The sequence below is a fragment of the Thunnus albacares genome, chromosome 21 (assembly GCF_914725855.1).
Source record: "Thunnus albacares chromosome 21, fThuAlb1.1, whole genome shotgun sequence".
In the NCBI taxonomy this organism is placed as follows: domain Eukaryota; kingdom Metazoa; phylum Chordata; class Actinopteri; order Scombriformes; family Scombridae; genus Thunnus; species Thunnus albacares.
The window spans coordinates 22,793,444-23,081,801 of NC_058126.1; the positions used below are offsets into that span (position 1 = coordinate 22,793,444).

At 41.6% G+C, this 288,358-nt stretch overlaps 5 protein-coding genes across 18 annotated transcripts; 1 reads left to right on the forward strand and 4 right to left on the reverse strand.

Moving 5' to 3' along the window:
* Positions 1 to 11,242: 11,242 nt before the first annotated feature.
* zeb1b (zinc finger E-box binding homeobox 1b) lies at positions 11,243 to 60,576 on the forward strand. Its single transcript, XM_044339726.1, has 8 exons — positions 11,243 to 11,336; positions 45,425 to 45,580; positions 51,125 to 51,283; positions 52,422 to 52,624; positions 53,221 to 53,326; positions 53,776 to 55,517; positions 57,100 to 57,280; positions 58,010 to 60,576. Exons 1-8 carry the CDS (start codon positions 11,279 to 11,281, stop codon positions 58,735 to 58,737), a joined length of 3,333 nt encoding a protein of 1,110 aa, XP_044195661.1. The 5' UTR covers positions 11,243 to 11,278; the 3' UTR covers positions 58,738 to 60,576.
* A 15,982-nt stretch (positions 60,577 to 76,558) lies between these two features.
* arhgap12b (Rho GTPase activating protein 12b) lies at positions 76,559 to 139,515 on the reverse strand. 8 transcript variants are annotated; one of them, XM_044339827.1, is made up of 20 exons: positions 139,181 to 139,515; positions 134,632 to 135,401; positions 93,384 to 93,659; positions 90,520 to 90,660; positions 90,302 to 90,382; positions 89,645 to 89,767; positions 86,421 to 86,495; positions 85,902 to 85,976; positions 85,462 to 85,523; positions 85,290 to 85,371; positions 84,901 to 85,023; positions 82,852 to 82,956; positions 82,668 to 82,766; positions 82,319 to 82,421; positions 82,109 to 82,228; positions 81,874 to 81,972; positions 80,377 to 80,454; positions 80,147 to 80,281; positions 79,852 to 79,957; positions 76,559 to 78,246 (listed from the first exon to the last, which is right to left on the reverse strand). In XM_044339827.1, exons 2-20 carry the CDS (start codon positions 135,307 to 135,309, stop codon positions 78,072 to 78,074), a joined length of 2,736 nt encoding a protein of 911 aa, XP_044195762.1. In that variant the 5' UTR covers positions 135,310 to 135,401; positions 139,181 to 139,515; the 3' UTR covers positions 76,559 to 78,071. The 8 variants fall into 8 exon arrangements, with proteins under 8 accessions (XP_044195762.1, XP_044195763.1, XP_044195765.1 ...); XM_044339828.1 differs by lacking the exon at positions 86,421 to 86,495 and having other exon boundaries at positions 139,181 to 139,504; XM_044339830.1 differs by lacking the exon at positions 84,901 to 85,023 and having other exon boundaries at positions 82,852 to 82,953; positions 139,181 to 139,504.
* A 1,472-nt stretch (positions 139,516 to 140,987) lies between these two features.
* Positions 140,988 to 163,908, reverse strand: LOC122972562 (kinesin-1 heavy chain-like). Its single transcript, XM_044339752.1, has 26 exons — positions 163,357 to 163,908; positions 156,581 to 156,668; positions 156,396 to 156,469; positions 156,200 to 156,304; positions 156,055 to 156,103; positions 155,916 to 155,971; positions 155,453 to 155,540; positions 153,801 to 153,925; positions 152,963 to 153,067; positions 152,661 to 152,806; positions 152,016 to 152,164; positions 151,120 to 151,316; positions 148,758 to 148,826; positions 148,180 to 148,386; positions 147,952 to 148,095; positions 146,563 to 146,751; positions 146,222 to 146,339; positions 145,325 to 145,380; positions 145,128 to 145,237; positions 144,942 to 145,043; positions 144,797 to 144,857; positions 144,052 to 144,123; positions 143,301 to 143,405; positions 142,948 to 143,155; positions 142,508 to 142,619; positions 140,988 to 142,280 (listed from the first exon to the last, which is right to left on the reverse strand). The coding sequence occupies exons 1-25, from the start codon at positions 163,480 to 163,482 to the stop codon at positions 142,540 to 142,542; spliced, it is 2,829 nt and encodes a 942-aa protein (XP_044195687.1). The 5' UTR covers positions 163,483 to 163,908; the 3' UTR covers positions 140,988 to 142,280; positions 142,508 to 142,539.
* Positions 163,909 to 172,858: 8,950 nt separating this feature from the next.
* On the reverse strand, positions 172,859 to 203,866 carry gfod1 (glucose-fructose oxidoreductase domain containing 1). The gene is made up of 3 exons (XM_044339586.1): positions 203,047 to 203,866; positions 175,514 to 175,707; positions 172,859 to 175,408 (listed from the first exon to the last, which is right to left on the reverse strand). Exons 1-3 carry the CDS (start codon positions 203,297 to 203,299, stop codon positions 174,668 to 174,670), a joined length of 1,188 nt encoding a protein of 395 aa, XP_044195521.1. The 5' UTR covers positions 203,300 to 203,866; the 3' UTR covers positions 172,859 to 174,667.
* A 5,926-nt stretch (positions 203,867 to 209,792) lies between these two features.
* slc12a7b (solute carrier family 12 member 7b) lies at positions 209,793 to 272,585 on the reverse strand. Of its 7 annotated transcripts, XM_044339041.1 has the most exons (27): positions 272,243 to 272,585; positions 267,747 to 267,788; positions 234,901 to 234,995; positions 233,862 to 233,993; positions 232,032 to 232,178; positions 227,874 to 227,928; positions 227,317 to 227,447; positions 226,935 to 227,176; positions 226,571 to 226,782; positions 224,961 to 225,128; positions 224,695 to 224,793; positions 224,298 to 224,355; positions 223,803 to 223,977; positions 223,595 to 223,713; positions 223,319 to 223,417; positions 222,749 to 222,868; positions 222,136 to 222,240; positions 221,025 to 221,193; positions 220,199 to 220,394; positions 219,761 to 219,930; positions 219,265 to 219,396; positions 218,924 to 219,031; positions 218,443 to 218,559; positions 215,415 to 215,590; positions 214,581 to 214,595; positions 213,074 to 213,207; positions 209,793 to 212,930 (listed from the first exon to the last, which is right to left on the reverse strand). In XM_044339041.1, exons 1-27 carry the CDS (start codon positions 272,457 to 272,459, stop codon positions 212,839 to 212,841), a joined length of 3,525 nt encoding a protein of 1,174 aa, XP_044194976.1. In that variant the 5' UTR covers positions 272,460 to 272,585; the 3' UTR covers positions 209,793 to 212,838. The 7 variants fall into 7 exon arrangements, with proteins under 7 accessions (XP_044194976.1, XP_044194978.1, XP_044194980.1 ...); XM_044339043.1 differs by lacking the exon at positions 267,747 to 267,788; XM_044339045.1 differs by lacking the exon at positions 218,443 to 218,559.
* Positions 272,586 to 288,358: the final 15,773 nt, after the last annotated feature.

Here is a 288,358-nt window from a genome sequence, read left to right on the forward strand (position 1 = left end):
AAAGTAGAAATAGCGCGTTGTATAAATACTCCATTAAAATCAACAGCCCTGAATTCAAAATGTAACTTATATAAAAATATCAAAAGTAAAAAATAATCATTATGCAGACAGAATGGCAGGACAGAATGTTATTCTATAGCTATTATATTACTAGATAATTATTGGAAGCAGCTTTTTCCATGTTTTAGCTAGCCAAAGTGAGGCTAATTTTGAGTATTTTATATATATTTTGGGTATGTCAATTTAATATGTCACATTTGGGAGAGTACAAGTGTAAATATAATGAATGATATCTATTTAGATATCTGAGGTTTCAGGGTCCTGGTATTGTGCATGCAGGCTCACTGTAACACTGCATTAGCTTAGTGGTACACCATAATGTCATTAGTAACATCTGTGATTATTGCAGTTTTTTCAGGAATTTGCACCATAAAGTACAATATCGATAATAATACAGGATTTACATTATTATGCAATGATGTGGCGTGTCTTGTAGAGGCACCCTGTGTCAAAATCTTGTTTTAAGAGCTTTGGTATTTTAGTTTATACTGTTCTCACATATTGTATATTCCTAAATAAGCATGTGTTTAATCAAATTACCATAAACTAATACACTTAGCAGAATAGGAGTATTGGTTGCACCGGACTTAGATGCATACTTCAGCGATTTTACACGAGGATCAGTTTTCTCATCATGGGGAGTCCTAATGTGAAACCAGTTGTAAAATGTCTTCTGTGGCTCTGGAGAAGATTTCCCAATCGCAGTTATCTGCCATGGAGTTGTATTGTGGGAAGCGTAGGATCCAGTGTTTTTGGAGCTTGACCCATGCGAGGGACTAAAAGACAGGATACTGTGATTTCTGCAGCTTGAATTTTGAGCACTCTCTTGAAAATATGTCTCTCACAAATCACCTCCACTTTGTGGTCGTGCAACAATAAATTTCTGGGGTGAACTTGGAGACAACAGCGTACAATACACAGAGGGCAACAGTGGGAGTCAGAAGGGGCTCCAAACCAAATTTTTAGGGTTAATCCAGCAGACTAGCAGACTACAACACACAGTATTTATATACTCATTAGAGGTTTTAAAAATCTTAACCTGCAAGTGACTAGTAACTATAGCTATAAAGTAAAAGTAGAGGAATAATATTTACCTATGAAATACAATGAAATAGAAGTCTTGAGAGGCATAAAATTGAAATACTCAACTCCAACCACTGCTTCTGTCACTGATATATCTGCTATTGTGGCCACAGCCAACTGCTCCCACAAATATCTTATTGCAATAATTAAAGAAAGAATAAAATAAACCACATCGAGAGTTAATGATGATAATTTTATGCACTAGTTTTTTTTATTTGTCTGTTAGCGTTTTTGTTTATGCTTTAGGCAGCTTTAGTAAATCCTAATGAAGTCCATATTAACTACTGCAATACATTATGGGACGAATCCGTTGTGACACAAATGCATAACCATAAACACACATTTAGACATGCATGTGAATCGACATACACATGCACACACGCCCTTTGTGCTGGTGTTTCACACCGTGCTCTTGGTGCAATGAAGCATGGTGTTGTTAGTTTTGCAGTTTGAGTCACCTGGGGCTACACGTGTCCTGTTCTGTTAACCACTGTCACAGGCCACAGTGTATAGTTTGTGGCAGGTGGCGATGCTCTCTGAATGTGTGTGTGTGTGTTTGTTTGCGCATGTGGATGACAGATAGACAGATGAAGACAGAAAAAGATGTGTTCACTTACATGCTGCTTTGCTGTGTGTCTTTTTCTGTCTCTTTCACACATTCGCTCGCAGACACACTGAGCAGCAGTGACAGAGACAGAAGGCTTGAGAACAAAGACGTGTAATCAGGAACTTCAGTACAGGTGTTGTCACTGCTGCTTCTCTGAAAGCTTCTGTTTCACGCTGATAATGCTCGGCGAGTAATATCAATATTTTTCATCTCCCAAAACAGGATATGAAAGAGAGCTGCCTTTCTCTGTAACCATTGATGAAACACTGAGGTACCACTCAGCAGCATGTGTGTCTCATGACTGTAACACTTGATTAAATCCTCAGGTATCACACTGAAACATATGTTTAAATGATATTCTAAGCCTTCAGTGGCATGTGTGTGGCCGTATAGTGAGCTGAGCCTCTTGACTGTAAGAGCCTTTTTTTGAACAACACATAGAGAGGTCTTAACTATAGAAAAAAAGTAGCGGCATCTCTACTACTTTGTGATCAATACAGGGATCTTTAGCTCAGGGCCAAATAGAATTAAGAATTGCTTTAGGATAATGACAGTATCGACCAGCGCTCAGTAAAGCGTTTCAAGCTGTGGCAGGTTAATTCCCATCTATGAAGGTGTACAGGGAGGCGGTCTGAGTCAGGTTTGACGGTCAAAGTAATTCTCTCCAGCTTGGTGCTGCTGTAACACTATGCGCAGCACCTACTTTCCCTCTCTGCCACACAGTCATTTTAAGCTACTGCTATACAATTTATGACATATTCTTTGGAAACTAAGACATTGGAGAGCCTCTATGCCATCACAGAAATGGAGAAAATTTGGCAAAAGCGACACTCACATAGACCACACTATTAAAATCATCTCCTGCAAGGTTATGGAATAATTTATCATCTCCACTGGCATGTGCCTACATATCTGCAAACCCCAAAAGTCCTCAGGAGACTCATGGATGACATGTCATGAATTACAGGTCAGTATGAGTTACATCCAGATCAGGCTACAAAGCATTAAGGCTGACACTATAATATAACATAATAACACAATTACAGTTTATTAAAAAAAAAGGTTAGGCAAACAATCATAGGAAAGAATTAGCTCTTTTTGCATGTTAAAAACACCAGTTCCTCTGAGGACACAAGGAATTATGTCAGAATTTGCACTGGCTTCAAAGTAAGTCTTTATTCTGTATTCTGTGGTATATGAGGTTGCCTCTTGTCCCTTTTTTTTCTATGCTGATATATATTTTTAAGCAATGTACCTTGAGCAAGCCTTCCTTTTTTGCGTATTCCCTCTGTGAATAAAAGTAATTTACCTTGCTCATTATGTGAGACGTTGAGGTGTTTTGATGTTTGGAGATGAAAATGCTTTGAGATGAAATATTCATTTTTTTAGTTGGCTTAATTATGTATGTGTCCACTGTCAAGTTGAAAACTGCTGCTCCTGTGAGGGATGTTTCAAGCGTACCTTTTTGCCATTGGCACAGAATACATTACCTCGTTATTACAGGGATTCCTGGCGCACACTCATATGCAACCTTATGGAAATATTAAATGAAGAGGCTGCACACCTCAGTGGACACACTGAATAAGCATGAGCGTCTCTTGTTCGTGACTCATAATGTGAAGGTTAGGCTGATTCTCGTTTTCGACTTATTTACTGCGTCACCCATTGTTTTTGCTGAGACTTTGTTCTTGTCATATAGACAGAGAGTATACCTGCGCGTTTGTCCTCTTATTCAAATCAACCTTATTCCAATAGTGATATAATGAGTTAGTGCTCTGGAATATAAGTAGATGGTAGAGGCGCCTTAGGTGTAATTTGCTTGACATTATGAAAGTCACATCTCTGTGTGTGTGGCCTTGTGGTCATGTTAAGGGGCCGGTATACTCCGTCAGAACTGCCTGTCAGTTTTGACTCACACACACATACGCAGAACTTTCCACATCAGATTAAGGGGGCTGTCTGGTAAGTATGTTAAGATGAAGGTGTTTCAATGGAGCAATGGAAATACTCAAAATGAGAACGAGATGAGAAGATAGACACCACTGTTATGTCTTTACAGTGACTATGAAGCTACAGCTAGAAGTTGGTTAGCTCAACACAACCGGCTGTTTTTACAATACAGTTTTTGAAAAGACTGAACAAAAAACATATAATGTGTTAGTTTGTGAGGTGGTAAGCAGATTTTTTTTTTTTTTACCTCTGGACAGAACCAGGGCAGCTGTTTCCCCCTGTTTCCAGTCTGTATATTAAGCTATGCTAACTACCTGCTAGCTCCAGCTTGATACTGAATGGACAAATATGAAGCGGCTTTTTTAGCCTAGCTTAGCACCAAAAACTGACTTTCACTTTGGCTCTGTCCAAAGTAACCCCCCCCCCCCCCCCCCCCCCCCAAAAAAAAAACTGTACCACCCTGCTAAAGCTCACTAATTACAGCATTGTATCTTCTTTAAACACAAAATACACAAAGAGAAATGCAAGAATGGCAAGTAGTTTTGGGTGGAGCTATTTCTTGGAACACAACAGCCAATTGCAGCGGCTGTGCGCAGCTTTGCTACAATGAGGTAATGCTACAGTATATAGCCAAAGATGCTGCACAGACAGGCTAGGCAGACGGATAAACTGTTGTTGTCGAGAACTAGCTCCAACATATAACTATCTCTAAAATCACAAATTCTCACTTATACATGTCTGATTGTCTATGGGTTAAACAAACCACACAAGTTCATCAGTGAGCTTTGGAGGTGTTAGCAAGCGTATTGAACTAGTTAACTAGCAGGCTATTCTCCCTGTCTTCAGTCTTCATGCTAAGCTAGGCTAATCACGTCCTTTGTCCAGCTCCATACTTAAAACACAAATATAAGATTTATATCATTATTCTCATCTCACTCCCCAAAAGAAATCCAATAACCATTTCTCAAAAAGGTTTAACTACTTGATCTATGAAGGCAGAGAAAGATGGAAAGAGAGCAGCTTGAAATATCTGCAAGCTGAAGCAAGGTACGAAAAAGACTTAGTTGAGGTTTCCAACAACCTAACCTGGCTTTGGACCTCTTCTCCCTTCCAAGCCATGAAGTTGTGCTCTCCAAAGTTGTAAAACATGAAAATGAAACACTAGTCTATCTCACTTTCAGTTTTGTCCAGATGTCACATTGAGTTTGATGTGTGATGTTCTCCACATGTTTCTAATAGGGACTTTTGGTGCATGCTTGGCTTACACCTTAAGGGTGAATACTCAAGGGGTGATCGGGGTTGAATAGTTAGGTTGCAATACACGTGTACACGTGTACATGTATACACCTGAGACAAGAAAGTGCTCATATGCATGCACACGAGCACATGTTATACCTGATGGGTATAATTCAGTGAGATAAAGTTCTGTCCTTCTTAGACATCTTTCTAATCATCTGTATATTATATTCATCAACAAAGATGCACACAAATTGAGTTTTTAGGCCCACAAGTATGAGATTTGTGCCATATTCTATACATAATACTATCCTTTTAAATACTGCCAAGAAAAGCTTTAGAGGACCAAATCTTCCAAAGCATCACCGATAATTTCCATAATATAAATACAAGAATCCCACTTCATTTTTTAAAACCTTTCCACATCAGATTACTGAATGTACCCACTGCTGAGTGAGCTTCCCCTTCCTGAACACTTCATTATAAAGACTAAATGAGGACTATCTCTGTACATGTTTATTTCCAAAGCCTAACTGGCTGTTATGTTATTATTGCAGTCATTTCCTGTGCTGGAATTTCATTTTGGGGCTCCCTTTTCGCTCTTAAAACTTACTAGCGGCCTGTCACCCTTTCAGCACCTCTCGCTGGCTCTTGTAAAGGTGTGGGTGGCCATGGTTGGACCCTGAAGTGGCCGCACGGACGTTGAGCTATGAAATTACATTAAGCCGCCAGCATAAGGCCCATGGCAATCCTCCCTTATTGAAAACTGTTTCACAGCGCAGGCTGCTCGGAGCACCGGAGACAATCTGTTTGACAACTAGAGCTTAATATGGAGAGGTTGAGTAAAGGGACACTATAGTAATTGGCTGGCATTTTGGATGTTCATTTATAGTGCATGTGTAGAGAAAAATGTTCTGATGTGCTGTAAGTGTGTGTGGGAAAAGAGTAGGTGTGTGGTATTCATATTCATCCAGTGAAAACAGCAGTGGCCTATCAAAGATTGAAACATAAGCACATACACCAACATATACCACCCACACACTATTCACTCATAGAGCCTCACCATTGTACCTATATAACTACACAGTCTCAGATGTGTTTCCTTGTGATGGAAATGTTGATGTATAGATTCATATCCTCACACAGGGGAAAGGCACATATTAATTGCATACTAAAAGGTCACATGATATTCATAAATAAAAAAGTGAGCTCCATCATATATTGTGAGCTGCCATGTCTAATTTTTGTGAAGTGGAGAGGAGGAAAAATAAAACTGTCTTCTCTGTAAGAGTAAAAATCTTATTTACAGCATTTTAAAGGGTCAGTTCAACCAAATTACAAAAACACATTTCATCACCTGCCCTATTGTGGTTGCATAGTTTTGGTTTAATTTGCCCAGATTTGGAGATATACATTCTGTTCTGCCTCCATAATAAATGAGTGTGAATGGAATTTCATTTCTAATGTTCACAGCATTGAAAAAATACATTTAAAGCTGCACTAATCAAAATTTGCATATTAACAATTGATCAAATTTGTGGCACCAAACTCATAGGGAATTATCACCTGACCTTGCTGTTCCCCTCAGCCCTATAGAGCATTTTAGCTTCTTTCAGCTCATTGTTGGTAATCTAGCCTGCAAACTTCATTCACGCTGCTCTCATCAACCTCATTTCCAGCAGCAGCAGACAGCTGTTTGATGCATAAAAGCTATGATATACCCACTGTGCTTACTCTTTGCAGAGACAGTATTTCCACTTTGAAAATCCAGAGAACGTGCTGTGAACTGTTTTGATTTCTTTTCTAGAAAGTAGTTCCAGTAATTTGTTCACAAAGATGTCAATTTATCATGTGTTCAACACCAAACATGAAATTCCATTCATCTCTACTGCGGAGACACATATCTCAAACACTGGCCACATAAAAGAGAAACCATCGTCACAGAAAGATAAAACTACTGGTAAATGACAAAATATGTATTCTTAAATTTAGGGTAAATTCCACGTCTAATTTAAAGTCCATGTGAAGAGGAATCGGATGAATGTTCTCATCATAGTAGCTTAAGATAAAGATTAAGAGGAAGAAGTCTGAAAAACCTATCTTTGCTTCATCAACTGATTAATAACATCATCCTGTCACTGCAGTACACCTCAGTTCACACGTATTATTTCACCACACACTGGTTTCGACTGTGAGAATCGATGCCTCCAAAAATAACGCCTTGATAGACTGAGCTTGACGTCTCCGCCGAGCTCACAAACGCTGTTCCAGCCACAAGGACAAATGAACAGTAAAATGCAACAGGCGCTCCAATAAATACAGTATAAATTTAAACTGGGCTTTCCAGAGGATGGCTGTCTCCTTTTGACAGTCACAAGAAGAGGGGGAAGACTGGGGCAAGCCTGTCTGGAGCACTGAGGTTGAGTGTGTATTCATGTGTGTGCGCATGCATGTGCGAGGATAAGTTCACACACACGTCTTCCTAGCCAAAACAAGTATATATCTTGGCCTGCCGTTTAGACAGGCAGCGTTACGTTCACCCGCAGGTCAGGAGCTCTCAGCCCCGTGGCCACCCACCCCTGTGGAATCATGGGAGTTGGGGGGCGGGGGGGGGTTTGTGTTTGTTTCTGTAACTCTGAGCATCAGAAGGGGCCTTGCGTACTCCAGTCTTCCCTGAGTGCTACTTTTTGTGTCATCAAGTGAAGAGAGAGAAAGGCAGATTTTTATTGTCCTTGCTGCATTAATATGACAAATGATTTTGGTTCACCTTTTCCTCTAACTAAGATGTTTAGGGTGTGGCTCACTCCAACCAGCATGTCCGCTACTTCCTGTCTTGAGAAGAAATCCATAGAGGAAAGGGGAAGTTGGTTACTCTGACTTGGCGGAAAAAAAAACGAGAGATTGACATCTAGTCTTCAAAACATTGTATTGTTGGGTTTCAGATTCTGACAGCATGCATTCAACTGCTGCTGGATACTCGAGCTGATATTTGTTTTAGGAGTTTCCCCAAGGGCCGGCACGACCCCAAGAGAGAGACATGAGAAAATTCTCAGGCTTGTAACGAGATGTGTTTATTTGCTGCGAGAGAGATTGTTGAAAGCAGCAGAATTTATAAATCAAAAAACTGGTTTTCACTTCGAACCCTGTTCATTCTCACAGATCATTTTGCACAGTGTGGCACTTCACTTGAAGGCTAAAATTGATCTTTTCTCTTCTCTACAGTATCAATTGCAAAGTAGGCTCCACCTGAGCACTTTAAAAGTGTGTGTGTAGGTAAGTGTGTATGTGTGTCTTTCTTTTAGCTGGATAACAGCCTTGACTGCAGCCATGAGTGCCATGGCGGTGATAGTGTTGTGTGGGGGTTGGTGGTCTGTGGAAAGGGGAGGAGGAGGAGGACCTCACATTTAGCTGCCGTCTCTTGGGAGAGATTAAGCAGTTTAGTCTTTGCTGTGTCTCTCTCTATCACTGCCACTGCCTCCTGCTTCTCCTCTCTATTCGGTGCAGGGCAGGGTGTACCTTTTCCGTAGTCCTCCTTTTGCACTTTCTGTTCCTCTCTTCTACTCTCGTTTCCTCTGTCCCTTCCCTCCCTTGCTTTCTTTCCATCCATCCTGCTTGTTTCTGACACTCTGAGCTATTTCGCTTTCCCCCAGACTGTTTCTATTTTGCACCCGCTTGCCTTCTCCCTTTTTTTCTTACCTCCACCAGCCCACCCTTCCGACCCCTAGACATCCAGCTGATGCTCTTAGCTGACAGCCCAGATGGCACTCCTTTCAGTGGGGCTGTGGCTGGATGTAGCGGGACAGAACCGCCTCCCCTCCCCACCCCTTTGAGCGCAACTGCACACCGGCCCCTCTGTCCCTTCTCACCGATAGGCTGGTTTGGCTCGGCTGTCCCACTGTGCTGATCCCCTGGTCCTGCGTGGAGCACCATGGAGCTCAACCACTACTCGCATTAATCTCCTAAACGATCCTGGACCTAAGAGGATCAATACTCATTTTCAGGGAGCAGCATGATCCCTTAATGTAGTGGAGGATGGCTGCTTATCCCTCACTCCCCCTCCCTCTCTGCCTCCTCTCCTCAGTTTCAACTCCCCATAGGAAGAGTGAGAGTCAGCCTTTCATTTCATTTCATGGCACACTTTAGTTAAGACAATATCTGGGTTTTATTGCTGATGTCATTATTCAGGTGGATAGTACCTGTATGTCCTCATCAGGGGGAATTTGCAGGGCCTTCATGATCAAAACCACCTCTGCCTTTATCATCAGCTGTATTAGTTTTCATATGAGGTGTGTGGTTTTATGATATTAGATCAATTGACTTCTCTGACCCTGCATTCATCCAAATCATGGAGGGGTCACCAGGAATCCTCCATGTACCTAACAACATAACCTTCTCTGTGTATTTCCCATTTGCCGGTGTATGAATTTGCTCCAGTGTAAGACTTGCCAGACAAAATAAATCACCCTTTTTTACTCCATTTCCTCTGAAACACATCAGAGATGTCTTCAGACTATTTCGTATTAGTAGTAGTCATATAATTGTTATTCTTTGTTTTCCACAGACGCTGAAAAATGACTTCATGCTAATAGCAGTGTGATCCAAGGAAAATGGGAAAAGATCTGACTTTCCATTGGATAACAAGCATCCTATTTTTCCAGGCTCGGTGTGCAGGGAACACCGCTACGACCGCACGGTTAGTTGAGCGTCTCATCATTGATCTTTGCTGATGCAGACTGTTTCTGGGGCCTTTTTTCATCAGGAAAGGCAGAGAGTCTGGGCACCCTCCCCTCCCCTCACCAGGCAGCCAGGCTGTCTATTGGTGGAAGAGGCCACCTGGAGCAAGTTTGGAGGTGTTGTTTATGCTAAAGCTATTACTCTCTGTCTGGGCAGCCTGCCCTCAGAGCTGGACTGCTCTGCTGCTACTGAATTATTCAGCCCAGAGATCTGCCATCCTATGTATACAAACTGTCACATGTAGCTGAATGATAAGCTGACTGTCTAGTAATGAGGAGACTGTTACCTTGTGTCTGTAAATACTTGATATGTAGATTTATATCAAGATTATAAGCTTGTGACACAAAATCCAGTATATGGTTATATAATGAAATCTTGGAAGTGCAATCCAAATATACTTGTAGAGAGACAGAAGTCAAAGTGGTAACTTCTGCTTGCTTCTTAAATCATTTTCAGTGATTACAAAATGTCATGGCCCTATTAAACAGTATGTCTTCACAATACAGGACACCCAACTTGAAGCTAAAATGGGTTACACAGTCTAGCTGCCACAATAGACTGAATGATGACACAATCTCACATACCAGAGGTCCAGGCTCCAGAAACCTTATAGTCATCTGCTTCAAGAATAGCCACAGCCTTGCAGCAACTGCTGCTCCTCTGACCTATAATTGCATGTCATGGGACCTCAAGCATCATTTCATTCTGTGCTGAGTTTATAAACTTCATCTTTCCTGTCACTACAAGGTTCCAAACGAATTCACCTCAAACATGTGATCCTTGATTTTTTTGTTTTTTCAATTTACAGAGAGCCTAGTGTGATAAGCGCTGTGTGTGTTTGTGTGCTGAGTTTTAGGTCTGATTGGACGCAGTCTGAACCTGCTGATTGTGCTGGCATGTCTGCGTCCTCTTCATCACCACAGCAGTGAGCTCCGCTCAGGAGAACAGCAGGGTCTTTCTTTAGGTGGAGGATTGAATCAGTGATGACAGTCTCATGACCTCTTCCTCTCTCTAACACACACACGCTCTGTCTGCTGCGTTTCTACCCCACTGTGCCTCACACACACAGGCACATGCACACACACACATAAACACGTACACAACAGGTCGGTAGGTCAAAGATGGGAAGCAATAATATACGGTATATGCATATTTCAAGGTGCTTATCATAACATAATATGCTCTGATGATGTCAAAAATATTGGACGAAAGAAATAAAAACAAAAAATAAATAAATAAGTGTGTGAGGTAAGTAGTTTGTGATGTTATGAATAATGCAAAAACCAGGCAAAATCCCCTACCACTATCACCTATACCTTTTAATATACAAGGACAGGAAGATATAGCTGTTTCATATGTTTTCAGCACATGACACATTTCTAACAGACTGGGCAGGTACAGTACACATACAGTCATCTCTCACTCCCAGTATGAATGGTGCTGGCAGCGTGGGTCTGGGAGGTGCGGGAAGGTGATGTCGTAAAGCTGAGTGTCGTAAACCAGGTGCGGGTAAGGGGAGGTGAAGGGGAGGGAGGAGGAGGAGGAGGGGGGGAGAGGGGTGAGAGAGGAGGTGACTCTCCGGCAGCATTTAGACACAACGAAAGGATCATGGCGGATGGCCCCAGGTGTAAGCGCAGAAAGCAGGCGAACCCGAGGAGGAACAACGGTGAGTAAAACTACTTCCGACGCGGGGATTTTCTTTCGGGGAAAGGGTGGAAAGGCTGTTCTGTCTCCCGGTAATTTCGCCGAAAACTTTGGCAGCCCAGAAGTCCGGTTTTCAGTAACAGAAAGTGTTGGGAAGTAGCAAGTGAGCGCTGTATTACAGCCCTATGTGTGTACCGTTATACCTGGGTCGCGTCTCTCCCTCCGCCTAGCGGTCCGCTGCACCGGAGACCGTTATTCGCACCTCACCCTGTTATGAGTGGACCAGCTTTTGTCTCCACTTTAGACCTCTTTATTAATTTTAATACACTTTAACCCTCCTTATAGACTCGCCATTCATTGATTTTTAAACATTATGTCGAGTTTTGAAAGCCCACCACCAAACTCGGACCTGTTTCTGTGGGAAAACAGGCTACCTGGTTGTTATTGCAGCCTCGACAGACTGGTCTTTGACAATTTCCTATGAAAAAACATTATATATAACTGTGATTTTGTCGAAAACGTCGATAACATCGTCTTTGCTTCTCAAACGGGGAAAACACAACTGTTTTGTTTGTTCTTTCTTTCTTTTGCGTACTCATAGCAGGTAGCGACAGGACACTGTTGCTGCACTACGAGGTGGACAAAACGCATTTTTACCCGATTTAATCTTATCTACTATGTTCTTTAAATTAGCTAGGTTTATATTATCGACGAATCCTTAATGCTGTTTTGAAGAAGAAAATAGAAGAAATTCGTGTTGTTGAGCTGTAGGTTACATTTCCAGCAGTTCTTTTTTCCTCCCTCATCCTCCAACTTATTACAGTGTTTTACTTCAATGCTGCGTTCATCGCTCATTTTACTGTTTTAACAGCGGGGTTTTCATGGTGAAGTAAGAAAGCTTAGCAGAAACATGGATGGGGTAACTTAGGTTCCGGAGAACGAGGGATATCTCACGCGCTGTTTGTGTGAGCAGCCCATATAAGGACAGCGGATCCTCTCCAGTCGCGCGCTGGGAATCCTGATTCTTGTAGGACCGCGGACGCGACGCGAGCGAGCCTTTAAACAGACAGTTTTTCTTTATTATTCCGTTATTACTTATTTTGAAACAGTTGGCGTATTCATAAAACGGAAGAAGTGCTACATAATCTGCGTTTTATAGTTTCGGTATGTTGAGCTCAACGGGTTTTCAGCCACCTTACTGTGGTCTGGAAATAATGTTTAAATGGTTACAAAGTAGCGTGTACGGTGCTTGTCTGGATACTTTGTTTCTATTTTTCTCATCTGTTTGTATAACAAGCGTAAATGTAAATTTAATTTTACTTGTTCGGGACGTTACCTGTTTTCCTGCTACATTTCTTTGTTTTTACGTCGTGAGCTGTATTGAAAACCGCAGAGGGTTTCAATACGTTTCATTTATTTTAATTCTTTGAAATGAGTAAGAAAGCATTTTTCTTTTTCAGTCGCGGTTCTGACAACGTGTTGTGTATCAACACGTATGTGTTGTGTCACTCAGTGTAGGGTGATGCAGGAAATCTAGGTATATTTTATTTAGTCAAAACGAACCTGCATCGTCAGATATGGGATAGTGGAAGAAACGATAGTTGAGGTTGTGCTAAAAATGCAACCAAACGGTGTTTTCTGGTGCGACTTTGCTCTCATATGAATTTTCTGCGGATACCCGATGAGTGATGTGTTCCACTGGCAGCTCGTTTGTTATGGGGCGTGTTCAGTTATGTATTTCGTCCCTGGAACTTGTGTGTAAATATGTGGACACACCTCAGATAACGGTCCTGCTGTCAAGGTGTGGATATTTGTTTGGTTTGTGTGAGAAAGGGACCCTTATTTGCTGTGGAAAGACTCCAGGATGTGTACTTGTCATGTGGTCCCTTTTTCCTGTAACTTAACAGGGTTTTATTTAACATTTCTCAATAATGACACAAGCCTATTGTTATTTAAAGTCACATCCCGTAACCAAACAGATGTGTTGCTTGTGACTTTGCCTCATTTGCATTTGCTTCAAAAAGCCACCAAGGTCTGCTTTTAAGTCCTCACTTCCTCCCACTTTGTGACAAGGCTGGTGATCTGTTATGTAAATTAACATTGCTGTTTTTTTAAGGGAATTCATACATGAAGTTAGGCTGGTGTTGCATGTTGTCATAGCCTTGGATTTGTTACATTTTCATGTAACACTTTGGCATTTTATACAGGCTTCTGTCTTTGTTGAAATCTGTCTCTGTGCATAGCCATCCCCACATGATGAAAAAACTTTCAACAGCCATTGCTTGGGCTCTTATAATTAAGCAAGCCATCAAGTGTTGCCCAGCTTGTTTTGGTCAGTGGCTTTGCCAGGTCCCTGGCTAGCAGGGGGAGCTGAGATCAAGGTGAGCTCCATTCCCTGCTGTAAACAGAGAGGTGTTAACAGCCTGCAGGACGACAGGTGTTTGCAATCGGTGGGATACTACAGCTTCCTTTGTCGCTTCTCCCCATGTCAGCTCCCCTCAGGAATAGCAGCCATTCCCTGCAATGGTAATTTAACACAGCAATTTGGGAATAGAGGAATGCGCCCGGTATTAACATTCTTTGCAAAAATAAACAGGGCTGTGCTAGGACAGCTTTGTACCCATGCTCGAGAGCAGGGCTGATGATTTCAGAACAGTGTTACAAAGAAACTTTGAAATGAGTGTGCATACAGGTAGCTAGGATTTCAATTTATTTGACTATATCACGAGGATCATTTGTCTTTTTCCCTACTCTGTGTCTCTCTCTTCCTCTTTCCTCCTCGCTCTTTCTGACACACACTCACACACTTACTTGCACCTTGATGAATCATCTATCAAATAAGGAAAATGAGGTTGTGGGCTTGGCACTTGGCAACAACTCATGTGATGTTGAAGACCATGTTTATTGGCCTGGTAAAACTATACTTAAACTATACTTAGTGTCCTGGACTCACTCACCCCCTCTAGAAACTATTGAATACAACTACATGCTATAAGTGTGTTGGAGAACAATAAAAAAAACAGTGCTTTAGTTATTTGTTTATTGAAACAAGCAATGTTTCAGGCTATAGTAAAGGCTTCAGAGGAGGTGGGGATTGGCTCTGTAGCTCCCCATGCCACTTCAGTGTTTTAAAAGACATCTGTTTACATTTAAAAGGTCCACCCCTGTTGTGTGAAGAGTTTAGCAGAGGAGGAAATTTTTCATTTATCTCACTGCAACTTCCTCAGCAGCTTCATTAGAAAGTGCCAAGTAAGAAGAAAATCCCCCGCCTCTGCTCTCTCTCTCTGTCTCTTCCCTCTCACTCCTCCCTCCAGAGCTCGTCCTTTATTTGGGGGGTTAAGACACAGTAGCCAGGGGTGCTGTTGATTGCCCCCTGACCTAGGCACCCATGCGTGCCTAGAGTATGACTTCACTTTCCCCCCCTGTGCCATTGTGAGGCTTCCAGCATGTCCAATTGTGTTTGTGTTTAAGTCTGTTCAATGAAAGGGGAAGAGAAGGGTGGGAGGGAGGGAGTGTTGGAGCCCTCAGCTTTTTCTACACTCCCTCCTTCTTTCTGTCCATTCCTCGCTGACCCCTTAAACTGTGGACTATATGTTCCCTGTGGAGTTGAGAAGGGGGGATGGAGAGAGTTGGTGAGAAGTGGCTGAGGTGACCAAAGATTTTTACAACAGGTGACAGCTGAAGGACTGGTGCTGGCAGATAAACAGCATGACACACATGGCAGCTATCTTGCGGACGAATATAGACTTAAGGGCCAAAACCAGGCGTATGTTTTGCTTGGGACATACATCAGCAAAAATAACTCAAAAAGAATTTTTGATCCCGTACAGGTAAAGTTTAAAACTAGTCTTTTTTATAAACCTTTTGGGAAAAAAAAGTTTTGCTTCCTGCTTAGCTTCATCTAATATGTCCATCAGGATGGGAAGAGGCCTGTCCTCATCTGACCATTCCGGGGAATTAAAATTATGTGATGTACGACCACACTCCCACCTCTGTTAAGGAAGCTTAATGATTAGCTGCTCCCATGGAGGCTGAGCGCATTAGCCTATAAAAAGGTGCTCTCTCTCAGTAAGGAAGGAGTTTTAAACCCAGAGTCAGTTTCAGTAACCCCCTTAACTGCGCTTGGATGTGCTTTATTGGGGTTTGTGTGGCTGAATGCTTAAATGAACCATTGTGTGTTCAGGCTTTAGTGAGAAAGCCTGAAGAGAAAGAGCCTAGTTACCTTTGCAGTTTGCCTGCTCTACCTCATACACTTTCAGTGGCAGAAGAAAAGGCCCATTCAGCGGGCCCGGCATGGGGAGGGAGAGCCCTTTTCACACTCGGCTTGTGGGAAACTTCTCCTCCATACTGTGCATGCCATTTGCATATGACCCATTCTTTTCCCAAAGGTCCCCGCGAGGGAGGAATCCGTGGAACGTTCACAGAATTCATCAAATCCCTCTCTCACACGGCCCTCGGGCCCTCAAGGGCCTGCGTTGCAGCACTCTGTTTGACATTTTTGTCTTGGAAATGTAGCTTACGTCTGCGTCACGCTCGCTTGCCTTAACATTAACGCCACCGCATCCCTGTGGCATTTCTGTCTTGTGTGTTTTAAAGTGCAGATGTGTGCTACCCAGTGTGCTGTTTTTAATGTCAGGGTGAGGGCTTAATTTGGCACAGCAGGCAGGAGTTTCCCTAAATCCCCAGCATTGGCCATGAGGGGTCCATCTGCATGACAGGACAATATGATGGGGGCCGCACGCCTCGGAGGCTCCCTAACTGACGATGACGCAGCCATCCGCAGATCGGCAACACTGTCCCTGAAAGGACAGAAACATCCTGGAGTTGCTGAGTAGGGGAGGGGAGTAATGGGCGTAGTAGGGGGTAATACAAGGATGAGGCGGTGGGAGTTGTAGCGACGCGTCAGCTCAGTGAACTGAACAAAAACACAACCGTTGCTCTGAAGCAAAATGTGGCCCCCCAGAATAAGAGCCCGGGCTGCTTCTCTTCAGCATGAAGGCTCATTTAGGTACTGTAGTGACCACAGCTGCTACCTTGACGTGACACAAAATGTGGAACAACATCCATACTGGCATGCTTGTTGTTACTAAGTTGTGTTGGTCTACAACAGCCTAGACAGTCTTGACCCTAAACACTGATACTGACACAGAATGTGGTGTAGGCAGGTATTTGTTGCAGTGCAGCGTAGGGAGGAGAGCTCAGTTAAGTGTATCATGTAAGCTAACTGAGCAGAAAAGCCTCCTCTGCCCTCCTCTCCTTTCCAGACTCCAAAGCAGTGAGTCATGGGCAGACAGGTGTGTTTGCAAGATGATTTCAACCTCATACACTCTCCAACTATGTTTTTCTTTTCTTTTCTTTCTCTTTTCTTTCACCTTAACTGTCCCTTGTTCCTTCTCGGTCTCTTCCTCCTTCTCAGCCCCTCCTCACAGGTGTGGGGGTGAGAGATAATATTCTCTAGTAGTGTGTATACTTGAGGGAGTGATTACCTCTAAATTGCCATCCTTGCAGAGGTAAATATTGTGTACGGTGTGCCCAGCGCTGCCTGTTGATGTGTGTTTTTAATCATGTATTTGGTGGCTGCTCTTCAGGCCCACAGTGAGTCCCTTTGGGGCTGCCTGCAGACCCCTCCTTGTCCCCCCCATCATCATCACCACCTCCTTCTTTCTCTTCCCGCCCGTCCATCCATCCCCTCCCCTCCTTGTGGTCTTCAGTGGACCGGTTAATGAAAAAGATTGGACTGACACAAAAGGCAGAAGGCGGGCCCGGTAAGGGGCTCTTACACCAGCTTGTGTTTGTGGCAAAAACTCATCAGGACAAACCTCTGCTGTAGCTTCACTTCAGACCACCTGACTGTCAGTTTGTTGACTTTTTTTTATTGTCTTTTTTGACATAGATGTTGGATGGCTAGTCCCTTCCAAATGTGCTTGACCTTATTATAGTCCCACAGTGTCTCTGTCTACAAGGATGAAATTAGATGACATCAGACGAGGAGTAATCTGCTGCCATGTATTATGCTTTGAACACAGCCTAGTGGCTGGCTTTTTGCCAGCCTGTTATGATGACCATATTGATTTTCCTCTCCGTAGCACACAGAACTGATAATGGCCCTCCTGAGGGGGTATGCATTCATATTCACACACTGATTGTAGTCGCACAGCCTGGCTGTGATGTCCCAAGGGCCACGATGACTAACAAATCGAGTGCCCCTCTGTCTCCCAAGCTTGTGCATTGAGCTAGCCGGGCTAAGCTAACACTGTGACAGCTCAGGCAAAAAAAAACCTTAGTCACCCTGTTTGTTAGTCAGAGAGAGGGCCGGCTGCTATGCTGAATGTCAACATGGATAAACATCCACACAGGATTAATGAGAGGAGAATGGCCAGCCTGAAAACAGAGGGAGGGCAGAATAGAGGGAGGCATGGAGCATCCGCATCGCCCCATTTAACCCATGAGCATTTTGTTGAGCTCCCCATGACCCCACTAGTGTGACCTAACCTAAGGAGGCAGCCAAGCCTAGACACACTCACTGACTGCTGTAAAAAGGATCTACAGTATGTCTTTGTGAATGAGAAATACAAAGCAGGGCAGAAAAACAGGGGAGAGCAACATAGGAATAACGTTTTAATACTCAGGTCAGTACTCAGATTAATCATTGGGACTTACTGTATTTCCTTAAGATGCCAGTGTTTTGTCTTTGTACAGTTGTGTCTTTCCTGAAGTTTGCGTTCGTCATTTGGTTTCATCAAGTTCCTCCCCAAGAAGCTGGACCCTGTTTGAGAAATATCTGTCATTGAATGCATTTACCTCCATGATTTATCTGTGTATTTCCTTGTTACATAAACCCATATTTTTCTCACTTCTGCTACCTTGGTATCATTGTTCTTTCTGCTATTCTCAGAGTATTGCTCAAACACATACTGTAGTTAATGTTACATTTAACCAACTTGTAGGCATCGTACCACACAAACACCAGTGATACACAATCAAAGACCTTCAAAAGCAAAGTACATAGTTCATACTTTTTTGCACTGTGTCTCTATGACTCTGTCAATTCTGGGAACTGGAATTCAGCCAGCGACCCTTGACCTTTCTCAGCCCACCTGTCCTGGCTCAGCTCACCGCTACCAATGTTCAGGTGTTTACAGTCAAAACATACTGGGGCCTTCCTGAGCACGTTCCATAAATACATAGGTGGGTGTAATGTGTGTGTAGAGGGTAGTGAAGGGAGGGGAGTAGATACCCTCGGATCTCCGTAGCTAGGCGATTGTACATCTGTCTTCTTACTCCTGCTGACAGGGCCCTCCCCTCTCTTGTTACACTGGCGCCGGCACTTTTGCGTGCAAGTCAATGAAACATGGCCTTTAATTGATCATGTATGGAGTTGTACAACACTATTAATTACCACTCACTCATCACTTGTTTGTTTGTTTTCTCCTAGTGTTCCCATCATAACACCCTTCATTAGTTGTACGATCTGTTAGCTGCATGCCAGGGCACTTACAACATCACCACACGCTGTTGCACCACCGTTGGGCACTCGCCTCTGCTTTCCTTCCGTAACCTTCTAATTCTTTTTCTCATAAATTGTCACACTCTTTAGCTTGTTCTTGTGTCCTACAGTATGTATTCTTTCCTTTTTGCTCTGTCTCTCTTTCTATCATTCCTCTGTCCGGCAGCTGCCTTGGCTCTGATTCTCCAAAACCAGCAGGTGCTGTAGGCATGCAGCAACTCAGCTATACAGCACTCATAAATAACACCTGACAAAAGTATGAGAGAGCCAGAGCTACAGACAGAGTGAGGGAGGGAGGCAGAGATTGAAAGTTTCCTCTGGCAGGAGAACAGGGTGTGGCTCACGGTCAAATACTGGCCTTCTCAAGAAGGACATGTTCAGAATAAAGAGAGAAAATGTAAGAGCAGCAGAGAAAAGAGGAGGAATGTGAGCGTTTTGACTGTGAGTGTGTTGCCTGTTCTTCTGAAGTTTGTGCTGCTCCTCAATGCCAACTTTTCAATAAACCCCTTTCATGCAAATTTCTAGTAAATGGATCTTTTTTAACACAGGGCTGGCACTAAGTGACTGGTTAAGGAGGAACTTGAATTTGAAGGAAGGCAGCGTTATCTTTTCTGTAATTAGGATGTAAGAGCTTTGAACAATGATAATTGTGCTCTAAAAGCAAATGAAGAGGTCAGGAAAGAAATTATATGCACACTTTTATAATCATCATCAGTAATGAACCAGCACTCGGAATAAATGAACCCATAAATCAGCCCCGATCAAGGGCCGTTAATGAACACGGCTCAAAATCAAATCCGGGCTGTCTCTTTGTCATTTTATGCTCTTCAAATCCACGAACGCCAGATACACATCCTGTCTCATCAGAAGCTATCGATCAGCCTCTCAGGGCCAAGGTTAGTTTGTCATTTTCTCTTGCCTCACCGTGAACAAAACCAGGAAGTGTGTGAGAGATTACGGCCCAGGATGCAACCTGAAAGCCCTTTATCTCTGTGAAAACAAGAGGCTTCCTGCGGCCCTGCTCCCATCCAGGACGGCTCCCCCTCCTCCTTCACTCACCCGGCCCCCAGCACCTGTGGCAGCCTATTTAAGGCTCCTCATCAGGGGCTGCCGAGACCACAAACGGGGCAGAAAACATGAAAGCCTGGAAAAAGAATTAGCGCTATTGCTAAGATGAAGACCCGCTTGTTACACACCTCACAGAAGGCAGAGAAAAACAGCATTTCTTTTCAGAGACATATAAAAGATTTGGCTGTGTAAATTGAAGGGTCAGCCCAGGAACGAAAGTACCTTTTTTTCTGCAGAGCACCTAGCTATCCAGCTTAGACTTGGAAAAAGGAATGAAGAGTGCTTCCAGTCACTTCTGACCTGCCCATACAGGGCAAAGAGTGCCTGGACACTGTATGACACAGAGGCCTAAAGAGAAAATAGCCTGGTGCTGTTTTGCCTGTCATGTCAGTGTCATTCTCAGAGGGAAATTCATGACTTAAATTAGACACATTTATGTGCCTGCCTCGCTCAGCTTTGGTTAAGCAGCTGAGATTCCTCCGTCCTTTTAAACAACAACGGATTCCACGTCTCATCTGGGATTTTTGATGAGTAAGCATTGCCCGATCAAAGCCTCTCCGTCACCTAATGTTGTGTTGTTAACCCAAAACCTCAGCCTTAGAAAACACTCCCTTGCTCCTTTTGAGTTGCTGCCACAGCTGGCAAGGGTGGTTTGTCTTGACAGTAGCCTGCGTTGAATTTCAATGACCCCCGTCCTCCCCCCAGTCTTATTATGCCATCGCTGCTAACTGGCTCCTATTCACTGCAGTGTCCTGACTTCCCAGAGGGACCTAGATAAACAAGGGCTATTCAGCCACTGAAAGCCCACCCCCTGCCAGCCTTGGTCTCTCCTTGTTTCAGTGCCAGGCTGCAGCGCGTCTCGCTCGCCACCGACGCCAGCAGCAGTGGGCACCCTGCCATCGATTCTTCTGCCCCACACAGCACACTTTTAGAGGGATTAAACTTAGACTTAACTGTGATGACTGATAAATGGCTGCCGTTAATATAACGTATGAATGATTAGGAAGGCTGGAGTGGTGCAAGACATGGCTGCACATGTGCGTTTCTGTGCGGGTGTGAATGTTTCTGTGTTAATATGTGCTGTGTGTGAGAGAGTGAACAGTTATCTGTAGGTGTGGTGTGGTGTTAGTTGCAGGCCAAGCTGACTTCCTGTTGTTATAGTCCATCAGGGAGATCAGGGGTGGGGGATGCTCCCATGAGATTACCCCGTGAGAGTCACATGGTCTGGCTGCAATGCATTTAAAGGCCATGCTTTTTGTGTCTTTCTGTGTGTGTGTGTGTGTGGTTCAGTGTGTTAAGCGTGGTTTTTGAGTGCATTCCTGACCTCCACCTGAATTCTGACCTGAGCGTGAACTGTTTCTGAGGCTCCCTTCCTATTCTTTTTTGTTTCATATTCTGCCCTTCCCTCCATCCTTCCTCCTAATCTACAGATCTCAGAGGAAAACCACACATCTCCCTAGGGTGCCTAGCTCGTTCCCTCTCTATCTCTCCTAGCCAGATGTTTAAAAGCTGTTTGTTTGTTTACCCAATGGAAGTCACTTTGATTGATGCCTACCATAAAACTGTGCCTGCACACTGATGCCACATACCTCTGTATTAGAGTCAAATATTTTAAAGAGATTATCATGTATAAATTCACCAATGTAATTGTATCAGCAGTTGTCCACAGGCCTTGTAGTTGAAATGACTACAGACATCATCGTAATCACTGGCGACTGACGACCATCGGTAAGCAGGAAGGACAATGTCCCTTACGCTGTAATGGCCCTCCTGTCCAGTCCACCTCAATCACTCTCTGACTTGCCAGCTAATTTAAAGCAGTGCCCTTCTAATCGAATGGCTGTCTGATAAATCTATTGAATCAGGATAGATGTCCGGCGGGGTGTGGCAGTGACACAGCGTCTAGACGGGTTGAGAGGTGAGCAGACGACTCCAACGTGATTCAGATCTAAAGGAATCTCACCTCTGCGCTCTCCTTTAGTGCGCTGGTTGTGTCCACTGACGTGGAACGGCATTTTAACCAGATCTGTTCCACCTGAGTATCTGAGGGTCAAGTCCTCAGGAGGACAGGGAGAGCTTCTCAGGGCAATGTGGATTGTTATGGACACACACAATGATTCTAAAGTACGTCCTCAGAAATAACATTAGAGTTGATTGAAGCGTGCATTATGGTAACAAGGTAGCAGGCTTATATTTGGGTCAGGCTTTATCTAGCCCTCTTCTTAGGAAAGGGCAGAGGCCCAGGGCTGGATTCCACCTAATAATTGTATTGCCTTGTGACAGATAACATTGATGTAAAGCTGGTTATTGTTGATGATGAGTCTATTGAATCCAGGCATTCTCTTTCCCTTGTCCTTGGGGAGCTTATCCCTCAGGCGGGGCTGGCTGTATTTTTATTAAAACCCAGGTTTAAATGGACCAGGTCCTCTGATCGACAAGCAGATTAACCAACTAATAAAACATACATCACGATATATAGAGAGGCCCCCCCTGAGACTCTGGCTATTAATATACAAATATGGAGGATTACTGTCTGCTTGTCTGCATGGCCGTGGAGAGGGGATTAGGGTCCTGGTCCAGACAGATTGGATTTAATGTGTGTGTAAGACTAAACGATTGCTGTACTACAAAGCCCTTATGTATGTACAGACTGATCTCTGCTCTCTGGCTGAGACGTCATAACATCCTGTCGTGTTTCTGGATCACTTTCATTCATTACATTTGTAGGTCAGTTTTGATGTGGTGCAGTGTGACACAAACATAATCTCAGTTATTACATCCCTTATTTTTACTGCACCACCCAGGTACTCAGCTAACACTCTCATTTTTGTTTGTCACAACCTGTACAAATCGGATTTTTTTGCATTATATAACATTTATTGGCTTGACCAGACATGCAGATTTACAAAGAACACATTTTCTGGAATATCTGATATTTTGTTTGTCTTGATGACTTGACAAAATGGACAACTAGATCTTTTACATACAAAATGTATGTAATAGTACAATATATCATTTTTATTACAAGGTAACCTTTTAGATAGTCAAATCATTATTATAAATAGTATTAAAATAAATATTTGCCATCAAATTGCAACTAACCAACAATGCATGTTCACATGTCATAGTTTATCATGAAACACATTTGATGGGTGGTGATCAGGTTATAATATGTGTGATAAATGTGCATAAATGTGCAAGTATGTTTGCGTTTGCAAAGCCTTACCACAAGGCACAAACCTGAACTGTGTCTCCTCTTGCACTGGGTCAAATTTGACCCATTACCTATGTACCAAAAGGGTGCACAGCCTATGAAAGCATCAAACTGGTTTGCCTGCGTCTGTACACCTTTACTGGTCAGGATACCATCAAGCCTCAACCTCAACCTGAAAATCTTTTATGTGACAGTGAAGTTTGAAACAGATCACTTTGGACACAAACAGAACAGGAGGACGTAGGCAGAATAGAGGCAGAGGCAAGCAAATAAAAAAAATCCTATTAGTCTCTTAACTTACAATCAACAATTTCATAGTCTGCGGCATGCTTGACTCTGAGAAATTAGGCCCAGTCTGGCATATATATCGTTCACCCCAGCGACTGACGTGACTCCATTTCATCCTGACGCACTATTGAATTGACCAATTACAAGATAACACACAAAAATAAGGCTCCTTCAAAAGACTTTGATTAAAACACTAATCACTTCTATCTTTTTTTTTTGCATGCTGCTATCAGAATATGTGTCTTGCAGAAGTAAACATTTCCCTCAAGACGTTCCTCTCTTTGTTCCCAGTTATGAGAGAGACTGCGCTGGGAAGCTGAGGAGTCACCATCCTCACAGTCTGCAAAAGTAGAGGAAAAACTCCAGAGATTAGTTTTAAGTCCCAACTTCCTCTCTCTGAGTCCCCGGTCCATCTCCCTTAGCCTTAAACTGTAGCCTCGAGGGAATTCTGAGAAAGACAGACTTAGATCTTTAAGGGGAGAAGGGTTAATGCACAGGCACGAGAAAAGGCGCGATCTGTTTGAGCGACTAAGTTGACTGCGGCTGTAATCACTAAAAAGTGAAAACATGTGTAGCATCCTATCCCAGAGATGTCCTAGTGATAGCACTGGGTGTGTGTCCTTTACCTGTTTTAAGATGCGGCCCGCACGCACACTAGAACACACACACACACCCACCCTAGGCTGTTTATCCCCAAGGGCGCCCAGCTAAAGGAGAGAGAGCCCCTTAATCATGTCCCTGTCCCACGTCCTCGTTATCAGCCACGATTAATGAGCTCTCCATTAATGAAAAAAAAACACGAGGTGCCAACCCCTCCTGGAGGAGAGAGAGGCAGAAGGGGGGGAGGGTGTGTGTGTGTGTGTGTGTGTGTGAGAGACGGGTTGATAGTAAACGCTCCCCAGGTGCTATGACATCACCCTCCAAGGTAGATATGATAGCTGTCACAGCTTGCTTTTGTTAGGGATGACAGGGTGTGTGTGTTTGTGTGCACACTTGTGTGTGTATGTGTATACATGTGGCCTCACACTCAATTCTGTGTTTTGATTGTTCAAACCCAACCTCTTGGGTCTAATCCGTTTTGCCTTTGTATATCTGTCTCCCTCTTTTGTCTATGGTGGCATAAGGGAGGGAGGGAGGGAGGCAAGGGATAAGGAGCGCTTGATGAGACAGTGGAAGAGGAGGAGGAGGAGAGGGCGGCAGGTGCAACGGACACCCGGCGCAATCACCGGCGCTCTGCAAAAACGGTGACAGGAAATCAAGGTTGTCTTGGCAACCTGGCACTATCGATTAAGCGCGGCCATCTCCGAGCTCACAACAGAGTCCCGGTGGAAATGGTGCTGCGTTAGGTTCCAGGAGAAAAGGGGGTGGGGGTGGGGGGTAGCGGGTAGGTGGAGGAGGAGGAGGACTTGATGTTGAGGTGTACAGAGGGCAGGAGCAAAAGGGAGGAGCAGGTGAGGAGAGGAGAGAAGGACAACGATGAGTATAGGTGATTGCATCTCACTCAGAGGTGTCTCACCGACACTTTGGCTCCACTCTACCACTCTGTCCACCTCAACTGGAGTACCAATTCAGCTCCATGTTGGTCTGAATCTCTTCTAGATTTACAAACGCAGAATATTTCTCATCAACAAGTCATTTCCATGGCTCAGAACCCTGCAAACATTTAACACGCCTGTGTCTCCTCCTGCCTTCTTTGTACTCTCTCACCGCGTCTGTCTCTATATATGGGTGTACGCGAGCACAGTTCTCTCAGTGTTTCCAGGCCATTAGTTCACATTGTGCAGTTTGATTTAAGGACCCTGTGGCACACATGAAGAGTTTACTTTTCTGTCTCTACTGGGCAAGCAGGTTGCTGTGCAAACCCCTGCCTGCACACAGTGATTTCACCATAATTGTACACTGAGGTGGTGATGTTGCATAAGCCCTGCGCAGAAGTAATCAATACACAGTATTGACTTGTTAGGAGGAGTATTTTTGGCTGATACTGCACTCGGTGTATTTTAGACGGGCCATGTCTCTTTCACACTCGCTCCCCCTCTCTTTTTCTGTCTTTCTTTCTCTCTCCTGACAGAAGGTGAAATCGCCCGGTCCCAAATCCCAAGCAGATGTGTCCTTTCTCTCTCTTTCTGTGGGTCATACACGCACATTCACACACAGGTGGACATTCAAAGACAATAAAATAGTGCCTCTCCTCTTCAATGATATATTACCATCTCTATTTTACTGTCATTTTTCTGTCAAGACTGTCTTGTCTCGTCCATTCCCCCAAACTATCTATGAACTTGTTAAGTAGGGAAGCTGCATAGATGGAGGAGATTTATCTTCCTACTGGAAAGACAACAGTACAAAACTCTCCCTGTCTCTGTCCCTCCCTCCCTCTCACTGACTCCCTCCCACCCCCCCATGGTCAGTTGAACACAGAGCAGCCCTCTGTCCCTCCATCAGCCTGGTTAACCCATAGCTATCTGCTGAGCCAGGGTCTATATTGTTCCAAACAGTGTTTCATTCTGTGAGCTTAGTATCTCATTTTTGCTCAGGTACATAAATAGTTAACATACATTTTGGGGAATAAGTGTATATGCTTACTCGCAAGTAGTTACATGAGAAGATTGATACCATGCTCTCTCGTGTGTATGCTAAATATGAAGCTACAGCCAGCAGCCAGTTTGCTTAGCTTAGCATGAAGACCAGAATTTAACACATTATATCTCATGTGTTTGATCTGTATAGAAAAAACAATGTGTAAAAATGACATTTTGTGGTTTTAAGAGATACGTGCAGGTCTACTTTTTTCCGCTGGTTGCAGTGACTTTCTGGAGTCTCAGCTGGTTGCCTGGGAACCTCACGGTGACGAGTCCAAGACAAGGACACCTGGCCAACAATGTGTTAATTAGTGAGCTTTAGAGGTGATGGTAGGCAGATTCTGTGCAGCCAACTCAGAGACACATCAACTCGGTAAACAACTCTCCAGTCAACACTTTTCAACTCTGAATAATTGTCAGTGAAAAATCAACACTTATTCATGCTGGAAAATGAACGCTGTCCTTGTCACAGTTCACTAACATCAATCCATGATGAGCCTCTTTTGATCACTATCAGCTACAGTGCATCATCACAGCCCCGAAATAAATAGAAAACAAAAATCAGCTTAAGCAGTTCTAAATTCATGTGTTCTCAGTATTAACCGGTAGTATCAAGACTCACTAATAAGTCATAAAATTGTGCAGCATAGATCCAAACAGTTAAACTGAACAACAGGTTGCAAAACAACAGAAATGAACTGAACAACATATTGCGTGTGGCCTGGAGTAACATCTTATAAGACTGTATGGGCGCCTAACATCCCAGCTCCCCTCTCATCTCTCTTTATTTGGGGCTATTCTGGGCTGGGCTAATGTGGCGACGGTGCTGCGTGCTGAGTGAGTCAGCGGTCATTAGGGTGTGCAGACAGCACTCTGCCGGAGGCCACAGGAGCCAGTCAGTCTAATGATGAGGCCAGTGAAGTGCCAGGGTCCTGAGCGATCAGGACTTCCTATAGCTCCATCCAATTAGCCTCCCCCAGCCCCGCCCATTGTCACTGTTACTCAGTCCATGCAGGGTAGCTGAGAGATGGACACCTCATTTAGCTTTTTTAATAACTGAGAAAGAATCGACCGAGTGCTTCTCTATAAACGACAGGTTTCTAGTTGATGTTTTGCCGCTGACTTCATATTTTGTGTGTGTGTGTAATTTCCTGAAAGCCTGTTTGTCTTTGTATATACATATCCCTTTCTTAGCCACAAAAAAAATAGCCATAGTCTTGAGTATATGCTTGTGTGTATCAGCCAGTGCTATCTGTCGTAACCATGGTGTAACTGACTTGAGCCATGAGAGAGAGAGAGGCTCAGCCACAGTGCTCAGATCCAGTCATCCTCCCCTGGGAGAGGCTGACTGAACAGGAATGTAAACATGACAGCTAAATAAACTGCTGCGTGGGGCACACAGAAAGAGAGACAGAGAAGAAGACAGAGAGGGAGGAGAGAGAGAGAGAGAGAGAGAGAGAGTGCTTTTGAGAAAGTGGATGTCAGGATCAGTCAAAGAAAAGGACTCAGTATTACAGGGTACATTTTTGCACTTTGAAGTGGAATATATCTCAGCGTAAATGGCTCTGGATCGGGACAAAATGCAATAAAGAGGATTTTCTATGGCCATTAGTTGGCAGTGGCTGCAATCAAAGAATTTAACCTGGGAGGGGAGGTGACATCCACCGTGTATCAAGGCTTACAAGGACAGCTCGGCATTCCTCTCCCTCCCCTCCTTTTAACACCTTATCTCAACCTCTCACTCTAAAATAAGATGCACTCACACCATGTCACATGGCACCAGCAATCACCCACAGCTCCTCAAATACTCCCTGGACTTTGAAAGCTTCAAAGTGCAGGAGGCAGTGTTCTGTTCTGTTTTTTATGGAAAAAGTACTGCCCAGTTGGGGCCGTTGTACTTAAGATATTTTATGATAAGAGCAGTAATTCTACAGCTACCTTTGTCTAGTTTCAGAATAATATTGAAACCTCTCAGGTGCCTATGACCTGTTAAACCTTTCTTCTTCTTTGGAATAATTAGCTCTAGAAAAGCTATACCTATACTTATAGTACAATTTATGGCTGTCTGACGGTTTACCTCTCACATTTACAGGTTTGGTCTTTACAGCACCTACAAATTTCTTTCCACTCGTTCCAGTTCAGGAAGAAAAGCGTCTAGAAAAGCACCTCTCTGTCTGTGGCTTTTTCAGGCGCCTTTCGACTCCACCCCCAGCACATACTAATCCTTCAGGCTCGTTTTGATGTGGTGATCTGACTGTTGAGCACAGGTGCTGCCGGCTGCTGCTACGAGGTCTTTCTAGTTGCCGTAACCCGGGGGCAGGTGGCAGCCATTACAGCTCTGTCTGAGGTAGCAGACTGGCAGGTTTAGCCATCACCATCCCAGAGCCCGTTCTTGGCCTGATCTCCCAGCCCACAATGGCTACCGATGGATGACTATTGACATAGCTGACTAAGCTTAGCTACCCTGGCACAGTCCCACTACCACCTGTCTCCCCAGCCTTCTCCCCAACATCACCAGCACTTTCTCAAAGGCACTGCTTTAGATCTGTCTTCCCAGGTCCCTGTTCTTTTTTTTTTTCCTCTCTTCCAGTGCCTTTCATTTTCTCCCAAGGTGGATCAAAGAGAAGAGGTCTGTGGAGGCGTATGGAACCAGCATCAGTGTCAACAAGTAGCTTTCTCTAGCTCTGCAGGCCATTCGCTTTTCCTGTTTTTTTACGTAGTTATTGTGAAAAAAAATGCCTTTACAACTTCTAAAGAATATATACAGTAGTCACTGAGACCTGGTGTATCTCTTCACCATGATGTCCTCCTCTTAATGTATTTCATACCTAAGCCAACAATATATCTAATCTATCATTCACCAGCTCATCAATCCATCTTGATATTACACCTGCTTTTGCTGATGCCTTCTTCTCATCCCTCTCTTTGTCTTCCTGCTACCATCCCTCTCCTTCCATCCCTGCCTCCGACACCTGGCGTTGAGCCAGAGGTGCTAAGCGGCGTCTTAACCTGGTGTCTGAGCCTCGACTCATCCTTTATTCATTCCCATTAAAGGAGCATGAGAGTTGTTCTCTGCCTGTAGTCGCTGCTGTTTCCCCCTCCATTAGAAAGACAAACGGCCACAGTGTGAGTGTACGTAGCTAGTCTTCCACACATAACTAATGGGTGGGCGTGAATGAAATATACATGCTGGGTATCTCCTGATACCTGCAAGTTCAGTTTGTGACAAGACAGACCATATGACACTGTGTGACAGACACAAAGGCAGTGCAGGGGTATAGATTATATTGCACTGAAATAGTTTGAAGTGTCTTCATCTGATGTCGTAACATTTCCTCAGCTCTGTAGGTCTTCAGAATGTTTCTCAGCAGGCCAGTAAGAATTCAGTTCTTCGATAATTGTTTTCTTGTTTATTAAATTTGGTCTCATGTTACTTCCAAATTGGCATAAAAAGATAGTAAATACCTTGAAATCCTCATTTCGAGGGAGCTTGCATACATCTTGAAATATTTATACTGCAAAACAGAGGCACAAAAAACAGGAGTATGTGTAAAGTATACACAAATGCCTCCAGCAAATGCCATCTACTGTATCCGGCAGCGTGCCAAAATCTTCCTTTAGATATAATCCCCTAGGCTCTCTTATATAGTACTTCATGTAGAGTACAGACACACAAACACACACACACACACACACACGGGCCAAACAATATCAGCATCTCCCACCTTTACAACCTTGTTTCGCTGTGAGGAGCCTGTTTGAAAAAAAAAAAGAGGAGAGATAAAGAGAGGAGGACAGCAGACGATGGGAGGAGAGGAGTGAGATAAAGGTTAAGAATGGCGATGAAAATGGAGAAAAGTGCTACGCCAGCGACTCTGGCTGGGAGATGGACAGGAGTGAGCATTTCTGCCCTGCTGGTGGAATTTTGAGAGCGGGGAGGTGTGTGTCTGTTTGTGTGTGTGTGTGTGTGTATGTGTTCAGAGGAGGGGAGGGCAGGTAAATTGAATATCAGCATATCATATGGACTGTCATCCTCAGGCTGTCTCCCACTCTTTCTCCCTCTTAACCCTCACTGGACTGCACAGGCAGCGTTTCAATCTAGTAACTTAAATGGTTAAATGGGTTGGAGACCTCTGGGAACAAAGATCATTGATGCCTCAAAGAACTAGTGTAGGGGTGTGTGTTTCATTGTGTGCATGGGTGTGTATGTGTGTGTGTGTGTACGCAAAATGTGATGTTCTGTTATGTTCAGCAGAGGTGAGCACCCGAGCAGTAATCCAGCCGGTTAGTTTTGGAGGAGCCATTTAAAATGAGCAGAGGCATTAAAGAGAGGAGGATGAGGAGGTCAGGATTTTCCTTTAATCCTCACACTGCTGCTGGCAGAGCAGAGTGACGGGGGCAGAGAGGCAGAAAACTACACTACTGTGACTGTATGTTTTAGGAGGGGTGAGGTTGGCACTGTGCCACTGTCACACTATGTAGAAAACTAGAAAGAGAGATCTCCCTTTCTCTTGTTGGACACTAATTACTATCAGTAAGCATGGCACAGGGGTTATATGGTATACATATCTGAACACAGTAAGCACAGACCAGATGGATATTTAGCCATGAACTCTCTGATGTGTTTGAAAAACCGGCATCTGCAGAAAGATGTTGGCACACATTCACACACAGACATGCAAACAGCAGAGGGCTTAAAAAAAAAAACAGTCCATCTTGTGTAGATATCACCCGCCATCCCATTGTTTCACGGAGACCTCTCTCATTTATGAAAAGCTATTGTGTGTAGAGGTCCAGATCACCCCTCCAACACAAACACACACATTTCCTGCCTTAATCACCATCCCCATGAATAATCAATAAATCAAGTTTATTTGTCACATGTAATCATATAAGGTAGGATCACAGTGAAATGTAATCCTGCCAGTTCCTTCAATTTGTGCATTAAAAGAGTTTAAATAGAATATGAACAGTAATAAATATATGTGTATGATTGGAAGGGGTAAAGGAGTAGAAATGCCTCAGTATTTGAGGGGATACCTTGAATTTCCTCAAGTATCTCAGGTGAAACAGTCTCTGCTTTGCCTTTCTCCCCACTGAGTCAGTATGTAGTGCCCAGGTCAGACCTTCAGTGATGTAGACATCAAGGTACTTGAAACTGTCCACCCTCTCCACTGAGGATCCATTGATATTAAGGCAGGCGTAGTTCCTTCCCTACTTCTTCCCAAAGTCCACTATCAGCTCCCAGCAGATCAGGTCCTCTACTTCCTTCAGGTAGGCCTTTTCATTGTTATTTGTGATCAGGCCCACCACAGCTGTGTCATCAGCAAACTTGATGCTGGTGTTGAAGTTGAAAGTGGCTACACAGTCCTGTGTGTGCAGGGAGTACAGAAGGGGGCTCAAAACGCAGCCCTGAGGTGCTCCGATGTTACGGTTGAGGGTAAAAGAGGTGTGTCCGCCTACCCTCACCACCTGGGGGCTGCCCATCACATAGTCAAGGATCCACACGCACAGTGTGGTGTTTAATCTCAGGTCCTTGAGGTTTGTGACCAGCCTGGAGGGAACTATGGTGTTAAACGCTGAACTGTAGTCAATGAATAATAATCTCACATAGCTTTCTTTCTGGTCCAGGTGAGATAGGGTGGTGTGGAGGATGTTTGCTAAGGTGTCTTCTGTTGATGGGTTGGGATGGTAGGAAAACTGTAGTGGGTCTAGTGAGCTGGGCAGTGTGGAGCAGTGTTTATTCTCTCCACGTTTACCTCGATGTTTACTCTGATATTTACATTTGAAAACCTCGACCGGCCAGGTAGCAGAGTAGGCAGGAGGAGATTTTACAAAGTGATGAGCTGACCATATGTCATATGTTATCATTGTCCGGTATTATTCACAAAAAGTACAACTAATATTGTAAAAATAAATGTACAGAGCATAAATTTGCATACATTTACTGGAACTAACAGAGAGGCGACTGGATAGGTCTGTGCATTCTAGAATGAGATAAGGGGCATTACAGCAAAGTAGCAGGTGCCTGTCCATCGCTGCAGTGCAAGGGCTGATTTGATGGTAATCTATAATCTGTAAGGCTTTGATGCCACTGCATCAAAGGCTCAGAGTGCTGGTTTTAACAGGATAACAACGTTGCGCTGTTAACCTTTGGTGGTTTTCCTGCACTACTCTTTTTTGTATTTATGCTTGACTTGGGTTTCTATGACAGCGGGAAGGTCCCGCTTGCTTCATTATTGAATATGAGGCAATCCTCTGCAGTCGCCATGTGTACGTTGTGTCATTCGGAGATTGCAGCGAGCAGAGGGCTTGCAGTTAAAAAGTGAAAAAGAGAATATAAGTCTTCTTTCAAAATGCTTCATGTTGTCTTCACTCTCAACAACCTCTAGCAATCAGAAACTTATAGGACAGAACACACTCAGCCAATCACAGCTCTTGTAGTCCGTAGTTCTGACTTGTAATCCCATTATTGAGCAGGTACACATGTTTGGAGCATATATGTGTAGCTGCACATGGTATGGCGTAACCCCTTCAGTATAAATTCAGCTTTACTGTGTGCAGACTGGAAATGAAGCAGACAGTGGTGCTGTTGGTGGTGACATGTATGGCTCACATGGCGCCAACCACTTTTATAGGACAATAATGGGAGGCTGCCATGGATGACTTAGAGGGACGCACCCGCAATCTACCAAATGGAGGGATTTTATTTGAACACAGGATGCCTGAGTGTGGATGGTTTTGCTGTAACGCACGGGAACTGCTGCATGATGTATTCTCTGGCCTGTAAGGCTTCACACAGCAACACCTATAACTGTGTGTGGGTGCGGCTGTTGGGTATATGATTGATTGCGTTTGTGCCTCATGGTGGAAGATTTTTGAAACATGCCTCGAAGGTGAAGCACTGTGGAACATTAGTGCTAATACATTTGTTGATTACTTTTTAAGAGTTCATGTGCATACTTACGTGTGTTTGTGAGTGTGTTTATGTGCGTGCGCTTGTGAGTCACACCCTGTAAGCCTCGATTATGGTAAAAGTACTTGTCACAAGCTATGTAGCCATCAGCAGCTGCTTAATGATGCCTTAAAAGTCCCAGTTCTTGTGTAACTTTAATGTCACACAGTCGCTTGCGTAACTGGGTGGACAAGCTGCTCTGGTATTAGTTCCACCCTATCAGGACAAGACTTCAGGTTATTTCTGAGTTCTGAATGTTCAACACAGAAGAAGTCAGGCCTCATTAGTTCATTAGGTGGTTTTGGGATGAAGTGATCCAGCTAATGAGTTAACAGTATTAAGTTATCAGCTTAACCAAGACACGCACCTACACAGTATTAGCGCTCTGTGGAATTAAGCACAGATTTTAACTGTATATATAAGGTATTAGAATACACCAACCAATGTTCATTCAGTTATTCAATCATTTCCTGCCACATAAAATAATAAATAACAAACAGAATTTGTACAGTGAGTTTCCACATAGACCAAACTCAGCTGCTTAGCTGGTGTCACCTGTTGGTCATCAGTTGTCTTTGTGCGAGTCACAAGCTGTCTGGCAGAATTAGGAGCCAGACTAGCTTCCTCTGAAAGTAGTCACCATCCTGTCTCCTCTGGCAGGTACTGGAAGTGTGGTGTCAGCTCTGTGATAGCCCTCTCAACTTCCTCCTACTGCTAAGATAAAACTTCCCTCTGCCTGCAGGGGCCCAGCAGGAGAAGAGCTGTGGAAACACACTGTGTCTGTGGTGGATGGCTTAGTTATGTAGTGATAAATGGAAACTCAGACTGATTATGAGCAAGACAAACACAAGTAGCTTTACTACATGAGTATTTCTCATTCCTCCGGAGAAGCAGCGTCTCTCTCTCTCTCTGTTCTTACTTCTCCGCTCCGCATTCTCCCTCCCTCTCTGTGTTGATGTCCAGTTGGAGCACCTGGGAGGAAGCAGCTGTAGGTGGTGATTACAGTTCAGAGACTCCAAAATAACCTCCCCTCCTCCCTGCCTGCTCTCTCTTTCCATTCTCTCCCTCTCAGATGCCCTCTCCCAGCCTCCTTTTCTCTGATTCATTCCATCATCCAGATAACAAAAAAAAAATGTAAGAAGTGCTGAATGTAAGAAGTAAAAAAAAAAAGAAGAAAGACCAAAAACAAAAAAGAGCTGAAGTGTTCCAATTTGCCTTCATTCTCTGCTCTCAGTCTCACAGGGGCTGTATTAATGTGTGTTCCTGTATGTGCGCGCATGTGTGTGTGTGTGTGTGTGTGCGTGTGTGTGGGTAGCCATGTAAATAAAGTGACTAATACACACCGCCTGGCTCATCAATATGGGGAATGGTGGGCTCAGCTCAAACAGATGAACACAGGATGAATAATGTTAGCGGAGCATTGCTGCATATGACCACCCCTCTCTCCACCCACCTCCAGTGTGTGTGTATCTGTGTGTGTGTGTGCATGTGTTTACTGTGCTAAAGCTCCCATCAATCACACGCCCAGAACCTTTCAGCAAGCTGCACACACACACTAAGACACTAACACATACACACTCCTGCTGAGTTTATTAAAAGCCAGAGTGTTATCACTGATCTGTCTGACAACAGCTGCACACACACACACATATATATATATATATATGTGTGTGTGTGTGTGTGTATATATGTATGGATGTGTGTGTGTGTGTGTATGTGTATATATATATATATATATGTATATGGATATATACCACAGCCATCAGCCATCATCACAGGTCACACTCATGTTGGTGGTGTGACAAGAAGAGTTAGTCCTTGGACAGGACTGTCTTTCTTTCCTCTTCCTCTCGGCTACAGAGCACATCACCACAGTCGTACAGGAAGGCCAGTGTTCAGGGTCACGCACTGCCCAGTGGAATTCCCCCTGAACCGCAGGGAACTCACACAGGCAAAACACAGCTTCGTTTGACCCAATTCAGCCACCGTACTGTCAGAGAAACAAAAGGCAATCTTGTCTTCAATCCACTCTGCTTTGCCCTCCCCAAAACTGTCTTAGCTCTTTCAGAATACTACCCTGATGAGTTGATATGGGAACGCGAGTCCGGAAATTTGTCAACAGCGTTAACAGTGAAGCGATGAGTTGGTATCAGCACTAACGTTTGCTGTCCTAAAGCAGGGATTAGGGGTACATGGTGTCCACATGTGAAACTCAGGGAATAGTGTTATGTAATATAAGACGTAAAAATTGGGAACACAAGCGCAAGTCACTTGTTAACCAGAAAATATTATTTGGACAGAACAAGAGAGGTTGTTCTGATCAAATGCTTCACTCTCCTCACAGTAACTGACAGTAAAGATAAATAGCCATAATCTTTAGAGATGTAGCTTTTGCCCCAGGATAAAACTGTTATCAGACAGGGGTCTTAAGTGTGTTTTCATGTGATACTTGATATGAAAAAGAGAGGAGCCTGTATCCTAGAAAACATCTGGCTATTCCCTGCTGAATGACATCACATAATGGGTGACATCACATGGGATAGTCCCGAGAGTCTATTCCAATGATTGCAGCGTGCTTGGGTAATCTGCGATCCACCCTGTTGGCTGTCCCAAACGAGAAGCCCTGGTCTGGCCTCCATCATTCAGCCTCAGAGTCAGAGAGCAGAAATCTGGCCAGCACAGGAAACAACAGGACTAAGCTTAAAGAATAAGGACAAGACAGAAATATGCTACCTGCATACAGGCAGACAAACAGTATTTGTTTGGCAGTAGTATTTGTCCAACTATTCAAACATAATCAGTCAATTCCATGTTGGAGTCTGGCTGTTTCACTTATGTTCCCCTTCAAAGCTCACAAGCAACAGTTCATTTTTCTCCTGTTTACAATGCAGGAATACACTTAGTGAGGTGCTATAACAGAGTCCCTCAGCAGCAGTGTTTGACTCACTGTAGGCCCATTACCATAGATGGCAGAGGGGAGTGAGAGATCTGTGCCTATCGACTGCCCCAGCTGGACTGTCGATACTCCCCTTCGAATTCTGACACAGCGAACTAATGGTCTCCCGAGCCGGTGGCAACCAGACACACGCCCACGCACACTCCCAGCACCTCTGGGTGTAATGGACAAAAGAGGGTCCATCAATACATCAATAACGTGACGACCTGCATTTACCTGCTGCCTCAGCCATTTCACCAATCAGCACCGCGTCGAGAGGGCGCATTAACAATGGCACCGCTCACTCAGCCTGCGATTTGTCATGTGCCCGTTCCTGTTTGTACGAATCATAGCTCATGTGTTAGTCAGAGCAAGAGCAGCCATGACGCAGGAAGAAGGAGGTGATCTCGGACGCTTTGTGGTGAGGTCTCGCAACATGTTTACACACATGCACGCTCTCTTTTTCGCCTAGTTTAGCAAGACTGATTCCTGTGACTGTCAGTCCGACAGGCCGACTGTAGTCCACCCTCATGGTCATTTAACAGAAGGGTAATGGTGTGAGTGGTACTGGTTGACTGCTCTTCAGCTCTAGTCACCCTCGAGGCTGGTGTTGCGGGGAGAGAGGGTAACCCTTCCCGATCACACGAGGAAAGGCCACTCAGCCTGGGGAGAAAGGAAAGGACATTACAAGGGGGGGGGCTGTTGGTGGAGGACTGAGGTGACAAAAGAGCTTTTGTGGATGTACGTTTACGGCGTTAACCCCTTTCTCTCCCCGCCTCACATGAATAACAAGAAACCACTGTGACAACTGAGCAATAGCCCGAGGCAGTGTGTTTGATTATGTGTTATGTGTGTGTGTGTGTGTGTGTGTGTGTGTGTGTCAGGGGTTGTCCAGGATGTTTGGCCCCAGGAGTCTTGTGACAGAGCTGACATTCTGGAGAAATGAGAGAGTGGTCAGCTGTTGTCAAAATGCCACAAAGGAGAGGATTTTCTACAAAAAGGAAGAGCTCTCGCTGCACTTTTGCGTGTTAGTGTCAGAATTAGTGAAGCCACAGTAGGTTGTCAACATGGATCTTTGCCACAGCTTCACTGAGGTGTGCTGACCTGCTGATTGCTATAAATGGGGAACTTGCAACGGTTGTAAAATTAGATGTAACCAATAAACAAAACGGCACTTCTGGGTTATTTCTGCACTTCCACCTGTCCGCTAATGTGTAGATGAGTGTGTATAAATGTGTGTGTGTGTGTGGTGCCTGTCACCCTATGGCCTGTCCCTTCAATGAGACATCTGTCAGGCAGAGCCACAGCGTCAACACCTGACCTTTACATGGGAGCAGGCAACCAGAAAATGCACGCACTCCAACGTTAATGCCGTCTATCGCCTTTATACTTTACTTCATATCTTTCTTTCCCTCCTCCGCTGTCTTCCTAATCTGTCACTTCCTTATTGTCTCTTACCATCATTTTTATTAATATTCATTTGATCTTCCTCTTTCAACAGCCACCCTTGTTTCAACCTTTCATGTCTCCTCTCCCAGCCTCCGTCTCTCCTCTATGTTCTCTCCGTCTTTCTTTCTCTCAGTCTCTCTCTGACATTTTGTGACACTCCCTCCCTGGGGCAGCCATCAGTTCAGATGAGCATCGTATGTGACAGGCCAGCTTTGTCTTTTTAAGCCATTAGCAGTTCCTCTCCTCCCACCTTGCCATCATTCCCCTCCGTTTACCTTTTATGCCCTCTTTTGTGTTTGTGTGCGCACATCTTTCACTGCTGACTGGGAATCTTTGTATTAATCTACATAACAAACACAGTCTCGACTAGAGTGAAGAATTGACGAGTGTAAATATGTGACAGTGCCGATGACGGTGGTATTCAGTCTCCTTAATGAACTGAGGTGTTGGTTTGAATTTACTGATGCCAGTGATAAATCTGTGCAGTAAGGTATACTTACAGGTAAACAAGATTTAATGAGATTTTCCAGTTGGAGAATTGTTTGGCAGTGTACCTCCCTCCCCCTTCATAGGCTAGTGTAATTCTCCTTGCTCTGTACTCCCCCACAGTAAACTGTCAGGCCTAATACAGGCAGGAATGTCCAGTCACCTGCTCCTAAAATGCAACAGCCCTGTGCTACACTAACCTAATATAGACCTGCACTACACAAGCAGGTTGGATAACACCGTTATTGCTCATTGCATATATTTAAACACACACCTCAACACGCCCCAGCTCAGCTGTTATACCACAACCCTACAATGTGGAAACTAATCTTTAAATGTGCAATTCTGAATGATTAAGAATATTTCAAAATTAAAAACGATGGATTATTGTACGTGTGTGTACGTAAAGATTCAAAAGTGCAGAGGGAGAGAACATATTTATGATCCCTTGAATAAAACACATTTATTCTAAACAGTAAAACTCATGCAGTACTAACAGCCACAAAGACAGACTGGTAGCATTTCTAGTATGTTAGCCATAGTTTAGAAGCGCTCAGCCGTCTGACCCATGAGTATCTATGACAGCTTGGATCAAGCTGTGAAATTGGATTCTGTTGTCTGACAACACATAGAAGAGGCTCAACAGTTTGGCCTGCCACTTGTTGATGACAAATGATTATCACACCTCTGGATACATGTGACCACTGTCCAGCCTCAATGCATGAGCAAATGATTTTCACACATGGGCTCATACAGTATCTGCTGACCCAGTGATGTTACTGTCATTAGTGCTTGATGGAAAAAAAAGCAAGCTATGTAATGAAGTTTGATGCGACTGATGTAACTGACTACATTTAAACGGGCTGAATACCTTTAAGAAGTGACTCTAATAATATCTTCACAGAGCCTCCACTCAAAATGTCAACCCTACATACAAACTGGCAAAATCAAAGGGGAAGAAGACTATTATACTACTGCGCAGCTTTCAAAACCTATCAGTCTGTAACTGTAGCCTGAATAGGACCTGACAGCAGAGGTGACAGGGAACTTTCATTTTGCCTGTGACACTCCAATGAGGTTTGACGGAGGCTTACTCAACATTAGCCGGGTTTGTGTTTGGTTGCCTGCCTGGCATTACAGAGGTGTTGTACTTAACTTGAAACAGCCGCTAACAGAAGGGAAACAACTGTTTACCCAGGTGTGTGCTGATGCTTTCCCGTGCTTGCTAAATATTTGCATTGCTGTTTTGGTGTTGTTTCTGTTTTCAAGGTTATCTCCGGTGCGGTCATCAGAGAATAATATCTTGAAAAATATAGGAACTCAGGTAACACAATTTGCTGTTACTCAGTGTACTGGCCTGTGGCTGAGACAAAGGGAAAATACAGTGACACATCAACCGTAAAAAGCATAGAGAAAGAGCAGGGAGAGGTAGATGAGAGAGCAGAAGGAAGGTGGTTGCCGGAAGCGTGACTGCAGGTTTTCTCGGCTTACTAGAATCTACAACAGATGTTTCCTCTCCTTACCTCTCTTTTTTTGCTTCCCCCATGCTCACCCACCTTCTACATCACTGCTCTCTCAGTCACCTGCCTATACTGTATATAGCCGGGCTGGTAGGCTGGTTAGACATTCTCTCACCACAGATCTGCTGAGTGTTGGAGAACAGGAGCAGGCCTCTTCACTGATGGACAGTAGGAGGGAGGGATGGTCCAGAGATACTGTAAGTGGGTAGCATAGAGTTTAGGTGTACGTGTCGGTGCAATTTTTGTGGGATGTCATCAGCTTTTGAGGACTTTTTGTGTATAAATTGTAAATTTGTTAATCAACTAGTTCATTACGGCCTTCTGTGATGGATACGAAGCCAAGGTCATGTGACCACCCATAATGACTTAAAGCCTTCTACATGCCAAGCATGCCTTTTAACGGCTTAACATACAGAACACACACACACACTCTTCACTCTCACTTAGGTGTACCACTGTTATTACCGTGGATGGGGCTGTCTCACCTCCAACATAAACATGGCTTTGGAGCCTAGTGTAAACTTGGTGGCCAGGGCATTGCTGTGGATTGTGTGCGAGTGTGTGTGTGGTGTGTGATCACACCCTCTGGTCCCTACCAGCCCACCTGGCCTTATTTAGAAGAGCTGAGAGGAGCCAGAAGCAGCAACTCTCCGAGGACGCCCAGTGTAACAGAATGTGTGTGGCTCATCACCATGCTCATTAGCCTGGGAGACAAATACCATCGCTTGCCACTGTGATTCGTACCCAGAACAGCCTGTGACTTCCCCTCAGTAGAAATACAGTCTATTGCCTGAGTGTCATTTAGACACAGCAGCACTATTAGGACTAACCCCGAGTAATAAAAGCATGTGGCCCAATAAGCAGAGTACATAATAGGCAAGGCTAAGTAATTTTCTTTTTTGAAAAGCATTCCACAATCTCTGAGGTGCAGTTAAGTCTTTTTTGCTTTTCCTAACACTCATTAACACCCACTGACTTCCCTTACACTTCCAAGTGTCATCATGCAGATTAAGAGAACAATAGCCTCCATTAGCATTAGTGTTATCATGGAAAGTGCTCATCAGATGGGAGATGAGTGACCCATGGAGGCCCATTATCTCACGTGCTAAAACCTTGATCAGCATCATTAGGATGACAAGAGCCCATTGTCTTCTGACTCACCTCTGAAATGATTCCTATGAAGAGCTCTGCTCCACAGGTTGTTGCAGTGCTTCGACTTTGATGGAATAATCTTAACCAATTGTCTGCGTTAGTCTTATATTGTTATTGGGTGATTTGAATAAGATGCCTGAATCCATCATTGGAACACTAAACATTTCTAGCAATTGTGGCACAAATAAATACACCACTGTATTTTCTTTAAAGCTGACTAATTCTCAGAACTTCTCGGTACTATTTTTTTTACCTAAAGTTCATGCTAGTGCTTCTGCTTTTTTGTCCTCACAGATAAACTTAGAACAATGAGTAACAGTCATTTCATATCGTTTGGGGAATTTTGGGGGCTGAATGTCATGCTGTGTATCTGTGGAGAAAGACTGTCTAGGATATGACTGGTCCTAGGTGTGACTTGCCTGCTCTGGAATGGTTGGCAGACACTTGTGGTGGAGACTATTTGCATTAGCTGCTAGGCAAGGCTAAACCCATGAGGAAACAGTCTCTTGGGACCCCTAGTGCCCTCTACAGCTAACTAGCTTTGTTAAGGGACACTACTATGTATTCACAGTCGCATCTCTCAACTACTGGAACCAAACAGCAACTGGCTGAGCTAAATGGCCTAGCAAGTAGGAGGAAGACTGTGAACAAGCTAACCATGAAAAATCCCCAATTCTTTTGTTTTGTTATCGGCACTTGAGTTGACCTTCCTGACTCTGTTGGAGGAAGGCTGTTGTTTTAACAAAACCAGCAGCGTTTACCTCAGTGCTGAATGAGGCGCCTCACCTTGAGACGGCATACTTGAGGTTTTGAATGGCACGGCTTTGTTTTACTTTGGTTCGAGCTGGGGTTTTTTGTAGTGGTTGGCTTCCCTGAGAAAATGGCACTGCAGAGCTGCAAGGGCAGACTCTGTGACGGCAGAGTCTGTACTCTTTGAGGATGCCTGTGGTAGTTGCGCCGCTGCCTGCCTGGCCCTGAGCTCCGAGTGAGATAAGTGGCGTACCTCAATGAGGGAGCCTGTATCAAGGCTAAATATAGAGACAGAAGAGAGGTAGAAGGGCAGACAAAAGGTTGCTGCTGCTCATGATGAGTCAATCTGTCTAATCACAAGCAGAACAACAGAAGACCTCAAAATATGTGTCAGTCAGTAGACTCAAAATTAGTAGCAGGGAGAGAACACACCCTTTGATCTGTCTCTTTAAGAGCAAAACTCAGGGAAAAGTGTTTTGGTTGGACATTCCAGACATACCTCCTACACGTTCTGGTATGGGGCTGTTGGCCTGCACATAAGACGTATAGGTTTTGGGTTCCTTACAGATGTCCTTATAGGTAATCAATCAAGATAAAAGCTTACTTCAGACGGTAATGTGTTTGTTCACAGGCTATATATGTTTCTGTGTGTCCCCATCTAAAGCTCAGTTATTAAGCCAGTCAGTCACACCTTGAGGGCCTCAAAGCACAGAGATAGCTCACTCCCACAGAGGTTGAGATACTGCCATTGCTATCTGGCAAGCCTTAGTGTATGAAAGCACAAAGCAAGCAATCTGAGGTCGTACTAATACTCCTCTACAGTGATTTTAAGTTCCTGAAATGTCTCTTATTCATACATCAGGCCAGGATCAAATAACATGAGTCTAAAAGAAGTGCCAGCAAGTTAACACAATTGCAGGAAAGTAAGTACCCATCTGTTACTGTATACTTTGAGATAACTCAAAAAACTGAATACCCAGACAGAATCTACAAATGAACCTCTGTCGAGGCACATATGGTGCTTTATATTCTGTGCCGACAGATCAGCGACAACACGTCTGACAAGGTGATCCCCTCCAATGGGGTAATGTTGGGACTGTTTTGGGAGTAACCCACCCAGTCACCCATTCCTTTGCTAGGAATTGATATAGCCTGGCAGGTGTCATAACAACACAGCCCTCTCTCCAGCAGGCGTATTTAAGTGTGGCTGACATGGACAGCCTGGCACTGTCTTTCAATAGACTCTGGGAACTTCGTAAGAGGGAAAGAGGGTGACGAGTGATGGTGAGGGTGGAGAAATACAACCTGCTTCGGCTTCAGTCATTTACCAACTACTTTGGAACTCCCAACCATTGCCAGCTACACCATGAATCTACAAGATGTGAAAACATATGTCAGCGAAGAGTAAATAACATAATGAGAACCTTTCATTTTCACACCAGCTTGTCTGGTAGCATCAATAACTATGTCAGGAATAGAAACAGATTCAGTTAAGATCAGGATGCTTTATGTCTGCCCAGGTAAAGATGGCAGTAACAGAGACAAGGCGTGCATTAATTGTGTTCTATTACCCAGATCCATATAATGTTTCTGTGTGGGAAGGTATTGTAAGGGTGTGATCTGTGGCCTGGGGTTACGGACTAACTTAAAGCCAAAACCATGGTTACAGGCTATTATTTTCTCAGGTGTTCAACACACTACAACCTATGTAGGAAAGCAAACTTTGAGAAGTAAGTTCTTCACCTCCTCCACCTACTAATGCTTTCTCTCTCAGATGCGTAGGAGTTGTCCTCCTGTTGTGTGCTAGCATGCTAGCGCTAATGAGGCCAGCTGTCCAAACGCTCAGCCGGTCAGCCAGAAGGGACTGCAGCCTTTGTTGATGCTAGGTGTTACATCTCCTGTTGGAACACACACTTTTGTTTCAACACCGCCAACCATTTGGCACAGGAAGATCATCTCTGTTCACCCCCCCACCCCCTACACACACACACACAAACACCCAACACCGCCCTCCATCCTTTACTCTTACCTCTCTCACCCCCTTTGCTTTACTTTGCAGCTCCCACTTTTATTGTCCGGCTGCTGTTGCCACCTCCTGTCTGCACACACCAGCACATTGATTTTCTCTCTACAGCTTTATAGTTGATCATTTTCTCTTGACACTGCCGGTGGAGAGTGTTGCCTTTGTAATCGCTGACCTCAGCTCCACACCTGAGTGGCTGTGGCCCTAAACAGCCTCTTAGACCGGTCCTAAAGTACCTTCTGTTTCAGCATGAAGTGTTGCGCCCTGTTTGGGCTGCTGAACGGACAATACATCACCTGGCAGAGTCACTCTGACAGAGAAGAGAGGGAGGGAAAGGGTGTGAGAGGTGGTGTAAGGCATACAAGTGGAGATGGGAACAGTCCTTAAGTACAGACTAGTTAATACAGTCCCATGATGCTATATAAATCTCATTAATTATCAGTTTATTTGAATGGAAGCTCAGCTCCATGGGTCTTTAATTGTTCTATTGGCTTACTTGTCAAGGACCTTTAACAGACGATGGTATGAAGCCTGGATAGCAATCCAGGTACAAAGGCTGTGCATCACCCCTGGCTGAGCTGAATGTATCTCTTGAAAACTACAATGTGCTTGCAATCACATCATGGTAAAGAAAAAAAAAACACATTGTATTGTGGAGGGAAAGAGAGGAAAGAGGTTGAAAATGAAATAGCTCTCCTGATGAACCCCGATAGGATTTCGCAGCTGCGGCACAGCGGTGTTGACCCCGTGAACGACTCGCCAAATAACAGTGCTTCTCCCTCCTCCTCCGCCACCTTTTATCCCTCCGCCCCCACACCTCCGTCCTCCCGCCTCCCCCTCAGCCTGAACCTTGTACGTCTACCGAGTCTGTGTGAATAGCAACCAGTTGTAATGACCTGCACAATGCAAAGAGAAAGGAAGAGACCTCGCCAAAACAATTCTCATTGATTGAAACTGTGGATCATGATTCTCCCAGATATGCCTCCTCCCGACAAAAAAGAAAAAAAACATTAGCAGCCACTTCAGAAAGAGGTGGGCGAGTGGGGTTGGGGAGAGTGAAGATATAGAGAAAATGTTGAGGTGCTTTGTACTGGCAGTGCATATTCAGTGAGTGAATGCAGGTGGTGTGTGTGTATGTGCATGCAAGCGCCGTGTTCAGTGTGTGTGATGTGAGATAAAGTAGCCGGAGAGGTAGTTTCAGTGCTGCAGCCCGGGCCCTCTGCTGACTGGGCTGCTCTCACTGGAGAATTGATTTGGCCTCCGAGAGGATCTGTAGCTCTCTCAGTGGAAGAGAGGGATGGAGGAGGAGGAGGGGAGGGGAGGAGGAGGGGGGGGGGGGGGTGCAGAAATGGAAGGAGAGTGGGTGGAAGTAACACAGGTGGAATTGAGAGATGGAGGAACAGGGTGGAAATGAAAAGAAGACACAGGAACACACACTAACACATCTGAAGCAGACAGTCGGTCAGGAAAATTTACTCCCCTTAATAACCCTCTCTGTAGGCTGGCTGTCTCTGTGTCTCCTGGCTCCTTCAGCCCATAACACAACCGACCAGGTCACACCGACTCCCACACAGCGCACACACCACTTCAGCTTGCAATCTAATGATCTCACACACCGGTATTGTATGTGTGTCTGCAAGTGTGAATTTGCTCTATTTCCTAACATAGAGCTTGTTGTTCCGGAGTTTTGGTTTTAACTGATGATTCAAATCTTTTTCAGATTTTCATTCTTATACTTTTACTACATTAAGGCTTTAAAATCGTTAGTTGTATTGTTTTTAATAGCCCCCATCCACTTTGTTCTAAGTGCCCTGGTGGTTTTATTCTCTCCTGCTTTAACAACCCACTTTCCTCACGGGGATCATTTAAAGTTTCATCTAATCTATTGAAGTTAGGCCATGGTCTGTTAATTGGTGTTTCCATCTCCATATCACCTCCTCCATCAACTATGTCCTTTAATAGTTTTGACATTTAAATGACAGTACATATATTTAACCTCTCCAACTCACAGCCTTTCACATTTAGTACTCATAATCAAGAAATGCATACAGAACAGCTCCCGTTATCTTTATAAAGGATAAAAATACTAAATGTGAGTCGCCTGTTCACTTTTCTTCAAAGACTAATTAAAGAAATAGACTCAATCTAATCAGTCATTCTTATCTCTGTCTCCTTACACAGTGACCAACTACAATAATGTGGTGGAGGCCGGCTCAGAGTCAGATGACGAGGACAAGCTCCACATCGTGGAGGAGGAAGGCAGCCTGGCGGACGGGGCCGACTGCGAAAGCACCCTGCCAGACGATGAGCACCCCAGGGAGCGCTGCTGGGACCGAGGTGAGACCAGACGTGTACTCATAGGGCGCATTATTATTATTACACATCCTCATTGAATCATGCAAATGCATACCTCATCGTCCTACCCGATGTTCACACAGCAGTGTTCTGTGACATGTTCCACTTTCTGCATTGCAGAAAAAGTTCAGCACAGGATGTAGTTTAATCTTATTTTCTGCTTTAAAATCTTATTTTCCTAAAATGTGAAAAATTATGCCAGTGGGGATAACAGCTCTTTATTCACTGCGTGCCAGAATTGTCTTTAGACAAGTGCCAGCATCTTGAAACAAGGCAAAGTGAAGTCTTTCATGCCATCATCAAAATTACATTGGAAAATTTTTACTTACATAAAAACAGCAAGTTTTGATGCCTAAGTATCTGACCTTTTAAGACATATACTTTTACAGCATTTGTCTCTTTCACTTTCAGTTCTGCTGGCCAGGCTGATTCAAATGGCAAAGTGTCTTTGAACATGAAACTCATTCTTACCTCCTCAGGATAAGAGCATTTGTTACCAATGTGTCATACACTGACTTGGTTTTTTGTTACGACATCAATTGTTGACTGCTGCTGTCTCTTTTTGACCTCAGCTGACATAATGCAGGCTAAGTTAAGAAATGTCTTGCTGACATCTGTACACAGTTAAGTACCAGGCTTTGTCTCATTGTGAAACAGAGGGTAAGGAAACAGGTACTACACACGGTGGGTTTCCAACTAAGGCAGGAAGCACGATATTAAACAAAGACAATGCCAACACAGGGAGAGACCTTCAAGTACAGAAAATAGCCTCGCCACCAAAGAGCCAGTAGAGAGGTTTATGGCACTGGTGGGCATTGGAGGGGCCACCGTGAACTTCTCTTTACCTCAAACCATGTGGAAGTGACATCAGAGACAGCCCATCCCCACAGGAAGGGCTGACGTCACACCTCCTCCTCCCTCCAAAACAACAATTGCAGGTGCTGAAGGATGTCAGTGTTTCAACCTGAGCCTACGACCTCTCTGCGCTGCGCTCCTGACCTCATGCTACATGTGCATATAAATCTGCGTGTATGTACTTGTGATGTTGTTGGGCCTGGGTCTGGGCCAAGTACAGTACGTGCAACACTGTGACAAGCCCGTATGTAACATAATTAGACACTTTAACTTGATATTGAGCCATAAGAGTATTTATTTTAGGGTGTTGCTCGGAGCAGATTTTGGCTGGAATTTTCAGCAGTGAGAGATGTGTGAGACTGAGGGGGGGGCTTTTATTTAGCAACAGGTCAAGTCAGCACATGTGATAACGTCCAGTAACCTATCACTTTCGGTTTAGGGAGGGATTTTTAAAAAAAATCCTCTCCAGTGACTTGACCTTAGTTTCAGTTCAGTCAGTTTCAGTTGCAAGGTTTCGGTTGCACATGCACGCATACATGTATACACTCAAACCGCAGACCTTTGCACAGTGTAGCCACCTATTCCCCAGACCATGCTGTCATTTTCATCACCACACTCCAGCTGTACCTCCTTGCATAAAGGGAAAGTTGGAGGAAGAATAATGTCATCGGTTTTGGCCAGGACCTGTGAACATTAAATACTTCAAAAGCATGAGTTAGACTGAAACAGCTCAGCGAGCTGGCTGCGCTCCACAGTTATGCCTGATCAGGCATATTTTATTTGGCTTTCACTCATGTGCACACACACCTCTGTTTCTTACTCTCTCACTCTTTGTAGCCTCATCTCATACATCGAGCAACATCTTTTGCTGTCACTCTGGATCGGACTGATGAAACACGGGGAAAGCCGCAGTGCCTTAAACAAACACACTTCTCTCCTCTCTCCCGCCTCCGCTCCTCCCTCTGTTGGTTTCACTCCTGAGAACAGAGAAGTCTCTGGTGCAGCCTTGAAAAGTGACCACCACCTACTAATCTTCTCCTCAACGTAGCCCAGTTTGCTTCAAATTAAAGCCTTGACACCCCTTCTCCTGGGACTGCCGCGCTCCAAAACCAAGAGGTGGTTTTTCAGCGCATTGCCATCTCTCTTTTCCTTTCCACCTTTTCTTTTTTTACACTCCCATGCTCTCTCACTGTTTCTCTTGTTCTGAATCATTCCTCTTGATTATATGGTATCATGGGCCCCCTGCTCGCTGTCATTACTCATTCACTCCTAAATGATTATGTAGTGGTGGAGCAGCCCAGTGTTGGTGCAGCAAACTGCAGCCTGCTCTCCTCTAAGAACAGGCTGTCTAACTTCAGGGGAGGAAAAGGTAGAGAGAGCGTTGACCTGGGAGGGCTCTCTCCTTTATATTTGATGAGTTGTAGAGCATGATTACATGGGCAGGGTGGAGCTGGAGAGCTTTGATATCATGAGGCTGCGAAGGCACTTAATGACAGCAAAAGGCTGGGTTTAACTGCATGGAAATATAGGCTAAGACCTTCAGAAGATGATCTGGTTGTACGTTGAGTGTGTTTGATCAGCACTAATACTGTACTGCATTATTCCAGCAAGCAGTCAAGTTGCAAGGCTCTCTTGCACAGTGACGCTTATTGTATATACACTATTTCTTCACTGTTGGCCTGAGATGCAGTGATGATATTTGATGTTCCTTAAAATTGGTCTCAAATCCATTTGGATCATTTGTGCAGCAGGGATTCTGTAGACACACAGGAACACCTACATTCCTGCGTGCATTATGTCATGATGTGATGTTAAAACTGAGCCACCCTTCTGCACAGGAAAGGAAGAATCTCCAGAGAACTGGGAAGACAGTCCAGTGGAGACACACAAAGCAACAATTTAATAGCATGAAGCCAAGGATAAACAAATCATCCTAGATTTGGAAATACATGCTATAGTTACTCTCTGATTTACTTCCTGTTGATGAACGATAAAAGTGTAACATCTTTATGAATGATTGTGGAACGTTTGAGCTGTTTGTGCAAATCCTTATCACTGAGGAGACGATATAAATCTAAAAAGGGTTCTGGATGCACGACCACAGGAAGCAGTGGAGGCAAAGGTCAGCCAGGAAGTGCATCATGGGATACCGTAGTATCATGTTGCAGAGAGGTGGGCAGAGAGGGATGAGAGGAGCGAGGGGAAGAGAAGAGAGTGGGTGGTCTGGTGATTTTGCTCTAAGACGTAGTTATGTTACACTGTGAAATAAATACTGAACAAACTACTTTTTTTAAATTGCAACTGCAACAGAACGTCCTGTGACAGCCTCACAGGGTGTGCGTTTTGGGGCTTTTTTAAGTGATTTTCCACTTGTGCAATGGTGCGTTCACATCCCTGCGTCAGCACATAAATGGCTTGTGTGATGTTTCATGTCAGGGGAGCAGCCTGATAACACGGAGCCGCCTCAGCGTGGCTGTGAACCCTTCTGGCCTTGCTCTGTAAAGAGAAGAGACACACACACACACACACACACACACACACAGACAAGGAGTGAAAACAACAGCTTGTCATACCTTTGCACCACAGACCCCCAGCTGGGACTGTACTTCACGCACATGCTCAAAATTTAGTAGCCTAGAGGTGTGTTTGAGTGTTTGGATGCTGCCTTTGAGCAGAGGATGGGAGCCAAACAATGTCAGATCAACACTTGCAGCCCCACATGCAGCACATGGTTTTCAATGTCTTGTCAACAGCCAACAGAACTTAAATATAAGACAACTAATTTAGGGCTGCAACAAACTAAAAAAATTATTTTCAATCTGCTGCGATCAATCTTCTGATTATTTTCTAAATAATAAATTAATTTGTCAGTCTGTTAAATGTTAAAAACTGCCATTTACAATTTCTCAGAGCTCAGAGTGATGTCTACACTTTGCTTGTTTTGTGCAACCAACAGTCCAAATGTTTTAATTTACTGTCACAGTTGACAAAGACAAGCAGCAAATCCTCACATTTAAGAAGCTGAATAGAAGATATTTGGCCTTTTTGCTTGAAAAATGATCTAAACAATTAAATGAGTGTCAAAATTAATGCAGATTAATTTTCTGTCGATTGACTATTTAATTAATAGACTAATTGTTTCAGGTCTAAATCAGTTTAAAGGAATGCTTTGACATTCTCATTCAACTCTTGAAAACAAAATGAATAAGGGTATTTCCCAAATTGTGAAACTATTTTTTTTTTTTTTTTAAGATTGTAAAAAACATGTCTGGGGTGTTTTTTGATGCTGTTGAGGTCATGGGAGAAGAGCTGTGTTATATGATGTCTTCCTGACCTTCCACTGTGGGATGAGAATTCCTCAACTCGACTTTCTCAGCACCTGCTGTTGGCTCCTGCTTTACATACCCACACATATGTTCACCAACAGACAACCTCTTTCTCTGGATTATGTCTCGCGGGTTTGTTATGGGGCGGGAGGGTTTCTTCCAATGATCTTTAATAACCATAGCAACAAATGTCTGCACTCATATTGTTTCATGGCTTTGTTAAGGTGCGCCAGAGGAAGTACTGCTGTATGTAAGAGTACTGGTATTCACTGTGCGTCGGTGAGTCATGAAGTGCTACACCTGTTCCCATCTCTGTGGAGAACACAGCTGGCCCTGTCTTTCAACACACACACAATTCACAAAACACAATACTCAAATCTCCACCAAGCAAGGGAGTGCTTAAATCTATCCTCAAAACATCTGCCCAGTGAACATCACCGCAGTGTCTACAGTACGCTAACTTTGCTTTTAGCTAATAGCTCAGCCTTCTAATTACTCTGCAATGATACACATAAGCACACTGACATATCCATAGAGGAATAACGCTGGGTTTAATCGTGGACACTTTATACTTGGTTCCGGTATCCACTTCAGGAAGCTCTGAGAGAGCAGAGATGGAAAAAGGGAAGGAAGGTTTCGTGCATCTTAAACTCCATCCTCAGGTTACACTTCCTATAAGCCACAGCTCGGTAATTAGTGCTCGTTAGGCTAGCTAGCCAGGCTCATGTGATGTGGAGGAGGAACGCGCTTGGCTCCCACGTGCAGATTCTCATTTGCTGGGATATTAAGCACAGTCCGAAGGCCAAGCCTCTCTAGAGAGCAGACCATGATGTGTGTGTGTGTGTGTGTGTGTGTTTGTGTATGTGCATCCGTTCCAGCATGATATCTATCCACTGTGATACATCAGGACAAGATTCATCACCTAATTATCAGTCCCAGTCTCATCAAGTACCTTACCTAACACTGTGAATAGAGGCTCGCCATTCAATTCTTACAAAGAGCTCAATGCTCATACGGTAGCCTGTGGCCTTTGATGCTAATTAGTTTTCTCATCCTATTGCGAACAAAAGCATTCAGGATGTTTGTTTTTTCCCCTGGCGCCGCACACCTCGTTCCATGCTGGTGAACATGTCATGATCAAGGGCTTGGGCTGTACGATCCGGTTCAACTATAATGACACTCACTGTGACATTATTGGATTATCACATTTCATATACAAAGGTTATGGTTTCACATGCACAGCATACATCAATAGAAAAAAACATGCAAGTCTTGAAACACAGGATAATCAATAGTACCTTTTTGCAGGCATGACTCTAATTAGCATGTGTTTGTCCCCTCACAGTGAAGGAGGATTGTGCGTCGGACGGTGAGGATGACAGCACAGATGCCTTGGTGGAGGAGATGCTCCAGCAAGGAGACACCGCCGTCATCTACCCAGAGGCCCCGGAGGACGAGCCACAACGCCACGGCACCCCCGACGCCAGCATCCATGACGAGAACGGTACAGGACTTCACCAAGAAGAAGCTCTCTCACACTATAAAAATATTCTTATTAGTTATTTTCATGTGGATGTCCATTTCCAGATATACTGTAAGATACTTGAACTAATTGCTGGAAATTTTATTCATATCATATCAAGAAAGGTGGAGAGTCACAATAGCATACACACACACACACACACTAAAACACCCAGCAGTATTTCCACCCGAGAGCTCTCAGTCACACTATTACTGCATCTACCCAGTAATTACTTGCCCCCTGGGGATGGCTTTACCTGCTCCCTGTCTCACCTCAGGTGTTAACTCCACCCCATTAACGCCACTCTCCGACATCATTACACACAGCGCTATTTGTTAAGTGCAGCACACTGGGGCCTTTATGGCTCCTGGGCTTTTGGCTTTTACCTGCTACCACAGAGAGGAAAAAAGAGAGGGAGGCAGGAGGGAGAGAGGGATGAGGGGAGGGGGGGGGAGTTAGGGGAGGAAGAGAAACAGCAACACCTGAGTAAATTTGTCACGTCTGTGCGAGCTCTGACTCACACCTACCTGTGCGATAATGTGTGTGCATTCCCATCCCGAGGCCCTCACCTGTCTCGCAGGGGAACTTAATACATCACCTGTTAACGAAGTAATGCTTTACCTGTGTGGGAGTTGGGCAACTGAGACCCTCTGCTGCTAACCAGCCAGGATCCTGGCAGGCGGCTGTTGTTTATCAAGCTCACTTTTCCTTACATGTGTGGGTGTTTTTGAAATGCTTCTAATGCATAATAGGCAATTAAAATGGTGAAAGGCTTGTGAAAGCTGTAATCGCCGAGCTTTGTTTCAGCAAGAAGGACAAAAGCAAAAATAAAATCCAGTCCTCTAAAGGATTTTTTTTTATGAAGACAAGAAGGTGTTACTATGGTTCAGTAATCAGCTTTTATCCATTTGGTTACCTGGGTGCTGTTTACCTGTGGGGGAGGATCTCTCAGTGATTGGTGAAATAGCAGAGGAGTGTTACTGTGGCAGGCCATGTGTAACATCAAAGAGCTCTCTCTATTGACCATGTGTTTTTAACCCCTTCTTTTCCTTCCCCCCTCCGCTCTCACATATGTCATTACAACACTCTCTTCTCTCTCTTTTGTTTTTTTGTCACCCAGGAACTCCAGATTCATTCTCTCAGCTGCTCACCTGTCCCTACTGCGCACGCGGCTACAAGCGTTACAGCTCCCTGAAGGAGCACATCAAGTATCGGCACGAGAAAACCGAGGAATGCTTCAGCTGCCCCGAGTGCAGCTACACCTTTGCACACCGCTCTCAACTGGAGAGACATATGACAGCCCACAAGCCCGGACGGGATCAGGTAAGAACTGATTGACAACATAGTCAGAACCGGAGAACTGGTATCTTCTAATGTTCTAATGATTTAAACATTTTTTCAGTAAGTGAAAGTTTTTAGCAAATGCCCCTTTATTGGATATAATACTTAATGCAGCTGGATGCTTTGTGAATCCTTAAATCCTATTTTAAGAACATCATGAAGTATATTCATTGTGCAAGAATGAATGAAAGCAGGTATCAGCTAATCAGCATTTATATATTTCTTTATCTTATTAAACATGTTCTCTGCCTCAGTTTAATGTTCTAATATGTATGTGCATCAGTCTACACTAAACATTTTCATTTTCAAATACTCAGTGCAGCTGGATTACTTGTGATTTGTTTCAGTAGCATTCTACTTGTAATTACTGTACATGCTGACAATGTGATTCTAAATTATGCAGCCCTACACGGAAGCTCGGTTGCGTTTCTTCAGCGGCTCACTTCCAAACATGATAAATAAACATGAACTTTTGCCCTCGATTGATTAATGACATTGTGACATGAATTAGTAGCAGTTCAAAGGTTGTGTTTTCATTGTGTATCTCACTGAATGACCCCTCTCCCCTCATCTGACAGAGACACATCACACAGTCGGGAGGCAATCGTAAATTCAAGTGCACTGAATGTGGCAAAGCATTTAAATACAAGCACCATCTGAAGGAGCACCTACGCATCCACAGCGGTGAGTGGTCAACTCCAATCACCATGGCAGCGCGTGTGTGTGTGTGTACATGTGAGCAGGTCTAGTGTATATGTCTGTGCCATGATTCTCTTTTGGTCACAGATGTTTAGGTCTCCATTGAAAACATATTTGTGTTTTATTTATGTTTTAGCCAATTCCCTGTATTTAGATATCCTTGATCGTATTTCAATCCATTGTGTGCTCTTCCTTAATGTGCCATAATTGTGTTTCTTTTGGCATTATGGGACAAGAATTAGAGAGGGGCATTTCCCAATGGTACCATTACATCAGCATTTAAGCATCATTGAAATGCATTAGAGCTTTTTTCTGCCTTACCGCTCATAGCGTAGCTTGCTCATTTAGCTTCATTCACTAATGGAAATCTGTTTCTCTCTCTCCCACCACCTTTTTCTTTCTCTCTCTGTTATACACCTTGTGTTTCTATACAGGAGAAAAACCCTATGAGTGCTCCAACTGCAAGAAGCGGTTCTCCCACTCGGGCTCATATAGCTCCCACATCAGCAGTAAGAAGTGCATCAGCCTCATCTCAGTTAACGGCAAACCACGCTTGGGCAACAGCAAAACCCAGACCCAGGGTCCAACACCAATCCTTCCCACATCACCCTCTGTCCTCCGCACCCAGATCAGGGAGAAGCTGGAGCACAGCAAACCCCTACAGGAGCAGCTGCCCCTCAACCAGATCAAGAACGAGCCTGTGGACTACGAGTACAAGCCGACGGTAATGACGTCTCCAGCTGTGGCTGGCATGAATGGTGGGGTTTTCAACGGAGGTGCTGCAGCTCCCCTGCATGGCACAGTGCAGGCGGTGGTCCTGCCCACTGTGGGGCTGGTGTCGCCCATCAGCATCAACCTAGCAGACCTGCAGAATGCCCTCAAAGTGGCGGTGGATGGTAACGTCATTCGCCAGGTGCTGGAAAGCAATGCCAAAGGCCAGGGGCAGGTGAACTCTGGGTTAACCACTGGAACGCTCCACCCCACGCAGCAGCAACTCATCTCAGCCATCAGTCTGCCTATTGTGGGTCAGGATGGAAATGCAAAAATCATTATAAACTACAGTTTGGACCCCAACCAGGGCCAGCTCACAGCCCAAAACCTGAAGAAAGAGCCTGAGCCAATCTCACCAACTCAGCTCACTGAGACCTACAAGTCCCAGAAACTCCCAGAAGATCTTACCATCAGGGGCACCAGGCCCACTGAGACTAAAGAAGAGGAAAAGACCACTAAGACTTGTCTCCTGTGTGATAACTGTCCCGGTGGGCTGGAAGCACTCCATGCCCTCAAGCACTGCAAGAAGGATGTTCTCAAGCTGAACGGAGCAGGCCTGGATAAGTCTGAGTCTGCTGTTGCTGCCCTGCTGTCAGAGGGAGGACTTTGCAACCAGCCCAAGAACCTCTTGTCTTTGCTCAAGGCCTACTTTGCCTTGAACGCAGAGCCCACCAAGGATGAGCTGGCCAAGATCTCTGATTCAGTTAGCCTGCCAATCCATGTGGTCAAGAAGTGGTTTGACAAAATGCAGGAAGGTCAGATATCACTAGGTGCCCCAACACCTCCTTCAGAGGAAGAAGATACCTGTGATGCTAACAGTGTGGTGTCTCTGGTCCCAGGAAAGGACATGGCCACTATGAGCCCTTCGGTGACCCAGGACAGCCCTACAGAAGCAACCCCAGCTGAGGTCAATGGCTCTCACAGCTCCCCGGCCTCCCCCTCACCACTAAACCTGACAGCTGACGGTCCTGTCCCAGCCCAGCCCCCCCAGAGCACTGAGGGACCCCTAGACCTGTCGCTGCCAAAGCCCGACAGAGAGGAAGTAGAGAGAGCGGTGACTAAAGCCTGTGTTTACCCCTCCCCTTCCTCTGGCTCTACCAATCAGGATGAACCTCTGAATTTAACTTGCACAAAGAAACAGGCATCGCCACTCTCAGCCATAGGCAGCCGCCCTATTGCAATGTACACCAGCCAGCCAAGTGCCAATCCCCTCAACATAGTGACCACTCAGCTCCCCACTCTGGTGACTATTGCTGACCAGGGCCGCATGCAATGTCTAAGGGCGCTAACCACCAACAACAAACAGACTATCTTGATCCCGCAGCTGGCTTACACTTATACCACTACAGCTAACAGCCCTGCTGGGACAGAGACACAGGAAACCATCCACCTCAACGGCATAAAGGTGTGCACCATTTAGGCCCCCAAACAGTTGGGCTTTCCTGTCTTTGTTAAAATAATTTTGTGAAATACTCCTATCCGCATTCTTGTTGAGATCGAAGATCGATACTACTCAACAGGAGCCACTTGGCTTAGCTTAGCACAAAGACTTGAAACAGTGGGAAACAGCTAGCCTGGCTCTGGTCTGAAAGTATTATATAATATCTTTGTCTGTTTAAACCATGCACAAATCTAAGTATAAAAATGACATCTCATGGTACCATTTCTTGGTAGTTTGCAGTGACTTCCAGGAGTCTTGTTGTCACTGTGAGTTTATCAGGCAACAAGCTGAGACTCCATATGAGATCATAATTGATGAGCTTCAGAGGTGTTGTTAGATGTATTTCATTACCTTTGGACAGAGCCAGGCTAGCTGTTTCCTACTGTTTAAAGTCTTTGTGCAAAGCTAAGCTAAGTAGCTGCTGGCAGTTGCTTTATATTTACTGTACAAATATGAGAGTGGTATCAATCTTCTGATCTAACTCTGGGCTCGAAAGACAGTAAGCATAATGCCTAAAATGTCAGTCCATTACTTTAATTCACCCTGTCTGTTCTCATCAGTTACTTTGTGGCCTTCTGTATAAACTATTCATTTTTCACAGCTCTGTTAGTTTCTTCAACTTTTTAGAGTCAGTTTTTTATCCCTGTAGTTTCTCTGGAGGTCAGCCTCAGTAAACAGGTTAAACTTATTCTTATTTGTAAACCAACTGATTTACAGATAGCAAAGAATTCAGTGTCTAACCCAGTAGCCATGTTGAGAAGAATCAAGTTGGCTTATCTCTTTTTGAAGTGATCAGTCAAAAAGCCCCAGTCTAGATCATTACTCCTTATTGTTCAAAACCACTAGAACATGATAGATAGTGTGAAACCATCCAAAATCTAATCAATAAGTCATATATAGAAATGTCAGAATTCAGCTCTTTGTAAAAATGATAGCCCTTAATAGTTCTTCATTGTGCAGACACCTAATGGGCCTGTAATGATGGATGTAGATCTCTGTGGGTATGTGAATGATCTTCCTGGGCTGTCACCCAGAGGACATGAGGCTGCACTTTACTGCAGAGACCCATATTGATCTGCTGGAATCTGTTTAAACGCCGCACCTCTGCCTGCCTCATTGATTTATTGTTGTTGTATTATACTTTCGTGTTAAGTGGATTGGCATAGACCTGCCTTGTAAAAAAGAGCCCTGTGTATATATCTGCTCCTTAATAATGTCTCACATGCTCTTTCACTGCATCAGTGGATGAATTTTAGCGGCTCAGGGACACCACAGAGCTAGAGTAGGTGTGCTCGTAAGTGAAGAGTGTGGTTATCTGTCACGCCAAGGAAAGGACTAGTAAAGTCAAAAAGTGAGTGTGATTTTAATTTCACAGCCGCCTCCAGAGACAGCTATGAGTAGGATATGACACAGTTTGGCCTATTGTATCATTTCCTGCAATTTACACACACACTCATTCATTGTCTTTTTGCAGAAAAACAAACAGAAAAAACTCACTTTGAATTCCCAACATATTAATACATCCATGATTTCTCATATTCTCCAGGAGGAGAAGCCGGACACGGGTTCAGAGGGCGTATCCACCGTGGAGGAGCACAACGACTCCGACTCGGGCCCTCCGAGGAAGAAGATGAAGAAGACGGACAGCGGCATGTACGCCTGCGACCTGTGCGACAAGATCTTCCAGAAGAGTAGCTCGCTGCTCAGACACAAATACGAACACACAGGTAAATTGAAACTCTCATGTGTTTCCCAGACCTACATGCAAAACCAGCCAACAATCACAGATGGACTAACATGAAAAAAACAGAACCGGAACATGTCTCACCATCACTCACTGTTGGGTCCTGGGAAAGATGAGTCAGAGTACAAGTGAAGGGGGATTTTCAGCTACAGCGTAAAGAAGGGTGGACACCTCCATTCCAGCAGGTATTACTCAACATGCACAGAAGAGGTCTGAGAATTTCTTTCCGCCAACTCCCCACCTCTGCATTGCCAGCTTCTCATGTGTAGTACCAAATGTTGCAACAGGCGAGCTCTGGTAGTGATTTGGATTGCTCGGAGATGATGATGCCGTGGCCAAGCGCAGGTCAATGCTCTCAGAGGCGTTTTAGTTTTTTCTTTATTACTCTGATACCTGGCTAGCAACCATCACTTTCAGCTCCAAATGACTTCATCCTAGGTGAAACTAGCTGCTCCCTGCCTGGATAAAGTTTCCTTGAAGGTTTTCGAGCTCAATTGTTGAGATTTTGTTGTATTGTTTTGAAATCTTCACCTTGGATACATTGATGATAGATATTGTTAGGCCTTCTCAAGCTTTGGCACAATATGGGGGATTCAGTGCAATTGCACTTGCGTGTTTATTGTTTTCCTCCCATGTCTGTGCTTTTTTACCCAACATCATTTTCGTGTTTCTGAAATATGTTGACGCGTATTTATTTTCTTTATCTCTGCAGGGAAGCGACCTCATGAGTGCGGCATCTGCACCAAGGCCTTCAAACACAAACACCACTTGATCGAACACATGCGACTCCACTCCGGGGAGAAGCCGTACCAGTGCGACAAGTGCGGCAAGCGCTTCTCCCATTCGGGCTCCTACTCCCAGCACATGAACCACCGCTACTCCTACTGCAAGAAGGAGACGCAGAGCCAAGGAGAGGGCAGGGAGAGCCCTGAGGTGGACGGCGAAGCCCAGGCCGAGCTGGAGGCACTGAGCCAGGCGCTGCCTCTGCGCCTGGCTCCCTCCCAGCTGGACTCGGACGAGCGAGGGAGCAGCACCAGAGAGGACGAGGAGAGCGAGGAGTATGAGGAGGAGGAGGAAGAAGGTGCAGTTGACATGGATGACATCCAGGTGGTGCAGATAGGAGACGAAGGAGGGGATGAGGAGGAGGAGGAAGAGATGGAGACTGTAGTGGTGGAGGGAGGAGAGGTGGAGAAGACAGAGATAGAGTTGAACGAGGAGGAAGAGGAGGCTGACACAAGGCAGGAGGAGGTGCTCGGGAGCGATAAGGAGGAGGAGGAAGTCAAGGTGGAAGGAGGAGAGGCGATGGATACAGAAGAAGGGTTGACGGAAGAGGGAAAAGCAGAGGAGGAGGTCACGGAGGAGAGCGGAGGCGAAACAAACAGGAACACAGTTTCTGAAGACGAGAACCAGACGCTGCAGGAGAAAGGAGATACTGACTAACAGAGGAATCCGACTCCTCCATGAGACGCAATCAGATTCCTCCTCTCCCCGCACAGAGGAAGAACGCTGGAGATGATGTCTGGTTCCTCTTGACAGTTTGTTTCAGTTCACTACTGTGTAGAAATCCAGGTGTGCCTGAAAAAATACTAGTGACTTTTCCACAGGAGATCAATTTCTCACTGTTAGAAAAATCCATTTGTAAAGAAAAAGATGAAGACGAACATGAATTTTAACAAACGAAGGAAATGCATTATACAGACTTTGGAAGCTAGAGCCGACACGTTTTAGATAATGTTTTATTACTAAAACACCTTGGGTCATTTCTTTTTATCAGTGTTACTAATTTTATCACTCATATTTTAACCTTTAAAAGCTGTACAGTTGGGAGATATTTCTATACCTTTTTATTGCCAATGAACAAAAAAAGTCAGTATTTTATTAAGTTGGAAGGAAAATAAGAAAAATCCTGTGCACTACAAGTGGCTTGGTTTACCTATGGATTGAGCAGTTGAGTTGTGTTGTCTACCCTTCAGTATTACCGCACTAGAGATACCACGCCATCACGCTAGCAGATGTTAGCATTACATTTCTTTTTGCTGTTATTTTGATTGGATTGTGAGCCTTAAGAAGAAAAACAACGGAGAGCGGACGGGTCTTTTCAGCCATTTAGTTTCTTTCAGACTCATTTTTGTCAATGTTTCTTTTAGAAATCAGTGTTTTAAAGAAATAGTTTGACATTTTGAGAAATAAGCTGCTTTCTTGATGAGAGTCAGATGAGGAGATTGATACCACTCTTTGTACAGAGTATCAATCTTCTTTTCAACTCGAAGCAAGAGAGTGACTAAGCAAAGCCAAAATGTCAAACTATTGTTCAATCAATGTTCAGAGCAAGCAGAAAGGGGATGTAGAAAACGTTTTGACCCTCACTATACCCCTCCCACCCCCCCCACCCACTCCGAGCCTTATGCAAAAAATCAAACAAAAAGAGAGACATGCATATCAAAAGTGCCATTGAATACTGCTGTTGAAGCTTAGCAGCTATGATCAGGTATTGCCGGGTCCCAGATCAACCAATAAGCCGGAAATACTGTTGACTTTGGCTCGCCACCACACCTGAGAGAGTAGAATCTAGCCTACCACATATTCATGTACCATAGTTTTTAGATAAGTTGCTTTTATTTCTAATCTGAGCGACTAAAATTACAATGCACATGTTTTCAAACGGATGATGATGATGAAGTATGATTTCTAATTGTTAACTGTGTCCTGCCTTTTTCGAAGCTTATTCAGTGCACTTGTTTAACACACCATGAAACGCTCAGATGTCTCTTCAGGTAACAAAATGTAGGTAAATATGAATCCCATGAGTTTAATTCAACAATGTTTTTACCTGTCAGTATTATTTTTTTTTGTCTTTTGTTGTTTTATGTTCTGTTTCAGTGTGTGTACTGTATGTTTTCAGCAATTGCAGTATTATCCCCTCCCCCAACGAGATGGGTATGTCTGTTTAGTCATAGAGAACTTTTATATTTATGTGTCTTATTTTTTATATTTCTTTATGGTTATTTATTACACTATGTAGTGTACAATACTGTAGTTTGTATTAATACGATAATATATTTTAGTATGGAAAAAAAAAGATTCAAAGGCAAATAACTACAAGCCTGGAAAAATGAGACTCCGGCATACTGAAGTATGTTTTTCGAACAAATAAATGATGTTTTTCCTCGGGAAAAAAGAAACTCGCACCCTGCAAGCCTGAAAATTGGAACCTGTGACCTCTCTGCATCCATTCTCATGTTAGTTTAGTTTTCTTTCCCCTCTCTAATATGAAGCTACTGAACTTTTGAAAAATAATTGTATGTCTAATAGCATGAGTGTGCTGTTGTATTGAAGGATGATCCTTAACCACACAAACTGTCCTTTTGCCAAGCCAAAATAATATTGATGTATGTTCTTATGTTTTTATTTGTGCCAATTTGTTACTTTATATGTCAGTGTCAAGACCACGCCCACTTTTATATGCTCCTCCCCCCCTTTAACACCCTCATCTTTTTTTATAGTGATTGTTTTTGTTTGTTTTCTTTTTTGTTCGTTTTTTATGACTCCCCATCTCACAATAAAATACATGAATTACAAGCTGCTGGATTTGTGATGATATTGTTATTGAGACATTAAATTAATGCTTGCACTCAAAAACGAGAAAGCAATATGTCAGGAAACAGGAAACAGGAAATACACTTATTCACTTTCTTGCTGTGAGTCAGATAAGATCAATTTCTCTCTACAGAGAGTGTGGTATCAATCTTCTCATCTAACCCTTGTCAAGAAAGTAAATAAGCTTATTTCCCAAAATGTCAAACTGGTCTTTTAAACTACACTACATCATATGACTATGTGAATAAAAGTCTTGCCCTCACCCCTCAGTGATCAGTCAGAAACCCCCTTTCAATCCAGTCTGCCTGTTAGCAGCCCTGCCCAAGGTCAACCCTATTGATCCAGATTAGGTTTCCAGAAGGGCCGACCCTCCTCCTGCCACCCACACCCCACATCCAGCCCCTCCACCACCAGCATGAATTAGTAATGGAATGGACTAAAAATCCATAGTCTGTTGAGGAGCTGAAAATGATACAATAGCTGCTGAACATATTTGATAGTTCTCTCTCTCTCTCTGCTCTTTTTGTCTTCCCAGAAGCACAGATTCACTCTGTTTCCAGAGGAGAGCTTTGGGCATTTTCAGTTAAGTCCTAAAGTCTTTTAGAAGCATAAAGGTGCTGCTGATTTGGTGTCTTTGTTTTAAGGGAAAGCAGTTGTGGGTGGAAGGGGATTCAACCTGCCACAGCCTCTCTTTGTGTGAGGATGGAGTGGGAGCAGAGTAAGGAAACAGTTTCCATGGTTGTGTGTGGGCTTCTGCGCACCGTGCAATTGTACAACTGTTAGTACCTGAGCTTGCAAGAGTGTGTGTTAAGGGGGGACATTGTGACAGAATAATCTGACAGAGGTTTGATTCAGCCATCATGCTAAATGGGTCCCCGGAGACACGTGGAGGAGGGGGTTGGTGATGGAATAAAGCTTTATAGGACAGCTCACACCATAACATTACTGTGTCAAACCGTCCAACAGCATCTTGTAATTGTGCCTATTATAAATGTCTTTAACAGTGGTCACAGCAGCACCGAAGCACCGCTCTGAAAGTCCTAAAAGGTCAAAGAGTGTGTAGCCTGCGGCTGCATGTTCAGGATGCAAGGCCGTTTTACAGGCTTTCACCCCGATCCAGGACTTAAAGCCGAGATATTGCCATATGTTCTGCTGGGCTCAGCATTTCAAAGGAAAATTGAAAAGCTATAACTGCTAAGAGGATATGGAGTGCTCTTGCCAATAATGGTGCAAAAGCCTGATGAAGTATTATGGCTGCCGGGACTCTGACACTGAGCCAAACCCAGGGGGCTGAAGCTCCCCGGGGAAATTTAGAGAAAAGCCAGGAGGAGGAGGAGGAAAGAAAAGCCTGCACTCAGGAAATAGCAGTCACTTAAATATCATGTTCATTTACTCAACCACTAAATAGCAGGACGCACACAGAGACATTATGTGTGTGTGTGTGTGTGTGTGTATGTGTAACTGTGTGTGCATATGTGTAAAGGGGCAGGTTAATATGCCACTTCACCTGACAAATTGTTATTCTAGTGCTCCATTTTTAACAGGCTGGTCAGCATAAGCTCACACATAGCTGAAAATCTATTTATCTACTCATATGACCTTTGAGACATAAAGAAAAACATTCAATATGTCACAGCTGTCAAACAAACAATTATACTTTCGAGTAGCAATCAAAATAGAACTTGTTTTTTAAACTTAATTCTCTATGACAAAAATTCCATGTCTGGCTTACACTTGTATAATAATAACTATACCTATGAGTATATCATAAAAAAAAAAGAACAAGTCTGTCAGTCTCACCGCTCAGTGAACATACTGACAAAGCATAGCATAACTTCACTATGTGTAACATAAAACAACAATATGACATAAGCAACACATCATAATATAACAGCAAAATATAAAATAATAAAGTATAAAAACAAAATATAACAAAGCAAAATGTAAAATAACAAAACATAACAAACCACAACATAACATAAAACAGTAAAGCAAAACAACATAAAGAAAAATATAGTATAAAAGCAAGCAAAGAAGTAATGAGTCAGTCCAATACTGAAATCACTTTGCTCATTATCAAAAGTATAAAGACATATTGACCCATCTGGCTTGCCATAGAGCATTTATAATTTCCACATTTACATATTTCACCCAATTATACCTTCACAGATTTTTGAAAGGTGACTCCCTGCTTTCTGTCATTCTTTTAGATTCTAAGAAACAATCATCAGCACGTGCACACGTACACAAAACACAAGCATGCGTCCAATTGCAGCGGTCAAAGGACTCCAGGGTCACCACTGCTGGAGGTCAGAGACACATCACTGTGTGTGTGTGTGTGTGTGTGTGTGTGTGTGTGTGTGTGTGTGTGTGTGTGTGTGTGTGTGTGTGTGTGTGTGTGTGTGTGTGTAGCCAAGGGTTGATTGGATTGTCATTGTGCTGTATTTAGCTCGTACCTTAAACATCTCCCTGGAGAATTACCCTTCAGCTACAGTAATATGAAACCAATCGTTAACCATGTTGAGATCCACCGAGGTTTTAGGTGTCCTTGTTTAGCAGGACGTCATTACGCTGAATCCTGGTCACCTTTAACCAATCACCTCAACTGCTAATAAAGCTTCACTTCTACCTAGCACACACACACATAAAAACACACACACACACACACACCCCTCTCCACACATCTTTATGTTCTTGCCTTCCAGCTGAATCCTATTACAGTGTTTCTCAGAGATAAGCCCTGGTGAAATCTATCTATAAATGAAATTTATGCATCATCGTTTAAGCTTGTAATTGCTTAGAGACTATCCATTTTATTAGCCTGCATCTTCTCTATTGCTGAGCTGAATGTGTGTGAGTAACTGTGTTATTTTCTCCTCTTTTGTGCAGTTTTGGGTTGCTTTGTAATATGGACAATAAGTTGATAGCTTTACATGCACCCATTCTCAAATCACATTCTCTCACTTTCATTCTCTCTCTCTCACACACACACACACACACACACACACACACACACGCACACGCACGCACAGACAGACACATTTAGTATTAATGTTCTGGCAGTTTTGTGCTTTCTTTTCAGGGTGAGGTTCAGGGCTGACTTTCACCACTTCCCCTCCTCGTTACCACATCGGGACTCGAGTTGCGCTAGAAAAATACCAGTGCGACCACAATCACCTCCTCTACACACACACATACACACGTATATATATATATACACACTCACTCACACACACACACACACACACACACACACACACACACACACACACATACACACACACAGAGCGCAAACCAGCCAGTGTTTGCAGGTACGGCCGGCCCTCCCACACTGCTGGGACAACATGGAGCGGCTCTCAGTCATGACTAGAATAACAAGGAGCTGCACAGAATTCAATTAAATGGTCTGCTCTTTGAAAAGCTACCACCCACCTGCCTACACACACATATACACACAGTGCACTATGCTGTAAGTAACACACCTCCAACCAAACTACACACTCTTGTATGCTTTGGTCCTCCCACACATACAGGAAAGCATGCATGAGCGCACACACACATACACACAAATATCCATTTCTCCTCTCTCCCATGTCTCTGCTGTGTGTGTGTGTGTGTATGTGTGGTGTGTAATCCCATTGTCCCGTCCTCCTCAGAGAAGCCTGGACCTTCAAGTATCCAAAGCTGCCGTCTCATTGGCTGCTGGAGGTCAGTGGATAAACCCATAAAAAGGCGCGACATCTCTTTACACTCCCTTAAATGTTCACCTTTTTGTCCTTACAGGGCCGCTGTACCACAAGGACTATATCTCGCTGCCTTTGTGACATTCAGATACTGATGTCTGTTGAAGCAAATTAGAAAAATGTCCTCTCTGCTGTAATTAAACAAAATATCCTCCTCCTCCTCCTCCTCCTCCTTCTCCTGGCTGGTCCTTTTCTTGGAAGACACGCTGCTCCTTCGGGTTCCAGCCAGAGGACTTGACGAGCCCTCATCTGTGGTTTCCTCATGATATTCTGAGGAAAAACAGGTTGACTTCTTATCTTCATTGTCACCATTATAGCCCTCCTCTGCTCTTGGCTCAGAGGAGAACTGGCTGTCCTCAAAATACACATGAGAGCTGCAAACTGTTGTTGTCAGATGACTAAAGAGTAGATTTAATCTAGTTCAAGAACGCTTTCACATTTGCTGTTCAAAAACAGCTGGGGTCATGTAAGTCTTTCTCAAGAAAATTCCTCCAACACACAGGACATGACGCGTTTCGTGTTTCCTTCTGCAGCAGTTTGTTTGGAAGACAAGAACAGGGTTGCAGGAGCGATATCTGCGATGTTTGAACAGAGAACACACCTGTCCAGCATCAATGACACCAAAATAAGTTTTACTTATCCCTTCCAAGTCAAAACCTTAAGCCTTGACATCAAAACACGCTTGCGTGTGTGAGATAAGCAAATGTAAGCAGGTGTCATTCGGAGACATTTGCATTGCTGTTTTCTTTTACACTTGTACAAATTTAGATATAGATAAGATATACAAGTGAATAGACATTTTATAGAACTTTTAGGTTACTTTGAAATGATTTAGGTGTGGGGTGGTGCTTGAACTTATGACCTCAGTTTCCAAAATGTGGTCCTGTCTCTGGGGATGGGAGTGCTCTGTGGACCAACAGGAAAGGAGAGAAGTCATGCAGCAAACATCCAGATGTGGTATGGGACTTTGAGTCACTCAGCACCCGACAGCTGGACTTAGACAAACCAGCTCTCAGTCCTCTCACATTCAGGTCGTCTCGCCACTGAAAGGTTTTCTCTCTGTCTGTCTTGTCTCCACTTTTTTTTTGCAGCACCCTCTCTTCATCCATTGCCCTTATTAGGAATGTGTCCAGTATCTCCGTCCCGCTGTGCCTTGACCTTTGGCTCCTCCCCAGGTATACATGCCTCGTAGAGGTGACCTTTAACCTTGGCCTTTGTCTGACTCCGCTGGGAGTTGTCGGTGTGTGTGTGCATGTTTCGTGGGAGTGTGAGCAGAGGTTCAAAGAGGGGATGTTTTGTGCTTTAGCCATTTTAGTCATCACTACCCCTCAATTCCACCTAAACCACTTACTTCTCTGTACATACTCAACTCACTCCCTCACAGTCTCCTTCCATTCACTCCTCTCCTCTTCCTCCTCCTCAATCTCTCCACGCACACATTTCACCCTCAGATATGTGGTTTCCCTGTTTCTCCTTCCAGCTAATCGGGCCGAGAGGCTTGGAAAGCACCTGTTGTTTTGAATCCAGTGATTATCAACAGTTTTGGTCTTCCTCCCCTCTGCTAACAGCTCACACACAACTCTGGCTGAGCTGCTGTTGTGTCTAAGACACAGGCTCCAGAGGCTCCAGAGCTTTTTACATAACCGTGTAAAAAGTGGAAAATAATGAAAGGAGTCTCTGTTTGCCAATTAGAGACAGATAAGAAGAAGGGGAGTCTTATTTGTGATAATTTCATATAACCACTTGTGTATAAAACTTTATATTGCAAAACTATCAGAAACTAAGAGCCACAGTTGGTTTTGAATTTACTTATTTTTAAAGAGGCTTTTAAAGGGTTCTCAGTTTAGCTAAAAATACTTTAGAATGAAAAGTGGTAATTTTAGCCAGTGGGGAAATTGAGCACGAGTATGTAAACTACAGACATAAGTGGTTGTGTGTCCTTCACTTTACTTATTCAGTGATGGAGGGGAGCACATGGTAATGAGGTCATTTGTTATTCCATGTGAATATTTCATATTGAAGAAGTCATGATTCTTGTCTAGTCTAAGCAAGATACCCATTCACATAATGAGGGTGAACTCTGAGCGTGAATTTAGCTCTGAATTGCTGAATGATGCATGTTATATAAAATGGTATGAGGCCCGTAGGAACTTGTTGCTATGATAATAATGATGATTGTATTATTATTGTTATTAGCCTGTATTTGATTGCAACATTATAGAGAGATGACAGGAAACAAAGGGAGTGAGAGATGGAAAATAATATGGTCACCACTCGGCCACCAAGACACCTTGATAATGATGATTGTCATTAACACATTTATTAATAGTCTTGATTAATGTTGTGGTTTTCATTACTGTTGATTGAATTGACTAATTTACCATAATTCAACACAGTGAATTTTGTATTGCAAAGGAAGACAGATGCTACCTCGCATAAACACATGTAGTACTAACACTGCCATGCAGACAAAACAATCTAAGATCCAAAGCTACAATATCTACTTTAAACCTGCAATAACTTTGGTTTTTCCTTGTTTTTTGCCACATGAAGACAGGGGAAACAAACTGAACAAAGTACTGACATGGCACCCTTAAATGGCAAAGATGTTAGGAAACTGTTGCCTTTAAACACATCTAGCAGACATGGAACGACGATAGCTGTGTTTGTGGCCACCTAATGAATGTAAGTCGAACCACTCCTCTTTTAGCTCTGTATTGATTTTTACCAACTCCTAAGAAAAACTTCTGGCTAGTTGATAACATTGTTTGTCTGGTGTCTGTTGCTGGACAGGTAGTGTACAGTCAGATTAGCTTTTTCAATAAAAACAGCTGCCTGCTGTGGCTGAAAAGGATGCTGATGAGAGTGGTGAGAGTGAACTGACTGGTAAACCAAAACAATGAGCTGAAAGATGTTAAAACGTGCTATAGAGCGGAGAGGAACTGCTGAGTTGGCTTCATCACAATGAGCGACACTTTTCACTTTACACAGAGTGTGTAATACACTGCCCACATAAAAAGTATTGATTAGTGCACCTTTAAAGAACCACCAATTTCAGATTAGAGAGAACCTGCTCATTCGGCAGGTTGTGTGTGAGATTAAAGTTAAATTAAATTAAATACTCACTACTAATAACTATAACTATGTATTTCCAATACACTTCAAGTTGAGGTGTCAGTTCAGTGTTTTGCTTGTGCTCGAAGCGATTTCTGCCTCGGCTACACTTCCCTGTCGCCTTGGGCAACTTGAGTCAGTCATATTTTTGAAAGAGTTTATTTTAGACATAATCTGAAGATTTCCAGTGATGCACAACATCCTGAGATATGGGTATAAATCTTATTTGGAGACATCATCACCTTGCCTCAGGGATGTCAAAGTGGCTCATCTCACCCCTGTTCCTCAAACTGAACCGAAGAGTGCCAACATTTGAATTATGAGGTTTTCATATGTCAGTAGCGATATGCACATATTGGAGATACACTGGGATGTTCTCCGTGTCAAAGAGAGCAAGTTACACTGACTCTGGCTGACATTTTTGTGACTAATTCCTCTAAAATGACAGAAACTAAAGTTATCAGTTCTCAGTGTGTAAATCAAACAGACACAATTTCATTTGCTTGTCTTATCATAACCTTTAAAACGACCCTAAAAATGAGGCTCCCAGTCAGAGGAAGGGTGATAGAGGTAAATGAAGAGGAGAAGGGGGGAATAAAGCGAGTTGATGAGGAAGGATCCTAATCAGTGTCCGTCTGTCCCCATTTCCTCCAGCTCTTTTCATTAAGACACCAGAGGGCTCATTTCTGCGCCGGCGGTCCATCAGCACCCTTGACCTTTTGATGTTTTGATACCCACCAGGGCCCCCATGTGAGGGTTAAGAGATGTGTGTGTTTCCTTTTTGTCCAGCAGTCCACCCCTCCAGGCCGTGTTGTACCTTCTGTCACTGAGTGTGTGCTGGGGGGCATCGGGGGCCACGGAGGATGGTCCAGAAATACAGGAGAAGAAGGCGAGGAAGGCACACTTCATCCTTAACGGAGGTGAAAAACGAGAAGAGAGATATCATAAAATCCCAAGCACTGTGTGTGTCATGTGTGTAATCCAACCCGTGTCTCCTGATGCCCCCCCCCCCCTCTCCCCTCCCCCTCCCACCTCAGGAAGGAGAACAGGTTGGAGCCCCATCTTTCTGTGCCAGATGGCTCCACATTGACAAATCAATTAGGCTCCACCTCATCACCAGGGGGACCGGGGCTACAAACCTGCCTGCCTCCACCCCCACCACCCTGGGGTCTACTCGGTCGACCACTCCTCCATCTCTCCTCGCCTTAATCACCCCCCCATCCCACCCCCCCTGATCCCAGAGAGCTTTGCCCGGGTGAAAGAGGGTTAGGAGGCAAGAGGGAGAAAAAAAAAAAGATAAAACAAAGAGGCTGGCAGCACATGAATCATCAAGCATCAATATGGATGACTTCCATGCTAATGCAGAGGGGACTGGAGAGGAACAGTGGCAAAAACCTTGATTTTGTGAGTGTGTGTGTGTGTGTTTACAAGCACAGTCAGAGCAGATTTGCTGTGCGCTGAAGAGCCAAGTGTCTCTAGTTGTTTTTCCTTCCCCGTGTGGAGGTGGTAGAGGAGGAGGAAGATGATGAGGAGGAGGAGGGTGGACGTTTGGGGAAGTTAATCCGAGGAGAATACACAGCGCAGCCTGGAGCAGGTATGCATCTGGGTCGCGGAGAAGAGGGTGAATCCATGTTCTTCACTACACCCTAGTGGGAGAGGAGAGACACTGCAGGGAGACAGACGGACACAGTTGTGTGCAGAGCAGACGAGTCTTGTATTTGTCATTTTGTGACACTTAATACCTCTACTTCACTACATATAAGAGAACTCTAACAGACCCCTTTTTCTCCTGCATAGTGGTTACATTTATACTAAAAGTAAAATTTTGCTGATGACACTTTCATACTTTTCATACATAATTTATATTCTGGATGTGCAACTTTAACTTGTAATATATATTTTACAGTCATTGCTACTTTTAGTAAAGTAAAGGATCTGAATACATCTTCCACTACTGCGGCGGTCCCACAATGCAGTGCAGAAAGGAAATAGAGGAACTACTTATCAGCCGGAACAATTTTAAAATAATTGTGGGAAGTGGTGACACAGCTCCAGACACATCATAAAAAAAAAAAATTACTCATTTTCTGTTGTTGCAAAACTGTTGAGTACACTAGTTTCTTTTTCACTAACTGCCACACAATATACTATAAAGATTGAAGTCTATACTGTAGAGTGGGGGTCTGTAGTGTGGATTTGGGACACATATTCACTTTTACAGCAGTTAAACCTGAATTATTGATTTATTTTGTCCACTTGGGTGCAGTGCAACAAGTTGTAAACACTTTTTCATAACTTTTACATCCTATCACCTTATAAAATTGACATGGTGAACATGGTAGCAAACTGTTGCTTATTTGCACGTTCTGTAGACTCTCCATCTGGTGAATATAAGTCTAATATTCACTCTATTTTGAGCTTTGCTTTGGTCTCCACCAACTCCTGAGAGAAATATCTGGCTACAAGAAACTAAAACCAAAACATGAGCTGAAAGATGCTAAAACAGACAGTCATGATCATTTTCTGTGGGTTCTTCACTGCAAGCGGAACCTTTCACATTACATATAGTATTTTGATTCATTATTATTATAAAAATAATAATTAGTGAAAGTGGTGGATGGTGAATTTGTGGCGTGAGAGGTTCTATAAGCAACAACAGAGAGTAATGTGAATTCTGATGGTGTTGGCAAATTTCTCCTAAATGCGTCATACAAATCACCAACTCTCTAAGTTGAGGCCTTCAGCTTGCTGATGAAGGAGTGAGGGTAAGGTGGGAGGCAGGTTTATGTGTTGGGAGGGGCGGCGGGGTGATGGAGAGATGTGTGGGTGCCCTCCTGGCTCGGCTCAATCTCTGCGTCCCTTTACTCATCCGATCTGGGGGCAGCGACGAGCGAGAAAGAGAGAGCTGATGCTGAGACCCCTGGGGAGAGATTAGCGCTGACAGCACAACAAAGAAGAATTATGCCACAGGCCCTCAGCTCTTCGACAAATTCAAATGTAATGTATGGCTTTAACTGCGCCAAGGAGGATCAACATAATATATGATCGACCCACTTTGCGGTGCGCTCCGTTGGCAGTGATGTAAAAGCGATTTATACCCGTAAAAATGTGCAGGCTAATTAAGTAAGACGTTGGCACAGGAGCAAATCCAATGAGCTTATGAGAGAGCTGGCAAAGTAGTCAAGCCCTCCCTCTGAAAGGTCTACCTGCGGTGAGAGAAAGAAAACTTCTACTTGATTACAAACCAGAAGCAGAAAGGTTCATGATCGAGAATTCTCTGATCAAATGTAGACGTCCACGTGTGAGGCTGTTGATCCTTTAATTAAATTCTTGTTTGTGATTTGTTTAGGGTCCCCCCCCTCCGCCCCGGCAGCATTGGGGGCCCGGGGCCTCTGTAATTACGCAGGGCCTTTCCTCCAATCAGACAGCTGTGTTGAAAAGGCTGCGGATGAAATGTCCTAATTACAGCCTCAGTGGAGAAAGGCTGCACCAGGGGAATACATGCGCTGTTAGCTAACAGATTCTGGAGCCAACAGTGTTAATGAGACAGGGAGAAGAAAGGAAAAAAAAAAACAGAGAGCCACCCCCCTCACATTAATCAGAGCACCTAGTTCTTCCTCACTGTCAGTTCTTATCATGGCCAACCTCAACCTCACATCTCCATCAGGTTGGACAACCTGCATGCAGGCAACCTCTTCTTTACTGTCAGCTGCACCTTGTTTCTCCATCAGTCTTAATTAAAAGAAATACACAGAGCACTTTCTGAGTGTAATCATCACTTAACGGTCCCAAAAACCCATACACGCCACTAACACATAATCGCAAGGTCTCCAGGGGGGGAGTGTGTTCGTGCAGAGCGAGGTGGGGCAGTCAGCCAGCTCAGCCCATTTCTCTAATGAGCTGCTGAATAGTCTGTGTCAGAGACCTACAGAGGCTAACTACCACCCAAGGCTCATGGTACTCCACTTCATGGAAAAGGCAGATAATATATTTAATACGCGAGCCTGGAGGAAGATGTTATAACCACCAGTTGACAAAGTCAAAGAGAAAAAGTATTTTTCTTTTCATAGCAACAGTAGGAGTGTTGAGTTAATTGAAATCCCCCTCCACCTCTGCATTTATACAGTACAGCGCTATTGTCTTTGTGTTCTCACTCTCTATCTACACTTAATTTCCCCAGACCCCCATAGCAGCTGCTGCAGGTAGACCTCAGAGAGGTGTAACATGGGGCCTCATCTCAATTCTCCAACATACCCTCCTTCTCTAACAGCAACATCTCAGTGACAGCAGGAGAAAATACAAAATAGGATTGAAGTTGTATCAAATGTTTCGCAGGTGAAGAGGAATAGAAGGTGTGTAACTGTTCAAGGGTAAATAGATATTCTGGAGAGGAGCCATTATCTGTCATGGAGCGCTGATACAGTCTTGCCTTGTATTTATTGCCTACTTAATGGACTTGATTGTATTACTGAAAGTAAGAAGGGAAAAAAAATCCATTGCCAGCTAGAAGGTACTTTCAGCATCCTGCAATTACCTTATGTAAATCCTGGCCTGGAATGTTGATCCACTGCTATTTAAAATGCATTGAATTTCCATGGAAAATGATCCACTCCTGCCGCCTGAAGCTCATTAATAACAACGACGAGCCGGCCTGACATTTGGAATACTTACACGCTTACTTAGCATTGCCATGCATGCGAGAACACAGCCTGGTTTGCCATGCGCCCAAGCTATGACAGCACATTTGGAAAAAGGATGGCTTTGAATTAAAGCACGCCGGCAAATGAGTTATTTCTGCAACAGGAACCGTTTCTTCTCGCACATGATGTTATGCTTGTAAGTGCTCAGGCAGAAAAGGGAGTGCAAGAAGTGTGCAGGCTTCCACGTGTTTGCTGAAATAGCTTCATTCCCCTGAATTTCACCATCACATTAACTGCATCAGATTTGATATTGTTACAGTTAGTTTTAAAGGAGCAAATTACATATTTTCTCATGTATCTCTAGTGGTGCCTATAAATACAGATAGTTTTGGTTTTATAGGTCCAGGTTTTGAGATATACCGTAAACGTCCACCACAGTAGAATGGAGGGTGAATGGAAATTTGTTTGTGGCGCTCATAGTTTTGAAAATTTACATTTAAAGATGCATTCCACCAATTGATGAGTTTGGCTGTTATGTTGGGTACCACTCAATTGTGAAAAAGTTTCATAATATTATCTTCTGTGGCTTGAATTAGGCATCAGATTTCAAAGTTTAATCAGAAAGAAGATTGAAAGATGTGGGCATTTACCAGGCAAGGAGGGTCCAACAAAAGATGCTGTTGCATTGCTATAGCTGCATTGTGGGAATTGTAGGTGTTTATGGAGCTTGACACCTGCCAGGGACTAAGGGTGTTTTCAAAGTTCGTTTGCTCTGGTCCAAATCAGCACCAGAGTACGATTGCTATGTTCAGATCTACTCAAATGAAACACACCAAGAGGCAACACCCCCCCTCAAAAAAAAAAAAAAAAAAAAAAAAGAATCTGATTCAACTAGACTGAACAAGGTCGGTTTGAAAATGCCCCCCAAAATCAGGATATCTCAGCATATCTTTTTTTTTTGTAATTTGTCTCCCAACTTAATGGAAGTACAATACTAAATTGCTGGAGTGACCCTTTAAAATTAATTCAATTAAAACAGCAACATATCTTGTGTCTCAGTGAGTCTGGATGATCAACAAGCTGTGTGTTAACTGGGACTATTTCTTCAGTAGAAAGTAATTCCAGTATTTCCCAAAGAGGAATACTGCAAAACCTGGACAATTTCAACTGAAGTGATGTGAATGTCTAGATGACACTAGAGGTAAGTGGGAACATGTTTTTTTGTAATTTGGATGAACTGACCCTTTTCAAGCCTTTCTGAGGTTGCTATCTAACATACACTCAATCATTTGAGGGGGTTCACCTTTATAGTCCACATAACATACAACTTGAAACATATATAAATAATGAATATGTATAATTATTAAATATTTCATACTGAAGGAGCACTATAACACCAGCAGTGATTAGCCAGCAATTGCAAAATGTATGGATGTATGGATCTCTAAGGTTGCTGAAATGCAAACAATCTCCAAGAATCATAAGACTCACATACACAATGACCCACAGTGACTCACAGCAGCTCAGCTGAGCCATGTGTGCTCTCTGTAAATACGGCCCCTGCATCTGTTGCCAAAATGTTGATAGCACATTAGTCCTGAGGGCCAGCAGTGTGAGGCCCAGTCGCCATCAGAGACTAACAACAGAAGGCCAGTGTTGCGCTACCGCCATGACATCACTACCGGCCAGCAGAGGACGTAACACTGGTGAGATGGATGCACAGTGGAGCATTTGGCAGCTACAGAGCCAGATATTTAAATCAAGAGTTGGTGGAGGTCAAATCAGCCAAAAAGAGAGTGAATATTGGACTTACATTTGTCAGATGGACAGAAACACAACTCTAAATGAATGCTTATGTCACTCTGTGACTGCTGAATGTGTTCATATGCAATCATTTGCTAACATGACTCTTGTATTGCCTCCAAATGTCTAAGTTTAGAAATATTTTTTTAAGTTAAAGGTTTAACAATGTGCTTTCCCAAAATGGGATTCAATGTCTAAATTCTGATATCTACAGGGCTTTCAAAGAGTCTTCTAAAAAGCTGCTCCTGCACTATAACTCTGTTTTATAATCATAAATAGCACCATTCCCTGGCTAAGCAGCAGCCATTTGCTCACTGGGCTATGAGTAAAAAGCAGCGGATATAGTACAGAACTCTTTACCACAGAGTGGCAAAACCTCCAAACCATTTTGTTCCTCATCCAGCCACTTTGCAACAGCCCACCTGCAAATGAAGCAGGGGGGAATCACTGAGGATCCATAAATCTTTTATGCTCCATAATGGCTTGTTCACATTACCTGCCCACACCTCAGCCTCCACGGAGCAGGCCGGGCCAGCACTGAGCAGATCAGGTCTGAAAACCACCGTGAGCATATGGAGCACTTCAAACACTCAGAGCCTCCCTGGACCTGAGCTGTGGTCGCACCCATGAATTATAGAAATGATCTAATTGTTTTCTCATTTGGAAATTCTGGGGGCCCTCCTCTTTGCGTCTCAGTTTTAACGGCCTGTGGTTTCCAACGGGGGCACATGATTCAGTGCTGCCTACCCCCGACACGTTTGTTGAATCCAAGGTGGTCCGTCCTGTCAAAACAGAGCCGGAGCTGAGGTATAAGTCAAACCTGTTGCAGTAAATTAACACGTAGGCAAGAGAGGGGAGGGGGTAGAACTGGACTTCAAAGAGGAATGGTTGTGATCAGAAGAGGGAGGAGGGCACATGTGGTAAAGACACATAAACCTGGGGATTTGACAAAAAGTTCCATTATGGCTCCAAGAAGAATCTATGGAGGCCCAATCCTGCCAGGAAAAAAAATGGAAAAGGAGATGAAGAGTTAGGAATGACAAACATGAAATACTCACAGAAATGGATAATTATGAGATATTAAGTCTTAATTTGGAGTAAGTAAATTCAAATTATGAAACAAAGTCAAAGTTATGAGATAAGATAGAAAGCCAAGAATTATGAAAAAGTAATTCAAAAGAATGTGATTTAAAGTCAAAATTCTGGGTCCTTGTAGTGCTGATGCTAAGTTTGACCTCCAGTATGTTATAATTTAAAAATGCTATCTTAAAATTGACTTATTTAGAAAGTCAAAGTGTTAACTTGGCATCTCCTCATTTTGATTTAAAAAGTAATAATTTTGACCTTCCATAAGTACTTTTCATTTCTTTTCATTTATATCTTTTGGATCTATTTTTTCCACTTTATTCCTGGCAGTAATAGTCTTCCATACTGCAGCCAGTCTGTCAGATCCAAGGGTAGCTAAAGCAGAATACACCCTCACATATCTCACCACATACACAACTTGCAAGAAAATAAAGAGAAAGCTAAAAAGGAGCCTTTCTCTCTGAGTGGCCCGCAGCAAGAATCTTTGCTCAGCACTCGCTCCGCCTCATGCTTCTTAATCAAAACTGGCACCATGGCAATTACCTAATTAGACATCAATTAATCCACAGCCTTCAGGTCCGCAGCCACGGTTGACCTGAGGAGTAATGACAGAAATGCCTTCGAAGAACAGGGGAATCAGATTAATGGAAGCAGAGCGGCAGAGGTTGTGCCACATTTGAGAAATCTAAAGAAATATACTGCAGTTCATTTCATAATTAACAGGTAGGGATATAATTGATTGAGACGTGAAAGCTTAATCACTCAATTCAATAACCAGGATATCAGTGTTCAGTAGATTAATTCAATTATGTAATTAAAGTGGAGGGAAAAGGTGAAGCTTTAGAGTTGATTGAAGGTTAAAGGTATACTATGCAGGATTTGTTGGTTGGTGTATGTAAACACACGGCATTCAAAGTTGGCCCCTCCTCCCAATGAGCGAGTGAGAGAGAGTGAGACAGAGAAAGAAAGAAAGAAAGAAAGAGAGAGTGCAGCAGTGGTTGAGTGAGCCAGAGAGTGAATGAAGACAGTGAGCGACGCTGGCGAGAACAAAGCCGTGAATCAGATAAATAAAACATTATTTTCTGATTGTTTCATGGTGGTTATGACCTAAAGCACAAATAAACATGTGAGTCTATACATTGTTTTGTTCTTTTTAGGAAAATCTTGCATAGAATATAAACAGCAGACTCACCTTTCTTTCTTTATCGTCTCTGTCCATGACGACCGTTTAGCTTCACATTCATTCTGACAGAGAATACACTCTCAGGACTCTGAGCATTTAGTTTGTCTTTTTTTATTAGACAGAGCAATTTCACAAACAGCAGTTAGCCTGAAAATTACATTCAAAATGTGCAGCTGACCATGCGCAAACACTCCAGATACACCTTCAAACAAAAGTAACAGTCAATCGTGTGTTTTTTTCTTTTTCATAATCTGTGTATTGTCATGTTTTAATTCAAATTTACAAAATCAAAAGTTCACCATCAAAGCATACACACCTCAGTCACTATAACACTTTTTAACAACTAGTTTCTGTCACTGTACATATGCTCTGAACAGTTTTTAAAGGCTCTTCTTAGCATTCTAACACTCATACACTCCCATACATCAACCTTTGAAATATTCTCAGTACCATCTCCCTTCATTAATACTCTTTAATATTAGCTTAGTAGAGACTGAGGAGGAGGGTCATCAGTCCAACACTCAGAAACAATTCATGTGAAATGGTTAACATTGCAGCTCCCAGAAATCCACTGTTGTTTTCCAGTAACACCAGGACCTCAGTGATGTTTCCTGCCACTCAAGAAACCAACACTGAAGCGTACTTGAGTTCATAAAGGAGCACAGACGACGACCCCGCAGCTTAACGGAAACTTTACCAAAGCACGTTTAGACTACACGACACACAGTTTGTACAAAGTGGCAAGACGAAGGATGCTTCTGCTCAGGCTTTATTCCATTTAGGTTAATTCACTCACACAAACAAACACAGGTTTGTCCTCCACCACTCGAGTCACGGGACGCTCATGTCGCAGGGTTAATGGTTAACACTGTTAAAGGGGAGAATTGGGTGGGGGGGGGTGAGGGAGGGGTGGTGGTGCCGCTAAGGTAAGTGGGATTGTGTGTGTGGGGGGGGGGGGGGGGGGACACAATCTGTAACTCTGCTCCAGTTCATCCAAGTGCCAAAACACAGTCCGTTAATGTAACACTGATTATTTTTCCCACCTGATCCAGAACCACACGGGGCTTACACATCACAGACAAAGCTTCACGACACAGAAAAGGTATCCAGTTCTGATTCAGCTCATTCCTTCAGTGGGGGGGTCATGAGGTCGCTGTCAGATGCGGCGGTCAGTTCGGCCTTTGATGCCACGGGAGCGGCACCGGACGCGCCTCTCCGCGAGGAGGCGCGGGGTCGAAGCTCAAATTACTGGCCACAGGGATCCAGTGTATGTGAAAAACACCTGAATACTCAAATCCACCAAATCACACGGACGTCACCACGGCATCACTCTGAACTACACTGTCCGTCATCTGGCCTGCTACTCGCAGCAGGGATGGCAACTGAAAAGTGATATCTGTACACCTTTTTTTTTTAAATTCATCTGCAAAACTCTTAAGTGCAACGTCTTGTCACGCTTTTGTAAACTGTCATGTAAATGAGTGATATTTTTTTTTCTCCCAACTGCTTGGTCCACAGCAATGTTCAGCTCAGTCAAAGAAAAGGGGGAAAAAAGGAAAAGAAGTTCGTGTTTGAAAAGCCCGGCGCCCTTCTTCTCAGCGGACACCTCTACCTGCCGAAGATGCTTTCGTACTCTAGCAGTATGAGCTCCACTATCTGGTTCTGGTACACCATGTGGACCGCGATGTTGCCCGTCTCGGTCTCTGGTCGGAGCAGTGTGGGTCCGAACACGATGGCCACGCTCTGGGTGGTCATGCGGTTGGCCTCTCCGTGGTCAATCACCCTGAGGGGGGGGAAAGAGAAGTAGAACAACCAGGAATTTAAAGATGGAATGTGTTAGAAATGGCTTTAGCTAAGACTGTACTTGTTTGTCAATACTATGGTTTCAGCGCAGCTTCAGGGTCTCATCTAGAAAAACATCATTACAAGGACTCCTACAGTCTTTACACACATCTCGAGGGCTCGAGATCGAGCGCTGAGGCAAGCCTCACAACACACACTCGCTAACACTACTGAACGCTGCAGGCTAGAGCATAATAGCCTTTTTAAATAGAATCTACATCCTTGCATGCAGATGCAGAAAACAATAACATATTCATGGAAGGGAGAAAAAAAAGAAGATTAAATCCGCCTGCTGATATACGCGGACCTCCATACACTGAATGTCATGCTATAAATTTCCTCAAGAAACACCACTTCATAGGTACTGAATTACAGCAAACACAGTGCCATATAAATGCAAATTGGAAACCTAGGCAAATGTCATTGTGAACGTATGATATTGCCGCTGGCTGCAGTGGGCTAAGAATACACGTTAAACCTGGCTGTAGTTTGTGTTTGCCCACAGGCTGATCAGTCAGAGGAAAGGTAAACACACACATCTCTCAAACAGCAGTTGGTACAAGTGAGATACTGTCAGTGCCATTTATGATGCCAGTGTTGGAAACTCATTTAAGTCAGTGAGCGAGGGGTTAAAGAGTTAATGGAAACAGTCTGACATGTTGTTGAGGTAGAGCTGACAGAGGTAGTATCATCTCAAGCACCACATGTAGTGGAAGTAGAGCTGTAGAGAAACCTTAATGCAAGGTGATTAAACTGGAAGAATATTAATGTTAGAAATCCTTAAAATGACATCTTCTCCTCCTCCCTCATTAAAAAAATCCAGAATCTATTAATATGCAAATATTTTTCATTTCAAAAGTTGAACTGCTGGACACAAGATGTCTCTTACTGCACTTTAATGTTTGTGCACTGGAGGCTTTAAGTTTCTACATCACACTTGTGTAAGTTGAATATTGGACCATGATTGACTTCAAACTAGTTGAGATGTCACAAATCCTGCTCGTAGTTACATGTAAACTGAGATTTAAGGTGAACACAGATAAACTTTCCTCTTTCAGCAGATACGTGTGAAAAAGCCTATTTTAGGTTGTTTTAAAATGTTAGACATCAGTGTCAATAATCAATACCAAAAAAATATTGTTTGGAACCATACTTTGAGGAAATAAAAACATATGTTAAATTTTTGATGTTCAATGCATTATTGTTAGATAAACAACTTTGCCTACAAATATCGTCTGAAGTTTCCTGATTTAAAAATCAGAAAACTGAGAAGAAAACAAGTCTAAGAACGTTGCTGCTACAGACACATTCTGGCACATAATAATATGTATTGGGGTTCAGTACTCAGCCCTGAATGGAACCAAGTATGACTGCATAGTTTTAAATTTCCAAAAATACAGGATTGACTTCATTACTGGCAAAGAAATGGTGTGACCATGGTAGAATGATTTCACTGGAAAGCAACTAAAAAGTGTACAAAATTTCGTAAATGACGCAGATTAATAATGGTGTAAATGAGCTGTTTCTGCTGTTGTGCTTTTCTTACCTCCGCAGGTGTTTGAAGAGGACTTGCATTGTGTCATGGTTGGGTTTTGGCAACTTCTTGATTAAGTCTTTGATTGAATTCACTCGCTGCTTGTAGTCGGAGCATTCTGCAGCAGAGAAACAGGCAGCCGGTCAGTGAAAGCACATGTGAAGAGCACCATCTTGTGGCCTCATTAGGTAAAAAATCATGCATGAAGAGAAAAAGGATTTTAACTTCCACAGATGATCGTGTTATTGGTTCTTATGTATTCTAAATACCTTGTCATATAGTGAATAGAATGAATCCAGTTACTCACTAATGGCGTTAACAAAGTCGTTGAAGGATCCGTATGAGAAGAGCGGCTCAGGAAGCTCCCTGAAGAACATCTTGAGAGCTCCGGTGGTGACGTGGATGTCCTCCCACTTACTGTCGTTCAGATCCACCTTCTCATCTGATGGAAGGAAAGACCGGTGTTTACTACAACCAAACTTATCGGAGACATTTGAACCATCCCATCACATAGCAGAGAGGTAACAGAAGCCTCACCATGATTCACAGCAAAGCGGAGCTTCTGTATCACTGCCAGGTTCCCGCTCACTCTGTACAAGCCGTCAATACTGAGACCTGCAGGATGAGGATGAGAAGGTGGGCAGATGGAGACATGAAAAGTGACCTCAAACAAACAGTCCCAACAAAGGCAGAATGATCAAACGCTTTGCACTGCCTCAAGTCTACCTCAAGTCTTTTGTTAGACTTGAACACTACAGCTGCCACAAACTACTGAAAATATGTTTAAATTGTTTCATTTCTTTTACTTGTTTTTTCATTTTATACTCCAACCACATACTGAAAATAAATCTGATAGAAAGTTGCAACAAACACTGTAAAAATGGAAAAGACTGTAGGCAAAATATAAGTAGAAACTGCACTGAATGGGTGAAATCACTAATTCACCAAACTGAGGAGTCTCACACAGACTGTTCTGTCAGTTGAACATGTTGAATTCATAAGGGCTGACTAGAGCTGACAGTGATGGAGACACTGCTAAAACTATAAGTGAAGACACGCCATGGATGCTGAACAATGACTAAACCATGTTTGTTGGCAGACTGTCAGCTTGGTGTGTCTGAACTGTTTTTGGTGTCATTATACCTCATTAGGGAGTTGAACTCCATCTGCTGAGGAAGTCTGACACTGGAAAACGCTGCTGAGCTAAGATTAGTTTTGTCAAACCTCTTGACAGGAGCATTTGGGGATTTACACAACAATGTTGGTTTTGTACTTTTTATGACTGTAAATTTAGCCGTAAATGATCTGATAGAGATGTACAATAAAATGTTCAGCACAATGACTGAATCAGTAGCTGGCCTTACAGGTGAGGCTCAACTTTGTTTAACAGCTGTTTACTTCCTGGTTGAAAATTTACTAAAAGACCCCGAAATCCACAGAAAAATAAGCAAGATGCTATCACTGTATGACTGAAGATAGTTGGTGGCTGCAGTTTTAACCTTACAAACAGTGCTTCTGGTTTAGACTTCTACTGAAATGAACAACCATCTACAGACTTAACATACTGTACTACTGAAGAGAAAACAGTCAGAAGAACCATAAAGTCCTATTCACGGCAGCCACATCCATGCAGCAGTGACGTGAATTTTGTCATCTGCTCATGTCTACGAACTCTAGAACTCTTCTCTACCAATAGTAATTAAGTTTAGACAAATGAAATCTGTATTGTATACTGAATTAACCATTGTAAACAATAGTTTCTGTCAAATTCAACTCCCTTCTTTCTGAAACAGACTATTGATGCAGATGTACAAAATGTTTCAAGAACTAACAGCACAGGGGTTTTTTCAACCAAACAGAAATCAATTTGATGCCACATTTTAGAGCAATTTAGACCGGCTGATCGCTCTCATTCATTGTGAATGACTGTGTCAACGTGTTTTTCCGCCTGTGTTCACATCCCTGTTCAGTGCTTTATGATTGAGTGACAGTTTAATAAGAAATAAAATGAGAGCTGGGGTACACCGCTCATACCTGTGTTCTCCACATGGTCGATACACATTTTGACGAAGTTGGGCACTGATGTGTTCTCCCGCTGGCACAGACTGGTCAGGCTGCAGCCAAACACCTGATCTGAAAATTGGCAAACACACGTTAATTTCTAACTTTCATCTGTCCAGTGGAAGGTGACCGAGGACACGCTGTCACTCTCATAATAGCAGCGTCTCTCATGCAGAGCTATGACTGTGGCCTGGCAGAGTCCAAGTACCTTTGATGTAACCCTTGTCTCTGACGGCCTGATAGGTGGGTCGACGTGTCAAGAACTTCTTCAGCTTCAACCTGGTTTTCTTCTGGTCTGATGAGTCCATGCTCACAGAGGTCTTCATTGCTGAGGAAAACAGGCAGGATATAAGTGTATTACTTTAAGACATTAAACAGATTTTATATAGTAGGGATGTCAGCAGTCAGCTAGTCTCACCTCTGTTCTTCTTGGAGTCTCGGTGGTCTTTTTCTTTGTCCTGTTTCTCAGCTCCTGGAGATTCAGGCATGTCCTCCTCGATGGCCTCATCTGACTCCCAGGCCTGCACAGGACGAAACACATACATGTACTTTAAATACAAGTCAGATTTAAGTCAGCTCTGACTAACTTTAGACTTGAGGCCTACACACTCCATCCATATTCAGCTACTTCTGCAACAAAGTTAAGTTTTCACATCACCGTCTAGAAGAAAGAAGCACCGACTCAAAATCAAACCCTCTGTAATCTCCCAAGTTTTTGCTGATGAAAGTCAGACAGAAAGAGATTAAATACAACTGCATCCACTCACATGTGTGTTGATGGTCTCTGTGAGGGCCCGGTACCAGTCGTTTATGACGCTGTCAATCTCTGACTGGATCAGCAGCTCTGTCCCCTGACGGGTCTTCAGCTGGGAAAGGAAGATGTAAAAAGTCAGAATTGCATAACCTGTGTTTTGGACAAAATTATCCCTTTAAACTTGACGTGTCTGATACCTCGATCACGTGCTTCTTGCTCGACTTGTCCTTGGAGGCCCACTCCACTGAACCCCCACGCAGATCAACGGTGAACTCCGGCTTCGATTGGTTGCTGCCAAACTTCTGAAATAAAGTCAGGACACAGTGTGAGAGACGATGTTTGACACACAGATGATACGATAGGAGTGTGTTGTTTTATGAACATTTTTCAATGAATCAGAGGACGTGTTTGTGTTAAAAACAAGGAACCACATGAACAGTTTAAATCCAAAATGTTGTGTAACTATTCAAGATACACAAGGTTCCTTAGTGTTTAAAAAGACAGATACTAAAACTGCAATGACTGATGGAGCAAATGTTATGATTCTTAGTATTATGTTAGAAGGGCAAAAAAAAAACTGTTAGTTCTGTTATTAATGTCAAGTGCATATTAATCAGGGCTGCGAGTAAGATGATTTTCATTATCGACTAATCTGTCGCTTATTTTTTCAATGAATCGATTAATTATTTGGTCTATGAAATGTCAGAAACCAGTGAAAAATGCCGTTACAACTTCCCAAAACCCAAGCTGACATACAGGATTCAAATGTCACTGTTGTGTCCGACCAACAGTCCAGAAACCTAAAATATTCAGATCATCTTTTTTGCTTTTGTTCTTTTTAGATTGTTGGACATCAAAATCCAGTCATTCAATGACTTTTAATGTCTTGTTATATATTTAATAATCATTACATATTGCACCTGAATCTTATATGGTGTAATGTGACATTTTAGTGGCACCCAGGTCTCATGCAAGAGTGTTTTTTTTGTATTCTAGTCTTAAACTTCTCTTATTTTTTCTGTGAGGTTTGCTTGTACGAGTGTTCCAAGTCAAACTCCTCATAAATTTCTTGTTTCGACCTGGTGATTTCCACTTGTTCATGAGGAGGTGACGTTTGTGAGATTTGACCATTAGCATTATGGATGCCTCCATGTTGCTCTATAAGGCCGCCTGTTCAGCTCTGTTTCATTCACAACAATTTTAGCAGTGGCATTGGTCAATATTAGGGAACCTGAAAAAATAAACATATTACTACAGCTCTCAATGACTGGCTATGTCCATGACTATAACGTAGGCTCAAGAGGACGCGGCAGTCAGATATCAGCGAGAGGAAACAGCTACATTAGAGGTGATGTTAGACTGTCAGGTGCAACAGAAGATGTTCACCTAGACAGAGACGTACATACAGACCTTGAGGCAGCTGTCAGACTGAGAGAATTTTCCTAACTACTGAACTGTGTAAGCTGTCATGTCAATCACAAAATAGACGCAACAAACAAAAACCTCTGTGTCAAACTTCTCAGCAGATTGTTGAACAGAATATTAATTACACGTTTACTTTTATTGTATACTTTTTTTTTTTTACCTGATTTCTGTTACATATTTTAACTCAGCTCTTTATACTCAAGTAAGACATTTTAAATAACAAACAAGACATCCTGACTGACTGTTCATGACTGGAACAACAGGTCAGGTCTGGATTGAATTTTGTTCGTGCCAAAGAGAAAATTCTAAATATAAGAAAACTGTCGAATGCAACGAGTTCTCCTGAATGATTCATCTATGCTACTTTAGAACAAATCTGACTGTACTGGTGGTTTTTGCGTGAGGCTTGATCTTGTTACCGCTGTGCTTGTTTTCAACCAACTCTGATCTCCAAGCGCCAAGCAGCGCTCACTTGTTTATTGTCTACAATCAGAAATACAACGGTCATGAATTCTGACAAGCATGTTGCTCTTCTGCCAAGTTATCACACAGAGCTTTAAAAATATTTTGGAGAAAGAGGCTGGTAAGAATAAAACACAGACTTTTTATGTTATAAATTTTCTTGCCAAATCAAGAAAGAATTTGATTTCACAAACTCTCAAAGGTTTTTCGAGGCACAATTTTACATTGCCATCCAACTTCAAATCCAAGATCCACACACGCACACACACACGCACACGTACTAGTCTGCCAGTTAGCCAAAGCAGGAGTGAATGAAAGACAGTCAGGAGGAGCAACACATGCAGAGAGAGGGGACATACAGCGGCGGCCTGCACAGGCCGACAGTTCACATAGGAGACAGCAGGACGGGGCTTGACTGAGCGCTTCCAGTTGCTAAGAAGAGTGAGGAGCAGCTCTGGGATGGAGCCACTGCGGTAGTAAGACTTCAGGGAGGAAAGGAGGAGGAGAGGAGAGGAGAGGACAGGAGACCAGAGGAGAGGAGAGGAGACCATAGGAGAGGAGAGGAGGAAGGAGGAGAGAAGAGGAGAGAGCAATAAACAGAGGATGACAAATTCACAGCACAGGCGGTGATGAATACAGAAGACTATGCAGAAATAAGGAAGAAAGAAATAACAGAGATGAATGGAATGCTAAAAAAAAAAAAAGCTCAGAAACTTGGCAGAAACATGAGGGCTGATGGGATACGTACCCAGCTAGTGCTGCCTCCCTGACCCTTTGCAAAGAGCAAGGAGGAACCCTGCAGCACCGTCCACGAAGACGTCCAGTTCTTCCTGCACGTCACAATAAAACAAAGGCGTTATGGCTCTCAGATGTCTGAAAACAGAAACACTAAGCTTCATGTAGACTAATTAAATTCCTACCTGACTTTCTTTCCATTCTCTGTGATTTTGGTGACATTGAGGACTCCACACTTCTCTGAGGGCTGTGAAGAAAGACACAGTGGCAGATAAGAACCGGCTAGAACACATGCATTATACACACACACATCCATACACACGCACACACACACACGCTGAAGCTTGAGAAGCAAATGGGATAGTGTTGGTGGCTGTGCTGCCTGATGTTATGTCCAAATATCACCAGCAGAGGGCGCCCTAAAACTGCTGCAAAGTGACAAAATTGCTGCATTTCTGCTGGTAGAAATAGATTTTTCTTTTTTTAGCATGCATGTGATGCAGTTAGATATAGGATGTGGCATGCAGCAGATGAGAGAAAGTGAATGTAAAAGAGTTTAGAAGATAAGAAGAAAGATGTATTTGTGTGAGATGGATGCAGGTGCAGTGCAGGCTGGGATACTAACGGTTGAGGGGTGCTTAGGAGATGAGGGGCAGGAGTCAGAGTCTGGAGAGCTCTGCTTGGGCGCCGGAGCACACTCCTACCAACAAGAGGCACGACATGATGAGTCTCTAGTAACTACCGGCTAACTACAAGTCACATGAAGACAGTCGGTGTGAGGTTAGTGAGGAGCAGAAAATGGATCAGGAACCTGCAGTGGAATCAGAAGGTTGAGTTGCGTGTTAAGGATTAAGGGGGAGAGGCAAGTTAGGATTTGGGTTTGTATTGCAGAGGTGATGCTTTTACATCTCTGAGTAGAGTGTGTTTATTCAGTGATATTCATTCCGGGATGTTGCTTTCTTCCTGTCTATGCAGTCATATTTGATTGAGTGAACGCCAGGCTTTGATTGTCATGATTGGTGATTGAATCTTACACAACGCTACATAACACAGCTTTCTACAGGACACACTGACAGTGAATCAGAACAGATCATCTTTGGATTAGAGCAGGGGCCAGAGAGGAGAGGCTCTGTGTGGTACCAACTTTGTCACGGTAAAGAGAGAGACGAAATCTCCTCTTGGGCGGGTCGGAAGCGAACCGCCAGAGTTTGAAAGAGAACTGCAATGAAACCACCAGAGCATTAGGCTCCAATATGTTCTCCTCCATCTTAAAAACTACAACATTACACTGGAGAGTTATCAACCTTTTAACAGTTCATGTCTAGTTTAGATTTTCCCCACTAAAGTTGAACACATTAAATAATAAAAACAAAGTCTAAAACAGTACCTTCAAAGGAGCACTCAGCTGATTTTACATTTATCAAAGTCAATTTGCTTGTCATGGGGAGTACTACTCAACCTGTGGAAACAGTTGAATAATGTCCTTTGTGGCTCTGGAGGAGCTTTCCAAAGTCAGACAAAGACAAGACTTTTTTTTAAATAGATCGAAGCCTTGATTACAAGCTGGAAGACAGTATGTCTTCCACCCAGCAGGTGTGATGGAGAAAGAAAGTGGTCTTGAATTACTTTGTGTGGACAAATTAACAGAACATAGCATTAAACTGACAGTTGACATTTTTACATATAGTTGGGTCCAAAAGTCTGAGACCACATTGAAAATCTCAAATATTTTCATGTAAACCTGGAAATAATCAGAAAGTTTGAGGATTCAGAAACATTTAAAACACAATAAGATATGACATGTAAAATTAAGAAGAAATATTTAAGTTCAGCACTATTTCTAGGTCAGCAATCAAATTCAAGCTAATTTGTGGCAGTGACCAACTTAAATCCTTTGTACAAAAGTACAGATTTCCTTGAGTTGTACCCTTCCATTAAAGAATGCTTTCAGGTGACACTCAGGTGGATTTGATCTACTCTTCAGAGGCTCGTTCAAGTAACTCAACCTACGGCCAGTGTTCACCTCTTATAAATAGGGCTGTGCCTCAAGTTTCCAGCAGATCATTGCTTACTAAGTAGCATTGTGATTGTGGGAAACATGGCATCAGAACTAAGTGAAAGTGTCAGAAGTCAAATTGTTATTCTAAGCAAGGGTTTTCTCAGTTTTCTCAAATCAAAGGTTTCTAAGGGGGCAGTGTATGGAACTCTAAAACACTTTGCAGAAACTGGATCAGTTGTATCCAAAGCACGATCAGGCAGACCAAAAGTGACCACACCATCAGAAGATCAATACATCAAGCTTAGTTCCCTGACAGATAGAAAAGCAAATTCATCACGGAGACAGAATTTGCTAAATAAAGAACACAAGACTCCAATCAGCAAAAGTACTGTCAAAGAAGGCTGTGTTGTAGTGGTCTCAGAGGACGAGTAGCAGTTTCTAAACCACTTCTCAGGAGGGGAATCAAAGCCAAACGCATGGGGTGGGCTAAGAAATACCAGCATTTCACAGTGGATGACTGGAAAAAAAGTTCTATTTACTGGTGAATCCAAGTTTGAGATTTATGGCAGTAACAGAAGGGTGTATGTAAGGAGACCAACAGGAGAGAGAATGATATCGCCCTGTATCAAACTGACACTGAAACATGGTGGGAATATTCAAGTCTTCGGGTGTTTTGCTTACTCTGGAGTTGGACACCTGCACCGAAATGACTACATCCTGACCAAGGAGATTCTTCCACGCCATTCTTCAGACATGCTGTACCCTCTAGTTTGCATCTTTGTGGAGAAGGATTCATACTACAGCAGGATAATGACCCCAAACACACCTTGAAGCTTTAACTACTTGAAGACCAAAGAAGACCAAGGTGTCCTGACTGTCATGGACTTTCCTCCACAGTCATCTGACCTCAACCCCATTGAATATTTATGGGAGCACTTGAAGACTAAGAAAGACAAGCATTCTGTGACATCACAAGAAGCTCTGTCAAACATTGTCAAGTCATGCTGGGATAACATGGCTCATCAGTTTTTGCACAAACTTGTGGAGTCCATGCCAGCTGGAGCGCATGCTGTCATTAAAGCAAAAGTGGGACATACCAAATACTAAGATATTCTGAAATTCATCTGCATTTTACAAAGATTCAATTTTTCACTCAAATTGTTAAGTTGATATTATCATTTGTAATGAAAAAAATAGCATTACATTTGAATCAAATGATAAATAGAAGTATCTTGACTTGACTCAGACTTTTGGACTCCACTCTATGTCGAAAGGATGTATAGGATTAAACAAGGTGGTAAACAGGCAAAATTCCAAATATATTTACCCTCAAACTGCATTAAATCTACACATCTTATTCCAATTGTCTATGGGAAACAATGTAATCAAAGTGCTGCTTAATAGCAAGAACATTTAATGTCAAGATACTGTAGACTGGTAGCTGTGTTTTGGCAATGATTTGCCAACAAATTCACAATTCTTTCCATTGTATTAATGTAGTTGGGTTATCACATGTATTACACTAATTCTGAGAATAAGTTAGCTGCTACCACTGTCTAGCTGTTGATACTATAATATTTGTAGAACAAGGCCAAGATAGTAAAGTGTGTACATAATCAGTTCATTTGTGAGCACAAATTGTTAATTTGAGAGTGCAAATCAGATGTTTTTCCTCCATGACACCTGTCTTGGCTGATACTAATGGGAATGACATTATGGGAAATGTAGGATCCAGTGTTTTTGGATTTGGAGTTTGACTCAGATTAGGGATTAAAGTCAGGATATCATGGCCTCTGCTGCATCCAATTTGACCATTCTTTTTTAAAATTTGTCTCTTGTATGTCCCTCAAACTTTATGCAAGTGCAATACTAAATTATTACTCTTGTGAGACTTCATGTCTGCTGTAACAGATTATCTACATCTGTGAAAACTGTCAACACACTGACCCTCTTCTGAAGTAGGGGAACAACCCTACACCTTGAATGTATAGAGAAATTAGCTGAAATTACTGTGCAACAGAAAGTCAGAGGACTGCAACACACCAAAACCACATCATATTCTTTAATGTGGATTTTTTACTGTCTGATAACACTCACAACAGCCTGTTCATACAAAACAAAGGTAGTTAACACACTTTTCTCAAGATTCCCAAATAAGACTAGACAAGATTAAGCCTTGTGAAAGTGTCATTAGTGCTGAGGGATTAAACTTGCTGCCAATAAGACAGGTAGTGGAAAGACTACAGGAAAACCTGTCAGAGAACCTGAACAACGAGAGTACCTATCACACCCAACAGTCTGTGTAATCACATTAGTTCTCAGATTTATATTTTTGATAACGCCCTGTGGAGCTCCTCATGGTGTCCTACCTTATCGTTGAGATCTAAGACGTAGGTGCTGTGTCTCCACTTAGTGAGGACGATGGGATCCTGCTGCTTCCTCTCCAGACTGCGACTCTTGGGAACCTCGCCGGACTGAGGGGAGATGTTGTACTGCAGAGAAAGAGACGAGAGCTAAAGTTCAGAAATCCGAGTTATTCTAGCAGATCCTTCACTGTCTTCTCCTCTTCTCTCCCCTACCTCTCCTTTTACTGTCCACAGCACCATTGGAGAGAGGGACCTCTCTTACAGCCCCAGCATTGTCTTCTAAAGTCACCAGTGAGGTGCACAGACTGTGTCCATGTCTGCACTACTGTCCATTCACTCAGAGAATGAAGGAGTCTATTCTGATCTGCTCTAAAGCCTCCAGATTAGAGGTAAAGAGACACTAATAGTCTGTCACCTAGAGTTCAACACAAACTTGGCTGCTGTGTGAGCTCCTCAGACACTCATCCACTTACATTAACAAGACCAGACTTAAGACTACACGCCAAGAGGAGAAGGGGTCATATAAAAAGTGTGTTACTGGTAGTGTTTGGTTATGTAACATTAGAAGATTTGTCTTTTTCAAGTGCAGGAGATTACTGTAAAGGGGATGTAAGAAGACAAAAAGCACATGGACGGATAATGTTCATAAGCTTATCTTACCTTCGGCAATTCCCATTCTGACCTGGATCCATCAGCACTGTAATAGTAGGGCCGGCCCTGTTCATCCACATGCTTTATCCACTGCAAACACAAACACTAGTCAGTTTCCAGGAAAAGGCAAAAACAAGCTTAGGTGGATGAAATAGGGAGTGACTTGGAGAAGTACAGACTGTTATATCCCCTGAAGTCTCCAAATAACAACTTAAAGCAGACTGCACCTTTTCCTGTGTGTATTCAGAGACGTAGAGAGTGTGTCCGTGCTCATCCAGCTCCTCGGACCAGCCTCTAGGGGGCGATCCATACTGGCTGTCTGACTGACTGGAGTGGGTGCTGTGGCAGTTCTCCTCTGAGGACAGCGGCTGAGGAGGACAAAAGGTGAGAACAAGAGACAGGGCTTAATGAACACAGTTCTTTTTTTTTTTTTTTTTAAATCACCAGGAAGACATCACAATGCTGTTGAAAAATCACATGAAAATATTATTTTCTCAGATACGTCATAGGGATTTTTGTGATGTCACTGTTCTTCTGTGCTGCCAGTCAGGATAACAGTGCAACATATTTCTACCACTTGAGTCCATCTTATTTTATTCTACTTTATACTGTATTTGTCCATCTCTACATTTCAGAGCCAAATATTGTCATTTTTACTCCACTATATTTATTGATTTATTGCTTAAGGTTTTACATACAAAACTACAATAAATACTATGCATTCTTATACAATAGATTAAAGTAACAGTTAGAGATTTTTGTAAATATGCTAAGTTGTTTTCTTGCCAAGAATACTGTATCTGCATGTTAAATATGAAGCTACAGTCAGCAGCCTGTTAGTTTACTTAAGCATAAAAACTGGAAAAGAGGGGAAACTGCAAGCTTGGCTCTGTCCAAAGGTAAAGAAATCCACCTACCAGCACCTGCAAGTTTCACTAGTCAACATGTTATATCTTGTTTGTTTAATCTGTGACCTCAGTGTGAAGAGGACAAGTTGTGGTTTTACAGGGCGTTATGTTTATATGCTGGACAAACAAGAAACCACTACAAATTTACCACAGCTCAAAGTGGCCTTTTAAAATGTCTTGTTTTATCAGATCAACAGTCCAAAACTCAAAGATATATGATTTACGCTGGTATATTGCAGAGAAAAGCAGCAGAGCTGGAGCCAGAGAATGTTTGGCATTTTTGCTTTAGAAATTATATAAATGATTAAGCAAGCAAAACTTTCTTTATCCAGCACATTTCATTCCAGGTGGAAGCACAATGTGCTTCACAGAGTGTGAGCTACCACGGAAGCTGCTGCTACAAAAACTATGTGGATAGTGTACAAGAAAAAAACATTAGACTTAAGTAAACACAATTAAAACAAACGCATAAATAATACATGCAAGTTCAAAACCATCTTAAAAAAGTAGGAACAAAATAAAATAATAATTAAGACCAGCAAACCAGACTACTGAAAGTGCAACTAAAAAGGAATGTTTTCAGTTTAGCTTTGAAAGATGATTGCGTTGGAGCACACCTCACATGATTGTGTAGGATGTTCCAGCAGCTTGGAGCATAAAAGCTGAAAGCAGTTTCACCAATTTCCGTTGACACCTGGGGAATAACCAGACGGCCTGTTCCAGATGACCTGAGGGGTCTAGCTGGTTCATAGCTCACAAGCATGTCAGAGAGATATTAGGGTGCCAGACCATGTGGGGAATATTACTGGTGCTAACTATCCTCCCAATACATCATAGGGACTGCAAATGGAGGAGAATGTTTTTGGTAAGCAGTCAATGCCTCTGTGGCTTGGATGACGGTTATCGCTCTTGTACAGGGCCTTTCAAGCCCAGAAATAGTCAAAATTATTAACAAATCCAATTCCAGTGGCAATACAAAAGTTCAACAGCCATTGGTGAACACTGAAAAGAAGACTGAAATTCTCAAAACTTTTCCTCTGAGAGGGAATTGGGCCTGATAGAATACAGAGCTTTCCAAGACTCTGAACAGTGTCAGTTAGGGTCTCCTGTTGGAGCTTCATTCACTGCTAAGTCTAATATCATTTGTGCCCACATGAACAATAATAATATGGGCAGTTGGGTGGATGTCAGTAAGATCAGGGATGAGTTTAATCATCTCCAGAATTTTGGCATCAGGCCAGCAGCATGTAATTCCTTTTGGAATTTCCACAAACCTGATGGAGTCCTCAACTAAGAGAAACTCTGGTTCCCCATCTGCGCAGTCTCTACTGTAGACAGCAAGGTTCAGAGTCCTATCAAGATTAACCAACTATCAAAATTGTTGATTCATTTTCCGAGGACCGAGTAACTGTTTTATCACTAATAATATAACATCACTTCACATGACATTATATAATGAGCCATCCTTATTCCCCTGACATAATACTGCAATAAACCAAAACACCACATGAGGGCAGTGTTGGATAATTAGGCAGGAAGTGACAACCTGACAGGAAACCATGACTTCCTCATATCAAAGGCATTCTTGTTTCCCTACCTTCAGTAACCACACCAACATTTTAAAAGTCCTTTGAGGTCCACCACACCACACCTTCACCACAGCCTGTTCATATAAAAGAGTCAATTTCCAGGCTGTTCATGTCTTCAGCTGTGGCTTCAACTCACACTTCTCACATCCAAACCAAATACTTGTTTTAGCATGTGGTCACACCTACTGTTTGTTTCCTGTGGGCTAAACAGGGGTGGAAACGGAGATGATGTTTTGGTTTTGTGTATACTTTGTTCATGTTGATGCAGCCTAATGAGAAGCCAACTAAGGCTGGAATCACACCAAATCCAGCAATGCGGTACATTCCTGCAACTTTGTGCGGAGGTGTGGGTGTGTTTATTTGTGCTTTAGAATGCAATCGCCATGAAACAATCAGAAAATAACATTTTAGTTATTTATCTGATTCACTGCTTTGTCCTCGCTACGATGGCTCCCTCTCTCCATTCACTCTCTAGCTCGCTCGACCACTGATTCTCTCTCTCTCTGGTAGTCACAGAAGTCACATGGTCTCATACATGTACGCAATGCAAGACCACATAGAGAAATGGCTTGAACTGGCTTGAGCCTCCCTCACCTCACTCTCCGCTGTGCCCTGGCTGTCTCCCCGGATGCTGCTGCTGGTGCTGCTGCTTGTGTCCCGGGTTCGCGGCGGTTTCCAAGTGCGCTCTCCGGTGGCCCGGTTGTAGTAGAAATGCCTGCCGCTCAGGTCTTTGTGGGTCTCCCAGTCGCCCAGGATGTGGAGAGGGGAGCCGGAGGGGACGGGCGGCAGGCTGGACTGAGAGATCTTCAGCTCCTGGAGGTTAGTGTAGACCGGCGAGTCGGACCGGCCCTGAACTGTAGGCGATGTTGTCTGGAGGAGCAAAGGAGGCAAGAGAGAGGAGGTCAGATCAGGACTGACTAACAAATCTATGCTTTTGCTCAACATTTTATTTATGACCTGAAAATGTTACAGCTGATATTTCCTGTCCTCTCTAGAGACTCTGTGTCCTTATTTTACCCATCTGACATTCACCTCTTAAAATTCAATATGCAAATGCAAAGAAACAGACCTGCTGCAAATAAACTCAACTTCTCTTTCTAGAAATATGAAGGTGAGGCATGAGGAAAGAGGAAGACAGAAACTGACAATCTGCACTGCAGGATACAGCTGCTGATCAAATCAAATGCCACATGTGGTTTGCAGACACTTAAAACCATATCAATCTGATTCAAATCCAGATAGACTCAGCAGCACAGTTACATAATCATTTGTCAAATACTGTGCACATAGAAGCTACTGGTGTTAGCATGCAAGCTTGACTTATATAGCACTTTTCAACACATGTGACCTGGGCTTTACAGGAAGAAGAAAAAGGGGAAAGAGGTTAGAAAAGACAGAGAAGACAGATATCAACTTTTCAACAGCCAGCAGTCAATGCTCTGAAGATGTAAAGCTCCTGCTCGAGGTAAAAAACAACTCCTTTAAGTACAGAAGGGCTCCACCATGTAATGTCTTGAATGTCAAGTAAAATTTAAAGCCAATCCCCTAAGTGATGGGAAGCCAGTGGAGAGGATAACACTGGAATCACGTGTGATATATGTTTAGTGATTGTTCAGAGCCTCACTGCAGAGTCCTGGACCAGTTTGAGTCCAGGTTTGTTAAAGCAGGTGAAGCAGGTGTTACAGAAGTAACGCCGTTTGCTTTTTCTAAATCTTTAGGCTGAATGACGGGTCTGATTTTTGCAATGCTCCTTTAGAAAAAGCAGCACTGAACCAGAGATTTAACAAAGCTCAAAATTTAGGCTTTAAGATTTTTCTTTACACTGGATTGAACACTGATTTACACCACATCCTTACAGTATGACCAGTAAAATTCTTTCTAAACTAATTGATTGTACATCACTGACATGCCAATACAGAAGTCTACACAGAGGGAGCAGATAGAATCAGTATATGCTCCAGGACATTTTGACACTTCTCTGTCACAGAACAAGCAATCCTCTTAGCAACCGTGTTGCCATAAATAATGTTGGGTAAATGTTTAGTAAAAAAAAAAAGAAGTTAGTTGAGATAAAGAAGATAAGAATGGGGAAATGAGCAAAGTAAGAATTCTGCACAGAAAAGATGAGCTAAGAGGAAGCAGAAGGGGAGGTAAGATACAGCGTACCATCTGTACCATTCAAGTCCAGTGTTGATAAGGTTAAGAGAATAGAACTACTAACTACTACACAACATGCTTTGTGTTGAGACTCAAGTTATTGCACATTATAACTTCAAGGTGGCGATTTCTGAGTATAGTTGACTGACTTGCGGCGGTTTTCTACTAAACAACAGTCGACACAATAAACTTAATCACAAACGTGGCCCCACAGTGTCAATGCGGACACACTTCAAAGATGTGTTCTTTGAGACTCAAAAACTTGGCAGCATCCGAAGGTCACTCAACAAAAGCCAGAAAGCTAAGTTTCCATGGCTACGGCTCAGAGCATTCAACGTTGTTCTGAATGCTTCTGAAAAATATTTGGGGGTTTTGGAGCGGCGCTGAGTCTCTGAGACCGATGCCAGCAAACATTCTGCAAACGCAGAGCGGATAAATGCCCAAACAGTAAAAGAATTAGATATCAGAGCGTGTGCCAGCACCGCACCTCCCCCCCCTCTGTTTGTTACAGGTGAGGAATGTGAAGGGGAATGCGCTTCAGTCAGAGGGTTTGAACTGTTTTCAGGACACAGATGGGACTTCCTGCCGTTCTTGGAATAACAGCAATATTTTTCACATAAATTATTATTTAATATCCTGCACACATGCTGGAGCAGAGGAAAGGGTTCAGCGGCGTCCTGCTGTTTTCAGTTAGATTTGCCCCGCTGTTTCTCAGTTTCAATCCAACAGACAGCAAGTGCTCGAGCATGGAGGCGAACCGCTGAGAGATGACACGACCAGAATGGAGCCAGCGTGCTGCAGCCTTAATTGGGTTTTTAGGGAATAATGTGGTAATGATCAAGTAAATGCAGATGATTGAGTGTGGCCCGGGAGCGAGGCTGGGGTCAAATCCATTTAAATTCCACTCAGGCCAGACAAACCAAACTGCATGAGGGGGAGAGAAGTAATTAACTAGCTGTAACGTCCATTTTGACAAAAGTTTAACCAAAACATTTTCCTGTGGTCTCAATTTTCATTCAGACAGTCATTTAACAATCATTTTTGGACAGTGCGGAGCGTGCACGCAGTCTATTACTGTGCGGAGACACAACACAGGCCCACTGCTGACATGCATACCGCACATTATTTAACCTCATATTATTCATGGTATTTCCACAGGGAGTACATCTAGAACTGTAATTACAGAGGTACTTCAGCTGTTTTGTGTTGCATTTACATTAAGTTCACAGGAGACACGTTAAAAACAGAACGGTCAAATTCATTGCCTGATGACATTCAGGCCTCTACAGAGCCACACAAGACATTAAACAACTGCTTTAAAGACAAAGGCATGCTTGAAACAACAATTTGTACTAAGTGCAGTCTGACCGCATCGAAAGGCAAAAGTGTTATGCCTGTTCTGAGCGGCAAGACTGGAACCGAGAGCAGAGAGGATCGAGATGCAATGAATCTTACAAATGAGGACAATGACACACACTCTCAGACTGTCTCGCCTCAGATGCATTCACAGTGTTTCACTCAGCTGTATACAAAAAGTGATGAATGTACAGTACCAGTCAAAAGTTTGGACACACTTTCTCATTCAAGAGAATGAGAAGGTGACTGGTACTGTAGTTGTGTAAAGAACAACAAACAAGAGTTTGAGAGAAAAGTTCAAACGTCTCCTATTCTCTCACTTCTGCACACCTGGTCAATTTCTGCATGACGTGTGAGTGCTTGTCTGATTGTCAGTTTTGAAAAGTTGCAAAAATTGTTGGACACAGCCCCCCCCCCATTCTAACAAGGAAATGTGTAGGTGGAGGGGTTTCACAATGCTGTATCTGACAAGCACTTCATTTGAAACACACACACAGACTGAGAAGAACTCAACCAAAACTGGATTTTTACTAATACTGATATCAAGAGTTTTAAAAAATGACTATGACAATATATCTGCTGTTATTTGTTTCTTAACATTAAGTAAAGGTCTTCATGGCTCCAATTCATAACAACCCTTGAAAAAACTACACAAAACTGCTGTGCATGAGTTCATTTTCAGATAAAAAGACACCTTATCTTAAAGAGATTGGAGGATGATAAAACAGATCATTTGAACCTGGCCCAACTTAGGTCATGGGTCGGATCTAGAAACCGAAAGGAAGACCTAACAATAACACATTTGGTTATCAAAGACTAGTGACTGCGCAGTCATTCTACAGTTGGTATATAAGCTAATCACTGCTGTCTAGTGGACAAACTATGCAATAGAGATAGTTTCTACATTACATCAAACACATTCATGGCATCTCTGTACTGACATTTCTTGATACTTCTCAAACAACATACACAGATGGATCTCTGATAAGCTCAAATCTGCAGATAATATCAGCCCTGTACATACATCACATTTCATAAACGGCTCTAGTGCTGAGCTTCTTTTAGAAAAAAAAAAAAGAGAGGAGACATGACTAACTGCTCCCTTGAAACTAAGCGGCAAACTGGAAATAGAAGTGATGTCAAGAGACAATGGGTGCCCTCTTTTGTCCAAAAAAAAAAAAAAAAAAGGACTGTTCTGTATCAGATGGGAAGAGAAGCCTTATGCAACGTGCACCATATGCTGAGAGATAGAAGTCCAACACATGCCTAGAATAGCAGGAGACAGCAGAAGCACTTTTCTAAATGTTTAATTGAACTCAACATCAAGTGTTTTACTGGCAGACTGTAGTCTCATGGTACCTGCTAGTTTCTGACAGGCAAACTTTGGTTAGTATCATATTAATGCTACCTGGAATTCAATTTAACAGTTTACAGAGAACAAAGCTGGCGACGCCTGATGGAAAAGTTCTGAAACTATAAACGGACAGTGGGAGGAAAAAAAAAGAAACGACACCAGAAAATTAATTGTTACGGGATGTCAAGAAATCCATCTGTGTTGGAAAAGCTGAAACCCCTTTCTATATTAATCTGACACCGGACACCGAGCGAATAAAAAATTGTAAAAATATCACCGTTCAAGACAGACTGAGCAAAGCATCTTGTCTTGTTTCAGTTCCTCTGGCGGTCTGAGCGGTCACCTTGTATCCAGAGCTGCACACAAACACGTCGTCGTCATCCTCCCCGGCTTTCCTGTAACCTCTGAATGTACTGAGCGCACGACGCATGGCGATCGATGCACGGCGGCCATCTAGTGGGACGCGACACACAAGCTGACCCCTGTGGTTTCCCCTCCCTCAAACACACACACACACACACACTCTCCCTTCACTTCTCTGGCTGTCTTTCTGGCTGCGGAACAGAGCGGTTGAAGGTAGGAGGAAATTGGAGACAGCGACTGTGACGGAGGGAAAAGGGGAACAAGATCTTTCTACCTCTCGGGCACACAAAGCAGTACACAAACTCATCTGACACAACAACAGGAAATGGGGCTGAAAAAGTCAGAGCTTCCTCTATCAGAGTGAATTTCTGCGTGTTTACGTCAGAGCGGGCACTGACGGACAATGTGTTGATGGTGAAAATGGCAGTCCGGACTGTTTCACTAGAGGCCAGCCTCTATATTTAACTTGGCTGCTACCCTGAGACTCACTGTGTGAAGGGAAGATAATACCACTGAGCACTACTGGTGTGCTATTTCTTCGTCCCGCGCTCATCTTTCACCTGGACAATTGAGCGCCGAGAGAGATGACTGGTTGAGCAACAGCATATTAGCAAAGTTGTTGCCTTGTTTGAAGGGCTAACGCAAACATGAAGAGAGAGCAGCGGGGAGAGACAGCGAGAGGAGGGAGGTCAGGAAGGGATGCAGTGATAATACCTGCAGATAAAAACATAAGCCACCTGTAAGGCTGAGATAAAGAAGTGATGGAATATATTGCTAGTGTAAATCATACTATGAAGAGGTGAATTGGGGACAGTAGTGTCAGCACTATTATCAAGTTCAACATTTCCACAAACATTTTGCAATATGTGTTGTAATACACTGAAGATCTTTCAACATTACAGTACTTGTTTTCTATTTTATTTTATAGCTTTTTCTTATATTTACTCACAGCAGGTTTATTTGTGATGTTTCCATCAGTGATAGATAAATCATAAGCCTACATTATCTACATACTTTCATATAGGTTGTATTTTGCATTTAAGCCTGACTGATACTGGATTTTTTAAGCCAGAAGTGTTATCAGTATTTGAGAGATATCTGCCAAAATATCAATGTCTAGACTTGAGATAAGGAGATTGTGTCTAAGTCATGACTGTACAAAAAATCACTCCAATTTGTTAATTAAAGAATTGTGACCAAGATGTGTACTGAATGGGACAAATATAATGTTCAACAGTAAATGTTGCAGGAAAAGGAATTTTAATTTAAAGTATACTTTAATTTTCTAATAATAAACAACTATAAAAACATATTCAAAATAAGAAAAGTAAGAGTCAAATACATACAAATGCAGAGTATAAAACTTAAAGCTTTAGTAACCAATATTTTTAACAAAAAGGATCAAATTATGAATATTGGATTTATATTCACCAGATGGCCAGAAAAAACTAAAAAAAATACTGATGTTGCTCCGTATCTACTGAAAACTGCCAACATGTTCACCATGTCAACTTTATAATGTGATAATATACAAATATTATGTCAACAGTTCATTGCACTGCACACGTCCACATCAAGTGCTTATCAATTACATTTTCCATATAAAAAAATTCTCCATTCTCCAATGACATTTATTTATTAGTATATCTTTCATCTACTGCTATTCTTTTGTTTCAGTCTATGTGATGTGACAGGACATCCTTTCACTTCAATATTTATATCTACAGACTCAACTCCAAACCAAAAACACCTTTTCTAAACATATTTGGCATTCTGTCTTGCAATTTTCTTCAACTAATCAACTAATACCAGTTGTGATATTTGTAATAAGCTAATGATATATTGGCAAATACCAACAAGCAACACATTTTTAACATAAACCAAATTTTTAGTCACTCTGGTCAGTGGAGATAAGTCCCACAATGCACTGCCAGAAAACCTCAATGACTGCCTGATTGTAATCTCTCCTAACTGTTGGCACTGTATTCTCAGGCAGATTTCCTGGCTAGTTTGAAGTGAATGAGATGTGGCACAGGGCTGGGAAGCAGGGGATCGAGACCCGGGGTCTCTGACAGGTAATTAAAAATAGAAAGAACCAGAGGGGGCGGGAAGGATCGCTCATATGGCTCCGAGGGGGGAGAGAGGTGTAAATGAGGGATGGATGGAGTGAGTGAGATAAAGGGCAGGATTGAGGAGAGAGAGAGAGGGAGAGAGAGATGTGCTGTTGAATACAAAAACGGTCTTCACAGCAACAGCAGCGGCGGCGGCCTGTCTGCATGGCCGTGATAAATGAGTTTCAGACTACAGGCCGGTACAGTATAGAATCCCCACAAACTGCATTAGAATGCATTATGCAGCTTGGAGAGTGTGTAGGCACACCCAACGCAGGAAAAAAAAAAGTGATTAATTCAACTCAGAGGTCTAATGGAGTATATGAAAGCAGAGGGGAAGAGACGCACAGCACAAAAGAACAGCAACTGATGAGAATCGGCTCGCTAATGGAGCCCGATGAGATTCTGCTCTGCTTCGTGGAACACGGCTTACTGTAGCTGTTGTATTTATTGCCATGTTGGGAATACTACTCTGTGCTTCCCCTATCCTCCCCCCTCCTTCTTTCTATACAGCTTTCCGTCCCGCTGTGCTTGTACAATCACTAGAAAATGCCTGTGCCTCGCAGTGCGCTGTAAATTAAACCATAAATAATTCTGTGTGTAAAGGAGTGCAGGTCAGGGTGAGGGCAGTGGGGATGTTGGCTTGCAGTTGCGCCCCCGCGGCCGCTAGGTGTCTCCCTCGGGTCGGGAGGGAGGACGGGCGAGGGGGAGAGCAGGGGCGCTGGTGAGTGGGTGGGAGTCTCCATCAAATGTATCTGGCCATGAGGAAAGTAGCGTGAGGGGGAGGGGTTTCTATCTGTGCACACATGGCAACCCACTCTGCTGCATCTCCAACGCTGCACTTTGAGACACTATTAGTGTTTTGTGCAGCCATACTCCAAACATGCATGCTAGACAGAAGCGGTTTAAATGCTCTCCTCTTTTTTTTTTTTTTCCTTGATGGGAGCTGCAATGGGATTCAGTCACCTTGCCGCAGCTGATTCAGAATATAGCGATGCCAGGATCCTGACACAGACGAAGAAAGCAGAACACATTAAATCAGTTCTCCAGACTTCATACTGATCTGCTTGTACAATATGAAACTGCCAAAGCGCTTAAGGGTGCGGTATGCTTGAAAAACAGCTAGGTTGTACGATGTGTCATCAAGTTCCCCATGGCCAAAGTCAAAGGTGGGGAGGGTGGGGGGTGGAGGGGAAAGCCTGCTGTCATTGGCTCCTCCTGGGTGCATCAATTTATGGCTTTTGCGTGATGAATTGTACAAATGGGGGACGACAGCGCATGCTTTCAGCAAGTCTCTCTTGGAAAGGAGTTCATGGTGTTTGACTCAGTCGTACACATGAAAGTTGACAGGTAGTGTGAAGAACAAAAAAAAAAAAAAAAAGAGTTGGAGAGAAAAACCGTGCCCTACCGCACACACCTCTGGCCAACTGGCTAGCTGCTGCATGAAGTGGGTGTGACCGTTGGAAATGTTGGTTTCAGATGCTGTCAGATGATCCAACAAGCACTTTGTTTTAAGTGTTTTGACACCTTTAGATTTTCTGGATCCATTTGCTTTCTGGTCCTTAATAATGAGTAACAACATGGACTGAGGAAGCTCCATTTAGTTGCAAGGCGCCACACATTTCTTTTGCATTCTATTCTCATTCTAATAATTTATCTCTTTACATTTCTTTGAAAGTTTCTGTTAAAATGTTTGTAAAAGCCTCAGTGTGTGTGAGTTATGTTAAACAAATAGCTTACATAATGCATGTGGAAGTAGTTTTCTTCTACAGATCTAATCTAAAACTGCCCACATTTCAAGTTAAAGGTTGCAGACGCACATGAATCACAGCAGAAATGCAGGATTTCTTGGGTAGAAGTTAAAATGATTATCCTGTGTTTACTTTAGAAGGTCTTTCTATCTTCCGTCACAGATGGCGACGGCATCAGTGTCACACCTCAGAGCGTGTTATCATTCCTACTATAACCGCGTTACATAATGTGATTGTGTAATTGAATTAGATGAAAGCAGGTTAAAGGGAGTGCGGTGGGGTGGCTGGAGAGGTGGCACGGCGGCTGAGGGATCCGTGACCATGGCGACACTCAGCCAATGAGGCGGCCGTGCAGGAGAGTGTTTGAAGATTGGCCGCGGGGTTAGAGAGGGGAGGGTGGGGGAGAGGGAGCACGCCACCTCCGAGCCGATGCATCAATCCACTCGGATCCCTGTGTTCTTTTGTCCTCGCTCCTCTCATCTTTTCTCTGCTGACCTCTTCCCCAACCTCTTTCATCTCTCACATCTCCCCGCTCCGCAAACACACAGCGCATCATCTCTGCCCTTTTTTTTTTTTTTCCCCATCCGCTGCATCTTCCGATAATCACGCGCTGTACCTCTGACCGTTCTCTAGCTCCTCTCTCTCTCCCCCCTTTCCAGTCTCAGCCAACGCCCCGCTGCCTCCCCCCCCCCCCCTCTCCCTCTGCTCCAGGAGGTATGATGATGATGGTTATGTCCATATGACCAGATTAACCTACATTTCCACCTCGCTGGGCGTCAGTCAGACCGCATTCGTCCACTCCCCCATCATCACATTTGTGGCATTTCGCAAGCCAAAACCCCCCCAACCCCTCCACCCCTTCTCTCTCTCTATGAGCGGAGAATGACACAGAAATGTATCAACATGCACATGAGCACAAGACAAGATGCTTACAAGCACACACACACATGCACACACACAGCTCCTCATTTCCCTTAGCAACCAGTTTCAACCTTGCACTGCAGTTCAGAGAAGCACCTATATTCAGCTTGAGGAAAAAAAAAAAAAAAAAAAAAAAAAAAAAAGATTGAATAGTGAGTGTGGGCAGAAAAAATGTTAATGGAATTCAAATATTGACTTCGCTCACTAAAGCAACTGCATGCACACTCTCGCACATACGCAGATCAGCAAAACATGACCAGGGTTTGTGAGTGAAGGCAAAAAAAAAAAAAAAAAAAAAGACCCTGGGATGAAAGTGAGTCAGCATCTTTTCACTCGACGTCGTTGGTATGACGACAGATACTTTCATTTCATGGATCAGAGGGTTCGGGGAGGCTCACAACCTGACAGAGACACGAGCAATTAACCTTTTGGTCCTGAGCTGATAGCGCTCGGCTGAAATGTCAGTTTGTGTCTGTGGAAATACACCCGGTTGTGATAAACCTCTAGTAGCTCAGTGGAGAATAACTGGTCTAATACACATTGCTGCTGCTGCTGCTGCTGCTGCTGCTGTTTCTTCTGCTGCTGCTTAGATACTGCAGACAAAGAAGCTTCAAGGCTGCAGAAAAGGGCACTTTACCAGATTAGAGCACAAAACGGTTTAATCGTGCTGAAAACAAGCTACAATTGACAGCTGATTTAGTGGTTTTTTTTGTGTCACAATGATCTTGTTTTACATCATTTCAGATGCATGCCAAAATGCTTTTACAAACTCAGAGGTTTGTTCAACAACTCTTCTTGTGTTCATGTCTTCTGTGTGAGTAACAGAAGGAGCTGTGTGGTGCCTCTCCAATCAGATTTTCCTCTTGAAATGTTAATGAGTGAAGGAGAGGGTGGATTTTGAGGACGGGGGGGGGGGAGGGGGGGGGGAGGCCTGCAGCCATGTTCAGTCTCTCATGTGCATATGGGGACACTGTTGTTGGCCAAGAACCAGTCTTCTGCACTGGGGCCCGCGGATTCTACAGCATGAGCTAAACTAGAGCGAGGGAATCAAACACTTCATATCTGGGACGAGACGTCCATGGTTATTTTATAGGCACCCAATGGATCACAGGGTTTGGCTTCTATTTGGGGCTAAACTCGAGTCGGAGCATGAAAGCAAACACCGGCGAGCCAGAATCAGCCAGACATCTCCTTTTTAAGTCCTGTTCCTCTCTTTAAACCATATGGAGACATTCCTGAGGTGTTTAAGAATGTGTGTGTGTCTGGGTGTGTATCTCAAATATCACCAGGTCTGAACGGCAGAAGAGCGTACAGCTGCTGGGGTGTGCGCGTGAGGATGCGCGCTTGCACAAGACAAAAAAAAAAAAAAAAATCAGTGTGTTTTTGCATATGCCGCTCACTGTCAGTGCGCGTGATATGATTTGTGTAACGAGCCGCGCTGCTTGAAGAGACACCACCTGCGTCCCCCTGCGGCGACGCCTTGGCGAGCTTTGTCTCAGTGTCCCTTGGTGTGTGTTTCTTTGCTCTCTCTTAGTACAGTCATCAGATCTGTTCAGCCTGGGCACACTCAGCTGCTAAGTTGGAGAAAACACTGAGAAAAAAAAAAAAAAAAAAAAAAGGAGTGTGTGGGTGAGTGGGTGAAAGAGAGACAGAGAGAGTGCATGTGCACATGTGCATGCTGCGCAGATACTCCTACGTTCCTCTTCTCTGGAGGGGTCATAGGTTGCAGATCCACACAGCAGAAGTGACTCCCAGACTCGCAGCAGTCTGTCCTCTCTCTCTCTGGGTGCTGCGCTCCCCTCCCTCCCTCCCTCCCTCTCTCTCTTTCTCTTCACTTTCTGCCAACTCTGACCTCAGACACACACCACTTCTTTAAAGCTGTGTGCTGTGAACGCACAACAGTCACCGGCCAGCTTCTGTGCTCTAAAGCGCGAGACGGACAGCCAGACATGAGGGACGGTGTGACAGAGCGGCGCTGCAATCTGTTACCCGCACAACCATCCAATAAAAATGGGAGAACAGGATGTGATGGATTTCGCGTACGCTCCTGAGAGAGGACAGAGCGGGAAGGGGCCCGATAAATGAATCCTGGCTGCAGAAGTCAAACGACCTGCCAGCGCCCTGACAGCATCAATTTGTTCTGTTTAGCTGCGGACAGGTTTGGGGGGGAAAAAAAAAATATATCGACGACGCGCCAAAGGAAAATTCAATTTCTTTAATGGAACCAGCATCAAATCTCTTTCTTATTACTCATTTCGAGTGGTCTTCTCCGTACAAAGATTCAGTGTTCCAACCCGCTGCCATCGGGTTTTCTCCCACTGCAGGGCCAAAACAAACAGAGGGTCTGTTCTGTGCTGACACCACTAAAACATTACACATTACAATCTGACACTTGGGACAATGAAAACTCGGTTAATCAGTGCTGCTGCAGACTGTTCCGGTCAGTATTTTTACATCTCTTTATGCAGGCTCACGAACTGAGCGCTACAGCAGTAACACCTCCTGGACATGAAAAAGAGCAACACCCAGGCTACATATACGACAGACCTTTACAGCTGGTGTCTGATCCGTTCACCCCTGGCTCTTGCTATTAACGGAACAGAGCAGCAGACAGCGCCACAGTATTTTAAGAACTGTTTTTGCTTCCGCAGTTTGATTTCTTTCCATTTCTTGGTGGCAGGGAGCACGAGGCTGAAGCAGAGACTTAGCAGCATTCCTCCGTGGCTGACAGCTGACGGCTAAGCCCCCAGTTAATGACTAATCCTGCCCTAATGCCTGCGGCGTGATTGGTTCGAGCTAATTACACTGGCTCCTTTTCTCGGGCGCTGAGTGGCTGGATGGACGGGGGCGAGGTGGGGCGGAGGTAAAAGTGGTGCGGACCTGTACAGTGGAGGCCTTGATGGTAAAGCTGAGGCGATTAGTCGATTAATTGATCAACAGAAAATTAATCTGTAGCTATTTTGATGACAGGTTAATCGCTTTAAGTCATTTTTTCCTGCAGAATGCCAAATATCTGATGGTTTCAAGTTTTTAAATGTGAGGATTTGTTGTTTTTATTACTTCTGAACTGAATATATTTTGGAGTTTGGACTGTTGATCAGTCAGAACAAGCAATTTGAAGACATCACATTGGCCTCTAGTAAATAGTGACAAGCATGTTTCACTATTTTCTGACATTTTACAGACTAAATTACTTATCCAACAATCAAGGAAACAATCAGAAGATTAGTAGATGAATCAATGATAAAAAATTTTTAAAAATTAGTTGCAGCCTCACTTCATGGTTCCACTGTGTTCTTACTATCAAACACCTGACCTGGGATCTGAATCAGGCTGTGTAGTTGGAGCAGGTAGTGTTCTACTCTATAGCTGCTGACCTCTGGCCTGTGTGTCAATAGAACTAAAGCCCACATGGATCCAAGCAGACTCACTATCACAGAGAAAGTGATGCATCTCTTTCTAGAAAGGCATGTTGGGATCAGGATGGTTTTTCTACAGGTCTGTTTTGAATGGACGTGTGAAAACCTCTATTTCAGGAGGAAGCAGCACGTCAGCCGTGTGGTTAATGTTACACCAGTACTAGCTTGGTCAAAGTCATTAAAAGCAGAAATGGTTCCACTTTGTGTTGAGCACGGTGCGTAACATGAAGATCATGACACTGGCGGGAAACTCTCAGACCACAGAGCAGCAGAGTGTCACTGGACTTTTACCAGGAGCCTACACCACCCAACCATCAGTGTGAAAGGCTTATTAACTATCCATATCTGGTCTCAAACGCAACACTGGAATAACAACGAGAGTAGCAACAAGGCAGGTCTCCGTTCCCGCCAACCGACACTCTGAAAGTGTGTTTCAACTCAAGACGAGACTTCATATTTTTAGAATAACATTACTTTATACTGGATACGATACATCTTTCTGTACCTTACTGAATACTTTGGCAGGCAACTCGAACTACATCACAAAAGCAGGGACAGCTCATTATAACTTGGAACCAGTTCATACTGTCTAAAGACAAAACTCCGGTAACTCTGCCTCTCTCTGTCTTCAGCGCTGGTCTGGAAGACAGCTGACTGTACTTTACAGTAGGTTATTAACATTCCCTCATATCTTCCTGCTAATGTGCTCTGTTTATGTGGAAACACATAGAGATACTCAAGAGGGTTTCTGAAGGGTGGGGGAGGCAGGAGATAGAGATTTCCCTCTGCTCCACTACAGATACTCCCCAATTCCTTTGAAATAGATGATAACATCTCTAATAATTATGAGAGCAAAATATTTAAAATAAGGGAGATTACAGAACATTAAAAAAACATCTTTAAATACAGCAAACAGGCTGTTTCATCTCAGATGTAACATTGTTTTTGAACAATAGGTGAGACTGATACATTACATGGCCAAAAGTATGTGGACGCCCAAACATTACACCCATATGTGCATGCATGGTATTAATCTGTAATCTGTAACAGCCTCCATTCTTCTGCTTTCAGACTTTCCACCAGATTTGGGAACCTGGCTGCATGGATCTGCTTCCATTCAGCCACAAGAGAAATCCAACACCAGTGTCTAATGGTAACTCCCATGTACCAGTTCATCCCAAAGGTGTTGGATGGGGTTGAGGTCAGGGCTTTGTGCAGGACAGTCAAGTTCTTCCACACCAAACTGGGAAAACCATTATCTTTATGGAGCTGGTTTTGTAAGTGGTGTAATTGTCACACTGAAACAGGAGAAACCCGAACAAAGACTGTTGACACAAAGATGGAAGTAGAGCTGCAACAATTGGTTGATTAATCAATTAGTTGATCAACAGAACATTAATCAATGACACTTTTGGCCATATAATGCATGTTTGTCAATGTGATGGGAAAATATTGCTAGCTAACTGGTGAATTTTATTTTAACATAACATACTAGTCCAACCAGTGCAGGGATACAGACTGTGACACAAACACATCTGAGTCAAACAGTCTGATAATCATCATACTGTATGTAATTCTGTTAATATTAGTACATCTAAGTGTGATTTCCTTTCTGCCTAACCTGATCGATGTGTGAACTACAAGTAAATTCCACTGTTGTACTTTGCGAGTGTTTCCTCCCACTTAGTAAAGTCTCTGTTGTCATGACCAATCAATGAGACTTCCCATGAGCTTCAGTGGCTGTGAGTGAAGAGAAGAATTTACGCACATCCACATATGCTTTTTTTTTTACACATCTGCACCACACACACATTCTACACATGTCTAAAGAAACCATCAAAAGCACGTCATCCTATAAAGAAAAAAAAAGATCACTTATGCAGGGTACAAAGTCCCCCCAGTACTTCCTGTTTCAGTGGATTAGCTTCCAGAAGATTTATGCAGTAGCTGAGTTTCTGTGTCGGCTTGGTGAACTAATGACTGTTGTAAAAATGTTGCTATTATAATTACATCAGCGCGGTACTGCCAGCATGTGTGCGTGTCTGCCTTTATCATCAACAGCAACTTAAGATCAAATTAGTCAAGTTCTAATAAATTCAGAGCAGCTGAGGAGAAAATAACAGGATGTGTCATTCTGTTCACTGCCAGAGTGATTACATTATGGTTTTGCAACCACACTAAAACTCACGCTATACTTCAAACTGCTATCAGTCAGTACGATCAAATATATACATAGAGATAAAAAAACTAAAATAAATGATATCTATTAAACAATGATGGAGATCATTTTAAAGAGTGGATGCTAGTCAACCGATACCAGGAAAACGCATTAACAGTGGCTTCCTCCATCTTCATTTCAGGTCCCATAAACTGTTCCACTGCAGACACATCAGCACATTCAGCTGGGACTGTGACAACAACAGATCAAGTTACTGTCTTCACAGTAACAAATGCCAAAGAGTCAACCGCAGCAGAGCTGACATATCAACATGTTAGATAAGAGGGATGCCTCGGTAACATCTCCTCACCGCTCAGAACTATCTTGCACTGATTACATGTGCTGCTCTTATAGAACAACACAGACGTAGTCGATCAGTTTGGAGACTCTAAATGATTTAGATGCTTTATTGATCCAAGCTGAAGGAATGTCTTTCTCTCTACGGGCCAGGGAGAGTCAGAGGTCAGAGTCAGCTACAGAACACGGGCTCTGGAGCTGATAGTGAGTCAGTGTCTTGCTCAAGGACTCTTTGGGAGTGTGGGTGATTGTTGGCGTAAGGGTTTCAATATCAACCTTTGAACTAAAGCAAAGTCCATCATACTGAGACCTGACACCTGTGAAATCTAATATTTACCTTTATAAGGATGTAAAGCACACATTTTGGTTTTGATGAGTCATGTCACATATGGATTATTATGAAGGTAATTCTCAAGTATAGAAAGTCTACAGCAGCCTGGGTTAAAGGACGGGTTCACAATTGTTTGAGTCTGTCTTAAAACAACAGTCAGGAGCCCAAATAAACATTGAAATAGTTTTTTCTTGCTGTAATCATTCCTCCTGTTCGTACTGACCATTAGAAGATCCCTTCATAATGACCTTACAATGGAAGTGATCACAGTCCTCCTTCTGTGCAAGAATGTATTTAAAAGTTTATCTGAAGCTAATGTGAATCAAATTAAGTAGATATTTTTCAACGTTACAGTCTTTTTAGTGTCAAAGTCCCTCTTTTTGTTTCTATACTTCCATCACAGCTCAACAGGGAAACACTGTCCGAGGAAACACAAAGAGAGAAAATTAGATGCTAAAAAGACTGTAAATGTGTCAGATATCCACTTGATGTGACTAACTCAGACTGCTGAAGTCTCATATAAGCTTCACATCAACTTTTAAATGCATTTCTGCACAAAATGACTGTGTGGACACACTGTGGCCTCCATCACTTACATTGAAAGCACATTTGAAGGGGATCTTTTCATAGCCAGTATAAACAGGAGGAATGATTACAGCGAGGAAAACTATGGACACCTGATTGTTTTAAGACAGACTTGGAAAATTGTGAAGCTGTCCTTTAATGATGGTATTCTATCCCTATATCAGCGCGCCCCTCATATACTGTATTATTAAACATATGTACATGTATAAATAAGCATTAAGGTCTACAGCAGGGATTAAAAAGATCTCATTCAATTTGAAGCATGGAATTGTAAAGTCCACATTGTGTGAGTGCTGGGAATGAATACACAGCACTGACTCAGTCTTAAGCACTATTGTGAATGAACATCTGCTACAGTGGCACCCTACTGATAACCGTGCCTCGGCCTAAAAGCTTTAGACAGAGACACCATGGTGAAAGCCATCGAAAAGAAAACAAAATCTAATCTGTACATCTAAGAAACAAAATACTGGACTTGTATTCCTGACTGTTTCGATTTCCCACCGTTTCACACACACACAGTGACAAAGTACCTCAGTCGTAACAGTGATTAAACGGTTGCAGCTGTTTTTTAAGTGTCACTTCAACAAACCATGATCATTGAATAAACTGTTTAGTCTAAAGAGTCTTAGTTGGAACAATACACACATTGACCAACAACACTGTGAAGACACACAAACAGATTTTTTGTTTTCAATTTCTATGAAAATACAGCTTCATTGTCAGCCTTAACGTGTAAGTGGATCCCTAATTGATTCACCTTAATTAACCAGATTAATTTGGTTTCTGGTGGAGATTATTATCAGCACATCATGTGGACAAATTCAAACAAACAGAATGGGAAAGTTGAGGTCAGATATTTGACTTAGAGGTGTGTATTGTTGCATTTGGTTTGTGGTGGTGGGAATCACAGGGTAACTCATAATACCACACTATCACAATACACTGGCCACAGTAATGAGGGTCGTCATGGTTAATGTAATTCTGTGACACAGACCATTCTCATGGTTCATATTTGGTCCTGTCAAACACAAGTGAGACTAATCACATTAATGACGGCTGCGATCCTTTTAGGAGTACCAGTTTGCAGGTGCTGGCATTGTGTGCACCGACACGCTAAAATGGAACAGAGCCGTCATCAATTAATCAATCATCAATATTAGTTACACCTGTGCTTTTCCTGCTGTGACAAATCAAGATGTCTAAGGTTATCTGTGTACCTAAAACGGAAAGCATGCTTGTAAGAATTATTGTTCATGTTTGCATAAGTTTATAGATAACTGAGATGAACCAGTGTGTAACATTGTGAGTCTGGCATTAACAGAAACCAGTTGCGGAATTAAAATATCTGTAGTAAAACAAGATTCACAATAGACTGGACAACTCTGACACAACAAGGGTCAACAACATCCCTCTACGACAAGATACACCAGTGACAGGTGTATTCTATAGAAGATAGTTAGCAGACATGACAGTTACATAGCAGTCTGGGTAATTGTATTTTGGGTGAAGTGACCCTTTAAAGGATTCAGCATTGCACTCCTATAACATTATCGGATTCATGATGGACACTTAAAACAATGATCGATGCAGCAGAACCAGATATATCGTCTTTTTTATTCACATATTCTTCTTCCTTGTCAAAACCTGTGCCTACATTACCCACAATGCAACTCCACCTGGAGCCACTTAACTCAAGCAGAGATGAGGAGCAGGCTACAGAGGGCTGGTAACCTCACTTCTTAAACTCCACACACCCACTTTTTTTCATTTTCAAAACTTGAAATCTTCAGGCCCAACCGATGCTGACTCAATCACTTGCCGCAATTTATCAGATTTCACAAAGCTCCCTCTGGAGCCACAAATTAAGTTTTACACTAGTACTCCCCACAATCTATAAACAGAGACTGATGTGTACAATCTGTGATGTTTCCCTTTAAACTACGCCCTGATTTACTGTATTTGAATCTTGAATGCCCTAAAGATGGGGGTGGGGGGGGGGGGGGGGGGGGGGCGTTGATGGGCATGACCGGGCAGACCCACGAGGCCTGGTGGCAGTAGCCCTGAGGTCTATTGATGCGGTGCCGCATGAAGTGCAGAGACAGCGCGGAACACAAGGGCTCTTGGTACAGAGGAAAACAATGGCCAGTCAGCCCTTCAGTCACTACAGCTGAGCAGCTGACAATGACAGGAGGAGAAGAAGAGAGGTGGAGGAGAAAAGAAAGAAATGATGGAGGGAGGGGGGGGAGGTTTAGGAGAGGTGTGAAGTGTCACACGGGTTATTCGGCTCCTCCAGGAGGGAGGGAGCTGGGCAGAAACACTGTGACACAGAAAGAAAGACACAAAGGACAGGGACAATAGAGAATAATGAAGCCACAGTAGGTAGACTTTGACAGCTGTGGTTACCGTGGAGGAGCGGGGGTGGACGGGGTTAACATGGCTGCTATTCTTAGAGATTAAGGGAAAGTGTCAGTACATGGTTGTGTCTCCAGCTTTTCTCTCTCTTTACCGTCCTGTGAGGAGGGCAGGTGTGTCAGTGACAGGGTCGAGGAGAACAGAGGCTTTGTTGGAAGGCGAAAGCTTTGATCAAATACCCAGAAATGAATACAATCACCTGCACAGACGAGCGCCCACACGCAACCTCAAGGCACTGTCACATCTCACAATATCAGCTCTGTTCACTGACAGAGTCTATCGTCATCAGCAGGCCGTTCAAGTTGAACTGCATTTGCCCCGCAGTTAAGTGAAGGTCAGATCCTCTCTGTACTCTCTCTCTGAATCGGTTGTGGACTCCTTTTGATGCTCGAACAGGTCGCTCTGAAAACAACCGTCAACCTCTTCTCTTATGTAACCTAAAGCCTTAACAAGAAGCAACTGAAGCTTTCCATTGCTTTACAGGGCAATCTACTCCAACTCTTTCAAAAATACAGTATACACAACTGGCATAATTTGACTTATTCCATTTTTATCTTCAATTAAGCCTCTATCATGTGTGTGTTCCTTGTAGAAACTGAAACAGCAGTAGCATCTTTAGTAAAAGTAGCAAAACCACAACGTAAACACACACAATTTAAAAGCAGAGAAGTATTGGCAGAAAAATACAAATAATCATCTAAAGTAAAAGTAGTCATTGTGCAGACTATCAGAGTGTTTCAGAGCTCTTTTTAACTACTATCTATCAATCAATGAGAGCTGGTGTACGCAGAGGGTAGAAAACTAACTAGTATGATTGAGAAGATGGAGAAAAACATTAACATGAGGAGTTACTTTTGTTCAATAATCTGGTAATTGGTGGAAGAGCCCCAGAAGGAAACCTCCTTTTTTAGATATAATTAGCTGTTTGCAGTCTTATATCTTAATAACATGGTGGATAGCGGTTGTCTGGCTCTATGATCAATGCTTTGGTGACCTTTTTCACACAGCCTGAAAGAGCTATTGCTGTGTAGTCTGGGTTAGTGTTATGACTGCTAGTCACTGCTGCCTTTTTACTTGTTTCAATCAAGTAGCTTTATTTCTAAATACTGAAAATGTTATTAATATATAACAATGTAGATTATATTATTATAATATCATATAATATATATATAAGCTACCAGGAAAAATAGCTGGAAATGCCGAACATGTAGTGGAGTGAATAGTACAATATATTTCTCTGAAATTTACTGGACACACTTAAGCTAAGAAGAATCTCCAAATCATACTCCTGAACAGCACCTGAGTACATATACTTCGCTAATTTCAACTGACATCAACCAAATAATAATCACATGTAACGCACGCAGTTAAAATCAAAGACGCAGTTTGTCGGTGCAGCTCTGCCGTCGTTACTAGAGACCATAAACAAGAACCAAGACCCACTGACACCTGCTCTACTTTTCCATCAGCCAAGTAGCCTAAGCCTCGTCACAGCCACACACACACATTCACTAAGCTTGTTTCTGGACGGTGCAGAATGACAGCTACTCACAATATAATGTGGGCTCCTCAGGTATGAAAACATGGTCCAAAAAAGAGAGAGACGAGTCCGGTCGGGGTTAGGGGGGGGGTCCCGAGCAGGTATGTGGAAGAAGCAGGTGGTGGCTACTGTAACGGCCTCACTGCATCCACGCTGTCGTCACACGGAACAGAAGAGGCCTCGGCGGCCGATTAAAGGATCTTAAGAGATCTATTTAGGGCCCCGGTGCTAGCCTTAAATAGGAGCACTCATTAGTTGAATGACCTGAGCCTCTGAGAGACATAGAGAGAGAGAGGGAGGGAGAGAGAGGGAGGGAGGGAGGGAGGCAGGAAGAGTGACAGAAAATACAGAGCGAGATGAAGGAGGGTGAAGGCCTGCTTGAGAGAAAGAGGCAGAGTGGTTTGCTTGACGGGTGGCCGTGCTCAAAGTTCAGCCGACAGTGAGAGGTCGGGTCGGAGTTCGTGATCCTGGGGTCAATAAAGTCTGCGGTTCACACGCTCCAGTCACACCAACAGACGCCGCAGTGAAATCTGCCCTGAAAACTCTTCTGGATGTGACCGAGAAACAGGCAAGAAACAACTCTGAGGACCTAGTCTCAGCGGTGTCTGAGCAACCCAAAAAAAACCCAGCTCAACAAAAAGCCATGTGACACGTGGAAAATAACATCCAAACATGCAGCAATCACTAAATTGCCAAAAAAAAAAAATCCACAATGCTTTTTTCCCTCCTTTCCTGAGTGCTGGGAGAAGATTATCGAGATTAGATTTTGGAGTTGTGGTAAGTCTGCCACCGGCTGTGTGAGAAAACAAAGTGATCACAGCTGATCCCGACGCCCCCCTTCAACGCTTCCTCCCGGTCTGTCAATGGAAAGGTCAGCCAAAATAGATGAGGCTGATGACAGATTAGTGCCATTATCTACCTCGTTAGCTGAGCGGCAGATTGGTGGGAGGAGTTATCTGCTGTGTGAACGTCATGATTTGGTTGAGATAAGCCAGGTGAGAGAAAGTCGGAGTGAGAGTGGGTCTGTCTGTTGTGTATGATGTGGGTACGGTTCATGAGAGGTGTGAAACAGGTCGCCCCGGCACTGCTGCAACAAGTGCATGCACATTTACACAGAGAGACTGTGGAAAAGGTAATGGTATTATCTTTTATTACTGATTCATATATCAATTGAAGTTTAGGGTGTCCACTGACATAAAAACAGAGAGAAGATGGAACCAGTGAATGTTTTGCATGTTTGCTTAATGAATTATTTGAATCAATTATTCAACAGTTGATTAATTAATCATCATAATTGTTGTAGGTTATGTTTTCGTTAAGTAAATGACTAGTTAAGTAAATGTGATTGCAGCCCTGGTATCTCACCTGTAAAGCTGCTGTGTTGTATGTAAAGTAACAGGTTCACTCTTCAGCCACTGCTTCTGAAGTGTTACATAACATGCTCCTGTTCAAAGATGACAGCAGCACTGCTTTTATTTACTCTGCATTCAAAATACTGCCAGAACAAAAGGCTTTTTTTTTCCCATCACTGAATGGAGGAGGTCAGCGCTAGTTTATGATGATCAATAAATTGATCATTTTCACAGATATTAATAATCATGTTATTGTGAATATGGTCACACAGTAAGAAAAAGTACAGGAGGCAAAAACTGAGACGCATCAATGCTGAAATCCAGTCAAATCCTGAGATACTCAGACATACTGCCTATATGCATAATAACATATTCATGATGGGCCAAATATTGACAGTACAAATATAAAACCAGGCTTGAGCTGGTATGCTGCTGCATCCGTGTGCCTATACTTCAAATCAATACTGAATCCCTGATTAAAGCTTCAGGCTGTAAACTTCTAAGCCCCAAAGATATAATTAATTTCTACTGTTTAACTGTGCTACGCCCACATGGGCGCATACTTGTAATCATCATGTTCCCTTGACAGAGCCGGCCTGGCTATCATTCAGTACCAGAACACCAAACCCTGCTCTGAGTTCTTATTGCTTCATGTTTGTGCTTTACTTTCTACTTTATTTCTTCATAGAAGGCCCATGACAGAGACAAAGACCTGTGTGTCTTTATGTGCTCAAACAGATGATGACTCATTACTGGTAAGAACAGAGTGGGAGAGTCTTGGAGCCACGGAGCATGCTGGTTGCGGCGCGTCAGGGTATTAACCCTGGTGAATCAGGTTAATTAAAAATCAAACCCACAGCGAGGAGTGCTTTTATCTCACGATGCCGTTTCAGCTTTAGGTACAGCGGCTAAATAAGGAAGAGGATGGCAAGCAGTGGTTTTGAGTCGGGATGTAGCTTACACTCTGTGTGTCACTGTGTGTGTGATTGAGTATGAATCATGCATAGGCATCAGTGTGTGTTTTGCTCTCATGTAGCTGATTTCTAATGCTACAAATTTAATGATTCTCCTCTCCAGAATGTGACCCAGATACACGCCACCCTGCCGCCCTGGAGGTTCAAGTGGCATAATTCCACACATCTATCCCTCTTCCCTCCTCTGCTGCCACACTCCAACACAGGCCTTTAACCCTTGGTGAAGTGCTATAGGGTGCCTTCGCAAGAGGTGTAAGAGTGTGTGTGCGTGTGTGTGTGTGTGTGTGAATTATTCAGGCTGCCGGTTGGTGTCACACTAGAGATGAGCTCTGTGGGGTGGCATGTACAAGTTCAACAGGCGACAGCCCCCCACACGGGAAATGGAAACTTCCTCCCCGAAAAAACCTTCAAACCAGCAGGATGTGGTAAACATACGTGCACTCACACATACATAAGCAGACATAACCTGCCTACAAACACAGACACAAACGTGTTTTAGCTTGAGGTGACAGACATTTTTCTTGGAACATGTCTGTCACCCCAAGCTGAATGTATCAAATCTTTATCATCTGATCAAGCAACTCCATGTAGGTTCAAATATATTTAAACAAACATCAGCAGAATGGTTGCTATGTGATTTGTTTTTTTTTGTGGTTGCTAAGTAGAGCATCTTTGCATTAAAACGGCAACACAGGATCTGTATAACTGACTGCAATACTCCAAGAGCAGAAGCTATAAATGTCTTTTTTTTTTATCAGGTAGGATTATGACAGATAAGAGACACAGCAGAGGTGGCATTTACAGAGTAGTGACACATCAGTGCCAAAAGAGGAGGAACGGAGGAGAGAGGAAGCCTGAGCTAGGCAGGGAGGGTGAGGAAAACAGAGAGGAGAAAGGTAATGGAGGTAGAATGGAGGGTGTGGGTTGTTTTGGGGGCCAGCAGACAGTAACAGTGCGTCTGGGTTTGGAGAGGCTGACAGCAGGGACCCCCCGCAGGGGGACCGTCACGTTCACAGCTCATCTACAATGAGGAAATGGAATTACCTCTGCAGAGAGAGAGAAAACCCAGAGCGCAGCGGGTGGTTTGGACCAGTCATTCTCTTCCTCCCCCTCAGGCATGGCACAGGAAGAGTTTGAGGGAAATAATAACAACAAAAATGCATATACGAAATGGATTTCTATTCTTGGTAGTGTGTAGTATTTACTTATAAATGCTGCTTGAAGACTAGCAGAGCAAATCATGTAGTCGGGATGTGGTGTTGTTGCTACAGGGTATGAAATAATTACTATAAATAAATACTGTAAGGTCAGACAGTGTGGTCAGGGCTGATTGTCTAGGATCAATGTGTCTGCCTACATTTCTGGTGCACAAAGTGATACCCCCTTAACCTTGTGTATACAGGAACTGTTATTCTATATCAAAGACATACCTGCGATTAGCAAAATAAGCTGTCTCAGCGAGAGGGAAGTTACATAATCACAATGCAAAAACTCCACCTGAGATATCAAAACTAAGTCATATGATCCCGTACAGATGGTCCTGATGCTTTACAGTTCAGTAGCAAATTTATAACAATGATGTTTTGGTCTGAGGACGAGAAAATATGTACAAAAGTATGTGATGATTACACTCTTACAATAACACAGTGCTAGAGCTGAAACAATTAGTTGATTAAGAGATCAACAGCAAATTAATCAACTACAATTCTGATAATCAACCCTTTGTGTCTTTTATTAACCAAAAAAGCCACACATTTGCTGATTCCAGCTTCTAAAATGTGAGAATTAGCTGCCTTTGTCTGTTTTATATCATCATTAATTAAATATTTGGAATGATAGTCAACAAAACAAGGAAAACTGAAGATGTCTTGAGTTCTGGGGGATTGTGGTGGGCATTTTTCAGAATATATAGTAAATCAGTTAATTGAAAAAGTAACCTACAAATTAAATGATAATGAAAATAAACATTTGTCGCAATCCTGAACACAACCATAGCTGCCTTTAAGCGATTCTACACAAGAGCTATTTTTGTGCTGAAACTGTTCATGCCTGGCAGTCAAGGCTGTTCATTTGTGTTCATTTGTCAGAGTCTGTGACCTTGCTGGTGATGAAACAGTCAATTCACTGATAGGTAGTAAACTGACTGAAAATGAATTGATACCAATTCAATTTCAGTCATGTATTAAGTCAAAAAAATATCACAGATGTTGGTTATAGCCTCTAAAATCTGAAGATACAAGGATTGTCTGCCTGTTTTCTCTCTTCCGTATCATCATAATACTTATTATTAGGCTAGTGGTCAGATGAAGTAAACAGCTGTATGACACTGCTTTGTGAGACATTTGCTTGTGATGGGCTAGATTAATGAATAATGATGACCACAGCCCCGATGCCAAGAAACATGTGAAAGTGGGCTACAGGGCTACACAATTAAAGGGTATATTTAAATCTCTAACCATCAACCCATTGACCCACACACCATGACTCAGGGTGTTTGACTGTCTGTGTGTGTGTGTGTGTGTGTGTGTTGGGGGTGGAGATGCAGTGACAGAAAGATGCATTGTGTCCCGTCCGGTGTGGGTCATGGGTCACTCGGCCCACTACCCAGAGACTGCCGAGCCAGCCGGCCCTCCCCTCTCCCTGCCTCCCTCCCTCTCTGTATCCATCCAGAGAAAAGTTCCAGTAGCAGACCGGCCACTGTAAAACCATTGTTGTGTACAGTCCCTACCAGAGAGAGGGCTGCCTTGTCATCTATACTGCCCAGTCACATGCTTAGGGTCTTTAGAAAAATGAACTGCATCATCAGCTGGCCACTGGCCTGCATGTCACACTGAAAACATGACCACATACTGAACTCTGGACTCCCTGCCACCAACTGATTTACACGCCAACATATTCTTGTCAATCTGACAGCCGCCTGCTGCTGTGTAATACTACCTGCTTCAAAGCATTCATTAATCTCAGAGCTTGTTGGTTTGAAAAATACAATTCAAAAGATTGTATGCTTTCATTTTTCTAGAAAAACACACATAAGATTCAGGTAAATAATCAATCACGCTGCTCCAAAGTACTATCGCACAGCCAATTCCTCATCTCTATCACACACAGCTACACTTTCCCAGGCTCTAATATCTCTAAGCGGATAGCCTTGTTCCCTTTCGTCCTCTGGGTGACCCATAAAAGGGTCTTGGTTGGGTAATTGATCGTCACAGAGCCGCCTCTGTAGAAAGCAATTCAATTTCCACCGGGCATGTCTTGCCACATAAGCGAGAATGGTGCTATTGTTTTGTCGAACCAGCGATGGCACGTAAAGGCAACTCTGTCCGCCAAAGCAGCAGGTCCATTGACAGAATCCGTACCGGGGGCAGGGCAGGAACTGGGCCACTCGGTAACCTTGAGCCATGAGGTGGTCCTCTCCAGCTGAGTGATGCTGACAGGGATTTGGAGCATTGATGCTACTAAGTTGGATGGGAGTAGCAAATTGGGTCAGCGGGTTTGTTTAGAGTAACAAAAGGACATTGGATTGGGGCCCAAATGGGCACAGGGATGGTTCAGAGGAGCTGGAATGAGAACTAGTCCCATTTCCTGTTCGGGACAGGGATACAGAAGTGCAGCCAGGTTTTGAGCTCAGGATTTTAAAACGTTAGTTTGGCAGAGGCCAAAAGAGGAATATGCTGGGTAATAAAGAGTTGGGAGAAATTACTTCAGGGGACAAGGGTTTTGGAAGTAAAAGTCTTATTCATTTTCTGCACTGGCAAGGTTAGGTGACTGACAGTTGGAGTACTTCAAAGGAGTGGATGCACATGAAACAGTTGCATCATCTGCACAAAAGATGAACAACTGTTATGATGAACAAGTGTTAGAAAATATCTGCTTCTTTGATAAAAAAAAGAAAAAAGTCAAAAGGTCCAAGCTTCTGCACTTAAAACAGAGAAAGAAGGTGCACTTTAGTGAGAAACATCCGATCACAAAGCTTAAAATTCTGTTGCATTCACTGCTAACGATACCCAAAAGCTACAGAATATGCTTATTAGAAAACTGATGACAACATCACAGCTTAACATTTTTATTTTTGGATTCTGGGTCATTTTTTTGATTTCGACAATTATGGTGCAGTTTTTTTTTTTTGTTCCCAACTGCAACAATGAAGCGGTTTGAACCCACAACAGCTTTGATTCATGCCTCTGCCTCTCCACAGCATGTAAACAAACAAAACACTAGCTGACTGGAAGAATATTGTGTTTCAACACACAACCTTCATCAGGGTGTTTCTTTTACATAGCAATCACACACACAAGACCCCTGTGTATTCAAGTATTCAGAGCCATCCAGCAAAACTGGCAGACAAAAGTGTCAGAGAAGAAGTTGAAATAATAAAAACATCTGACATAACATAAGCCTATGTATTGTTTAGTTACATTATCTGAGAGACTCCTGTGTTTCTATGTTGAGGAACATTGAGGGTAAGAAAACTTGGGAAATGTAAATTTACAGTGAGTAACATCATTTCCAGAACCAGCAGCTCCTCCCATGTCACAACTCTATCAAATCATGACTGAAATGAATTGCAAATACCGGGTTTTACCTGTATTTATTCATCAATGAACATGTGTCCCTTAGATATCATACATTATTCAAATCTATTCTAGCAGCGATCTTCCCTGAGTGTTACTATTTTAATGAAAATAATGGTTCCCCATTTTGATCCCTCTTAACCATTCCATAATTGACGGATCTCTGTGTGAAGAGGCTTTCCTCTCTTCGACCCCTAACATCATCTCAAACAAAGCATGCTAAACACATCCAAAGCACCACGACCGAACAGGCACTGGAGTGGTTGCTGTCTGATTTGAATATGTCACCATGGTTGCAAACACCCACTCATTTCAGATCAATAGGGACTCAAGGGCCTGGGGATTGTCTGGCAGACCAACTAGGGATGGGGTTCCATTCCATTTAATCAAATTCAAATCAAGCATAGAATCCACTTATTGAATTTGAATCCTTTCAAATCTCTTATTGAATTTTACTAGGTTTACCTTTCAAAATTTGCAAGCAACTAAAGGCTAAAGTAACTACAACTTTTGTTGGCTGAGAAGGCAGAAACACAGCAGTTTGTAGTGGATGATATATGAAATGTTACCTACTGTACTACCCCAGACCTAATGACCCTTAAAGATCCACCATAGACACATTTTTTGTCTTTTTTTTTGGGGGGGGGGGGGTAAACATCATCTGAAAGCTAGGAACCTGAAGATCAATTTGAGATGTAGCTCAGCACTGTGTTTTTCTAGTCATAAATCTGTACTAAACATTGTGTTTTGGTAAGGCGCCTTTTCAAGTTTTGAAAATGTAGAGATGTAGAGTGTAGTGTTAGAACATTATGAAGGAAGTATATGATGGCCATTCTCATGCTCAATTATGTGTCATAAATTGTTACAACAATTTTTGGGTTGATGCCATTTGTAACACAGATTTGGTGCAAAATTTAACCATTTTTGACTGCTCGAGAATTGAAAAAAATGGTCAAAAATCACTCCAAAGTACTACATTAAGACACTAAGACCTTGAGGAACACCATAGAAAAATTCATGCTGTGATTTGGTATTAAAAACTTTTGACATTTTGAGATTTCTGTAAGAATTGTATTTTTCGTTGAATGGATGACGAGCATTTCTGTTCTGGAAATTGCTCAGAAACCCCCTTATTGTCAATATACCTAGGAAAGCCATATATCCTCTGAATGCCCTGGGCCTCTAGTTTGTGGTTGTAAAAATTCATGAAGCTGTGATTATCCTAGAGGTCACAATAGGTCATTTTATACAGTGAGGTCGAGTTTCAAAAAATGGTCTCACTACAATGAAATGGCTACTGTGGGGACTAACATAATCGCACATGAATACCATTGGGCTCATTGAATCCACAAGAGTCTGAGCTTTCCAGTCATACCCAATGCAATTGTGCAATTCCAAGACTGTTCAGAGACCCCTGTATGCAGAAATATTCAAATACACCATTTTTAGAATAGGCGAAAATTTATATTTCATGCAAAATACTGTATGGTTTTTGCCAAAAACTGCATGGGATTAGCATAAAGTGGGCATGTCTCCTTTGAAAATGGCTATGCCAGTTTTTCCCCTTGCCAAAATTTAGCTAAACATTGGAGCATTATTTGACCCCCTTCCCGACAAACTAGCGTGACATGGTTGTTACCAATAGATGCCTTAGGTCTAGTTTCATATGATACTAGTATCTTTACTCTAGTGCTACAGCTTCTGAAAGACATGAATGTCAGCTGAGGGCACAGATGCCCCCACAGATCTTTGAGGGTTAAATAGAACAGATCAAAATGCTGATATGATAAGAATCAAAGTTTAACTGGGAGATTCTTAAACTGCCATGAGATGATCAGCTGATCAGTTAATTCTTAAGAGAAGAGTAGCCACTCAGTTGGTCCCCGTTGAAATACAAAAACACATAAATGCACATTGCAAGTTTAACAAATCCGGATATTTTGCCGACCGGGAACCAGATCATGGGTGGAACCAGCCATCAGAACCCATTCCTACCAACAACAGACCTCTCTACTGATCACTTGGAGGGGATCAGGCCCAGACCACAAAGCAACCACAAAATCCCCAACTCTTAAGAAAGACAGATTACTTGCCTTTCAATTACCACCAGGGGTTTTTGTCAAGACACACAAGTACAAAGAATAAATTTGTGAATTAAGCGACAACAAAGACATGGAACTAAGCAGCAAATGCCCTCTCGATCCCCCCGACAGTCTTAGGGAATCAACAGGATGGCACACTTGGTTTTGGAAAGGATGGGTTTTGTTTCCACCCCCCCCACAATCAGGGTCAAGACCAACAGAACAGAGCGCATAAGCACATTGTTCAAATAGATGAGAAATGTTGGAACATGTTGGTGTGGGATGAACAGGAGTTTGGGGGGGAAACGGAGGGGTTTAACCCAGGAATGTACTGTACACAACCCCTTAATCCAGATATGTAAGAAGATTGCATTCTAGTATGTGTATGTGTGTGTGGAGAGGGTGGGGGCAGTCTGTCCAGGCTCAGGCTGACCTGTAAGCCCCTCTGTCCCACAGTTGCTGGTGCATGAAGCTTACCCAGTGAAGCCTATAACACTTTTTAGATGATTATGGCACTCTGGCCTGGTCTGTCTCTGTGGTTTAATCCATACAAAACAATGTTTTAGAAGCAGACAGTTCACCATAACAAGAAAAAAAAGAAACACACACTTTTGTGTACTAAACATATTACGCAGAGGTTTATTCACTGATGCACCCAGACAAGAGACTCTCATACAGAAAGTACCAAAGAGGGAAGTTAAAGCCACTGTGCTCAGACAGGTGACCTTTATCATACATAGGGTTGCATCTAACAATTAAAATGATCCTAATGAAGCATATTTTCATCAGCTAATTGTTTAAAAAATAACCTTAATTTGAACTGTGGTCAAACTAAAAATTAACATAAAATAATCAATGTAATGTTTCCCACCTCGGCTTCACATACTGAATCTAAATGGTCACCATGGGACTGATGTCAGTGGCCTCTGAGGATAGTCAAACAAGACCTACTGCTGACGGCATCGACGCACTTATAACAAGGAAGTGAAGTGAAAAAGATGTAAACAAGCATCAATGCCTGTCTGAGCAGATGGTTAGCAGGACTGGGGTCAAATGAGCTCAGCTATCTGATGTCCCTTCATTGTGGAAACATTAGTGGAATAAATTTAGTCTATGTAATGTCTGTCAGCAGGAAACAATTACCGTCTGGTTCCCCATGGAGACAAAATAGAGAGAAATTGCAGCAAAAGTGAAACTAGCTTAGCCAATTATTTTATAATCATGGTATTAATTGTGTAATATTATGTGTAATCTCCCAATATATTTTTTTAAATTTCATCCAGAGTGATGTTTGTCTTTCAGTAAGTAGGTTATGTAAAACTGGCACATCCAAGACAAAGTGTGTTCATCTCAGTCCTGTCACATGTTTCAAAAAACAAAAATAAAAAAACAAAAAATCTCGGATTTTCTTACAAATACGCCTCTGAAATTAGCTGTGATGACATATTTTAATTTGTGTCACCACTAAACTCATGTTTGTAACATTTCCCTTGTTTATGATTTGGTCCAGTATCTTTTCATGGTTTGATGAACTGGTGTAATGCGGCACAGTAAATGGAAAAGGGAACTAAATGTCAACAAAAAGAAGAGCACAAGGCCACTGGCACTAACACTCCCAAACACTGTTTGTTTTACTTCTACTCAGCCTAGATAATGCTGACCTGACCAAGGTCCATCACAAACGGGAGGAAATAAAGATATCATGCTTAAAAAGGCAAATGTGGAGAGAAATATGAAAGCAAGCAGGCTCCTGAAGCACTATTCCCTATTTACAGCTTCATCTTTTACTATTGTAAGAGTTACCAAACTAAACAGTAGACAACATTTCACAACATCTGTTCCTTCAAGTTCCTCCGTTCTCCTTTGCATTAGACGCTCTCCGTTCTATACATTTATGACTGAAACTTTATAATCCCTCCTTGACAGAATAATCAACAAGCTGTCAATCAACTATACAAAGAGCAGATCAAACCAGCCAATGGTGTTGCAATGCCACCAGAGCATGAAAAGAACACTGACACATCCGTTATTGCTGGCATATCCATTTCATTAATGGACAGTGGGAGTGCCTCTCTGCCAATCAAACACAAGGGCACTGAATAGCTGCTGGCCTTGGGAGTCTTCTCTGTGTGCCAGAAAGACTGAACACTGATCAGCCTTAGTATCTCTGTTTTGTTGGTGAGCTATTTCTGGTCAGCTTGGAGGAAATGTACAGAGACATGTACTGTAACTCCAAAAGCCAGGGCTTGACTGAAAGACCCCCTGGTGAGCTGAAAGCCCATCTGAGTGCAATTATAGGACGTGTGTTAGCGCTGTGTTAAAATTGGATTTGCTGTTTGAAATGACTGTTTGGGTACAGAGCTGTAAAGCTGGCAGAAGGCTCCAGACTGATCCACAGTGGTATAGTGTGCACTCTCTCTGTAACCCCTTTGTTTTTCACTGTAGCATCTCTGTTTAGTGACAGCTGCTGGTGGAAAGTTCTGAGGACAAAAAACACAGATTCTGGCGCGTCAATTCAGCAGCACTAGCTTACAAATGACCTACAAAACCAAAACTGACAATAAAACATATTGACACATCCAACATTAAAACAAATGTCTGTCATTCCACTGAAAGAATATGAATAAACTAAGCAGCAGAATGCAGATCATCAGACCTAACATTAGTAACTCCTCTACACCTTTCCACAAGCCTTAAAACACTCAAAACAGACCAACAGCTGTTACTCCAATAGATGGTGACACAATCTCCTTTCACAGTAAGCAACCTCTTTGGTAAGACGGCCGCTAGCGGAACAATTTCAGCACTGATCGATTGGCAGCTCGTCCTTTGTCTCTTTGGCAACCACGCCAAGTAATTAACGATAGCAATGGCACATGACAGAGACAATACGTGCCCCTCGATACTAAAAGACGCCTACGCTCCAATACTTCCACCAGTCCTCCCACACGCTGGCAACCAGCAGCAGCTGTACCTCTCCTGAGGAAAAGCAGTGAGATCAAAGGAGATCACAAATATTTTCTTTTATCTGCAGTAATGTGCTGTATTGTTACACTATACGTGATCACAAGTTGTCATCCAAAAAGACAAGCGCAACAAGTGAAAGAGGAGCCACAACACATTAATGAATACGAGAGTGTGACGAGAATGTGCGAGATTGGAAAAGACACACTTTCATAACACAACAGATCAGATTTTGCCGCATGCTGGACTCAGTTACAGTTTTGATTTCTTCCATTTCATAGAGAACAGGCTGTACAGGGTCCTTTTCTGACTTTACACGCAACATCCTTAAACACATTACTTGTGTTTAATTCTGTATTTTGGAAAAAAAAAAGATGTGAGACATAAAAAACAATAGTTCTTGGATAGACAACATGAGAGGAACCTTCATCTTTAAAAAAAAAAAAACAGGATTTGCTGCAACTTTCAAATTTCTTTAAGTTCCTATGCAGGCAAAACACCAGTGTGGGCGAAAAGAAAGAGAGGAGGCAAAGCAAAGCACTGTGGGGAGCAACAGCGTTCCACTTTAGCGGTCTGCTGACTCCAATCCCCCAAGGTGGGCTCAGAGGTAATAGGAGAAATCGGAAACAGGGAACACCACATAATGCGGCTGTGGCCAAAAACGCTTTTATAGCCGCAACGCGATATCTAAATGACTTCACCGTCATTGTGCTAATAACCACATACATCTACCACAGACAGCTTTGTAAAGTCATACTAAGGGAAGTAGTTTTCCAGACCTTGATGGCTGTCCTCAGAGGGTTGAATGTAAGCATAGCTTGACCTGTCCGCTCATCCAAAGCAGGAGGCCGCTGGCGGGGAAATGACTAGCAGCTGTTTAAAAGGCTCTGGACACAGCGAGCATCAGTTATGTAACTGAGCACTGTGAGCCCCGTGCCCTGAGCATCCTCACTTGTATGCAAACATGGACCTCTGTGGATAACACAACAGGGGGGGGTGCGGTCAAGATACTTGCTAAATAAATCCCACACAAGAACACCCACATTCGCCCGACACCATATCAAACACATAACAGTACACACAACTGTTGGTGCTGTCAGTCTGAATGTTTCAAATCAAAAGGTTTAAAGTATACTGGAAACACAAATGCACCAGACAGCAATGTGTCCTTCAGCAAGCCACTGTCTATCTGGCTTTCTAAGATGTAATGCGCTAATGTGCAAACATCAGTAAGGCCTTTCGGATCGGGATATGAAAGATATCGAGTTGTTGCTGGTTGAGAGCTGAGGAGGGATCCGGGAGGAGGAAGCTGTAAGGGGGAAAATAAATCACTGTGCTATCAAAAAGCGGAGCAGCCAGGGGGGTTCTTACCTTCTCTGGGTACATGCTGTCCCAATCCACCATGAGCCAGGCCCAGAGAGAGAGGCACAGTGAAAGACAGGGGAGGGACTGAATAAACCACAGCGAGCAATGAAGTGAGAAGAAAGAGGGGGAGAGTGGGAGTGAGCAAATTAAATAGGTGATGTATCCCCGTCATCCGCTCTGTGAATAAATGCCATGCTGCATCAGAGCCTGACAGGCAGAGTCACGTTATGGACGCTGGAGCGGAGAGAGCTACAACAAGCAGGGGGTAGACGGAGAGTGAAGGCTTAAAGCACAAAGTATCTCCTCTGTCACTTCATACATCTTTACATGGATGCTCCTGCGATTGGGTCTACTGTAGCTGAGAGGGTAAACAATCTCATACTTCACATTGATTATTGTATCTTGGTAGAGCTCCAAAGATGCCAATAAGTCATGTGACAACAACCCTGCTGCCTGTATTCTTAACCATATCGGGGAAGATTGGTGAATGTTAGAGTTATTGACCAGACACACCAGAAAGTTACACAACCAAATGTATTTTTGCATAATAGTTGTTGGTGAGAGCTCGGTAACACTGTGACTACCTGCAGGTCGTGCAGTGGGTAACGTATCTTAGGTCGTGACTGGCTGCATTCATGGCAAAATGGATAAAAGTGGAAAAGCTCTTCTGACATTGCGTCTCATTCTGCATAGACTTATGTAAAATTGAAATGTGTCACACGGCTAACGCGATAGCTTCCTCTTGGGAGGGGCGATATGACAACTGTGACACTAAATAAATGTGTCTACTCTCAGAGACTTTGCCATAAATTGGATTTATATGATTTTTTTTCCCATCAAGTTGAACTCAACTGAAAAAAACGTACAAACTTACTTACTAAGATGACAGAGCGTTTGCCATCAGGGTCCCCAGACTTAAGAACAACCTTCCAGAGGAGACTAGGAGGGCAATGTTGATCTCAAAGTCTCTTCTTAAAACACATTTTTATAGTCTAGTCTTCCTGTGATCCTTCTATCTTACTTTTCCCAAACCATTTGTGTTATTGTTTATTTTTTATTATGTTTTATTACTGTGTTCATGCTTTCTTGCTTTATTTTATTTACTGTTTTATTGACGGTGCTGTTGTTATTGCTTTTACGATTAACACTTTCATGCTTCCTTTTGTTTGTTGTAAAGCACCTTGTAAACCTTGCTTTGGAAAGGTGCCATACAAATTAAGTTTATTATTATGAATTACTATTACTTAATTGCTGTAATCTATTGAAATTCTATTGAAATTTATTGATTCTGGTTCAAAATTGTGCTGTTATAAATGTTGGTGAGACAGTGCCTTTATGGCTGGGGTATGCATGAAACAAACTAAGTTGTCTGACCATGTTTAAAGGCAAAAAACCTCTGCACACCTGGCCAATCAGTGTCAAATGGGTTTGATTTTTTTTTTTTTTTTTTTAATATAGGATGCAGCCCTCAATTCCATAGTAGGAAAGGCGGAGGAAGGTTATTTGATGATCCAACAAGCACTTCATCTGAAGGGCAGGATTTGGTGGGTTAATCAGCAGTAACAAAGTGCAATGTGACCTGCTCTATGCAGCATTAAGAAGCTGCATCACAGCTTGAACACTTTCATTAGGACTTGTTTTCACAGAGAGTTGAGGTGTCAAATGCTGATCCATTTACTAAGAGAGTTTTTCACTGTGTGCCAAGAATGAAATACTGAGGTAAACACTGAACAATCCAAAATAACTAGTATTAGAAATCTACATTTTAAAGCTTAACATTTACCATAATAATGGAATGAAAGTAAACTATCCTTATTTTGCTCAACCTTTAGCTCACACCTCGTGGAAAGAATTAAAATGGAGAAATCCTGCACCTTACGAACCAGACATGATTCTCCTTGACCCCGAGCCTGATTTGTCAACATCAGCTCTTGTGGTCGTCTTGAAGGCTGAGCCCCTGGGGGCTTGTGGCTTTAATCCTCCTGTTGTGTCAGAGACACGGATCAGGATGGATGTGGGGAAGGGAAAAGAAATGGTGGTCACAGGTTAGAGTGCAGACCAGGAGCTCTGGGTTTTCCTCATTGTTGTCCTGCCCTTCAACTGAGACCACATCTGACATTATTCAGTACAAAGGTTGAAGGGAGAGATAGGTGAGCAGAGGGGAATACGAGGCTGATGGTAGAAGAGGAAGCGGAGGAGACATAGCGAGAGAGAAAAGTAGAAGAGAAACTAAAAAGGTCCAGACGGAGGAAAGAGAGAAGTAGAAAGAATGCAGGCAGACGGGAGTGTACAGAGAAACAGAGACACAGACTCTCACACAGCAGATGAACTATTAGCTCAAGTTTAATATTAGATTACTGAAAGGTCCAATGCTTCTCTTTTGAGGGGAAAGCAGACCTTCATTGACTTAGATTGCCTGTTGCCTCACTGTATGTGTGTGTGTGTGTGTAGGCACGGAGGCAGGAATGTTAAATATGTGCTGGAAAACAAGCAGGGGCCTCCTTTTCAGCCAGTCCGGGAGTAAGACTCTCGGCACAGCTCCAGATTACAGGGCACAACAGACAGGAGATGGTCACACTTAACAGCGGTGCTTGCCCTCATACTTCGTGGTATTTATGTGGTTATTATGTAATAAGAGCTCTGAACCTACTTCAAAAGATTTCAGGTTGTTTAGAAATTGGCTGTAAAGAGTACTATGCAGCTCGGTCGAATTTTAGACTCCGCAGGCAAAGGATCCATTTAGAAAAACATGTAATTAGCAGGTTATTGTGGCGTTGGGATGTTTAGGAACAGCTCGTTTCTGTACAGTAGACTGAAGAGCTTCCCAGGACCCCTCAAGTGCGAGACAAAGGCTTTCTCGCCAGCCACCACGCTGTCCTTTACACGAACAATACACACATTCTGCTTCACGTGGGAGAAAACTCACGTCACTGGGCGATAATGATCCAATTCACTGACCAAAATAGAAGATACTACGGCAGTAAATTGCTCAGACCTTTCTAGGTGTGCATACATTTTCAAAGCGTTGCAACCACCCTTGCATAGCGGTCTATTCATATACACCAAGCCCCGACACACACCCTCAGACTTTGCTCCGTTGCACAAGTCAGCAACGTCACGCTCTTGTGTCATTCACAGAAGGAAAAAAAAACAAAACAACAACAGTGCGTGATGAACAATCCATCTACATTCAAGCACATCTCAACAGACGCTCAGACATTCATGACATTCACTTTTAATGCTCTCCTCCATCTTTAATGGTGACCTTGTAATGTTGCTCTTTCAAGTCATTCATCTTACCGAGGCAGCTATCCGGAGGTTTTACGGCTCACGGGCTACAACTAATCTCCACATTCACCCAAACATGAAAACATATCTGTCTGGCCTCTTGTCCCCGGATCTCTGCCGTCCCACAGGGGGCTAACAGAGGCTCCGTCAGAGCCCAGGGCCCTCGCACTTTGTCCCTGTCTCGCTACACCCACAACCCCCTCCCTCCCTCCCTCTTCCTCCCCCCCCCCCCCCCCCCCCCCCAGGCGCTGCCAGCTAGCAAGAAGACCACACAGCGGGCAAAAGACAGACAGACTCTGGCCTCCTCTCAGCTGTTTCCTTTTGTTTTTAAACCCTTTGAGAATCCAGCTGGTTACATTACAAGCCAGTTATCTCCTTGTGGCTAAAAGCATCCTTAAAGCGGACTTTCGAGGAGATTTCTGTAGAAGAAGACGTGCGGTACTGGAAGAAGTCTTATTTTAGTGGGAGTGACTAATCCAGCTTGTAATCTCAGGGAATTACTGGTTTTATTATTGACATGGAGCGCTGCATCTTACAAACTACTTAAAGGCTAAATGTGTCAGAATAGGGAAAAAGAAGAGAGGGCCCAGCAGTGGTTGACACCTTGTTTGGAGTTTGATTGTGTGAGACGGTATCCAGGGGGGCGGGGGTGCAGGGGGGGGGGGGGCCTCTCAAGGTCGGACATCGTTCTAATCAGACAGTGAGTGAGCGTGAGGCGGCCCCGCTGGCTCCACTGTGCAAAGCCACAGACGCAAACACATCCAGGGCCACCACATCTTCCCCTCAGTGACACATCTTAGAGAAAGAAAACAACAATCTGGCCTCTCACACAATCCCACAGAGCGGCCTCCACATCCCCCCCCCCGTTAAGTCACTTTGCTTTGGAAAGTTAGGAAGCCTTTTCCCATCAAAAAGGACAAGTCTCTGCTTCTGCAGTTTTTTTAAGGAGATGTGAGTAAAAGTGTTCCAACTCAAAATAGCAACGTTTGTGGTGACAGACACTCTGTGTGGTCATTTCTTTTGGTGAATTTTAAAAAACAGTAGCATCTTAGAAAACAGCAAAGCCGTAGAGAAACCCGATGTGTTTACATGAGAAAACAGGCTTTAAATCATATGGTTTGCCACATTCTTTTAAGAAAATAAACACTCTATCCTATTGCCAGGTTCTTGAGAAGTGAGGAAAAGAGGTTTATTTTGCCAATCCCTTAAGAGCATAGGAGCTGTGCTTTTAGAGAAGAGGGGAGGGGGAGGACTTGGGACTCAGGAGGATGGCTGTGACCACAGACCAAGCGAGCCCTCGTAGTGCTGAGGAGGCGGGGAGTGGACAGTCAGCCTCTGCTGTTGCCAGAGCCCCAAAGATAAGCAAATTACATATGGAAAGCATGGAGAGACACGGAGGCGTTAATCGTCACCCGGAGATCAAATCTAATCAATTAGAGGTGGCCAGCTGGCACTCGAACGGAGGCATGTCAGCGACAAATCCTTCAAACAGATCCATCCGTCTAGTCATCCATCCATCCATTCATGCGGCAGCTCCTTCTCTCCCTTACAGAGTGAATATGGAAGGCAGAGGGACCTATGTTTGTGGAAGGCAGACTGAAATTGGATTGTTTTGGTGGATGAATAAAAGTTAATAGACAACTAAAGCAACATGACACCACTTCTTTATTTAATTAGTTCAGTTAGTGTTAGTGGTTCCTGCTTTTTCTTATCTATAGATTTACTTATAAAAAACACTACAGCTATTATTCATGGCATCTATCAAATTACACTACAGTCCAGCATCCCTGCAGAGCAGCCAACCCGATACTTACACACTGCACAACACTTCTCCTGGACTCCTAACAGCACTTTTTGGGCAGATTCTAAGCAATGTCTTCATCAGTGTCATTATTAAAGTCGGTGCTTTATCACTTAAATGAATAAAGTCACAGCGACCCGCAGACTCAGATTTGAAGTTTGGGAGAGGAGGCACTGGTATCAGTAACCAGTATCAGCAGATACCCTGAGTTGAGGTATCAGAATTGTAATTGGGGGAGAAAAGGTTAGATTGCACCAGTTAGATTTGAGAGCACTGGAGTGGTGATCAGAAACGTGGGCGAAGAGACAGCACATGCATCATGTTGCTTTTCCATCATGTTGCTTTTCCATCTGAGTTCTCCCCGTTTCCATTACACTTATGTGTTAGGGTTGGTTAATTTTGAGACCAGACTAGCTTTTATAGCCTGCCATGATGTTAACCTGTGTTGTGCTGTATAACTGTTACTGATATGAACTTTCCTGTTATATTTGCTGTTAGTGTTATGTTTTTGACAGCTTTATTTTTTAACTGTAAAATGTCTCACACAGCACATATCCTGGTCACAACTCTTAAATAACTAAATTGCAGAGATAAAACAAATATCAGCCAATATGTTGTTCTAACTTTTTAACTGCCAAATATCAGCTATAGCCTCAAAAAGCCAGTAACCGTAAGGCTCTAGTAAACACTCATAACTCTCCAAAAACCCACATCATACACAACAGCATTGATACAAAATGATCCTCTCTCTGTCTCTCTCTCTCTCTTGCAAATGTGGTTTGTCTGCAGCGGAGCAATGACAGGAAGCAGTGGAAAGAGCAGAGTTGAAAGAATTGGGTTTTTCTGAGGGGTCATTCACTTGCCTGGCAACAGGCCAAACAGGACAAACACAAGACCACAAAGGCACAAAGATTGAGGGAGTGGATTCCACCTGCCCGGGCCACCATAGACAGCTCTGAGCTTCACGGGGAGTTTTTTGGCTGAATCTGTCTGCTGTCTGTTTCTTATCCGCCCTGCCAGCACTACTGTAGCCTGACAAAACAAAAAAAAAACACTGGCCATGCAAATGTAAATGGCTGAGAGTGAAATGTGTTTATTTTGGCCCGTGTGATTTGACAAGCGTAAAATTAATTCAAAAAAGGTTGGTGTAGTCAGGCAGCGACACAGAAAACAACCATTTCCTCACCTTAGGGGCTTTTGAGGTATGTCAATTCTGACCCACCGACCGTTTAGCCGTCTCGCGAGTAGGGGTCTGAAGTTGTAAACTGTGTAAGTGTTCTTCCATTCTCACTTTCCTTTACTTCACATGGCACATCACACATGGCATTCACACTCACGCGGGCTCTCTCGCACAGTGGTCCCCACGGCGGGGCGACTGGGGGCTACAGACTGATCCTCAGCAGATATGACCTACTTTCTATTCAAGCTCGTCTCTCTTTGTTCGTTCCATGGTGGAGGAGGCTGCTGTAGCCTGTGGAACAAAGGACACAAGCAGCATTTGGAGCCTTCAAACAAGCTGACCTAGCCTGGATACAGCCACCCCAAAAAAATGGCTCATGGAGGCAGTGCCGCTTAGACCCCCACTGTCTGGATTTTTTCCTCCTTTTTCTACTTTGATCTACCTCCGCTGCTAGACGAGGGAGGATAAGCCCCAGTTCCTGCGGCCTTCCTCTCATTCTTCCATTCTCCTGACTCAGGGTGATGATAGATAGCGTGGAGATGGGAGGAGGACAGAGTTATCAATCTAGGGACCAGAGGGACAAGGGGGAGGGAGGGAATTTAATGTTTCCATCAGGGGTCATCATGGCGTTTGGTTCCCCTGCACAAGGCATGGATCCCTGCATAGGGCTTAGTCACTCCATACAGATACCAAACCCCAAGCAGAGATAATCTGCCTCAAAGCATCAGTTTTTGGGTGTAATAATACCTTTGCTCACATTGACAAAAAGGACATCAATAAGTCTTGAAATCAAAACCAAAACCTACGTATTCAGTCTGTTGCGTTTGGCATTTTCTTGTATTGTGTACCTGAAGACTCTCAATTACAAACCCTCCATTTAACAATGGATCTGTGAACACACCATTTAGTCTTTAATGACCCAAATGCAACCGCCGCTCCCTCCCAAATATGCACATCTGTACAAGCCAGACAAATTATGCTTCAAGGGTAACAGTAGAACCCTTGGTAATAAACACCTGCAACTGTTGCTGCTTTCGTCCAATCTGGCAAATGAGGCAAAAAATTGTTTGAGGTAGAGTGTGGTACACTGGCTGACGAATGAATGCAGTTTTGGCGAAGACAGTGACGGAAGAACATGTGATATCTCAGCTACAAATATGACTAAATCTAACAGGGGCCAGGGAAGCTGTCTGCAGCTGCCCCAGGAGAATGAATGCAGCATAAGAAATAAATCAGAGAGAGAGGAAGAAAATGAAAGACAGACATAATTGAGAGTAAAAAGAGGAAGAAAACCAAGTGCTCAAGAATCAGTACTCCACCAATTTCCTGTTTAGAAGGCAGCAGATACAGAACAACAGAAACCAAAGAACACACAACAACAAGGCTCACAAACATGTCAAATGAAGCAGATCGCCATTTCCAAATAGAATAAACAGCTTTCTTACCTGTATGTGTTCCGTGGAGCTGCTGCTCAGCTCGTCCCCTGACTCCGAGTCGTTGCGGACCTTGTTAAGCCCGTCTCCTGGCAGGTCACCCGGTGGGGAGGTCTTGTCGCTGTCTGGACTTTTGTTGTGGTTGTTCCCGACTTTGAGCGGAGGCGAGTCAGCCCGTGTCCGTGGCAACGTGGAATTGTTGACGAGGTGATGGTTGTTGTTGTTGTGAAGAAGTACCAGTTCAGCTACCACCTTGCAGTGGTGGGGACTCCCCACGTTCTGGTTAGCATCCTTGGGCAGAGCCGGTGGCGTGACTCGGTCAGAAGATGGCGACGGGGTGGATGAAGGCGACGGGCGCCCGAAACTGGACATTTCCGGCTGGGGCCTGTTGAGGTTCTCATTGGATGCCCGGCAGATATCCAGAACAGTGGGCTTGGCCCTCAACGTAGGCTTCTGGGGAGGCATCAGGGCCCGGCGCACCTCCCTGACGTACTGGGCTGGGACGTAAAAGGCCTTTGTGCCTTCCTCCTTCTTCACCTGCCACCAGTCCTCATTGGTCTTCTTCACCAGCATGTAGCACTCTCCCTGCCGGATGCTCACCATCTTGTCTTTGGCCTTGTACTCATAGTCGTACTCCACCTCAATATAGACCTGGCCCGGGGCGATGGGCAGCCCCTCTCTATCAGCCATGACTGCCGGAACAAGTGTTTGAACTCTGACCTCAGCTGCTCAGCGACCCAGGCCTGGAGGGCTCCTCATGTCTGACTGGTCGAACTGCTGGGCTGCAAGAGATAAGACAGACAGGGGGAAGTTTTTTTTGTCCAGCTAAATGTCACAAGCTATATATTTAAGGCACAAGACCTTTAGCGAGCCCAGACACATGAACATACACACACCAAACTACACAAACATACTCTCATTTCATGGCCCAAACATCCCAGCCCATCACACCCCACCTTACTACTCATCCGATTACCACGACCACAAAGAGCTACCGCCGTAACACGCTCACATCATGACATGATCTACTCCCAGACATTGGTGAGTCAAGCAAAGAACACCGCAGGGCAACTCCTCCCTCTGATCATCAGAAACCACAACAGACAGTCAACACTGATTGCTCTGGCAAGTGATACAATGGCTAAGGATATCCAGCCTGGTAACCTGATCACCCTCTGCGGAGCTAAAAGGTGATGACAACAAGACCCCACACGCTGATCCAGCATGCGATCCAATGACTACAATGACTCCCTGGAGCTTACATTCCCCTGGAGACTGCATCCAAAAATAAAGTTTGTGTAGTTTCATAGAGTCCCGCTCTGCAGTTCGGCATCATTACTCATTAATACAGTCAGAGCACAGTCAGAAACCTTTAAAAAGCTTGAAATAGAAACAATCTACTTGATATATCATATACAGACAGTGTGTGAGTCAGAGAACAGCTGGGCCCCGTTTGTTTTGGGATGAGGCCTGTCATTGATCCGTCTGTCAGAGAGTATCCCCTCGTCAGTTAACCTAAATAAATGCCGGGTCACTCCCACAGCAGAGGAGCTACTACCGAGCCGCCGCTCCGCTCATATCAAATTCTACTTCTTCCTCCCTGAAATAGCAGCCACACTGTGGACTGACATCCTGGAAGTGCAGGCGGTGGAGCAGGTGCTTTTAGTGAGGCATGAGAACACGCCGCTGAATCTATAAGGGGCCCGTCCTTATGTAAAAGAATATGTACACACACTCTCTGAAAGTCAGACTGACAGCACCCAGAATAGATTTACAGTTGTGAGAGCTGTCTGGGCCAAAGTGCGAGCCCATAAGAGATGGACTACATGTCTCATAATGGGCTTAAATAGTGTTCTGTTTTATCTGTTTCAACACCATGAAGCACACACACACACAAAGTGTTACATCATGCCCCAGGCTTTAAGTGTGTGCCTGACAGCAGCCTGGTCTGGGCCTGTCCCGGTACAAGTTTCAACCATGATGTCAGCACACACACATGTCTAAACCTTTTATGAATGACTGTCTCTCAAGGAACAGTCGTCTGTTTAAATTTGTGAGTGTGCGTGTGCTGGTAATCAGCCGCGAACCCTCGTGTAACCGCTTCCCGTCACACCGCGCAGACGCTATCTACACTTCACACCATCGACAGAGGTGCCAAGGATGTAGTCAGGAGTCTGTCAGAGATTCAAGTCACGCACATGATAACGGCACTATCAATGATGCTGCGTGACAGCGGCGGGCTCGACCTCCTCGCCGTGATGAACTCACGGCGAGGAGGTTGAGGTCAGTGCAGCCGCGTTGAAAAAAAAAAAAAAAAACAGACTGTGTCTCCGGTGTGGTTTTTAGCTTCATGCTTAGCTACTGTGCTCTCAGATAAAAGATAAATACGTGAGTGACATGACAGTACAGGAGCGTGAGAATGTCACGCTGTTATTTTGTCCACAGATAACTTTATCTGCTGGATTAGCAGCAACTGTCCTCTTCATACCACCAGCATCTGACTTTTGGAGTCACTTATCCTAAAGATTAAGCCAAATATACATCAGTACGGGCAAAACAACTTAACAGATTGTGTCAAAGAGCTGACAAGTCTGAGGAAAACAAGCATATGACATTAACAGATCAAATGTGGAGAGACTTGAATAGTGTCTTTGGGGGCATATCAAAACTCAGGGAAACCTCAAAAACCAGACGGGAGCTGGCTGGAGATCAAGCATGACACCACTCACCTTGGCAGGGGCCCACGGCTGAGTCACTCCGAAAGAAACTACTGTTAACTATAAATTAAGACCGACTCCTCCGACACAATGCAGCAAAGAGTTACAACCCCCCTCTGCATTTCAACTGCTTCGGTGTCTCCTTATTTCTGCAGAGTTATGGCAGAGGCCCCCGTGAGAGTAAATTTTCGCTGCAAATGAATCCCTGTCACCGCGTGGTGTCAGAGTAAAGTCTCAGAGGAGCGCTTTAGCCAACTTGTTGCTCCGTGGAGTCTCAGAGGATACGGCTCGTGTTTAGAAACGGGTTGGCACAGATCAGCACAGAAAGTGAGTTAACAACTACTGTGTTTGTCTATCTGGATGAAAGCCTCGCTGTCCTTTTTGTATTATCTATTTGGAAATCGAGCTGCGGTTCCCAAAGTGGAGCCTGAGTAGAAGACTTCTTGGGGTCCTTGAGGAAAAAGCTTCAGGCGGCTGAACTTTTGAAATCAGGCGTTTCAATGTTTATACTCACATCACTAGCTGTGCTGTTAATGTCTTCCCTAAGTACTTAAATGCCTCTAATCAATTAACCAACTTTTTTTTTTGAACTTCCCCATTTCCTGCATGATGTTGAGCTTGTTTATGTTGTTGTCATTATTGTTTCTAGGCTTGATTGGAAAGCATATTTACATTCATCAGTAGACAGAAAAAAAACCCAAAAGATGACAAAAATCTGGACAGATGTGCTCCTTGAAAAAATTTAATCACATCTATTTTGGTGGAGAAAATGTTTGAGCCCCCTACCCACATGGCTCTTTACTAAAAATGCCTCTGCTGTGTAACAGAAAGGATCACATGTAAATCAGTGTCATAAAGTTAAATCAACACACTTGTGGAATTGGCTTTATGGACGACCATAAAACATAGAAATCAATCTGGGGTGTAGCTGGCAGCAAATCAAGGTACGCATCAACACGGAGATCACGACCTGTGCTTTTGTCTGCATACATCTGCAGACCAGCCACTGTAGCAGCAAAACACCCTGAGACTCGGACCGCCTTTGTCCCTGTGCTTCATTCAAAACAGATGTGGCCGAGCAGCATCCACTCCAACATGTGCTGCTGCTGCTGCATTTCAATCCATCCATGCGGGTTATTTGCTGCATAGATATATAGGGGTATGCACTGCGTGGAAAAACAGTGTTCTTTTCAAACTGTGCTCTGTAAAAAAAAAAACCCTGAAAACAAGCAGCAAGGGTCTATAAATTGTGGAAGCTGAACGGCCAGAGCATGCCTGGGGCGGGTGGGACGGTGTTGAGGGGGGCCATAGGTGGGGGGCAGGGTCCCTTCCAGTCCTACAGAGACTGCAGGAATACAACACAAAGGGAGTTTAATCCATGTGCATTCATAACAAAGGGCTCCGACTCGACATCACTTAGGATTGCCAGGAGCGAGGGAAGGGCAGGGACGTGCCTGCGGGAGAAAGCAGCCCGCTTAACGGGGACAAACAACCAAACACACCGCGAGGAAATAAGCTCAACAAATCTGTAGGTGCGAGCCACACAGCCTGATGTTATCACGTGGAATGATTAATTACCCAGCTGTGAGAACATCTACAACAAGCACAACCAAAAAACAATGTCAGTGTTTGGGTTATTTCACCGGTGGAAGACATTTTTGTGACAATTTCCAGAGGCTTCGCGCTTGGACAAAAGCACTGCAGGTTCACTCGGATACAAACCCTCCGCTCTGCAACAGCGTGCATAGCAACAAAGTAACTCCGACACAAACCAATAGCCTGTCGCTGACCAGACGACGGAGAAGCCCACCCGACCCACCCCCGGAGAAATGAAACACACTAACCTTTAAAAACTCCAGTGGTTTTTCTCTGTGCTCCGTGTCGGCCCGACAGCTAGTTACGAGGAACTTTTCCCACCTATTTCAGTATGCGCTGCTCCGGATGAGTCCGCAGCAGACCTCCAGTCTGCTCACTGGGTCTATTCGCAATCCCCCGCCTCTCTGCACGTGTCAAGCAAGACTAGCCAACACACGCCATATCCGGTCACTGCTTTCAAAGTAAAGCCTGTAATTGACTAACCTGACTTGGATGTTTTGTGATATGGACTGGAAGCAGAGGAGCAAAGTGAAAATAAAGAATGACATATAAAAAATAGCTGTGTAGCACGTTTATTTTTTTTTAATGACATGTTTTCTATTGGTCTTTTTTAATGTGTGTTGGGTCTGTTACTATTTCTACTGATTCAAATATTTGAATTCCATGAAAGTATGGAAAAGTCTTGATCTAAAAATATATATCTAACCAATCATATTTATATCCTACTTGTTTCTTATTTAAAAGGTTTAAAAGGTGTCTACATCTTAGATCAAAAGACATTTTCAAGCAATACCTGTCTGTCCCCAAAGACTGCCCAATTCAACTTCTGGTTCTGGTGTCACCCAGTATAATGAATTATGCTATTCTACATTTTAAAGTCATTGTCTCTATTATCTGTTATCACGTGTCTCCACTGTTAAATATCATTTTAATGTACATAGAGGCTGCAACCTATTTTGACCAGGCTTGACCAGTTTTATTGTGACGGCTAGATTAATTGAATTCCGGTTAGTCTGTGTGTTTCCGTTTCGCTTGACGCAGTTGTGGTCTTTAACCCAGCAGACGCTGGTCTGTCGCTCCCACCTCACCCGTCTGTAGGAGCTGACAGACGGCGTCCAGAGCCCCGCCGGCCCCCTCCCGGTTCAACACCTCGCGGTCCGGTGCTTCTCAACCCACGGTCCTCGGACACCTATGGGTCTTGACAGAGTTGACGGAGTTCCAGGAGACCCCCTGCAAAATCTGGAATTGTTAATTTCACTTTTGGTTAAATCCCTCAAATGATCTGCAAGTAGCCTATAAAACAACTATTTCAATAATTGTATATGTCTCTCCTTTCATTTTTATATTCTTAAAGCCAAGTAATATAATCAGATTTTGTAGGATAAACATATATAGTATAAAGATGTTCCCCCTCCTCTTGTCAGCCAAGCCCTATCTGGCAATCACAGCAGGGAGTTTCACCATCCAAGCAGGTTCATGAATCATTTATTGGTCTGATGATCCAGGAACAAAGTAAGTCTTCATAGAAAACATTCAGACTATAGGAGCACTGAAACTAGCCTCAGGCAATAAAATTGGAAGTTTACATTATTTCAGAATGATGTGTGAACTTCTACACAGTAATTGAATCCCATCACTTCTCATTGTCTATTTGGCTCATAGGCTATTTGTGTGAAAGCGCACCCTGTTGGTGCAAGGAGGGAAGTGACAGGACTTGTGATTTTAATGACTTGCAGTGAAATTCAACGGTTGGATATGTGCGTGTTTTGGGTATGACGAAAAAAAATTAGGCATCATAAAGAGCTTATTGTTTATGAAGTCACGAGGAATTCATTCTCTTTCATGTATAAAAAAAGCTGTTTCTTATTTAGTAGTTTCCAGGCCTTCTATTCATTTTCAAAAACCTTTTATTTCCATAAATTAAAAAACATTGCTTGCTGTATAAACTATACTTTAGACCCTACATACATATAAAAAAAACACAGCTACCTGACTCTATTCATACAGTTTACTCTCATAATAATAAAAGCACACACCACAGCAAAGTTTCCAGTTTACATTTATTTTCTCCACAGAAAAAAACTCAAGGACTAAAGCTACAGAGAACCCCTTATGGAAACAGACAGCAGTGTAGCTGGTTTGCTAAGGTTGTTTGTAACATAAGTCATCAATAATAACCAGCAGTGAGTTCATTTTATTGAAGTGAATAACATAAGATGACAATATAACATAACAGGGTAAGACAGGAGTGCACAAAGGCTGCTATACCAGACATTAGTCTTGCCTTTAGCTATCAGTCATAAATAACATTTTGTATCTACCTATTCCCAGCACACCAATTGCCAAAGAGTCATAGACAAGAGTGCGGATCTAGAGTCAAATAGTCTCTGGGAAGCTGGGGAATTAGTTGCAAACTCAGAAAATTAAATGCTAATGAGAACAGCGGGGTAAAACTCACCCACGCAAAATATAAGGCAGAGTATGCAGACACTGGAAAATCTTCTTTGTTCTACAGGTGTTTTGGAGTGAGATATTCCGCAAAATATCGTCTCTCTCAGCTCTTACTCACCTAGCAAAGACCTTAAAACATCATGGTTATGGTTAAATACATTTCTCAGTGGTTGAGACAAGTGCATAGGCAGAAGAGTGTCACAAAGAGATCTCTGTACTCCAACACTGGACATTTCATATTATAGTTGATGACTACACAGTGGGACAGGACAGATGCTGCAATGCAACTGGGCAACAACTATATACTGATATAGTTACAAGGTACCTTGTATTTAAAAGTCATCAATGTATTGGATATGATTAAAAAATATAATGAGTGTTATTTGCAGCTGCTGCATCGAAAATGTTTTTTAAAATATATGCATCATATTATATTTTTACCCAAATGTATAATCCAGTGCACAATCCACAATCTGTGCTCCAACCAAAGGAATCCCCTGAGAGCTATTAAACACAAAGATAAGTGAAACAAGGTCACTCTTAACTGCATAGCAAGACAGTTGTTTCTTCTTCCGTCCTGGGGTCCATCAAGGTCTTATATATGTGCACTCATGTTGGCACAGTGTAGGCTCATATCTTGAGATATTAGCTGAGAACTGTGCATGTTGAAAGAAAACAGAGCAACTTGATTTTGCAGGGCACTAATGTGTTTTCTTTGCAAGAGCCAGAAGTTTAAAAGAGTAATTGCAGTACCCAGGCTGTACTTATATACAGTATATACACACTTTGATGTTGCAAGACCGGTGCAGTGGTTCCAGAATCTCACTGTTTCGGAATGAAAATGTCTCTGGGTCTGGGGCTTCGGCTTCTCATTTGGGTATGTGCCGTCTTCAGCAGCTGTGTGGGGGGAAACAGAGGAGAAAATAAATGAAACTACAACTCCCCTTGCATTAACATGTTGTCTTTTTAGATGTCTTGTCCGGATAAAGACAACACAAGGTGTGCAGTCAGTCACAGAAGAACAAAAAAGGAAAACATGGAATCTCAGAAACCTGTATTATAATTATTATTAGATTAATGAAGCAGTGATGGCAATGAAATAAAAGTGTGTATTCTTCTCTTGCCTGTTGTTGCCTCATCCCATGATGTCAGCAGGCTAGTTGTTCTGGATGAGGTTGGACCTGTTGGCAATCAGGGGGGAGGCTCCAAGCAGCTGGCCCGGTCGAATGGGCTTGGCTGGGAGAGATAACATGGGTCAAGTACAAAGTAAAGGTTGAGATATCAATATTTGGACTTGTTATTCTGTGTATTTATACAGTTTTTAGACTCCAAGTTTGAACTTAATTTTAGGATTTCATGCTCAACTGTGGGCTCAGAATACTCAGAATACTGAATTTTTACTCATTAAATATAAAAAACAGTGAATCTCAAGATGCTTGTGAACCAAAGCTTTATTTTGTAGTTCCTGCAAACCTAACATTTTGGGCTGTCTGCCATTTTCTTTGTACCACATTTTTCAGAAATGACATAGAATGTAGTTCCCTATATGTGTTTTTCCACCCACCTATCGAGGCTCTCCTGCCCATGTTTTTGGGCTTGCTAGCGTCCTTAATGCGGTCCATCTCTTCCTGGTAGCGTTTGCGTTCCCGGGCTGCGCTCTCTTTGGCCTCCTTCAGAGAGGCCTCCAAGCCTTTGACCCGCTCAGCTGTGGCCCTCAGGCGCTTCTCCATTTTAGGAATCTCACTTTGAAGGTCAGCATTGTCCCGTACCAGCTACAGAGAGGGAAACAGATAACAGAAAGAATGAGAGGAAAGAGAGAGGACATACAGAGCATGCAGCCTTGAGAAACAATAAGCTGCTGAAAGTCACTTGTAGGATTAGTTTATGAGAAAGTGTTTGCACATACAGTATATTTACCTGCTTATGAACTTTGGTTAGCTGCTCGAGGTTGTTCTCCAGGAAGCTGATCTTCTGTTTCTGGGCAGCACTGACGTCTGAGTCTTCTGAGTCCATTTGAGCATTCTGCTCAGGCATGAAACACAGAATATTTATACGCTCACATCAATCCATGTTTTACTTCTGCATTCATTCATTAATTCATTACCAAATTCATTCATTCATCAGTTTCCCTGAGTGTTAATCATTTGCTGCATTCAGTCATTTTCTATGAGAATATCTACCTCAGTGTCTAAAAAGAAATCTGTAGAAAGAAATCCCATGTGTGGCTAAATGAGATGATAAGTAGCAGATTTTGGATGGGTGCAACACCATGGAATATTCCCTCTGTCTTCCAGGAAAGCCTGCTTTGCTCCTGCTTTGTTTATCTCATCAAGCCCCAGCCTGAGGGCTGGAGATGAGTGCCATGGCGAGGGCCCGAGTCCCTAATTTACAGCTGCTACCTTTGAAGAATCAGATGGCCTACTTATTGCAGACACTTTCTGTTGTGTTCCCTGGATTCATTAAAATTTCATCATGGTGCAAATTAAATGGAGTGCAGCCTGTGCACGAGCGAAATATGGGGCTTGCTCGGCTCATTTCAGGTAAAGGATGTCATCGTGGGCAACAAGAGCTCATGTGATATTACATCAGATAGGAGATTAAATCACACACAAAACCAGACAACAGGATGATGATTACAATGATAATTTACCATGGCAACCCTTTTTACCTTTTTGAGTCTTGTGGCCAAGTCTTGGACAAAAAGCCTCCTGAGGTTGTGGAGTGTCTGCAGCTCCCGGGCCTGTGTGAATGCAAGGAAGGAAATCCAGCTCAGAGATAACAAAGGAAAAACAGGTTGTAGACATTAAAGGGTTTATTCGCCCAAATTACAGCAAAAACTTATTTGTCCAGGTTTTGAGATATCCGCCTGTTGGATTTCTGCCATCTTTATACAATGGCAGTGAAAAGAATATCAGTTAACATAAGTCAGCCATCACACGGCCTCCTATCAGTTTATGCTTTGTAGACAAAAAGGTAGTTTGAGAAATGGAAGTGCCTATTTAGATTTCAAACATAGACAAGACCCTCCTGTGAATGTGACAAGTTATATTTTCAGTTTATTGTGGACTGGATCTTCCACTCTTGTATGTGCTACACATTTTTAAATTTTATTTTATTTTTATTTAATCCTCTTTGTATTATTACTTAGAGTCTACTCGTGTGATCTCAAGAGGATGCAAAGATTTATTGGTTTCCATGTACCAACCCTTTCTTTAAAACCAATAAGCTCACTTTAATTGAAATTCCTTTCACCTTTATTGGTGGGAGTGGAGGCAGAAATCTCAGAAACCGATATATGAAAACTTGTGCAAATAAAACCAAAACTATACACATGGCTGAATACAACTGGAGGTTAAAAAAACAATGAATACTTGAACTGAATACAGATCTAAATGCACATTTCCATAACTGACCACAGTCTCCTCCAGTCCTTTCAGGTCCTGTCTGGCCTGCTCCCGTCTGTCCTGCATCACTCTGCAGAATGTGAAATGGATGTTAATGAGAGCATTTGTAACTGGAAACCTATATTTTCCCATTAACTAAAGGTAGAGGCATTACGTGAGCTCTTGCAGCTGACGGCTCTTCTCCTGGTCGGCAGTCTTGACCTTCTCGTGCTCCACTCTCAGCCTCTCCTGCTCCAGCATGATCTCCTGATTCTGACTGCACAAATATCAGTAACAGTATCAGCACTGCGCCAGAAACCTCATACAGAGAGAGAAGTGTTTGGTCAAAATGGTGTCTTACTCCTGCAGCTCGGTGATGAGTTTCTCCTTTGTGTCCAGCTCGTCTCTCAGGCTGCCGATCTGCGTCTGGTAGGCATCTCTGTGAGACTGGATCTGCTTCTCCACAGCTTCCTGAGGAAAGACAAGCATACATCTGGTCATAATTTCAAGTTGGCACCTAAGACCATACTTTGACCATACTGTACTCTGGTACAATACCTTGACTTCATTGGCAGACTGGATCTCATTGTCCTTCTCCATGGTATTCATTCTCTCTGGAGGGAGACAAAAATCCAAAAGATGACAGTGAAAAAGTATCAGTTGCATTCTGGGAATCCTGCTACAGAATCAATGGGTTTTAAAAATATTTTTTCAGTTCTTTAGAGCACAAACAACAAAAAATAATTATTTACACATACATACACATTTTTAAAAAAATTGAACCTATACTAGATGGTTAAGATAACCATTTACAGTAAAAGAACCCTTTCCACAACCTGCATATTGTCTCTATTAAAGTGAAATAAAATTCTTTTTTAACACCACATTTCTTTTTATGGACAAGAGCAATGTCTGGAACCCAATAAATACATTTTTTCTCCGAAAATAACAAAAAGAACAAAAAGTCATTATGTATAGAGTTACATCTTTGTAGAAGCAGATCTGGGACTGAACTAGAACCAGACAAACTTTAAATCCCATAACAACATTCAGCTTTTATAAGATATTAAACCAATACTACCTTTACCAGTAATAGACTTTTAACTGATTGGTAGAGCATGTTTTTTTTTTTTTAATTTAAATTACATTACATATGTGAAATGTGACATTACACATAAATATTATTATTAAGTCATTTGACATTTTTGGTAGGGGGATTCATTTACATCATTGCATAAGCAACCTAAACTAAACTAGAAAAATATGAAAACTTCCTGGAAGAGAGCCACCTGAAAAGGTTCTGAAAACCGCAGTGCACCTTGGGGTTTCTTTTGGACCTAGTATACTTTTAACTGAGTGCTGAAGAGAGCTCAACTTAAAATGTGCTCTACCAAATGGCAGGGAACACCATTAAAGGGTTAATTACAAGCATTCGTTATAGAGCATTGTGCAGACCTTGGGCTCTGATCCTCACTATTTCTTCACCGAGAGAGTCCACATTTTCCTCCAGCTTTCTTTTCTTCTGCTCCACATTCTGGAGGCTGTCTGTCAGGGACTTGATTTTAGCCTCATGCTGCAAAAAAAAGACATGGAAAGAACAGTGAATTTAAAGCTCACACAGCTCCATGACAGCTCTCTCTTCAAACCAATGGTTCAATGTACAGAAAGCCATCAGTTTGTTAAAGCTGCCATTTGACTGATGACCACATGATCTGCCATGTTAATTAACCACCATATTTGTCACTATGGTGACAGTATCCATGATGGCAGAGGCAACAGAGGAAAGCTGTAGTGACCTTGGAGATGCGCAGCTGGCAGGCAGTCAGCTCCCTCTCAGTCTCCTCCATCTTCTGGCTGCTCTCGGCCTGGGAGCTCTCCAGCTGTTTGCTACGCTTCACCATCGTCTTCACCTCTGACTTCATCTTGCTGATGTAGAGACGAGCCACAGTAAACTCCTCATCAATGAGACCGCTGCTCTCTTGTTGCTGAGAAGTCCGGAGGAAAACATACTTGTTAGAAACTATCATTTTTTCCTTTAGTAAGTTTTTTTTTTCAAATGAATTCATGTTTCACATACAATACCTCTACCAATGATTAACTGATAATCACTGATCAATAATCAGAGTCCCATCTACAGATACCCAAACTGCTTCATCCTTCCCAAGGTGACATCTTAAAAATGGTTATTTTGTCTGACCAAAATTTGAAAAGCTGGAAGCAGATAATGTTTTGCATTTTTCTTCATGACGAAAAATGATTGATCAATACATTATGCCAATTAATTTTCTGTTGATGAGCTAATTGCTAAATTGACTTTTAACACTACTGGCAATACAGTCTACTTGATATATAATATTTTAAATTATTATATTTCTCTCCCATTTTATATACACTAATTGGAACTAGAGCTCGAGGAAGCCAAATTTCACTGCCTTCAATGTTGCTGTGTTGCAGTGACAATAAAATCTAGTGTAATTAAAAAAAAGTGCAAGGGACATCCGGGGACAACCCTTCTAGGCTTAATATAAGTTCCCAAATTGCGCTATGTTACCTAATTTTCATAATTAAAGCCATCTGCTGTATTCTGGTGAGGAAGATCAAATTATTTTCCTTTTACTTGAACCCTCTACAGCTGGTATTACACTAGAAATGCTGCCGTTGAACACAGAGCTTCAAATTAGTGTCAGACTCACTTGGACAAAGCAGATGGATGGACTACTGGGTAAAAGGAGACAGTCACATGATCATATTTCTACAAATAATCAATTAGTTAATTGATAGACAGTTTTTTGATAACTGTAAAGTTTTATATCATTGTAAATTGAATGTCTTTAGGTTTTGGACTGTTGGTCAAACATAACACATAAACAATTTGAAGATGTCACCTTGGGCTCTGGGCAATTTTTATTAGCATTTGCTAACTATTTACAGATATTTTATAGACAATCTGTTTACTTAATTCACAAATTCATCAACAATATAAGCAAACGTCACCTAAATGGATTGAAAATTTACATTAGAGGAACATGGAGTAGACAAAGATAATAAAGTGGAAGCTTGTTGCCCGAAGGACGCATGTAGCGCAGCCATGGTCAATATCCACAAATGTCTCTTTATTGTTAGTTTCTGTATATTTTTAAATTGCAGTCATATCCTAACAGTCTGTTACAGCCAGGACTGGTAACCTTAATGTCTTTGCTTCCCACGGCGATGCCTATCTCAGCCAGGTCTTTGAGTAATGATGACATCATCTCAGTGACCCTCTTCTTCTGGTGGTTGGTCATCTCCTTCAGCTTCTGGAGTTCGGAGTCAATGGAGGTCAAGCAGATCTGGTGGGGGATTATACAATAGGCAAGTTAACACCTCACCAAGTGACCATCAGTGTTATGATGTCAAAACTTTGACCTGCTTACAGATTTCTGGTTCAGCTCCTCACTGAGGGCCTCAAACTCCCTTGCTTTGTCCTCGACCTCCTGACTCTTCTGGTCGTAGTTGACGGCCAGCTCCTCCAGGGCCTGCAGCACCTCCTTCACCTCCTCCTTGGAGGCTTCATTCTCTGCCAGCAGCCGGTTCAGCTCTGTCTGCAGGGTGTCGTGGTCCTGCCGTGTAGAGGCTAAGAGCTAAAAGCGAGGACAGTGAGCACAGAATATAAGACGATGATGTTCAGATGAATGTGCTCAAATTCGGAAGAGGGGAAAAATGTATTTTTTTGTGTTCTCTTCTATCAGGGAAAAGTCTGAAATTTCTGATCTACAAAACACATTTCTGTACAAAACAAAAACTAACTAAACAAACAAAAAACCTTATGTGTTTAATCTGGTGAGGCTCCCGTGCTTGCTAAGGGTGAATAACAATCTGACCTCTCCTGCAGGGTTACTAATGGTCTGCCATAAGCCATCAGACTGGGTTTGTGCTAACAGGAGTGGATGGAGGGCTGAGGCGCAGTAGGGGAGTTTAGGGAGGGGGAGGGAAGGGAAGGGGGGGTTGTCACCTCCTCCTGGTCCAAAATCTGTTCATTCAGCTTCTCCACCATCTGAGACTGCTGGTGGATCTCCTCATCCTGGAGGAAGTGAAGGACAGAGAGGAAAACAGTAATATAATACATCACTCATTCATTTCTACAGCAAAGAAAAGTGATATTAAACAGCATCTAAGTGCGCCATCTGCTGACCAAAAGAAATTCTACAAGTAAGAGGGTATGAGTATAATATGAGTATAGTTAGAAATTTAGCTAACACTTTCAATATTAGCAAAATTTGCATATATTAGCAATAAATAAATAATCATATTTTATCACTTTAAAGAAATTGTATCATATAATTTATATGGCCATTAATAATCATCAATTATTGATATTATCAATAGGCATTGTAATAAATTTGAAAAGATCTGGCTTTGGAAAAGACTTTAAACATTTTCATGGACATTCCTGGATTTATGGAATGGAATGAAATAGTATTTTATTTTTGTATGTATCTTTCTGTATTCTTTTTGAGGTTACAAGGTAATATTCATGACACCTAGAATAAATTGTTCCTTATGTATGAAGGAGGATGGTCTTTTGACGTATGGTACAGACCTAAATTATGAACACAATTTCACCTAGTGTAGATCTTTACAGTTTATAAAGCAAACATCAAAGAAACAGGCAGATTTAATGTTCTCTCTGAAAAGGAAAGGCTGTGTTTGTTATAAGATTTAAGTGAGACTGGAGATGAAATACATGTTCAGGGTTATAAATGATGTTTTAGGTGCTATACTTTTTTGCAAAACATCCCTTGTCTTTTACAACTTCTGCATACAAGATTATAAAAAACGTGCAGGAGGAGACAAAGTTCTCTTTTTGCAATGAAACGTTTTCTGTAAGGTTTTATGGAGCTAATTCTAAAACTAAATATAGAAGTGTAAATCAATACTTGGAGTTGTTAATATCAGATAACTCTTAACAATTAATAATAAGTTATGGCCATGTATAGACAAAGAGATTGGTACAATTTTGAAGCACAATACTTTTAAAGATGCAGGGCAGCTTTTACTTCTAAAGAAGGAACCTTGGACTCACATAGACCTAAGCTGCTAGTCTTTTCAAAGACAATGCATACTATTTAACTGGATCCATGAAAAACCCCCCACTCCATTTTTTCCAATGGAAAGGCTCAGTGCCGAAATAAAATATAATGACAGCAGCTTAATGGAGCTATGGTTGCCCCTGATAAATCACTTGCACAGTGACCTAATCCAAGAGGGTGGGACTCAGTGGACTGACACTGACTGACTGTCACTTCCTGATATGTCTATGCAGTACTTACAGTTCTTCCCTACCTTTCATATCACATGTCTATGATGACACTGTTGCCTGGAGCATTGTTATGATGCAATAACATGACTAAGACAGCCATGCTAGCGGCTCTGTGAGGCTGTACTGTGAGCTAAATGCCACATCATCATGCCAGCAATGATCATGCCAGCATGTTGATGTTATAACAGGTATAAAGTTTGCCATGTTCACCAAGTTAGTTTAGCATGTTAGCATGCTAACATTTGCTCATTAGCACTAAACACAAAGTACAGCTGAGGATGATGGGATGTCAAGAGTTATACAGGTATTTGGTCATAAACCAAAGGTCAGTTCATCATCTGGGGACCATGAATGTGTGTAGAACATTTCAAAGTTGTTAAGTTTCAATAAAGAACTGAAAAGTATGGCTAGAAGATATAATTATAAAAACAAATATTATATTAATAAATGATTATGGTTATTATTATAACATTAACATATCATGTCTAGTGTTAAGTTAGTTATCAAATGCATTAATAATCAATTGATAGGCTACTATTATCCCAGTGAGGATCATTTCTTTTGCAATGCAGTTTTTATCTGCATGTACTGGTATCTGCCATTTAACATACAGTCATATATCACCTCAAAACATATCAGTAAATACAGCGGATCAATGCATGTCCTGTACAGTGTACTAATACATCACTACCATAATATATTAATGCTATACAGTATGTGATATTGATGTGATTGGTTTATGAATGGCATGAGCCTGATTTGTTCTGTCACATTTAATATTCATAGGAACTCTGTAGTGTTCATGTATTAATGCCTTACTGTACTTGAAACTGATGTATTGTCCAACTCTGGAGGACTCATTTTCACATTTTCTTAGCGTGATTAGTTGCGACCATCTGAGATCAATGATATTGTTCTGAGCTGAGCAATAAAACCACGCCACAGGCATAAACACTGCAGTGGGTCAATACACACTGTAGGTTATAAGAGGTAAGAACCCTTAGAAAATGTGACAGAAACACATATCAGTAAAGGAAACTGGATTTGTGTTCACCTTGTCATCCAGCTCTTTGTAGAGCTTGGCCATTTCTGCCTCAAACTTCTGTTTCTCAGCGTCTGTGAGTTGGACCCCGGGGAGGGTGCTGAGGGCAGGTTTGGGTGCTGTCTTGTCATTGTTGGTAGTGTCCAGCGCCTGAACCTCCACTTTGGCCTTTTCTTTGTCAAACTGTTCATCTACTGGCACATTCTCTCCTGCAGGGGGCGACAGAGAAGAGGTGGTGGCGGGTGCTTGATATCTGTTCTCTCACTGTCTCTGCTGCTCCCTCGGTCACACATTTAGTTTTAAGAGGAAGACCTGGGACAATTGAGACTCCATATCAAGTTTCACTTTCAGGTGTCAACATCAAATGTTAAATACTAGACATAGTAAGGAAAAATCTAAAATGAATAAGGCAGGCATGATCATGCACATTTTAAGGAGAACTAATATTTTTTATGGCAGGGCTAATATGGAAACAAAGGACTCTTTCTTGAACCATGTTCTGCATTAGCTCAAATTAGAATCAGTGTGTGATTCGGCTCTATTAAACTAACACGAGGATTCATGACTGAAGGATATAAACTGTAAATCTTTTTTTTTCTTTTTTTTAAATCTCATCTAAACCATTGTAAACCAGTTCAGATCATCCGTGGAATGGAAAAGTTCAAAATCAGACTATCTACACTTTATGCCTTCTTCATTTCAAAATATATTTTGCTGCCTGCATTGGAATATATTTGTCAGTGTGTTGTGTTTATATGAACAAGTAGGTCACAATATCCTCCATTATTCCTCAAATATTTTAGAAATCTCAGCGGGTATTAACCAGAGTGACTGTTCTGCAATGGCTAAAAGTCATAATTGTTGCAAACAAAGATGTGAGATGTTGTACGTGAGGGTGTGGTCCTCACCATTCCTCCAGCGGTTGAGCTCAGTCTCCAGCACAGTAACGGTGTTTTTCAGTGTCTTGTTCCTCTCCTTCTCTTTCTCCCACTTGCTCTTCCACTGCTCTGCAGTCAGCTCCATGTTCAGAGAAACTGAATTCTTGATGGTCTTTGCCCTGGTGGGACAGAAAGGTGTGAAAAACACAGTGGCCTGTTTAGAATATCAACAGCAGCCACTTTTAGGATGGTTTCACTGCAGAACTTGCTAAAAGGTTTCACAGTTGTGGTAAGTCGTCAATCTGGGGCCTTTCATCATTACAGAGGATAATTAGCTTATTAAGGGATGCCTAACCCTTTGATACTCAGTCAAATATGTATATCATTCTTTATTTAAAAGGACTGTTACTGTGGACGGTGTGGATGTGCTCTCACATTCTCAACTTTATTTTTGATTATTACTATTGAATACAATATATATTTAAAGGTAGGACTTCTGACATGGATCATAGATCACATTTGTACTATAGGGGTGTGTTATGACATCATTTTTATGGTAGCCAACTGGCTTTGCAAAACCACATATGGGCTGTTGAGTGAAAGTTGACTGATGTGCTGCTGTAACACTAGTTATAAGCTGATGAGAAGGGATAAGGCCTTTATGTGTATATGTACCTCTGTCCAAACAGCAGTGTTGACCTGGTCTCAGCATCATTAAAAGCGGAGGGTGAGCAGCAGATGACCATGGTGGTCCGACAGTTGCCTCCCAGGGAGTCCTGTAGGATCCTGGTCATCTTACTGTCTCTGTACGGCACATAGGTCTGACACAGGAAAAGAACATAAATTACTATCCACAGGACATACAATAGCTTTTACATAACACATATTGATCACTCACTGTTTTACATATCAAAGTACATCAGTTGATCATATTGATTTGTTCCAGTTGCACCCAGGAGGGCTGATGACTGTCTCACCGAGCCCTCTGCCAGAGCTGAAATCACGTTTCCCAGTGCAGATAGGGACTTGTTGATCATCTTGGCTTCCTCCAGCACTGTACCCTCTGCTCCAGTTTTACCCACCTTTGAAACACAAGAACACATAACAGATAGCAATGTTCTATCTTACAGGATTCCTCTGCACAACTAATATTTTTACTAATTAAAATCTAGCCACGATTCTCCAAAGTGTCAAACAATACAGTAACAGAGATTATGAAGAGATGTGAATTATTATTCAATAACAAGAGGATACAAAAGGAGATTAATAAAAGAATGTTGTCAATGGCTCCACTGGAGCTTAGTGCCATCCTTGGCTTATTAACATCTTATACTGATGGACAAATTAATGTAGTGTCCCCTGCTGAGAGGAAGCAGCAGTAGTGGGAGTATGTCAATAAAGTTTCATTAGATGAATGCTGTCAATACATAAAGTTAAACTGTGCCTTTAGTGCAATAGAAATAAAGCAAAAAGATGAGAGTTTTAGGGCAATTGACATCTAGAAAGTAGACTATGAAGATAACCAAGTTTAAGATTGAAATTCCCAGTTCCACAATAAATCCAAAAACTGATCAACTGTACCTATAATGTATATCTATATGGCCTCAGACTTCATTTCAAATGCAGGCAATAATAGACAGAAGGCTGCAAAGAATTTGGTAACTCACTATGTTTGATGATCACACTTACTATGTCAACGTAACATAACTCCTAAAGTCCTGGGTAGTCAAGTAACTAACTAAACCAGTATAACTAGAGACTGGGAAGTTGCAGAGACCAAGAGAGGGAGACTTAAAGAGAGAGAGAGAGTTGTACTTTTTCACTCCCGGCCAGATCAACGAGGTAGAGCTTGCCAGTAAGTTTCTGTTCAGTCTGAGTGTTCTCCTGCTTGATGTTGATGAGGAAGATGCTGTGACTCCTGGAACTGTGCTCGTTCATGTCTGACACACACACAAAGAAACACAGTTAGCCATTGTGCTAACCATACTAAATTATATGGTTTTGGTATATATGGTTATGATATATATAACACATATACATCATCATGCAATGGGATGTCAGTCAGTGAATAGATATGACTGTACGATGTGTGTAGTTTTAAGGGGAACTTTGTCAAGTCTGAGAAAATGATTCAGTTCACATCACATGGATATCTTAGCTTGAGTTTCAGGACCACAGATTTCTAACAGATAACAGATGATACACTTTATTGCCCCTTAAGGACATTGTGCTTGGGTTCAGCGTCACTGCATCACAAAGCATTTACCTCCAGACAGTGTCCGTACAATCATTCATACCTAAGAATATTTTTTTTTTAAGCCAAAGTTCATAAATTCAACAGAAAAAACCCACACAGTTTGAAAGACATGTGTTTGCAGAGAGGCTAAACAAAAGACATTAGTTGCATTATGGGAAGTGTAGGGTACAGAGTTAAGTCAGGATGGCTCTGCCTCTGCTGCATCAATCATTTATCATTGTTTTTCCCTTAAATGGAAATTAAATCTACATCCATGTGTTCTAAATACCTCATATACCTAACTGTAATCAGCCTATGAAAAGACAGAGATAGATCTGTGTGTTATACTTATCAGTTGCATAATAAACACTTGATCATAAGCTTCAAGTATAGCATTTAGGCTCAAGGCTACTGAAGACATATAATCTAAACCTGTGATAATTATTGGTTACTAGCCTATTTGAGCTGACTGATTTCTTGATGTCCTCCTATCCATTTCAAAGTTGATGGAGGCCGATAATAATCAAGATCAGGGGCCTGTATCATAAAGTGAAATTAGTGTGCCAGCTATCTTTGGGATTAGTTCAGGTCCTCCAGAATGTGGCTCGCTTTTAACCAATTTAGATCACCATGGTAACCTGTGCTTCAGAGGATCAAAACCTGCCTACTGAGCAATCAGCTCACTGGAAAAGTCATCATTCCTACAGGATCCTATTGACAAAAGTGATGAAATTATAATAAAGTGTCAAGACATGAACTTTAAATATTCATAATAGTTTGTACATCATGAGACAAAACAAACAAACAAAAAATCACTTTATACTATTAAGCATGTTGAAAATACGAAACACTTATTTATAACCTTAGCTTTACTTTTAATATTTGGATATTACCCTTGTGTTTCTACAGCTTCTTGTTCTATTCAAGTTGTGTGATTACATTGTGTGTCACTTTGTTGAATATCAATTTTTGCTGCTGCAAATTTAGAAGTTTCCTGCAGGTATCACGGTTTGATCTTATATCATACTAAGTACGTCATTCATGGTTCAGATCCAGGATCGCGTTTATTAAGTTCCATGCCTATTTTCACTTCAGTTTTGTTTCTTCTTTGCTTATGTGTTAAGCAGAGACAGCTCCTTGGCTGGAGGGAGTCTCAATGCAGTCAGGAGACTCAGTGAGGTTGAACCCATGAGAGGCAGCAGCACTGAAGGCGCTCAGTGTATGAACTCACTTGTGACAGCCACGATTCTGTTGTTTTTGCCTTCGTCTATGGCATCCATGACCTCCTCAGGACTGCACACGAAACGCTCGGTACACCCCTGAGGACACACGCACACACATCACAAGGAAACACTGTGTTCAACAGCCCCGCAGCAGGCTGGCTTTACAGAGACACAATTATTAGCAGAGGGAACCATGACATACTGTATCATGCTGATGCTTTCATAGGGAACCATGAGGAGAGAAACATCTTATTACTTCATTTTCTTAGCATTTTTAATATCTCTTTTCATTCCTGCATCAAATGATATACATTAAAAACTTACACAGCTGTGTCATTGTTTTGAAAATATTTTCTTATGTCATTCATAACTAATGCATTACATGCAGCTGGGACAAACTTAGTAGAAGTTAATCAGAAACAATATTTCACCTTACATAAAAGCTGTACACAATAAAAATGAAATCCCCACCTTGACATAGGGCACCCTGTTTTTGTCCTCCTTTACAGAAAGGTTGTTGTTTTTTACTGTGGACAGCAGGCAAAGTCAAAATCATGTGTGACTTAATCGTGACATTTGCATCAGTGTCTAAACGATAAGCAATACATACCATTCAACAGGTCCCTGATTTTGTCCAAATAGACTTCGAAATAGGAAACCTGCAAATTAAAGAGATGAGATTTAACCAAAATTATGACTTGTGCTTGCTGACATTTAACCCAATCTGAGCGCCAGATTAAAGTGGGAAAACATACTTTAATATGAAACTCCAGGTTCTCATCCATAGAATAAATGTAGTTGAAAATGTCTTGAACAATTCTGGGAGTTATTCCCATCATGTCACGGTCATGGAGTCTCCCCTTTAGGAGAAAATAATGATTAACAAAAAGTAAGACAACATATTTGCAGTATTTGCAGCAGAAAACACATCAGCTGATATAGTTATGTTACCTCCATTGTGTGCGTTTTGCCTGAAGATGTCTGCCCATAGGCAAATATCGTGCCGTTGTAGCCCTCCAGAACATCTGTGTACATCAGGACAGAGATATTACACATTTGGTTGTGAGACCTGTATTTCCAGGGTTGTAGTGTGTGCAGCCACTGAGACTACAACTGTAACATACTGTACAACTTACCTTTGACAATCTTCTGAGCCACAGCATTATAGAATTGCTCCTGAGTTGTATTGGACTGGAAGACTCGGTCAAAGTGGTACGGTTTACCCTGTGAAGAGGAGGTGGCATTGGTGAGCAACAGTAACACACGCAAACAGGAATTTATATATTGATACACAACAGTAGGCATAGATATTGTAAATCTACTGCATCTCACTAACTCAGTTAGACAGGTGGGCTATTCAGTTGGCAATCTATGCACACAGATTTATAGGGAAAGGGCTCAGTCAGGATGCATTCATGCGAACAATAAGACCTCCACTACAGACTTCTGACCTTCAGAATATAATAAATGAGGTGTAAGATAGTGTCAATGCAATGTAATTAGTCATTTATACCCACTGAGAGAAAGCAGGGATTAATAAGCAGTCAGAAAAACACTATAAAGTGATCATCAGCTACTCAGACCTGTGTATAAATGCAATGTTGTGCAAGGTCTATTTGATTAATGCATGACTTCCATGTGAGGATGAAGTACAGATAAGTTATTATTTTGAAATATAACTTGTGTTTTAACGATCAAAGAGGAATTACACAATTTATAACATGCTGAGACTCACTTAATTCAGTCTTTTAAGAACAACATGTGGGATATTACAGAATTTTCACTTTTTTTCACACCCGTTGCTTTCATTTAGCAGCTACCACATTAAATACTACATTACCTAACCTTTTTTATAGAATCATAATTCCCCACTTTTATTCTACAGATGCAGATACAGACATTCAAAGTTAAAAGGAAGCACTTTAATCACATCAAAACCAATAATAATGTTTAAGAACAGAGTCAATAAAACAAAAAAAATGTGTCACTGTCTCACTTCTTCTGAATGCACTGTATTTGTGTCCAAGTCATCTTGTCTTTGTGCATGTGAAATGGAAAAGGGCTTTCTGATTTTTTTTTCCACAGGGACAATGTATATAATCAACATCACTGTAAATATGCCAGTGTTCCCAAAGAATAATGCATTTCTTTCAAACTTTCTGACACTGTCCCAATCCTGTTTATTGGTACTTGCACTAAAGATAATGTGGAAAAAATTTAGTACTACAGTGCTAGCCAAAAGTCTAATTTTCAACAGTTGTCCTTTTATTTGGCCAGATGTTAGATTAGCAATAAAAAATAAAAATAAAACACAACATGTACAATCATAACAGGAGAAAGCAGGGAATATGTAGCAACTGCACAGAAGATCAAAAACTAAAATGAGTGAAACAAGCAGTTAATACAAAACAATGTTAAGCAGACAATGTACGCAAGCAGTTAAACATGATGACATAATTGCATTACATTACACAAGACACTGGTAAAAACAGAAAAGATACCATCAAAACACTTCATAATAATATGACATAATGCATCTCCAGTGTTTCCCCTATAATTGTACAGGCCTGGTGGGCCACTGGGCCAACGACAGGCACCACCGGGCCAAAAGAATCTTTTCTGTCAAATATCCATTCATTCGGAAATCAATAATCATTTGCACTTGGGAGCCTCTGTGCGGCACTATTCTGAAACGTGAGTCAACCTCTGTGTCATTGCCTGGGAAACTCCTGATGCGATGTGAATGCCTCGTCTCTTTAGGGTTTTTTTGGTGTGTACCACTGGGCCTGAAAAAAATTCTAGGGGAAACACTGATCTCTGTCTTTTAATTGTCTGGAAAACAGTGGTTGGCAGCTGTTTCTGTCTTGTTTATGGCTGAAATACTAAATCAGGTAGACACAGAATGCTAGTTTAGCTTGTTCCCTTTAAGTTTTAGGCTTTCAGTCAGTGTTATTGCAGCTGCTTACTGACACAATACTGTCCAGTGCACACTTGAACACAGTTTGCACCTGGCTTTAACCTGTGATCTGGAAGAGTGGATGGTAAGCAAACATAGGGAAAAACACACACAAAATGTAAGATGAGCGTGTTTCTGATCCACATATGAGGAGCAAACCCATAAAATGCTGATTATAACATCCTTGATGGGTCAGTTTTTAGTATGGAAATATTATTATTAACTATTTTTGAAATATAAGACTAAAATGAACATATGTAAGATCTATTAATGCAAAGTGAATATTATTTTTCTTCTCAAAATATCTGGATACAATCTGGATTTGAAATGAATTGATCGTCAGTGCAGCTCAGATCAGAGAGGAATAGCTTTGTATAAACCACATGACAGAAAAGACAAACTATCTGATATGCAGGACAGGGTGGGTGAAATATGTATTTATTATGTCTGGGATTTTGGGACACAATGACCATGCTGTAATATAATTTATGGTGTTCAAAAGGGCAACGACTATAGGAGAGCTAAACTCATGGGGTATTAGAATTAAAGCCTGACTAAATTTAATATGGATCTCTTTTGTTGACAGCATAAGTCGAAATCCAGAGAGCTACACAATAGTGAGACAACTCAACATTATCAGATGTGCTTTTAAGTAGAGTGGCATCATTCTGCTCTCCTCACTGGGCGCTACAAACAACATAACAACTGGTATAATGCTTTCATAGTGGTTGTTTGAGCCGAAGAAATTAAACACTGAACACAAAGAAAGTAAAAGGCTCTGTGACTGTCAGGAATATTAGCTGCCCAATACAGTAAAGCAGTTCCATTTACAAACTGCAATGCAATTAAACACTAAAATGTTTTATTTGCACTATTTAAAAATCAGACTTTGCAGCAGTGTCCTGAACCTGCACCACTCTGTTTCACAGTCTTTGTACCCCATTGTGTACCCTAATGACGCTGGTAAAGGTTTGCTTCCAATTTTCCAAAACAAACTGTAAAAACTGATGGCCACCCAGTTCTTGTCCTTTCTTTCCAGCCAGAGCCAGTTGCTGCTTCACTCAGCAGCCTCTGCCGGTGACTTGATAGCCTGTCAGAGGGCCTGTCCTCTGGCGCCTATCCCTGTCAGCAGCCTGGTAGTTCACATGGCCACAAAACACCTGCAGCCAACTTCCATAAGGAGCACCTGTGTTCTTCAGCCCCTGTCTTCTGCTTCAGTTGCCAGATTGGAGTACTTTTTGCATTTGTATGCTTCACCAACTGCATCCTCTCGTCCTGAGTTTCTGTCAGGGTCATGTCCATCTTACCTTGGAGCATTTATATTTTTCAGTAAGGCTAGTGATAGGCAGTTCCAAAGCCCTGTTCTCATACAAGTCCGAGCCATTTCTTGATGTATGTAGTGACTGTTCTATCCAGCTTCTCAACTTTGGTGATGGGAACCTCATAGATAATCAGAAGCCACATCAGATGGGGGAGCAATCCCAACTGTAGGGACCAAGGTTTCAACTTCCCTGGAAGTAGGGTCTTGTTAGGCCCCTGATGGTTTCTTCCTTCAGTTGCTTACTCTGGTCTGAGTCCTTTAGGCTTGCATTGTATCACAGCCCTAAGCTCTTAACTGGCATCTTTGACACAATTGGTATGGGTGTTACGTCAATGTGGAATCTCTGGTCTTTGAGCTTTCCTTTGATAATGGAGATGGTCCTGGATTTGCTGGGCTTAAACTTCATCCATGCTCATGTTATATTAGAATGAAGTTTTTCCAGGAATCGCTTTGTACATGTGATGATTGTGGTCAGAGTGTTCATGTCATCCATATTGGAGTGGATGGGAGGTAGTCATTGTCCGGACTGCAGGCGTTCTCCTCCTACCACCCATTTGGATCCTCTGATGAACAGTTCCATGGCCATGGTAAAGGCCAGTTGGGAGATGGTGCATCCTGCCATTGTTACTGTTTCCAGGGATTGCCAAGATGTGGGGTACTCTGATGTTGTGAGGCAAAACTGCAGTTCTTGAAAATAGTTTCTGACCAGTTTTGTGATGGTCACTGGAACACAGAAGAACTCAAAGGCTGTCCTAGTGTCCTAGTATGTGGGATAGATCCAAAAACATTGGCCAGGTCATGGAATTCAACATGAAGATCTCTTCCTTCCTTTTTTGCAGCCTGAATCTGATGCCATATCATGTTGAATGTTCTAAGCATCCTGAGAAACTTGATATACTGGCTGTACCAACATATCAATTAAGTTGTTATCTTTCAGGTAGGTTGCCATCTTTTGTGCAACAAGGCTGAAATTTTTTTTCCCTTCAACATTTAGAAGATTTATTTAACGGAACTGATCAATATTCAAGCCATGCTACTCTTTGGGGATTAATACTCCCCCTGTACTTTACCATGCTTTTGGGATGTTTTTCTTCTTCCATATCACCTTTATTAGCTTCCACAGAAACCTCAGGACATCTGGAGCATTCTTATACAGCCCGCAGGGAACTCCATTTGATCCTGGAGCTGACGCTGTCCTTGCCTTCCTCACAACTTTCTTGACTTTGCTCCATGTAGGAGGGCTGTCATCACACTGGTGTTCTGGTTGAGGAATGGGTGGCACATCAGTAGGTATGTTCCTCAGTTCATGTCTCTGGTTCAGTCTCAAGTTCCCTCTTTGACACTTGGAGTGCTCCGCTCTTTTCCTTTGTGAACAGCCCTTTCACAAATCTAAATGGATCTTTGTAGAACAATGTTCTTGCCCTCTCCTTCTTCTTGTGTCAAATTCTGAGGTTTTCTGCCTTCCATAGTCTTGTCAGATGTTCTTTAAGTCTGTTTGCAGGAGGTTGATTCCCTCCCTTTCCTCTATTGAACCTTTCCTCCATTGCTTCCTCAAGTCCCTTCTCCTTCTTCTCCTCCTTGACCAGGTGTTCCATTTCTAGTTGCCTTCTGGATTTGGGTGAGATTGTTGTTTTATTCTTCCTTGGGTCTCTTACTCCAAACCTTTCTATCCAGTATTCATATATCAGGTTGCTCATCCTCTTCAGCTTCTTCTCTGCTGTTTGTTGAAGTCCTTCCAGGATCTTGCTCAGATCTGCATTGACTGTCTCCCATTCTTTTTTGCCGCAGGACTTTGGTCATTTAACATGTTGCCTGTATCCTTGGATTTTCTTCTCCATCACATGTTGTGTCTGGGTTGGTTCCAGGTTCTCAGATGTCATGGATGAATTACCTTCCTCTACAACTGGGATATTGATGCTCGGTGGACTGTGGGTTGTGTCGTGCCACTGAGCTTCACTCTACTGACTTGACCCTTCTCTCAGGAGATACTGGTCGATGTGATGTCCCAGTCTCATGTGCTTCAGGCATTTCATGCAGCCACCAAATAGTTACCAAAATAAGAGACAGTGTCCAAATCCTGTGCAATAAAATGAGCAACCTCAAGCATCTTATGGAAGTAGAGTTATTTGTACAGTGCACTAGGTACAGGAGGAAGTTACTTTATCTGGTTTCCATTTTCTAAGGAATCCTCTTTTAGGCACTGCTACAACCTCCAGTCCCTGCTGCCAAAAGGAGAGACAAACTATTCAGGCTGTCTCTGTACAGTACAATCCAGTTATTATACTATTCCCTGGTGCTGAGGCGATGTAGTGGGTGTGTATTAGAGCATGTCAGATAATAGTGAATCAATAGGGAATCACTAGAAAAAAGGACAAAATGGCTCTAATCTCCAAAGCTTGTCCATCAGGGTCAGTATGTGATTGTGTGCCATGATAAATAATAACTGGTATATTCTGGTAACAGAGAGATTACAAGCTGATCGATGTTTGCGACCATGTTAACTATGTTCTGTCAGTGTTATAAAAATTGGTCTATACTAAAACTAAGCCAAATGTCTCTTGAAAGCTGTGTCAATTCACCTGATTTCTGGAGGCCTTGGCCCATGAGCTGGCCACAAACACTTAATAAACTGGGACTGGTTTTGGACCAACAGAATTTTCCCATTGGAGGTAAGGTCTGCAAAATGCTCAAAAAATACTTTGATATTTGATTTTGTTGGCTCTAGCTCTAGGCTCTAGGTTAGAGCTATGCTCAAAGTACAGCAGAGGCTGTTAAGTGTAGGTGAGGCAGAGGATGGCAAATTTAGGCTGAGACTGATTAAGCTAAGCTAAAACTGACAAAGTAAAGCTTAGACTGATTAAAGTTGAGTCAGGTCAGACAATGTAAAGATGATCTAGAAAAGTTTAGACTGAGAGGCCCTGGAATTGTTACCCTACTGCTGCCAACCTTAGCAGAAGTCCGTGCGTAAAAGCGCAGAATCCATCCACACGCACTTCGTTACGCACGGCTTTCTCAAACCCATGGAGAAGCTAATAAAAATAAGTTACACCTCACTGAATTCACATGAGTTCTACAATAAAATGGAGTAGTCATCAACCACTGTTGTATGAGTTTTCTGATGATTGATCTGTTGATATATGTTGACCAAAGTCGGGTCAAATTGTCAGATAATATTCATTAAGTTTGGTCCAGTGTTTCACATAGGCTTATACAACCGTATGCAACCAGGGGTTGAAGCAGTGGCACTTTACATGTATGTGTTCGGTTTTTGTAACTCGAGGAGAAACATTTGTAATCATAATAAAGGGCAACGTCTATCCGCATTATACTACAGAGAAGCACACATACACATTTATTGGTAATTTTCGGCAATTGTGTATTTCACTGAATGAAAAGTTGGTCTTTGCGTTCACTTCTCTGATTCACAGCATTTACTGGGATCAGAGGATCTCAGAGAAAAACAGATTGACTTTATTGTCCACCTCAGTGGAATTTTTTCTTTGGCTTCTCCCAAAGTACATTAAAAGTACATAGAATACACATATCACAACACACCATTAAAAAACAAAAAACATATACAACATACAATAGTGCAAATAGGCAGGAGAATGCTATGAATAGTGCCACACACTCACCCCAATCAGCACACAGTCTTCCCCTTGAAATTTTGGGATGTACTTGTCTCCCCGGGCCAACTCCGAGCTGTTCAGCGGCCTGAAACGGCACACCACCTTGATAGTGGTCTCCGCTGCATCAGCCATCTCCGCCGCTGTGGATGGATGGAGAGCTCCGTCCTCCCGTTACAGCCAGCAGGGAGCCAAAGGGCAGGCCGCGCCCCTAACACAGTTGATACAAAGCTGCCGGTGACTAGGAAACTGTGTTGGAGTAGTCCTCAAAAATATTTTCACCGATACAAATAGAAATCATATCTACAAAAATGATAACAAACGGTGCACCTGAAGCTGATGGGCCTTCTGAGAACAGCTGCGTAAAGTCAGGCAGAGTCAAACCGGATGTGAGGTACCTTGTTAATTCGTATTGTTACAAAAATATCCCATCATTTCAATGTAAACGCACCTAGTCTGTCAATAAAAACGCATTAAGCTGCTCAATTAATGAAATAAAAGATGAGGTAGAACTTTCTAAAAGCATAAAACTAAAAATAGTTGCAAGGCGTTCACTTTGGTGCACAGAATGAATAAAAACCCAACTGTGAGCAGGGCGGGATTAAAGGATGGTTTGGAGCACATGTCATGAGAACAGTCACATGGGACGTCAGGATCTGAGAAACTATTGATTAATGTAGGAAAAGTGTTTTTTCTACTGTCCTGTCCAGGGAGGTCAGAGGTTAAACTCAGCTACAGATGTAACAGCTGCTTTCATAAATAGTTTTACCTGGATCGCTCAATATCCTGGAAATATTTAGGTGTTCCTGGTCACCACTATCTGATTTACAATCAGATAATGGAAGAGTATTTTCTATTATATCACAACTATTACCACCTGCCTTTCTTCCTATGTGAATCCTTTCACCTGATAGGTAAAAGATATAGAGTTTGACCTGACATTTCATCAAAAGACATACTGACTATTAACAATATTTCAGAGCCTTTCACTTCATAGTGCACTAAACCTTAATAATTATAAATGTTTTGTAACACATAGATTGGTCATTGCTCACAAAAACTAAGAATATGGTGCTGGTGAAGAGTGATGGTGAATGTCATTGAAATTGTCTGCCTCCCACACTGTTGCTGCCTGTCTACATGCACTGTTTGAAATAACAAGTGAAAGCTGTCAGGCCATGAAAATGAAACACATATGTTTCATTGCAGAGTGAGCAGCAGTGTGTTGAGGACATGCAGAGGGTGTTTCGGGTGGTGTGTCTAGTGGCCCAGCAGAAATGGGTCGGACAGCTGACAACTGTCAGATATGACTGGTACGAAGCTGCTGAGAAAAACTGGGTCCAAGTCGAAAATATAACACTTAAAAGAATCAGATGAAGGAGGATTATGTGATGTGTCACTGAGAACTAAAAATAAAAAAAACTGACAGCTCTTGCTCTGTTACACTGTCTGTGGCGCTACCCTGTGGACTGATCACACACTCGCCTCTGCACTGGAAACCATCAATGGTTTTTTGTTTTTCTATATTTTATCATAGGAGTTCAGACATGCATATAAATTGATATCAATAATCTGGCATTAACATCAGGATTCCTGCAATGAGGGTGAATGATCATGTCAGTGTCATCTCGCAAATTGAACTATAATTACCACAACTAGTATGTATGTTGGCTGCAATTCCTCCATTGGCACTGAACATTGGCAATGGATGTAAATCATAAAGTGTGGAATATAATTCTAAGGGATATTGGGCTGGTTTGTGTTTGTGTGTGTGTGTGTGTGTGTGTGTGTGTGTGTGTGTGTGTGTGTGTGTGTGTGTGTGTGTCACTCCTGTCCTGGCTCCACCAATTATAAGCATCATAAACCAATTACTGTCGACACAGCCCTAAAGGTCACCAGATTATCAATCAGTTTAAAATATTTATGTTCTACCCTAAACTGAGCATGTTCAGGACATGTGTCCACCCTTGCCCCTCATCTTTCTTCGAGGTTTCCAATCAACCAGTTAAGCAGCTCCTGATAGAAAATTCACAGAAAACTTCAACCAATCTCTTCCTGACTGTATTTCAGGATAAATATGCAACAGAGAAGACTCTCCCTGCCAGAGAGCATTGTTGTTTGACATTTTAATGCAGCTTTACAGCTGTTGGTTCCAGTAAAGCTGAACTACCCAAGTTCTAGTACTGCAGGAAAGCACTATCTCCTGGTCCTCCTGCTACTCTCTAGTAGTAGGAGTGACCACATAAGCCAGTGTTTAATTTACACAGTATCTGCATCTACAAGGCTGAACATGATCACTGCTTCCAGATCACCTTCACACTAACACACCAAACCCATCCCTGAAATCTAATTCTGAATATAACCTGTTTAACTGTTGACAGCCGAGACTGACCACCGTTAAATCTCTGTTGTGGCCCCTCCTGGTTTCTGTGATCATATAAAGTCTATTGTGTTTTAATGAGGCTGAACTCACAATAGTTGTTATCATTTGCATTTGCAGTTTATATTTGTTCATACTACATCTGACAATATCCTCATTCGACCAATCATGACTGCTAACACTGTTACTGCTCCCTGAATCTGTATGACAGTTATTATGTAGAATCGCTGTCTGAGCGAGTCTAACTAAGGTTCAGAGAGCATCCAGACCCAAGCTCTCACCCATGAAAATGCTTTCAGAATACATAAAGTCTGTAGTCATTCTGCTTGTTTCCATTTCTGGAGTTTTACATAATGAATGCTGTATTAATGCTGTATTTATAGTAAGTGCACTACATAAAAAGTCCCTCATCAGGCAGCACTGACAGCACTGTATTTTCTTTTTGGTTTTGACTTTTTGTTGCATTTTCTTCTAACAGGTCTGAGTGGATTCATTCTGCCTGTGCCACATTAAGAGTGTCTTTCTTTGAGTCCAGTCTGACTAACTGTTTCTAAAACAATGGGATGCAAAAATGCAAAGATAGATAGATAGATAGATAGATAGATAGATAGATAGATAGATAGATAGATAGATAGATAGATAGATAGATAGATAGATAGATAAAAAATAATGAAAGATTTCAGGGATTTGAAAGATTTCACAGAATTCAGATGCCTCTGCCACATAAATTATATTTTTTTGGGAAAAATATTTCACACTATCCTTTTGGAAGATCAAGGTTTTCTGATAATGTATCAGTCAAAACACTGAGACTCAACTTTAGACCCTTAAATATCCCCGTGTCTAAATCATCAGCCAGGGTCATCATTTTACATCATAATACAACTCCATCATTGAGCATAGTATTTCTCAATGTGCCTAACTGCCTAACTTTTTCCCAAAAAGCTATCTTAATTTAAAGGTGTTGGTCAAATGATGTTATCCTTTTCTGGCACTGTGGCACAAGGTGGTGCTTCCTGAAAAGGTAGTGCCCACCACAAAATGCAACTTTATACCCACGTCAGCTCCTCATTTGATTTATCAGAAATATGTCATCAGATATTACAATTTGTAAAACTTAAAATATTCATAAATGTGTGGGTGTGCAGGTGAAAAAGACTTTCTGTTGCCTTAGGGCTACAGTATGCTGCAGAGGGATGTTATGTGCAGCATCTAATGCAGCCAGCAGGGGTCAGCACAAACTTTCAAATGCTGTGTGCAGTCATGGAGGAGATTAAGCACTCCTGCACTTTTGTATCAAAAAATATTATTATAATAACATAACGCTGAGCAATAGGTGTATTTTGTATTGGTTACATTTGTTTCACCTTACATACTTGGAATACAGGCAAAACCAGATCAACGCAGAGTAGATTAGACGTTTAAATTGTTTCAGTCGTGATATGAATTCTGTAGCCTTTCACCAACAGATAACTAATTATTTAAAAAATGAAATTAGAGTCATCATGGATGTACACAGTTTTTTATTCCATAGAAACTGCAGCATTAGACAAGTGCTGAAGCCGTAAACCATGTTGCAGACACACACACACACACACACACACACACACGCACACACACACACACACGCTCACACACACAAAATCACACTTTCACTCACACCCTCACCCACACACATTCAATCAGTGCGGGGCACTGATGCAGGGGAGATGCGATTGTAAAACACTGACACAGGCTTCACACAGTCAATCAAATAAGAAAACGGGGAGGGGAGAAGGAGTAATTCAACAGAAGTGCACCATCACGCTTTACGGCACGGAGAGAACTCAGAGGAGCTTTTATTTCTGTGACACCAACTGACCTCCTAAAAATGGCATATTGTCCTTAACGGATAGAAAATATAAATTATTCCTACAGTAAGTACATTCTCTAGATTAAGACCCATAAATATGCGTTTGAGAGCTCAAATTACAGTATGCACAGAGGTCCATGCATCAACGATATACATACATAATAAATATTGGATATAGTCACAATACAGCATCAAGATGGATATTTGTTTTTCTTTGAGCAGGTGAAGGGCACAGCAAGACACAGCAGAGTCAGCATTCACAAAGCAGCTCAGGAGAGGCATTTGGGACCTGTATCTGTCTCCTATTAAAGTTTTTAATAAAGGGGTTGCCTTGGTAACTTAAGTCCTGGATCCAAAAACATGTAAGATGACCTCAAAAAGGAGAGGACAGGAGAGGAAAGGAGAGATGAGGAGAAGAGAGGAGAGGAGAGAAAAGAAAAGAGGAGAAGAGAAGAGAAGAGAAGAGAAGAGAAGAGAAGAGAAGAGAAGAGAAGAGAAGAGAAGAGAAGAGAAGAGGAAATAGTAATAGGGGGAAGATCTGCAGAAGCACCAGTGAGCTTGTCCTCCAGGCCTCAACCTGACTCACAATAGATAGATAGAGAGAGAGAGAGAGCGAGAGAGAGGGGAAAAAAGAGGACAGAGATTCACTCTGTGAAAAATGTGAAACGACAGATCAATGAAAAGCAGATCAAAAACCATTACCTTTCTGAAAACTGTAAAACCCCTGTTGGGAGTTCAGTCAGTTAGAGAAAGAGGGGGAGAGATGGAAGAAAAATGTGTGAATGTGAAAAAGAAGGGTGGGTAGACAAACAAGAAGTGAGGGTGGTGTGTTACCCTGTGAGTGAAAATAAAAGAGAGAGAGAGAGAAAAAAAAATCCAAGACAGGACCTAGTTTTGGCAACGTGGCATCCGGTTGCTAAGTAACGGTCTCAGAGGGCTGAAGAAGCACCTCTTTGAGGTTGTTCATCTCCAAAATGAACAATTTTCACCCCATCCCACCTCCTCCACCTCAACCTTTCTCTGAACAACCTCTCCTCTGAACAGTTTGCGAATGCTGGCAAAGCAGGAACAAGCAATTCATAGTCACGACTGTCAGCAAACAAAGCAGTCAAAGTGCAGACGCAAAGTTGGAATTCCTCTCTCATTTTTCTGCAATGTCTTTTTCTGCTTATTCTGTCCTTAATGGGACACAAGCAGTGAGCTATATGACAAAAAAACAACAACAATAAAAAAACAAAACAAAACAAAAAACATTTCTTGGCAACAAAAATTCAAACCAGCAAGTATCTAAAGAACATTTGCATTATGGGAAACATGAGTCCTCTTTTGCAGTACTGTATTTCAATGGTCATCATTTCAACATCAACTTGATGTGTTTTGAACACCAGCAAAGGTTGTAACATAGCCGCCATGTTACAACCTTTCAATAAGCATAAAAAAATAAAATATTCAGTGATTCAACATAAAAAAAACATTGAAAAATCAGTCAAGAAATATTAAAACCAAAAAGTGAACATCTTTCAAATGCATGACATCCTCATACTGTATCAGCTCATTAAAATTCCACTCATTAAATATTCAAGCAGCCAACCCAGATATTGCCTCATCTGTTTCAAACCGCTGCCCATTGCAACCCCATGCAGAGAGGAGTGTGTCTAGGCATAGCTGGGTCACTAAAAACTCTTTGCAGATGCTTCACTCATGAGCAGTAAAAGGTTATAAGTATGATGTGAGATGTGATGTGAGAATACTTTCCCCCCTGCATCACCATCACCAGCAGCATCATGATGACACCACAGAAAAAGCAGGGTAAATGCATCTCCTGCTCTATTGTCTGTTTTAGCATTTTTGAAGCATCTGCGCTGAGTGAAATGAAAGGCCTTGATGACATGTGATGCTCTAAATTTGTAGCCGATGTTAACAACACTTTTGCCACAGAGCATGGCAGCTGGGAATAAATATATTTTTCAAACACTTAAGAAGGTCTGATTAAGCTAATGTTAGGAATCACTGTGGGCTCTTAAACACCTTTTCACTCCAGGGACACTAAATATAGTTGATTTAATCTCAGCATGAGACCTGAGCTGATTTGAACATACTGCGTCTATTGTGTGTGGATCCTGAAAGACAGACAAGTCCTGGGTAACCTAACAATGTCAGCCAAGATACTATGGTCCAAAAACAGATGATAAAGAAACAAAGAGAAAGAAATAGAAGCAGGTAATGTATGAATGCAAACTGTTTCTTTGTGGGATGAGTTTCTGCAGTTTAGTGAGCAGTAATAGTTCTATCACTGGAAAACCATTTGAGACCATAAATTTTGAATTTACCCTGCAGAATTTTCCAAATAATTCCTTGAGGAACATGATAGCAGCACTGATGTGAGTGTGCAGAATAGGGACTTGTGTCATTGCTGCATCTCTCAAAAATTTCTAATAGTTTCCAACTGTCTAAGAAGTTTCCTGGAAATGCAACTGGAAGAAAGATGAGCCTGAACATGCAAAAATGTCAAATTTGTCCGCAGACAAACTTACATACGTAAATTTCAACATATATGAAGAATACAAATCTTCCAATTGAATGATATATATAACTAAATAATATATTTACTTGAACAGACGTAATTTGTTTTAAGGACATTTTTCTGAAAACCCATAATAAACTCAACACAGCTTATTATGAATAACCAAAATAACAATCTCAGAATTTATTGTCTGTATTTTAACTGTATTTTGTACCAAATCACATGCTTCCTTCCAGGAAACTTTCAGGAAATTATTAGGACATAACAGACCTGCAAATTAAATGTTACCAATAACTACAGCATGAAATAGATCCTGGTGGTGAAGCTGCAGAAAACAAATGATTAACTTTCAATTTGTGTAACCTTGTAAATCACAATGGTATGACCTTTCTTTTGTGGAAAGCAAGGTACAAGACAACTGGACCAAACTATTTGAAGGATTTGAGGGGGGTACAGACCACAGGCTTTATCTCCCTATCTAGGATTCCTGCCATCACTGGTATCTATTCACTTTCATCTCAGAACATACAGCAATATACTCACTAATGATGTAAGCAAGTTAATTCATTTAAAAAATTTGCAAGCAAGCCCACTTTCACATTAGATTGCATTAAAAATGAGCAGAAGTCATCGCCTGTATTTGCCTGTCTGACTTTTGATACAGGTCTAGACTCACCTCAAATTCCCTGTACACATTTATCAGTTCACCAACGGGAAAGGGAAATCATTCATATCCAAATCAGACTCAATAGGGCTTAACAAGGCCAAGACTACTATAGTGCACAGCCATAAATCAGAAAGTAATAAATCACGTTTACAGGATTGATGGGACAATTACAAATGACAATAAAAACACAGGGGATTAGGAATGTGGACCTTTTCTTTGTCTTTCATTTTTCCTATAAATACCTGCCTATCCAGTGTCTTCTATAACTGAGCAAAAATTCAAGTTTATGTCACAAAATCTAGGCCTCCTGATTATGCATCTTATCAAGAAATAAGAAAAGTAATGAACTAAACATTGTACTTCAAAACACAAATTCAACCCTGAACAGAGAATTCCACATCATGTCCACATTTTTATATTTTGAGAACTCTTATCTGACAAAAGGGGAAAGTCTATATGCATATTTGATAAGGCGCTTGTGACACAAGGGGCAATATATATGACATGAGTAATCTGAAAGAGTGATAGCTTATCAGTGTTGGACTCAGAGCTTTTTATGGCAGACTGGTTAGCAGACTTGTTTTTTTTTTTTTTTTCTAAAATTTGTAACTACACTTCTGGTTAGCTGATCACACTGCAGCATGGGTTTTGTGTCCTGACCTCTCAGAAAAGCATGGTGACACATTAAATCAAAACACTAGACAATAAAAGGGGCCAGACATTACACTATAAACAGTATTTATGAGCTGTTAAAACAGGTGACTTTCCTGTCAGAGTTTGTACTGGATGATGTGTTTAATAACGCCAGATTATGATTGAGGTCTTAAGAGAAATAGTAACAGTTTATAATATGTGATTTATGATGCATCCATAAGAGCAAACATAAAGCTTTCCACAACAGCATGTTTAAAAGAAGACTATTTTGGTCAATATTTCATAGATGGGAACTATAAGAATGCTCCGAGGCCTCAGCCTGCTGTTAATCTCTCAAATACACTGCAGGTGAGTCCACAAAGCTTCAACAACAAAAACAAATAATAAATACCTTAACACTCATCGAAACATGTTCCAGTTCCTTGGTTTTTACAAATAAAATACATACAGTACTTGTTTATTTCTTTAGACAAACACATACTGTTGTTTTATAATATTTCCATATGTACATTTTCAGTAGTCGTTACATAGATAGTATTTCAGCACAGTTTCAGAACTTGAAACCACACAGGGGGAACAGAGATGCATAAAAAATCAATCTTTTGGCTTGTGGGTCAGTGTTGTTCTTTCACCTGTCAGAACAAACCTGGGTCAAATCGTATTTGCAAACACTTTCTGATGGTTTGTTTTAGCTTCCTTAGTGCTGGACAGGTGGTAAAATACAATGAGTGGTTAATGTTTCTGCAACAACTTCAAAAACAACTTCACTTTTCTCACTTGTCTCAATGTCACAATGAGGCAGAAAGGATATCAAAAAACTGTGAGACTCAGGCGGGATTTTGCATCACAGATGAGCTTCTCCTCAGTATATTTATGCTACACATCCCTTCGATCACAGTTTGGTTTAAAACCTCACTCTCTCTCTTGTTCTTCAATGGCTCTCTTTATTAATATACTCTTTTGCACTGAAGCTCTTAATAACAGCTGCACTCATGATGCATGTAGTCGATGCCTTAAAGAATAAGTCTGGTGCCACTCTATATTTTTGTTATTCTAATCAAATCAATTGAAAAGACTAAAATCAACAATGAACTAAACTATTGTCTGATATATCTTACTCTGTGCCATAGAGCTCCAATGTTTTAGTCAACCATTAATCACTCACCATCTGGAAATAATGCACAATAAATGTGCAATTTACTCTTATTTGGGTAATGTTTGCTAAAAACTACAGTGCCCAGCTGTTCTAAGATAATACTAACATTTTTTTTTTTTTTTAAAAAAGAAAAGAAATTATACATTTGTGAGCTAAACCAGTAATAACTGATTTTTTGGGGCCATTTGGTGGCAGTAAAACAAGCTGTAAACAAAACATAGACATAAAACAGTTAAAAAAAAACAGGTGTCTATTTACACATCAAGCAGATATGGAGCAAAATTTGCATTTGTTTGGAGTTGTGTTTTTGCCCATTTGATGAATAAAAAATAATTCCTATATTCACTCTCCTTCTAGCTCTGTTTTAATGTCCATCAACTCCTACTGGGCATGTAGTGAATTCATCAGACCTTTTTCAATGAAAACCGCTGCCTACTGCAGCTGAAATCAAGGTTGATGAGACTGGACCAAAACATTAAAAATGCAGGCTGTAAAACCAAAACAACAAGCTGAAAGATGCTAAAATACACTGTTGAGCTGAGAACTGCTGAGTAAAGTGATAATTCTCTGTGTTTATCACTATGGGTGTCCCTTTCACATTTCACATAATCTGACCCTTTGTGCATAAAAAATGGATTGGTGCAGTTATAAGATTTAAGTTTTTAAGGAACCAGTGGGCTTGGAACTAAGTGCCACAGACAGGCTAGGTAAGTTGTAAAGTACTGAGAGACAGACAAATTCATTGTTGATTTTTTGTTTTCATGGATTTGTTGACAAGTAAAATATAGATTAACACCACACTTGTCATGTAACACCTCTGACAGAAGCTGAAAGAAATGCTAATACTCCACAATCTACCCTACTATGCTCCACAGTTACTTGAGTGCAACTGTGTGCCATTGGTTTCAAGTCTTACTGTAGGTCAAACTGAATTCTCATGCAATGCTTACTGACAAGCCTCCATTTCATTGTGCATGTTAAAGGGGCTTTATAAAACATGCTAAATGCTAAATAACTTTCAGCAGGGATGGCCCACTGCATTACAAAATGAGGATAAAACCCCCATATAGCTTAGCATTCATTTGCAACTTAGCGCAAGACTATATTAATATCCACTCTTAAGGCTCAGTACAGATGTGCACTAACACACCACAAGGAATTCAGTGTATTTCATGCCTCTGTTTCATGTTGACAGAAAAAGCATGAGATAAATAAGAACATCAAAGTATGGCTAGATTGCCAAGTCATACAGTCTACAGAATATGACTTGCAGGACTCACAAACTGATGCACAGGCTACTGTAACTGATACGGCGTATCTTAACCCTTCACTCCAGACTAGAATAAGAGACAGCCTGGATATATTGCATACATAAAGCAGAAGGTAAACCCCTCTGAAAAACCCACCAGCCAAACTATTGAGTTTTTTCTCTCGTTTCAAACATACAGATGAAGCATACAGAGCCGACAGAGACTGAAACTATCAAGCACACTGATTTTTGAAACATTCACTTGGTAAAACTAGCAAGTACTTCAGATTATAGCAACAATACAGCGGCACAGTTTTAACTGAGAGGACTATCGTTCTTCCTTGGCTGTCCTCATTCGGACCCACAGTGTAAGGTGTTATCTTCCAGACCCAGTCATGTGGAAGAGGAGCAGAGATGAGAGGTGAAATACCCTTACGGTCAAGCAGAAAACAGTAGCATTTGTTTTACTCCCTGATCTCCCTCCACTGTAGGACTGCATCTTGTCTTTCTGTTGCATGAATCAGTTTGATTTAGAAGTGCATCTCCCTGGAAGGGCTCAAGTCCTCTCTCAAATGGGAAAAAACAGGAAATGATTCCTTATAAATAAATGTTTAATTATTAATCACATTGCTTTTCCTTTACTGCTGAGGCAGGGTATCAGGAAACCATATCTTTATCATAGTGGTATAACCTGTCTGTAACAGCAACAATGCAGATTTTTAAAACAAACCAGTGACAAATTTAAGAACTGAAACTGGTAGTTGTATCAAAACTATGTTCCAACAATACCAAGGCCAATCCGCTGCTACCCCCAGTCTTTATGGTAACCGGTAGGAGGCTAACAGTAGAGTGACATCCGACTCCGTCGCATGGCCTCACTGATCAGGTAGGCCGGGCTGATCTCCGGTTCTTCTGTCATAACCACAATGTTCTGCCACTCTCCACACTGGTTGGATTTCTTGATAGTATCCACCACACAAAGCGCATAAAGACAATCCTCAAAGGTGGCGGCCATCGTCAGAGGCCTCCCGTCCCACGTCCGCCGGTCGTCCTGGTCCTGAAAGGCCTGCCGAACGGCCTGGATCATGCGGATCGTCCCAGTAAGATATGGGGACGGAATGTCACTAAAGGCCTTTTCTGGTAACGAAGCCTTCTCAAGAGGCGTGGTGTCTTTGAGCAGGAGTTCAGGGCCGCCACCGCTTCCTCCACCACCGCTGTTCTTTTGTCCGTACAGGTCTGTTCCTGTGACCGTTAACCTCCCAACGGTCCCCACAACGATCACCTCCTGCCGAAACTCTCCGGGCACGTTGAAGTTGAGCGTGACGGTGCAGCAGGCGCCTCCCTCCAGTACCATCTGGAACGTGCAGAAGTCATCGCTGGTGATCTGACGGATGCCCCGGATGTGGTCTGTCTGTTTGACGAAGGTCTTGAGAAAGCCATGGACTTTTGCTGCACGCTGGCCCGTCAGAAAAGTAAGAAGGTCAATGATGTAACTGCCTACAGAGTGCAGGCCCCCTCCTCCCATCAGATCATCACAACTCCAGTTGTACTTCTTCCCCAGTAGACTGCCACTGTGGACCTTTAGGGCAAAAAGGAGACAATGTGACAAGATCTTTTTGATTAACACTAACATAGTTGTCATTCTCATCAATGATCAGAAAGCAAATGAAAGACTTTGTCATACCTGAGCCTCACAGACCAGAAGCTCCCCTATGTATCCTTCCTCTAACAGCTCCTTCATTCGAACAAAGGCCGGCAAGAACCGTAGCACATTTCCCATGATGCTCAGCAACTTGGGGTAGTACTGGGCTGCTGACATCATTCGGAAGGCATCCAGAGGTGTGGCTGTCCGATCACAGATCACGTTCTTGCCAATACCTTAAAAAGGAGGAGAGACAGTTGGGAATGAGCATTTTTTGTTTTGCTGAGGAATCCTAAATCTACTGTTTTCGTCTACAGTTGCAACGTCAAGATGAAGAGAGGAGGTAGGGAACAAGCAAAGAAGAGAGTGATGTAATGTGGTCAACACTAACAACACTCGCAGACATAATATCCTCTTGAGCATAAAAACATCCCCCAAAGAAACAATGCATTGCTGCAAAATGTGGCAACTCCCAGAATAGCTGACTCAAGAATTCCTAAACTTTCGGGGCTTTCTGCTCTGAGTCATGGGAACTTTATAGTATAACAGGATTCTCTCAAAAAGACTTGCCATTGACATTGTTGCCTCTGCTACTGCTACTACAAGGAGATTAATGTTGACATTCAAATCCATTTCCACAATTAAAATAAAATGGTAAAAAATAACCAGGATGCTAAATCTTGCTAAATCTGAATCTTAAATGCAATTTAGAAGGGTTTAGTGTTGGCAGGCATGCAAGTTGTTGCAAGTCATAACTGTCTGGCTGTGAGTTAAGACTGCACAGCTCAGAGATTTTCAGACAGGCTTCGCTGGTATTACTGGAGGCCTGATGGAAGGTTGATAAAAACAACAGTGTAGAAGTGAAGCAGAGGGGAGGAAAGAATGAGCCTACAGGCAATGCATGAAGACTAATTAAAATCACTTTCAGCACATCAAAATGCCCACTGGTGCCAACAACACCCAAACACAGCACAGAGAAAAGGTTGGGTAGCTATGTGAAGAGAGACAGACAGAAACCTTTCTGTTATGGCATCTCCTTTTTTACTGGACAGTCAACTGGAGAGAGACAGACTGGAGCCAACGAATGAATGACATGCAGAATAGATCGTTAACTGGATATGAAGCTGACCTTCCAATGTCATGTCACAGGTACACAGTCTGTTCCTTAGGATTAGGTCTGCAACTCATGATCATTGTCATTATCTGTTGATCATGTTTTTAACCCTTCATTAATCGCTCAGTCTCTACATTGCCAGAAAATACAGAAAAATGCCCTTTATAATTTCCCAGAGTCCAATTTGACTCCTTCAGATGCTTGTTTTGCCTGTCAAACATCCCTATAAATTCAAATTTAGCAAATTCTTGCATTTTAGCTGGAACCAATTAATCTTTGCCATTTCTACATGATAATTGGCTTAAAGTTCAGCATTTAGAATCCTCACAGGGAAGGAGTATAATATGCAAATACATGTTGGTTGGTTGGTTCACATGGATGTAAAACCTGGATTTTAATCTGAAAAGAAAAAAACTGGTTGGATAAACCTTACAGCTTTGACGGGCTATTACTACATCTAGGATTTATTTTGACCAATGTGACATTTAGATGTTCTTGTGGCTTGTTTTGCTGTTGTGCAGAAAGCCGACAACGTCCTCTCAATGCCACAGTCACACATGGTCAGCAGGTACTATAGTACAAGGTATAGTGGCACTACTTTACACACACATTTGTGGAGCCCCTGCAGTGTGAACAGCAACATGCCGCTGCGCTTCCAGTCCTGGTTGAGGGTTGTGGGTGGAGGGCTGTTATGGAAGTGAAACTTCCCATGCTAATCTGCCATTAGCTCCAGTAGGCCAGGCAAGGAAATTAATCCCTCTGACCCAGTTCTAAAGGAGCGCTGTGGGAGCCCCCACCCACCACCCAACCTCTGTAGACACACAAAGCCAAGCAACAACAGTGCACCCCCGTCTCCTTCTTTTTGGCATCAATACACACAAACAGATACTGGAACGATGCATTGCCCTGGGTGAGGGCCTTCTGGGTAAATGCTAAATGCCCTTGACTGATTTTTTTGGCACTGATATTGAGCTCAGCATTTACAGAACAATAGCTTGGCTAGCTACTAAAATGCCTAAAGGCAGATTTCCCTCTTCCACAACTATTCTCTTCACAATTTGGCCAAATTACATCTAAAGCTTTTCAGCAAGGTCAAAATTATTAAAGCTACATAAACATTTAAGCCAAAGATAATTAAACTCGATGCTTTTTATGCAGTGTCATTCCAACTCATGACTATAATTAGGTGTCATCTCAGGCTTTGAGTGTGACCTTTACAGAGATAAAAACAGCTTCACTTCAGATCAACAATGACCTTTCACTCCCCTCCCAACGCTCTGAAAGGTCAAGGCTGGCTTAGACAGGTCAGCTTGTTGAGTCATCAAAGCTACTCAGCCACAGCCTCCTTCAGTGTTGAGTGAGAGGTTGTGTTGTGCGTCCAATAGAAGATGGATGGGCACGATGGAAAATCACAGTAGCTACTGCAGTAAACCAACAGCTGAGAGATGAAATAACATTGGACCAAAGTGACATTTGGTAGAGCACAGCAGAGAACAGAGGTACAGAACAAGAAGAGGTGAGCACTGCAAAGGAGCATGAACAGAGAGAAAAGAGAAAAAGAGTGGAGATCATGAAAGGAAAGAAAAACATGAAAAAATGAGAATGTGAAAGGTAGCAGGAGCATATGCCAATCTAAAAATGGCGTGGCATCAGCAGCAATATGGCTGTAGTACTGGACTGTTCGGTGAAAAAGGACCAGTCAGTCTACAGTATGTTCCAACCTTCACCTGTCATCATGAGTTTTGGTGACATGAGAATGAGACTGTTGATATGAGCGGCTGAAATGAGTTTCCTTTGCAGGGTGGCTGAGCTCACACTAAAGGCATTAGTATCCTTCAAGTGCTTGTTGGTTGGTTAAACAGTTCATAAAATCCCCTCCCCCAACACTGTTCTGATGTCAGAATTGGGGGCTACATCTGACACTTTTAACTAACTTTCCGAAACCAACATTTACACCTACTTCATGCTGTGATCGGCAAGGCAACTATTTCATTTTCCATGTGTACAATCATGTGCAACACTGTCTGAAAATGTGTGCCGTTATCTCCGTATTTAAACGATATCATGTCTCTATGATGGATGGCTTTTCACTCCCCCTTCAAGTGTGCAGAGCAGCTATAAACAGTTTCATTGAGAGATCAGACAACTCGTCGTAAAAACTACTTCTTTGTCCTAACTCTGTGATAGCCGGGGTGAAGTGGAGCTCAACTCACAGGTAAAGCTTGTGGCCCAGTGGGAGAGCAGTAATGGAGCAGAAAAAACCTCCAGCACTGTAGCTCAGTCCCTCAACATCAATAATTCATGTACAGGACAAATCTAACCAAGAGAGTTGAAAGACGGAGAGAGAGAGCTTGAGAGACCTTGCAGAAAAAGTAAAAAGAACATCTGCAAACCTATAGATATTATGCAGTTATTACAGAAAAACTATGATGGTCACACAATTATGAACTAAAAAATAAATCAGGTCACTCTAAGCTTAGCATAGTCTGGTATGTAGTAGTTACAAAAAGGTCACAATAAACTCATTATTGAAGCAGGGATATTGTGGAAATATTGTCCTATGTTATTAGAAAAGGGTTATTTTTTAGGGGAAGTTAAAGAAAAAAGGCAGCATAAGCCTCTAAAAGTAGAAGTAGTGTTTCCCTCAGCAGCGGTGAATGGTGACAGTCTGCTCGCTATGCCTTCAAGTGCCTTCAGGTGCCCTTGACGTGTCGAGCACCGACATCCCATCAGAGAGAATCAGCTAACCTCACAGACAGAAATCACATCCTGTCGTCTCACAGACCTGAGGACCGAAACTCCTCAAACAAATCCAGGTCCAAGTGGTTAACACAGAAAAGTGTTGTCACCATCAGTAAAGCCGTTTCCTTACTCTAGATGAAGTGTGGAAGAGGGATAGAGAAGCAGATACACACACATTCAACAGCAGGAGAACAATTGTTTTCTCATTAAACATGACTACTGTTTGATCACTTGCCAACACATATTCTGCTCATGATCACCTACTGAGAAACAAAAATTAATTCTTTAATCTCATTAAAGAGAGAGGAAAACGAGAGGCAGAGAGGCATTATAATTAATTGGATGGAACAGATGATGACTCACTGACTCTTCATTGAATTTGCCATGTGCAGAATCTGAACATGATTGCAGCCATTGTATAATAACTTTAAACAAATGAGGCCGCTGCCAACATTAGCAGATTGTACTGGTACAACAAGGTTGGGAATCTGCAGGATGGTTTACAGCACAAAGAAACCATTTCATATCTACTCAGTGGCCCGGTGGTAACTATCAATATAGTTAAAATGGCAAGGATCCTGTCTGGAAATACAAATAGCTATTTAATTTTTAATGTAATCATTCAATTTTGGAAGTATCGTAAATGAAATCCGAACATTTATGCGTACATCTGATGAAAAGAATGGACACGCACATTTCAGTCTATGTGCAGAGTTTTAGTCGTGAACATAATGCCTCCAGAGCGTCGGAGACTGTCAGCAAAGTGCCCCAAAACAACATGTGTTTCCGTTTAAATGACAAAGCCCTCTGGTGGTAATAGGAATTTTGACGAGAGCAAAGGAAGAAATCAGCTGACAAAACATCAAACTTTAACACGGGAGACAGCTGTTTGTTTCAATGAGTCCACATTGGTTTTTTAAAAAAACCATGACCACGATCATCCCCTAACCTTAACCACATGATTATTAATATAATCATGACCTTCAGGAAATACAGATTTTAACCAAAACCACATTGTTTCCCTAAACTGGACCAAGTGGTTTTTGTGCCTAAACTTAACAAAACCTAAACCATAGTGTTGTCACATCATAAAACATATTATTTTTTCAATAATTTTGGAAGGCACAGACAAATGTTGAAAATGAAAACTCTAGTATGTGTCGTTCTGGAGTGCATGAATATTCTGTCGTTTGATTTGGAGGACTTGGAAATCCAGAACTGATGATAGCGTGACATAGACACTAGTATTTGTCTTCACCATCCTTTAGCTACAGTGTATTTTTACTGATATATATATATATATATATATATATATATATATATATATATATATATATATATATATATATATATATATATATATATATAGTGAACTGAACTTAAATGAACAACCCATACGTCTCTATAGAATACTTTAGGACCTATAATAGACACGTGTGTAAAAAAAATTACCTTCTTCCTTAGTCAACAGCAGGAAGAACTGGTTACACTTCTTTTTGGGCAACCAGAGACAGTTACAGAGAAAAGAACAGAGACAGGGAGAGCCAGAGACACGCAGAGACAAAGAAAGGCCAAGAGAGAGAGCAGCTGCATCATTACGAGTGAAGGCCAGCTCTCTCCAGTCCAACGCTCCTCTCGGCTCACTGCCACACGCATCATCTGGGCCTCACTGCACGGCTCCAGTATATTCTTCTGAACACCATTATTCACTGCACCAAACACACAGGGCACAACCTTGAAAGGAGCGAGTTAAGGCTCTAAGCGCCGATGTATTGAAATGTTGATGACTAACACATAAACGCCGTCATTGCACGAGATCTGGCGCACTCACACCTCCAGTGATTGTGCAAAGGAGCGGTAATGCTGAGGAAGGAAGGGCTGGAAGTGGTAGCTGTGCAGGAAGGTCAGGTTGGGTGTAAGTGAGGGAGCGCCTAAGTTATGTAGCATGTCATTACTAATTGTTTGCTGTTGTGTGTTTTTATTTTGGCAGGATGGTGGCAACAGTGATGCAATTCACCTATGATTCATAGATTGAGGAAACAATGTTTCTGATGACCTTAGAACAAGGAATCTTCAATTGTTCACAGGAAATTACACTCAAACGCCTCTCCGGTTCTTTTTTCTTTGGAAAATAAAAATCAAATGTTTACAGCTGCATAGCAAAATGAAGTGAAATCCATATTTAATGCAGCCCAGTGGCAACAGCTGGAAATCACCACAGAGGAAAAACCAGGTGGATTAAGAAGGATGCTGAATGCTTTACCATGACAGCCTACACAATAGGCCCTCCGCATGAGGATGCCAGAAATAGAAAAGCCAGGGGAACCGGTCGGGAGTGATAGCCATCTGCCACACTGTGCCGTGCACGTGCTCCTGCAGGGCAAGGGTCAGGAGGAGGAGACACGTCAGGGAGGAGCTTTTTAGATTCCTACATACTGATGACAATGATTCGTATTACATCATGTTGTCGCTGTCAACACATCATACATGGTTTACATGCCGTGTGTTAATTCAACAGTATCATGTTGCGTTTAAGTACACGTGTCAATGTCAGGGTGTCTACAGATTTAGTTTTTTATCCTCACGGCATTATTAAATTTTATGCTATCAGAAAGTACCATTGTGGAATCTAGAGCTAAAAAAAATAGTTAATTAATTAATTGATTAACATATAATTATTCAGACAGCTTTGATACGCCAAGTTTAATATGTGTGGGGAGCAGGGGCTGCAGCGTTCAAGAGATTTACTTTAAAGCTGAACTAATTAAATATGTTTATATTAACAATGGATCGAATGAGTAATGTGAAAGGTGTCGCATACAGTCTGCAGCTCCTCTCTGCTCTGCAGCTTGTTTTACTGTCTCTCAGCTCACTGTTGGTTTTCTGGCCGGCAGCTTTTGGTTGCCGTGAAACAGAACCATTTTGGTTCTCGTTGTTCAGAAAGACACAACACTTTATACATTTGTATAGGGTGTAAATGTGTATATATACATTAAAGTATACATGTAAATGTGTATACCTGTATGTGTATTTTCAGATAAGCTGTCATTTTGTTGTCATCATGACTCTTGGCTATTATATGTATACAATAAATCTAGACACAAAGGTTTAAAGTATGATGGTCAGTGCATAGACAGGAAGAGCAAAACAGTGCATTCAGTAGCTTGACAGTCTGCTTTGGAAAATATTCTGCTGCTCTCTTGTGAGTATGTTTGTATGGTGAGATGTGTGAATGATTACTCAAGTGTGTGTGTGTGTGTGTGTGTGTGGCAGTGTTGTAACCAGACAAAGGGAAGCGAGTGGGCCTGAAAGATCACAAAGCACCCTCCACCACTGAAGCACTGGAAAAGCAATTAGTTTTGTCTATTAAGCCTGTAGTGTTGGAAAAGCTCTGAAAATCACACAGACACACACGCAGTAATCAAGTGAGGCATTCACAAACGTTCAAAGAAAGACTACTGACTCATCCCTGCTTCGTGTGGTCTGCCTGATAACAAAAACTATAACTGAAGATAAAATATTCTAAAGGCTTGACCAACTGAAAAAACCTTTAAGCAACAAACAGAATTTAAAATTGGGATGGATTATATGTTCTGTTTTTCAAGTGGTTTTAACATAGTTTATCATGAATGAAGTCTTACAGTAGCAAACATGATTTATAATAATGTAAAAAAAAAAAAAAAAAAAGCGGTGCTTGCATTGGCTTCAATACAGACTAGACTGTCAGAGACAGACCAGGCTCATCTTTCTGCTGATTACCCCAAATTAAATTTAGCTTAAAGCAATTACAAAGAGAGGTGGGGGTGGAACAGAAAGACAGACATGGAGAACTATATGTGCTTGTCAGGGTATAGCTCCCTTGCTAGATGTAAATCAAGAGAAAACAAGCTTCCTGCTGACTAATTTGCCCTTATTGTGTGACTGCCGTGCGTTCCCAGTCTGAAATTAGCATTTCAAAAGAAACCTTAATAGCACTGATCGATGACCACAGTGATTTTTGTGTTTTTCCTGCAGCTGAAGAAAAAGCCAAACCCTCTGCTGTTATGCAGGAACACACACTCAGTGTACAAGACTGGAGTTTGTCATCTAAGATTTATCGGGATTTAATGGGGCTTTTATTTGAGATTTAATGGATGGGTGGACAGTCGGTCTGGTCAGTCTGTCATACAGATACAAGTTGGTGACAGTAGTGTGGAAAGGCCAAGAGCAGGATATCAATAATTCATTAAGACAGATAAATTAAGCCATTGACCCGCCTGTTTTTACTGGACTGTAGTGAATGATAGAAGGGGCCATTTGACTCAAACACACTACAATACAAACAAACAGCAGGACTGACTGATTAATCGTTTTTATATGAAGATCATGATTTGAAAGAGTTCAATTTTCTATTCGCAAGATCCACAATCCACTTACTGGTTGATATGCTCTCTGGATGCCGATGTACTATTTTCACTCAGCAAAAAATGTATTTTGTCAAAGAGGAAACACAACTCTGTATAATGTTGATGTTTGAAAGAATAAGGAATGGGCTGTGACGTTCTTGCTGTTCAAAAAAGTTTGATCTAGGTGATCGCCTCATGTCAAGTAGCAGTTAGCATGTTGAGTGTAAATGACAGAGCTGGTGAACAGAATTGTTGGAATCTCCCAATTAAACTTTTAGGCACATCTTTATCATAGTTTATACTTATCACTGTGAAAGCTCTCAGTGTGGACCATCCAGGATTGGGGTGTAGTCAAGCAGTCAGCTAATATCCTGAGAAATGTGGGACAAACTGGTCAGTTAGGTTTACATAGAAGCTAACTTCTCTTTAACTAGTTTAACAAAATCCTGGTGGACCCAAAGAGATTCTATTCATGTGGAAACAATTGCAATGTTGGTCAAAACTAGCAGTTACATATTTTCCTCAAGTCATTTGACCCCACTAAGCTTGAGAGTTTCCTTCAGTTGAACTATAGCATTAATCATGCAATATAGTCTTCAGACTGAGTAAAAAAGCAGTGGATGAACTACATCTATTGATAAGTATGATAAAAACAACAGCAGGTTGCATTTAGGGTCTATATTGTCTGTTTAGCAGCTCCAGGTCCATTAGTGCACAGCAGAACTAGCATGTATGAATGATGAAGGGCATTAGTCTTACTCAGCCGGCTTTCCCCTGCTGCTAATGTCCTGTCCAGCGAGTTGCGAGGAGTTTAACATTCCTGAAAGTGCTGCCATTAACCCCTGCACCAGAGCTGCTCACTGGCTACTATGGAGATGAATAGTAACCAAATGAGTAGCTTCTGGCCGCATGGTTCCTAATGCGTGCACTAAAAGCACATGTTAATGATGTCCGTGCACTCAGCAGGCTGCTATGTCAGCACTCTCACGATGCAATTACAGCATTACATTACATTCAGACTGTCAGAATATTCATCTATGATTTCTCACAGATCCCCTCTCACCACAAACTGGTGTTAGATTTTAGTAAATGATTATTTACTACAATAAATATTTTAAAGGGTCAGTTCACCAAAATTACAAAGAATTGTGTAGCCCAGGTAGTAAACAACCCAGATCCTGAATGTTCATGTCTGAATATTATAGCCACACAGATATAATGGCTTCTGATGTGTGGAAATGTGCTTCTACTCTTTTCTGTTATGTTTATGCTTAGATTATGTTTCATAAAAATGTCCTTCTGTGAGAGCAGAAGTGTTTTAGACGAGGCATCCCACTTCTGCTTTGTTTTGAGATATCTGTCTGAATCAAGCACCCTAAATTGTAAAAGAAAAAAAAAACAGAGACTACGACAGCTTTTTGTGTTTGAGCAAGAATTGACCTGCTGCTGCTCAGTAAACACACCTCATGCAAAGGCAAATGTGTGTGTGTAATCCAGGCTTCCACCTGCACCCTCTGTGGTCCTCCAGGGTCTAATTAACTGCTGAGTTGAACTGCTACCCCTCCTTTCTAATCACTCTGACACACACACACACACACATACGCACACAGCATTCTAATCAGCACACTTCCCCTCACAGCCCTTATGGTAACACACACAACTGAGACAAATAAAACATGGCAGCTAAAGAATGAGCTGTCTGCCTCCTCACAAAGAATCATCTCAGACCCTCCCTGTGCCATTTGCATTTTACTATCAGGATAGCCTCTGCATGCCTTTGTCAGGTATAGGTTGAGCTGAAAAGACTGTCCATAAAAGCTTCTCATTTTTGTTTCTGTAATTGGCAAATTAAAGCGAATCAATGAGCAATTCGGCTCGTTTACATACTAACGAATGGTTAGAATGGGCACATATTGCTTTGCAAATGTGTCCCAATTCATTAATTAGGACGGCAGACTAAATGTCAGACTATTATAGGCTAGAAAGCAATGTGTGAGCAATTCACCACAATACTGCTGGCATGTCTGAGGAAACTACAGTGAACAACACTAAGTGAGACTGCCAGCTGTCATCAATAATACATGTGTAAGTGATTCTTTGTCCCATAGAAGCAGTGCCGAGACTGCTCCTAATGTTCTGGTGACAGAGTTTGGCCACAGTGCACTGTACTGTATTTCAATAGGGACGGGAATGATAGATGAAAGAATACTGTACTGATGATGAATATTAGAGTTTGTTTGATGACTATACATTTAGAGGAAAGCAGCATTTTTGAGCAGTTTTGCAGATTTAAAGCTCCAAAACTGACCTGGCAGGTGTGTAAAGGACTCACTTAGTACTGTTCAGGAGACGGTTTTGATTTTTTATTGCAATCCTTATTAATTAACCACACATAGTCCTATATGTAATTTATACAGGGAATATATGTTGTTATTTTGTCACTTTAAGTGTGACTGTTCCTTAACAGCTGCCACTGGGGCCTCAAGTAGCAGTTACAGGATATTAGCGCATTGAATTGCCCTTCATTTCGAAAGATTCTTTTGAGTCAGTTGTTTTGTCGTTATCATCATAACGCAACCTGACTGAGTGAGAGTAAATAGGTAATGTCTTCTGGTGAGATGCACTGTGTTTGCTTGTGTTACTGTTCTGCTGCAAATAATGTATCAGTAGCCGCAGTAGAGACAGTCATAAAGTCATATAGTCATACAGTCATACAGCAAAATGACTCAGTCATGTCAGTTAACTTGCGGGATCTTGAGTTTGCTAACACTTGCCACCATAAGCTACTGATCACACCACACCAAGTTATGTTGTAGCAGCAAAACTTTTGAGTGGATTGGACTGAGCTGAACTTTTCATTTGTAAGTGTAAGAATACAATATGTCTTTTTCAAAAGTTACATGTTAAGCTGAACAGTGTGTCTGTCTGAAATAAGGAAAGATGACTGTCCAATCCAAAATTTATTCTGTTTTGTTTTCAGTAGTCATTCTTAAAGGGAACGCTGCAATATTTTGTTCAGTGAGATAAAAATAGAAACATAGACAATGCATAAAGAATATTCATAACATTTAAGTTAACCACCTTCATTTTCCATCATCTTCCCCATAATCCTTTGTGGATCAGAACAAACTAACAAGAATGCAGAGGCAATAAAGGAAAACAGGCTCCTGTTTCAGCCGTAGTAGATCTTAGTAAGAGGGGAGGTTTTTAGAGAGGCCAGTTGGGAAAAGTCAGTTTGAGGAACATGAGGTGAGCTCGACCCCTCTTTTCTGGCGGCTTCTGTCAGAGCCATAAAGGGCATCTTTGTGTCAGACGAGGCTGCTGAGGGGTGAAAGAAGGAGGTGACGGGAGGAAGCTCAGAATGCTAATGAGCAGCAGGGAGCAAATAGTTACTGATCACTTAAAGCTACTTCAGTTATTCCATACACACAGCCACAAGCACTTTACATCTATACACACAAACAGGTCTTGTAAGGAGCACATGACTCACCACACGTGGCAGTTATTCAGTTGACTCTTAAGCTTATTACCTCTGTTCTCTGACAGAGAGCACAAGGAAAAGAATAAAGAGGGATTCCGCCTTTTGAATTTTAATTTAACAATGTCAAGGGCAACATTTAAAAACCTGCAGCCAGAAGATTTAGCATGCTGAGAGGATACATAACACTGACATGATACAAGGGAGGAAAAAACACTTGTACCATGAGCTGACGCTGTAATAAAAGACAGCAAGAGCACATTAATAACCATTAATGTCCTGAGGCGCACGGGCGGCCGAGTGACTTGAGGCACAAACTAATGGATGGAGACATCTTCACTGAGTCGCAATCACCACGGGGAGAAGACGCTCCTCCTGAACAGCTGTGTGCCAGTGAGGCTCCACTATTATCTGCCTCACTGTCAGGGCTGCTGTGGATCTAAACAGCGACAGATGAACTTCCCTCTTTAATTCAGTGAAAAGACAAGAGGAGGAGGGGAGGAGAGAAAACACACTGATGCTTGGTTGAATCTGGATTGTTGTCATGGTGATGACGCCCCCTGATACCCCCCCACCCCCCCCCTCTCTCTCTCTCTCTGTCTGCCACTGGGGTTAAGAGAGGAAAAGAGGAGCAAATGGAAAGGAGAACAGGGAAATGGAGAACAGATTGAATTTGGGGACAGAGTAGTTTGCAATAATATCAGGATGGAGGAGGAAAGCACACATACTGAAGACTTCTGGATAAGGTTGCGCCAGTTATTTGTAACTATATTCCAACCGGTGAATGGGTTGCACCATTAAAATGTCTTGGAATGTCTTAGCAAGAAAAATAGCAGCATATTAGTGTATAGCAGTAACGCATAAATTGGTTGCTATGAAACATCTGTAATACCGTTCTATCAAAAGCAAGCTGTAACATAACACGGGGGGGAAACAATATTTTAAACTTAACAACCAATACTTTTGCTATTCTCATGAAATGTAATAAAAAATCTTCCAGTTTTACATCATAAAACATTTTGATCAAATGTCAGGTCAGATATGTTGAGCATATAATGGTCTAAACAGGCCATATACAGTATTAGCAGGCTAAGTTTTGTTAGTTGGTTCAGTCAGCTATGTACAATTACACCTGGCAGCTACTGGGGTTCACTAAATATTTAGTAACAGTTAATTTCTACATAAGAAGTAGTTTGTGTGGTTCACTTCAAGTCATAACTAAACGTAACTAAGTAAGTTGTGCTAAGCTAAGTGAACTTATGAAGATGCAGTGCCATCAGCTCCAGGTTATTTTACAGAAATACACACATGATTCTAACAAGAATATCATATAACATGTCAAATGTACTCTCTGGGGTCAGTTATATCATAGCTAAGGGGAAGCGGTGTTTCCTGTGATCATAAACAATCTTTGCTGGACACGCCGCACAATTATGATTATGTGACTACTGAGACATGACACATAATAGTCTGAAAGTCTGCAGTCCGAGGCTCTGAATCACTAACATGAGCCTGAGATCAACAATGATGTTACATAAATCAACTGAGATGACCTCTTAACTACTGACACATTCCTACCCTTTGAGATGACGTGACGAGTTGAAATACTGCCTTTCATACCTTTTTTTTTGGCCATTTGTTTCTGCCACAATTGGATTTGGCCGGCTGTCTCCTAACTGCTTTGGAGGATATAACTCACTTTGGCTGGGTAACAGCAGACAGGGCAGCGATACAATGATTCATTTATGTGAGGCTCCTCTGGGGTGTGAGATAAACACAGTGAAAAATGCAAAGCACTTCTGCAGAGAACAAACAAACAAATGTACCAGAAAAATATATCTACACTCCCGGTAGACAGCAGAGTGTCAGTGTCATGGTTTTCTCTGCAGAACTCAAACAAATGAACATTTGGTAGAACAATATTGGTGGAGTACCACCACTAATACTCCCCAGAGATCCAGGTATGTAGTCATTACTGACGCATACAGCCATGACACATCTGTCATTCTAAGAAATCCACTCAGGTTTATAGCGGCACGTGTGGATTTGAATAGCAGATAAACCTCTACTGTATGCAAAGTCACAAGTTTGCATGTTTCCATGATAGCCTGATCTGGATGCTCATTATCATACTGTGACAGTGGACAGCAGATCCCTGCCATAAACAATATCAGCTTTATAACTAGGCTTCTGACTGTAACTTATGCACTGCTTATTTATGGGGAGTCATTTTAGATTCACATTTTAGGCTCACATTGTCGTCCTGAGGTTGTATATTGTGTTTCCTTGAAGCACATGTTCTCATGCTCCCTGCAGGATTGTAATGAGACTGAAGAGGCTGAGCAGGCCAGACACATGTAGGCTTACACACTAGTTGGCTGGCTTAATGACTTAAAGGAATAGTTTAATATTTTGGGAAATAATACTTTTTCTCTGAGAGTGAAATGAGAAGATGGATACCACTCTCATGTCTAAAGCTGTAGTCAGGATTGTAGTTACCATAAATTAGCATTAAACACAGCTAGCATGGTCCTCCCCAAAGTTAAAGATCAGCATGTTGTGTCTTGTTTCTTGAATCAAACAGAAATGTAACAACAGTTTGTGGCTTTAGGTTGCGTTACTTTGTTGGAACTATTTCTTAACAAATAACTGTTTATTATTTGCACAGTCACTGCAACCAGCTGCTGTTTGTCAAGATATATAGCAGCCCACTAAATCCATAAATTGACATTTTTACCTTTCTTTCTGTGTATGGATTAAACAAACGAGATACGTGTTACTTAGTGGGCTTAGTGAGAGGTGTTGCTAGGCGTTTTCCCCTACCTCCTGTCTTTATGTTCAACTAGGTTAACCACTCCAGCTCTGTACTTAAAGCTGCATTAATCAATATCTTTATTATAACAATTGATCAGATAGCTGTGTGAAATGTGAGAGAGGTCAATGGTGGTGTTGAATCCAGAGAGAACTCTGCAGTTCCACTCAACTCTATGGAGTGTTTTAGTGTATTTAAGCTCCTGATTTTACAGTTCAAACCTGTATTGTTTTTGGTTCGGGTTCATCTCTCTCTCTCTGCAGACTCATCTCATTCTTGTAAAGAAAGTGAGTAAGCGTATATCCCAAAATGTTGAAATATGCACCTAAAGAAATGTCTCTTCTTTTCCAGGATATCAGTTCTATTTAAAACAAGCACCGGTTATTTCTACTGGGAGATACGCCCGTGTTCCTGATATCTCTGTGGCTGACTAACTGACCGGCTAGTTGAGTCAGTGGAGGAATATACTTAGCCCTATGCTTCAGTATGACTGAGTCATGCATGAAGACAAGCTGGCAGCTCTTTGTGTCAAAAATAAGGAGGATGGAAAGAGATATGAACCGTTCAGTAACATGAACCTGAAACCAAGCGGACATTTTAGAAATGGAGCGATAGCGAGAAGGGTGAGTTTATTTTTCTTTAGAGACAAAACCTGCTCAGCATTTCATTCATCTTTCTCTTGGAGAGCAGATTATATTCCATGTCTCTCTTGCACATGAGAAGAAGTAATGGTAGAGGGTTACATTTCTGCATGTCTTTAGCAGGAAGTGATTGAGAAGACTCCTCAATTGCACACAAAAACATACTGTTTTCCTCTGCACACACAACAGGAAGCCAGACACACTTCACTGCGGTTTACCAAAATATCACTTCCTGTTGCAGCTGCAGCTTCGACTGTAAAGCTGTATTACCCTTTACCCTGCAGTTTAAAACTTAAATTCACTCAGTTGATGTCAGATCATTGACATCTAACCTGAAAAAGCCCCAACACATAGAAACTGTGCTCAAAACACATTGGAGTAACAGTGTCAGTCCCAGAGGAAGAACAGGGGCACACGCCTCTCGATCAGAAGCCCTGACCGACAGTACCGCCGCCTCCCTGCTCTCATATCTGCTGCTGCCTCTTGTCCTCAGTCCCTGATGGCCAATTAAGAAACACAGACAGGCCTATTCCTGAACACTGGCACATAAAGGACATCTGAGCAACCCTATTATGGAACACTTTCACCTTGGGAATACACAATATAAGCTGGGGACAGAAAATAAAGAGCCAGTTAAAGTTTGTGACACAATGCACCAGTCAGCAACACATTATAGAAAATGATCCGAGGTGTGCGACAGCAGTGGAAAATACATGACATGTTGGTAGACGCACGCTACTTGATGTGTTTGTGCAGGATGAAAATATTGCACAAGTGATTTCCCAATACCCTAGCTGATCACACAGGTACTATATCTCTGTTTTGCTTTCATGTTAGCTCAGCTGTGGGCGTGTTTCAATAGTCTCATCAGTGAAATATTTCAGGGTGGAAAACCATCAAGTGAATGCTCTGCACGTCATAACATGATACTCTATAATAACTACACTGATGAAGAGCAGTACAAGCAGTAATTCATCCATAAAATATGAGAGTAAGTTGCTGGTACTGGTAGGGCTGGCAGCGGGCATTCACTGAATATTTCATTCATAATTTACCTTGGAAATAGCTGTTTGACAAAAAAAAAAGCCCAAGGTCACTTACTGGAAATTTTCCTTAGCGTTCAGCCACAGGTTACCATGGTGATGCTTCAGTTGTTATCATGTGACCTAAGTATGAAATTTTAGTGATATGTGATAACAAGTGGTCATCTATCACCAAGTTTTTACGGCCAGACTTAGGTCACATGATAACTGAATCATCGCCATGACAACTTGGCAAACTCCATCTGCTGATGTAGGACACATGATGTGGCTGAAAGCAGTGGAAAATTTCCTTGTGCTAAGAATTTATCTTTTTTTGAACAAATTTTGAGCTTTAATGATTTCCAGCTGAATCATATAATTATAGTGTGATTTTATGTTATTGTCACACACATTTCTATTCTACACATACAGCATGAAGAGTTGGTCTCATGTAAAACACAAGAGTGGAGCACAGTCCATTGCTTTAAACATCAAACTTTTTATGTGTTTTGCATACATTGAACATGTCATGATGTATAGATGGGTGACAAATTAGGGGAGGGAACTGAATAAGTGATTGGATTGATTGGAGAAACATAATAATACAGACACTTGTTGACTGGTTTGATGAATTTGAGAACAATGCCAGTCGTATTCTATGGCCGTCACAGTAAGATCTCAACCCAACTGAGCACCTGCAGTATGGGAGATTTTACAGCGACTTGTTATAACTGGATCAAACTGTGTGATATTTTTGCTTTTGACATGTCCCAGACAGTAGAAAGAGTGTGAGTGTGCAGGTGAACAGCAGGTGAACTCACTTAATTTGGTTAAATGCTCCTGACTGAGGGTGATAGTCAAATGATTACAGGTTCACTGAAATTAAAACATAATTCCTCTTTCTCTTCACCATATGTACACTTTGGGTTTCAGAGCAGCACTCTACTGGTATTTTTGTCAGGACACATCCCAAATGCTGTGTTGGTTGTCCTCTTCTATGAAAAAAACGAATTTTCTGACGCCTCACGTCTGTTGGGTTGGGCCATTATTGGGCTAATATTATGTTGCTAGAATTCACCATTAGCTCTATACACAACCATCCAAACAGCAGATGAATGTTCTGAAGGCTCTTGTTGGCCCAACACCTAAGACACAATGGTTTTTCCGTTCATTTGTCACCTATCTGTATATCCACATTGGAAAATATCCACATTGATATGATGATTCTGATCTCAATCATATCAGTCAGCTCTAGTAGCTGGCCATAACTGTAGTCTCAGTGGGTTCAAATGTCACACTCATCATTACCAACCAGAGGCAGTTTTTTGTCATTAAGTTCAGAAGTTGTGGAAATTTTCTAAATAAATTCTTGTCAGCTTAAAGCCCTTCACAAAAAGCAGATAATTGCTGAAAGCCTTTCCTTCATTCCACTGCTAAAATTTAATAATAGATAAAAAATCTTCATGAAGACTCCAGTTTTAATAATGCAGAATTATTCAATATTCAAAGCTCGCCTCAAATCCATCCTTTGAATTTAATGGAAATAATTCCATATCAAAAGCTTGCCCTCTCTCTCACCCTTGGATTTATTAACACAATGTGATTCCTCAACCAAAGCCTGCACCCAAAGTACACCACACAACAGTTCCTTATGGATCCATGCAGAAGAAAAGCAGGACTTGGGGGGGGGCGGGGATGGAGAAATCTTCTACTTTCCCATTTTCTTCAGGAATGTTCACTTGTCGGCGCAGCGTGGCGACGGCCTGAAAGAGCTTCCCCCATTCCACCATTCATCTGACACACAAAGGCAATTTCACAGGAAGACAAGCTTTCTCTGCCCTATTCTTCCTCAGCGCTCCTCGTCGTCTCTTCCTCTCTCTCGCACGCTCATTCACACACACGCTCTCAGGCCGTCATTAGCATGTTAATGGACATCCAGGAGAACATGAACGTGAACCAGTGGGAAACTCATGGTGAAAAGAAAAACAAGCGCTGACATTGAGGCAGAAAGCCTGGGAATGGCAGCGTACCTCTCTATCTGTGACATTCTACTGGTTGACTCCGTCTAAGGGGGTTGTTAATTCATCTGGACCAAAACTGCTTGGAAACACAGCTCGACCCAAAGGCCCCAATTCCTTCACACTCATGAATGCAAGCGGAGTCACACTGAAGAAAATGGAGGTGATGCAGCCTTTGTGGCTTCCTGAAAAGTCAAGCTTGGTTACATTAAGTTGGGTGAGTCATAGTTAACTTGTGGTTAGTGTTTAGGGCTTGAAGAAAATGTCTGATAATGAGAGCTGACTGAACACAGTTGCTTTTAGCAATAGTGTGTGCTTGATAAGTGGACAAAGACGTTGCTTTTCTAAAAGTTTAAAGTAGTTTCTTGCTTCATCTCGCTAATCTAATGTCATAGGAAAATGCTGCCATGTGTGTATTCCTTATTAAAACTGAACTGGAATTAAAATTCATTTTTGCCAAGAAAACAGTATCCTTGGTGTTTTGAATTGTGTACTAATTTAGTCAAAATTGTAATTACAAAAAAGAACAAATTTAAAGGTGCAGTGTGTAGAATTTAGTGGCATCTAATGGAACAGACTTGGCAGAAATGGAATATGATATTCATAAATAAGAATCGTTGTGGTTTTGTTACCTTAGAATGAACCCTTTATGTCTACATAGGGAGTGGCGCCTCTTCCACGGAGCCCACCATGTTGGACCGCCATGTTTCTACAGTAGCCCAGAATGGACAAACCACACACTGGTTCAAGAGAGGACCTTTTGTGTTTTTTGTGGCCTCTATAGGTTCTCCTACATTCTTGGAGGGGGATGGGGAGGGGATGGGTATTCAGTTGATGCCACTAAATCCTACACACTGCACCTTTAAGTTTCATTTGTGTAATATCTGTGTGGGCTGGCACTTAACAGCTGATGATATTAGCCATTGCTTAGTCAAATCAGTGATTTGGTCAGTCGCTACGTTACTCTGTTGTGATTTGAATCACAGAGTAATGTACACATTGCTCAGGTTACAGAGATACCTGGTGCTGTGAGTTAGACAGTCAACATCCCCACAACTGGACCCATGAAAGAGAGACAACCAACACAAGCCCTCTTTTCCATAATGCAGGACAAACACAGCACTGAGCATGCACAAGCTGCCAATGAGTCAATAGGTGAAAGAACATGAAGCAAAAAGTAAGAATCAGTGCAAATGTTAGCAAGCGATTCTTAAATCACTTGCTAATGCTGTTTCCACTAATATGTCCAAAAACATTTTTATCCTATTTGAAAAATATTTCCTTGCACAAAAAGTAAGGAGAATTCAAATTTCAGTTCAACTTGAATTTCACTTAAATGTCATGTCCACTGTATTACATTTCAATCTTCTGAAAAACATACTGGAAATGAAGACTGTCCTATGTCAGAATACAGATGGCTACAGTATAACTTTCTAATCCTTCTAGGGATACTGTCAATCAGTTTGCACGTTTTGGGATCACTAGCCCTTTAAAAAAGTTCAGTGGGCTGCCAAAGAGCTCATCACCCGTCGGAAGTGCAGTTGCATAACAGCATCAGTGGTGGGAACATGCATTTATGATGACGCCTGCTTGCCCTTTTCAGTCAGGTTATAAATAGCCCTTTGCCTTTGGGTAGCCCTTCAGAGCAGGTGTCTGAGAACTCATCAGAGTGCTCATGTACGTTTACCACAATTCAATACACGTCAACAAAAAAGAACTCATGCAGATGTCATGCCGTTTCCTCTATCCCAGATAAGCTCTCATCTTGATTATGAGACACCTAAATAAATCTAAATACTTGGTATATATACTTACTAATCAGGTTACTAAATCATTCAAAACACCTTATTCTGCTCACTGCTGGGTTTTAAAGTCTGCATGGTGTCAGTTTTCTCTCAGTTTATTCACGTATACATGGTTGCTGGTGAATGACATGTAAAAGACTTATAAATAACACCTAAACTAAGGTAGAATCCGCTGTGAACCTTCTGCACTTTTAAAAAAATATCCATCTAATGACTGCCAACAGGTCTTGAGTCAGTGTGCCAGGGCTGTCGCCCTATGTGGACATGTGACTGTTCATTACAGGAGGTTTCCATTAGGGTAGTGATAAAATACTGAGTTTCATAACCTAATTTAAAGTTTCCATGACGGCCGGGCTGTCAAGATAAACTCATCCTGAGGAAGCCAGCCTCATATTCCAACCAAGCCGAGCTAATTAAAACTGCCATTTAATTTCATTCTCCGATATCATCTTTAACATGAAATAACCAAGTTAATAACAATGTAGGCCAGGCAACATCATAGTCATCGTCCTGAGGCAACTTAAAGACACCCTTCCTGATTTTGTTACAGCTCCCAACAGTATTCAAGCTGAGTTTCAAAACACCAACAGTGAGCTGGTGAGGAATTTTGGGGCACTACACTGTAACAAAATTAGGTAGTATATTTTTACCTTGCGAGGCAGCTGGATTTGTGAGATCACGAGATCACGCAAGAATCCATCTTGTCAGGCTTCAAGTTACACGCTTGTGTCCAAACTAACAGTGGTTCAGACCAATCAACATCCCATGAGGAACTACTGGCAGCTACAGGTGTGATGATAGCAAGAATAGATGGTGGTAGACAGATGGTTCATCCAATCACCTGCCAAGTATTTTTTGAAAGCGCTTGTCCTTTTCCAAACAGTTTCCAAGGGCGAATTCTCAGATGGTTCTCTGTAACAAACCATCTGGCGCATCAGGTTAAGTGTCTGTAAACCTTCATTAAATGATTCTTTTGGCCACTTAGGGGAAGCACAACAAGCTGAAAACAACATACTATCACCTTATGAAGTTGTTATGGTGTCTTGCTTATTTACACATACAGCAGACATGGAGCAACATTCATTTGAAGTCATGTTTCTGGCCACCTGGTGAATGTGGCCAGAAGTCCAATATTCACTCTCCTTTTTTGGTCTCCACCAAATATCTGGCTCCTTAACTGCTAAATGCTCCACTATGTTCACCAGCTAACCACTAACTTTGATTGCTGTTTGGTGCTAGACAGGTAATGTCAGTTTATCAGAACGTTTTGATGAAAACAGCTGCGTGGTGCGTCTAGAAATTAGGTTGATTAGCGATGAGAGCAGTGAGACTGAATCAAAACAGTAAACAGTTGCTGGCTGTGATGCCAAACCAAAAAATGCTAAAAACACTGAAAAGAACAGCAGAGTTGGTGATAATTCTCTGAGGGTTTCTCACATCTTGCCAACTCCTTTGGCATTACACATAGTCATTTGACTCTTTGTTCTTATAAATATATCCCTTAGTGAAGCTTTGAGGTTACAAAAGTCTATGATGCAAGGGAGGTTGGGTAATGACCCAAACGCCTACTGTGCTTCAAAATATTATTGGAGTATGATGAGCATTAGATGCTATTCTTAGATTGCACAGTCTGGTCCAATCAGCGGGGATGAGCAAGCGTCTGGCTGTGCGGCTCTGTTCACACTGACCTGATACCTGATAGCCTCTATCACCAGCATGAGAGATCAGATTCATTCTGGATATACTTTAAAAAGGTTTGAGGAAGCCTTTCAATGGCTCTTTGATTTCTGTGTGACACACACACACAGAAATGTGTCTGGTTTAAATAGCATGAACTGACCCTGACATACTAATAGACTCATTATGAGTAATCAGATTGATATCATTTTTTGCTGAAAAACACTCGATTGTAGTCAGTTTCCTCAGTAGTCATGTGGGCTCAGTCATTATTGCAATATGCAGTGCTACTTGACCTTTTTAACTCCCTGGTTTTGGTGTATGTTCCAGCATTACACATTACATTACAGCATTTGTTTAATTTCACAATTGTATATATTTTGCAACAAAAAAGGGGATTTTACACAAACGTCATAAAGTACAATTCACTGCTACATTCACTGCTACCACTTCTATTGTAGGTCATGCAGGGCTGAGCTGAAGGGCTTCTTTCTCACTACTTCCTCACCACACCGTCAGAACAAAACTACATAAAGGGACAGTAAGTGCACCTGAAACTCTTGCTGGTATTACATTTCAGTTCAGCTCTCAGTTCAGCCCTCCCAGCATCTGCCCACATACGCCCAACACAGCAGGAAGAATATAGTGAAAGTTTATCAAGAGATTTTAAAACCTTATGTAACATATGTAACAAAAATAGAGTTGAAATGTTTAGTTTGGCTGCTCAGCACAAAAATAACCTGCAAATATTTTGATCATATATTAGCCTATATTATACATGTTATGGATTCTCAGTTGTGAGAATTTACTACCTTTCTTTTTCTTATGTGATACTAAACTGAAACTTTTGGTTTGGGAGTGTTGTTTGACGTCATAATCTAGTGTTTTGAGGAAATTGCAGTGAGAATCTTGTATTATTTAGGAAATTTTATATATCAAAAGTTAATGTTAAGTGATTACTTGAGAAACTTATCAGCAGATTAATCGATTTAAACTGTACATCCAGCAAGAGCATCCAGCATCATTTATAAACATCCAAATTACACTTTATGTTAATTTTCTAACATATTCTTTACCAATATTCACTTCATAGGTTTTTCTGGAGCTTTCAACCACATCTCAAAGTCTTCTTCAGCTCAGTTGTCATGGAGATAGCTCATGACAACTGAGTTAGTAACTTCCATAGTTAATCTCCATGACAACTGAGCAAACTCTATCTGCTAAGGATGACTGTGAGAAGTATTTGGAAGTTCCGGAAAAAGCTAGTAAGTGGACCTTGAGGTAATATTTTTTCTTTTGTCAAGTTACTGTTTCCAAGACCAGGAACAAACTGTTAAGCTATTGTTAAACCTGCATTAATTGAGTTTGTGGTCACCTAAAGGCAAGACAATGAGCTGTAAACAAGCTAATATGACGAATGTGTTAGCAAACAGCCTATTTACACACACAGCAGACGAAGAGCAACATTAGCATTCATTTAGAGTTTCTGGCCACATGGTGAATATAAGTCCAACTGTTACTCTGCTTTTAGCTCTGTTTTGGATCCCACCAACTATTAAAACAGTAAATTTGCAAGCTGTAAAACTAAAACAATGAGTTAAAAGATGCTGAAAAGCTCCAGAGAGCTGAGGGAAACTGCAGAATTAGGTGATAATTTGCTGTGGGTTCATCACCATGAGCGACCCTTATCACATTACACACAGTCATTTGATCCATCGTTACTATAAAAATATTGATTAGAGCAGCTTTAATTATATTTTCTGGATAGGGAGAGATGTCATTGACTGTCAACCACATTGGAGCTGGATACAGTTTTTAATTTTTATAAGGTGACGCTTGAGAAGTTGAAGCATTTCACATACACTTGAATGTCCATCTTCTATATTTTTTGCGTGAGCCTGCAGCTCTGAAAACATTAAAGAGACGCTGCTTTAAGTCACAGTAAAAAAAAAAGATCATAACTAATTCTACAGCAACACTTAATTACTGAGAAACTTACAATCTACCATACTAAAATGTATCTTATAAGGTTCTGACATACACAGCAGCCAGTCTGAATGCTGGAAATGCTAATGTATTCAAATGGATCTGAAAAAAATAGACCATACAGATTTAGCCTCCTCTGCTGCTTAAGAAATCGCACTTTCACAAGCTGATGGCTAAGAAATGCTTCAGGCTCAAGCATGTGTGTCTTTGAAGACTGGAGTGTGTGTGTGTGTGTGATTGTGGAAACAGAAAGTGCGAGATTCCCTCTGCTGCCACCAGCTTCCCAACACACCGAAAAAGCCTGAGTGACATCAGACGCCTCAGGAATGCCATAGTAGCGAGACAGAGAAAGGAAAGGAAAAAAAAACTGTGAATGAAATCCCTGTGGAAGGAGAGACGCCGCTCAACAAGACTGACTGGTTTGCTGTAATGACAGCGACTTAACTGGATTGAGGGGACAAACCTACTCGGGTAAAACCTGAATCACACGTGGAACGTGCTGCTGGCTTGCACCAGTGTTTTTCCATTTTCCTCCTCCTTCTGTGTCCCTATGGTTAACATTGAATTCTGCTCGTCCAACAACATTTTTTCTTAGTGGTGCTTAGCAGGAAAAAAAAAACAATACAAACGACTGCTCATTGTCTCCACAAAGGCAAAGTTCACATTCCTATATTGAAGGAGTCTGATCACACTTATCAGCTTCACCTCATGAGTTAAGCAATAAGCCAGAATACTATCAGTTCACACACACCCTGGCACAAGAGGAAGTTAGTTTGGCTTTCTCATACCCAGTGGGCCACCATGACTGCATAAGACTTTCCTGGAGGCGTTGTGTGCTGTAGTGATGCAAGATACTGAAATTATCTGCTGATGTCTAACTTCATTTCAGCAGATGATCACACAAGATTTTTTCAAAATTACAGCAATACCACTCAGTGTCTACTTTCTACATGTGAAGTTTACCCTTTATTACACTGTAACAGAGGTTTGTAACAGATGCTGACATCTAAAAACCTTTTCTCTGTTCTCACTGTAAATATCTTTGGGTTTCGGAATGTTAGTTGGACAAAATGAGCAATTTGAAGATGTCACTTTTAGCTCTTGAGTGGGCATTTTTCACTATTTTCTGACATTTTATGGAGTAAATTATGAATTGATTAATGGCGTATGTAATCAACAAATTAATCAATGAAGAAAAATAGCTGTTAGTTGCAGCCTTACATCAGAACAACATAGTATACATGATATTGAGCCATGGATACATTAACGTATAGATTTTCATCCATTAAAATGACCCCAGCGATACTGTATATCCTACCTCACTACTCTAGCTGCGGGTCTTGTAAGCACATACTGTATTCTGACACGGTTTCATCATCGAGTCTGGGTTCTGCGCCATTTGCAAACACTGTTTTATGTTTGTTATCCAACAAAACGCTAATAGGATTGGACCCAGACTTGGCTGGGTGACGGCGGCTGAGGAAGAGAGGTGGGTGGGAAGGAACAGGCTGTGAGGAAACCAGCCCAGAGGAAAGAGAAAAAGAATGGCTGTTGACAAGTTGCTTTTGTAGCAGGTTGAGTCAAGTTCACTGGGACACAATTAGCGATTATGGCTCCTGATCAGCAGTCTTGTGCAAACTTCACACAGTTCCATCACAAACACTGTAAGATGTGGAAAGGGAATAAAGAGAAGTCCCATGAATTAGATCTTATCCACTAACCAACAGGGAAGAGATTTAATGCGTGTTAGCATGTGCACATGTTAGTCTTGCTTATGATTTAGCGTGTGCACATAGTGTATACATTGACATTAGTGTGGTCATGCTATAAACAAACACTGTCTACTGTACATCGGGCATGTCCCTCTTGTTAGCACACGCTGCCACTCCACAGAATTTACTGAAGCCAACGAGCAAACAAGGCAGCAGTGTGAGAATGAATGGAGCCACAGTGGCCTTATCTTCATGCTGGGATGCCGAGGCAGAAGTTACATGTTTACACTGGGAGTCACGTTGCTTTACGGACACTCTCAAAAACAGCAGTGTGAGGAGGCCCTTTAGAAACACACCCAATTCAACCAGGTTATAGTCTGTAGCATTATCCAACGCTTCTAATTCAAACTTAACTCGCTAATTATGAGGCCTTGATGTCAATAAAAGAGCCTCGACTGTAAATGCCGAAACACGAGGTGACGCCTGAGATCAAAAAAACACACCATGACATTCAGCTGAAGTCAAAAGCAGCTCAGTAATAACACCTATGACATTCACATCAGTCGAGTCCAGTCACAAGACATATTCCATCCATAATCCCCCACCCCACACACACACACACACACACACTGCTCTTCCCTCTATCTCTGTACCTCACACACACTCAGACTGCTAATGCAGTCGCTCCTGTTGCTGTCAGGTCGCGCTGCTCTCCAGGAGTGTGACGAGTGACGTGAAGGTGATTGACAGTCACAACAACCCCCCTCATTAGAGAAACAGCCATTCAACCCCCTCACTTGTTTGGCTGATGACCGCTGTGGTACAGAACCAGTTCATATATGATGAGAGAAAAATCACCACTAGGTTCATTTAGTACTTTGGAGCTTTCTTTCATATGATCTTCCTCAGCAGATTTTGCCCAGATGTTTAAATTTTCATATGGACTTTTCATCCATGAATTGATGATGATCTTCTTTAGCACTGATGAAGATCATGTGATACGACTGAAAGCTTCAGAATAGCTATTGCATGGACCGTGTGGTGAGTTTCTATTGTCAACAGTTTTTTCAGCAACACTCTGCCTTAAGTGCCCAGAAAAACATGGACACAATTCCATGACAACTGGGCAAACTCCACCTGCTACTGAAGATCATGTGATATGATAAAAAGCTCCAGGACAACTACTGAATGGATCCTGCGGTTAGATCAGTGAATCTAATAGATCTGTTGCCAGCTGTTCTGGCAGTAAATTAAACACACAATTTGAAGACATCACCTTGGCCTCCGGGAAATTATGTTTTAAGGAACAGCAAAAGATTAATAAAAAATAATGAGAATTATAATTGCAGCTTTACTGTATTCTCACTGCCAAATGTCCTGAAGCTAAGGTGCAATATAAGTTGCTCCCTGGATGTTAAGCATCTTTGGACCCATTAGTTTCTCAGTCACAAACTTGACCTATTAGAGCTTCCTGCCAGCTGAGCTCTGCTGCCAAACGTTGGGGTAAATAAAGCCTGTGTGGAGTACAGCTCAGTACCCTTGCCACTGTTCTTTCACAGCCACTCCGCAGCTCCTGAATGTGATCTCTAAAATAAGCTGCATTGCTCCAGATTTAAACTAGAACAACCTCCCTTTGTGTTGCCTCTCTGCTCCTGAGTTCAGACTTCTCTTCCTGAGTCCTGAGTCTGTCAGTTTCTCTAAGGCAGGTTAAGTTTAGTGTTTGACCAGCTGCTTTGTTAGAGAGGGAGTCCCCGTGCTCAGTATTAACACACGCCCAGCCAGAGTGAGCTTCACAACTACTGCACAGAGAAGAAAGAGAAGTCTAGTGCACAGCAGCAGCCTCGCATAGGTCAGACAAGAGGGCAGATTCATAAAGGAGGGCTGCTGTCATGAGAGATGTATGGAGTTGCTCATGGTATGAATAAGCCCTTCTCCCTAACCACACCTATAAACTCAACTCCTGCCTCACTGGACTCTATGTCTGCTCCACTGCAGCGCAACAAACCCACAAAGTTGACAAGTAAAGGTATCAGTGGCCTGTCTGTCAGCTCGCCACCCAGCAGCAGCCCCCATACCCCCATACCCCCACCCCGCCAGGGCCGCAGCATCCATCCCGCCCAGCGGCAGCAGCAGCAGCAGCAGCGGCGGCGGCGGCGGCAGCAGCGGCAGCGGCAGGGACTCACCCAGTGTTTTGACTGCGATCTGCCGCGTCAGAGGCGGCGGCAGGTTGATGCAGACCAGATCCACGTCCTGATGCAGCAGCACGTCGTCGATCCGGTTGGTGTAAAACGGTACGTTCATCTCCTTGGCGAGCTCCTCCGCCTCCTCCTGCGTCCGGCCCCACAGGGCTTTGACAGCGAAGCCCTCATTCTTCAGCAGCGGGATGATCACCCTGGCGGTCAGGCTGGTGCCGAACACGCCGACCCCGGGAAGCATGGCTCGGTTTTATATGTCTGATTTGGTCTTTTTGTTGTTGCTGTTGTTGCTGTTGTTGTTGTTGTTGGTTTTCAGTTTGTTTTCAAAGCTCCGGACGAAGCCAGCGCTGCAGCTGCAGCAAAGCGGCGGCTGGGACCGTCAGGTTGGCCATCCACCTGCAGTCAAACACCCGCTGTGCTGCATTTCCCCGTCGCTCCGGTTCTGCGATCGGGCATGTAATGTCGTTATTTCCCCCCAGCAAATAATCCGAAAACAGATATAAAACCGAGTCAGCTCCTCTGCGTTAGAAAGAGAGATTTAAATGCACCATTCCGGTCTTTACCTCGTCCACGTCTGACAGCGATCAGCGCACTCACTGCGCCAAGCAGTGAAGGGCATGTCACCTCCTTCAGGGTTTGTTTTTTCCTCGTTAAAACAGGCCCTTCCGTTCAGATAAAGCGAGGAGGAATAAATGAGAGCCAGAAATGTGCTTCATGTGACGGCAGGCTGACAGAGACACAGCCGTCACCCTCTGTCCGCTCCCCGGAGGATCCCGCAGCGGCAGCAGCGCTATTATGCTGAAGGCTGCTATTGATGTTGCAGCTCAAACCTGCGATGCCAAGTTAGACATACTGACAGGAAGCGCTACATGTTTTTCAAAATAAAGCTTTATTAACGGCTGCCATCATTATCGCGCCATTGAAAGACATTATTATATTAATCCTACCTAATAGATAGAACTATTCATTGAGTTCATGTTTGCCATGGGTCTGGCTAATTTAAAATATCACACACTATCAGGGGGTAGGGGCACTCTGTCAGTCATTTTGAAGGCTTTGTGAAAATATTGTACTTGGGATAAAAGCAGCAATTTGTATTAAAGAAAAGTATATATTTCCATTTTACACAATATGCAAATTAACCGTAACTTTCCTAAAATAATAATAATCTGTTTTTTTCACATGACATTAATTACATAACTAATAATGTTTTGAGAGGAAATCAGTTAACATTTTGCTATGATGGTTGTTTCTTACAGTAGTTTATTCAGTCTGTAGTTCTTGTATGTTAAATACATTGGTAGGATGAAGGTTAAAGTGTTTTTAAAAATCTCACAAAACTCAAAGATAGATAGCAGACAAGACATTGCACAAAAGTGTTTAGACTATGTTGAGACAACAGCATGTGAGGATGATGGGATAAGGTTAGTTTCATTATGTATTTAAGTATTTTTATGTTGATGATTAAGTAATTCTATATCCTTTGTACTAATCAGTGATGCCCTTGGCTTGGTGAGTCTTCACTTATGAAATGTATCGTGGTGTTTGAATCCTGTTATACTTGCTTGCAAGTCTCGTTAATTTTTATTATTATCATGATTATTATTAGTGGGGGGAGGAGAAGAAAAAAAACCCGCACGCTTTTATTTTGATGGAAATCTTGGACAACTTCCGGTCTTTTATGTCACTTGACACAGCGCTCACGTCTCTCTCCTCCCCAGTTTAACCCTTCAGGTCCTGGACAGAATAGGGCAGGCTAGCCCAGTGAAGGGATGATATTGTAGCAGTGGGGAGCTGTACTGCAAGTTATTCTAAAAAAAACAACAACAAAAACAAATCTCAGCTAATGTCTGGGTGTAAATGTGTTAACAGTCATATTGGAATATTCCAGGTCAACGAAGGGAGTTACAACAATAATACAAATCCATATAATATTCCTACTGGGGACTCTGGTGTGCTTGAAGCACTCAATAAAGTAAAGAATTAAAAGTGATCCTCCTATATCATCATTATTTTATACAGCTACCAGTCTAAAGTTTGGACACACCTTCCCATTCCCTCGAATGAGAAAGTGTGTCCAGACTTTTGACTGCTACTGTATGTTATGTGCTGTAATGATCCAAACTGTAGAGGAAATCTGTGTTTTTGTATCCTCTTAAAAATTCTGTAATGGAACTTCTACATGAGCTGTTTTTGAGAGGTGCTACCTCAGATGGAAAAAAGGATTTTCTGCATACTTGTGAATGAAAACACCGTGTTATTTTCCCACTTATCGTGCACCATTATATCAGCAGCTGTAATACGTGCTGTGTTCTCTTTCTCCTCTGGTTGTTGAATGTTGCCTGTATTTCTGCCAGAAACGGCTCATTAAGAATCCACTTTCACTTCAGCCTGCAAACATTCCACCAGCTCTACTGTGCAGCTTCACTCACTCTGCTGTACTGGGAATTGAACCTCAACCTTATACTACACCATGTATGCTTCACGGACCCATGTAACACAGTCTGACAGGACGCAACAAAACAGACACTGTCAACGGGAAAGGCTTCATTTGTCAGGTTTAAGATGTGATAGAGTTCAGCTACTTTGGATTCTGCGGCGGGGATAAAGAGTCTTTGAAGTGAAGAGAGGATTTGAATTTCATCATCGCTGAGTCTGCTGTGCTGCTGCGCTCCTCCACACATCATCTCATCCTGCACGGTTTAATAGAGCAAACACATCACACACTGTGGTCTCACTCAGGATTTTCCAAGGCAGTTGATTTTGTAAGTACTGACCTGAAACCATTGTACAGAATAATCATTTGCAAGCCACCTCAACAGCCAAACTGACAAACTAAAAACTAGTAATATCACATCCACCCACCCTCATATTGTACTTTAATTTACCTTTTGTCTGTTTTAGTCATTAAGTTATTCATTAATGATCAGTTAAAGGCAACTTTCCTATAATTTAACAGCCAACAAATGTGAGTGATTACATGATTGGTGTTAAATGGCTACACCTGGACTGTACCAAACACCTGCCACAGCACAGGTGGGTTTGGGGAGGGAACACTTTTGTATATTGAAGTAATTCTAGTTGTTTCACTGTAATACATCATACATGAGTTTAGTGAGATGAATTCATCTTTTGTCATTAACTTAATTTTGACCAAAGGCCCTTCTTTTTTGTAGTTTGAACATACGTGATGAAAACTACAATGGTATCCATGATGAAGGTTAGTATTGAATTCATTCCCTACCCCCCTTACAACTTTAACAAAGTGACTGAAATTAGCCTTCAGTGTTGTCTTCACTAATACAGGAACCAAGTAGCTTCATCAGGGGAAGCCACAAGACAAATAATAAACTCAGTTCCTATAGCAACGACATATGTTACAGAGATAACAGCTTTTAGCAGCTGTAGGAATAATTAGTCTGTTAAAAAACATCCTAACAAGTCAACATGTCTTTTTACTATGACCACCATTGCTCCCTACTCTTAACTACATAATTGTTATTGTAACCATGACAACAAAGGTCCCCTAACTGTAGCCAAGCAGTCATTTTAACTCAAACTATGATGTTTCATCATAAAACGTTTTCATAATTCAACAGTGATTTGTAACGGTGGAGGAAGACAAATGATGTCATCCTGTTCAGAAAATACTTGTGTGTCCTGTGGAGCTGTCTTACAAACACATAACAGTTATATTCAGGTTCAGTGTTTTTCACAGTGCATGGTGTGAATCTTTGAGGTCCAACAAATGTGTTGAATGATTTCCTTCCTCACAAAACATTTTTTACATATTTTAAATCACACATTCTTTATAGCCATGTTTACTTGCTAGCAGACTTCTTCCCAGCGTAGTGCTACTCATGGTCAAAAACTAAATATTGTACCTTTAATATTGTTATTGAACTTATTTTCTCAAGTTCAGAGAACTTAACTCAGTTAGTTTTGCATTACAATAACTTAGCTGAGTTTGACACATATTCTGAAGGCAGCAGAGTGATTTACAGTGTTGTAGATATTGTTTTGTGCTCCCTTCAGGTGTCATAATGGTTCAGTATATCTATTCCCCTCTTGTGTCATTTAGTCCAGTCAGTTTGTTGAAGTTAGTTGTTCAATTTTGTCTCAGTTCAGTTTGTTTGTTTCTGTATTTTATGTTCACTTCTGTTTGTTGACTTCTTTTAGGTCCCAATTTAGTTACTTTTGCTTCCTTTTTTGCTTTGTAAGTTTTCATAAAAGCCACTTTTTTGAAAGCTAAAACCTTTTGTTCACCTGCTCATTGCCTAACACATGACATCCACAACTGACAGTGTTTTTTTTTCTCAGCAGGACCTCTGCTGACCTGCAACTGATGGGATTCATCAGCAAGATTTCAATGGATGGAAAAAGCTGAACGTCATAGTTCAAATCAATATGGGCCAAGCTTACTGTAATACACTGGAGTGCACTATTCATGTAACAATTATCTATGTCCAAAGTGGTTGTGCTACTGGTGATGAGAGGTCAATGAGAAGATTTCTTTCTTTCTTACACGCACACACACATTTGTACAGTGTCAACACAAACATCAGGTCATGTTGTCAACATCCAGTCTCTCCTATCGATGTGGTCAACAATGCACAGAGCGAACAGAAGAGAGAGAGGCAGTACTTTGGACTGGAAGTGTGTGTTTGAGAAAGTGGTGAAAGGCAAACACTGGCAGTAAGAGGTCAAAGGTCAGTCAAGGCCACAGCTCAGGGGTGTTCTTGTCAGGGAGTCTTTTTGACAGGACATGAAAGATGAATTTAAACTACATGAAAAGTGCAGTTCCTCACTGAAATCAAAGAACAGTGGACTGTTGGGTAACAGGATTCAGGTTCAGGCCTTTGTTGCAACCAGCTGTACATAACTTCCTCTTTAAATTACAGTAATGCCTCTTAGAAGGAGGAAGAAGTTAATATATATTGAGTTTATATTCAAGAATATAACTAGTAAAGCAAAAGAATGTCTAACAGCTGCTCTGATTTATAAAGGAACAACTGTAAACACTGTAAACATGCAAACGATCATGTTGTACCACAGTCTCTGGTATGCTCTCCCTCTCTGTCTCTCTGTCATGGTCACGCTCTAATTGAATCAGATGTTGGTGTGGTTTGTTTGTGTGAGACAGGGATCATGTGACCAGTCCGGTCAGGCTTGTCAGTGCTGGATAGCTGATTGTCCAGTTGGAAAGGGAGGTGTAGATCTGGCAAGAGGAGGATGACACCACATCCTCTGACTATAGTGGGAGAAATGTGGGCAGACTAGCAAAGGTCAGTGAACACATAACTTTGTTAATAGTAATGATGCATTTGGAACTATATCTTTGGAGGTCATCTGATACAAAAATGTGCACATGCCTGATTTGGCTCAGAGATTATTTTTTCATTTTAAGGTGAGGCTGCCCTCTAGTGGAGGAATGGTGTCTCTGCAACATGTCTGCACATTCTCCACTGTCCAAAACATCTGTTACATTCTCTGTCTCTGAAAGATTTGTTTGTTTTCTTTCACATGAGTTTCAGCCTGCAAATCAGCAGAATTATATGTTATATGATAATCCAGCGTAACTTTAAGAAACATGTTTAAAAAAAAAACGGTTCAAACCATAAAGTACAACTTAGCAAATTTGCGACATATTAGAAACTGTCTCTCTTTGGATGCAGCCAAGATATTTATGCAGCTGTGATTCTTTCCCATATGTCTTATTGCATCACATGTTGGGGGCAGGCTGGAGAAACAGCCATAAACCCTCTTGAGTTCTTGGTTGGTTTGGCTCCTCTTCCACTATGTGACTTTGTGTACACGCGCTAAGTAAGTTCTATTAGATCCTCCAGAATATCTTCTATACAAGATTGTTCTATATCATTTTGTCGCACTGTGTTTGGAAAGTCAGCTTTCTCTGTGAAAGCCACAACTCAGTGGAATGTCCTACCTGATGATATGAAGAGCTGCAGTTCAGTCAGTACATTCAGAACCAGGTTGAAGAATCTGCTGAAGGCTGCTCAGCTCTGTGGCCACTGAGTCTGGATTTGATCTCATGGTCTTCTCAAAGAATCTTGCTTTTGGTTTGACATGCTTGCGTTGTTGATTTCTGGTTGACATTGTGGGTCTATGTGATGTGCTGTTGTGTGTGGCTTTGTATTTTTCTAATGTGTCCTGTGTGTTTTTTGCTTTGTACTGTTTGTTATTGTGCTGTTAGAATCTGGTATAATCTAAATAGAGGAACTTAAAATAAACCACCTTCTTAAGTACTGTAGTTATGTAAAAGTTTGAGGTATTTATACTTTAATCATTTCCATTTTATCCTTGAAACTTCGACTCCAGTACATTTCAGAGGGAAAACTATGAATTTCTATTTGTCAGATTTTACATGTTGACACAAGCATCAGTTTATAAAATATAAAACACTGTAATTACAGCTAACAGTACAAAGACCCAAACTGTGATAGTGGTTTATATTAAATCCACCATGACATTAAAATGCTACTCACATGTTAATGTGTCACTAACAATATTCCAATATTATATATATGATAAATACAACTTTGCAATGTGACAGTTTGCACAATGGGTACTTTAATTCTTTCAGTACATGTTGCTGATAATACTTCTGTACTTTTACTTGTAACACAGTATTCTTTGACTATTTTGATGCTTTTACTCAAGTAAAAGATCTCAATACTTCTTTCATCACAGCTGACCGGAATCATGACGCAGACAACTTTTTGTTTATTGTTTCAGCACTTTTAATAATTACTCAGAGAGGCACAAATACAATTTACAGGGCTACCTTCCTCTAAATGTGCTCCCACAAGTGACTTCCTGTTACAGCCTGTGAGGCCTGCCAGCTGAGCCGGACAACAGCAGAAACACAAACAGCTTCACCTCTCAATGGTACGCACAATGACATACCATGAAAACTCACACACACACACTCACACACACACACTATTCTGCTGGTCCTCTCGCATAGCAGAGGCTTTTTTTTTCCTTCCAGTTTTCCACATGTAACATCAGTTCTGAAAAAGAGATGTGATTGAACGAGTTTTTATTTCTTCAGCCAAGCCTCAGTGACACCTTGAGGTAGATAACATTCTCCAGTCACCTCAAACAACACAGCTGTGAAACACACATTGCTTATATCCTATTTATCTCCAGAAACATTTTTATTTAGCATCTTTTGTTCAAGGTCTTTTCTTTTATGCACTGCTACTGCTATTCAGCTCAGTAACCAAATTAAAAACAAACAGAAATGTCTTTAATAATTTACAACTTTCAATGTTTTAAACTTCTTAAAACTAGACAATTTTACCTTTATTTATTCTGTGCCATGTTTTTATCTGTGGTGGCTAAAAATATAACACTGAACAAGAAAAACTGAAATAGTTTGAACTTCATTTATCAAGTGACAATTATTTAAAACTATTCATTTGTACCCTGGTTGCTTCACTAAGGTTTCATAATACTCAGTCCAGGGTGTATCATGAGGGCTCTTCAGTCCTGTGTGTTGTGCATGTTGCCTTTCTGGTGGGTTGGAACAAAACAGAAACTAAAAAAAAAAAAAAAAAAAAAATCGGACAACTGCTGCCGTCTTCACACATACTGCCTCTCTCTGCCTCCTTCCTTCAAAATCAGACTGAAAATTAACACTTAAAGTAACAGAAGATCAATAATAATGTAACAAACACTACAGAGACCATGACTATATCATTACACAAGCATACATCAACAACTGAACGAAACACAACAAAACACAGATGTTGCATAACTGACAATCAGACTCACAAAGTTCACATTTCCCTGCAGAGAGCTGCAGGAAAACACAACTTACTGCTTTACAAAATACTGCACAGCTAGTTTTTAAAAAGAAACTGTGGAGGTACACGTGAGGAATGGTTGAATGTTTTTTCCTTCTTTGCTCTGACTCGAAAGTCATTCTTTACTTGTAGCATTTAGCCTGTGTTAAATGGTCTGAAATGCCCTGGAAATTGCACTAATAGCTGCATTTCCTCTATTTACTTATATTCAGAGTTTAAAAAAACAAAAAGGATTCTGGCAGGGATGAGGAGTTTTAGCATTAAAAAAATCCTTGTGCCTTTTGTTTTTAGGGTTTCCAAAGATTAAAGATTGTCAGTGTAACAATAATGTGCTATATTTTGCATTAATAATACTTCCACAGTTTCTTTTGTAGTCATTTTGGCACTTTTTCTCCTACACATGTTCATAACAATTCACCTACTCAGTCTGGGACTCAAAGCTAAATCATTTTGTTTGGTAAAATATTATAAAAACAACATTGAAACATATTAAATATAGTATGGGATTTTGCTGTCTTTTATTCATGATCTCATGGGCTTCTAAACGGAGCACACTCTTTACGCAAAACGTATTGACCCGCACAAAGTGTCACTGTGCTACGATAGAACCGAGAGCGAGTACACAGTGACTGAAGTGCTGAGAGATCTGTAGTGCAAAGTCAACAGTGCTGTAACCACAACGATATGGGATGAAACCACATCAAAGAAATTCCAAATTCATGAGTCAATTTTTTGCTTTTGTTTTAAAAAGTTCACCTTTTCAAATGCCAACAGTTCTGAAGGCAAATTATAGATTCAATATGCAAACCAACTAGCCAATCTACAAATGTATGAACCTAGTGTGCGCTGTCAAACAGCCCATTGATTTAAAAAAAATCTACAGTCAACTGAGCACTACTTCAGACACCATAAATATGTTTACATGTGCATTTCATATAAAGCTCACAAAGGGTCCTAGAATATGAACTATGGCTATTTTCCCTAATAAACAACAGCATTCATTGAACGTGGGAAATATTGACTGATTATCAAGTATCAGATTCCAGTATCTGAAAGGCTCCCACCCGCCTAACAGAAGGTGATCCAACATCTGGTGCACGTTCAACAACCTCCCAGCCAGTCCTCCACTAAATCATTGACAAGGCAAACAACCACAGAGCAACAACAACAACAATACAACCACACACGCTGCTTCAAGGGAGATCTCAGCGACCTCACCGGGATGTTTTAACAGCTTCTAAAACACACTGTACGCCCCTTGTGCAGTTCAGACTGAAAACAAGTTACTTAAAATGAAAACATTTAAGCTAAACCGGTGATGCCGACCATACAGATCACTAAACTGTATTGTAATAAAAAGATATGTTGTTATGAGTGACTTTCTGCAGTAGAGTTTTAAAAAAAGGTGATTTTCTACTCTCAGTTCAAATCCGTTCAGTAACTCTGTGCGTGTTGTTCTCAGGTCCAGCAAACGTCTTTGCGCCTCCCAGAGTAGAGTACCACACCAGACAACATGAAAGACTACGAGGTTCATATCAACACACATTCACTTCTCTGCTTATCTTTACACAGTGAGTGTCGACAACTTGACAACATCAACACAAGAGGAAAAGAATATGAAAATGTAACATAACAACGTTTTCAGAGTTAAATGAAAAATATAAAGTGTCTCTATGCTCTATCTTCTGTTTGCAGGGGTACTGTGGCCCAGCATGGACGCACACTGTGCTCGCTCTCTCTCTCTCTCTCTCGCTCACTGAGCCAGATTTAACTGTCTCCCTCTTCCTGAGGTCCCCCACACCATCTGTCAATCACAAGTGGCCCCGCCTTCCAACAGTCCCCGCCCTCCATAAAAAAGACAATTAGGCTTCTTCCCCCGAAAATGCCCGGTGACTGGTATCCATGGCAATAGCCCGTGTGTGCAGGGTGGGGCGTGAGAGTTTGTTTTTTTTTAAGAGTAGATGGTGATGACTTCACGGCCACCGCCTCGGACCAGCAGCACCCGGTTCAGACCCTCGAGGAGAACCTCCAGGAACTCCATATCTGAGAAAAGGGCAGTCAAGGTACAAAACATACACGGACAGAAAGAGAGAGCATCACAGTAACACATGACATCCCTCCCACCTATCACAGCGAGGATTCATTACACTGCACATGAGAATCGGAATGGTGCACACTGAGGATACAGTTTTCATCTCCTCCTCTGTTCCTCGGTGGTCCGGGCATGTTGAGCAGCACCAGGTGAGCGCCCTGCGACTTGTTGACAACCACCTCATTCAGCTTGATAGCTGTGTGCATCCGACGAACGTTAGACTGGTTCCTAGTTTGACAAGAAGCTCACAGTGAGAGAGAACCACACTAAAAACATATGAAGTACACACTAAACTAAACCTAACAGTGCAGTAGTGATAAGAGGGGGAAGAGTCATGATATTACAGTAGGTGGTTCTTTCACCTACTGTTGCTTTTATAACTTCATCAAATGTAAAACTAGATTTGCACTGTGCAATTTAGACATTTTCTCTCAGTGTACTGAAGGTCTATAGAGATTGTGATTATGATAATCTTTTAGCTTTATGCCTTTTCTCAAACAACAAACCTTTTTTCACAGCAGACCATTTGACTTGTCGAAGCAGGAAAAGCACAGGTGTTACTAATCACATTAACAATAACACAATAACACGCTGTTCTATTCAAGTGTCCCAGTAAGACATGCCAGTGTGATAGTGAGCCAGCATGCACAATACCAGGACCCTGACACTGAAGCAGCTGAATGGAATTTAACCATTCTTCATTTATTATTTACACCTGTGCTACTGTGACATTTCAAAATGTCTTCTATGAAAAAGTATTATCAAGTATTATTATACAGTACACTGAAAAAACCTAATGTAACAGAAAGCAACAGGAAGTTTTTCTAACTTGCTTATGAATTATAAGATCACTACTACACCATCAGTACAACACATATATCAGTGACATTTTATCAACAAGTTAGCATACTGTATGTTAGCCTCAAACACAAATGAGAAGACAAAGCAGGGTTAGGGGTCTGAAGCGTTTCCAAATAAAGAGGCATCATTTTAAGACAAAAAGAGACATGCAGTATCACACTTCAAACATGACGTCATTGTATTATTGTTTAGTTTCTTGTAGCCAATTATACATGCTGTAGTCTATCAAACTGATCCTGTTAATTAATGGTCATCACTGTGTGGCATTTTCTATCTGCTGTTTCTTAAAATGTTGCCTCTTTTTTAATTACTTTTCTAACGTTAAATCACAAGGCGATGAAGCAGAAACTGCCAAAAGCCAAATTACATTAAGGCAAGTAAAACAACAATTGTGCTTTCCACTCTACTTAATAAGATAAACATATTTGATGTTATGGCCAAATTTTAGTGTCAAATCCATTTTTGAATGTATTAATCACTTTGTTAAAGGATGAATGGAAAGCACAAATTTGCTCAGGGATACAAACAATGTCATACATATTCCATGCAAATTAAATCAGTGGAGGTTAATCCACCGACATACTGTATGATGCTAGAACAGGACATCCATGCACATTAATATGAGCAAACAAACACACAAACATACATGCGCGAGCACATGAGCTGGAGGACACTGAACGAAGCTACAGTCACCACAGCAGTACACACATACAGCCTAAGGCAAAGAGAATGCAACTTACAGACTCTCCCACTCTCTAGAAGGAGGAAAATGGGACAGAACAACAGAAACAGGCTTAGATGCTTCTACACCAGGTACTCCAGCTCTCTCCACCACACAAAATATTTCCAACTGTCCCAAACGGCTCATCACGACACCTTAAAGTGACACAAATAAAACCCCCCGGAGAGCGACGGCCATGTGACACGGAGCTGTTTGATGTGTATGGTGAAGCTTTTCTTCCTGTCCTGTGAGACTCTGAGTAACTGATCTGAATCACAAACTCAATACTCCGATATACCTGCACTACATCTTCATGGGACACACCTGTTAAACTTTACACACTGATAGTATAGACAGTATGGGATGAGGAGGTGTTAGTCTAAACAGCAAAAAAAAAAAGGGTGTGCATGTGGTCTGCGTGGTCTAGCCATGCATTAATACTGAAATGGCTGAAAGTGTACACACATGCGCGCACACACACCAAATGCAGCCTGAATGCACACACCATGCAGACTGTTGTCCCATTTAACCCTGTCAGACTCACTACTACTGCTGCTACAACTACACATGTTGTCCTCCTGCACTGAGGCTTTGGCACCATCCTGAAGTTTGGTCTCTATTAACAAATAACTCTTCTCATTCTGCTGATGTTTGAATAAAAGCTATTCAAAATGGTGCAAACGTCTCTCACAGGGTACAAACAGTTACATCATGTTTTCACTAACCTATCAGCTGCATATAGACACAATCACTGACATTTCTCTAATTCGTCATACTATATCTAACCCTTCCTACATTAGCTATAAATGTACAGGTGTTGATTTGGTGGTTTTTCAGAGTTGAGTAAACTTACGGTTTCATGTTAAACAGGTCTCGTACAGCCACGTTGGCGTTGCCCTCACGGTTGCGGTTACGCTCCGTGAAAAGCTTGTCCTTGGTCCAGGTCATGTGAACCCGCTCAGGTCCAGTTTCTGCCTTGTCGTTTATTGTGGCGTGAGACGCTGTGTTTCTGTCGTGGATCAGCTGGGCCTGGAGACGAGGGGGAGAGAGACCAGTGAGAAAATCCATACGGGGTCGGTGCAGGGTAAGAGGACCAACTAGGAGATGTTTTAAGGGATAAAATAGATGAAAAAAAAACTCAGGGTTGAACAGAGGGAAGAAAGAAATGAGGAAGAGATGTTCAGGAATGAGGATGACAAGATGAGATATCAGTCTAAGATAATTCAAGAGAGACAAAGGAGAGTGATACATGAGGAGAAACAGAAAGACATAATGGGAAAAGTAGAAAGTGTGTATGGAATTGAAGACAGAGATGAAATGGCCGTTGGCTGGTGAGAGAGCAAACATGACAATTCCAACTGATAACAAATAACAGGGACAATTAAAAGACAGGACAGAGGAAAGAGGGAAAACAACTTTCCTGCTACAAGTTTTCAGGTCAAACAATGCTACAGTATAATAAGAGTGATACAAACCTGTTCAACAACCACAACAATCATAACATCACACATGGACAATGATACAATATGGAGCATCACAAGATAATGTTTGTCTGAGCAGGCTGGAGGTTTGAAACACAAAATAGAACACAATGGCAAAGGTGAAATGAACCAGACTGTCAGGGTAGGATCTCAACTGAAAGTTCAAAATGGATACAGAGCTACAAAAGTTTATAACACGTGCTGTTTGAAGCAAACAAAATATGTTACTGAAACCAATGAGAAGCAGGTATACCAGTCTATAAAGCAGGGAAAGTGCAGGAATAACACGGCACAGCACAGCAGAGTAGGAATAATATAATCTTATCAGAACAAAATATTATTTGACTTCATCACATTTGATAACAGTTGATTTCACTTCTGTCTCTGTGTTTGTGCTACAGAGTTCAACGTCCACAGTTACATTATCAGTCAAACACAAAGGATAAGTTATGTGTTTATTATCATTTGTCATCATAAAGATAAGGACAATGGGCTCTGTGTTCATTGGTACCAGTTCAAATTTGATTAATGTATGAAGTATTTTCATAATGAAGGAAGAAAAACAGCTTTGCTCATAAGTCAACAGGCTAATAATATAGCATATTTATGGCTTCCTGATAAAAATATTGAATTATCTAAGTAACAGGGTAGATGTTAACTGGTTTTATTGTAGAACATCTGCCACTGTTACTACATACACATAGTGTATATAGGTGACTACAGGCTGAATAACATGCACATTATTTATTATGCTTGTTTCGTGCTAGCACAGTTTCTGAAAGATATTTCTCTACCTGTTGTGCTTGTTGACTACTAGCTGTGACTATTTGTATGCACAATAATTATAAGTGCATGTAAGTGGGGGATATGGTAACTATGGTTAAGATGAAATGAAATAAAGATGAGGACAGTATTGTCAGTATGAGGATGATAAACTAATCCTGGGTTAAAAAAAGTACACTTGAAAATCATTTCTAATGTTTATAGCCAGAATAGTGGCCCTGTGAGGCTGTCATGTGCATTACATAGCAGGAAAAAAAAATCCTTGGATGGACTGAAAACAGAGAGAAAACTTCACCTGAATCAAGAGTTTATTTTCTATACAGCAGTCGTTCTTAGAGCAGCGCACAAACATGCCGGAACATTTGAAAAGTTGTGAGGACGCTAATACTGTGCAAGAGTTACTCATAGTTTTCAGTTTGAGACAATACTGTCCACTCTTTCACCTCAGATGTTTTTGGGGGAGTGTGGATGAGGTGGGATGTAAGTAATGGGAGGTCAGGCTGCAGTATCAGGGTATGACAGGCTGGTATTCACAAAGCAGCTCTCCATGACTATACAGTAAGTAGCAGTACTGTTGAACCAATCTGGACTTGGTTTTAATGTCAGATGCACAAGATGGATGTGATCTATAATCTTGAACCAGCTAGTCTTGCTGGCCTGTTTGGCAATGATTATACTCTGAGCTTTACTCTGGTGCATTCTACAGTAGACCAACTGGATTTGGCTAGCAGGAGCTGCTCCCGAGCAGTGTAAGCTCTGACATAACATGGTCAACCCCTGACTGACCACTGTGTTGTACAGTACAAACATGGTAAGTCAGCCTTGTGCTAATGCTAAAGAAAAGCACACAGTGAGCTGGTATAATGGATTATCCTCTATTTACCTTGTGGTTCCACACTGACTTTAGCTGAACACTGTCACAGAACACTAAAGGCATGTTTTGGACATTTGTTTGAAGAGTATTCATGTCATAGAGTACCTAACTTCAACAGAAAAGACTTGTCAAGAAAAGGTGGTGCCAACACACCAATAAAGCTTGGTCATAATTCAAATGAATGATTATGTTTTCATTATTCAGATAAATACTTGAGGGACGTTGGTGAGAACCACTGATAAAAAATCATCATTTTAAGTAAACAAGAGCATAGGAACAACAACATGATCCTACATGATCATAAAAACAAAACTGATTGTTGATGAGCATTCTAGTCTCTGGATATATTACACTTCTCACTCATACTGTCTCTTTGTTTGATCTAATAACAGTGTCCATATTCAGATTGACAATGCATCTGCTATGACACCACTTAGTTTAATCCATACCAGTGTTACTCCTACATCCTTCCTTCCCATCTAATGTATTGATTTTTCTGTGTATGCATCATAGACTGATGCCCACACTAAAGAATAAAGGGATCTGTACAACAGACAACTTGCACATCTATTTTTAACATCTAGTACGACTGGGAGTGAAATCAGAATTTCTGAGTCCAGATCTTAAATTAAGTCATCAAAACAATTCAATAACAAGTGAGAACTGTAGCCAAAGATCCAGCTTTGTGAAGACGGGCCTGTGTGTCTAACAATGAGGGACAGTGGGTTGACAAAATCGACTACCTCATCCTCCTGAGTGTCCTCCGTCTGAGAGGATTGCCGGCTGAGGTTCGAGGTCTGGGCAGCGCCCTGGTTCTTCCTCCGGATTGAGCTACGTGATTCGTCAGTGATACTCTGAATCTGAGTGGTGTGGTCGTGGCCCAGAAAGGCGGCGGCAGATGAACAGGGAAAGGGGCCAGTTGTCATTTAGCTTAACGGTTGGCCAGTTGCTTCATGACTATTATTTATGGAAACAACCTCAAAAGTTTGTTTTATACACTGTATGATCTGATCTGTATGATATTAAAGCTACTTTTAATGCAAACAACAGCGTTAATTGTTACAACACCTGTAACAATAAACACTGTCTTTCCAAAGATGTTTATGAGCTAATCAAAGACAGAATCATAAAAGTACAGCATTAACTTGTGTTGAATTGAAATAGTAATACAACAAAGGGGCTGTGAGTGCGGGATTGTGTTCAGGTGGATCAAGTGTACTTTACCTCTCTCTCCCTCTCGGTCCTGGAGAGTTGCATCTGTTTCAGCATCTGAGACCTCTGCTCCATCATCAGCGTCTTCTCATAGGTGAAGGCTGAGATGTCATTATCATGCTGCACAGGAGAGGACGAAAACATCTGAATCAGTAGAGTTCTAAACTACAAGGAACTTCATAGAACCTTTAATCTGATTTATGACACGTTTTGACAGGTTTCATTTGATGGTTAGAACATATTTAAAGTGAGAAGGTTCCACAGCTTTAATGTGACTCTCTAATTATGTTGCTGAATCATGACAAACCATTGCTTTAGAGGACTGTCAGCCTGATTCTAATGTAGAGTCTCACCATCTCCACTACTTCTACTTCTGCATCCAGTCGCAGGTGGTAAAGGAACATCTGGAGATCTTTCTTCATTTGGATGCTGTTGTCATCCATCTGGGCCACGGTGAAGATGCGCATCTTACATTTCCTCCACACCTGGAGGAGGGAAAGACAGTTATTATGTAACTGTTAAATGGGTAGATGGATGGATCTGTGAGTAGGAGCAGGACCAAACGGAGAGGAAGAGATAAAAAGAAGAACATCTATGGGAAAGAGGACAGCAGGATAGACGTGAGCATGAGAGGGATAAGGATATAATGAGATGCAAGTTTTTTAAAATGTGACATCATCTCACTAAGAAACAGATGGAGACTTAACATACTGCCATATATATGATTACTAGTTAATCATCGTTAAGTTTGTTCCATCGGTCCTGTGGCTCCACATGTGTGCATTAGATAAACACGCCCCACCACATACACACCAACCAACCAACCAACCAACAAACCAACCAACCAACCTTGTGTTGTCGCAGCAGGAAGGGCAGCAGCATCAGCATACCACCGTCGTGAACCACCCACCACACGTCGATAGTGCCCTCTCCGAGGCGGTCCTGGTTTGTAGGGAAACTGTCCACATTCTTGGCCACAAGCAAAGCCTGATGGGCAGCTGTGGTCTCCCGTATTGTCTCTGGATCGACAGAGGGAGAGAGAGGGTCTGTTAGAGACATGGCCTGTTGTGTGTTCTCTAGGAGATACTATGTTATTGCCACCTCAATGGAAGGGTTTTATAAGCAGATATGCAAATATGCAAAATAAGATGTATTATTATGACTTCCTTTGCAGTTTTAAATCAATTCTGATGTAGCTTCTTTTAACTCTGCAATTTTCTTCTGATTTTGTATTTCTGTACCAGCATATGCACTGCCATTTATTTTGACTTGTCTCTTGCTCTGTACCTATGAAATTCTTCCATGACTGTGGGTCATTGGACTGCTTCCAGTTTCCAGGCCAGGCCATTAGGACGCTGTTATGCTTCATGCCTCCCAGCCCCGCAGACTGGATGAGATGGGAGAAGCCATCTCTGAGGTTGGAAGACACTACGACATGGCAGAAACCCTTGGTACGCTCTGCTGACATGGCAGCCTTGATGTTCTGGAGAGAAACAGGATATTTAAAATGAGCAATGAAGGAAGCAGTGAAGAAAAGTGACACATTATTGGCCTTTCAGAACTGTTCTGATTAAGAAAAAAAGAGAGAAACCGACTACTCAGTGACCCACTGTATAATTATGTTCATCCGTCAACATACAGTACTCTCATTAGTATCCATCCAGGACAGTTCATAATGATGGGTCTAAACAATGCCCATGAAATCAGCAGTCTGTGTAATCTGGAATTCAGCTCAACACATGATTGCTTTTGTAGAAAAACTATTCCACTGATTAAAATGCTTTTGAGGACACAGTCAAATCAGGCTGCACAGAAGTATCAAATGCTTTACTCTAATTTGCCAATAGATGGCAGAGTTCATCTGCAGTGTGGGCGTAGAATGCTTGTCTGAACTCTATGTATCCTGGTTGACAGATCAGACTTGCTTTAAGCAATGCTCAAAAAGACACAAATGATTTAGTTTATTTTGGAGCTAAGAATAGACAGAAAATAAACCACAGTTTTGGTAGAACAGAATCTCATATGAGGAGAAAGAGTTGTGGGCAAAATCATCATACATGACATTTTATATGTGGATGTGCTTGTGTTTGCTTCCAGTGTGTGTCCACTATACCTGCTCAGCACTCTTTGCCTCTGCCTCTTTGGTGAGATAGGTTCCCTCTAACACATTCCCCACTATAGTCAGGCCTTTCCCCGCCTTCAGTTGAGTGGTGAACGACAGCAGACGAGGGTGTTTGACCACTTGATCTGAGTCCAGGTTCAGAAGCACCAACAACTGAGGCCTGTATACATCAAGAGAAAATAGAGAGGAAAGTCATATTTCATTGCTTTGCAGGGTGGGGAGGAACATGAGAGGTTTGTGGATCCTTACATCTCACCAGATTCAAGGACAATGTGATAAGGTTATTATGTTTTCAAATCAAAACAAATGTACTGTCACACATCATTACTGAAAATTATATGTGGTGTCATTATTTCAGTATTATTGTTTCTCACTCAACTATGCAGTGAAACCTAAAGTGGAGTTTAATGTCTGTAAAATTAGAAACAGCAGAAAAGAGCTTCATGACTGGGCATGCCAAGGAAGTGACTGAAGCTGGACTGGTGGTTTGGTTTTTGGACAGGCAGTTTGCAAGGTCAGCCAGAGCAGGCCTCTGTGCTGTATGAAGGCTTATCAACCCTTTCCGTCAGATTAGGTAGAGGACAATGAGATTAATCAAATTCACTCGCTGTGTCTATTCTTGTCTCTCTTGTGTCCACCCCGACAGTGACAGGTGGCGCTGTGTCAACCCTAACCACATCCATATGACACACACAAATTTGCACAGCTATCCTTGTTAGGACATTGCATTGACTCTATTCATTTTGTGCAGCCTAACCCTAACCATAACCATAACCATAACCCTAACCATAACCAATTCATGCCTACCCCTAACCTTAACCTAACCTCAATTAACACCTTACCCCTAGCCTTAACCAGGACCTCAGAAATGATGTTTTGCCGCATTAGGACCAAGCTTTGGTCCCAATGAGGACTATTGGTCCCAATAAGGTCAGTGTTTATACCAGAAATGGTCCCAATAAAGATAGAAAAATGTGTACACACACACACACACACACACACACACACACACACACACACACACACACACACACACACACACACACACACACACACACACACACACACAGACACACACAGACACACACAGACCATACTGTACCTCCAGTTCTTGGTGTGTGGTGGAGCCTCCTCAAGGCGAATGAGAGCATAGCGGGCCGCATTAAGAGACAGGCCGCGGATGCCATCGCCCCACTCCTTCTCTGCCCTGGTGACACATATGTGTGAATGAAAATAAATTGAACAGCAAAAGGGGAAAATAAAAGAGAACACACAGAATGATAAAAACAATGGTAGTGGATGGATTTTTAATGCTTTGCTCTGTTTTCACACCCCAACTGTTTGGTGTGGTTTAAAACTGTTTTTCTTGGCTTTCATGAGTTTACATTTTTCAGGTATTGTATTAAATTTCAAGATACCAGATCAAATGCAAATATTTTAGTTATTTATACATTTCCCTTTATTCCCCTTTCATTCAATTTTCCTTTTCAATCCATTTTTTTCTCACTTTCTGCATATTTGGATTTTTCCTCGTTGAAGATTTACTGTATACATGAACTCATTCCTTTTTTTTCAACATTAATTTTATTGGTTTGTTTTTATAAGTTTTTGAACTTAACAAACCTTGAGCTGAATAATGCAACGATGTACAAAAATATAATAACATATCAGCCAGCCCATCCCTCCCCCCCATTCCCATACAAAGTCATTCCTACCCTCGGTATTCAATGTATTTGTAGATGCAGCCAGCGATGGCTATGGCCACAATAGCATAATACCAGGACGAGATGAACATGAGGGCGAGACACAAGCTCATCCCCAGGAAGGACAGAGCCCTGTAGGAGAAAACACACTTTACAACTCCAGTTCATTGACTACATACATTTACAGAGCAGGTGTTTCAGGTGTTCTGCACATTCATGGAAATGCTTTGATGAAATGAAACAAGTTCAGAATGGACAGCAGAGAGGCTTAGAACTGAAGTCAAATTATGAAATCCACTGCTAACAATAGTGCTGTCCTGTATTGTCCTCAGCCTTTGTTGTGGAATTAATCTCAGTAAAAGGTCATTATCACATAAACCAGACTAAACAGGTGTGCTTGTGGTTGTGAAGGTGTTTTGTCTATGTATGATGTATATATGATTCTTGGCATGTGTCCTAAAATCTTATAAGGAAAGCATCAGTCATCTCAACAGAATTATCTCTGATAGGTTAAATAAGCCTGACAAACTGCATTGTTTCAAGACCTTCAGGTGAACTTTGGACTAATCATCCATCACCCACCAGTGGTAGTATTTGAAGCGTGGTCTCCAGTTGGGCGTTCGCAGCAGGGTCTGAACTGCACAGGCCAGGTTGACAAACAGGTAGCACATGAGGAAAAACCTGAGAGAGGAAGACAATAAGGCATAAAAATACTTATCATCTTACCTAAATCCCCACTTTATGACCCACTGTATGTGGTTTTAAGAAGTCAAATACTTGAGGGATCAAAGGCTTTATCTGCTCATCTCTTTTTATGGAGGGAAAGCATGTAATATTACTATGCAAACAGATACAGACATGGAGAGGATAGGAGCCACAGCGTCCAGGGAAGCGATGAGGATGCCGATCTCACAGATCCCAGCAGTCAGCAGTAGAGCCCAGGTAGGTTCTCCATTAGCTTTCCCATGACCAAACACCTAACACACACAGTCAAGTGTGAAATTGAAGATCAGCACATGAGGATGAAGACTGCTTTGACTGTATTTGTGGTGAGTGTGTGTCTAACCTGTAAGAACGGTACGATGCCATCTCGTGCGATGGCCTGCAGCAGCCGTGGGGCCCCTGTCAAACTTTGTAGCCCGGCTCCGCAGCAGGAAAAGAAAGAGCCAATCACAATAACCCAAGGTGAGGGCCAAGACAGTGTGCCAATAACAAGGTTCCCTTTCACAGAGTCACCAAACCTGGAAAGCAAAAACAATCATATAATTGGACTATAAATAATAACTGGTTCATTCACATCACATGAACACAGGACCAAATCTGAAAAAAAAAACACTGAATCTGAGCTTCTTGTGATGAGGGCAGTGAAGAGTTTTATCCATCTACCCTCAAGGGATGATACTAAAAGAGAAAAGAGGGAACATGAAGGCCAAAACCCAAATGATACAAAAGCTGCACTGTTTTTTTTTGCAGTTCCTCTTATAAAAACATTTCCATTCGGCATATTTTGTGCTACATGTGAACAACATATTAGAGTATTTGCTCTGTGTAAAACTCTTACTTGTCTCGAAGCAAAATGCCCTCGATGCAGCCACCGAATAGCACCACACAGGTGACGTCTGGGAAGAACTGTTCAGGAGAATAAAATGAATCTGTAGACAAAGTCTTTTTTCATGTTGCTGTAAAGCTTTAGACATAACAAACCAGCTTTGTTGTACTGGGCCTTTCCCATGCTCTAATTCTTCTTCCAAGGCTCCAAAACCAAGAACTCTTGCCAATGACCTATAAACCTGACAACTCTGGCAACACAAAGATGACCTTGAAGTGATATCTGGCAACATTAGTTGTTCTAAAGTCAGCACTAGAAGGCCTAGTTGATCAACCTGTAGGAACATTTTTAGATCAACAGTTCTAGTCATGTGACTAAATCATAATCACAGAGAAAGGTTTAAGGATACAGATGATGGAGGTGGTAGCAATAGCCAGGATGGTCCCAATGGGGATGGACTTCTGGGCATCTCGCAAGTCACCTGACCGGTTTGAACCAGCCATGATACCTGATGAGATGTCACAACAGAAAATCAAACATGAAATCTTTAGAAATGAAACAAAGCTCTATGCTGGGTAATTTTTAACCATAATGGCGGTTAAAAACTACTCACAAGAACACAAAAGAAGACCTTATAGTGTGCATGTGAGTGTGTTGCTTGTATCATAATCTCACCAGTGACAGAGGGAAAGTAGATGCCGACCAGTAGTGTGAAGAAGCTGGTGATATCGTTCATTACATAGGGCAGGTAGATATCCCGGGCGGGGTCACCTCCAGCAACAGACGGCAACTTCTTGTTTTCCACCAGCATACCCAGAGGGCCATATTCTGACCACATATTTTCTACAAGAAGATCAGAGAGACAGAAGCAGAGTAATTCTTAACTCAAAGCAACAAAGGCCATGCACTGTACAAAGCAGCTTGTTAAGCAGTATGTAATTCAATCAATCACATGCTGTCTTTAGAAAGACTGATAGATGAAGGGATCAAAGCTACATATACTGTATTGAAGATGCTGTCAGACAAACCCACAGAAAGAGATAAATAAGTGGTTTGCTGCCTCTTGGTATGTTCACAAGAGCATTGCAACAACCTCCCTTAATGCGTAGTCACTGGCTGTTAAGGCTTGAAGGGGTCCATTCATTTTCATGGAACTGGGTTAATGAAGAATACATTACCATTTAGACATGAGACAGGACTTAACAAATTTGCTGCAGAGGAGAATTTGACTATGGATTTGGAAATACTAACTGTTGGCAGTCAATGACATGTTTGTGCCTGTTTTTTTCCTTGATGCAGTGAAACAGAATGGTAAAAACTAACTGCTACACCCACTCACTGGGTGTAAAATAGAGAGAAATGGAGAGAAGAAAAAGCTAACACAGCACTAATCCTGTAGCAAAGGATACCTGTATTGTATAATATTTCTATAAACCTATAAATGATTTGAGGTCAAAACCAACATGAGTTAAACACTATATAAAATCAAAGTAAATCACTTTTGTAAGTCAAACATTTTGTAACTGCAGCAGATTACTCTCAAGTCACCATCATAATCCTTGTGTCCATAGCATTGGAGCAAAGTGATCCTGCAGATGAATGGCTGGTGCTAAGTAAACACTGGTATATAAATGTAGGAAAGATGGAACAGAGAGGAAAACGGATTACAGCTGATGTTTTCACTACTAAGAGCAGAGTTCCAGAGACTTAAAAAAGAGGGGAAAAATATTTCAAAGAAAGAAGATAATGATATGGTCAAGGTGAAGTTATTTGAGGGGGACTGGCGAGGAAGGAAAGAAGAGAAAGAAAAAAGAAAAAAAAAGGAGTATAAAACATATGAAATCCCTCAGCACCTGCACACTCTTGCCCCAGTTGCTTAACAAGAAATATGCACTGGCACTGAAGTTCTAGTTTGTCATGGCCAGCAGTTGCATAACACGAGGAATGTTCTGAGTTTGTACAGTATTCAATAAAACACTGCAGTTCATGACTGTGTAAATTCCCTTTGAGAAGTTGGTATTTAACAAACTTTGCCTCTGCATTTATGTTTTGTGGCAATTTCAAAGTGCATTTTGGCAGGTTCAGTATGCTGAGTGGGTGAGGTTAAGTCAAACAAAAACAAATTCTGGATCATTTTGACAAGTATACAAGTGTGCTGTGCATTAGGGACGGGAAAGGTCGCAAAACTGTATATGAAACAGGAAATAAGTTGGGGGAGGCTTTTTTGATTCCATCAGATTTGCACACTGCTACTAAAACGTCCAGAGGAAACACTGTGTTCCAACCTGAAATAACTCCGCTGGTCAGTCCAGGGATGCCCTGCACCTCAGTCACATTGTTGTTGACAAAATATTCGTTGCAGGTGGCATTTAGGTCGGGTCCATCACAGAACAGCTGCCACAGCTTGGTAGTGACAGTCAAGTTGCCTATCACCTCAAACTTAGAACACTTGTCAAAGTTGTGGTTCTGCAGAGTGCGATTCCCCAGCAAACAAACACTATCCAGAACAGGAGAGGAGAGAGAGAGAGAGTTAGGCATCTTAAAATGACACACTAATTACTTTATGTTGAGTTGCAACTGCTATTCCACTTAACTAAAATGTGAGTTTTATGGTTTCAGAAACTGGAGGTTATTGTGCACTGGACTCACGGAAAGTCAGGTGGCTCAAAGATGGTCTTGATGACTCCAGCATAGATGGCGAGGATGGAAAGAATGACACAGGCCAGGAAAACTAGAGCTAGCTTGTTGACGTATTTGACCCCTACAAAGACGACCAAGGACATCAGTGCAAGGCAGCCTGTCCCATAAACACGCATGTTATTCAGCAAGGCATCCACCTCATCCTCTTTTCTCTCTGCCACAAAGATGGCTATCTTAGGCACTATGTAGGTCTGAATGGGGAAAAGGAAAGACAACACATATTATTTAAATTTGATCTCTTTAAAAATTTCAAGTTTTATTGCTTCACCTTGATAAAGTGTTCACATAATTACAGGAAAACAACCATTATATAGGAATAGTGTTCCCTCACCAGTAGAATCTCTATAGTACCCAGGATGTACATGGAACCAGCGAAGGTTGTGCCCAGGTAGAAACAAAGACCGACCGCTCCACCAAACTCTGGACCGAGAGATCTGGAAATCATGTAGTAGGAGCCTCCAGCTGGCGAGCAAAACACAGCGTGACTGAGCTTTATTACAAAAAGGAAACTAACTTGTAACTAATGGATTTTGGAATACATTCATGAATATACTCAACAAGAAAAAAACTCTTGTTGTTTTGGTCAATCCATGGAGCCTACAATATTATACATGCCTGAAATTCTCAGACAAATAATATGGAGGAAGGAAGGAAAAGGTGTTTCTATGTGATATAAAGATGTATAGCTGGGAAATTTATTTCATTCATCAACCAAACAAATAGTAACTTCAGCCAATGAAGTTGGATTATTTCATGTTATCATCATAAGAAAAATGTAAAACTAAAGAAAAACAACATCTCGTCTCTTCATAATTTCTTTTCCATTACTGGTAATAATACATCCCTTGTTAAAGTTTATGTCTATGTCTGAGCACCAAAGCGTCTTACCTGGCACAACTCCATTAGTAGCGATTGCACTCATGGATATGGCTGTCAGCATGGTCTGTGGAGAGAGGACAGTAAGGAACAAAACCATCACAGCTAAACAACTTAAGCAGACAGCATAGCTCATATCTCTATCATGGATAGCTATCAAACACAGATAGAAGGGTTCCTCACTTTCTGTGAAATGTGAGTTATTTCTATATTTGCCAAAACACCCATATTTACTAGAAGTTTTTAATGTTGTATTTTTTGGATGACACCAATTATCACATTGTGGATTTCTGTACTGTAATAATGAAATTTGTGTTGTAGTTATAACCATTAAAAACCAAGTAAACAATGGAAACCTCCTTGACACTGACAATACTTTTTTTCATGCCTACATAACCATTCTATAACTCTGTAAAATTTCCCAATGATAGGATCCTTGGAGGGATTAATCTAGCATTTAGCCTTTTAAAATACTTCTTATGGGCTTATGCTCTAAATCTTTTGGATTGGTAATGGATAGGAGCTTATCCGTGAAATCAGTCATTGTGACTGAGGATATTTACATCAGCCAGTTACCTAACAGCTTTTAGATGAAAGGAAGGACAGAGCAGGGTGAAGGGCAGAGGACACAAGATAAGAAGCACAAAGAAAACAACAGAGACAGACATGAAAGTTAAAACTTGAAGGGCAACAGAAAAAAGGGAGAGGTGAAAGCATGAAGGTGAGGAGATAGAGGACAAATGAAAGAAGAGGAGGAAGAGAGGGAGGAGCAGAATAGGAACAGGAAGGGAGAGTCCTTGACTCTCTAGGCCCTGTTCATACCTGGCATTAAAATGCTTCTTGGATGATCCAATCACAAGTGGACAGTTCTAAGTACAGGTGTGAATGCAACCAAGACGCACTGAGGATGCATTGAGATCCCATCACTCAGACCACATTCGGAGGTGGTCTGGGCCACATGTGGCCACATTCTTTTAGCTGTGTGAAAGACACTGAAGGACCGCCTACTCAACTGACATCTGCATAAGTGGAAGTACATACTCATTCGGGAGGGTGTGTGGGGGGGGCTGAGCAAAATGCAGTAGAGACTCAGCAGCCAACGTTTCTCTGTCTGAGGCTGAGGTTGTCACTAAATGAGAATAGCTGGTCCACCTTAAGGTCTCACCATCACTCACCCGCTGACTCCCACCTTAAGGTGGACTGACCTTTAAGATGAACCATCTATTCTCATTCAGTGACAATCTCAGCCGTCCCTAAACAGATAATGGAGAAGCGTTGGCTGCTGAGTCTCTCCCGAGTAAGCCCCAAATGATTTCAATTTGGGCTGAAGAGTCAGTACAAAAACAAACAAACAAACGAAAAACCAACACGTCTTTGCAAACAGAAATAATATATGTGTTTTTGCATATAGAGCGGGGAAGTGAGATCCGATCACAAGTGGTCACTCGAGACGCCTGTGGAGACACATTCTAATGCCAGGTATGAACTGACGCACTTAGAGCTGTCTACTTGTGATTGGATCACTCAAGACGCATGTTAATGCCAGGTTTGAACAGGGCCAAGTTGACCAAGATAAACCTTCTGCTCTCTGCTTGGCGTCCGGTTTAAAGTGACAAGCTGGAGTAAAGCCAATTAGCTGACAATTTTACCCCTCACTTCCAATGAAACGCTAAACAGCTACGCACTAGCTTGGTCTTCACCACTAATGAATTTACGGCAAAGGAAAGTAGTAAAGGCATGTCCTCACATATGAACCTCACAATTCCAAAAAGTCATGAGGACCTATTTGTTACAATATAGCCACCTGCCCAACCAGAGCCAGAGGTCCAGTCAGGAACAACAAGATTAAACATTTGCTGCAGATCTGCATTAACTGTATTGGGCTGATACATCACTAACCAATACATCACTGACAGTATAACATCATCAAAAACACAACATTTATTTTAATACGACCGGTGTAGCTATCTACTCCCTCAAAGTCCCATTTGATTGGATGAACTTTTGTAAATGCTCCTGAGTGCAGGATGAGTCATCAAACATTTAAAATAGCTTTACAGGAAGAGAAAATACTTTGATTGGATTTTGATGTAAAAATACTCTGATACTGATTTTTTTGACGTATATTTGGCACATGACAAGAGATAAATGAACAATTAACACAGTATTTTCATTTCACTGGTTCAAATTCAGATTGCTTGACATTTCCAACAAAATATCAATATAAATTACATGAATATATTAAATATTCACACTCTATTGTGGGGGTGATAAAGTAAAGTGTTGTTTTTTTTAAATAAAATTGTATCACTAAAAATAATGCAGCTTTTAAAACTAAAATCCTATTTAAATCAATTTTAAATTAAATCATGACCTCAAGAATCAAAAACAAATAATCTGATCCCTACCCCTAGTAATTTAAAGCATGTCTTATGTGTGTGTTACACAGTGAATATAGCACTGATGTGGATGCATTGTAGAAAACCAGGTGCTGCAGTGACCTATAAACACAATGCACAGAGCAAACACACAGCCCAAAGAACAGACAAATCATGACATGATGGAAAATATTCTGCATGCTGTGCTGTGTATGGGGCTAATGAAAGAGTGAGTGACTCACCGAATGCATGTGTTTATAAGTGTGCGTATGTGTGTGTGTGTGTGTGTGTGTATGAGTGTTTCAAAGTCTTTGCATGTTGTGTGCTTGTGTACTTGTATTCTCAATAAGTTCGCGTGAGACCTAGTTTCATTTGGGTCATTCTGACTGACTGAGCCTCTTTGTTTTCATCTTAAAAAACAAATCTGTGTCTTTCCATCTGTAGTTCTGCAGGTTGCAATAAAACAGAAAAAACTTTTTGCAACAGCTTTCAATTTTATAAAGAGCGAAAGAAGGAAAATAATTGTATCATGAGTAATAAATCATAAAAGAAAAGAAAACTATTATCATAAACCGTTTTAACCGTTTTCATGAACAGAGTAAATCCCAGCTGTTCTAAACTGAAGTCAACTGAATTCCCTTCAGGTTATTTTTAGATATTTGCAGGGGTAGGTTTGACTAGCACACACAAAATGTGACCTATGGGCAGGTGGCCTGATGTGGAACCATCAGTGCAAAGTCAGATGTAGTCTAACCAGTGAAAATGAACATTAATCTGTTTGACTAAGCTGGTCTCTCTTATTACGTAACAGCAGTGATGCAGTGGCGGGTAAACCCTCCAAACGCACTTAAGCTAGATTGTAATATATGAAATGGAGTTCTCACCTTTCTAGCAAAACATAGTATAACTATTAAAATCTGACATTAATTCATAGCATTACAGACATCATTTTTTGTCCTCTGATCATTCTCAGTACGTATATAAAATTGAGAAATTCCAAGAATTTAAAATATAAATAAATGTTCATGGCTTTGCTTGCTTCTTTCAGTTACAAGGGAATAACAATGAATTTGTAGTTTGTTTCTTGACTTTGCATGACATGTGGTCACTTTACCACTCTTGGTCATTGTAAGTACAACTGATCATGTTAGGCCATTAGAGCGTTCCATTATGAGGCAAAAAGCATTCTGCTGAGATTGTACATGAGGTTTTTGTTTGTACTTTCCCTGATTAAGCTGAAGTAATCCATTGTCTGCTGTGGGATTGGCAAATATAGCCACTGTGTGGGTGTGCATGTCGCTATGTTTCTGACACTTTGCAGATGGAGGGATTACACGTCAAGCTGCCAGGTACCATTAGATGCTGATTCTGTATGGGAAATGGAGAGTCACTGTGGCTAAATATAGGAAAGATCAGTGGCCACCGAGTCAACTTGTTGGTCATTCAGTACTGCTGTTAAGCCAACATTAAAAGTTGTAGCAGCATCAGCCCCCAGTGTCATCAAACCACTCAAGCATGCACACACACACGCACACACACACCACATGTATTCACTCTCATGTGCTAATGTATTCATAACACATAAAAGGGCTGGATATGTACATTATGTTCAATCTTACATAATCTTGCACATCATTGCTTTAATGACTTCAACTCTAAGTCCCTTGATAAAAGGACAAATAATATCCAAGTCAGCAGCTCCTTTCAGTTTGTACTTTTCTGTAATTTAACAAGCATAAACATGCTTTTCATTTGAAATAGTAAGTGGGGTAGTGTAGGGTTGAGTACTCACACAAGAGCAGCACAAGCCGACAATAGCCAGGGACTCCAAGATGCCGGCGGTGCCAACGATCCAGGTAAGGCGAAGAAACAGGATGACCCCCAGAATATTCTGGAGGCAGGGGAGGTAGACACCCATGAAGGTCCCCATCTGAGGGCTCTATATATGGGGGTAGGGTGAATAGGTGGAGGGGGAGAGAAAAAGACAGAGCAGATGAGAGGTTAAAATGTGTGTGTGTGTGTGTGTGTGTGTGTGTGTGTTTGCTTGAGGGGTGATTATGGACAGAAAGGGGAACACATGGTAAGAATTAGCGTACAGCGATGAACTATGAGCAACAAAAAATAAAGGGCAGATTTAAACTATAGGAGAAGGCAAAGGGAGGGGACATAAAGGTATGGTAGGAGTCAATTCAGTCAAAACTATTCCTATAAAATCATGAAACCAAAAGCTTTTTTCAGAGGTCAAAACGTGCTTATACAGTTACATTAATAAATTACAAGTGCTACAGTAGGATTTAAGGTCAAAACATCACTAAACACAACTCAGTTAATAACTTGCATCAACACTGCATCTGATCTTAACATATAGTATCTTCATCTTTGATTCAGTGATGCAGCAGATCATTTTCCTCCACTTAATAATGACTTACTAGTAGTGGTTTCACCCACAAAAATCTTTTTCAGACCATTTCTCCAATAGAGTAGCATTTGCCAAGCAAGAGCTGCCACTGTTAGCAATGTGAGGACTACACAAAATCTTTTTCAAAGCATGGATGGTTGATAAAAAATTAGCTGACTTTTGAAAGGAATTCAAGGCTTACATCTCAGTGACACAGGCATCATTTATATACACACATACATACACACCACTATATACCACGCAGTAACAAAACTTGAAAACGTTGAAGAAAATGCTTCCACCCCAACAGACAGAATTCGCTGCAAGACGCTATAGTTTCGCAACAGTGTGTAAAAAAGCAACAAGAAAAAACTATTCTGACAAAAAAAAAAAAAACCTAAATATTGCGTCCATCACCTCGAACTGACAAGCAGCTACCTTTTTAGCCATTTATCTTCCAATGTGCGTTACTAGTCCCAGTGATCCGAACAAAGAGGGGCGACAAGGGTGTCAGCTTCCTCCACTCAATTCTTTACCAAGATGTTCCTGCAAGCCAATGGGAGGTGCCCGGGGCCTATTTCCATGCAGGGGACAGGATGGGGCAACTGGCATGGGACTGGAGCTGTGGTTACAAAAGCATTTATGTGCCGCATGGCTGTACTGTGGCTACTTCTAATTTTTATTCTCTAAGAGAACCCAAACATGAGCATTGAAGGATCCTAAGGAAGAAACAGCTCAAATGGACGGAGGGATGACGGCAACAAAAAGGCTTGTGCTGACTCATAAGTAGGAGAGGGTAGCTGCTGGAGTTCCAGCATTATATTTGAGTTCTTATTTCATCCATGTAAGACTTTAACCTCTGTCCTATGACCTGGGCAACAGGGTCACAGGTCATACAGGTCTGTAGAGCAAAAAAATGCTGTGGTCTATACACAAGACAGCCTTTAAATTAAGATCGATGCCTTGGAAGCTTACAAACATTATTCTCCTAGACACTGCTGAGTCCCTGGATGAGGTGAGGTAGGATATGTGCAGACCCTCAGAGAGATTTGAGGACAAAACAAACAGCAGGGCTACATCAGTCCTGTTATGTAACGATAGTTCAACAGGTTTAAAAGAACAACTGTTAATATGCAACTGTACAGTACCTAACTGTACTGTATGTAGACAACACCACCTTAAAGCTCTCATACAGACACTGCATGGAACAAGTTTCTGCTGTACCTTGACAGCTTTCTTCTTGGGCCCCTCATCATCATCAGCCTCCTCATGCTCCTGGGCCCCCTGGGTGAGATTGGTGTAGTTTGCCAGTTTATTGAGGAGAGATGACACCATGGGGTTGCTGTCCATCTCCTCCTGCAATGCAAAAATATGATACAAGACAAATACAGATGTTTTAACAAGCTGAACAAGAGCAGCATCTCACACGTTTCTTTTCCTGTTATGATTTGGTTTAATCTTCTTGTTTCTCACTTAGGATCCATTTATTCCTAAATTACAATCATGTAATGCAAATGTCTGCAAATGTCTGCAAATATTTAAAATAAATTATTAGATTTGGTTGGATATCTCTTTGAATCAAATAAACCTCCTTGTTTAAATATTGGTTTTACAATTTTAATATGGCCTTTGTGTGGTCAGCCACCGTATGTTTAGACGGACAAACTTTTCCAGGATCAAAATGAACAGTTCAAAATTTAGTTTTTAACTGTTCAAAACATCTTAGAATAGCATGGTTGGATCAGCTTCATGCAAAGTGGTGAAAGCAGAGGCCACGCTGCCTAATTGATTCTATATAAGGGCCAGTGACCACAGGGCGGCAAGATTTGCCAACTGGCAGAGTAAAGCACCTGGCAAAGGTTCAGCTGAATAGACTTGAAGGAATGCACCAGCTTTTATGACAAATAAGCTCTTTGATTGACACATTGTTGAACTAAGGGGAGATTGGTACTTTCACCTCCTTGTGTGCTATTTATTTAGCTCACCACAGCTTATGCTGATGCCTTAGCATTCGGTGCATTAATGAATGGTTTGAGCTGGGCTGGGTTTGAGCTTCACGGGCTAGTTCAAATTTAAGTTACAGACATAGTTCTGGCAGTTCATGTTTAATTAAAGAGGATATTGATGTTATGTGCTGTTCTAGGAAGGTTTAAGGTTTCCTCTTTCATGCTCTATGACATGTTTCCTTGCGCAAAAAAAACATCACTACCCACTGTGGATTGGGCTGTTAAGTGGCTGATGATGAAAACTGTTGGACTGTTACCTCAAAAAGTGCCATATTGGTGCCATCGTAGCTATTTCCTTTGTCATTGTCTGTGTTGTTGATGAAGGGACTGTTTTCCTTCGGGACACCATCACCTGTGGAAACACAAAACAAAAGTGTTTCTTTAGAAGAAATCACTTTAACATGTCATGCATCCAAAGCAAAATATGGGTGGTGACTGGCAAAGAAATAGAGTGTAACTGAACTCTTACAACAAGCACAGACAGTTACTTTGTATTAGAAATGTCACAATCATTTTCTGCATTGCATCCACATACTTTAATGCTGAATGTCATTTAATACCAGGTCTTATCCAATCATTTTGAAGTTATATTTTCTATTTATCATTTCCTCATTAAAGCTGCACAGTGCACATATAGCCTGAAGCATGTATTGTAGGTATGAAGTAATGAAAATACTGTCATTGAGAGTATAATTATTTTGTAAAGTGTCCTACAGTATAGCGTTTTATATATCTGTGGAGACTGAGTGTCAGTGTGGATTTGCTCAGGCTAAGGTCTGTCCTCTCTTCAACCACAGCACAAACAAACAACAGGTGATCTAAACTGGATCACACTTTATAGCCAATATGTATTTCTTACCCACAAGGTTTTGCATAGAAAACAAGAAAAGCAAGAAATTCCTGCTAACAATCATAAACTGTGTTAATGTGAAAGTATCTTTTGTGAAGACAGTGGAGACCGGCTGTGGAGTATCGGCCTTGCCCTCATGTGCATTGGAGTGTTTTCTTTTTAATCTTATATTCATTTTTAATGATCCAGTACTACTCCTAAAATACATTAATAATTTATACCTAAACTAAAACCAAAAAGGTACATGACCTCTCATTCTCTGTAGCTGTAGCTAAGATGCTTAAAACCCCCACACATTTAAAAACTTGCTGGCAAATGAATACACTTTAGAAACAATTGTTGTTTCAAGATTATCAAATCAGATAATACTAAACATACAAAACCAATTAAAACAACATGGTGCATGGAAAAAGGCTATTAATCTCAATATGTTTCAGCCTTCATCGATGTTATGAGTAAGAACTTTTACAAGACACATTTACATAGAAATACAAAAACTACCAACTGTACAATTAAACTATTACCCACATTATTTGAACAACACCAACAGTATGAGCTAAGGAACAACAAATACTGTAATATAAGCTTTCTTATGTCCTGTTAATAGTAATTTAGAGAATTAAACACACTGCCTTCACGAAGTCCATCCGTGTCACACGCAGCAACCGAGTCGTCTTCAGAGAGAACATTCTAGCACCAAACTGTGAACCACATTGTGTCTTTGCTGCTCGGGCCGGCATCCTGCACAGCAACACACTGAGCAAATGTTTTGAATGAATAGACAGCTTAGAGCGTTGGTGCTAAGATACCCAACACGCTGCAGTCAAGTCCCAAGTGTAACCAGCAAGGGATCTTATTCCCAGACAAATATCTGTTTGAGCATGTGAGCTTCATCTTCCTCCATCATATGAAAAATACAAACGCTTCTCTTGGTTTAATTCATATCTAATCATGTCGTATTACATCAAAGGCACAACTATGGTCACACGTGCTAACCATGATGCAATTGTTGCGCATACGCTATGAAATGAATTAGGTCTGTTTGAGGGAAGAAAGAAATAGCGTATGAAGTATGAGAGAGGAGGGAGGAGAGTGAGGTAAAGTGTCAGCAGTTGATGTAGATCCCAGATCTGCCATGCAACAAGGGTAATAATAAAACTCTGCTGGCGCAAGCCTTTACAAAACAAAGTCATAGAGAAAAATGTTAAATTGTGCTTTATAGACAATAAAACCCTTTAAATAAAAGCCAATAAGACAAACAATAGAGCAATAAACATGAAGTGCAAAAGGAATGAAAGCGGAAAAATACATCAGGAAACAAATCAAAGGTATTGACTATAAACCTCTTGGAGGAAAAATTCACCGCTGTGAATGATGATTTCTTAAAACCAGGTTGCCTTTGTAGTAGAAATGTGCAATAATTTTGGAAATTGGTGCCCTTAGACTAAAGAAAACTGAGAAAAAGGCTGTATATTCCCTATACAGCTCTTAAAGAGGAATCCTACAACAACCAGAATGCTCTGTCCAATGAGTTTCCAGTGAGCTACTTGGTATGTTTGTGAGCAGCTGGTTTACAAAATGTGTTCCCTCAGAGTCTGGATATATTGTACCAGTGTTTCTAACCCTAACTGCTGTTTCTTTAACCTATTTTGGATGACAATGAGCCGGACTGGATTGTGCTCAAAGCTGGATGTGGCTGCAAGTTACAGGTAACAGTTGCTGATGTGCTGTTCTATATTCAGATTTGGCAATGTCCGATATAATATTCTGTCAGAAAACAGTCAGGTTTACCAAAGCACTGTGAAGCTTGTGTGCAGAGTTTTCAGTTTGTCTCCATTCTCCCTGATGATCATCACCAGGTGGGCACCAGTCATGCTGCAGCAGCCTCCCTAGCTGTTATAGCTCCCATGGTTGCTTCCCCCTCCATACAGTATTGTCAGATTCAACAGCACAATATTCAGCCTTACAAGTTGTACTAGTGGCACCACATCTGCTCCAACATTATATTGTAAAGCTAGTTGGGTTTTTTGTGTAAAATTCAGCTCTTCTGGATGAATCACAGAGAAACTTAGCAATTTAGGAGCTTAGCTTAGCGGTGGCTGCAATGTCGCTCCAGCTATAATATATATATATATATATATATATATATATTAGCTAAATAAGGGCTACTTGCAGGGGTTTGCAAGTCTTAGCTGCATGGCAATACAATACAGTAGACTTCTCAACTCTGGCTGGCTACCTCCTGTAAATCAGGTTTGATGGGTGTGAGTTGATCAAATTTGATTGACAGCGGTCTGGCAACATAAGCAAGCAATCCCACAGCTGTCATCACATTCTCATTCAAATATTGCTAAATCCTGATTGGTGTAATGAAGTATGTGAAGTACCACCCACTTCAAACCAGTGACGAGAGCACAGACAAAATAGCACAGACAATCTCTCTATATAAAGCAAGGAATCTCTGTCTGCATGTATGTAAGTTTTTCCTTTACATATCTCAAGAACCGTTCATCTTATCTACTTTATACTTGGCAGGTGGATTGCTGGGGAAACAAAGAAGTGCAATGTCGATGATATAATGTCGAAAATACATCATAAACAACATTGCTTCTACAACGTTGATTTGCTTATTCGAGTGGAAATATGGACAGCGCCACTCTGCCGTTGCAACCCACATTGTGGTCAGAGATGGGATTACATCCATTGTGATGAGAACTACCATAGAGAATGAACTGAAAAAGAGTTCAAATCTATTCCCCTTCCTCACATGTGGGAACTTTGTATGTTTGTTCAAGTCATAGTGCAGGATGTCTCAGGCACGTTTTGAACGGGTACTACAGTTCATCCGATCAACTTCAGCTCAACTCAAAATTGTAGTCTCCAGATATTCTGCGTATGAGGCGTTTAGGAAACATGGGTAAATTATAGCGTCTACCAATGGCCTGCATGTGAGATATTTAGGGAACATCGGTACATTGTAGTGTCTACCAATACCCTGCATCTCAGGTGTTTAGGGAACATCGGTAAATTGTAGCATCTACCAATGGTCTGCATGAGAGGCGTTTAGGGGACGGGCACCGTTCTCTCTAGGTATTGAGAAACTGGCCTGTTCTGAACAGGCATGTTTTGAACAGGCACTGCAATACTAATCTCTAAAGTGAAATAACTAAGACAGTCTTAACTTTGGCAGAAATTGTGTGTTCATGTCGGACCCTTTTGCTCATTGTAACAAGCCTTCAGTTTTCAGGGCCTTTAGCTACTGTTTTTCTGCAATGCAGTAAAATAAATACTTACAAGTATATAACTTGTTCATTTTACATTTCTGTTTAATAAATTATTGTGATGGTTAAGCCATTCCCAACCACAGCTCTCTGCCGGGTCTTCATTCATCAGTGGAGCTGCCTACAATGAACTGCAGTGGGGATTTCATGGGTAACTTTTACTGCTTGATCCAGCTGCAGGGGGAATAAGAGGCTTCCAGCATGGCTTAGCCCGGTGGTAATCACAGGGAAAGTCACTATGTCCTTGTACTATGCAGCTCTTTAAAACACAGTCTGAGTGGGACAGTGTTACATATTAGGTGAAGGCACATTGTTTCAATAAGCTGAGATAACAAGGAATAAATTTAAGATAATGACCTTCTGCATTGTATTGCAAAGATGCAGCCAAGGGTGAACCAACCTGTCAGTCATCGCTTAGACTGGGAGATGCTACACACCATGGGTAATCATTGTCTTAAATGACACCAGTAAATCCTCTTTGAGGCCTGGTAGCAGGCTAAAACTGGCAGTACTGTTTCCAAATCAGGTGAGGTTTCTGCTTATAGAATGAGCCCACGTGTAAGGTGGTTTAGACGTCAATCAGGGGGATGTTAATAGGGCTTTTATTTGCCCCCCAAAATATGAGGGCCTGGTAACACAGTACATACATAACTAGCACATTAAAAAATTTGAGAAAATAGTATAAACTCACGGTCCACTGACTAGCCTTTCCTGGAGCTTTCAACCACATCTCACAGTCTAACTGGACCTTGACTTGAACTATTTCCCAAGGTCGAGAATGAATTTCGAACTATGATCAACTGTGATAATGCTAATGCTAATTTTGGCTAGCGAAAAACAGGCTTAAATCAAATGCACTTACCGTTAAAATGGAATAGTCGACTCCTTAGAGGGTCTTTTAGCACAACCAAACACTGAACAAGACTTTTTTTAAGGAAACCATAATGTAACAATTAACTTTCATGAACTGAAAACACACTAAAATAGCAACAGCTGTGCCTACAATCCTATTCTAATCTGGGGTTACATTACACAATGTACGCAACCAAAGCTGCGGTTGTAGTAGGGACTTGTCAATGACAAGGTAGCCACACCCTTAAGCATACCCTGCATTATAGTCTATTTTATTCTAAATGGGACCATAATTTACAAAGTGAACATGATGCTGTATCGAAGAAGACCTGAAACTTCTCTGCTTCACTATTAGGATCTCTGTGTTAATTGTTTACTTAATATGGGACAAAAATATTCACATGTCCTAGGATAATGCTCCTATAGTCTATGAAAGCTGTGATCTCATGTCCCTTTAAGATGGAAAAACCCCAAATGACTGACATGTGGCAACAGATTTGTTCCACCTCCATTTCATGAAATCTTCCAGTGACCTCAAGTTGCACTTGCACATCACTAACTAGGCAAATGTGCCACAGATCCTCCCAGCATATGCCAATTACTGCAATTACTACAGTAATTAGTAGTACTTGTAGATTATGAGCTAAGGCAAAATCGCAAAAGCAATCAACACAAGGGACTGCTGTGGAAGATGAAAAGATTACTGTATCTCTGCATGTGTCTGTCTACATATAATCATGATTGTTGGTGTGTAAATGTCAACATGCCTGTGTATTTGCCAGTGTGCTTCGGTGTGCTGTAGTGAATAGTCCTGGGGGACATGGTCCAGATTCATACACAGTGGCAGTGACAAGGTGCTGGCCTAGTTAAAAGATGTTAGCCTCTGTGCACATTACACATGTTGCCATTTACCTTGGAATAATTCACTCAGCTTCTTAGAATTTTTCATGTTTATGTGCAAACATGATCAGCTCCAGCTGGACTGCAGTTTCTCACTAAATGGACCTCAAATAATGCAGTGTATCCTAACAAACAGGGATGCATCTATCTGACTGTTTCAGTCCAGTTACAGATACCTGGGCTCTGGGTATCGACCAATACCCAGTACCGAACCAATACCACTGTTTAATAAGCTGTATGCCTCACTGTGTGGAAGAGACTGGTATCATTCTTTCATGTGTGGATTACCAAGGAGAATGAGAGAAGAGGAGAGCATGACTGAAGATAAAAGCTGCAAAGAGTGTGTACATTAGTGAGCGTACTGATGAAACAGATTATGGATATAAACAAATGCCAAATCTATCGCCATTATGCCGTTAATAAAACCATTAAAAACCAACAATGTCTCCAGCTAAAGGGGTCTCCATCTCATCAGACCTATGCACCATAGTGACATTTGCACTATAGTGTACATATCCTGATACAGAATCTATTTATGACACAGGCATATGGACACTTGGACATAAATAACTGAAGCTGCATTGTAAACGAGCTTCTATCACCATTCAAACCGCTGCAAATATTGCATTTCATCAAACCAGAAACTACACAGATGCAGTGAACCTGGTTGTTGGTGAACAGCACACACAGAACATTGTCTAATTCCACTCAGAGAGTGCAGAATCACTTTACTTAAAACCAGAATCTTCTTTGAAAAACTGAATCCTTTCTTCCAGCTGGAGTGCATGCAGGATTACACTGCATCTTGTTTAATGTGTTTGGCCTCTCCTTGACCCTTCCCCTTCTTAATTCACATGTGTGTAAACATAATGGTGTCTGAATACCAAACACGCTGCCACACTTGACATCACTGTGGTCAGTAAAGTCAAGGGCAAAATTTACATTTTGGTATCAAGCACTGAAGTTGTACATTTTGCTTCACAGATGTCCCCATTTTCCTGCACCAACTTTCAACCAGTCACTGACATCCTGTGGTTTAGGCAGGACATCCCTGCACTTATCTGTGACACATTCAAGCCAATGCACAAATCAGTATAGCCTAAAAAACTAAACAGGAAATAAACCAAGAGTATAAGCTCTCTTCTTTACTAGGAATACATCACATTTTGACAGTAGTTCCTACAAATAGAGTAAAAATAATAATAATAATAATAATAATAATAATAATAATAATAATAATAATAATAATAATAATAATAGTAATATATTAAAATAAAGACCACACAAGACTCTGGTCCCTCCACTGTAAAAGATAAACTGGACAGTGTAACTGACACTTGTCAGCCAAGAGAAGTTGACTGCAGCTGAATATTTGGTAGTCACTGAATTCCTGTACCTGTTATTTTTTCTATTGGTGTGTCTGCAGCTCTACAGAGCTTTTAAGGCTTTTAATGGCCTGCTAATTTACTGCAGTGTTTACCCTCACCGCTCTCATCAAACCTGTTTCCAGCTGCAGCAGGCAGCTGTTTCTAACAAACAAGCTCTGATAAACCAAACGTACACTACCTGCCCAGCACCAAACAGCAAACAAAGATAGCAACCAGCTGCTAAGGAAAGCCAAAAACCTAACCACTAATGAGCTTGATTGAAGATTGTTTGCGCAACTTTGTCATAAATCGTTTGCCATACTGAATAAAGAATCCAAGTACCTCACCGGTCTGCGTATAATAAGAAAGGGAGAAGGGTGATACCTCTTGTGTAATTGTTGATGAATGAATGCAGGTGTGTTTGATGATGTGTGTGTGTGTGTGTGTGTGGGTGTGTGTGCACATGTTCCACTTCTGCAGGTGGTGAGTAGAGTCTCCCTGCGCTATAGCGCATTAGATGACCCCTAAAAATGTGACATTGCTAGAGGGTATATGTGAGAGGCAACGAGATGACCATCATGCAAACTGACACCAATAGAATCAAGCCCTCTCTGGTAAAAACATGAACACCCTCTTCTTCATAATTCCCAGAGCTAGTGTCATATAACACCTGCCATGAAAAATAAAACAAATATGCAAACTGCTGAGCAGATCAAATCAGTCTTATAACTTGAAAATAAGATCATTTTACTACAGAAAATTCAACAGATGTATTCATTTGATTAAAAATAACTTCCACATCATTTTAATAAACAGCAAAGCTTAATTCTGAGACAGAAACATGAGAAGAGATGAGCAGTTTGACAGTTTGACAGTGTGACGGGAACAAAGTATGATGTGGCCTTTCATTCAACTCATTATGTACTTTATCTGAGGACTCAACCTATAATTAACTGCACACTTAATAAGAGTTACTTAATAAAAGGGCCTGCTGCCAAAGACAGCTTCAGCTTCTGGCAGAGACAGAGTTATGCTCTGAGCATTGTCAGGAAATGAATAAAAACGGTGCACATGGCTATTCTGTTAAGTCAATGCAGGTGGAGAAATATTAGATACTTGTATTGCAATAAAGCTGTGCAGCACTATCTTAAAGTATGATTGCATAAATGTACCAAGACATAGTTTATTACACTTGTGTTGAACCATTTTTTGAATTGTGTTACTAAGAAAGTCACATAAGCCCCTACTGGTGGTTTTGTAATGGCTAAAATATGACAAATCACCTATATTTTACAATACTGTTAATTATTTTACAAAGCATAAGGTACTAGGATACTACAGTAAAAACATCCACTACCATAACAGTTTGTTTTTCGGTCAAAGTCATGGTGTTGACACAGGGTAAAGCAGTTACAAGCGTGGATGGTTTTGAAAATCCTCTGTGTTGGTTCACGCTAGACCGCCCCAACATCTGAGATTTAAAGAGCATTCTTTTACATCACAGTCAGTGATGTTACATAAGGGAGTGGGATTCCCTGACCTTGCCACAGCACTGCACACTAGAATGTGGTTATTAGTCCAGACAGCTGTAGTCAGTAGTATGTCACTAGTAGGAGAGTGAATGACTATTACATAGTGTCAGCTGTGTTTTCCATCTACCCTCTTGTGCCAACAGTGCATCCCCACTCTCAGTTTTTAATCAGTGTTTTGTGTTTGTGATCACGTCCCTGGCTGAAGTAGCTGTGGAGAAGCTTGAGCTCAAGTCAGAATAGATCAGCGCTTGTTGTTTACTGATTGGTAAAGGTTCACCATTAGGTACAGGTATATTAAAGATGTGCTAATTGTTAGGCTCAGCCTCTCTGCTCACAGTGGTAATAAATGACCATGCAGGCTATTTATAACCACTAAGCTGCACACTGTGATGACGCTGTAAGCTGCCTAACACTGCCGGAGATAGCCCATGGCTCATTGTACCAGGAAAAAAAAAAAAAAAAAAAAAGGAAAGAGGGAGGGAAAAGACTGTAGAGACAGAGGAAACATTACGATTTCTAGCAGCGTGAGTCAGAAAATCAATTTCTTATGCTCAAGTTTAATGTAAAAAGAAAAATACAATTACTAGCTTCAAGTTTCAGAAACAGTAGAAACAAAAACTGATTTCTTTTATATGCACTGAAGTATACACTCAGTATAACTGCTGGACAGCACCATCGGTGCTTACACTTTTGCTGAGTTGAGTGAGTGAGGGTTGATTACATATGCACAGTATATAACTGGGTTGTGATTGGCCAGTGAGCTTAGTCCTGAAACACATACGCAGCACGCTCTCACCCTGAATGACAGGCACACAGAGAGGGCCAGGAAACACACAGAAGCGACCGCTAAAAACTTTATGGATTTTTTGACGGTTCACCGGCCCGCTGATGTGCAAGCTCCCTGGGATTTGTCCCGGTATTCCTGACAGCCAGTGCACCACTGAACATCCAGTGCCCTACAGAAGCACGATTCATTCAAATACCATGACTTCTGACTCCATGTGTCCTTAACAACAGAGGTAAAGCTCTTTGCTGATTAATACTCCTCCGTCACTTACACAAATCATACTAAATCTAGTACAGAAACACAATACATCTACTTTAAAGATAGATTTATCTTTGGTGGAACAATTTATCTAAAGGAGACAAACAAATTGCTCTAATCCAGGTGCACTATAAAAACCCAACTCAATAAAACAACTGTCCTTACAAACAAATTGTATATAAAAAAAGAGAAAGCTATAGAGGAAAGCATACACAGTACATAAATTGTTAGCTTGAATATAATGGTGCCAGTGAAGGGCACCTCTAGGAGTATTTTAGTTAAGAGAAACTTACCCTTCCGTCGAGAGCCTCCCCTGTGCTCCATTCTGAGGAGCGGGGCTGAAAAGGGGGGTGGAAGGGAGGGGAGTCCTAGCAGTGGTCCCTCGGGAACTCCAGTAATAGGGGTCCAAAGTATAGAGGTATTGCTAGTGAGGTGCAGAAGTCATGAATGCTGCCTGTGCTGTGTGGATAATGTGAGGATCAGCTATTTCTGTGACAGTGTGTGAGGGTGTGTGTGTGTGTGTGTGTGTGTGTGTGTGAAAAGTGGCCTGTGACGACGATGTCAGCGACATCAGCCATGCATCACAAAGCACTCTCACCCTCCCACTGACAGACCAGCATGCGCACACACACACGCACACACAAACAAACACACTTCCCTCAACCTCCCTGATCTTCTGATCCCTGCTACACACACATATACACTTGAGTGTGCATGTGTGAACGCACGAAGTGGGTGGAGCAAAGAAAGCGAGGGAAGCAGAGAGCAGTAGTAAAACAAAGACAGACAGCTTAGGGGAGAGTGGCAGGAGAGAGAGAGAGGGATGGATGGCTGTACACACACACACACACAAACACACACACACACACACACACACACACACACGTATGACAAACAGCAAAGATGAGACAGCAGGAAGAAGCTGAAAAAACAGTGAGAAGTTAATGCAAGGATGTGACTTCTTTTGCACGGAGAGCGCTTTTGTGAGCTTGTGGTGCTGTGACAGCAGAGAAAACGCTTGCCGTCCAAATTAAAAACTGTGCAGTATATCATTTAGAATCGATAATCTTTTACTATTTTAAACCGCAGGTGATGCCTGAGTGAGCAGTTTCATTTACTCTCTGACCTCTTGACTGACCTCCAGGGTGTCATACAGTAGGTGGAGATGGTCAATCGATCAGCAAAGCACAGTGAGGACGCAGGACAATACAGCAGGGAGCTACAACAACATACTGTAGCCATCTAAACACGGACATGTATACAACAAAAATGTAACTTCCTGAGGCACATCATTATCCATTCATTTGTTGATTACTTTTCTGATGAATCAATTACTAGTTTAGTCTATAAAATGTAATTAAAGGGCCATCACAATTTCCCAGAAGCCAAGGGTAAGTCTTCAAATTGTTTGTTCCAAAACCCAAAACAGTGAAAACCAGCAAACACTCACATTAGTGAAGCTGGAACCTGATGATGATGGACATTTTTGCTTCATAAATGACTTCAAAGTTTAACTGATTATCAAAAATGTAGATGATGACTTTTTTGTCGAACAACAAAATGATGAACTTATCATTTGAGAGCTACTTAAAGCCAACATGGCGACCCCCTACCCAGAATGCAACACTCTTGAAGTAACAGATAACACAACAACACAGGTAGTGCTTTATTCTGAATCAAATTAATGACTCAACATGTAACAGCTACCATGTTTCTCTAACATATGTGTATATAGCTGATGGCTATTGTAGACATTAAGTTTAAGAAAACATTTTTATTTGATTTTAATTCCTGCTATTATTATTCATATTATTACATTACTTATTTCAGAATTGATTATCACTGTGACAACTAAAGCATCAAAGCATTCCTGTACACCATAATTTCTGTTGCAAAACATTTGCTTGATATCATCAGAAAACCAAAAAAATGACTTATTGTCATGTTGTAAAAATGGTCCAAGTGCAAAAACTCCTGTGTGAGTATCAGCTTGAGGATATCAGTGCCTTTTATCTGCCTCATGCGCCCCTGATCTGAACTCATGTGAGACAGACGATGGCAGACCAAGCTCTTCCCCAGCCGTTACTGCGACGCTTTAGTGAGCCCACTACTCCGCTGTCCAGGCCTACCTTTGTCTTGGCTGCCCATTAATCTGTCTGTCTAAGAGCATATGAAGTGAGCACTAATCACTTAACCAGATTAGGCTAATCCTGAACTTTTTATAAAACACAGAAGCCACGTTGAGGCTCCAGGGTTGAGGGAGATACGGCTTTAAAGCCAGCGACACATTGCGGCTCAATTTCTCCTGCGGTCTTCTGGCTACCTATCAGTCTGGTGGCTGTCCTTTCACCGGGCTCAGACATATCAGCTGTTGTTATTCAGGAGAGAAATGCCAAGCTGCACCTCCAAGGGTCACCTATGTGGAGAGAGCTATGACTATCAAAGCTCCCTGTGACTTACAATACAAACAGCATAACAATAATGCAGGATAATGACTTAATATCAACCAAAGAAAAAACTTGTTGATGACTTGAATTCACAAACTGCAACGTCCACTGAGGCTTCACCAGCCAACGTGAAGATAAACTGAACATCCGCTGCAGGCATCATTAAATTGACAGATGTGCCAAGGCAGGGCTTAAAGAGGGGCTATCAAATCACACAGTAAGAAGGATTTAGTAGTATCAAGCTCCACTTGGTTTGATGTCAGATGGCTGCTGTTAGTTATTTTGTGTGTGTGTATGTGTGTCTGTGTGTGTGTGTAAGTGTCTGTGTGTTGCACTTAATGATGTCCTAAGCCTTTAAACCCTTCAGGTAAACAACACTATCTGTTATGCAACACACCGGGATGGGCGGGAGAGAAAGGACAGAGGGATGAGGGATACTGACAGTGTGTACTAGTGTCTAAGGTTTAGGCTTTATTGGACGTTAAAACGTGCATACTATGACAAAAAATAAACTGATCTGACTGACACAAGGTGAGTAACAGCTAAATGAGAAGAATGATGCATCAATTTGCTTCAGAAACAACTATTTTGATAATGCTGCGACTTTAAATTATAGCTACATAACAATTGAATTGCAGATACGTATGTACAGTATATAAATAAAACAGAAAATGTACCAGGAATGGGTTAAGAAAGTGTGGGAGTGTGTCAGCCAGAAAAATAGAGAGAAAAAGAGAGTGGATAGGGGTCAGCCAAGGCAAGTGAGATCAATGTTACTTAGTGCTGCTTACACCTGAATCCTTACTGCCACGTGTAAACATTTAGCATGAAATGGGTTAGAAAAATATAACACATTAGTGATTGCTGGCACAGATTAGGTGCTTTTAACAACTGCTACTTTTTTGTCCCGGGCTGGGTACCGAGCCTTAATACTTTGCACAAGAGGGATCGTCTTCTACGTTTCTAAAATATATGAATCGTTTTATTCAGGACTAAAAAGGGGACATGTGAATGAATGAATGAAATGAACATTTTTGTATCAATCAGACTTTGTTCGACTAAGACTTGATAGTTGTCTGACTGGTGCATGATACTGTCATATTACATTAGTCTGTGTCATGTGCTCTTATCATCATCCAACAGATTCTCAGATGTTCTGTTAAATGAATGAATCTGATTAAAAAAAAGCATCCTAACAGGTCAATTTTATGCAGACAAAAAGCACTACTGTGTTGATAAAAATGCCTTAAAAGATTAACTCTTACACTCTTATTTTTCCTTTTCTGACACATTTTGATCTATAACATTAGTGTGATAAAGACAACAGTGTGTTCTGCTCCTAATATTTCAAACTTTCTTTTGACTTTTGCTTAATTTTACCTTAAAATCTAAAGTGTGTGTTAATTTATACTTTTATTTCTGCTTTTGTCTTGCATTTCTACAGCTAGTTAATTACATAGAATAGACATTTCACACTCAAAAATCAGATGCCATCACAAACAGACACAGTGACACACCATTGAGTTATTTCACTCAGTCCTTGTTCTGACCGCAAGTGCGAATGAATCATGGTCATGTGAGAATAACAATGAAATCACATGACTCCCCGTACGCAGTGCAGCTGTGACTGAAGCTTTTCCCTAAAACTAAGTAGTTTCCACCCAAAGCGAGCAAAGCAATGTCATTTTTTATGATCTCTGACAGAAATCAAACAAACACACAGAAAAGTCAGTCCGCCCTTCTCCATGTGGTGTCACTATTTCACAATGTGAAGGAAACAGTCTGCACATGCATGTACACCCCTGTCATCACACTTTAACTATGATTTGTAGCTGTTGTTGTAGCTAATTCTTGGATTTCATCCTGAAATACAGCAAGTGCTGTAGCACCAGTCCACCCAGTCCACTTTCAATGCAGCCCAGCCAGTTTAGAAGGATATATCTGATGGGCTCCAGAAAATAGTTACACTACCAGACTCCAAATGTTTGCATTTAATGTAAGTGATGGTAGAAGAGAAGGAATATCTAATCACTTTTTGGTACTCTCGAAAAGTGCTGTTATAAATGTAGCATGTCCGAGTGATTATCTTTAGGCAGCCAAACCATTCAGAGGATTACAATAACCAGCACAGTCCTTTGAGGTCAGAGGTCAGCTCTACAGTATAGTAAGTAAGTTAGTAAGTTAGGTTGTTTTAAAATAAAATATATTCTCCATCTCAGAGCTTGCATCTGGTTACCACGTGACTTTCTGGCTCTACTATGATTTGAGTAATGGTGAGATAATCAGAATGTGCATTTCCCATTAGATACTTAGATTTCTTGGCTCCTCACCAGCAGTGGAGCTGGACATTAAACAACTGTTTAATGTCCAAAACCACTATTGTGTACATATGTGTGCGTGTTATGCTGCAACAAGTGGCATCTCACGTTTCATAATGGAAATGTAGGCACATCAATAGCATTGACAAAGCAATTAGCGGTGGAGAGTTCGACTGCTAATAGCTATTGGTGGTGACCACATCCAAGGTTAGGGACGTTTCATAGCTACAAAAACCAGACTTTTACCCAAGAGGTACTTTAAATCATGTTTATTGGTTTGCTTATGATTGCGACAGAAAAGGCACACCATGTCTGACATCAATCAACAATGTCACACCCACAATGAGCAGAATTTAAACTGCTAAAATATGGTTTAACAGTCAACACGCCCAAAGCAAGTTAGTGGACAAATAAGGCAAAAACATCAGTAAATACTGGACTGGATTAGACTGGACTGGACTGAATCACACGATTCTGATTTATTTTTTTGCTGAATATCTCTGTAGGAGATTGTTTGAATTGTTAGGGTTTGTAAACATGGTCAGAAGACAAGGAAGTGGAGCAGTTCACTATGTTTGTACTGTCTATGAATCTATTTAAAAAAGGAAAGACATGTGACCCCCGAAGGCCTCAAACTACAGCTGATATGAGAAAGTAAAAGATAGAGAGAGAAATGAGAAAACTACAGAAGTGTGTGTGAGTGTATTAGTTAGGGGCTTATCAGAAATGCCACATTGAGAGCAGTGAACCGGTGGGGAGGAGGACATCACTTAACAGGAAATAGGAAGTAGTAGCAGTCAGAGAAGGTAGTCAGATGGTTTAGTCAGACAGTTGTCTGACTAAACCATCCAATCAGCAGGAATGAAGATGTCCATTCGGCTGAACTGCTCAAAATTGTCAACTACTTTTCAGCTCTACTCTACACTGTTCTTCTCTCATTTATAAAATGATCCAGTTGAAGGTCTGAAAAAGTAGGGTAGGCTAAATGAGGAGTCTCACCTTGAATATTATATTTGAATCTTTTTATGTCCTTTTTATGCAAGCATAAAAGCTCTTTTAGCATGTGTAAATAGGACTCTTATGGCTGCAAATGTCTGTTTTTATACATGCCTCAGTGCTGGCCTTGATAAACTAAAGATTATTTGATATTATTAGTCATATCATGTCATGTCCCATTTAATTCAATCACTCCCTACATTCCTGAAGTTATTTTTCTCCTCCCTGCTCCCTTTTCTATTGCCTACATCCATTCTTCACACACACCCACACACACACACACCCATCAGCATATCACAATATCATTGACAATATATTATATATATATATAACAATACTCACAAGGCATCGAGCAACCGTGGGCATGGCAAGCGTTTAGAATACCGTTTTATATGGGGGGGGTTTATTTTTATGTTTTTACGGCCCACGTATATGGTGCAAGCACTGACATTGACTAACAGATGGATCAAGCAGAACAAGTAGAACTAAGTAATGTGGCCAACACAAACACACTGCTAAGAGTTAAGCAACATTGCAGGGTCAGGCTGGACACAGACTGAAGTATAAATAACCTAAACTAGAGTTTCCAAACCGCTACTTTGTCAAGGCCCTGTATGGTAGAGGTCTGCAAGGCATGAAACTGAGAACAGAAGCCAAGGCGCAGGTACGGATCGGGCGGATTCATACCGACAAATTATGAGATCCAACCTGACTGAAGCCGATGTCGTATTTTATATATTTTATATATTATAATAACCAGTATGCCTTCCTCTTCCATCTCATTATAAACCACCTTAGAGTGGAAAGTGTTATGGCACATCTCAAGCTTGAAAAACATTAAGTACCCCATAAAAGGAGAATTTTTTTAAAGTCTGGAGGCATTTTCTTTCCTACTTTAACCAAAAATATAAATATTTCCCTGAACCTCATTTCTCAACCCACCCTCAGTGGATTTGCCAGCTTTATGTCTTATATTTATGCATTCAATCTCCAGTATATTCTTTTTATGGAAGCTATGGTGTTTCAGTTTGTGTTATGTTGTGATGTGAGTAAATTTATATGTAGGAAAAGTTCAGTGAAAAAGATTTAAAGATAAATTAAACTGACTTAGCTGTTGGTTGAGATCACTCTCAACAGGTTGAGCTATTTTCCAACATTTGTCAGATGAAGACGTCTGGTAAACTCAGAACTTATTTTCCAGTTGAAGGTTCGAGTTCAAAACAGTCACAATCCACAACAGAATTATGCAGAGCCATGATCACAGGTCGTCATGTTCCCACACTGAATGAGCCCTTCCTGAATAACTGGGGCTTTTCAAAAGCTCCCCTTTGGCAGACGTTGACTTCATTTCATCCATTACTGAAGGTGGCTTGGTAGGCTAATGCTGTGTATATGAACAGTATCTGTACAAGGATTTAGTGAAAGTTTTAAGAGTGAATTCTGACTCATGCAACGTTCAGGAGAAGTTGACGGAGTTGCTCAAGCTGACTGGCTGCAGATAGAAAAAAAAAAAAGTGCTTGTTTTGATTAGTGCAAGTTTGAGAAGCTAATTGAGTGGAGTGAGAAAAGAATTCTACACTACAAAGTCAGTGCTAACATGGATTTAGGTTGCCACATCCAGTCACAGCTGAACATGTGTTATTCGGCTACATGGTGGGAAAACTGCTATCAAAAATCTTTCTTATTGTCCGTTATGTTTGTGTGACAGCTTGCTGGGAGTATTATGCTGCTTGTAAAATAAAGCAAAATAAAGACAATAAGAAAAGCATAAGAGCTCAGAGAGTTAACAACATAAGAGAGAGAGAAAGAGAAACAGACAGACAAGACACATACAGCTTTAAACAGAACCAGACCTGCCTGGGAAATAAACAGGAAACACATGCCCAGGACAGATGGGCCAACACACAGACGGACACAGGCACACGGTATGATCACCTGCGTAGTTTTACCATACGCAACACTGAAATAAGGTTGTTCTTTGCTATGGCAGGTAGAAAATATTGAGAAATGTTGACCGAATTAGCTTTAGCTGAGCATGTGATTTATGAGTGGGTCAAACTCTACTACTATCAATGCAAACACCTTTGCTATTACTGAAGCCATAGTCTGAGCTTTGTGTTGTTGTGTTTTTCAGTAGGTATAGAAAGGTTCCATCCAGAGCTCTGAGTGAGATTCTCTGTGCAGCACAAAGTGCAAAGATTCAGATCACCTCCTTCTGCAACACAGTTTAGTGTTAAAACTGTGTCTGCCCTATCTGGCAGGGAAAATAAGTCACATCTGGCCCCTTTCATTTCATCTTACCAAATGCTAATACTCATGAAGTGAAATATGTCTTATTAAATGACTTACAGTAGGTTATGTCATTTCCCGCTGCAGCAGATGCTGGAACGTCAGACTTCAGAGAAGCAGGGATACTGTTACACATCAGATTAGATTAGGGATGGCCATTTCTAATGTCGGGGGGGGGGCACAAAGGCTCATTAGTTAGCACTTTGAGTGTGGTGAGAGAGAGAGAGAGAGAGAGAGAGAGAGAGAGAGAGAGAGAGAGAGAGAGAGAGAGAGAGAGAGAGAGAGAGAGAGAGAGAGAGAGAGAGAGAGAGAGAGAGAGAGAGAGAGAGAGATAAAGTACACTGAAACTTATCTGTATTTTGATACACACTGTTTGCATGAGGGGAATGTATTTACATATTTATATGGCTAACCCCAAAGACAACAACCTCTCATATTTTTATATCTGAAATGTATGATGCTGTGGACTGCCTACTCCACAGTAAACCATATTTCAAATTCAATTTTATTTATATAGCGCCAAATCACAACAAAAGTCATCTCAGGGCACTTTTCACATGGAGCAGGTCTAGACTGTACCCTTTAATTTACAGAGACCCAACAATTATCCCCCATGAGCAGCACTTGGTGATAGCGGTAAGGAAAAACTCCCTTTTAATGTGTTTTAGTGTGAAAATGCATGTTACATTACATTTTCACACTTTCATCAGCTTTAACAATTTGCTTGAGCCAGCGGGAGTTCGTGTTGTCGAAATGACCATCACCACTGGAAAATCAGGGGTATGATAAGGTGATAAAGGGATTTTTAAGAGAAGAAATTCTTGAGATGTGATACATTTAAAAAAAGGTCACAGTAATGTGTGCATGCCCAAACAAATTACATAGATTAGTTACAATACTCAGCAGTAAATGGTCATACAGAGAGTTTCAGTCTGGTTACACACAGTGATACCTACAGTGTACTGGTGACTACTACTGGTGACTGCTCCCACAACACTGAACTGGGTTTCAAATGTTTTAGTGCAGCAGGGGTCAAAAGCACTGCTTAATAGAAGAGTGGTACATTCTGAAAAGGTAAGTTCTGATGTATTTAAATGTGTTTCAGTGTCAATACACATAGACAATGTTCAGTATTGCTTTGTTGTTGAACACTTGTTACTTCCCCTCCATACCACAGCTACATTAACAATTTTTTTGTATTAACTTTATGCTGTTTGAAAAATCTTGTGGCTTGTCTTTAGAGGGGGTAAGGAAAGGGAAAGTGTCAGTGACAGCTAATAAAAACAGCCAGGGTTCCGGCCAGGAAGCCTGAGCTGGTGACATTTGGTTAGGTTTGCATTTGTTATCTAAAATAGCTACCTGTGTCAAATAGGAGGTAATGACTCAAAGAAAACACACAAAAGAGAATAGATGTTATCTGCTCTATGCTATCACTCACTTAGTGCTGCACCACCAGGTTGTCATATCATTATGTCAGACTGGACCCCGAACTTGTGGGTTCATGAGATACTGAGTTAGCTGACACACCAACACCGCTTTCTGAAGGAAACAAGCGATGGGAAAAAGAGACAGGACCTAGAATCAGAGCGGGAGAGCAGGACAAAGAGGCAACTCAAAGCAAATGTGAAGAACTGGAGGCCAATATATTACAGCATGGGGGTGGGATCTTACCTCCCCCCACTCAGCCAACGGGAAGCGAGCCAGCAGGATAATCAATAACAGTGACTGCTGTTTGACTCAGTCCTCCCTACACAACATGTTCATGAGCCAACAGCATTTATACTATCACAGATCCTCCCTCATGAATCACACAAAGCAGATCTCCTCAAACACTGGCTCCAACCGCTCTCACCAAATCAGGCTAAAATTTACAAAAATGACACTGCTTGAGTCCTCTTTGAGTCCTCCGCTGCAGACGGCCTGAAGTCCGGGAATTATCTGGATTCATGGAGACAATAGGACTGTCATCTTTAAAGCGGCATCAGTGCAAACAAAATAAAGTGTGTGGTCCTGATGCTTCTACAAGCCAAGTTACAGCACATCATTTTGTGGCTTCTGATCCAGCGCATGCCCTTTGTGACACGTCACCCCCTGCTCCCCGCACTATTGTTGTCACTACAGTCTTTGTCAGAGACCAATGGTTGCATGTGCGCGAACACGCACGGCGGAAACCGAAGCGCGCCGCAGTATGATATCCTTCATGACCATCATAATAAAATGCCATTCTCTCTCCCACAGTCTGTAAAATCTTACCCAGCATGCAGCCGTAATTGCAGCTCCGCAGCAGAAATTAAACCCTGGGATTTGATTCGCCCAGCGCCATGTGAAGTGCTGTAAAAGCAGCAACTTCACTAACAACAGTCTGGAAAAACATGGAGTGTGAGAGAGGAGTTTGTTAAATACGCACTCCGTGACCCCTCCGTGCTGAATATTCTAACAAAAACAGAGGTTTCAAAATGTTGCCGTGACTGTATGCCTTCAGACGGGCTGATACCAGATTGATACTGATAGCAGGAAGAACGTTTTGTTCCAACACAAGATCTATCATCGGATGTTTAAGTCCATTTAGAATCAATGTTGCAAGATGGACAGCCCAGTAAAATTTCATGGGTGTCAACAATAAAGTATTCGGATTAGTAGGGAAAAGTTAAAAGGCTCTGTTATCAAGTTCGCACAGTTGGCCTGCTATCAATTGTCAGCTCAATAAATACAAGCTTCACAAAGCCTGGTTTTCTCATTTGTACACCTTGAAGCGCTATTTGTATTTATGTACTGTATGTATTTTGTCTTGATCCCGCAGGGTTGACATGGGAATATTTGTCATGTCTTCCAAGACTCTGTGTAGATTTTCTGATATTCTGTTGTTTGTTACAGCCTGAGCTTCTTCTCTTGGGAGGTTGAGTCATTTTGGAGGTTGCATGTCAATGGTAATCAACACAGAGAGATGTTAGGAGATGTGAAAGTCATTGGTGTCCTAATTAGAGCGTATGTGTTAATTCAAGTGTTTGTTACTATATCACTAGGAAACCTGGCACTATATGGAGACAATAAAAAATAGAAAACAACAGGGAGGGGGAAAAAAAAAAAAAAAAAAAAAAAAAAATCAGGTAACTAGTGGCGTGTGTGTGGAGGCGATAAAATAAAGTGAAATAGGAAAGAGATTGAAGCCAAAGGGGAAACTCTGGCATGGAACAAAATTCATGTCAGACTCCCTCGAGTAGCATGTGAGGGAAACGCTCATCTCACGCAAGTTATGCTGAAAAAGGAGTAAACCTTCCCTGAAATTCACCGTCTTCCCTACACATTATCCACCCACACGCAGCCCGTAAACAGTTTTTTTTCTTAAAAATATAGGCAACAGTAACCCATGAAATACAGCCAAATCATCAGCTTGCACTAGATACTGTAAGCTAAGTCTGGAACTTTCCAGGGCTGCTTCTACTGTCTACTGTCTCAACAGAAAAGTAAATATGTGTTTCAAACTTTAAAAAAAAAAAAAAGGTGTAAAGACCGCTCTGGTGTCACAGAGGAAAAGAATAAAGTAAAGAAAAGTATAACTTGAAAGCAGTCTGGTATCACTTCACCCACCTGACGGAGCTAAATAAAAACAACGTCTGAGCTCACCTGTGGTGTCCCCCTCCTCCTCTTTCAGCACGTTGTTGTCATCCACATCATCCTCCTCGTCCCCCTCTTTTGCCTTCCTTGTGTTGTCCTTTACCGGGACCACAGTGAAGTTAGTGGGCATTTTTACACCATGTGCTTCCCTCTCAATGTCTCCTGTTTGTCAAACTCTTATCTCGTTCTCCTCTCTCCTCCCTCTTTTCTCTCTCTCTCTCTCTCTCTCTCTCTCTCTCTCTCTCTCTCTCTGTGTGTTCTGCTGCTCTTTTCTCTCTTCCTCCGTTCCAGCGGCTGACACTCTTATCTTCTCTCTTGCTCTCGTCTTCAGTTGTTTGTTTTTTCTTTCAGACTCATTGCCCTAGTATGCTTTTCTTCCCTGGGCAGACGTCGGGTCTTACTTCTGAGTTTTTGTTCCTATCGCTAGGAGACTGCTGTACACCCATGTGACCTTCAACCCCACCCCACTCCCCCCCTCCATCTATCCAAATAAGGAAGAGCAGGACTGCCCCGCCCAATGGGGGCAGTACCCCCCTAACACACACACATACACACACACACACTTGCAGAAAACATGACATGCATGTGTGCTCATGATTGTGTGAGAGCATGCACACGGATCTTTCTGTGCCCGAGGGCAGATTCTCTGGCCAGAAATGTCGCTCTGTCTCACAAACAACAAAAGCCGGCAATGTCAGCCTTTGTTCAAAGAGAAGAGGAAGTCCAGAGCTGCTCTGCTGAGGAAAGTTTTCACACACGCACACACACAAATACACACATATACATTTCCTCACTTCCTATGCGGTGTTATTTGACTCCATGTGCATAGTCAGAAGAAGGCAGGGCTGATTTAAAGACACATACTGGCCCTCCAGACACACACCCCTATAGAGGGGAAGTGCACGTTCAAGCTCTGCATTGCATGTACATCTCATTACCAACGTACTGTGAAAATACTTAGAGAGGGGGATGGGGAGCTTAGAGTGAATCAATACAGTGTCAACATCATGCTTTTATCTCTAAAGAGCAACTTAGGAAATACGAGGAGCTGTGTTGACAACAGAGACAAACACTGTTGCGTCTGAGGATGATGGGATTGTAAAAATTTCAGAGGCTAGGAAAATGTGTTCAGAGGCTAAAAAATGTAAGCTATTTGTTTCAACATGGTGAAGCATCATGACTTATGTAAGGTTGTGTGTTCAGGAGACAGAAAAAACATATGTCCATTCATTCAAATATCATCATTTGCATAGGAAGCAATAAATGATCCAACTGTGCTGTGTTTGCCTGTGTATCAACATCATTCAGCAGCAGAGCATTTCTCATGTTCGCATTCATGAGCTGACCTTATGGCTAGCCTAAAAACAATGAGTCATTTCCTCAGGTTAAAGAGAACATTGAAAGTGATACGAGGTATTAGGTCTCACACCAAGTAACCAACACCCCCTGTGTGATGGGAAATGCTAAAGGAAACCCTGCTTGAGGAAAAAAAAAAAAAAGCCACATGGCAGATTCTTTCGTAATACTGCAAGCCCTGGAGTCTCGTTTGGCTGCTAAACATCTGGAGTCCCACCCAGAACCAGTTACCCAGAACCGCACTCCCCTTTTTAGTCCCTCAGCGTGACAACATATTAGATCAATACAGTGGACGGAAGGGTGGGGGATGCAGGAAATAGAAAAGGGAGGAGGTGGTGCAGAAGGCGAGAGTATCAAAGGAGACAGAGACGGGCAGACGGCTGACCAACTTACAGGAAAGCTTACATTCTATCGTTTTTAGCGTTGCAGCTTATGCAAGATTCAGCCTGGCTCAGTCTTAGGAAATGAACTCTGCAAATAATTCCATCTGGTTGTACTGCGTGAATGGTTTGAGTTTAATCTACTACAGAAGTATCCAGACCTTGTCAACAGAAACATCTTGGTGGAAACAACAACTGAGCACTACAGCTGGTGAAATTAGTACTTCACTTTCCTTCACTGAACCATGGGGACAATCCATTTATCAGAGCGTTGTCTTGTAACATACTGCGGTTAGTTATCTCGGACTTACATTGCTCAAACTTCTTTCTGTAAAGATGATTCAGTTCTCATAATACCAGTAAGTGGGTGTGGATGAAATTCATGGGACAGGATGCAAGCTACACTCTAAATAAACTATCAGTGAATAAGACTCATATATATTATGCTGTCTAAAGCGACAACGATTCCAAGAATCCTAAGGAATGTCTATGTGCGTGGTGAAAGGAAAGCTTTAATCAATAGTGTGATCTAACAACTCAGTGTTCACAAAGTAGTATGGTGGTGCTAAGGTAACAAAGACAGCACTCATCTAGTTCCTGCTGAGTGGATGAGCAGTGATGTAACTGTCTGGCCTCTTAATCAGCAGATGCCAGTCAGACTGCTTCTCATGGACAGCCGGTGCATCCAGGCCAGGAGGACAATATCCCTTTTATGAGAGAGAGTTCGCAACAATTCACAGTGGAGACTGAAAACTGAAATGTGACATAAGCGGTTCCCAGACAGTTTGATGCAATATCTAACAGCCAAAGCACAATTTGCAAACAAAAGAACACAAGGGTATTTATTATGTAACTTCATTCTAGACTCATCTGTTGATCCAAAAGAAAAGAGTCAAATTATAAAATAGGACAGGACAGTATCACCTAAAAATCAATATCACTATTAATTGTCACATTTACCTTAGTATTGATTATGAAACATCTTATCAAATACACCTGCTGGAGCTGTCATTGATTATTTGTACTGAAAAATAAACAGAAAATCCTCGATGATGACTGAGTAAGATCCGCTGGTTAATTATTTTAGGCATTTGTTTGCTAAAAACAGGAAAATCAAAGTAAATTAGGCTTTGTTGAGCGTGTATTGTGACTATTAAAATAATTTATATTATAAATAGATCTAAACAAACACTTCGTGGCTTTTGTTATCTCCTTATTTCATCAGTGGGATGTTTATGGAGTGACATTAACAAACACTTGTATAACAGACTGCTGCGTCTGAAGCAGTCTGCTTCCTCCTCCAGATTGTGGTGTGGGAGCACAGGGGAGACTCCTCCACAGCTCCAGGGTGAGGTTGTTGTTAACCTCAGAGTTCACCCTGTCACTGCACGCAGCTGCTGGGACACCAAACTCTGCTGGGACACGAAACTCTAGAACTTCGCTTTGATGTCGAGGAGCTGTAGCATTTATTTTCTGATAAACTGTAGCTCATACAAAGCATTCACTGTTATATTCACAGTTCACTACTAACTTCACTCTGTTCTGACGACCAGCTCACCTTCCTGCCCTGAGCAAAGCCACTCTCTCTCTCTCTCTCTCTCTCTCTCGCTCTCACCCACACACTCACAAAACATCCTCCACTGAGTGCTGTATCTTGTTGAATGAAGCCAAAATCATGAATCATTTTGTTTCGGAGTTGTTTTGTTTCTGTTACTGAAAACGCATGGCTAATTAAATTTCTTCAAATTTCTTATGACATGAACCCACACTGTTGACTTAACTGGTGGTGTTCTCCTAGGTGCTCATAGGGCTTTGCTGTTATACTTTCATGTGCATTACAGGGGTAGACTGCAGACTGTATGAAAGAATGAATTCATCAAACATAAACAGAACTTTTTGATTCATTGCCCAGCCTTATTATAAAATATTAACACCAGACTAAAAACAGTCTTTACAGAGGCACTACTTTGTGCAACTTTTATGTAAAATAGACAGCAATTAATGACACAATATGATACCACCCATTTTCACAATCGAGAAAATGTATATCAGAGTTTCTTCATCACTGCCTGACAAGTGAGGTTCTACAGTATGGCAGTGCATCCAGTGTCTGAATGAATGAATCAAGGACATATCTATGGTGATCTAGCCAACCAGTATAAGATCATGTATAAACAGCACAGTGGAGAAATGAGTAAAACAGCTACAGGAAGCTCGTACACATTGGATGTTAATAATGTTCTAGCTTATTTTAAATACCAGACTGTGACACTAAATGTGAAGTCTGTCCAGCCGTTTGCTGGCCAGCATTTATTTGGCTTACGCTCACTGCAATCATATAAATACTGGGAATTTCTCTGTGCTTCCTGTATGGGGATATAACTCACTTATTCTTCACTCCTGCCTTGCCTTATTCCTCGTTGTAAAAAAGTAAGGGTATGTGTATTCACAGCTTTGATCTTAAGGGAACCTGGTCTTCACAAATGTAACACTGTCACTGTTGATTCCAAACTACATGAATTTCACCTCCATAATAGGAAAAACTGACTGAATTTTCTGTTCATGATGGAAGTGTGTTTAAAATGCACCCTGGTATTCAAGCACACATGCACACACTTACATGTACATGCCCGCCCACGTACTCTTTGAAGAGGTAAAATGACTCTCTGGGGTCTCCTTGGTAATCTAGTCCAGATTTGGCAGGTCTAAGTATAGTGGTTTTTCATCTAAACCTGGTCTAATGCGGTCTGGATGGAGAAACATCAGTGAAATTGCCCTTTTATCTGTTTTCATGAGCAAAATAAAAGGTTTCACAAATCTTAAAGTGGGTACAAACAGTATTAAGGCTTTTTACTATGGTGTCTAACACTTTTTCACAGGTATAAGTGGTAAAAAAACAGAATCAACTGCTAAATATCATTATTTATGTTTCCCTTTGTTCTCTCAGGCAACTGCCTGTGCTCGACTGTGTCAGTGATCAAACCAAACAGCCAATCAAAGGTCATGGTCAGTATTCTAAGTCTCAAAAGTCAACCTGATGAGCGAGTGAGTGTTGAGCGGTTGCAAGCGTGTAGGGAGGCTTGAGCTCGCACCCGTAGGAGACTATTGCAGACTGTCTTCTAGTAACTCAATTGATCACAAGAGATTAGATGTCATCTCAATTTATCCAACTCGGTTCAGTAGGCAAGTAATGAACTGATCAGGCTTATTTCCTGTTTGTGTGCCTGCTCAGTCTGTCACAATCTGCTAAAGACGTGTGAGGAATCATTCTTGGCAGGTATGTGAGAGTACAGGCAGATTATGTTCGCACTGGATTTAAGTTTAAATTTAGATAATTGCCAGCTGTAAACATTTCTTACTCTGTGTTATTGCACCTGGATTACTTTCACTGAACACTTGTATTGATGTAATTCAATGTTCTGCTGGATGTTTGAGTGGTTGGGTGATGCAGATTTTTTTTTGATGTTTCAGGTGACTGTACAAATTAGCAGTGATACTTTTTCTAGCAAAGTAACACAGGTACTTTTGACTTTCATCATCGTCTTTGAATAAGTTCTATACAGCAGCCTGCACAACTGTTTACAGTGCAAGCACAGCCTGTTTTTCAGAACCGGGGTTGGAAAAATACCTTTGTTCTTCCTCACCATCATTGGATTTCTGCCACTCTGACACATTTGCTGTTCCTATGAAGCTTTTCCTGTCACCACATTTCACTCCTTACATTTACATCAATATCCTGCCCCCCTTCTTCCTGTGAACGGTTTGTCACGTAGAGTGGCACACAAACACTTGTCATTTGTTAACACAGTTCAGGGAGAAATTAGGTGTTTTTTATGCAACGAAAAACACAGCAGAATCGTAGTGACATAAAAAGTAGATCACATAGAGGCCTTATTTCCATGCAGCTCTAACACAGACAGTGATTAATTAATCTCCCCCGACAAATAGTTCAGCTCAACTGAACTTTTTCTCCATGGGCTCAGTTTTCAAATCCCAAAATAGATGTATTGATTGAGTCTACAAGGCGATGGGAGAAGACTGGATTAGCAACAGATACCCAGAGTACAACCCAAGGACACCAGTCAGCATGTGAAAGGGGCCAACTTCTCTCTTCACATGGACACTTCCTTTCTTTCAAAGCAAAAACAAGATAATTGCTCAGCGTTGCCACATAGCTGATTTTTATCCTGTCTATTCCCCTCTAACCTGTGCTCTATCATGGTTTTGATGCTGTGTGATACATTAAACCGTAAGGAAAATAACTTAAGAGACACGAAAGAGAGAAATTCATTGAATACAGTTGGTTGTCTGCATTCAATTGAGATTAAGACAATAAATGATCAAAATGGAAAGAAAAAAGGTAACCACTTCCAAACTGATAGACAGGTCTACGACAAATTATCAAAGATGAAAACTAATCTAATCTATGCCAGTGGTGTATTTTGTTGTTTCTAAAAGTTTGTTTAGTTTAACACACAGGAGTAAAATGAGTCTATATTTGCAATTTCTATACTTCAATGCCTTTGTCCATAATCAACATATAAAAGATTGAGCATTTTAAAATAAGCACACACCCATTTTCTGCAGGACTGGTCCAAAACAAAAATAAAAAAGGTTCTGTACATCTGACAGCTCAACCGACTCAACGGCCTTTAAATAATGCACTATATTCAGTAACTGAGAGCGCCCTCTGGAGGGAGGAAGGACAACCCTTTCTTGTGAGGATCTGAATGTATGTCATAATAATAATGTTAAATCTAAAGGAAATCATGTCATGTGAGTTTGATTCATGACCTCTGTCACATGGAATCTTCCTTCTCTTACTTCCTCCTGCTCTTAAAACTGCACTGTATGATTTTTAACTTTGACAGAGGTCAAGATATAGAACAACACTTATTCCTGTTGAGTGCCAGACTAATATTCTGCAGTATTTTACCTCAGGTTTGGTCTACTAATTCCACTCAATCCTGAGTTTAATATCTGGGTCTGTTTGGCTTGAAAGACATCTGACTGTCTTTACCAGAGGCTACTTTACTTCAGCTCAATGCCATTTGTTGCTGGGCAGAGTACAGTTGGCTTGTGTGAATGTGTGTGCTTCCACAAGCCATCTAAATGTAACTTACAGTACCTGTGAATTACCTTACACAGTTATTTGAGGGCTGAAACTATCACATACCATGACTAAGCCTGATTATAATTCAACATGTGTTACAGATTGAGAATACAAAATAAAAACTCAGTCTATCCTTGTCTGACTTCTGTTTCTGAATTTGAGCAGTCTCCTCTTTTCATACAAAAGATACTACGAGACTAATAATGACGCTTTGTTGCCCCCGTTTGATCACATGTGGAAATACACCGGTGATGCCACACAATCATGATGTATAATCATATGCACATAGCCTACTATTTGTTGTAGAATTTGTACACATGTAGCCCGGCAGGCTAAAATAAAAATCAGCCAAGTGGAGATCTTGCAGTTCTAACAGTAAACCGTATAACCAGGCATAAACTGGCAGATGGAAAGGTCATTTTTTTTACAAGCACTACCAGCCATTCCCAGTCAGACTTTCCGAATGTCCAACTGTGACTGAGCCTTTCAGAAACATTTCCATGACTTTTGTTTATTGGTCTGTAAACAAGATCTTTACAAAATAGCTGGGTGTTGAAAGTGAACTAAGATATACAGCAAGAGATACATTCTATGAAAAATCTATCTAATCAAGACATGATGATAATACTGAAAACAAAACAACTAGTCAAAGCTAGTCAAGGTAGAGGTAGACCACAATATATCAGCTGAGGACAGGTAAATGCCACTCTCTGCATGAGTTGAGGCAGCATGAAGTCTGTAATGACTTTACTGCTCACACTGACAGCTGCAGCTCAACCATCTCAGGTAACCACACACTCGCCTGCCAGTCATCCATGAAACACTGTATTTGACACAACAGGCTCAGATGGCACTTTCTTATCTTGAAGGTGATCCCCTTCATATATGTTTTATTTTTTACTTTTTTTCTGTAAATGCTGTATCTGTAATCAGGGCTAATTGTCATGTTAAAACCATTTAATTTCTAGTTTTTGAGCTGTGACATGCTTAGTGCTTCCATGAAGATGAAAGATGAGGTGAGGATCTTCAGTGACTGTTCAGTAGCCTACAAGTATGTTACTATAAAGAGTGTAAAACACATGAGAATGGAATGCACTTTGACACTTTGTCCTCATCTCCAGATGTTTCGTTTACGCTCTGAATCGCAGCTGTAAACTGCTTTTGTGGAATTTCACTTTTCAGTTTTCACTAAATGGCCCGGACGACTGACAATGTCCTTTGTACCTTTGTTTCATAGTAAGTCAATGAAAGGAAACGATGTGAATGATAAAAATGCTTTGGAAAGCTGGATATCTGCATACGCATACTTCAGTGATTACACTTAGAGGAATACTTAACTGAACTTAATTCTCGTGTAAGAACAGTTAAGTCCGTTAACTCTGTTGATATTCCAGGTAGCTGGACATTAATATCAGCCAGTGAGGAAGTTTAACAAAAAGAGAAGCTGACTCAAGCGTTTTGTCAGCTTGGTTCCCTTTTGGGACGACAGCTAAGTACAAGTCATGAGAGACTCTGGAAGTGACTGAGGCTATCACTGTATCGGTTTCATGTCTGGCGTTTGACTGTACAGCAGTCTTTTGGCCAGGGGTGGGGTTAAGAGGGTTATCCTTAGGCTCTTCATTCAGAGACAGGCAGAACATGATACTCACACAATTTGTCTCCCTACACATTTGTGACATCTGATATCCGACGACGCCATCGCCAAGGAACTCCTACTGTACCTAGTTGCATTTTCTCCCACACATGGGGATTAACACAATGACAAACACCTGCACGATATTATGTTATCCAACACAAGAACTGAGATAAATACTGCCTTCATGAAGCTTCTAATGTCTAATTGTTACTGAGACAGTGACAGACATGTGTTGATTCAACTCCATCTATGGTGGTTTGAGGTTATAGTCTGTTATGTAATATTGCAACAACACAGTTTATGTCCTTACCTTTACATAAGTAGGTGGAGAGGGGAAATTGCACATGTTCTGTATATTTCAACACAACATCATAACTACAAAACACAGTTGAATCAACACCTCTGGCACAAACAAAACCTGAGCGTTATAAGATTAACTGAGATAGCCTTTATTGCAGGGCAGTGGTACTGGGAGTATAATATCATACAGGTGTTGGTGTTGATGTGTCCACTCCCTGTATGTGCTTCTTCACTTGATTCCAACTCCTGATGTAATTTCAAAAAAGGTAGATTTTGCTCTCTATGAGCCTTATTTGGTTTCATTTGTCCAACAATCGTATTTATTGCAATAGCAAATGGAATAAGGCCAACATGACTCAGAGTAAGTGCCTTACTTAGCCTAACGCATACTGCTGACCAGGAGCTGGAAAACCCCATGACTACCAACACCAAATGTAGAGAACCTCCAGGGGGAAAAACATGTTATGTACTTTTTCCTCACAATGTCTCTTCATTCAGTAGCAGTGATTTTCAGCTGCTGGAAAATTGCTACCGTTATCAGTGTGAGTGCATGCATTGTGAGTCTGACATTAACAGTAGCTGCAGTTTTACATGCAGAGCATTAGAAAAGATAAGAGCAGGATTTTTGGTTGATTTTAGGATGAGGTTTATCTTTCCATATCCAGTAAATCCTTATTGATCAGCCTGACAATGTGAGCAATAAAATTTTTTTAGCATCATATGCTTGGATACATTTATTGCTGACACTAGAAGCAAAAGCAACAGCCTGATTCAGTCTTCTAAAGGTTAATCTGGATCAGACCATCATACCCTTATTTACATAAGGCTAGGCTAGATGTGCAATGTAGACTTCCATTTGTGATAAAACATACATTCTGTTAAAATAATGACAGAATAGTAGTAAATCATAGTAACTCTAGAGGCAGTTGTATGATTGACAGCTGTTTTTATGCTCCTATGTCTTGAACCAGCCAATACTCAAAAAAACAAAGTTAGCCAATATATAACTGCTTCGAGCTTGCAAGTGACCGTTAACACGTGGCTCTCACTAGAAAACTCTGGAGCGTACACACATGCCGACCATATCTTGATGACAACTGCGGCATTGTGTCAAACCCTTCAGTCAACGTCTGTCAGGAGTCACGAATAAAACAATGTGGCAGCAGCAGAGAAAAGCTCAGTGAAAAACAGGACAAGAAATCCCCTGATTTTCAGATGATAACTGACAAATGTACGGTGTGGCACGTCGACATGAGAGATGGACAACGCATGGTTATTTTTAAAGATACTGATAGCTACAGAAAGCGGTCTCTGAGGAGCCATAGCAGGAGTTAGCAATACAGACACAGTACCTCTCTCCACTAGTTTATGAAGTCTGTAATTGATATAAGGCACTTAATGTAATGTTTATATGATTAAAACAATAATTGTGGCAGAATGGGACACATGAGCCCTAAATGTTACTATGGTGAATTAACAGAGATGCAGAGATTGAAGGATTCAAATCTGTCACCAGCTAATCAGTGATGTCAAAGCAGGAGTTTATGATGACAAATGGGATGATGCAGGATATTTATGTAGTGACTCATTCAATAATTGTAAGACAAGAAAGATGAATGGATTGAATAAAAGAGATGAAATTGATACTGACAAACGTGCATGACAGGGAGGTTAAACCTGCATTATAATTATGATGGTGTGTTTACTTTAAAACTGGTATAATATCCCTAAATGTGGTCCTTTGAAAACAAATGACCGATTAAAAAAAAAAAAAAAAAAAACTTGATGAAAAGCCCGTTTTAAGGATTTAGCTAAACAGTGGGTGTGTGCTTCTAAAAATAGGAGGCACCTTCTCTGAAAAGCCTTATGTCTGACCAGTGAGGGACACACCCCTCCTCATGAGTGTTGCGTGTAAACAAGGAACAACTGGCACAAACATCCCACGCAGGACTGGCAGGGGAAGGCAGCGGACTAAGGAGGCAACGCGGGAGAGAGAGAGAGAGAGAGCAGATATAGTGGACGCCGGGGCCCAGTTGGTGTCCATGTGCTGACTGGTGGGCTCCAAATAAAGCAGAGGTCAGCACATGATACCCAGTGTGCATGCCTTTTCAAATATCAATGCACACGCATGCATGTGTGCAAACATAGTGCTGTGTAGTAAGACATTCCAAAGACTCACCTTCATTTATTAACACTGACCAATTCATATTGTACCTGCCTCACATAACTCAACATCTATACTGTATTTACAGTGTAACCTCAGGATACTCACACTCTTTGAACTATTCTTCACTTTTTTTCCTGAAGGTAAATAAGGTAGTAAAACACACATCAGACAACCACAGACACTCAGAAAATCTAAAAATTATGTTTCTGAGAGTGAACGTCTGGAATGACATTGGACGGAGGAAACATGTATTATTGCTTAAGTGCCTCAGCTGCAACAGGTAGTACATGTGTGCTATTGCTCAGCACACAGATGTGTCAGTGCATGGACTGTCAGAGATGAGAAACAGACCGACACTCTCTGTGTACTGTCACATCAAGTTTAAATCCCGACACCTTTTAGAGACCCTTATCCCTGCAGAACCTCATTTATCTTCCACTGCCTGTCTAATCTCTCATTAATCCAAAAGTAATCTCAGTGTCATCCTCGGTATCTGAAGCCAGCAGCAGTACTGCGTATCTTCTGACCATGCAGGTATATTGATTATACATATGACACAGTTTTTAGAGAACATTAACTTCATACATGGTAAAATATTTATAAAATACTTAATACGTTGTTAGCTGACAGTATCCATGTTCATATTTCACATTACTTACTTTCTTCACATCTTGGCCTTTCCTTCACACGCTGTGACGAGACTAAACAAGGGAAAAAAAAGGACATTTATGGACTGAAAGGCTTTGAGAGGAGAGTGAGCCAGTGAAACAAGCAGCCACTATCATTCAGCCAACAGAATGTTCTTCTCTATCATTTCCACTTCTTCATAACCACTGCTTCCTCTTTATAATACCTGTTACTCAATCTCCCCCTACACATTGTTTTGCAACCTTGATGACAAGGGCAATACAATTTTCCACTTGAAATAATTTAAAGGGTACACACTCTGCACATTTCCAGGTCTATATTTTAATCTGGGGCTCTACTGGGATATCTTTGCATGATTTACAGTTTTAAAAACTCCTTATTTAGCCTATCTTGTACCGGGGCACGCCCGCCCACTGTGTCACAACCGACTTCTGGCCACTAAGGAGGCAACGTCAACAAACCATGAAACAAACTATAGTGGTAGGATTTTCTCGCTCTTTAGCCAAAATGTCAACTTCCATCTGTACATGTCCGAGCTAGAATCTGATCTGAAATATGAGAGTAGACAACACAAAACAACGCATGGAAAAACCTTAGTAACAACCTTAGCAACCAAGGCTACGGAACAGACTGCTGCTTATGGGCATGTGTAACGAGCCGTTAGCAAGGTAGAAAAAAATGAAGCAGGTTGAAGCCCTGGCTCTTGACTTGCAGGGAGCATTTCTACATACATTAACCTCACGTTTTGCAACTTTGACCATATTTAACAAAGATGTCTGAAATGATAACAGTATATAAATAACAGAAAACCACAAAAAAGCTTAATACGTCCCCTTTAACGTTGGATAATCAAGTAAACACTGTTTTCTATATGCCCAATAAACTGTCAGTGACATTAAAATGTAAAGGAAAAACCTTCTTCCAGCCGTCATGTCTTGGATGTTTCACTTTTTTGACATAAAAAAAAAAGATTTTTTTCTCACTTTTCTACTTCGCTGCGGAACCACATACAGGTTGCTCTTTGTTACTAAAAAACACTAAAAGATGTAATGGAAAATGCCTGACCATCCATTATCTAAACTCATTACCTGCTACAGTTACCAACTTCATCATTCAGGAATTTAATTTAGCAGAAACATCCAGGAGCCTATCAGTAAATAGATTACAACAAATCAAGTAGGTTTCCCTGCCATCAGTCATCTATTGATCACAATACTGACACTGCAGTAGAGGAAGGGACTGAGGGAACTGTAATCCAGGACAAATCAGTCACATAACAAAGGCTCAATATCTAATAAGATACTTAAGTGACATATGAGTACTGACGTCCCGTTTTCATTAGCCAGTGATAATGCAGTGCTGGGGGGTTTTCAATACTGGCACTTCCCATTACGACAAGAGCAGCGGACACAGTCTTAAAGCAATACTCCACCCAAACGAACAGTAAACAGACAATATTAGTTCCACTATAGATTGGTTTATTTTATTTTTTCTCTATTGATTAACTACTTAAACGTCCAAAAAAGAGAAAAATTCCATTTACAATGACATAAAACAGAAAAATGGAAACTCAGCGTCTTCCGCTCCTCAACAGTTGAACAAATGAAGAGGACAAATTTCCTCACAGAAAATAACTGAATTTCTTAACTTAACAAAACAGTGTGAGGTAATTCTCATATCATTTATTCCTCATTCTGTCATTGTGCCACAGCCCAGTAATGTATGTGACCACAAACAGGGAAAAAATCATCTTCAGTCATACAACAAATTCTCAGGAGATTAAAATGTGTGCAGTTAAAAGCTCTCACACAATTTACTCGATCATTGTCTGAGAGAAACGAACGGCAAAGGCCACGACACGCCCGAGCACTGCACACTCACGCTATCACAACTACATGTGCGCATGTGCGTGCCCGTCTTCTTCTTAGCAGCTTAATCTGATTTACAATGAAATTCAATCTATGCATTAAAACTGAACAGACAGGTGCCAACCTGTTCTTGTATCAGAGAAGAGGAAATCATGTGGAAGACATTTTCATGGCTCTCTAACTCTGTGTTGGGTAGACTGCCAGTTAACACACTTACTGCTTTTCTGAGGTGGAGCTTTATTCTGCTCAATTAGGGCCTGACTGATACTGGATTTATGGGGCCGATGCCAATACCAATATTAGGGAGTAAAAAAATGAGCTGATAATCTTATATATACAGAATATATTCATAAACACACATTTTTTGCAATGATCCCTAAATGTGGTAAACACTTGTGACAAAGATATGTAATGGAGGCATGATATTTTACAGTTTAACAATAAACTTCACTGCATAAAATGACATCAGCGCACTGAAACAGTAAACATCACCAGCAGTGTTTCCCCTATAATAGTATACGCCTGGCAGGCTGCCAGGTCAACGACAACCCCCACCAGGCCAAAAAATATTGTATAATGCCAATAATAACGCAAAATATCCATTCATTGGGAAATCAATAGCGTTTGGGAGCCTCTGAGCAGCGCTGTTCCGAGACATGGGTTAACCTCTGTGTCGTTGCCTTGGAAACTCTTAGTAGCGTAGCTCCTTTTAAGGAATAGGGCTGTGTATATATATTAAATTTGAATTTTTAAAAAAAAGGATCAAATATACATAAAACTCTCTAAATCAAACTGTATATCAGAGCACTCATGGTACACCGCTGTTGATACTCATGCACCATAATACATACGAGTAGTGTCTAAAATACACAATCAAAAACCACGTCAGAAATTAAAACATCTTTTTACACAAGCAGGATTTTAAAGGTCAGATAAAGAGAATAATTACATGTTAACCTTTCTTTTATCTAATATCATGAACTATTGTTCTTCTCACTCTACACAAAAGTGATGGAACAGGTTGGAACTTGATATCAGCTTATATATTTGAGTATTCAAATCACCATCAGTAGCTTCAGCAGGGCCAGAAAAAGACTTGTGACTGGCCCAGCATCTTGTACTGGCCCTGGGCCAGTGGGACATTTATTGTTGGACTTAACATTACTGACTGACACACACGCTATGTCAATAGCAACACTCCTTCTGTCACCATGATGCATCACCAATACAGCAATAACCCTCAGTGTGATCTGTCTTTTTTCATTCATATTTACCTGTTTTACAGCACCCAAAACCTCCTTTTGTTTGTTGATAATTGTACCTTTTTTTCTTACTTTTTTTCAGTGGCGTATGAAATGGCCTGTGTAAATCACAATATAAACTCAGTCAGTGATATAAGTGGAAGGTAGCATCAGTCTAAAGATAAAAGACTTGACTCGCTGTGGGATACAGACTCATTAAAGCGTCTCATAATCACAAGAAACCACAACTAGTGACCCATTTTAGCAGCTCAACCCCAGTTTAACAAAACAGTTTATGCTCTAACGATCACCAATCAATACACACACAGATTGTCTATGCTAACATGAAACCATCAGCACACTGTAATTTAGCACGCTTGCTTGGCCAGTGTGCCAAGCAATTATTCCAGCACCTTCCAGCCCTCCGCCTGTTGCTATAGAAGCACCTTGTTTGTGAGCAACTGGTAGAACAAGACCTGAGAATAAAGACAGCAGCCAAATTATGGCTCAGAAAGAGAGACTGCTTGCCGTGAATTGGCATATTTAATATGATAAAATAGCAACGGTGACCCTAGAGCAGATTTTAAGAGGATGTAATGGAATGATCATATCATATGTCACGTTCAAAATTTCCTTTAGAGATGGTAGCCCATAGTAAGCTAATGATATAATTTTGAATGATTAAGTATCACAGAGACACTAACTTTGCCGCAGGATCTTGAACATAATGAGTTTACACAGCATATTAAGCAGAAAGGCTTGTTAGGTCTGACCTACCTCAAGTTTCTTGTGTGTTTTCCATAGTTCAAGACTCAAATTGAGTTTTTCGCCATTGTTTTGTGAGTGTCAAAAACTAGTCTACTGTTCTTCCCTGTTAGGTAGTCGAGTGACGACCTTTTGTACTCTCATAATGAAAGAAGAAACTGTGGTTCTTTAAGGAGGGGAAATGTAAAGACAGTTCAACACTGAGCGGTCATTACGTCCTGTTCAATTATGTGAGGAGACATTTGATATAAAGCTAATTCTACGTTTCTGTTTTATCGAAAGGAAGAGTTTAATCTGGCGCAATCTTTGAGAGCATTGTTTGTAATTCTTCAGACGAACTGTCAGTGTTTTCGATGGGTTATTTGATGATTAATGGCTGTTAAGTCATCATATAACCAAAATAATATATGTTTTGCGATGTTAAAAAGTTTTTGTGACAAATAATGCTAATGTTAGGTGTGTGTAGGTTGCTACAGCCTCGGTTTTGGGGTAACTTACAGACGCCCCGGCTTCATTACATAATTATGCAAGCACAAACAGAGCCCAAGTGAAATGCGACAGATAATCCACCGGTAGATAGATGAGATGAGATAAGAAGTGGGACACGGAGTTTGTAACGGGCAGCTGTCTTACCGTACTTGTTGGGCTCTCTGTTGTACTCCAGGATAGGCACCACAGCGTTGGGGTCCTGCTGTTCGAACACGGAGTCCTCCCCCGCCTCTTTTTCCTCCTCTCTGCCGCCGCTACCGGTGTCCGGCGCCGGGTCAGAGACAACCGCGTCCGAGTGCTCGTCCTCTCCGGCGACCCCTCCTCCGCCGTCAACCGGGACCACCACAAATCTTTCGCCCATGTCCCTTTTTCTTCTCCTCTCTTCTCGGACTTTTAGCGGAGAAGAAAACGCACCGGCCGGCTAACCTCTGCGGTTCACACTCAATAGAGCGAACACACCGGACAGCGCACAACTGGACACACACGCTCACCCGCTCATCAGGGGATTGATTACAGTACACACGTGCCCGCCCTAGGCATTCGCTCATTGGTTGAGAGGGTCAAGGAGCGCTGTCAATCACACCCAGGAGCAAATCAGAGTGGTTCAAGTATGTTAATTGTGGAATGAGCGAGTTCTAAAATTTGCCTCAATTAAATCATATCCTTCCCACAATTCATCTGGTAAACAAACAAACAAAAAACATGTTTCTGTTAATACCAAAAAATTATTCTCTAAAAATATAAATTATGCTGAATGCCTTTAAAAACAGCTCAAGGAAGTTCAGCAGCCTTATATATTTTATCCAGTCACAAAATATTTTGACTTAACGTCATACTTTCACAAATACATTTGAATTTGAATTTTGTATGAGCTTATTTATCTACTGATCTTTTGCTTCTTGCCTTAAGTAGTGAAACAATACAGCTAAACAGAATACTCCCTAAAACAGTGCAAAAAATAGGGAGCACATGTCACACAAACCTAATTATCAGTTTCTTAAATGGTCTCAAAATGATGGGGTAATTAACACTCACTCTGCACATCCTCCACTATGTATAACCTGACACAGAAACTCAATAAATCATTCTAATTTAAAAATCAGTAATGGTTTGTGACTAAAACTTTACTTGCCAACACCCCGCCATAATAACTATGGTATGTTACAGCTTAGAATAAATGGTTTGTCAGTACCTCAGGATAGAATGACCTGCCATGTTTCCAGGCACTTTTTGATACATGTCTATCATGATAGATCTCAAAACTACCTGCTGACCAGAGGACAACTTTTTAAACTATAATGCATCCCTCCAAACATTCTTCAAATTGTCCAAACACACAACAGCAGCTTTTTTTCTTTTTGTTCCACCCACCCTGCTTTGAATCTGGACGCTATTAATAGATTTTCTCTCTCTGTTGGTTTCATAGACAACTTAATCATCTGGTGCTGGAAACACCAGATCATGATCACCACCACAATTTCATTAATTGTTCCTTGGGCAGAGACCAATGTGTTCACACGTCACTCTGACAGACAAAGTAGAAAATATACCCACTTCACAGATTACATAAGCAGCAGCCTGTAAAAAAGCAACAGGTTGTTTCTATGAACACCTGGAACACATCATAACAAAATAGTTTATGAAGCATGAAAAATGTTCACAGAATCCGGGGGTCAGTTGTAGGTCTGAGAGACCTTTGTGGTCGTAATTTCTGTAAAACACACCCCTTACATCATGGTAAATACAAATATGATTTAGCATGAAGCCTGTTGATTTCAATTGCTTTTTGTGAAAGAATGGAAACAGCCTATACTAATGCAATGTGATAAATTAATAATTGATTGAATGAATACTGCCGAAGTGAAGAGTCATACACTGAAAGATTCCTCACCCATGGCTTTAAAGCTCCAAGATGAGACACTCTACTCATTGTTGTGTGTATGCCCTGTCTAATAGACTTAGGCCCCAGTCATTTCCTATTCAAGCATCTCAGCTTACATATAAACCACACTGTTAGAAATTGCTGTTGATTTAATTCAAAATATCAAGAGTATAATCTTACTATCTATAAATGAGATTTTCAGGTAAGCTGATATCAGAGTCTGAGCTGACACCCAAACATCGCAGACACACACACACTGCTAAATTAGGTAGCCTATTGATTGTGCATTGATGTGTGACATTGTGACAACGTTTCTTTTGCTTGTAATGTGAAATGTGAAAACATTGGTGTGACTGGAATTATAATGGTAGCTTTTGTTTTAGTGTTTAGTCAACGTGTCTGACGTTGCAGAATGGAGCTGGATTTTCAGATTCTGACCCTCTAAATCACATGCTGAGTTTCATTTTATTTTGTTTGATGATAACGTCATCAAATGACTGGTAGAGATGTGCCGATATTCCGTGGTAAAACATTCTGCTGGTAACAAACATTTCCATTGCTGTCATTACCGTGATTATCGCCGTTTTCAGAGGGAATCGTGAACACAACACAGCTCTCCTGTCTTTATTAGCAGTTTTAAATCTTTTTATTGAAACACTAACAAACACAGTTAACCATAAGAGGACAACTGGAGCATTTTAAAAAAAGAAACAAACAAAAAAGGGGGAAGAGAGAACAAACATCTTTTTCTCATCTCACCCCAAAAACACACAAACATTCAAAAAAAGGAAAAAAAAAATCAGGACAGCTGGGTACTGGTTGTACTATCAATCCGTTCATTTAATTCAATTTCCATCCTGAGGTCCCAAGGTGGAAAATGAGATAAGAGAGCACGTGATCCCAACTTTTGTGAAACTGTCCTGGTGAGCCTCTGATAGAACTGAATAGAATACAGTAAAGTACAGTGAGGAGGATTTGAGCTTTCCCAATGCAGTAACAATCTTCTATGAGCAACTTAAGAGGAAGTCAACACATTGGCCTTGGCTGATGTGAGGTCCACAGCACCACTGTCTTCCATAACACCAAAGATTGAAATGAGAGGACTGGATTTTAAAGATACATTTAGGGCTATAAACATGACATCAAAAACATGAGACCAGTAGTTAGACAGTCTGGAACATGAGAAAAATATATGAGTATGATTTGTAGAAGATAACAGACCTCCATCGCAGGTATTATCCTGTCCAGGACCTTTTTCCTTGGCCTTTTGTGACATGGATCCTCTGCAGGACCTTGAACTGGATTAAGGTGAGGCTGGCACAAGGCCAAGTTAACCCTACTCAGGGTGTCCCCCCACCAGTCCTCCAACGAGCTCTAACTAAGCTCTTTCTCCTAGTCGCATTTACTCTGAGATAGAGCTGTGTTATAAAAAGATGAGATTAGGTTATAGAGCACAGAGATCAAGCCAGACACTGTGGGTTGGGAGATAACAGTATCGAGTAGAGTACTGCTTGGTAATTGTGGGAAGGAGGGAAAATGTGTACGAACCATACTGCCAACCTGAAAGTACCTGAAAAGGCTTGATCTGAGTACAATTAGATACAAGCTTGCATAGGATGAAAAATGATCATCAATGAAAAGGTTGGAAACAAGTTAGGGACATGATTATTGTATATAGGACTGAAAGCCAACATTGAATGTAACTTAAAATGACTTATGAATTCTTTCCAAATTTTCAGTGAAGACAGAATCATTGGACTGGAAGTAAACTTAACGTAACACCACCTGAGTGGGGCACATACAAGAGCATGCAGAGGCACCATGAGGCAACATGAAGTGTTAGTATATTAGTGGCCCAGTAATAGTTTTAAAATGGCAAGGGGCAGGCCACTAAGGCATTTAGCAGTTTTATTTTGATAAAACAAATTTAAAAAATGGCCTTTACCAGTCAAACTGAGTCGCAGCAGTCACAACAGGACCAAAGCTCAGTCAGCTTTCCTGTCCAGGTTTGCTGCCGTCTTTTCTACTTAGTAAACATTTAACCTTCAGTGGCAAGAGAACGTTGCATGCTCACTTCATTTATTAGATGCTTACTTCCTTCATGTGTCTACTCAACTACATTTCAGAGGGAACATTTTTTAGTTTTTACTCAACTACGTTTATGTCACAGCCATAGTTACTGGTTATTATTTCAGATTCAGATTTGAAATGTAAAACACATTATGTATTATACTGTATATATATTGTATATATTTGTATATTGCTACTTTTACCAAAGTAAAAGATAATAATTATAACTTTATTTATATAGCACTTTTCAAAACACAGTTACAAAGTGCTTTACGATTAAAAAAACACATTTGAAATGTAAAAACAAACTGAAAGCCATAAAAAGTAAGTACATTATAAAACACTAATAAATAAATGCCATAAAATATAATAAGATCATCGAAAAGCAATTTTAAACAAATGGGTTTTCAACAGCGATTGAAAGAGGAGACAGAGTTGGCAGCCCTGATCTCCTCAGGCAGGTCTTTCCAAAGTCTAGGAGCCCTGACTGCAAAGGCTGTATCCCCTTTGTGTATAAATCTGGACCTTGGAACAACAACAAGCGATGCCTCTGATTATCTGAGGGAGCGGGAAAGGACACAACAAGAGATCTGATAGATAGCTTGGGGCGAGGCCTCACAGGGCTTTGTAAGTAATCAATAAAATCTTAAGATCACAATTCCTCTTCCACCACTTGGACACCTTTGTTTACAGTGTGCATTAGAGGAGGCTTTTTTTTTTTATTTTGATCATGTTTTACGTCTTCATATGTGTTCAGTGTTCAATGTTCAGACAGACTGCACTACTTGTTGTAGTAAGTATATATTTTTTAAATGGCAGAATTTTATATTTAGTTGCCTTAATGAGCTCCAAGCTTTGTTTTCTCTATTTCTTTTTAATTTTGTACAAATGTTTTTCAGAAAATTCAAATTGTTCATAAAGTGAGACCTGGATAATTTTTCTTAAAAATTTAAGTCATAATTCAAAAGGCATGTTTATTTACTGTTTTCAAAGATGACTGCCAGGAGTAATTCATCAAATCAAATGGTTTAGAAAAGAAATATTACAAAAATCAATGTAGTCATTGCTAGCAGTCAATTACTAGCACACAGTAGTGTGTACAAGTTGTATGTAGCACTTATTGCAGTCAGTAAAAAAATGTAAGTTTCCCTATTGTGAAAAAGTACAAATAAACTAATAAAAACTAATCTTTTTGTTAGTATTTTGTTGTAAAAGTAGAAAATAACAGTTTTATGCTGCATTTCTATAAAAGGCACAAGCTGTAAATTTCAGTTACAGCAACAATTAACAGTAACTTGCTGGCAACCCTGCTATCAGTTCTTTACCGTTTTTTGATGGAAAAATCTTTAACAGTGCATGTCTGCCATTTACTTCTCAGCCATCCAAAACTCCTTAGGAGAGAATATTTTGGATGAACTCCAGGAGACCACTTAGACAGTAATTGCTTGACGGGTGTTATGTGGACATCTAAAATAGACAGCTGGCAGGACAGTTGGGTGACCGCGGGGTGGGAGGGTAAGTGGGGGTGGAGTGGTGGAGTTGGGGTGGCTGTGTTGACATATGTAGTGAAAGGCAGTTGAGTTCAGTTTCTGATTAAAATGACAGAAGAGTCACTGGGAAGTGCTTTAATACAGAAAATGAAAAGTCAATACAAATGACAGTCTGTATATTTGTGTTTTTATGCTTCTTTGTGTACACATTCTTGCCTTTTTCAGTCCAACTGGATGAATGTATGAAAGTGTGAGACTAACTTGTAATCCTTCGTGTCCATGTGGTTTTATTCATTCAGAGCCAAACTCATCACCTCAGTTCAGAATGACTTGCAGGCCAGACAAAATGAAATGCAGATTACTTTTTTAAGCTGGGTGAGAACAGATGTGGCCTTGCACAACACAACCACAGCTGTGAGTCTTCAGGGTGACAAATGCAAACCTTCATTTTTGTGTGATCTTCATCTTTACCTTTAGTAAAAATGGATGATAGACATGCAATTCTGAAAATAAAATTAAAACGTGGCATGTCTTTTATGTGCTGCAAAGCACTGTGATTTCTTACAACAAATGAAAGAGTTGGCCTGATGTGGTTAAGTTTCCATTCATTTATGATTCACATATTATACAGTATGAATGTATCAAGAGGGAAATTAACTTTGAAGATTATACTACTGAACCCTATGGATTTTCATTTTTGCCTGGAAAAGAGATAAAAAGATGAAATGTAGATGAAAAACATATGATGAAAAAAATAAGTCAACCCTAAGTAAGTTACAAATTTTACTTACCATCTCATAACTTTTACTCAGTAAGTTACATCATTTTCATTTAGTAAGTAAAACGTTCACTTAACATGAGTATCTTTCTTTTCATCATTCCCTACTTTCCATCTAGTTTTTTCTGGCAGAAATGGCCTTCCATACAGTCCCATATAGCTATAGCTAGCATTTGTGACAACAGGATTTCTCTCTTTCTCTGAATTATAAAAGAATATTTAATAAACTCTATCTGTTATGCACAAAAACAGAAACGTTGTATTCATACTGTAAATTTGATGATAATACTAACTCCCTCTCGATTACAGTGGTTTGGATTTGTGTGGTCACATTTTTACCTAAAAACAGCCTGGAAAGTGAGAGAAAAGAGCATGTTTGTACACTTGACTATAATAAGCATGATTAGTGACTTTACATTAGACATGTGGACCAGCAGTCTCCCCTAATCTTCCTCTTACTCTGTTGTCATAGAGAGTGTCTTCTGGGAGGGAACTGAGCACACTGGCTGCCAAGGTGAAGTTGTCATCAGGGTGATTGTGTGAGATACATTTTAGCCCTCTTGACCTGCAGATAAGAGGGAAAAATCACATTTTTGACAAAGCTGAGTGTTATACTTGAGTGTCATTGCCCTATAATGCTGAATGAGAAAAACATCAAATGAACCTACAAGTCATCTTTGTCTTTATGCCAACTGTGTATCATTTTGATTTTGTCTTTTACAGCTGTCTCCTCTCAGCATCACTTTACCTTTAAATCTAGTTTCTACAAGTTCGGAACTGAGAACAGATTTTACTCAGAATTTATGTGTCATACAAATTTACAAATTCATGTCAATGTCAATAAGTGCCACTAACTGCTTCACTGGTTTCTGTCAGATTTCTAAAGCTGCTAAAGCCAAAGGGTGTAGGCTGTTACACTGAGTGCTCCTTGATAAAGTTTTCTCCACAGCAGCAATCATAGTCATTTACCGTAAGGCAGCCACTGAGTGGCCCCCTAAAGACTGCTTCAGCTGTTTTGGTGAAATTACCAGAGCCAGCGATGCGTGCCTGGAGTGTATGTGGGTCAGCGCTATAGCATGAAAGAAAGCTTTTATTCTGACATGGGTCCCCCACTGCTGTGTCATTGTGTTCCCCCTGTCACAACAGACAGTGGTGGGTCATCAGCGGCACATCCTCGGCTCCGTGGGGGAACATGATGTAAGAGTGTACAGGGATGCCGTGAGCAGCAGAGGCACTGCTGACACACCCAAATGTGTTTAGAAGAGCACCTCAGCACCCAAGACTCAAGACTTTTCCCTACTCACAGTTTATATTAGAAAGGTCTGTTGTTTAAAATGTCAGAACGAAAATCTCTCTGCAAGATTTACAAAATCATATCCTCCCGACTACCAGTAGTTCAATTTTGTCCTCTGTGGAGGACATTCGCAAACCTGAATATCTCCCATCCACAACATACTACTGCTTTAACTCCTTTTGCTGTCTATAGAGGACAGATAGGGCTTTTCAATGATACCAAATGTGAAGGGGTGGGGCTTTGGGACCTTTCACTTCCACATCCAGGAAAATGGCGTCCGTCAGTGCAAGCACATTTTATGGGAAGAGGAAAGGTAAGTGAATAAAGCTTTTTATTGAGCAAATTTTGGCTTGAAATGTTGATGGCATTTTTTATATAAGTCTCTTAAGAACAGATTAAAACAGTTTCTGAATTAATTTAGTTGTATTTTAGCATATTATTGAAGAGTTTAAAAAATGTCCTCCGTAGTGGACGTTTATAGTTAATTACTTAATTTTGTCCTATTTTTTTATTTTTATCCTGATGGCAAAAGGGATGACAGGGACTGGAACCCTCATGACAAACAGGGTGCCAAAGGAGTGCAAGATCATAGGGGATAAACCCTTCAAAAAGAAAGGAAGAGGGGCATCAGAGATGGTAGTCAGAAGAAGCACTCCTGAACTTGCTGTCATAAAGTGGTTGGACAACAAGCCAGTTGCCATGGCATCCTCCGCCTATGGTATTGAACCTCAGGACACACGCAGAAGATGGTCCAAGAAGGACAAAAGGTTTGTCTAGGTGTCAAGGCCACTGGCAATTGCTGAGTACAACACCAACATGGGTGGTGTGGACTTGGTTGACCGAATGTTGAGTTTCTACAGGATGGCCTCTCGCACTCGGAAATGGACAGTGCGTGCAGTTTTTCACTTTTTTGACCTGGCAATCACCAACTCCTGGCTTCAGTATAAGAGTGACAGCCAGTTTCTGGGGAAGAAACCACTGAAGTTCCTTGACTTCAAACTGCTCCTTGGTGAAGACTTGATTACTCGGGCCCAAGCAGGCATCGCAAGTGATAGCGAAGATGACTACACTCCACCACGTCAAAAGTGGAAACCGCAGCCAAATGCAGCTTTCAGACACTATGGCGCCATCCATCTTCCAGAGATGGTGGACGAAACGCATGCATCAAGGTGTCGCAGATCCAGCTGCAAGAGCAAAACATACGTGATGTGCACAAAGTGCAAGGTATTCCTTTGTGTTTCCAAGAAGGGGAATTGCTTTTTGAAGTATCATACCAAATAAGGACTAACTGGTTGCCATCAAGGTTCAGTTTCACATACGGCGTTCCGATGTTCACTGTGGAAACATTATATCTTAAAAGCATAACAAAGCAAAACAAAAAAACAAAAGTGATGATGGACAGTTATGTGGATGTCAAACTCGTTCTTATGATGACTTTTTGAAATTTTCATTGGGACTAACTAGTTGCCATCAAGGTTCCGTTTCACATGTATGGCGTTCTGATGTCCACTGTAGTGGACACATGATATCTTAAAAATAAAAACTTTTTTTTCAAAAAAAATGTTTTCAGCATTCTAATTACTTAACAAGGATTGGGGAATTTAAAAAAAAATGTAATCGGACAATATTTTTTTTCCTGGTAGTCAGGAGGATATAAGCTAACAGTGCACATTATCTATGCATGTTTTGTCTACCATAAAATCAGGATTATATCAAATTATAAGGTAATTTTTTAAAGTATGAAATATAGCATATCTATATTTTTTGTTCCACTTTTTGTTCTCTCCATTACAACTGATCGAACTTCATCCAGTGATGAAGACCACAAGATACAGCTGAAAGCACTTAGGGTAATCATGTATTATTAAAAATGATTACAGCTATGTTATATTGTGTTATTAATCATTAATGTTTATACACCAGTTAGTAATATTTAGGGCCCCAGCATGAAAGTGCCAGGGGCCCAACAGTCCCTGGCAACTATTGTTTTTGTGCAGATTATTATTATTCTCCTACACCATTGCATTTTTGAGGGGCTTGAGATGCTTGAAAACTAACGAAAATTGGCACACACGTCAGAACTGGCAAAAATTGCAAAGTTCTATAGCACCCCCTAATTACTTTTTAGCATGCTAGGGGTTCTCGAAAAGTCACAAAACTTTGCACATGCATAAGAAGTGGTGAAAATGGATATGTGATAATGGTGTTGGGCTTGGGTTTGGCAAGTTGGCTCAATAATGCCCCCAAACAATTTTCAAAGTCAAAGCCCCCACCTTTAAATTTGATGTAGATGTACGAAATTTGGTAGGCAGATGTAACATCTCCAAACTTAAAAAAAGCTTCTTGGAGCCATACCCTAACTCCAACAGGAAGTCAGCCATTTTGAATTTACTGTGCAATAATTTTTGCGCAGTTTTTGCTATTTACATGCATTGTACTTTAACAAATTCCTCTTAAAGAATTAACCAGAGTGACTTCAAATTTGGTAGGTGACATCTAAAGACCTCTGCGATGTTAAATTGCAAAGCTTTTGAGTTTTCATGGAACACCCTTGGCATGGCGTGCCGATCAATTTGCATGTTTTGCCATGAAACAGGAAGTTGTTGTAATTCAAATGTACATTGTCCAATCTGCCCCAAATTTCTCATGCCTGATAAGAGTCCCACCCTGAACACATCTACATGTCAACATCATCCACTTTACATGGAATTTATATGGTGTGGTCCACACATGATATACAGCAACATGACATCTAATTAGTAGGTGTTCTCTAGCGCCACATAGTGGACATAGGAAGTGATATTTAATTCCTTCATGCAACGTCCGATATTCATGAAAATGCATATACAAGTCACACTACCTCCACTAAATGATTTGCTGTATTAATAACCCACTTGTGTAGCACGGCCCACTGGCAACAGGAGATGTATATGCAATTTTGAATACATCATCTCCAGCATCACCAGCACATAGTCCATATAGGAAATAATATTTTCCGTATTCAGGCAGTGTCAAATGGTCACAAAAGTGAAGGTTTTTTAACTAACATGGGTCTTAGGCTCGGATGTGGCAAGATGGCATGATAGCGCCCTCTACAAAATTTCAACAAAGTAGCACTTGCGTTATGTTTAACCTAGATGTACAAAATTTGGTAGGCACATGTAACATCTCCAGACTTACAACAAAATCTTTTGGTGCCATGCCCCACATTCAAAGTTGGCCATTTTTAATTTAATGCTTATTTGAAGTGTATTTCTGACCATTTACAGTTGCTTTATATTTACAAAGTCCACATAGCGGATTCACAGGATCCACCCCAAATTAGATCAGTGAAATCTATAGACCTTAATGATATTAAATTGTGAAGCTTTTTAGATTTGTGAAATGATGTTGCCATGGTGAGCCGGACAACTGCACGTTTTGCCATGAAAGAGGAAGCTGTTGTAACTCGATTGTACATTGTCCAATCTGCAGCGGATGTGACATGTTTGATAAGAGCCCAAGCTTGAGGATTTCTACATGTTAGTATTGAGTCATAGTCATAGTACCATTGGCAACAGGAAGCAAGTTATGTCATGTTCTAAACTTCCTTTGATTTATATGAAACTTGAAGTGTGTGGTCTACATTTGATATGCAGCAACATAATCTACATTTAGTGCATGTTTTCTAGCACCACATAGTGGACACAGGAAGTGATCATTATCTCCTACATGCAATGTCCAATATTCATGAAAATGTATATCCATGTCAGTTGCCCTCTGGTAAATGTATTGCTGCGTGTCAACCAACCTCCAGTAGCAATACCACAGCTGCCGCTCCTTCCAATGTGTGTGAGGTGCAGGGGCCCGTTCAACACTGCTTGCAGCTTTAATTCCTGTTGTAATGTTGAAAAAAACATATTATTAAAATTAAAACCAGTTGTTTTTCTTAGCTCATGAAAAGTAAACATTATGGAGAAATATTTCATTCTACATACTATAGATTTATGTGATCATTCATATAAAGGTTGTTTGGCAGACAATCACAGGGGATGACAGAGTGAAGCTAAGAGGTAGTGATTATGGAAGAGGTAGGAGACTTAACGGGACTTGTTTTTGTCTGCATGCAGATGGCACACTGTTTGTAATGAGATCCTATGGGATGCACTATTCATAAGGGACAGATGTGTGTGTGCATGTATGAGACAGAGATACACAGAGAATATGAGTACACTTTACATCTGGACTTGTGTCAAAAAGTCAAAATTGTGTGTGACAGTAAATGTCTGTGCGATGTGTGCACGTGAGTCACAGCTGGGTCGGTGTGCAGTCAATGACAGTCAGGCGGCTAAAAATGGAAAAGATGACACACCCGCCATGATGCAGACATAATTGCATAAAAGATTTGATTCATCAGTGAGCAAACATGTGGTTTGGTTGGGACTTCGGCTCTGTCTCCTGTTCGGCCTTTAGGGTTAATTTCTCTGCATTCATTGGATTTATTTTTACAGCCTTAATAATATTGGATTCATGACATCATTTTCATTGTTACACTAACAGTGTTGGAACCCTATTTCTTTTGGTCTGGCTTTTATCATTAATACTCTTTTTCTGCTGACAAAAGTGATTGTCAAAGGTGGAAAAGTCAACTTTTCACAATAGAGATTAGATTGTTCGAACTTGAAGCACAAAAACAAAAACAGGTTAACCATTTGGGGGCGCTGTTATAAAGACAAATGAGTTTTTGCTTCCAACTTACAAACCATACATTGAAAATTCAAATACTTTATATACATGCTTTACTTACATCAAGCTGCATCTCCTGATACAGGACACGCTCATTCCTACCTGTAATTTTTGTTCCGCAATTTTTTCCAAAATATGTAAAAACCTTCATTTTATACTTTGTTTGCTAGCCACATGACTGTCATTTTTAGAACAAAACTGTATCTCATCAATAGATCTTCCAAATTACACAAAATTTAGTAAGCATATCCATTACGAGCTGCAGATTTACTTTGCTAAATTTGGTGTACATCCAACTATTTGCACTGCAATACATTTTTCAAATTTCACCTTTTTTGTAAAGCATATCCACTATCTGCTCCAGAAACAGCGCATCAAATTTGACAGTGGGGGCAAACATATGAGATTTATAACTCTTCATTTTGTGGTTTCATGTTGCCCTCTGGTGTCAGTGTTTGCACAGGTCTTTCTTTGACTACGCGGCCACTGCACCTGCACCTGAGTATTAGCACAGACTGATGAGATAATTGAGCTCCATGTTATTTTTGCTGCATAATACATGGTGACATAACAATTGAGAGGTGTAAATTGCTTTAAGTGGCACAACGGGATCATTCATTTGTTACAGTGTTACAATTTCATTTAGCAGACGCTAATGTGTAACGCATTTGTATTTGTAACGTGTCAAATGTAAAGGTTACAGGATGAAACACTGAGGAGACACTGAAAAGAAACACTAGATCATTGGCACCCTATAGTCATACCTCCTGCCTTTTCTCGTTTATATCTATATGCTATGGTTCTGTTCCAGTCTGGCTCTATGTTCCTCCACCAGTCCACCAGATGTCCTCAGGCTTTTCTGCCTGTTTAAGACTGGACTGAGTGGACAGAGTTATATTTGAGGACCACTTAAGAAACTTGCTTTCTACATTGACTCTCGTTGGAACCAAGTGCTTATGTGAGCTGAAACACTAGTTATGTTATTCAGAGCTGCAGTTGTCTTTTAGTTGGATTTATGTTGTTACATGCAGCCTTAATATGCAAGACATTCCGCTTTACAGACTGATTTACTCATGTTTTTGTCAACAGCAATATATGCTGAAGTTTATTTTGCTATGTGTGCTTGTTCTGACTTGTGCACTTACAGAAGTTGTGTTCATGTGAGTTCTTGGACAGTTTGATTATGGTTATATTGTTTTCTGGTTTTCTGTTTGCAATGTGTTTCCCTTCTGTGTTCCTGTGCTCCACACCTGCCCTGCATCAGTCTTGTTAATCCTGCCGTGTGTCTTACCCAACCAATCAGCTCCCAGCCTGTCCTTGTGTCTTACCACCTGTCCCTTGTTGTTTCATTAGTTTAGTTTGTATTTAAGTCCTGGTTTTTAGTTCAGTTTTGTTGGATCCTTTGTTCAGTTTTACTTTTCCTGCACTTGAGCCAGAATAAAGATGCTTTTCTTCAGCTTTGCTCTGCCTGTGGTCTCCTACATTTGGGTCCACCTGCTCTGCTCCACATAACACATTGAACATGAGAAAACTGATTGTAAAACATTATTCAACTTTTTTTGGTTCAACAAATGCATTTCGCATCATTGCTGGAAAAGGCTGGATTTCCACTAAAAGTGTTTTTTCCCCTATGTTTGACTTTTCTGACTGTAAAATAAAAACAACTTTTGTAGTAGTTTCTCCTTTTTTTTAAATGTTCCATGCTGGCACATCAACTTGGGTCTGGTGTTGTACATACACAGTATCTGGGGGAGAAAGACCAGAATCCTCTTCCTCCAAAAGGACGAAGGACTACATATTCTGTTTGATGATCTATCAAGGTGTAAATCAAAGATTATGTTGTGGTCTCCCACAGCAATTACATTTGTGATGGAAAGGTCACGTAACATGTCAAAAGTCTTGAGGGAGAGGGCTGTGTCATCAAAGTTCGGACCATAAATGATTAGCACCTTTACCTGAGCAGAGTAGATACCCTGTTACTATGATAAACCATGCTTTTGGGTCACTTATCGTGGAGATGTGTTTGAAAGGTATGTTTTTCTTAATACCAATCGCAAACTCAAACTCTGTGAGCTTTTGCTGGCAATGTGGATTGGAGATCTGCCCTGCTGCAGCTCCACCAATTTCACTCCAATGGTCTGATATGAGTCTCTTGAAGGAACTTTAGTTCACTTAATTGCATGACCGAGGCTGTGGACATTTCAGCTAACCAAAGTGACACCACTGTGCGGAGCATCATCCCCGAGTACCATAAAGAAGTGCAAATTGTATTACACAAGCAGTGACATAGTAATTTGCCCCAAATGAAAAAACATGAAAACCACCAGGACAAGAACATGCATGGAACTATTACTTACCGACCCCGACATCCACTTCCCCAAACTAAGTGAGAAAAAATACCCAATGATACTGTCAACAGGCGTTGCTTCAACAACTTAACTAGGTTAGCCAAAAGGCTAGCTAATTGCTTTGCAGTGACACTGCTAACTGCTAACTACAAACTTAGCTAGCATCCCCTCTGATAAACAAACAAATATTGATATGGTCAGTAACTTTACAATTCAAGTTAGCAGAAACACAACCTACAAAGTCAGCCTCTGAATTGAAAGAATTAAGGCACAGGGGTTAAACTTTACAGTATTGACCTACCCAACAAGTGCAAGTCCACGTCCATGGCTCAGAGTTAGCTATCATAGCTGGCATGAGGTGTGCCTTAAATCACATACTTCTATACTTACACTTAACATTTTGAGTGTATAAGTGCGTTCACACTGAGAAGTATGGAAAAATGCAGTGTACTGTGAGTAGTCGGATGGTGCACTCAAAACGGTCAAAAAGTTGAGTGTGGAACTATGGACACTCCTCGCCCTTAATGGTCGCCATCTTGGCTACGTAGCGGAAGGGGAGGGACCACTTTTCAAACTGGAAATGGCGGCTGAGGATGTTGTAATGGTGAACATCGCCGCATTATACAAATCTAAGTTATATATGTGTTTTTCTAGCACTAAGCACCACTATACTGTTGTCGGATCTAAGCCATCAGTATGTTTATTAGGTTAATTTAGCAGTCTGTAATGATTTGGTAGCGCAAATGCTAACACTAGCTAATTCTTATTGGCGATCGTCATTTCCAGTAAGTGCACAACAGCTGTGTTTGATTCGAGACAATACTACCCTGTCAAAATTCGAGCACTACGCCAGTAAGTATATAGTGTATACAGTGTACTACATGAAAGTGTACTAACAGAAGTATGTGATTTGAGAAACAGCCAGCCATCCTCACTGGGCAGGCAGATTGTCCACAAATAACTTGGCCTCCTCTGAGGTGTTGAATTTTGACATACCAGTGCCCTGGGTAACTTGAAGGCGTGCAGGGTAGAGAATTCGAGTTTTCAGTCCCGCCTCCTTGAGGTTCTTCCTCACATCCCTAAAGAGTTGGTGCTGTTTCATTAGCTCTGCTGGGAGGTGAGGGAAAATGTGAATCCATCTTCCCTTGTAACTCAGTGGGTATTGTTGTCGTGCCAGCCGCATTATCAGTTCCTTCAGTCGAAAGCTGTGGATCCTGGCTATCATGACTCGAGGGCGGGCAGGGTCCATAGATGGCCAGTCTGTGTGCCTGGTCAACCTCTGTTGGAGTACGGAAATGTTCTGCGCCCAGTAAATCACAAATAAAGTTGGCAAGGAATTCCATAGGACGGCCACCTTTGTTTTTTTCTGGCAAACCCACCACTTTCATCTTCTTGAGGTTGTTCACTTTGTCCTGAAGCGATTTGTTAGCAGCTTCTATCTGTAGCCACTGCTGCTCTAGTTGGGTTGGCCAACTGTCATGGTCACTGCTAGCCTCTTCCACACTGGAGATCTGTGGGTGGCTTGAAGGGACACCTCCAGTGTGTTGTAGGGGTGGAACCAAATCCAAATCTGGTTTTCGGAAAAACACAAATAGTGGGGTTTTACAATTACTTATTTTGTACAAATATATTGAAAATTAAAAAACGTAAAAAAACGTCAAATAACAGCTCAC

Bases quoted from the DNA above. Each gene is read 5' to 3' on its own strand.
- zeb1b (XM_044339726.1), top strand. From the start codon at position 11,279: ATGGCGGATGGCCCCAGGTGTAAGCGCAGAAAGCAGGCGAACCCGAGG. The intron at 45,581-51,124 runs GTGAGACCAGAC...GTCCCCTCACAG, and splicing joins GGAGCGCTGCTGGGACCGAG to TGAAGGAGGATTGTGCGTCG. The intron at 55,518-57,099 runs GTGTGCACCATT...CATATTCTCCAG, and splicing joins TCCACCTCAACGGCATAAAG to GAGGAGAAGCCGGACACGGG.
- arhgap12b (XM_044339827.1), bottom strand. From the start codon at position 135,309: ATGGCTGATAGAGAGGGGCTGCCCATCGCCCCGGGCCAGGTCTATATT. The intron at 89,768-90,301 runs GTAAGATAAGCT...CTTTCTCTGCAG, and splicing joins CAGAATGGGAATTGCCGAAG to TACAACATCTCCCCTCAGTC. The intron at 82,957-84,900 runs GTATGTCCCCTC...ACTTTATTTCAG, and splicing joins GGCCTGTGCAGGCCGCCGCT to AAGTTTGGCAGCAACCAATC.
- LOC122972562 (XM_044339752.1), bottom strand. From the start codon at position 163,482: ATGGCTGATGCAGCGGAGACCACTATCAAGGTGGTGTGCCGTTTCAGG. The intron at 155,972-156,054 runs GTATGTATTGCT...TGCTGTCCACAG, and splicing joins AATCAGGGACCTGTTGAATG to TAAAAAACAACAACCTTTCT. The intron at 144,858-144,941 runs GTAATGCCTCTA...CACATTCTGCAG, and splicing joins CGTCAGCTGCAAGAGCTCAC to AGTGATGCAGGACAGACGGG.
- gfod1 (XM_044339586.1), bottom strand. From the start codon at position 203,299: ATGCTTCCCGGGGTCGGCGTGTTCGGCACCAGCCTGACCGCCAGGGTG. The intron at 175,708-203,046 runs GTGAGTCCCTGC...CTCCTTTTTAAG, and splicing joins GATCGCAGTCAAAACACTGG to GTATTGGCAAGAACGTGATC. The intron at 175,409-175,513 runs GTATGACAAAGT...TTTGCCCTAAAG, and splicing joins TTCTGGTCTGTGAGGCTCAG to GTCCACAGTGGCAGTCTACT.
- slc12a7b (XM_044339041.1), bottom strand. From the start codon at position 272,459: ATGGGCGAAAGATTTGTGGTGGTCCCGGTTGACGGCGGAGGAGGGGTC. The intron at 227,177-227,316 runs GTGAGGGAACAC...TTCCCCATTCAG, and splicing joins GTACTATAGAGATTCTACTG to ACCTACATAGTGCCTAAGAT. The intron at 223,978-224,297 runs GTAAGAGTTTTA...TTTGCTTTCCAG, and splicing joins GGCATTTTGCTTCGAGACAA to GTTTGGTGACTCTGTGAAAG.